This window comes from Bombus flavifrons, chromosome 9 (genome assembly GCF_040668555.2).
Source record: "Bombus flavifrons isolate JBK064 chromosome 9, iyBomFlav1_principal, whole genome shotgun sequence".
NCBI lineage: Eukaryota > Metazoa > Arthropoda > Insecta > Hymenoptera > Apidae > Bombus > Bombus flavifrons.
The window spans coordinates 4,617,904-4,905,284 of record NC_138450.1 but is presented as its reverse complement, the minus strand read 5'-3'; the positions used below and the strand labels follow the sequence as shown (position 1 = coordinate 4,905,284).

The following is a 287,381-nucleotide window of genomic DNA, read 5'->3' as shown; positions in this document are numbered from 1 at the left end:
TTTATTCAATGCTCCAACTTCATAGCTTAAAGTAACGTGTTAGGTTTAAAGATCAAATGAAGCAAATAGACTGATATCAATAAAAAATGCTTCTTATGTATTGCAATTTGAAAATTTTAAGTACAAACTTTTGTCATTCAGAATTATCTCTTATTGATCCATGAATTTTTTTATCTGTTTTTTTATTCTTTTTTCGTTAACAGCTCGATTAAACAATGTGGATTTTCTCTGGTATTCCCATTTAGTACACGATTTTTAAGCTTTCCATGTTTCTTCCTTAACGATCTGAAAATTGTTCTCAAACCATGAACTTAATAGCGAGCTATCTCGAAACCAGATGAATACAATAAATATGCACGGTACCTTATCCCACCTCGAGCAAAGTTCTTTCTTCTGAAATTTTCAATTAATCCAAAACTTTATTACTTGTATGTATTTTTAACGTTTTAATCTTAATTTTATAGATTTTTATTTAATTTTGCAGAAAATTCATTAAAAAAGTTAGAAATATAGTCTGAACATATTGAATTAAATCTATAGTACTACGAAGCAAAAGCTTGTGTTCAATAAAAAATATTTATCATAATGTTATTCCTACATTATAGGAATGGTAATTTAATGTTTGGTAAGAGGCTCTATTTTAAACTGCATTTTAAGCGTGAAAGCTTTATCTAGACTTATAGAATTTTATACAAATTATAGTCTGAACTCTATCAATGAAAAATACAAAAAAATTGAAAAAGAATAAACGGATATGTAATTTCACGTGAAGTGACTCATACATTGTATTTTTATGGTTTTCGTTTCAACTACGAACACTCTTTCTGTGTCACAATTTTACGCGTTTACTCATTGCTCCTTAGTTCGTGCACAACAATTTGAAACTGGTCGCGACCGTAAATTGCACAATAGCTGTAAGATTTGTAAGTGAATGCTTTTTAGGAGTATACAGGGCCAAGATCGAAGGGCTCTAAGTATAATTTAGCCTCTAAGGGCTTCTATAGCGTAACTATAAGAATTTATGAGTCATAAATTGTAAGGAAAGTTTGCCAGTAAAACGCGAAATGCCAACGTGTATAGCTTTTCATATTTTTGATACGTATTTTTGTTAATTCGAATACACAAGTAAACGAGACATTGATATAATAAACCGCGAACGCGATAACAAATTTCTTTCCTCCTTATTTCATGTTTCACCAGTTTAAAATATTTTCACCTGTTTTTAAATATTTTTCTTTTCTCAGAGTCCTTTGATCATCGTTTAGTATAAGTCTATATTAACACCGTGAAGAAAATAATAGATTCTGCGGATAAGTTAGATGTTATATATAGATTTTGGTATAGTATGCATTGAATTATTACAATTAGTATTTCTTTATTATACAGGTAACCAATACATCATGATATTATTTTCTAGCGTTTAAGTTTTGCGAACTGTAAGTTGCTACTCTACTCAAACATATGATTAATTTCGATATGACTGTTCATAATTTCATCGGTTTACCTAGTTGAAATTTTATATAATAGCATCGATTACGTTTGCTACTTTGATTAACCACCTCATTGATCTCAAAAGTGTATAGTTCATAGAATAATATCGATCAAACGGTTTGCTCCGCTAATATTTTTCTATAGAGATAAACCGATGAGCATCAAGTGGTTATATCGTTTGTAACGTTTGATTTATCAAGTAAGTCCGTTCTTGAAGCAAATTATTATAATTGCGTCCAACTTGTTACATAATTCTTTTCCTATCGTACAAGCAATACAGTGACATACATGTATTCTGTTATTCTTATTCACATTTTCTCCTACACCAACTTCTGCGGAAACAATGTATACACTGCTCGCAATATATTATACATATTAAACGTTTTCTTCTTGTATTTTTTAAAATGTGTTGCATTTTTAATTAAATCCGTATTCTCCACGTTAGATGATAAATTATGAAATAAATGGTTTTACATTAAAATTATTAAAATTTCGGTTTAAATTTTCATATGAATCTTGCTTGATTCCTGAGCTTTCACGCACAATCTATCACTAATTAAATTAGCAAAATTTTATGAACCACAAGTTACGTATAACAAGTATTAGTGAATACCCTTACAGCAACGAGTTTGATAATAAAATGAATGGAATTTTCCATGTAAATTTTATAAATTATCTATGTTATTGTATTAAATAAATTACCTTGTTACAAGTGAACTGTTCTATAATATGTGGTGAAAAATGATAAAATCTGTTAATTTTTGCGAATATTATCATGCTGAAGGATTCTAATCTCTATGTCGAAGTATATGTATATTAATTTCACTAATAATACACAGTTTCAGAAATATAGCGGTTTCGTGCCTGAATTTTATATAATTCTTTCTCAACTTGATATTTGTACAGCGCGAAAAAGGTTCCTTTGTTACGAACGACAAAGATTCGCGGAAAGAGTTTTTATTTGAAGATGTTTATGGATAAGTAGCAAAGATCCGAGCGCGCAGCGCATTCCTTGTTTCTTTTAAAAAATTCCAAATGCACCATCTGTACTCCGAGAAAACTTTGATTTACCACGAAATGAAAGGTTCTTTCATACTAAAGAGACAAGCCGCATCATACTTTATCTTTTGTCTTTTTCCTCTCCTTCCTCTCCCTCCCCTTTCAAAATAAGCAACCAACATTTTAAATAGACCGTCGTTTGTAGTCGGCGAAGTTTCCCCCCCTCGTGTATTTTTAACAAAGGAATATTTCTTACAAATTATAAAACTTCGAAAATCCATGTCACGGAGCATCTCTAGAAGCATAACTTCAATTTTATTTAAATATGGTTTAAACAAACATAATATCGAAGCAAGTGTGTAACAAAATGTTCTTTCTAAATATATTGGTCAATGATTATAATATCGATGAATGAAATGCCCTTTTTAAATATTTATTAAATACGTGATAATTATTTATCTTAATTCTACCTGAGTTGTATCGTTGTACATTGTAATAAATCCGTAAAAATGTTCATGTAAAGATATTTCGTATTTATAATAAATAAATATATGTAATAATAAATAAATAAATATATATATATTATAAGAAATAAGATATACATATTTGTAATAATTCTTTGATAATGCTTCCTTTACTGAATAACATGCAAAACTCCTTTATACGAATTCAACAAACTGATGTTTCATTATGTACGAAGTATTAAAACGAATAAATTAATGTTTTATTACATACAGATTGTTAAAATTAATAAAGTACAAAGTATAAAAACATACATCTTTTTGCATTTAAGATTAGAAATAATTCTTATAAAAGTTTGATTATAATATGTCCTACACATATCCCATCTCATGTTATTATGTATTTTTTTATATGTAGAAAATTCTTAAAAAGTTGCGAACAGATAAAAATGTAAATAATCCCCATCCCAATATCTTTATCGTGAAATCTAGATCATAAGATTGTCTTCCACAGATTCACGCGTGGAAATATTTTCCACCAAAGTACCTTCAATTTTTCGCTCACCACGTAAGTTCCTGAAAATCGCACCTCATCAAACCAGTCCATTACTCTTTAATTAACTCCACTCTAGAGAATGGCGACGCATACGCGTCCTCGATGCCATCATTCCCTTTCGGCACGTACGTGTACGTATTCGCCGAAAAGGATGATAAGTCTGCACACGGAGAAATCGCGTACTCGCTCTCGAGGATGTGTGTACTCGTACGTGCGCATGTATCAAGATCCCTTCACAGAGGTCCACGATATAACAGAGCGTGTATCTGACAGTACCTAACGTGCTTTCGAAAGCGCTCATTAGTCACTGAAATGCGGTCGCGAAGTGACAACTCGTACGTGGAATATTATACGGTCGAAGAACTTCCGCTGTGTCGTATCGCGCGAGCAATGCGCGTCCTCTTGCGCATGCACCGTTCACCATCTCTCTGTTTCTAACTTTCGCATTATACGCCCTTTGTCCGCGATTCGACAGTTTCGACAGTTTCGCAATGGAACGTGAGAATGCGGCGCCGTGGCCAGGGGAAGCCGCTTGCAAACGACGTTAAAGTTCGATCGGTCGGCCGCATCTGGGGCCACCGAAATTTTTCTCTCGCCCTCGCTTCCCTCCGTGTATACACACGAAAGGATACACGAGTACGCAAAAGTGCATACTAGCTTCCATTCCCGTGGTTTACCGGCTAAACACTATAATCAATTGTAAATCTTCGCCGAAACAGTTCGAATCGAAAGAATTCGAACAAAAGATTGCATCTCGTTTCCTTGTAACGCACCCTTTAAGTGTTTGGCCGTACGTAATACGGATAATTTATTAAATATCCGAAAAGAATACTTGTTGTTTTATACAAATTTTACCATCGCGCCAAATATCGCGCCAAATAGAAAAAATACATAAATGCAAAGATACTTTTGTCGCGATAAATATCTACTTAAGAAACAAGTTATAATAGGAAGAAAATATCATTATATAATTTGCGATATAGACTTAAAAATATTATCTTCTATACAAAATTGCAGAAGAGATTTAAAAATTAACAAAAGGAAATCTTAAAATATACATAAAACACATATATCGATGTTCAAGTCATAAGGAAGATAAAAATCTTTTCGGCTGTTTTAGCGAGCATTCGAACGACTAATAAAAATATTTCTGTCTGTAGTGATAAAAGATGTACAATATCCTTTATTTAATATACACTTAAGTTTCATAATTTTCTTCGAAGAATTTCTGCTAATTGCTTACATTAATCTACATTAATCTATAATAGCGAGATGAATCAATAAATACCCTTCTCGTTTCAATTCTCGATTCCATCACACTAAAGATTAAATCTTGCTTATTTTTTTTATAAGGGAACGATTAGATTCGCTTGTAGTTTCCTTATGGTGAATTATAATCGTATAAGATACACGAAAATTGATAAAATTTGGAGGAATAAAAGCTGATTATGATAAGATAATTTGAAAATTGATATTTGACTGGAATTATCGTTGATCTACACTACTGAACGTAGATACGGTGACTTGTACTCTTACAGGCATGTGTTAAGCTGGCTGTAGTCAAAGTATATACTATGTAGGCTGGCTTAAACTTACTATACAGTATGATGAGTTGGATTTGAGTTAAGTTAAGATTAGAACCGCGTTAATTCTGCATTAAGTGTAAGTTAGTTTTGCATTATGCTATTAAAGCGTCACTTCACCTTGTTTAGAGGGATTGAATATAGATCTAAGAAGGATGAGATATATATACAACTATCTTTGAGATCCCCTTTAATGTGTATATAGGTCTTTAAAGCATAAGACATAGAGAATTTGAAAGGAAAAAAGATTTTTTTGGTCCTATAATACAAATTAAGTTAAAACTCATTCAATATTGCCTATAAAATTATATTTATTATATCGCAGCTGTATAACCCAATAAAACAAAAGACTTTCCATTCAGAAAGGACACAAATTAGAAATTAAATGAAAACCTCAAGCTCCACGTTTTTCACTTTTGCCACCTGTTATACCAACATGTAACACTGTACGTTTCTACACTTCATTTTCTATTTCCCTTCACACACTTTATAAAGACTTAACGACATCAGCTTGATTTTCCACTTCCCTTGATACTATCTTCATGTGAATAAACGTGCTCCGTAATTTTATTATATTTAATATACAGAGTGGCACTGCTGAAGAAAGATGCCACAACATGATTATTGTTGCGCGAAGTCTATATGTCGCTTCCAGCTCGTGGTAGTTCGCCGCCAACGTAATGAGCAAGAGATTAGGAATTCAAACGCAAAGAGGTGCCGTATAAAGGAATCAGAAGAGCGACTCACACTTTGGCGTAGCTTCGTGAGATCCAAGTAGCCTCGTCTCGTCTCGAGGCAGAGGGGTTACGAACATTATCGGAAAATCCGACGGAACGTCGGTCGTCAGGGCCAGGTAAGAGACTCGTGAGCAAGTTTAAGCACGATGTTTGTCCACTGATATAGAATCAGCTTCTGTGAGATCCGAAATGCTTTCGCGTTCCATCACACGGAAGTACAAACTCCTTTGCTTCGATATTTTGACTGAACGTGTCTCTTTGGGTGTTCTTGCGAAAGATTCCTTCCTACTGGATTTAGCAGGAACCTCTCTGCATAAACTGTAAATACGTCGTCACTGAATATTTCAGTTTGTTCGAATATTTAGGTCTTTATTTGGAAATATTTGGTTTAGGAAATTGTTTATTAGATTGATAGAAACTAAATAGTGTTCTATATATTTGTTAAATTGAAGAAAAATAAATAGCTTATTATAGGTTTATTAAATTGGAAAATATATGGTCAATTAAAGTATTCGCTGGTAACGACGTATATTCATTGTTGTGTTCATTGAATTATTTAAAATTTAATTGTCAAATTATAAATAATATTACTGGATCGTTTTACGAAAAATTAGTTGAAATAATAGGCAACATAACGAAAAATGATAGTAAAGCGAATATTATCATATAAATTAAAAATATTTTTGATGGAAAAGGTACGTTCGATAGCTCCTGGAAAAGAATTATCCATTTCAGCATCAACAATTCACAACAATTCATTGTGATAGACTTTCGCTGCTCATAATTATTTTTGAAGAATTAAAAAGAGAGTGAAGCTTGCAAAATATCGTAAGATATCGTGTCCGTTTCTGTTAATTCCTTGACGTCAACACGAACGTGCTATGAGCATTGCCGACAAAGATCTCGCGTAGTTCTTCTGTGTGTTCCAAACGTAACATATTGTAATATTGAAATATAATATAATATATATTTAACTATCTTCGATCTGAGTAGAAGTGAAGTGAAGTTAGAATTTAAATTAAATTTTATTACAAATTCACGTACTCTATTATATAATCTGCTTTTATTAAGCCGGGTTTGTAATCCATGTTATGAGTATGGCTTTATAAAATACAAGAGTTTTACACATTTTTATGGAAATTTTTTAATTATCGTTGAAATATTACGAATTAAATGATCAGTATTTTGAGTACTAGCGACATAATATTATCAAATGTGTCCGTATGTAGAACAGTTCAGTTATTTATTTGAAGCATGTTTAATACGACGCGAAATATCGTTGGAAAGTGCACGATAAAAGTTGCATTTCATGCTTTCAGAGCTTGTGAATTTATTATTAGTTTTAAAAAATAAAAAGGTGAAGTATCCTATGACACACCCATTTATTGCACTTAGAACTCCATTATACGCTTCGATTTTTCAATCACAACTTTTTTTAACGCACTTGAACCTAATTTGTGTAAGATGAATATAGGCTTACTAAATAAAATTTGCATTTTAAACTACCTTTCCATACATTCCTGTTCAGACAAAATAATTGAAATAAATGGAGGATGAAATTACATCTAATCACTGTAATATATATATATGTGTGTGTGTGTGTGTGTGTGTGTGTGTGTGTGTGTGTGTAATGTACCTAATCTTATAAATTAACATAATTTATTTTATTTAAAAGATATAATTTGTACAAACAAATTCTTAACCACATTTTTAATTGAGTATTGCATAAAGCGTCACACACATTGTTAGGTTTACTATAGATTTGATTTTGAAGTGCTTTTTCTTCATATAAAATACTAGTTAATAATGAAATTCATATTTTTATGCACGTCTGCTAGACAAGTTAACGAAGCAGTATATTTTAGTGGGCGACAGATCGTGTTGTGCTCAACGAGCATATTTTGTTTCCATGGTGACATTAATTATTTGAGCTTCTTGAAATATAAGCCTGTTTGTTTGCAAAATTTGTCAACTGGAGACACTAGATTCTGAAATAATCTTTTGTCATCTTCAGTTATGAAAATTTATCACTAAACTATATCTAATAATTAATTAATTATTATTATCTAATAATAATATCTAATAATTTACGGAGAGATAATAAAAACTAAATCCAATTGGTTTTAAGTAATCATTGGATGGTAAAAATGTGTAATGCATTTGAAATACGCGAAGGTCTCGTTTATATAAGATTTACATAAATTAGTATAATTGAAATAACAAAATCCAAATAACTCCGTCTTTCAAAAATAACTCGAGCTTAAAATCAACAGTGTCGTGATATTGACATTTTTATCAAAAGAAAATTACCTTCTTTCCTTTCTTGATGAAGTCTTCCTTAAGAAATGTTTCAACATGCAATTAACATGACCAACATGGTCGTCCTAAAATTTAATTTATGTAATCAAGTATAACCGAACTTTATTTCAGGATCATCCATTTACTTTTAAAGTAAAACTCGCGTAAATACGAGTAATATTGTCGAATAGAAGAATTGAACGGAATAAATTTTAGTTGGAATTTATATTAAAAATATTTCATAAGTTAACCAATGATCGTTAGCATTCGCGTATTTAATACACGCAGGAGGATTTAAAATTTTTGTATTAATATATTATGTTCAATGTATTTTATTAGCACAGATGAACATTCTATAGTAATTTAACAATGAAACCAAAACTGTTATTATTTCAGAATATATAACCTGTTAATAGCCATAATTTTAAGAAGGAGACAAATTTATAATATTTAGCAGATCTGACCTATAGTACAATTCTAGTGAATCTAAAGTATGGATAAAAAATTAATCAAATTTATGTTAACACGAGAAATATTATATAGGAACAAACCAATTATACATATGTACAGATAAATCAATAACATGTGAAATAAGGGTTGCATAACCCTATGTAACTATGAAGCATATAGTTCACAGAGAAGTTATGAAATAATAACAATGTTTGTCAGAATTTAATTGGAAACTTGGTTTCAAACATTAGTTTGAATAATATTCAATGTCTGCGAGATTTCAAAATGATTTTAAAACGTTAGATTAAATAAGAAGTTGAAACAATGGAACGAAGTAACTTCTTAGCAGTGTAATTCTCACTTCCTAGAAAATTATTCACGCGCCAAATAGAAAGGACGAGATGATAGTCGTAATGAGAATTGAGATAATATCCCCCCACAAGAACTTCGAAAGACACAGTCTTAATAATAAAATAATATGTTTTATTACTTGTACTATTTCTAAAATATATGCTATTAATAATCGATAAGCTTTCCCCGAACAGAGCCCATGGGTCTACAATAAATTTATAGGTGGTGGGGACTTTTAGTCAAATAGTTAAAATATTATGAAGTTTTTCTTGATTTTTTTAAAACAATAGTTTTCATTTAATCTAGGAGAACAAAACTCTTCAGAAACCCTATCATAAAACTAGAATTATCATTTTAAACATGGTCAGATTTAAAAAACTAGAACTGAAGCTTCCTCAAAATTTACTCAATTCGCTACTTTGTCTTGTGGACCCTTTTAAAATTCTTCGCAATTATGTGATGTAAGTAAATATTATACTAATTGATAACTTCTTGTAACATAAACTTATGGAAATCAATGATACTACTTAAAATATAAAATGTAGAGATAGCTACATATCAAATGCTATTGCCGTGTAAACGTCAATCATACTTCGATTCGACTAATACCCTGTCTTGAATCCAGGTCACTTACTCGAACACGACTCATCCATCCGGTCTTAATTAACTTAACTGTTTGTGATATACAGTTGTTTCTTCTTAAATGGTCGTGATTGCCAGATTTCTTTTAGATCAGCTTAAGTCATTTATGCCAAACCAGTCGGATAAGTGGAGATCGATTATCACGATGATCACGATAGTTTTTCCCAAATCAGCTTTTGTACCAGAGATAAGTATCTTTCATTTTTTTAACCTTAGTGTAGAAAAAAGGAAATGCAAGTGGTGGATTGAATTCTTACGAGTTGATGATAGTTCCCTCACTGCGTCTATAGAATCTGATGAATATACTATTTACTCTCTACTACTAACTTACTAACAAATCATAATTATTCTTTTCTTTTTATTGAGGTTTATTTCTCCTATCTGTGGTTTTTTATTTCGTTTTATTTTATAATAATGTTTACATATTACAAATTAATTTTTAGAATATTTCTACACTGAACTATAATCAAATTGTAGAGTTAGACGAATAGTATCTTAATTGTTTTGATAAATCTATAAATGTTTAGCATTTTATTTAAAAATTGTACCAATCTAACAATATTGTACATTGGTGTGTTAATTTCAAGGAAATAAATAATTTTACGTGGTAATAAGTTATATAATGTCTCTAATTTAAAATTCAATTATATTTTACAATTTAGAAGAATTTCTACTGATCGTATACATTAATCTATAACAACTAGAGGAATCGTTAAATGTCGTTTTCATTTTCATATGCACTTTAGTTGAATACCTTGTTATCTATAATCAGTGATCTGTCTATGTTGATCGGCAAACACGGATTAATTAGATGTGATATGCTACAATATATGCATTGCAGTTGAAGGCCGTTCAGATGTCATCTTGCGTTATTCATCTGAGCTTAATGAACATAATAATTGTGTTCACTAATTATACGTTTCTTAAAGAGCACCAACCAACCTGTTTATTTGTAAACTACACAAAAATATCTATTCTTGAAATAAAATGGAAAGTTAACAATGAATTGATATTTATGACCAGTTTTTAATATTCGCATTTATTGGATTAAAATTTTTAGACAAACTGTTTGACCTATATCCACGATATTTTTGAAAATAAGGAAATATTAGTAAGACATGTCACAACTGAAAATAGATTTTATGATAATAGTTTCTCGTTTTTTCTGAATCTCAATTATTCATAATTAGGTTGCGTTGAAAAATGAAAAAGAATTTTTGCTGTTCCAGATCGAGATCTGGAATTGTATTCAACGTTAAACAAGCAAATTAAAGATGCTGTGGAAAAAACACGTGGAAATTCTTGGTTGAGAAAATAGAGAAGAAGTCACGTTGACATTATAAACGCAATTCACGTCGCTGTTCTTAACGCGCCATCGAGCACACGTTTTCACTTTTCTGGCATCATGTGAGCTAACAAAAATTCCCATATCTCTCTCCTTTTAAAAATCACTGACGCATAATATTAGTTTCAATAAAATATTATACAAATACACTACGAAAATGTTGACAAGTATCGAAAGTAAAATAATATCAGTCTATATTGTACAATATTTCGAACATATATTATGTATATAGAATATATAGAATATTCATTTCTAAAGTTCCCGATTTATAAAAATTATTTTTAGAATTAAATTTTCAACATATAGAGTCGATCAATGTGACTTCAAATGACTTGTAGGATCATTGAATTGTTAGGATTGTTGAATAAAGATGAGCAATATCGGTAGAAAAATTTCTCGTTAAATGAAGAGCAGTAATTCAGACGAAATTAAAAGAAGTAGCCACTGTGTATCAATATAAATCCAAAATACAAATGTTCAGTCGGTGGTAGGAGATTTAAAATTCACCGAACTGCGCTGCGAGATATTCTTTTGTGAAACTCGTGTGAGTGAAGGTAGATCAGCTTGTTAATAAGAACCTTCTACTGGCGATTCGTATCTACCTCCTTGAAAGACGTTTAGGGGCCGCAGGGTGATCTTGTGCAGCATCTACTTGTAATAATCACGCCATAAATTTTCTGAAGAAACCGATTGATGTTCTGCAAAAAAAAAAAAAGAAATCCTGCATCAGCGAAGCAGATAATATTAGTAAACTTTCTCTGTAAGCGTGTAATTTGTTTTGTCTTCTGTCATGGTTAAATCGGATTGCTCGGTTTATATCCAGCACAATAATGAAGTGAGATGGAAAAGTACGAGCGTGTTTCAGAGTTTCAAGTTTGATAGAAATTCTATCAACATCTTACTTTAAAAAGACAGCCAGGGACTCACAGTATACGTACAATACGTATCCAGAATCGATATCTCGAAAAATATATAACGAACATAACAATAATAAATTTTATGAAATTTCATAACATCTTGCCACATTTTAAATTTTTCGATATCGAAAAAGTATTTGTTGAAACTTTCGTGGTCATGGGTGGTACGTCATTTGTAGTAGACAAAATATTTCTATATATAGATAGAGTTAACTTTGATTTTTCAAGATACCTGTTTTAAGTTTGTTTGTTTTAAGTGCAATTCTATGATTTTTAATTTATGACCTTTGACTTGATGTAGTAACGTGAAGATCGAAGAAAAATATGATAATGTACTCGTAAATAATCTTGAAACGTCTTGATGAGCAACATTTGTGGCGTAATTTATGTACGGATGTTGACTTCATTCAGCACAACAATCCATTCAAACGAAAAAGCATAAATGTTCGGAAGTTGATGCACCTAATATAACATTTTGATACTGTTAATAGATTTGAAGATTTTATATATTTCACAAGATATTGTTATACCTTACATATTTTTCTCGCACGTTTTAAATAATTATCAAGTTAAAAAATATAACATTTTGATAAATTTGGTAATTCTAATAAACATCTGTCTCAAAGTATATTTCATTTGTTTGGTAGAAAATTAATTATCGAATTTTCCTACATACGTTATCACTTAAATAAAACATACAACGACGTGTGAGATTCACATAACGGTTCTGCAAGGAAGTCCGAACATTGCGTGTTCCCACACGAATTATGCTCCAGACGTGACAAACGATAATTAGATTTAAGATAAAGTTTAATTGTAGCTCCAAGTTTAGCTTTATCTTATAGGATTGAAGATCGTTTAATGCAAAATGTGTACAATATTTTCCTATTTTCTATCTATCCTAGTAATTTCGCTCTGAATAGCTAACTTCGATTTTACTAACAAGATCATCGAGAAATTACGTTAAAATCAATATGATTATGAAGGTTATCGGAGCTTGTCAAAAAAGTAAACTGAAGAAGAATTCATTTCACAAAGATAAGAGATATATAACGTGACAAATGTATTTTAAATTATATTTGCGTAAAATCAAATTTTATCTAACGCAATTGTGATAGCTGCTTCTTAAATATCAATTAAAACAAACCCCTGTTATATACCCAAAAAATAAGAACATTAAAACCTATATTCCAGTACTAATTGAAAAAAGAAGAGACATGAAACTTCACATCTCCATTGCACGTGACCCATTCATTTTCACGTTCCAAGGATTACTATACGCTTGACAAATAAACGGAAGCAATAGATCAAAGTGTCCATGTATGATGCGTCGCTGTCAGTCTATCCAAATCTCAAGAATTACAATACGAATAGGACTATGGTCATAGTCAATGCGTGTCCTGACTAATACGCCAAAGCAATGAAATGTGTACTAGATTACTACGAAAGGGATTAATCAAATTGAAGTTTTGATTCGAATAACGTAACGCACAAAGTACAATAAGAAAAAATATATGAAAACTACTATTTACAATACTTCGACAAAAATAATGAATTAATGACTACGTGGTGACAATCACAATTCTTTGATTAATTCTCTCCCCGTTAAAAATTTAGAATGAACTAGCGCTACATAATTAGGTAACAACATATAAAATATATTATAAAAAAAGAATACAATAGAGTAGCTAATATAAAATATCATAAAGGATATAATAATACGAATGTTTAAATTGCTATAATCGATGAATATGTACAACCAAAATCTTACTTTATTATGTATAATCAATAAATTTTTATGTCATGATATCTAATATAGGGAGTAGGCATATATCATTGTGAGTATTTGATTTTGTGAGTCTTAATTTTCAAATCGTTAAATTCTTAAGAACACGCATTCGTTGTAACCATTTATCGTTACCCTTGGTATTTCACCCCCATTCTCGAGAAACTTAACATCCCTACAGTACATAGTGCTCCCGGCGCAACCCGGTGCCCACTTCCGGTATGTGGCATGCATCCCACTCAGGGATATCGATATTGAAACGTAAAAAAGATTCAATCAGTCGCGAAGTTTCATCGCCAATCAATCACCCCTTCCCTGGGGTTTCTATCCAGCTTTAGGACGTGAAAGCTCTCTCGCGCGCGCAGCCTGCACTGGCGCGGCTGATCGCGACGACGACGCTAAAATGGCCGAGGGGGTGAAACGAATAGAGGCCGAGGAGGGGACGAAGGAGAGAGAGAAACGAGCTTTCGGGTTGCATGACCGAGTCGACGCACTGGAAGCTTTCCGTGCTTGCGGCGGGAGCCTCAGTAGCCGCTTGTACGTCGACCGGAAGAGCTCTTCGCGTTACGCCGTCCCGAGACGCGCAGCGCGCCATCGCCGACCAGAGATCGACGAATCGAACTCTCGTCTCACCGAGTCAACCCTCCGCTTTTGTTTCGTTCGTTTTCTTTTTTTTTTTAATTAGAAGACTTGCTCGCTTGGTGTTTAATTTAAAAATCAGAAAGTTTCTCTCTGTTACCAGTGGATGTTTCGAAACGAATGAACGAACGAACACAAAGGATTTTGTCATTTTGGTGAAGTGTCTGGTGAATGGATCTTTGGAATAAGTGTGACAACGAGTAGATAGAGGATGTGCTAATATGAACACGGAGCAGTGAACCGTGAGCGTATGAGTGTATAATATAACAAAAAGAAAAAAAAAATTGGAAACACGGAGACACGATGAGAAGTGCCACAAGATATCGAGAAGCGCGACCTTCCCTTTTCGCGTCCCTTTTTGTCGTCCTCGCCGTTTTTGTAATCGGTAAGAAATCACCGTGCGAATGAGATACGCAGTGATCCATTGCGATATTTTTCATCCCTTGTTTCATTTTAAGGAAGCGCGCTGGTACCGTATCAATGATAATTTAAAAGGAGGATTTGCTACTTGAGACGCAACAATTTTGGACTTCTTTTACACTATCTTTTTAAATAATCTTTAAAAAGTGAAAGAACAATTAAACGAAAGCAATTGCAATTTTTTAAATTAAATATCCTAGGGTGTAAAATATTGAATTTAATTTGATTATTAATTACGAATATTTAAATTTCAATGGATAATAAATACGTAAGTTCGTGTTAGCTATCTGATTATTAAAAGATCAGAGCGGAAAATGAATGGTTCTTTTACGTTTGTCGCTGACCTCATCCGCCAATGTTGCTGATTCAATCTCCAGAAAATTTATTTGCCAGTTGTGATCTAGAAATCGAATATCCTTCGTATAACCGACTAAAAAATCGGGCCGAAACAAAGTTACGTTTGAAACTTTAAATATAAAAGACTTGAAAGTGATCAATTACGTCAAGTTTGATTTTGCTGCGAATAATCAACGCATTTCGCATTCCATTGCAATTCATCGCGTATCACCGGATCTGTACATGTTCTTTCATATTTTTTCCATATTGATTATTTTTTTTAATATCATTACAGTTTTTACAAGTACGTAAAGAAAACAAACGATAGAATTAATATCTTCAAGCGTTCAAAAATAAAAACAGAAACAGTGCAATTTCTTAAAATATACAAATTCTTATTAATACATAACTTTTCTCTATCATTTCAAATCAATTAAAGATACTTAATCGTCATTAAAAAATAAACTGACTAGATAATAAGAAATGGAATATATTCTTTAGACATACAAATCCTTAGTAATACGTAACTTCTTTGCTCTACTTCAAATCGTGTTAAAAAAATAAGTAAATAATAAATAAAGAAGAGAACGTAACATCTCACGTAGTTTTTGGTGCAATTTACTTATATAATTTCTTGAAATATACAAATTACTACAACATCATACGACAAATTACACGACGTAACATATTATAATTTCTTGATTTTATTTCAAATCAAATTAAACAAATTTAAACATCGTTAAAAAAGTCTTGATCAAATAATAGACAAAATGAAGAGAACGATGATGTTTTATCCAGTTGTTAACGTAATAGATCCGCGGATATCATATCATATCAGACGAAATTAATAAATTTAATAATTAATAAAATTAATAATGATCGAATCATTTTGATTTAAAAAAATCGTTATCGCATAATAAATAAGGGGAGAACGAATATTCATATAGCTTTCGGTGTGATATACCCGTATGGAGCGACGTATCCCATAGGGGTCTGTAATTTTTAAAGGTTCAATCAGTTTTCGTTGGCGCGCTTTTTTACAGCTGAAAGCGACGGGGCTTTTTCGAAACGACACGCCAACCCATTCGTCTTCGTAAAAGTATTTGAAACTCGGTTTTCGAGAGTTGAGAAATTGCTGCCGGGAATTGTACACGGGAGCCGTGTTTTGACTTAAACCACGTAACTTCGTTGAGATAAAGTATCGAGGCAACGAAAGAAATGTTGGGTGCAAACATATCTCACCGGAATTATTCGATTCTGAAGAAAATCTAGTGCATTTACGGAATTCGAGGCCGTCTTTATTAGATGTCGATAGTAATCGTAATCTACTGAAGGGACATTTACTCACCGATTGCGGAGAAAGGGTTTCTGCGCCCGCTTCGATGGAACATTACAATTTCCTCCTTTTATGTCGGACAGAACCGCCATGGAATAGGATTAAGAAAGGTTTTTCACCGATATTACCCGCCACAAAATTTTCGTCAGAAGGAAAATCGAGTTACGTTCGCATCCTACGTGAACAGATTTTCGTATGAAAGCTCCCGTATCAAGCAATAATTGGCTGAAATTTCAAAAACCAAATCCCGACAGAAAATTTCATCACAAGGAAGATCGAAACAGGCTACGTGCGCTTCCTACGTGGACAGATTCCTGTACGAACTCTTCGGTCTTATAATTAAATAATAATTGACTGAAATTTTTAAAAATAGAGCCCAACAGAAAATTTCATCGCAAGAAAGATCGGAGCGAATTACGTTGGCATTCTACGTGAACAGATTCCCATATGAAAGCTTCCGTATTAGGATCAAGTAATAATTGACTGGAATTTCAAAAACCAGAACCCGGTAGAAAGTTTCATCACAAGGAAGATCGAAACGAGTTACGTTCGCATCCTACGTGAACAGATTCTCGTACAAAAGCTTCCGTATTAGGATCTGGTAATAATTGGCTGAAATTTTAGAAAATGAAGCTTGACAAAAAATGTCATCATAAGGAAAATTGAAGTGAATCACGCATACATTCAGCGTAGGCAGATTTTGGTATGAAAGCTTCTATCTTGGGATTAAATAAATGAATGAAATTTAGAAAATATGAAACTCGACAGAAATTTTCATTACAAGGGAAATCGAAATGAGTTACGTGAAGATCAGTACAAAGCAACTAGCTTTCTTTTTATTTTTTGTTTTTAATGATTCTTTATATTCACTATGGTATTAACCACTATAATAAATTGTAATTTGAAATTATAGGTAGAATTTTATAAGTTTTAGAAGAGATTTACTTAATAAATGAAAAGTAAATTTAAAAAATGATATTTCATTTTAATGTCGGACTATATTTTTCTACACTCTTTCAATAAAATTCAAGAATATCTCTGATTAACTTACTCTAAGATAGAATCACAATGTTGTTAAAATACAACACTCGAATAATATCGGAAATTATGGCCAAATCAATACACATCTACAGGATTAAAGTGCAAAGTTTAAATACAGGCAAACGTAACGAGAAATTAAAGTGAAAATGTAGCGAAAAACCGGACGATATCGGGGCATTTAGAAATAAGAAACTTAAATTGCGAACGTAAAGCTGTCTGAAAGAGCTGGCTCTTTCAGGTAGAAAACATTAGTCAAACTAAGAGAGCTGTTTCTCTGAAGTGAAACGTAACCGTGAACTACTAAATAACGTAAAAGAAATGATTCCCTGGAAACTTACATAATTTCCTTTTTGGCGATGTTTACGATCTCTCGCTGCTGTTCCACGAGAAATGAAAGCCTTATGATTATTTTGAATTTATTTCAACGAACTTTCTGTGTTCAATTAATACAATTCGGTAACGAACGTGAATGGGCCGTGTAGATAAAATTACCTTTTCCCCCGAGAAACCCCAGAGGCGTGCAAGCATATCTCTTTATTAGGCCGGAATCAATTTACGATCGTGTCTAGACTCAATTAAAAATTTTTATTGACGCGTAACCAATTTATCTTCGAGAGGAAGGGGAAATCACGCCATTGTAGAAGTTCGTACTTCGTCCACCAATGAAGTTATTAACTTGTTAGTAGTGTTTTGTCTTGTTTATTCATGTTGGAGATCGTTGAATGTAATAGCAATTAATATCGATAGAAAATACAAAATATAGTTATGAGCTACCGAAAACATGTAGGAAATCTCGTATAGGAGATCATCATGTGGAGGAGATCCTCGTTCTATCATGTGTAACACTTAAGCTAATCTTCAGAATACAGTAAATCAGTCGTATAGGAATTACGTTATGAATGTTAAGAAGATTTTTTTCAACATTAGACTTCTTTTACGTCGAATGCACATATTCATATTTGTGTATTAAATACGTCATCTGACGATAAATTCAGTGATTTAAATTCGTATAAAATCTTAAGAAAAATTTTCATTTCCTTAGATGAGAGAATTCCTCTAATAAGGAGATAGCAAGAACTGCGAAATTAAATGCCTTAGGTTGGTGGCAAAACAAAAGGATTTGACAGCACGACCCTTTGTTTTCTTTGCTTGCTTCTTTTTTTTTAATCTTATACTTTACAAATTCTTTTAATACTAATGTCATGTTCCTTCTTAATATTAAATTTTTACAATTTATTTTGATAAATTTTTCATTATTTTTATTTATTATAGTGCTCCTGCATATTTTTACAATTTTTAATTTATTTACAATTTTTTATAATAAAAACGTTTAAAACATAAGAAGTTGCTACACCGAGACATTAATTTCTCGATTAATTCCTCGAGAACAAAGCACCATGTACTCAATCCTTTTGGGGTTGTTTTACTATCAACCTGAAGCATCGAATATACATGCAGCTAAGTCATTCCAGATTTCGCAGTTCTTGCCATCTCCTTGTAAGATAAATTCTGTACGAAATATAAAATTCTTAGAATTTGAAATTTCTTAGAATGAAAGTTATGAACGATAAAAATTCTATTTCATGAAAAATTCAATAAATATACAGTCAATACAATTATATTAATATAATTCGATCATCTGATTTTTTATGTATAATCAATATATTGCAAACATGAAAACAAATAAAGATTGTGATATAAAGAAGAAGAAGAATGAGATTAGATTCGACAGAGAAAGTTACTGTTTCACTATATTATAACAAACTGTGTCAAATCACTGTTAACAGGAAATCTATTTCGTAACAAATTCAGTGTCACTGAAAATGACTTTAATAAAATAATGTGGAGCTTTACCGTGGCATAATCAAAACTTCATACCCGGTGTTGCGTCAATGACGACGTAACAATAAGTATATCGAACGAAGATAATACATCTTCCGAGGACTATTTCATTCAATGAATTATATAGAGTATCAAAGTGAATGCTATACATCAGAAGTCACATCAATTACTTCATGTACTTTAATACATGCAGATATATATCAGACTAACAGCTGCCTTCTACACTATATATTGGAACAATTATGTGTTTTCCCGTCGAGAAGTACAGACGCTTGTTAATCGTTATGCCGGTGAAAAACGTGCTAAGTTCCAGGCATTTGTTTAAAACCTTAAGGTGTTTGACGCACCATTATAATGTCAAAATCATAACTTAATTAATATATACATCATTCCATTAATTTGTGAATTTTATTGAGCTTTTTCTTTCTTTTCACTTATTATTCTCTAGCCCAATTTATACGTATTTATTTAATTTACAGAATAATTTAGAGATCTCGTAAACATATAATGACACAATTAATCAATTTTAGTGCAATTATTCAGTTTAATTGAGTGTATACAGAGTAGGCGTTATGCGTACATCAAGTTAATTTATTATTGTGAAACGAAAACATAGTATAAAATAATTTTATAATACAACGTGTTTGCATGTGCAGTGTGCTTATGTATACGCAGTTTTGTACTGTTCATTCAGAAGGAAACAAAATCCAATACAATGTTTGAAAAAAAGAGAAATCTACAAATATAAGAGAAATTTATATAAGTATAATAAATTTAAATTTATACTATAAGTTCGAAAGACTCATACTTTAGTAAAAATTATCAATACAAAAAAAAGTTTAATGTAAAATTGGAAGATTACTATTTATCTATCTAAAAATCCATTTTCACCGAAAATAAACCGAAGGATAGAAAGAAAGAGGAATGAAAAGGATTACGGATGCAAGACATTATTCCAAAATTAACATACTCTATATTGTCTGAATCATTTTCTGTGCAAACCCATTCTGCAACAATGTGTATCTAGAAGGCTATTTCACAACATATACCAATATTGTATAACTGGAAAATTGAAGCGTAATTGGAAAACTGAAGCGTTAACTTCTGTGCAGTGTAGACTTTAATATCCGTTAACCATCGATAGCGTCTATGTTTCGCGATAAGGACAATCAAGATGTGCTAGAAGAGAAAAATTAAACATATAAAACAAATTTTCATTAACAGAATCCTCACGTATGGGATACGTAATTATAAAAAGTCGAGCTAAAAAAATTCAATTAATTTTCTGCTTAAATAGAAATGTCATTTGCCTCAAACGATACAATTAACGCAACTTGATAACAAATTGACTTTAATGTATTAACAACGAGACATAAAAGAATGTCTTATCATCAAAATTGGAAGACTAGTCCTTTTACTTTAAAGGGAAATGCAATTAGCTTTTTGGTGAGAGAGTACACACAGAAGGATAAAAAAAAAGTTACACGTCAATCAATCAGTAACAACATAGAAAAAACAAACTGCACTTTATTTTTATTTCGTGTGCAATCGGCGGATCACGAAGAGTGAGAGAGAGAGAGAGGAGAGAGAGAAATTCACGCATATGTTCTGATAGAACTATCGCGAAAGGAAATAAACTAAAACAACGTGAGCGAGCGGGAACTTGAACTCTCCAAAAGGACATAAAAATGTGAAGGGTCTATAAATCCTAGATCGTAAATTGTTTATAAACTAATACCATAAATTGTCGAACTCTACTAATACCCCATCCTTGATCAGAAAGAGTGACGGATATCGTGAAGAATAAATTGAAGTTAATTTAAATATTATTCGATAATAAGATATAACGATGAATAATCCTAGCATAAAAGCATGGCGTTAAAAAATAAAAGAAGATAGGAAAAAGTGTCATGTTTTATTTAACAGTGAATGCATCGAATATTTAAGTATTTAAATATTATATTTATGTATTAACTGGTGTCAGTGTTTTATTTATGGAAAGAATATTTAAATACAGATTTTTTATAATATCAGAAACAAAATTTTGTGAAGGGATACAGCATTTACATTAGATTTATACAATGATAAAGTAATTGAAATAAATTTATTCGCAATATTATAATTAAAAGTAAAGTGACTTGTTTCATTTGATATTGCGAACAATTCATTTTGATTGACGTAATGAACATGGAATAGAGACGAAGTTTGGTAACATTCAATGCCGTAAATGGAATAACATTTGAGAGATAATATAATGTTGTTAATTGCCCCCTGCAGATACTTTGCATATATGATATATTTGCAGTAGCTTAAATGTCATTTTATCATTGCTATTACTATGAGTGAAACTATTCTCAAAATCATGATATATATGACAAAATCTTTCATAGCATGAGTACAATGGGAATTACAAAAACGAAATTTTGTATTAATTATTGCATCAAAATCAGCCAGAAAGTACAAAGCTAATTTTTCCAGTCCAAACTCCATTTTTTTTCATCGTATAATATAAACTCTTTGCGTTTGCTGCACTAATGTTAATCAGAAAATTCCTAGCTGTGTGTTTCTACTCGATGCATTCAAAATTTCCAATATATCTCCGATTGTCCTTTACTTTTAATTAAACATGAAAGTTTTATAATTGACATTTCTATAACATAGAACAAACCGAATTGAATCAGTATTCATTTATAGCACTAATGCTGCGACATAGGATCTATTTATAATACCACGTTCCTTATAAATTAAGATCGCACAGTATCGTGTAAACTGAAGGAAATGTCAACACGATCGCAAAAAGTGTTTGAATTGACAGAAAGTGATTAGGTGGAGCAATAGAATTTCACGATAAGACATTACGAATTCCAATCGAAGTAGAAGCAATTTAATCTCAGAAATAGCAGAAAGACTGAATTCCATCTGCATTATGGTAATACTATACGTAGATACTTAACAAAGATTGGAAAGTATCTAGACTTGGGAAATGGGTTCTTCGTATACTGTCTATGGCTAACTGTATCCAAAGCACTATCATTTGTATTTCATTATGTGACCAAACATATCCACTCATTTCCCTACTGAATTATTACTTCAATGAAATATGTATATGTTTCGTGCAATTTGGATAACATAAAGAATTGTATTCAATAACAATATGTAATCTAAGGCACCCTTTGTTTTATGTTTAGTAATACAAACTATGATTTCGCTCATTTGTCAAACTTAATTAAATTATGAACTAATGTGAAAATCGAATGTTTAATTTTATTATATAATTTGCTAGCAACACGAAAAGGAATGTTTTATTCATTGACATTGCATCGGTTATTATTACTTCTATATATTTTTATTGAGAATTGATAATAATATATTTTCTAAAAGTTTCTAACCATATATCGATTATTTTGCATATGTCGCACAAATTTTTGAAGACTACAAAATTGTATTGCATAGTTCATATACAGACGTGATATTTATGCTTTGTAAAGTCTAATATTATTTACTCGACCATCAAACAAATTTACGAAGTGCATACGGCTATGCACACATTACCAAGTAATTATTATTTACTAATGATAAGTAAATGGAAATATTAGAAAGAGAATTTTGTACAAATGAAACATTATTTCGAAGAAAATATTCAATTTTAAAACAATGTTACGTGAGGTGATCAATAATAACGGAAGTTGAATAATGAAGTAAATTTAAATATGCTCCTGTCACATGTCATGTGCCACTACGAACATATGTCGAACTATAAATTAATTTTATTTCATGAAGATCATCAATCAATCACTGCCAGTATAGAAAAATGTTTATAATTTATTGTAATTCATATTATAATCACAATAACCAAGTAATATCATATTTTCAATACATGTACTTATTCTCATTCGCTTATTAAATTTTCATATGTCGCATATTCTATTTTCATACTTCGATACATTTTAAAGACACAAACATCTACACCCTAACAATCGCGCTCAATAAAATACATTTTATAAAATTAAAAGTAATTTCATAAATATCTTAATTTCAATCGTTTAGTATCGGCTTTGTGATTGTCGAGAGACCGTTGTATAAAATGGATTTACCTTTTGAATGCTACTTTTATGTCACTGTTTTCTTTAAAATTAAGAGACCAGTTTTGAAAAGAATTTAATATCTTAGACAAACCAACTCAGAAACAAGCAATCCAATAGAATAAGCTACAAGTATAGGTCAATGTAAAGAAAATGCCCTAGCATGGTGCACGTTAATTACCAATCGAATCGAATTTTCAGCGTGGAAGTTAGTTTTAGTTGGATTTACACGACAGCATAATTAAAGTGTCACGCGACGAGCAACGTTGATAGCGCGTAAAAGTAAGAAGGCCAAAGTAACGGGTGCTCGCTTTTGTTCTTTGACGCTGAGCGAGGGCTTACTTGTGAGAAATTAAGCAATTAAGCCGCGTATTTTACTACCGGAGATCCGAGTTCCAAGCATGAGCCAGTCTTCCGATGTAAAGTCGTTGGCTGTTGCATAGCCGTGAGTACAGACACAGTTGTATTATTAAGATATGCATGAATGTGTAACACGAGATCTGCAGGAACGAATCACCAAAAAAAAAAGTATCAATTGAAAAAAACCTATAACGAAGGAAAACGAAAAAGGAAAGAACCGATAGAAGAACACGAACTTCGAATAAGTTATTCGTAATTAAATTCCACTAGCGTGCCCATCGAGCCATTATTAATAACTTTCGTAGCCAGCCTCTAATATCTTGGTCAACTATCAAACAGAGGTCGTTAAATAATAATTAGGGACTTATATTTATGAATCAGCGTACCACAATAACGATGTTATTCCTAAGCTATATACATATAGAATTTAATTTTTTAAATAATTTCGATGTTAATGAACAGAAGGTTAAGAAATCGTAGTTATGAATTTCATTTGATAAATATGTTTATGTATCAGGATCGTTGCGCTTTTATTGCAGAGATATGGAAACTATAATTATAATTACGAATTATGTTGATCGCGAGTAAATTAAACGAAAGTTATTCTAACTATAAAAAATGTTTATTTTAATATCTGTTATTTACACTTGTTAACGATCTTTCATCTTAAAACAATATTAATAAATGAAAATTAAAAAATCTAATCTTGTTATAGAGATATTCCACATTTCCCTTTGAAACGTCAGAATATATTGCGTGACAATTCTTAAAATCTATTCCTCTATTTAATTCAAAGTATTACATTGAAATGATACCAGTCATAGTCAGACGAGCTTACTACATTTATCAAACATTAATGAAATATTATTGTGACATTAACTACCAAGCACTCGTATTCTTTACCGTAAGTGTAAAGTACATAACTCTGTTAGAGGAATCGCTATAGTCGTTTCCTATTCCCTTAGATTGAAATGAATTTGGACTTCTGCCTGAGAAAACAAGTAGCTCACTGAAGCACAGAAGTAACATTCGGAGGCTTTCCGTCTATATAAAGACTAATCTTACTAGTAATTCTGGCAAATCCTATTAACCTAATTACATAACTTGCTTAATAGCGTGTATCTCAAGCTTTCTGCGAAGAATGTGCACCTGTGCCTGTAATTCGTAGCAATGCGCGAATCGATACTGCGGTTCGACATTTTGCCATCAACAGTCTGATTTATTGCTTTCAAACGATTTGCTATTTCTGATTCTGTCAATGGAAGCAGCATTCTCATTCTTTCAAAGAAAACGCAATATCTTGCTTAAATTTGAAGGAGAAGTTACTCGTTCTAAGAAGCTGGGAATGGTATTGTCTTATGGTCTCCAAAACTTATTCGAAGTAATCTGTGCTTTCTGTTCACAATATAATTTGTACAGAGAAAAAAAATTGATTTTTCATATATCAATAGTTATGTACAATAACTCGTATAATAATATAAAACTAAATGTTAAGCAATAAAAAGTATGTTAATCGATGATGTAATTAAACAAGCAGCCCACATGTTTACAAACAATGCAATAAAAAAGTCTCCATTCTAAGATACCAATCTACAATATAGTAATTATTATCAAATGTAAATTTACAATAATATAAATGTTCAGATTAGTTTCACATTTGACCAATATAATTATGATAATCGTATCTCACTATACAGTGTTAGTGAAATTTCAAAATCTTTTGTATAACACATGCAATATGGACGTGAAAATTTTCTATGGTATAGTGGGCATAATATGGGTGTGTGATTAATAGTATGGTATGTTCGAATACTTTCGTAAGCCAGTATGCATCAATGCATAACAGTATCAAATTACAATAACGAGTAATATATTGTTGCATATGTTGCACAGTGATCGTTTCCTATTTCACATTTCGATCATACGTTACAATAAAATAATCCCATCAGTCATAGAACGAGTTACGCGGCACTTGCCATAAATTGTGGCAATGTTTGTCTTCGTTTCAATTCATCACGAACGGAATGTAAGCGATAAGAGTGTGTTCGCCGTAAAATTATACTCCTCGGCCCTCATTATACGAGAATAATGTTGACGGAAGGAAGAGAATAACGAAGAAAGTTACCGTTTGTATTAAACTTTTGATAAAATGACTCACGGTGCTACTTCTGGAACTGAGACAAGCGATTCGTCGCATCAAAGTGGATCCTCGAGCGGCGCAAACGAATCGTTAAGAGCGGGCTACGATGTTGTTTTTACATCGTAAATTCAATTGTGTTGCTACGAGAGAGTTGTCAAAGCATCCCCCTAGAATAAAGGAATTAAGACAAAACTCTAATAATTTTCCACATCTAAAGTTAAAAGTAGAAGTGATTAAAGTAATTGCGAAAAGAGAGAGAGAGAGAGAGTTAAGAGTACCGTTCTTCGTACGTTGATTTTCGCATTTTCTTAGTGCTATAAGATAATTATTTGTAGTGAAGACAAACTTTGAGTAATGATCAAAGGGCTAAAGAATTATCGTACTGTTTAGCAACGTCATATTTATAAAGATTGTCTAGTTGAGATAAGGCTATTCAGCTGTGGCATAATACGACCTTCATAGCCTTCTTGAGGTACTTAAATTGCGTGTGATGGAAAAAGTGCGAGTGAGAAATCTATAGAACGATAATTAGTGATTCGGAGGCACGCAGCACTTCATCTTGGAAAATTAAAAAAGTAGTAGATAGAACGCTTTAATTAAGTAGATTCTATGGGACAGCATTCTAATTTTAATTACATATATCGTACCCGCATAACAAATTTTTAATATATTTATTTCATTAATATGCAAAATCGAATTTATATTAAATATACTCTTATGGTAGATTAAAACTGGTGTATAATTCTTAATTGTCTTCTGACAAAATATGAAGCAAGAAGGTAGAAAACGGCCAATTTTTGTGTAGACTCAGATATCACAAATATTTATAGGACGTCATTCTATAGGTTCATTTGTTAAAAAGTTATGATGACTCGAAGTTGACGATTACCAATTTTTCGCTCTGTTCACTTCATACTTTAACTACCTTTTTTACAACTTTCCAATCACATTGCCAATAGAAAATTGTGCTTACATAATTCTTTGGAACCCATAGAATGACTTCTATGGGTTTTACTTCATCCTTCTTTGTAAATAAATTTTATAAATAAATATATATAGTTAGAGTTAGCGAAGACATCTCTGGAAATCTATGGCACGATTACTGCATAGAAAAGCAGGTACATATATACAGGATAGGGAGTGATTTCACATTCACATGATAAAGAAAAGTTGCGAAGGGGAGAGATAGAGTTGGTAACAAGGTTCCGGTGTGTCATAACCCCGATAAGCCGTTGCTGATTCTTGCGGAACTTTAGCCACATTTGAAAGGGAATCTTCGGGATTACCATTACTTCCATCTGAAATCCTTTTTCCAAACAACGATATCGCTCTTTACTTTGTAAGCTGTCAGAAGAGGGAGAGAGAAAAAGAAAGGAATAGGGTTCGAGAAATATAGAGTACGAAATGAAAACCGGCTGTCTGAATAATCCATTTCAATTTGCAGTAAACTACTCGCGAAGGATAAAGAAATCACGGCGTATGAGGAAGAGATGAATGGGCGAGGAACGGGCCAGAAGGGAAGATTTAAAAGAACAGTTTGGTGTATAGATCAAACCGGAGGGAATGCGGAAAAGGGAAAACGCGAATGAATTTATAGGCCACATATTTGAATCATGCTTTGCGTTAAAGTTACAGCGTGCTTGCTCTGACATTCTGGCCTTTGGCCTAACTGATGCTACGAATGACTGTGTAGAGTGTTTTATTTTCTCGCAAAGATAATTGTTTTCCTGTTTTGGAGTGTGTAAGTGGTACATAAATGCGTGAGATGACTGCTGGAGTAGGAATGGAAGGAATATAATGGGAATCTTATGTCAGTATCATGAATAAACTGCGGATATTTATGCAAAATTATATTTTTATAAATGGAATTAAAGAAATGGATATTCAGTTGAAAAATATTTTACCTAGCAAATATTGTGAAAAGTACTTTGGATATTTTATGTGCTTCTACATATTACGTGCATTTTGTGCATTCCTACATTTTCAAGCTTTTCATAAGTGCACAAAAGTCCGCAATTTAATCATGAATGCTTTATTCGATAAATTATAGAAATTCACGGTTAGGTAATTCTGGCACAATTAACAATTAATCATAAAGTGACAAAAATATGATTTTTTAAATATGCAACGATAAAAATCATAAAAGTTTAATCAATAGTCAAGATTAAAGTTGAAAATTTTATCTTCATGATGATAAAAGGTAGACAGCATGGGAATCATAACAGTGAAAATATATAGATCACAGAATATTGTTATGTGTAGCGGAAACAAAAAAATATTTTTAACTAATATAAAGTGTTCATTACTGCAGAATTGTTTACAGTGTAAAATGAAAATAACATTCTTCACAAATGTCTATACAGTACTGTGTTTTATTTCACAGGAGAATGGGAATATAAATGAATCCATCGAGAATAATGTTTCTACGCTGAAGAATAAGCAAACAATAGAGCGAGTTTATTGGAATAACAGAAATCTATAATCAATTACTTCCATATATACTTCTATACGTCCATAAATACGTCGTAGCGTTAAAATTTCAAGAACTACAATAAATTGAAATGCCTCGTATGTGACGAATAAGCCATAACTTATTTAATTGTATGAAAGAACGTCTCGTGAGATAATCCTCATGCAGAAAAGACACAGGGAAGTGTTATGCGTGGAAGGATACGGAATACGAATACAGTAGCTGTCGTACACAAACTGAAGCTGTTTGTCTTCGAGGAAGAAGAAAAAGGCCAAAAGGAAACGACCATTCTTCAGAAGTTCTTCCTGCTGTCTGGTTTTCCTGAATCTCCAACCTATCACCGCTTTCTTTCTACTTACCAATGTGCATGAAAGTTACTTGTTTAAAATTAATTGAACAATGGAATTGTAAATATGTATACTATTTTATAAATACATCATAGCACATATAACTTTTAACAAATTTAGTTTGGTAAAGAGATTCGAAGATTTAATAGTAAAATATATATAATAATAAATGTTTAATAATAGAATAAGTTGTACTTGCATTAGTAACTTTTCAATTAGAAATTTTTTAACATGTTGGTAACGTCTATTCTGAATTATACATATAAGTATATATTAAGTATATCTATATCTTGTCAAATATTATTTGTAATATATATTTATAACATCATTTATTGTAATTTACAATACATGATTTGGGTATTAAAAGAGTGCGCATTGCTAATAATTAATATCTTATTGATATCTAAAAGTTCTAAATATATAAAATATTAAAACTTTGTGTTCTATTGTTAAGTATACAAATTCCTACGTAAAAGATCTTTCACTTTATTTTCCAAGTATTTCAACAATTCGCAATTTAAATCTCTGATAAAAGAGGACTCCAGCTATTTAGTATATTGTAAATGAGAACTGTAAATGTCCAGTTACCTGTGATACAAATGCTCAAATCACTCGTTATCGGAATATTGAAGAGTTGTCCACTCCAGCTTCCGGATTCAAGCTTGTTGCACTCGTAATTTACATATATTCGACAGTTTTTTTTTGTGTGTGTGTGTGTGTGTGTGTGTGTGTGTGTTTCAATATCTCAGTAGCAGTGACAATACACAATGAACGAGAAAATAATCCGATTGTTCCTCCTGTTATTACACAACAGTATACACATATATGCACTTGATACTATTAAAAATAAAGTTTGTACCTCGATATACAATATAAATAAGGTTTTTAAATGGCAGAGACAAAATAATACAATTTAAAAGATTGTAATATTATTGTGATGTTTCATCGGTTTTTTTAGAAAACATGCTTCGTATCTAAATGACAAAATGATAAAAGACGAGGTTACATTTCAACGAGAAAACTAGCAATTTTGCACAGTTCAAAGGGAAAATCGGCGACAGGAAAATTCAAGTTCTGCGATAAAATTTGAAATTCCTATTCGTCCTCACCAGGCAAAATCGTGATGCATTCTCGCTAACATCGGTATTGGTTCTATTGTATCGAGTCAATGGGCTATCCATCTGGTGCAGTTATCAATTTGCTAAATTGCAAATCGATACGTCGAATTCCGTGCCTGGTAATATACCTGACCACCGGCGCGATGGCCGTCGGATACGTAATGATCTTTAAGGTATACTCGATATTGAGCTGGCGTCGCGACGTCTCGGCAGTAACTGAGATTACGGCTTCTACCGCGTTACATCTTTAAAGTCTTCTAGAAAATATATTTTTCGCCGGATATATCGACCAAAGGAAGCGACTAGCGCATACGACGTGGTTCGTAAAATTGGATTTCACACTTTATAGAATGTAAATTACGCGGTACTGCATCGAATCGCGAGATTCACTGTCGCATAAAGTTAGGTCTCCTCGAGGAAGACTACAGAGTATGGAAAACACGAAGGAAACCGCAATGCTAACAAATATTTCAATATCCACAACAAACGTGCGGGATCGATGATTCACTGCATAGAGAAAGATAATTTTTCTTGTGGCATGTTATATCGTCGAAAAAGGCAAAAGTGATTTTAAACGAATCTGTTGGAAAAATATACGTATAATAAATAACATATAAATGAGAGATTGAGAGATTGAATGAAAGACAAGATATAAATTGTAAATAGCTAATAGAATGAATATATTTAGGAACATAAAGTAGATATATTTTTTATCATTAATAGAAGTTTTTTTTTTTATTTAATATTTCACATTCACAATTTGTCCAATTTGGACATTGGTAGAATTTTTTAGCTGATTGATTATCACGTGGGTGGCTACCCCCAATGGGGTACCATCTAAAGTAGATATATGAAAGACTCTTTTCGTAAATTGATTTCTTTTTTAAAAAAGTTTGATGCTTGTCAATAATTTAACCAAAAGTAGATGTTTCAAAATAATAACTCTGCTATATTCTTAAAATCATATATATTAGATAAGTTTAAAGATTAAATACAATGAAATTTTATTTTATTCTTTCCCTTTACTTCATGTATAAAATATCTTCTTCGAGTGTATTATTCAGTTAGAAGCTAATTTATATTTGTTCAAAGTTATATAAGTATATAAGTTTAACGAATTCCTTGCTTTTATAATTTACATCCTTTATGAATCTTCCTTCTTGGCGCAGCCTTACATTTACGTGCTTTTAAAGCTGAATATTCCCAGAAGATTGAGCGGATATTGCTAAAACTAAAACATTTCACACTAAAAGACTCTTTATATTTAATCCATTTCAGTGGAAACAGTGTACTTAAAGTTCTCAAAGTCAATATTTAAAATTATGCAACAGGAAATTTCATCTTTTGATTTTATTAAACAATTTTATCCGCACGTTGCTTTCATTCTGTCTACCATTTTAATTCTATTTTCAATCTTAAACGAGGTTTAAAACTAATCAAATTGAACTTTCGTTTTGCATTCCTTAATAAAATACATCGGAACAAAAATACTAATTAAAGATTAATTAATGAAATCTTCCAAAGGGAAAATGTCAATATTTTGGAAATATTTAAATGAAAATCTTGACAAATAAATAATGTATTTAAGAATTTCTTTCTTATTCTTATTTTAAAGTAAATACTTTTAAAAGAGAACAGCCATTGTCAATAATTTAGAAATGCAGCCGCGAACATAGCAAATCAATATATTACAGATTTACCATTAAATCGGAGACAATATAAATACGTGTAATTACGAAACAAGAGCTCTTATCGTCAATAATTTAGTTTCTAATTCGTTGTATTTATAGGAATCCTTTGTACTTAATTAATCGCGAGATTAATCGTGATAGGTTGAAGCATTTCTTGGCTCGTAAAAGTCAATTGAGCGAGATGATAAATTTGGGATCCACGATATTTATTACGAGTAAACGTCCTTTTCCTATCTTTTTCATACGTGCTCATCGAATGAAGTCAATGGAGCGAACGATTATCGATTTGCCAGGCCGAGAAAGAGTATAACAATAGTTTGGCGTAGACGAATACAAACGTCTATTCCCGGTAGTTTTAATAAAGGTCTGGTGAACATTCACGATTCGTAATTTCGACAAATTCAGCATGAACGAACGCAAACATGAAGAAGGGATAAACCGATATACATTCACGGTAAGAACAATTGGCCATAATCAGAGCTAATATCCAGCTCTGAGATATCGATGAAATATCCACGTGTCACTGAGACCAGTGTGCCAAATTACAAATCGATATTCGGAATTTCGTCCGCACGATTCTAACCTCCTACGTAACATCTTGAAGGATTGACACGGTTCCTGATTCGAGAGGAAAATTCATCATCACAGAACCATTCATCAATCAAAATTATTTAGAATTCCATTAGGCGGGAACGTAGTAATTAATTTTCTAGGGGTCGAGTATTTTCACGTAATTACGTACTTACTCACGTGGAATGCAAAGGAAAGAGAGTAAATAACAAATGCGATGATTTATATGGTTTATGAGAATGTCAAAAAATCTGATTGCTTTAATATAAAAATATACACGTTTAAGTACAGAAAATTTTATGAAAATTATTCGTTTCTATTATTAAAAAAGAAAATAATTTCGTGTGTATGTTAGTTTTGTAAATATGACATGTAAATAATAAATAATGTTTTCGTACTTATTTTGGATAATATGATGTTTCGGATTGTACTATCTGCAATCATTGTATGATGATTAACCAAAATTATTTCTCTGCGCTTTGATACAATTCTCTCGATAATTATTTAATCTTACTATACCAGATTTATATAAGTTATCAATTGAAAAAATAAAAATTGGTCATTCATAAAAATCAGAAGAATATGATGATATGACAAAAATTCGTATCCTAATATTTAAACATCTCATACATGGTCATTTCTTTTTAAACATAAGATCTTACGTTGTAGTGAAAATATTCGTTTCTCGTTATTTACTAACGGTTATTTTTTTTTATTAATTCCGTACACATTCCGTACATTTGCCTACAATACGTTTCTTCTGTAATTGTAGCCTCAGGTTAGTAAGCGGGAACGGATAGGTTCTGCACATGACCATTAAACAATCACCAGGTTGTTTTGCATGTTCACCTGTATTGAACCATTGTTAAAGCGCGTGAAACGGTTTTCAGTTACTATTATATGGTAGAACTCTGTTCATATCAAAAACGTTCTATCGAAAAACAAGCAGCTCGCCATAATAGAAATTCATTGGTTTTTCTCATTACGTATGGATTTTTCCTTTATAACAATAGAAGATTAACTTCAGATAAGTAGATTCAGACAACAAGAGTGCTGTAACTAGACACTACGATTAATAAACGCTAGTATTATTCAATACTGTATATTAATATTACGAAATATTATAATATTATTATTAGTCGTAGCATATTATTTATCATAGCAATATTATTAAATTATTATATAATAGCAGCAACAATATTGTTATAGTACGTTAATAAATACTGCTGCAAAATCTAACTTTTCATCAAAAACAAAGATACGTTTTGAGAATGGATTCTTTTTACATATTTCTTTGCGATAGCTATCTAGTATAGCCATCTGGCTATATTCACAATATACGGAATCCATTTATCCATTGCTTTTTACAATTCCTATTTGAATCAAGCTTACTTCTTCTTTTTAAAATAATTCTTCTCTGCAAGAATAATTCTAGAATGGCTTACTTTTGTTCAAAAAAAGTTTTTTGTCTGCTATTTCCCTTGTTGTATGTCGTGAATAATATACAGTAATATTTCTTAAAACATTCTCGACGGTATTTTCCTGTTGGTTAATCTTCTAATGAAAAATCACAAACTCGAAATTTCAGGGACCAACGTTTATGTTTTACATCATCATCAATCTTCATTATAACAAAAATTTATGATAGAAACTATAAATATAAATGTACTGAGATTATTTAATTTATAACTGATAATTTATCTATATATATATATATATATATATATATATATATATATATATATATATATATATATATATATATATATATAAAACGAAATAAATATTAATAGAGACTTCGTTTATGATATGTCACTATCGATTTCAATTAATGCTTCCATTGTAGTTATGTTTCATTTATTAGGCAGCCGGTAATTGCAAAATTAGTTTCGCCTCTAAAATTTATGAATTGGATACTCATTGAATACCTGTCCATCCTACAAATTCCAGATTGTTCAACGTTAAATATAGAGTATTATAAGGAAAGGAATCTACAGCTCAAATTGGGAATAATTAATTATTTTTGCATAACTAATTCTACAAAGTATATATATATAGAGTACATTTAAAAACAAGAGAGTTAATAATTAATATAACGATTAATATGTTGAAATTAAATTTTTCGTTATAAATTGGATGTGATTCCTTAGAGTCATTCCAATTATATAAAATCATGAATCGATCGTAATAGATTGTTGAATGCTGAATCACATTTCATCGTGTCTAGATTTCTTATTTCATGGAACAATTTCAGGATAACCATCCATGGCAGCGGCGTTCAAGATTGAAATTACAGCCATTCGTATCCATCAAATGTCAAGGAAACGTAACATTTCCTGTTACACTGGCGCAAGGTCGATTTATCTTTTCGATAGGACTAGAGAAACTGCGCTCCGTTTTCGAAAGCGGAATGCTTCGTTCAAACTTTGATAGGAAACTTGAAAAACATTGTAGATTTTCTGTCAGTCGTTCGTACCGTACCATTGCCACGAAACTGACGCTACTTCGGAAACGTATTTTTCGGTCTATCGCTTTGAGAAAATCTTAAACTAACGTTTTCTAAAACGTATATTTTCACGTAAAAATAAAAAAAACCAATACTTGATTCTATTTTATGAGCGTTATTGCCTTTATTGGTAAATTTAACACAGAAAATAATTTTTATGTATAAAGACAGTTCACACACGAAACTCCTGCGTAAACAATATTTTTGTAAGATATAACTTTGAATAATTTTATAAAGTTAATTTTGAAAATTTAAATACATCATCGTTAATATAAGAACTGTTAACAATACTATTATAAACGGTATTGTTAAAAAATATATATATATTTATTTCAATAAATCTTAAAGACACGTGCGACACCTATTAAAAGTACTAAAAGTTTATGCAATTATTGTTACAAAACCAATAAACATCTTCAAATCTAGTTAGAATTTTCGAAGAGAACAAACCTTCCCCTGCAAAATTCTTTCTGTTTCATTTCGGTACAACCTTCTGTTGCCGAGATAGCGTCGCTTGAAAAGAACTGAATTTTTTAATAACTCTTTATGGCTATCTCTCTCACACACTCAGAGCTTTAACAGCGCGTTGGTCAGTGACAGGCAGTGTCTACATTTTTCTTACCATTACTATTACTAAACATACGCATTTCTTAGAAAAAATGTAGGTCAAACAGCTGCAAATTGTCATTTATAGTTCTATAGTTTTAGAGTCGTATTGTACTTTATAGTGCTACGTGTTCAGAATCAGTAGAAATATCGATTTAAATCAAAATGTATTATTTAAAGGTACGATTTTGACTATCCTCTGGTTAGGTACCTAATATTTAAAAATTTCACGATTGTTTCATGTGCTTCGTTTATAAAATTTTTATGTACTATTTGGCGAAATTTATAGGTATGATTGTGCATATTTAAAGGAACTGTACAGTAAAAAGCAATAAAAAATATATAAATGAACAGGTTTCAGCGGAACATAGGATTTCGTTTATTGAACCCGGTATAAAAATCCATTCGAAAATATAATCTAGCAGCAATATAAAATCCGATATATAGGAATCGTAACCGAAACACAAATTCTCTCATGACAGTTATTCAGAATAAAATTTCTACAAAAGTATTTTAAGAATCGAGAGCAATATCGAAATTATCTTTAATCTTTGAAAATCGTGTTTCACATAAAAATCGAGCAAAAAAAAAACGAGGGAAATAGGATGGACATAATCGAAGAAAACATCTAACTTGCATTATTGATAAGACATTCATCACGTTGTTGAACGTATGATCTTTTACATTCTAAATTTCGAAACGAGGTTTAATCATTTTCGAATATTTAATATAATGTTTCTCTGTAAGTGTCCTAGTCCTAAGAATTATGAGCAAAAGTGTGCTATCAAATGAATATAATCATTCTCGATTTAATCATTCTCTAATGATTTATCAAGTACATCTCGTTTCTTTTTTTCTATTATTATAAATGTTTTAATACTTATGAACAGAAACATCTATATTCAATTGTATCGAATATACGCGGCTTAATAATTCTCTAATAGTTGTATCCCAATACTTATGAACGAAAGTGTATATTCGATACTATCGACTTTACAATGTTATCGTTTTACTGGGTGCATTCGAATCCCACCAAACGAGAACAAGAGCATCATTGAAAAGCTACTGCTATTAAGCGTCACCGATCCTCTAGAACCGAGTTGTTCTCCGGCTTGAAATACCATACCGGACATTCTTTCTCTCGAACAACAGACACGGATGGTGACTCAATTACAGGATCAAAGAACGCGCAATCCCCGGTCACGGTAAATCACAATCAATTCTTCCTAAGATAGTATAATGATCCTGGAGGAAAGGTTATGGGACTGATCTACTCTGAAGTTAAGCCATTTTTCGCTAAACCGGTTTACGGTGTCAAACTTCTCAAGGAGAAGCAGAGGAGAGGGATCGATACTCTGGCTGGTTCTCTAAAAGTCGCTTGGTCTGATCCTGGGGATGACTGGGGAGAAAGCAAGCATCGAGGTGTGGGCTGAGTTTCAGGGAAGCGATACCTGTTAAATAACGTTTCGGGGAAGCGCAGCCGAAGACGCTGGGCAAATTCGATCAAGTGTACTCACGTAAATCCTCGTTTCCGTTTCAAGCGATTTTGGGCTCAACTCCGAGCGTGGATCGACTATTCCTTCGGGATAATCTGCGTAAACTGGGTCTCGAAATTCGAAGAGATCCGATTCGTTATAATGTACCACGTATCGTTGCAGATTGTCGCGATTAATGATCTTATCGGATAACCGTTAAGATTGAAAATGTTTATCTTTGATAACCGACTGATTTGTGATTGTGTACGTATTACAGTGAATAATTTTATGAATATATATATATTAAAAATATTTTTTCTATTCTAATGAAGAAAAATGCACATAAGTACTTGATGTACATTGTATCGTGAAAGTATTTGAACACATACTATAGAGAATTTTTGCGTTCATATTGTATGTATTATATAAGACACTTTGCACTTTCATTAGCATTGCAATGAGAAACAACTGTCATGATTATATTGGTCAAATTTGGAACCAATCGATAATGTATATAGAAATTATAAAATATTTATTACGAACATATGTACATTTAGTAAAAAATTAGTATATAGCACTAATCGCCATCTACAAGCGCTCGAATATTTTCGTAAGCCTGTGTATGTATTTCACGTTTATTTTAACATTATGCAGCTTCTTGAAGTTTCTCTCGAAAAGAAAAATTCCTCGTTATAACTGTTCAACTATGCAGAATGGAAAAGAATGTTTCGCACAAATGTGAAAAGAAAAGAAAAGGAGAATAGAGTTCTTTATCATCTTAGCAAATATCCTAGAAAAATTTGTTATGCATTTAATGATTAGTACCATTAGTAAATTACAGTAGTAAAAGCCGACATTAAATAACTAATGCCGACATTATCATATGAATGTATATTATAATCATAAATAATACATTCATCGTGTAATGGAGAACAGCCTTGACGTTGATTATGAAATACGGACAATCGATATATTGAGTTTTCCCAGATATAAATAAACGCAACATGAAATCTGATATAAAGTATCATTTATCAATGTCAATTATACATTGAGAACTGGATAATATGTCCATCTACAGGATTAAGTATACCTACGACTTATTATACATTAAATATTAAATATATTTTTATCGGTATACATGTTCCCATTTTAATGACTGTAAAGTTATGAGGATAGTAATAAGGCTAATTTTATTTTTCTAGTTTACTAATTATTATTACACTATATGTTAAGATTTCAAGAATGTACATATATATATGTGTGTGTGTGTATATAAATCACATATCGTCTATTGGAGAAAATAATCTAAAGTTAGAATGTTCTGTGTTTGTCAAACACAATTTCAGGTTCGCAATTTTTTTTTTTTTTTTGTTTTGTTTTATTAATTAATTTAAAGCCTTGCAATCTCACGGACTCACTTAATTGCTTATAAACGTTTCCGTTTCGCACGTCAGCTAGCGCAAAAGCTTTGGAAGCTTGATAAAATCAATTAACTACTCCTTCAAGCCTCTACTATTTTACGTTATGTTTCAATGAAACTGACTTGAAACAAACTTTCTCAGTAACATTTCCTACTTCATAACATCGCCTCTAGAGCATTGGTGGACCCGTTATTTCCATCTGAGTGATTTGTTAGATTGATTTAAAATTACTTTATCAAATGTTCGATTATTAAATTTTTCAGAACAGAAAAGCCGAATAGTAACAAAATAAGAAATATTTCTCATAATATTGTTTCCACTAATCTTTTTTCGTATACATTGTTACAATTAATTACATTTTTCGTTCATGTATTCAAATATATATTTTAATGAAATATCCATAGGTTTTTATATTAAGATATTTTAATTAATTCAAAATATATTATATTTTAATATTTTAATAAAACATTCAAATATTTTTATATTGTTATTTTACTAGAACAACGACTTTCATGTTTCTGTTATAAGGACTTCCATCTTTTTGTTGTAATTACCTTTTGACATAAATACTAATCACGCAAAACTAAAATAATAAAAATATAATATTCGTAATCTTCTTTCTTTTATTTCGTACATCTTAATATGCTACAGTTAAAAATTTGTCACATAATGTACCATTAATTATAATCGTCAATTAACTGAAATGAAGGAAATATTAAAGATTATTCTATAATCCATTGGTTATTTATTTTCCTCATGGAAATGGAGCTTTATTATTCGCAGAAAGATCTAATTTAACAAACAGAATATTACGAAATGTTTAAAATATTTTTGCGTATTATCTCTGCTATCCCCGAGAACTTGTGAAAAGTAAGAATTTTATGGAAATGCATCTAAAATGAAGACTAAACGCGGAAAAATATTACGGATTAATATTTCGTTAGGTGAGTTATAATAACTTGCTTTCTGTTATTTGCAATTTACGAAGCAACTTCTACGAGAAATTATTCGCTATCGCGCAGCAGAAGCGAGATTCTACTTAAAACAAATGTCACGACATTGTCTACCGCATCTCTAAACATTTCTTTGTTATCCCAGTAATCGACCCACAAAGATACGCTCAGCGTCTTGGTATTCAGCGGAAACACGTCGTTTTCGCGGAGAAATGCGAATGTTCGCCGTGCTCCTTCCTTTCAATGTCTTTGAAAAATTGAATGGAGTTCCTCCGCTAATATAATGAACCATAGCCTATGCTATACATCGTTTAAACTTGCAACGCCTCCCTTCGAAAGTTTCCTCGACTATTCGAAAGGAAACGAATTTCTGTAACTTCAAGGAGCACCATCTGAATGAATTTCCAATCCAGTTCGAAATCACATCGCCCCAGACGTTCCCATTTTCCAGCGGTAGGGTTTCAAGAGAAAGTAAAAACATTTCCGAAGTCATCGCCATATATTATCTCGTGTCTACGATAATCTTTGTTCGTTTACTTTTGCAACGTTTTCCAGATAGTGCACGATAGGACGAAACTTTTTACTCGAAATAATTTAACTCGTTAAAGAACGAACAATAAGGTGAAATAATGTTTAAGAGTTCCATAAATGTAATAACATCACTACAAAAAGCGAATAAAACGAGTTATTGTTTTGACACGATTGAGAACATGTATTACGATCCAATGCAGTCCTTGCTCAGTGCATTAAGACCATCTAAAATTTTCTACATTATTTGTGTCGTAATAAAATCGAACGTACCGGTTATAATATATATTATAAGTATACAGTAAAGTGTACTAATTACTAAGGTATTATACATTCGAATAATTTTTGTTTCACATTTATGTTTCTCTTGCTCAGATGACAATTCTATTCTTTCGGATATGGTCTGTATCGTATGCTTTATATTCCCATTATTTTACTAAACAACCTTTTCAATTGAATAGTGACAATAGTAAGATACTTCGACTAATAACTCTAAAAATGTTTATTGAATTAATTTATTCATAGAAATTATTAAACCTTAGTTTTCAAATTGAACTAAGGAGCTATAACAGACGACAATCTTTCTCTAGTGGACAAAATTTCAATTGTGCAAGCTTAAAGATCTTTCGATATCGTTAATATGATAAACTTTGGCATAGGAACTGTAAGATAAGGATGGGTAATGTTGATATTCTAAAAGTTTTTGAATCTAGCGCCGTAGACATACATAATAAGTCGTATAACTAAATTCCGGATGGTACACTTGTAAAATACATTCAAACGGCGATAAAGAATGAACTCTGTGCCCGCAAATGTTCCCATTTTTCAGAAGAATCGAATTTTAAATATCTCGATGGAACTATTCAAAGTTGGAAGAATCCTCGGTAATAACGACGAAAGTTTAGCTAAATGTTCGCGGTGATACCCATTTTAACCCGGAATCGTAAATCGTGATTGAATGCGCATCTATATATTCTACTGCAAAACGATATCTGTTTTGTGATTGACACATTAAGGACTACATTCATCTCTAATTTCCTTTTAGTCAATTCGTATTATTGAATCCTATTGAATTCAAATTACAGATTAGTATTATTAAGATAGTTATATCTTGAAACTTGAAATTATTGGTTTAAAAGTTATTACAATTTAAAAGTTGCTAAACTATTCCAATATATCAGTAAATATTTGAGTGATCGATTCAATGCATTCTAAATACTTGTTCATTTTCTTCTCAACACCATAACCATATACGAATTTATTTAGCTGTCATTATCCTTCGTATTTAAAAATCATTCTGTTCTTGTTTTTTAATCACAGTATCCTAACGACTACATCAATACGCCATCGTTCAATCATCACACCCATGCAAATTTAACTACTTCTAACAAAAAACTAACCAAACATGCAAATAAATTAATCGCCCACTATTATATAACGGTTCATAAATTACGAGGAACTACGTTTATCTCCAGAATAACATCTTTTGCTCTAACTATGATTACATCGCTTTGTTCTAATTCCAAAAAGTTTCAATTATCAACTCTTATTAAAGAACGCTACATGTCTGTGTCTTTACATCTCATTAATACTTTACCCAGTCGCCGCGTTAAAACGACGACATCGTTCAGAAATGGAACGCGAGAATTCGGATTGATTGTATTTTAGCTTAAACGTTGAAACGCTAACGAACACGCCGAGAGATATGCTGGAGTGCACCACGGGCTGCATGTAATTTTCTACTATTTGCCGGATGCGCATAGATGCAATGAATGCACGACTACACCTGCCGGCTCTTCGCGCCTGGTAATAAAGTACTTCGCTGCAGTAAAAGAGCTCATTTTTCTTTCTAGCTGTTTACACTTCATTATACCACGCACGTCAACAACAGGTAATCAGGTACAACTGTGAAACAACGCGTGCCACGAAGAGAAGCGCGCGATAAACTATACAAGAATTATATACTCCCTACGAATATCTGGCCGATGTTGAACAATGCTTGACTTTATTATTCCCTTATTCATTGTTTAGCTCACTAATGCATCTTTCTACACCGAGTATTTTCTAATAGAAGCTTGCACTCTGTAGAGTATGTTAAGCCTTCATGGTTGACGTATAAGTTGCTAAACTATTGATAACAAATATGAAGTAATATATTATACATTTAATTCGACTGTTTCTTTCTTCAGAAAATTGGTAAATTACAAACCTACCTATCGCACGTGTATTTCAGAAGTGACGCAACTTGAACAAGTTTCTCAGGGGAAATGAAAAACTGTTTGGAGAAACTTACAAAGAAAATTATTAATTAAACGCGTAATGTTGGCAAAATGATAGAGAGTTCTGGGTTTTTAGATTGTTACTGACATAGATTCAGCAGAGTAATGTAAATCCTAACTGGATGGCTAGGCTCTATTTCTCGAAGTTTCTAGAAGTTTATTTCTCCCATTCCTCGTGGTTTAATTACGTGTCATAAAACTGAAGTTTCTGAGAAGTAAATTAGAAATTAGTTGTAACGGTGCGGGAACCAAAGTGTCAGAACCTGAAGAAAATTTCATACCGTTGCAGAACTTTCATCTACTTCGAATTTAATCCGAATATTGTCAAACTCTTATTCAAAAGAAACCATGCAATCGTCGAAATATTCGTTAAGTAGTTGCTACAATTTTTGTTATTATATTAAACTCTTAACTATTTTACAAGTACCATTAATAGTCTTTAACAAATAAAATACAAAATACAAATTAAATTAAAACAATCGAATTAACATAAAATTAAATAACTTAATCGATAGTATCACAAATCATTTATATGCGGCTCAATGATGGAAGGAGGTACAAAATTACCATTTACGTTGAAAGTATGGATGATAAAAACAATATTAGATTTGACTCTTGAATTTTTTAATCTTTTTGTTTTAACATCTCGTACATCATTAATACGGTTTCTTATAATTTATCTAATCTACACCTATTTTATAATCAAAAGTAACTTAAATTTAATCAACTAACTAAATATAAACTCGTGACAACTACATTACACTGTAATATTATCACCACATTCCTATCATTGTATTTTTCTTAGAAGTATTTCGTTCTGCTTTTTCTATGGCTTTCACTTGCCAGTTTTCTCTAAATATTTCCAGTTTCCTGTTCTTTTTGTCTCTCCACTCTTAAGACTCTTTTTTTCCACATCTTACATCCTTGGTAGCATACGTGTATCCTTTAGACTTGGAACTAGATCCTTTTCTATTAAATTTTTCCTTCTAAATACTTTCTTTTCTTACTCTCGTCTTCCTCTTCTAAGCTCTAAATAAACGCTGCGATTTTCCACTGTCCTCGGTTCTTTATCACGCTGGGTCTTTATCTAACCACGCCACGAACTTCGTTAACTCTCTTTCATGTAAGTACTTAGCTGTCACTAAATCGTTCTGCACTAAAACAAACGAATTACGATAAAGAATGCTCTTAAACTGTAACGTTGCAAAAATATAAATTTTTCTAACATCACCTGACGCGTTTGATGGCCAGCTGTCGTGTTATACCTAGTATTTGTACCGTCGTTATGGAATTGCATTGTTTTTTTCCTTTTCAAGATCGTAAATCTTCAGTTAACTAAAATGGTGTACGATTCTTCCGCAGTTGGTAGCCGCTATATTAATAGTGTTTATGGGCTGTGGACTTTTATACATATATGGAAAATTTCACGTTGCAAAGTGCACAGAACACACATAGTATGAACAATAAATATTTACAGTCTAGTTATATATATATATGAACATGAACAATATATATATGTATGAATATATATGTATGAACAATAAATATTTACAGTCTAATTATATATATATATATATATATATACTTTTGACATCTTCACAATTAACATTAAAAACAAATGAACAAAATTATAGCTTCATAAATTAACTACATTATATTTGTAATTTTTAATAATAATTAATATTATAATATATTATACATACAGTATATTAATATATAATATATTAATTTTTAATGATAAGAAACATTTAACTTTTCACCATATAATCTCATTATACTTTCCGTATTTATTCCATTTTATTTAAAAAATGTATCTATTTAAGGAAAAATCTTATTAGCAAATAATTAATGTATCTGATCAAGAATGTTATTAGGAAGTAATTAATGAATGTAGATTTAAATAACATAGAATATTGATCTGCATATAAAGAATGTGTACTTGAAATTATTATGGCTTTGTTAACTCATGTTATTAGAGACAAAGGAAATAAGTGACGCGGAATCAATCGAAGAATTGCTTCCTATGGTTGGTCACGGAATTTCCTATATCATCACATGAAATTACCTTTGGACTAACATCAGAAAAGCCACGTTTAATTAAAAAACTCGGCGGCTAGACGAGTGCGATAAAGTAAAGAGCAATGAGAAACGAAAGCAATCGCGTTACGAGACGTAGCTGACAACCAGCGTTGTCCCAATTTCGCGCGTGGCAATTAAACGTTATTCGTTGGCCACACGTAGAGAAAATTTCTCAGTCAGAGAGCACGATGTATTGTTGTTCTTTCCTTTTTTTTCTCCGGCTCTCACCACACAATCACTTGCGGATTTGGACATATGGCGTGCAATGAAATCGAATATCGCGTGTTTCAATTAATTTCCAAAAAATGGAAACACAGTTTTCCTTTCTATATTTTAACCTTTTATATTCTATGTCGAAAGTTTTAGACGAGTTTATTCGGTGTTTTAGCGAGTTTCGTTAGATGTTCTTTTTGTAGCGTTTACTTGGATGTAATTTTGAATTTTCATAAAAAGATGTAATTTGATATAATATAATGTACAATTAGAAATTATGCGAATCAATATGTTATCGTAATTAGATAATTATGTTAAGAAGCCATGATAGAAAAGCTCATTTAATCTTAAGCGACGAACTTAAAAATTTCTTTATATATGAAGAGTTAATCGGTGCTTAAAGAATTGTAAAGTAGCTAGAGAACAGAAACTTAGATATTAAAAACTCAAAAAATCAAAGACACGACGTTCAAGAATAAGAATCAAAAGTAAGTTGGACAATCAAAGTCAAAGTACAAAAAAGTTGAAATACAGACGACAGAAAATTGAAGGATAAGGATTAAAGTATACGAAGATAAAAAGGTTCAAAGTTCAAAAGGATGTGTAAGAAGCAAAGTTAGAATTGTTTTACAAATGAGAGGCAGAAACTGTGTTAAACCTTTGGTGAATAACTTTGGACAATCTACACGTCCTGATATTTATTTTATAAATACACTATATATATATCTGTAGATACATATTCTACAGATATTAATTTTCTGTCAAGCTATACAGTATTAAATAACAAAGTATTTTATGCAACAACGTGTGTAAAATATAACAAAGAATGAACTTTCGCGGAATTATACCGTGAACATGGTATTTTCATTTTTACCATTTTGCATTGATAACCGAACTGGAAAGTGGTGCAGAGTTTGAACACATCCGCGAGCACGATAACAGAAAATCAAAACCCACTGGCACGGAATTTAATTAAATCTGTTATTCGAATTCTGATCAGAGGAGCCTCGATTAATAATCTTTTAAGAATTGCAAATTTTTAAAAGATTCGAGCGAGTAGGTATCGTAATTTAATTTTTAACGAGTTCGTCACGATTAAATGATTTTGCAAGAATAGTCAGTGAAAATTGGCGACCAAACCATCGGAATTTTATCATGGATTTTATTGCATTTTGCTTCGTTTTTCTATATTATGACATAGTAGTCCCGCATGACAAAATCGAATATCGCGCGTTTTAATTGAACTTACGGTTCCGACGTCGATAACAGACTTTCAATTTATTTCTAAATTCAAAAGTTTTCTATCGTTTAGATTTATTTGTTTATAGTTTATTTATACACAATATTGCACACTAAATTATATGCATTATTCATTTATTAGGATATTTTAAAGATCATGTTCTTTGCTACATAGACTGTTAACACATTTTAGTAAACAATATACTATATTTTTAATTTATTTCCAAGATCTATTTGAGGTGTCAGTGTCATTTATCATTATTTAACAAGTAAATTGAGGATCTCACGGGTAACTAGGGTTTTATTTATTGCGAAATAAAACCAGACTCATTAGTTACACGTATGTTAAACCTAGCTTAACGACTCCTGACTTCCTAATAGACTTGCCGTCTTCATCACTTCACGTACCAATGTCCTTTCATTACTGCGTGTAATAAATCTAATCAACTAGCTGCTACTTTCTTTATATCCGTTCCCTTGCCGTTACCAAATGAAGCTTCAGAATTATGATGATAATATTTATCGTAATTTTCGTCTACCTTCAAGGGTATATTAATCACAGAGAAAAGTACAACTTTATACGACATAATAACTATAGATTGATAAATAGTTAATAACTGCAGATTGATAAATTTTTCACCAAGATATGAGAATATAGGCAACATAATAAAACCAAAATTATTTTCAACGATTTTAATAAATATTTATTTTATGCACACTTATTCACGCACATAATCCTAGTTGCGACTAGCGCAGACAATGCTTTATTATTAGATAGAATGGATTAAATGCATATCTGCAGGGAAAGTTTGCTACACGAGACACCTGTTTCGTGGCTGCCAACACTTTCCTTTGCAAATCACCAACTATGTAAGCGTTCAGAGTTTATAGACCTAGTTGTCACAACAAGGTTGAAGGACTGACGGGTTTCACCCTGAAGCACACTCTCTCACTTCCTCCTCTCGGCTTTTCATCATCTCATTCTCAAATAACATTATCATTCAAACAGACCAAACATTATAATTCGAAACATCACGTGACTAAAGAAAATTTAATAACTAAGCAATATATGAATCTCCATTTAAATAACACATGTATGTGTAAATAGTCTGTATAAATTCGAACATAGCGTGTATCATGGTCAATTTATCAGACCTAGGGACGAATAAAATATTATACATTGTAATTCTGCGTAACACATTTATGTACAAAAACCAATACGTGTTACGTTATGTTATATAACCTGTTCTAGAATATAAAATAAATATAATACATATTCTTTTTTCGTGGTAAAATTTCATCGAATATAAAGTTCGCATTTAATCAAAGTTTAACAAAATCAAATTTTGATCGAATTGAAATATAATAGAAATAGCGTGATGAAAAGAGGTAATGTTAGATCGTACTTTTAGTTAATAACACCAATCCATTTAACGGGATGGAAATTGTTTCTTCTGAATATTCTATTATTAGTTGAAACATTTGTTAAGTTATATGAAATACTACGAAATATTACTAATTATTATCACTAACTATCGGAAATTCGAAAACTAGTGTACGACAATATAAAAAATTGTCATTTTTTTATATTTTATACATTATTAGCGTATGTCTATTTTATTCTTAGAAAAAAGAACACATTCTGAAGTTTTATGACATCGTTTGCAACGATACGTTCGAATTATTCGCAACGATACGACGCGACATCGTCAAATTTCTCACTTTAATATTGTATGTACTAGAAATGAATTCTATCATGCAAACCGGATGTGAATTGCTAGAAGACAATTTGAAGCTACCTTGTAATTCAGACTATTCGAAAGCAATTTAAATTCTCTCTCGGCAAATTCAAATTGCTTTTGCAGATTCGCGTCGTATCGTGTTTGCATTGCATCTCGTAGTTTGTACCGCGTGTTGCTCTTCATCTTGCAATCTATTTCCTACGCACAAGATATTTTTCCCCGCGTTGATACTGATTACTATTTTAATTCTATAAATTAATTTCATTTACATCCTACTTAAATTTAATAATATATATCAAATTTACAGGATATATAAATTCAATTAAATATTACTAGCGTCTTTAGAAAAGAAACTTACTGAAATCTTTATATACTTTACTTGATGAATTTTATATCAATAATTAACTTTTATAATCAATTTCTGGGAGCAAGTAGTAGCATTTTTATAATGTACTGACAGGAAAGCGTAATTTTTATTATCATATATTTATAATAGAATATCAATGTATAACTGTAACATATATATCAGATCATACCATATCATATAACACATATCATATTACAATCATGTAACATATATCGTGTAACATATCTAATATATCAAATATAATATGAAATTATTATGTAGTATTAAAGCATTACATTGTTTATCCCAAATTTCCAATTACTTACACAAATGAAACATTAAATACAAAATATATTCTAGTTTTTATCGAAAGAGATAATATATATAACATATTTCTTTCTTTATATATATATAGTCAGAATAGTCATATCATTAATAGTTTTAATGCTATCAGAGTTAAAAGTTTCTTGATGAAAATAAAAATGTATGATCTGAATAAACAGAGAAAAAGAAAAGCATTTGGATAAAGCTAAAAATCACATGAGGTCGCGATTCACAATGAACTGCACTTTCGATGCAGACACGAGTTACACGAAGCAAGCGTGGGTACCGGAATGCGAAAGAATGCGGGGGCGATGATGTCTGGCCGACTCATTACACCAGTCCCGGAAAGTCTCGAGTAGAACCGTAAGCGGTTGAACTGCATGAAACGATAAATAAAAGGTGCAAAGAGACGTAACAACAGGAAGAGGCATTCTCGAATGCGGAACTGCGTTGCGTATCGGTTCGCGAGATATCAAGCACCGTAGAAAAACCTGGACGACTCCTGATGGAACGTGGAACAAAATCATTATGTCTCAGTGATGATCGAAAGAAGCATACATACATCGCGTCGCGCCGACACGTACGGTTCTCGTAAATTTTCTGCTGCTTCTCCGTTCCTAGATTCCAACTTACAACAAAAAGAAAGACTCCGTGTAATGCGTATTTTAACGCACTTATCTCCTATATCTTCATTTCATCGAATTTTCATCCGTCTCTTAACGGGTAAAAATTTGACGAAGCAGAAATAACGAATTCAATAATGCAAGCTTAGGAAGTAGATATCGATGGATGAGTTGGAGAAATTTTAATTAAACAGATTCTTGTAACTCATTGAGGAGAAGTAAATTGATTTCTCCGATTATTCGCAACAACTGACACGAGCAAAATGCTCATAAGTAACTAAACAATTTTATGAATCAGTATGTCTTAATTGTTGAAACCAAATTATTGCAAAATTGGGACAAATACTTGAATAATTCGCAATATTTAATTATATTAGTTGTTTCATCTTTCTGATTTCTAATGTAATACTTGTTTCTTACTAGCTTTTTTTACGGCACAAAATAATAAATACATATAGTCGTAACTTATTGTTGATTTCAACAGTTTAGCGTGACACTGATTACGATAATACTAACATGAATACAGAAAATCATTTCAATTATAACTATTCATTATGTCTATTTATTTATAATTCTACTGATGTTGTTCCCGAGTGTCTGAAGTAGAACGGTCCATTCTACTGCGACTGCGACTCGTGAGCATCAACACAGGTAATCTCAAACTTTACGTACTTTATACATAATTTGCAATCAGATAATGTGTTTTTAATTTATATTGCGATCCTATTGTGAATCATTAAATCATAAAATTTATTCTAAATTGCTTGCTACTCCCTTAAACTGTATGTGAAATAAAATGACATAATTTCTACTTAAGTTTCAAATGAATAATGTGTTACTAATTTTTGTAATTTTATTATCAATCACTAATATATGAAATTCGCTGTAAATTAATCTTATTGCTTTCCTAGTCAATATGCAGAACAAAATTACATCCCGAAATAGCGCGATTCGATTTCGAAGAACCGAAATCACCATCAAACTGCACGCGTACATCCCGTGCACTATAAACATTACACGCTTCCGCGAGAATGATAGGTTAAAATAATTTCACGTAACGGAAAAAAAACCGGGAAGAACGCGTAAGTAGCTGGTGTAGCGAACGAGCTGTAGTTGTCGATGATTACCCGCAACGCCTTTGTTTCGTCCTGTACCGCGTACATTTCTAGGAGGAAACATCAGATTCCGTCGGCTTATCTTGTGACAGACGCGTGTTATTCTGTCGCATCGAATGACGGCGCATCGAGGGCATTTACACGTGTCATCTTGACGGAAGGAAGCATTCGTTTGAACGTAACGTATGAACGACAGGTGGTACAGATAGAGCTTCCATTTCCGCATCCGCTATCGATAATCAGTTTTACGATGACCGAACGATCCAATATATCCTGCGCCCTGTTTCCAGATAATGCCTACTGTTTTAGTTTATTCCGTCATTACGTAATAACTCGCCGGATGAAAAGAATTGTGCTACTCTGTTCGCGTTATAAAATAAATCCTGATGATGAGTTACGTCAAATTATGGATGTTTTTATTGTACTGTTTTAAGTATGCGCTGACCAAACTTTTAGAATTGCTTTTTTAATTTTACTGGTAATGTATCTCTTGATAATTTTGTTTCTAATCCGAATATTACGGAAATTTGTAAGGTAGCAAAAGTTTAAAAGCTGACATTTTTTTTACAGTTCGTAGATTGCGTGGTACACGTACTGATTCCAAATTTATTTCCTTACAATTATTAGTTATGTATAATTATAAAAATAGGGCGTCCAATGTTTGAATAAGAAATACTAAAAAAATACATTTACATCTAACAGAATAAAAATAAAATTTGTAGATATCTGTAAGATAGTGTGTAGCGGATCACTTTGAAAAGAAATTTCGCAAGAAACTCTATTAATTAGATATGCTTCCAAATGGCAAAAACTAGCAATCTGTTGTTGGAATGGAACCAAGTTTCCAGCGAACAAACGTAATCCTTTCATCTAATAAAAAATAAATCGCTATCAACTTAGCCAACAATTACACTCTACAAAATGAATCTAATTGCACGTAATGAACAAAACTTTAAATGGTAATTCTGAATGTCCTTATTTGTCGGCATTACGTTTGCACATAAATGCATCTTCTTGCACTTTCCCTCCGTAACTTTACATTTTATCGTTGTTCCTTGTCAGAAAACGGTTAGTAAACATTTACAACATAATAACAATTCTAATTGACGCAATTCTTGTCTTTCGTGAAATTTTACACATCCTCTCACGCACGTAGTTTATCAAGCCGAGATAAAATATCATAATGTCGTTTGTGAAATAATCCTAAGATGCCGGAAAGGTGCGACGTAACATTTTTATTTGTTTCGAGAGAACGTAAAAAATGCAATAAAAAGAAATATGCGTATCTTCGTTGATATATACACGAAGTTACGAGGAAGCTAGCCCAGCAACAATAGCTGTATATTATACCAATAGGGTGGAGGGGATAAAGTGTAATCCCCTTACACGTCTACAAGCCTTCGTAGTCAACAATGAACTCATATTCTCATGTTTTCTACGACTCTTCTCACCTTCGTGGTTGTTGAACCAGACTTTCATGGCTTTAAACCATCCAGGTTTCTCTTAGAATCTCGTATACGTGCCAATCGTCACTACGAAAGACGTGTTTGCATTATGTTGATGATTCAATCGCAGACGGAAAGTTTGTCTGTCAAGCAATTTTTCCCAAAAAACCTTACAAATAATTAACAGAGAGAATTTATTTCATTTTCACATAATATGAAATCTACAAAGCAAAATTATATTAAATAAAAAATACAATAAAAAACAAAAGTTCATACACAATAACAATTACGGAGTCAAAATAATAGAGAATATCGTTATACAATAAGATAATTGAATGTGATTAAATAGCTATTATTACTAATTAAATAGAATGTAAATAAATTGATAATGAAAACTTCGCTGGAAGTATGAGCGTTATTTTACACGCACATGGAAAATTATTATAATTGTAAGTGGTAATTTACATTTGCCTCGATTAGAAATTTGTTTGAAATTTCATATCGAAAGACACTTTGTGTAAAAATGACATAAACAAATAAGATGAATATTTACAATGCATTGAGTAAATTACAATTGAAAATCCATATAAAATGAAACCTGATTCTGTGTGCTTTTGTAAAATATTTTGTAAAATATTGTACTAGTTTGATTGCATGTAAAACCAAAGCGAAGAGGAATACGTAATTGATAATATAATTATACGCAATTAATGTACACAATGAAAAAGTACTTGTTATAAATTAGTTAACTTATTTAATAATTACTTTTACAATAAGTAAGTAAACTTATTGTTAGTTAAGGTATACTTATTGATTACCATTAATATTCTTCGTATATATACCTATATAACATTTGTTATAATTTTTATTCACAATTTAATACCTCGTCCTATAGAATTAGAGAAAACATTGTGTTTTTAACTACTGAATACTATAAATTTAAACATGTGAGAATTTAATGTATTTCCAATAAAAATGAACGAGGATAAAGCGGAATATAAAATATGAATGCATTATAGATTAAATTTCACTTTAAAATTGTATGGATCTATACTTAATAAAAAAATTATGAAATTTAAATTTACATAAATGTAATCCACAAATTTTTCGTTCTTTAACAGTAATGAATTATCAAATAGTTCCAAACTTCGTAATGAGTAGACTTTAAATATGAATGGTATATAGAATTATTCAAATGAATACATAATTTAAAAATATATTCAATTTCTTTATACACATATTGTACATAGTATAAAGCAATATGATAATACATGTGAAAAAATACCAATAACGTGAGTTATGCATTAAATTTTTATACACATATTATATATAATAAAATATAATAAAGATATATAGAAAAGCACCAAGAATGATTTGTGCAACCTAACTTCCAGTAGATTAGATTAAATTATAAATTAAGGTCGGCAAAGAGTTAATGTGAAAATAAAGTAAATGTGGTTCAATTAAACCGCAAAGCGCTGAAAATCCTGATTTTCAGAATTTCACCAGTTTGAAACTGGAACCGTATCAGCACTATGTGACCAGCATGAACTTCTCCAAGGATTACGATGCTGCAAGGCAAACGCGTTACTGGAAGCTTCGAAAGCAATCCAACAGACCACCACTGATACATAGACGAATTTATACTGCCGCACACCATCAACAGAAAACGGACAAATTTCGCCCTCTGCTTTCTTCTTGGCATTGCCACTCTCCACGTTTTCACAGGAGCCAGTCATAGAAAGATACATAGCCCTGGAAGCGAGTAAATCACAACCGTATACAAACACGCAACACATACTTCCGAAGTTAAGCTCGCTCAGAATAGGGTTTCAACTGAGGGTAGCTGGATGGGTACGCGGGAGGTTGATACGAGAGAAGACAACGAGGAATTGGGAACTCTATTGTGGCATATTTCGTATCCATAGTACGCTTGTTCCAAACATGGATCGGTTGATAGAAAATTGTTTCTGAAACAAGGAGTGATTTAATAATCAAACCAGCATTCTATTTTATATCGTTACTTGCAATCTATAGTGTTAGAATTGTTTAATTTCTTTTATACAACTGTATGCGTATATATCTCAATGTGTTTTATCTTAGTTCGTTTTAGCTTTGTATTTAGTTTCGGTTTTATGCCTAGTCTATAGTAACCTGTAATTCTAAGATAGTATGTTTGTTTTAAATACGGATAGATTGAATAACAAAGTGTTTCTAAAGGAGAAATTGGTTTAATTCCTACGTTAAAGTGCTATTTATGAAGTTTAAGTTATTTAACTTCCTGTATCGAACTGTATATATGTTTCAGTGTGTTTCAGTATATTTAAACTTTATCCTTAATTTATATTCCAAGATCTCTGTAATATGTTTGTTTCAAACCATAATTCTACTTAAACTATTACTTACAACTCTGTATATAGCTCTTGTTGTAGCAATCTAAAAATTAAGTAGTTATCGACTATATTCCTTAAAAGAACTTCTATAATTCTAAACAATTCTAATTATCTATATAATGTAGAGGAAATTGAATATAGCAACAGAAATAAGAAAATTGTTAGTCATGACAAATGGAAAATTCTGTATATTTGTATTGAGATTTCTTACATTTGTTTTCAATAGGAACAGTTTCAGTAGGACGGGTTCATATCAGAAGAGAATGGAAGAAAGAGATAAAAGGAAAGAAAAGAAAGGTTATCAAAGGAGTTACTTACTTCACCGACTTTCTTGTAGCAAAACTTTGCCACGATGAACCAATTCGGACTATGCAGAAATACGTATTTCTTTTTCCAGTAGTTTGTTTATTCTCGACTGAATGATAAATTGGATTGGATTGACGGTTTGACCCATTTTGATTCTCGGAATTTTTATCGATAAAATACTCAAAATAATAAGATAAGATATCAAATTCCTGAATTTATTAAATTTACACATATATTATTTACTTTTTATGTATTTATATAAAATTTATTAAATGGCGTTAATTGCAGTTTGTATTTAACATTAGTCAGAAATTATTGTGTAACATAAAGCGACCTCGCGTGTTATTTGGAGAAAAATATTCCCGCAAACAGTTAACACAGCTTGTACTTTGAAACAGTAAACTTCCTCCTTGGAGATAGAAGAACAATAGCGCGATACAGATTAAATTACTGCCTGCAAGCACGTATCCATAATGTGAAAATAAATCTCTACAATTAGCGTACATAATGTCTGCGTAAGAAGACATCACTATGTTACGAATATTAAACTACTTCAACTTTAAAATACTTATTACGAAACGTTTTATTTCGTATTCATTGACAAAACGTTTATTTAATTTTTTAAGATTTTTATATACAGTAAAGAATATATGTAAAATAATTTACTAATTATTGTTATGAAGAATTGTAATAGATATACAAATGCAAACTAAAAGAATATTAATTAAGGAAGGTGTATTAACGTAAAGTATATTGTAACTTGAAAATTAAATTTTATAAATATTTGTCTGAGTTAAAACTACTAGTTTATTAAGTGAAATAAAATATTCATGAAAATAAAAGTGATATTTAACTTATAAATTATAAATTTCTTTATTCAATATCTTGATATTCAAATTAACTTTTCAGTATTTTAAAACATCGTTTCAAATATTTTTACGATAACATACTGAATTCATCCATGCATTTAGTTAAGAACTATTTAAATATTACAAAGCAGAATTATATATAGAGAGAGAATTGATGAAATTATTAGTAATTTTAGAGGTCAAGAATATTAATAACATGTAAAATCTCTCGAAAGTATTTCGAGCGTGCACCGCACTGCACCGTTGGGTATTCACATTTAATGGATGTACACTAAATTTGCTTGAAATCAGCATTAAATTGGTTTTTAAAACATTTTTGTACGCCTGCTATAAAAGCAGCAGAAAGAACCAAATATCCGGTTAAACCGGAAATATATTAAAGTACTTCATAATCAGGGATATAAGCACATAATCGCATGGAATGGACTTTGTTTTTATTTTCTCCATTTCATTATTTCTTCTAATAATAAAGTTTATAGATTGGCACCTTTCTATACATGCAGATACTAATCAAATAATTGTATATAATATTGTACATTGAAGATAAAATCAAGTTATTTCAATTGCCCATGTTTTGACATCTAAAAAGCATTTATCAAATTGAGATATTTCGTTTCTCTTTTACGTTAAACTTTTATTAAACATATTTAAATATGAAGCTTGTATCATAAATTAGAGATTGAGATAGCTTCGAAATTTATTCCAAATATAAAATATTCACAACTTCAGGGGTACAAGCTCACGCTATTATTATATATTTACAAAAGTATCCGAGTTTCCTCTAACATAAGAAATAAATAGAGATGAAAGATTAAAAGCAATTAAATACAATAAATTTGAAAGCTTTAGTATAAAAGTATTATTAAATAGTATTAAAAGCTTTAGTAATATAGCTTTAGTATAAAACGAACGTAAAAAAGTTATTCGGTGTACGTGATATACATCAAAGATACGTGCTACGTTAAACCACGAAATGATCCGGGAAATAGACGCGATTTGAAAATACTCATATGCGACTAGACGACGTCAGGTACTTATCCTCGATAGTCTGTTCCGGTGTACATTTTATTATAAAACTTTTTACGAGCATCGTATAAAAGTTCAAGACCATTTCGAGGGTTCGTATCGCTTTGGACTCGGCGAAATCCTTTTTCTGCTTCCGATTGCTGGCCGTCTCTCCCGCTACGGCTTCGAAACTTTAAAGATTCAACGAGCGCTTCTGAATCTTACAATATTAACTGAGCTAGCCCGCTTCGACTGGTAGATTCTCGATTTCCATTGGAAATTAAATACGGCCAAGGCACCGTTCCGGATACGTAGCAATACTAAGTCGATCGTAACACTTCCATCTGTTGGATTAAAAGATCGGCCTCGTGCCGCCTTCTAGCCACTTTCTTCACCGAATCGATACCAATCGTCAGAATTAATGTCTAGTTTTCCATGGATTCATATCAGAGGGGTTTCGACGTTATTAAGCGTTATTAAACTCGCTTCTTGTGTATTACGAAAGTATTTAAATGCGTCTCAACATTTTAAAACTTATCTTTTATTACATATTGACCTCTGTTACGTTTCTTGGATCATATTGAATCTTTTCTATAAAATATATTATTGTTAAAGCATTTCTTTTTACATCTAGGAGGATGAGAAAGAAATATGAAAGGATCATTATTAACGTATGCGATTTCTTATCTCAATTTTACTCGAAAAAATTTGTTGAAACATTACAAGTATCTTTCGCTCTTTTGATGCTGGAGCAGATTATGGTATAGACCGCTCCGGGTACAATACTTTCTTTATAACAAATATTTCCTGAGACTCTCTTCCATTCGTTTTTTCCTGGTTTTATACAAAACAATAAAAGGGTCCACAACCGACGGTGTATCAGGGATGGGGTTTCATTTAGTTGAGTTCTGAAGGAAGAAAGGGATCTCATTTCAAAGTACAAGCTCTTTACGCCTTTGGCTTTTCCGTCTTTGCGGCCGTAAGGGATCTTGCCAAGGATATGCATAATGCTTTGAAGACTTTTTAGAGGGGCTAACGCCATATGGCCGTTGAAATATATAAGTAATTAAGGCCTAATTAAAATTCAATGGGCATCGCCTTATACTTAAAAATGTTTGCAAAATCTTCATTCAGAGATAAGCGAGCATTTAAAAGTAATTTATCGTAATGTGTGACAACTGTGTCTTGTGGTTAATAAAGATACTACATAAATCCCTGTATGATTGTAGAAATTGCCGCAGCTAACTGTATACCAATTAAGAGCGCAAATTAAATTTTAACATAAGAAATCCGTAGGTATAATATGATTTCCTTTACGCATCTGATTTCCTTTCCGCATCTGATTTCCTTTACGCAATCTGATTTCGTTCGCTAATTATAGCACCGATCTAATTATAGCATTGACACACCCTCTTTTGTGAACTGAAACAATTCCCACAGCGAGGTGTGTGGAAATTACCTTTTTTGTTGCTTGGGAATGTAATTTCATCTACTGAAAAATTGCTCTTTTAAAAACTATTTTCTTAAATAAGTACAGTGTTTAAATGTATGTTCGACTAATAACATTTAGCCATTATCGAAAATAGTATAAATGAAGTATTTTGTTTACTTAAAATTTTGTATAATAATATACTACAAAAATGTGTATCGCGGGTGTCTTGTAAAATATCCATTTTAAAATGGAAATAAATTAACCTAACTACAGTTGAATAATTTGCATTGAACTTCCAAACAGATTTGCATAATATTTTCGATATTTTCTAGAATTTAAATTACCTTTATAAATTTATTATTCTATCACTTTCATTTTACAAACGAACTACAGAATAATGTAATATATCCCGATTAAATCGATTTGTAAAGTATCGTCTACATCTTGGTAAAATTCGCATACGATATTATGAAACAATAAAAATTTAGCGAATGATAATACTTATAAAAATGATAAATTGCAGATGACCAGTTCTAAAGATAAATTATAAATTAGCAATATACATCATAGGTCTATTTTTCGATGCGTTCACTTCCTAACGAAAAAAACGGTTGTAATTGCATACAAAATCTGTCGTCTTTGAAACCTACTTCAATTATACAAGCTGTAACCCTTTAGGAGGGTTTCAAAATCTAAATAACAGAATGTAGTGTACCTAATCCCGAATGGTCTGTGTTTAACGTTTGGCTGCGCAATTTGACGAAGAACGCGGCAAAATAGTCGTGAAGGAAAACGATTTTGGGATCTAGCTACGCTTGCCCTATTATTCCAGAGATAATTTAAGGGCAAGAGAGTTGATATATAGGTAGCGAGTTTATGCAACGCCATTGTCTCGGGGTACTGTTATTTATGGGAAGGTTTCATCTTCCAAAAATGGAAGGTGCGTGTTCCACGAGCCCGTGATGCGAATAACAATCGGGCTAGGGCAGTAATTAAGGATTAGCGAGGTGATTAGCGACCAGCAGGTATTTAAATCTCACTGAAACAATCTGCCGGGTGAATGTGTGCGTCTCCCGCTGTGTCTTCAGTCAAACAACTGATTCTACACGATCATCATCTATGTATGCACAATTCCGAGACCTGTGTAACCATTACACACTCTAATTAGCCTTTGCCAACGCACCAAGCTTTATGATAACTATGATAGAACATGTATTCGAATGAACGGTCGATTATTTGAACGTTGGTAAATTGTTATCCAAACGAGGTGAAGTCATAAATATTAGATTAAATATTTAGTGGAAATTAGATATTTTTCCCATTCCCTTTTTTATTATAAATAGTTCTGATACCGCTGAATTTTTAGACACTGTACGAAAATGATATTCTATAATTCCGTAAGTCTAAATGGTATCTATTCACAACAGGTGAGAATATTCGTTCTCATAAAATGAAACATTTGTACCTATTAAGAACGTAATTTATATAATATGCTACTGCAATATATTATTATAATAAATTTACTATAACAAACACAGTAAGATTGGGAAAGAAATGTAGAGGGATAAGAAACGTGTATCATGCTTCTTAATGTGGTACCTTTATAATTATTTATTAGATCAATTAGGAACTAATTACGTTACACGTGCAGTATCCTGGCTCTGTATACGTTGTATCATGAATAATTAACAAGTTTCGCGTTTCCATGAAAAACGGTTAATTAATGACGAAGCTGGAACGTTAGTCTGGCATCGCAAATGCCACTCACGTTCATCGCGTGCTGATCTCGCAAATCCACGAGCTAGACGTTTAACTTGCGACAGATTTTTTCCTCCCTTAAGCCGAAACACCGACGAAACGGACAAAGTTTTCAAACCGTTGGCGATAACTGTGAGCTCGGAATATAGCACATCCTCTTATCGTGAATAGACAAACATTACCGTAGGCGGTTGCATCACATATTCATTCTGTTATAGGTCTAATCATAAATATAAGATGTACCGTTTGGATCTCTACCGCAGCGATCTTATTATTCTGGAAATACGTACATACAAGTTTCAATTGAATTCGGAGAAGCAAGAAATGAGAAAATTATTTATCAGTAATTATTCTCGTTATAATGGAAAAATTGAATTCTAGATTGAAAATTATTTAAATTATCCAATTTTCAAACCACAATAAATATAAGGAAATTAAGAAAAAATATTTCGATTGGAATAAAATCGAACTTCATACGACAGTTGATATCAACCCTTTTGTTGCGATGGTGTAGTTATATGGTTACATATTTAGAATTATAAAAAAGAACGTTGCTTTTATTGAGAATCAATTATATATTGTAATTATGGACATGGTTTTATTTTATTTCCTTATATGTTCCTAATAATAAAATATTTATGGGAATCATTTATCTGTCGTATGATCGTATTAGCTGGAAAAATTACAGACAAATGTTTGTAATCATTTTGAGAATGAAAAGGTTAAAATTATGCTTAATTAATACTTACGCTTAAAATATCCAGGAATTCTAGTCTATTACTTTCAGAATGCATAAGAATATAATTGTAAATGTTAAAATAATTGATGTTCTAAAGCCTTAATTTAAAATGTAAAAACAATTTACTAGAAATCAAGAAGAATTAAAATACATAATCCTAAATATCAACAGCACATAAATACAATTTTAACTATTAAACATTATGTTTCCTTTAAAGGAAAAGGCAAACGCAGGGGCATAATTATTTCTCTCATTTATATTTACAGCATATTATTTCTCGTAAATATCATGATACTATAACAACGAATATGGTTTCATATTTCCCATGAAAATTATCATTTCAGGTAAATGTAAATTTTAATTCACACAGTTAAAGATAAAGTGTGGAACTTTCACGAGAGTAAGCCTTATCCGTGATTAGAATTTAACACAATAGAAAGTTTTAGATGCTTCTACGTATATGGAAATATTAGGCGACAAAAGTTGAAAACGCGTCTTATTACCATCTGAAAAAGGAGTAAACCCGCATAGCTCCCTAGAGTAATATTTAAAAATCGATGTCAATGTCGAAACTTTTTCCTACCTTTTTCACGCAATTCTTTTCTTGGGAATGTAATCCCATGGGCGACTAACGTCGACGCTGACGTTGCTAAGCTTACGTAGAAAGTTTCGTAAGTACTTGTCTGTTTAAGTTATTATAGGATAAATGCTTGTCGCTTAACTTTGTATACCTTAAAGGAAGGTTTACAATTTCTATAGGAGAGCTTTTCCTTTATCTGACAATCTTGTTTAAAAAAGTAAATATTCGATTTTTTATTAAATAATAAAATTTACGACTTGGTTAATTTAATGCTAAAATTTAGATCTTTTTAATTCACAAAAAATTTGAGAATGTATCCTAAAGAGTAAATGGGGCGAAGAGATAGAAAGATGTAGAAAAAAGATAGCAACTAGATAGAAAGAGAATTCAAATATATTAAAACGACTAATAATAGACAAACACAATTGTGTCACTCTGAATCAAATTAAACAAAACTCCTAAATCTGATTGAAACATTATTTTATAGACAATTTCATAAAACGTAATATTTTACATACAAATCATCTTCATAAGAAATTTCTGCATTATATAATTCTTGCATCAAAATATACAGAAACAAATTTCGTACTGTACCATATATTACTATATGTATATAAATGCTAGTGGAACAATCATATCGTTTTATTTTATTTTCAGGTGTACGCGGACTTAAGAATATATCTATCGATATTCCATTGGCTGTAGCAGCTGGCACGACTGTCAATATGAGTTGCGGATACGATTTAGAATCAGATACTTTATACGTAATGAAATGGTACTACAAAGGTTCTGAATTTTTTCGATACGTTCCTAAAGAGTTGCCACCGACAAGTACTTTTGGAGAATTGGGTAATAAGGTTATTGTAAGTATTCATGTCTTACGATCTATTCATATAATATTCAGTATCATCCACAAATATTTTATTTTTATAAATTGTACAATATCAAAGATGATCTTTTCCCTTCGATTATTTTATTTACATTACTTAAATAAATTATTCTGTTTCTGTTTTAATAAGTTTATAATATTTCACTGTTTTTATGTTAAGATTTGAAAAATATCTAAACGATGGCTTATAATCGATTGTTTCACTAATTAAAGTTGGTTAAATAAGGCGGTTTTTGAGATTTCGCAACAGTAATCTGCTGGACGCTACTCAGAGAATTGTCGTCGAGTTATTTCGAGCTAGGAACACTCCCAGAATTTCTTACTTATTAAAAGTTGGAAGGCGACCCTGTGCGAATCACGTTTTACATTCGCACCTGACGTGCAATCGTCGAGAACCGAGGAAACGGAAGTGAGTCTCTCGGATTATATTTCCCCAAGTTTCGCTAAGCGTGAAAGTTTGTTAGTACCATTCATGTCCTACTTTATTATATAGTTGTAGCTGACAAACTACATACCTATATACGAGCACATATACCATATCTTTTAAGTAATTAAATGTACACCCTGTATTCGCTGTATTTTTCATGGCATGAACATCTACGAGATTTTCATTTCCTAGCTTTGTTAATGAACTTCCCAATTATGTCAGGCAAATTAACATTTTGTTATCCATAGTTTTTAATTTAAAATGTTCTTCACAGCAGTATCTTCGTTATCAATGTTTAACTGTCTTTAAAATATCATACATAATTAAAGAATAATTTATAAATTTCATGTCAAAATTTTTCAGAACAAATATCTTCAATATTTTGGTGTCATTGAATGACTAAAAAATACATTTGCTATATATTACGTAAAACATAATTTGAGTATAATTTTGAATTCTGTGAAACTAATATAAATAATAATAATTCTCGTTTTAACGTTGACTTTTGACTTTCAAGAATTATTTTTTAACTGCTAAATCTTACTGACTAATTTTTTTATGTCTACGGTGCTGTACCGTGAATAGTGAGGGTGGCAACGATTTATGTGAGGGTAATACTCGAAACATTGATTAGAGAAGCTTTCGAAACAGATATATTGCTCTGTACTTTCTATACTGCTGCGAGCTTTCTAATGGATGAAATTGTCAGGAATTAAACATTTGAACAGGAAACAGAGAAAATACGAAATATGTATATCTTTCTTGTATTACCATCTATCTAAATTAATAGATAAGTATTTAAATTAGTTTATTATCTTCCAAGTACTTTAAGAAATAAAGATAGAACATAAAAAATATTATTATCAATCATTATTATATATTAAGCATTGAAAATTCAAAGAAAAAAAGGAAATCGATGAAGGATCGGTATTTTTAAGAAAATGCAAAAACATATATTCCATTCTAGTACACAGACAATCGATAGAACGTTAAAATTTCGTCAGTCACATTCTAATTTGCTAAAAGCGTGCACAAATACTGGTGACCAAGCAAAATGTACCGTTGCTACGACTGGCTGATCTGGAAGAAATCCTGATTAGTTGGAACTGCTCGAAGCTTCCGGGTGTAAACCATGTTCTTTTAGACAGTTTAATTAATTTAACGAAATCTTGAAACAATCCTCTGAATTCTCTTATTGATCCTTCTTAAATACATCGAAGCAACAAAGCAATTCTACAATTAAAATTATTGTACTACTTTAATTCGATTTATTTATTACGTAAAATTTAAATATCTATTCATATCTTTTAATTTTGAAGAGAATAAAGAAACCCAATTTTGGTAATATGAGATGAATGGACAACATAACGGATCGCAAAATTATTTTCTCTGTAAAAAATAGAAAACATAACTCATTACGTTCTCTCCGTGTAATCTTCATACATTACAATGAACTTTCGCCCCATGATAGTCTGAAAGAGTTAACATAGTTTCAAAACTAGCGATGAATGATAAAATAAACATTTTTCTTCAAAATTATACAATGAGCCATCTTCACAAATCACTGAAAAATTATCTCCAATCCTATTGTCCGACTAAGTCACGAAATCCGTATCGAAAGTATCTTTCTTCCATAAAAAGTACAACTTTCTTTGATCCCATAAAGCTATTTAAGAACTATTTAGGAGCTATATAGGAGTAATACAATACGAAACAAAGTACACGGTGTTCGCGTGCAATGCGGAACGCGTATCAGAGAAAAGAAACGAGTGGACGCCACAAAATCAACACTTCGATGCAAGTTAAAAATCTGTTAAGGGCTTTACGCGACGTCACGAATTCCATGTACACGAACCAACGTGGACGATCGACCGACTAACCACTGGAGCGTTTTCATGCACGCAATGCTTTTCCAATTAGATTTTACCGGCGGAAAGTACGGACAACCCCTTGAATCGATAAATCGTAACGCACACCTACCACTTCACGGGGAGTAATATATGGAGCAACAAAAATTTCGATACGACCTCTTTTTTATACGGATACATGTTCGCCGGGAAACTTTGTTTTCGACAAGATTAATTCTGGAGCTGATGTATGCCCACCCTGTTTTTAGGTGGAAACTGGTGTAATACTGGATTTAACCTCACTTGTATTCGTCGAATCAAATATTTGTGAAAGGAAAGATTATTATAAATAAAAGTGTTTTATATTCTTATATTCTTTCGATAGATTTAGATCTACAAATAATCTTACACGAGAATTATCAATTATCAATTACTTTCTAATGGATAAAACGAATAAGCTGTGATGTAATGTTACGTAATATTGTGTTTTAATATTTACCTGGATTTCCCTTAAGAAAAAACAATATATATAACTTGATCTATAAACTTCAGGAGGATCTCAATTCTCAAATTGATAATGTTTTATAAACTTTAATAATTATGATTTAATAATAATTAAGTAGTTCAATTTACGTAGGTATATTCTTTCTTTAGCGAAATGTGATTGATAGACAAATCATTAATATTGCAATAATGAATAATTTGCAAATCTCGTAAAATATATTCAAATGTTGTATAAAGTGTTAAAATTGTATTATGCAAAATACGTTGCAGATGAAATAATTTCATTCGACAACCGTAATAATCTTCTCAAACTAATGTTTATAACGTGTGTACTTATGTATCGTGAACTCTGTTCGCTATATTTATACAAGTTTCTTATCCATAGTATATAACATATGTGATAATATGTACTTAAAGTGAGGGGAAAAAAGTGTTTAAAAGCACTAATAAAAGTAATAAAAATTTATTAGTAGGCTAGATGTAGCGTTAGCCTCTCCCTTGCAATTTTCTTTTTCTCGGTCAATGGATATCGCGATCGCAATGAATATTTTTCTTTTTAGCCTCGTTCTAAGTCTACTACTGAATAGCGCTGTAATCTTACACGATGCGCCAAAAGATTCTAGCCACCTTTGATCTGTAAGAGAGAAAATAAGTTAGTAATACCGACTTTTATGACCTAGTCCGGTTAAAAATTGCTTCAGCATAGTAAATTTCTACAGTCGGCTTTAAGTAAAAATCGTATTTTTGAAAAATCTTGCTAAAATAAAATTAAAATCGAATTTCTTTAGCATTATACTTAGTATTTATAGCTTGAGAACTTCTTACTGATGCATATGTATAAAATTTAATTAACAAATTATATTATTATTTTCATATTAAAGTTACAAGGAAAAGAAAATTTCTAGAACTCATTTATGGCATGTTGGCGTACCTAACGTCTTCAGAACATCTTATAGAAAACTAAACGCTGGAACCTGTTTAGCAGGCAACATTTTCTTCCAGACACTTCCGTCTTTTTCCTAAAAAAATTTCTACTGTATCCAGCGTTCCCAAGTACATCGTCTATAACTTTTACCTTCGAGTAAACACCGGATCCTAATATAACACATCGATCAGTCAATAATAACCACGCAATAAAACATAGAGTAACAAGGTAATAGCATTCATTCGTAACAGCTCAACGTCACGTAATATCATTATAGTAATACCTTATATCGTTTCCTTCCGATTGACAGCCTGTAAAAAGCGTAAATCTAAATATATGAATCAAAGATAAAATTAATAAGAATAGAATAAAGATTATTATTTATAAGAACATACAAAAAATGTATACATCTTACACATAAACAAGATATCTATACACAATAACTAAATCAGCAACATTGTTCATCACAAGATAAATACTTCAATGCAAGGCAACTTGAAATTACATACCGTAGCTGCATACTTAAATGCGAGTAAAGACGAAAGACTGATGAAGACATAACTCCGTTCGATCATTTATTTCTCTCCTGTTTGTATCGCAACTAAAATCAATTTCTCAGCTAGAAAATTATTCTTTCATTCGAAATGCTTTCTCTACAAGCTACTCACACCGACTCAACACGTAATCATCATGTAAATTCATTGGCCATTACGTAGTTTGCATCATTTTTGTCGCAATGTATTCCCTAAGGGAATCATAGGTGCAACTGTAGGTACAATTGCATACACAGTAGCAAATAGAACGAAGGGAATAGGGTATACATGGGGTTAACAGACACTGGCACTTCGTATTTTACAAACAGTAACATTATTAAAATTGTCAGTCAGCCAGGATGAATTTATGCGTGGTGGCCGGCAGCGAATTGTCGAATCGATGGAGGTTAGAGAGAGACATGGTGTGAAATGGTATGTACAATGAACCAACCGAACCGATGCGTGACTGCACTCCGATCGAATATAGTCGATCGATCCCTACTTATTTCCCAGCGAAACGTTTCATCCGTAATGCTCTCCGTGCAATCCGTTTTTCTTCTTCTCCACATAATTCTTCGAATGCATGAACAATACACCGCGATGTTATATTTTCAGAGAATGAAAATTATACACCCGATTCGTGCGTATGCTGAGAAATCGGAACGCTATAAGGTTCTTACGAACGAGCTAGCCATACTTAACCTCCGAGCGAGATCTGGCGTGCTATTTCCACGAGATTACTTCTCTGCTTTTTTCACACGTCTGCAAGAATTGAAATAGTACATCAAAGTCACATTAGTGATATTAAGATGTTAGGAAACAGCAAAGTTCCTACATTTGTAGGAATATTAAAAATTGCTCTTTTGAGACTCAAGGTACTGTGATTAAGCCAGGGACAAGATTTTACTTTCAAGTGCCTTAATTGTAAATATTATCGTTTATATCGTTTATTGTTATTATTAACTCAAACAGAAGGAAGAAATTGTCCTCTTCTTAGCGTTGGTAATCGATCCACCTGACTATATCTCAGTCACGAAGAAATATAATTCTAAGTTAATGTATTATATATTGTGTTACGTTTCCTGTATATTTAAAATGTAATATATAATTACGAATATTTTTACCTGCTAGATATTATAACGCGTGTGCATATTTCTTATACATATTTTATGTATTTTTGCATATTACATGTATTCACACATAAAAATCTATCTAACGATATACCACGTTAAAATATTACATAACATGAAAATATAAAAAAAAACACAATAAAAATTATCACCAAAAAGCAATAAACTACTAATAAACTAAAGCAATACTACAATAAACTAAAATTACATTTTTTAAAAGTTTATCCGCGTGTTTAATTATCTATTAAAATGCCACGAAGTATCGAGACACTACAAGAAATTGAATATCGATACTCCTTGCATTTTTGCAAAATTAAAAAATTCCATAGCTCGACCTTATCGCGCATCCAGATTATCGTTCAAGTATGAAGAAATATGTTAAGTTATTGTGTTCGTTCGAAGTTATTATGTACGGTCGATTGGCAACTTAGATCATGAGAGTGTTCACACCACTCGACGAAAATTGATTGTGTGATTTATATGCTGCCACTGGCAACATGTAATTAATCGATGTTGTGAGGTATTGTTTGTCAGAAACGGGCGAATGTGCGAGGATGTCAAAGGGAACGAGTAAATGCGATCGATTTGCAATAAATGGTACGCGCTCCGTTCGCAGTTCAGACCTTCCTGTAATCATCGCCGCTGAATTTACTCGAACTGTATCGAGTCACAGTAGCATGAACCGGCCGGCTTCATATTGGAGCGATTTCTCAATTTTAATTTAATTACATCGTTCCAAACTCGATTACGATGACGTTCGCAGAAAAATATGCGCTTATCTTATCGTACAACTATCGATATCGAATTTTATTCGAATAAGTTATGCCGACATAAAACAATTATTCTGTATTACAGATAGATGCACACAACGTTTCAAGATTTATGTTTCATCGAAATGCATCGAATGCGTGGAAAATCTCTGAAATTTGTTGTTGCATCATGATGAAAACATATTTACAGGAGTATTTTATCGACATTTGTAACAAATATGAAACTAACCATCATGATTGATATTGATGCCGACTACCATCCCATCACTAAATTTTCAAGATATAGAAAATACGTTTTGTTTTGAAGATTTTCATTATATTTCTTTCTTTTTTCGTTTATTTAACTATATTTTTGTTTTCGTTCCTTAACTTCAATTGCAGCTAATTGATATCCTGTTTCATGTGTGATTAATAGATTTTTACTGGTAATTTGCAGCTAAATAAAAGTGATGATCATCGTGTAGTTTTAAGGGACCTGCAGCCAAACTACACTGGAAAATATCTCTGCGAGGTTTCTGGCGATTCTCCATCATTCACTACTTTGGTAGACCTTGCTTACATGCATGTGGCTAGTAAGTATCGCAATTTTATTTTCGATTCATACGAAGAACCGCCGACACATAAAAACTAATATTATAACAAATAGTTATTGCATCTACTTGCGTTAGATGCTAATTAAATTTGATATATTCGTCTACAGTTTAGAAGAATTAAATAGCTCAGATTTTTGCTGATTTAAAACGCAATTTGTCTAAGTACGAAACGCAAGTTGTCTAAATATGATGTTTTGCTCGTAACATATGCAAGTTAATTTAAAATTAGCATACGTCGCTTCTTTTGGCTGAAAGAGAAGAAGTGCATGCAGACTACAATATGCGATATTTCTATTCTTCGTTAGTATGCAAACTCGTAATCATCAAGTCATTTCGTAAGCAAAGATCTATTCACACTAGAACCACGAAAAGACATTAACAACCTCCGATATCTACATATTTAGTTGCATGATATAAGCAATACAGTCAAAGGGGATAATTTGTTCATTGAAATGTTAAGAAATTGCATAACACTATAACATTAGCGCTGACTTAATATTCCTAAAAAAACCTGCAGGATGAAATTCTCCATAGGATGCGAATTATATATATAAATCATTGTTTCCTACGGGTTAAGATAGTTAGAGCATTAAACGTTTTGTGCTCGTTTATTAGTTTTTACCTTCATGACTATTTTATCTTAGAATTAACTAAATAAATTAATCTATTGTTATTATTATTTCGATCGCACATACAATTAACAAAATTAATCTATGAAGTAGACCCCTTTCCTTGTTTATCAATTTTTGTTTTATAACACATTTTACAAATATAAAATGTTCCATCCACGCGGAATTAAACTAACCGTAGGATTATTGAAATAAACGACGACGTCAAACTCAACGAAACAAAACACACGAGCAAGAGAAGAGAGACCACAGTGGGTCTCATTAAATCACCGAACAGGCTTCTTTCATTTCATCATCTATCTTTCACGGTTCTCTTAACCGAGTTACTGTTAATTAACAGCTCACTCCTGATAAACATAACCTTACTTCCATTCAATATTGTCTCACCTAGTTCCTCCGGATTGACCTTTTAATATGCACTATTAATTTTCAATGAATACATTGAATGAATACTCGAATATGAATACTCGAAGTCGGCAACCGTTTCGTGACCTATTATTTTTTCATCGATTCACACTGTGCGTCTTCAATTCGCATCATGGCACTTTTCATCATGGCCGTTTATTACGCTCTACGCGATGAGCAGAGTGATCATAGCGATAGCGACAAATTAATACCTGATTCGAAAGGGTAAAGCAACGAAACATAGAAAAAGGAATGAAAAAACAAAATGAAGTGAAGACAAGCAGGTAAAGGATAGAATATCGGGGTCTCGTTCCCACCGTCTCGTATTCTCGTTGAACGTCGACTTAACGACGCCACAATCACGGTAGCGATTCTTCTTTGAAGAGACGAGGTGATTGCCTCTCCTTTCCGATCACGGATCGCTCGTAAAAGCTCGATACTGGATCGAGCCTTCGAATCTTGCCTTGTATCCCTCAGACAGTCTCTTGCTTTTCTTCCTTTTCTCCATTCTCACGAGACGGGATGATCGTCCCGCATTCACAACATTACCAAACAAGTTCAAAATGGTAATCTTCAGCGATCGTGTCCTTGAGAGTGATACAGAGAGGATCACGGGACACAGAGGATTAGCTACCAGGCGGAAGTCATTCAAGCTCAGAAGTGAGACAATTCTTTGACAGCTACCGCTACAAGGAAATTGACTGCCTTCTGTGGACAGCATAATGATCCCTCGAGATGTACATGACGTGTTATGTATACGGAATATCTTACCGCAGGATACCACGAGGTGAAAAAGTAGCGTCCACCTCATCCAACAATGGCGCGTCGCCAGTACCTATATATGCTCTTGAAATATATGAATAACGATAAATCAAATTGGACGACGTGGCATCAGGTGATGGTCGGATAATATATAATTAATAATGGATTAAGAGAAATTAGTAAGAGAATTAAAAGAGTTGTGATAATTCGAAATACGACATTTTAATGAAAATTTCGATCGATGATTCAAAACTTTAAAAGAATTACATGAAACAACAATTAATTCAGTTTCTTTTATTTTCAATTAAATTCGTTGCAACGAACAAAATATAATTCTTTGCAATTCACGAAGATTTGATCTTTTGTTGCGTATATCTTCTATGCTCGTACTGGAACTATAAGTATAATGTCATTAATAAAACTGAACTTCTCTTCTCCTTCGTAACCTACTCTTCATAATATATTAACCCTTCCATCTCAAAGTAAAGAATTATTATAAATTATTCTAATACAAAATCTTCCATCTTTATACAAAAAAACCTCTTTAAGTGAAATAATTATACATTATGTACTACATAAATTATACATTATTATACAGTTGTACACGTTAATATGTAAATGACTTTATATACTAAAATATAATAATTAATAAATACAATAATTATATTGATATAAAACGTATAAAGAAATCCAGTAATCGACTAATGTTAAAATAAAATTAAAAATCGACCAATGTGAAATTAATTATCACCTGGTAAGTCGAAATCTTGTTCCGTTATTAAGAAGTTCAATGGATTTCAGACCTCCCGAATGGCGAACCTCAAGTAAGAGTCGAGAAGGTGCGGTATGCAGTAGGAGATACTGTGCGTGCAAACTGCACTGTTCCTTCGGGAAACCCTCCGGCAAATGTCACGTGGACTGTCAATGGGGTACCGGTAGGTTGATAGATGTAAAAACTTCCAAGAGATGTTTGGCGCTTCCGATAAGTTGTCGTTGTAACTTGAATCAATATGTTACTGCTCTTGTCTGCTATATTTCATTCTCTTCAATGAATTTTATTGATCTGCTTTCAATCAAACCTAGTGTTCAATAAAAAAAAGCTTCGCTTTGAAACAACAAACAGATTTATAATTCAATTCCCTATTCAATATCCAATAATATTAAATAATATTAAATGTTACTTTTAAAAATTAATATTATTAAAAATTAATAAACCCAACTGTATTAATAAAATAATAGATTAATAAATCTAAGGAAATTAAAGTAAACGACTATTTGTTAAGAGGAAAAATATTGAAATGTAAAATTATTGCAAATGATATCTAAAGCAATTTTTACATTATCCTAATAATAGAAGCTCCAAAATTAAAGGAATTGCGTGCTGATTATTCCTGTATAGGGTATAATTTCCATAAATAATGTGCTACAATATACACTTATATTCCAATATTTTCTTTTAAAATGTTCTCGGAACGCTACAAATGCAAATGAACGTCGAAAAAGAATAATAAATCATTTTTAAGCAACTTCTTGAATTTTGTACACGCTTTACGTATTCCTCCTGCGTATAGGCACACGGGTATCGATGTAGGCATGTTGCACATGTCTTTAATTTAATATACCGGCCTGCAATCATATGATCCTGTACAGGTATTTGCTGTTCTCATAAATTCGCCATACGTCAACGATTATTGAGAAACAAAAAAGAAGCTTGACCTTTTAATTGAAATTTAATATTTCACTTTTGACTGTAATATCGCTGTTAATATTTTATGTTTTATTAGTATACATATATAAATAGATAATTGAACAATCTGTAAGTCACTAAAATAGAAGAAGCAAATTCTTAATTTTACAGATAATGAAAGTTTCATTTTATAAATATAGATTTCAATATCTCCAAAATATTTCAATAAATAAAAATTGTCAAGTTTGGTAAATTATTTCTTCTTTTTTTTCAATTTATGTATGTAACGAAGATCGATTAAATCTGATATAACCACTTGGAATATTAAAATAAAAGGCGAAACATTAAAACAACAGTAAGAAACGTGTTGAGAAAATGATCGATTCGCGAATGCAACGACACGATACCGTTATAAGCGTAGTACAAAGTTGTTCAGGAAATTATACTTGGTTCGGCTATCCTCTAACTACAAGCAACTTCATTTAACCCTGGGTCTCATTTCGGTGCAAACTAGCAATCTGAAACGGTTTATGGATTTCCTAACAATCTGATAAACATTATAATTGTAGTTGAATACACCACAAATTATTTATGGTTCCCTAGAGAGAAGTATTACAGTGTTATTGAGAAGCAGGAAGTACTTACTGTATGTAGTATTGTCCTTATCCTGTTCATTCTCCTTTCCTTTCGTCCTTTTTATGGTAATAACACGTATATTTTATTCATGAACGGAAGTTTAATGGACTATTAATTTATTATCATCATAAAATATCTAATAACATTTTAAACTAAAAATATTATCGTCCTTTGTTCATGTAAACGAAAAATAGTAATTGAAACATGATCTCTAATGGTCTCTAATTAAATATCTTATATCTAACCAAATAGCGTTGAAACTTAAAATCTAAAACAAAATTAAAAATATCTTATATAATGCTATCTTTTTATAACTTTCATTATCCAGTTAAAAAATTATACTTCTAGTAACACAAAAGACAACGTGTGAAAAGTATTCGTGCCTACCTAATTGTTTTCAGCTTTACTAGTTTCAGAATGATTAGCAAATAAAATAATTGCTAAATCTCATTAGTCATGTATTATCACTTAATTTCATGTTTTGTAAACGAAATTTTCTATTTCAGGTGAATTCCAGTTTCATAATGAACGTAACAGACAAGCTCAGTGACAATCAGCAAATAATGTGTATCGCAGGATTGGATTTCGAGATTATACCAGATAGCTTTAACAACGGAAGATTACATATTGTTTGCAACGCTAATGTCTTTCATTTGTATAAAAAACAAGCTGGTGTTTTTCTGATCGAGGAACGGCCACGTTTAGCATCTGTACTAGGAACTCGGGAATCTTCTTACATTGGTATATCCTACAGATCTATTTATAATTGTTCGCCGATGGTACTTATTTTTTCCATTTGTTTTGCAATTAATACTGTTTAAAATCCCTATGATATCAGGCTCGTCTTTATGAAAGGATTTTCCTAAGTATCAATTACGTAATCAAAAGTATCATAATGTATTCTGGGTTTATTACAAAGCTTTGTGACCTTACGTGGTTTTAGATTAACGGCAACGAATCTTTTTATGAATTAATTATTTTATCAATTACGAAATATAAAGGAGAGATTTTTCTCAAGTGTTTTGTATTTAATAATTCCTCTTATATTCGTTTAATGTATTTTTCAAAATACCCAAAATAAATATGCATTTTTGAGAAATATAAATATTCATCTTTTATCAATGTTTTACGTTAGAGAAAGAAAATAACGGCTACATAATTTCCCGTTTTAATTATATGAACTATGTTCTTCTCAAAATTAAAATGTTTATTATTTCTGGATGTGTATTCATAACGACTAATTCTAACGATAGAAACCTAGATAAAAGAATAAATATATATTTAAATGAATTCCTTTTTCACTATCCTATTCAAGTAATTCATTGTCAGATCCCTGATTAATGATGGAGTTAACATCTTCAAAGGTCGCCTTCAGCAAAGATTTTTTTCTTCTAAAAATTTATGGTAAATCTTCACATAAACAAATCCAAATTATATGGAAGTCTATTGTATATCAATTACTGTACTAATAAAAATCTACATAGTATCTTGTATATAAACCGAGAACAAATAATGAAGCATTAGTATATAACGTAAAAAAGTAACTTGATAACATGTTGATCAGGTCAAAGTAATAATCACCTGAATATGCTAATCTCAACTCAATCATGTAATATGCTAATCAAACTATAATCATGCTAATAATAACTGAAATTATACATTAATCACAGCGTAACGTCAAAGTTTCATTGAAATTAGCATGAAATGTAAAATTATGATAATATCAGAAGAGTTCTTCTTAACTGTTTAAATTAATCTTATTGATGCTACCATAAATGGTAGTAAAAGCATTACGATACCAAAATATATACTATAAGAAATTAACTAGAAAAATATGTCTTATATGTAGTACCTTTTACACATATTCCTAAGCTTTTTAAAAATAATCATCATTGTTGTTTCCTATTGAATCTATTACTATAAATCTTAAATCTCGAATATCAGGATCTTAAATAGCACTGAATCAATTAATCGTATTATTCGAGAGATATAACTTTTTCTTTTACTTTTCTTTAACTTTCTTGATAATAGCTTTATAATAGCGCAAGTATATTTTACCTATTTCATTTGCATTACTTTATTTCTTTTATCTATGTTTAAAATTTTTTTATCTATATGATACAATATAAATGAAAGTACAACGGCACAAACGTAAATGTAGTATTTTGATATATCGTCTAATTTAAAGACTATTAATTGCAAAACAACAATTTCTTCGTATCATTGAAGATTGACTATTCAACAACTAGAACTATCTATGAATATTAGTGTCTAGTTATATCTTTTAGTATGTCCTATATATATTTCTTCATAGATTCGTATGTATTGTTTTATTTGTTTCAGGAGGTGCAGCAACACAATTTAAAGAATGGTTCTTGAATGCCGCAGTTACGCTGTTGCTGTGCAGTTTTAGATAACAACGATGAACCCGTTAATCACCCTATACGTATATGACTGTATCGAAATGAGAGGGCAAATTGTTTGTAAAATTTTGAAATTAAGTGCGACGAGGGAAGAGCGACAAAAATTTTTCGTTAACATAAATATCGACCGTATGTTATTCGTGTAAATAGGATAAAAATTTAGCTAATTATCTACATGTAATTGCGACCTGCGCTGTCTCGTTGCAACGAGACGAATTTATAACCTGAATAACATGTCATAATATTATGTATTAGATCGACGATGTGTCGCGCCAAAGTGTTCGAGAACTTGTTTCAGTACTATTATATCGTGTTTTCTATCCTCTGACAATGATTTTGATACCTCTTCCGTAAAACATTCCGTAAAACATAACTGCCACACTGTATCATCACAAGTTTCTAGGTAAAAGCTGTTATTATTTGTGAATGAAGTTTTACTTAAGTGAAAAACAAATAAATAATTCACCTTCGTTACTTTCGTCTCTTTTTTACTCAAATTCCTCATCTACTCATATTGATCAAATGATCTTGCAATGCAATAGTTTATACTTTCAAATATAGAATTGTTACTTTTATTGTAATAGTGGTAAAATTTGTTTACTATTTATTTGAAAGAAGTATATAAGCATAAAATGAAAAGTAATGCCAACAAATTAATAAATGACACACATTTACAGAATGTGAATATCACAAAATGATAGCTAAAATATCTTATCACTATAAAATTTAATGTTCCTTTAAAATGTCAAGTAATTATTAGCATAGCTTAACAAAGGTACAGAACAATGTAATTTAATCACATTACCAATAAAAATACAGAACAGATTAGGTAAAAACACATAATTTAAAAAAGTTGATGTTATAAACGTTCTCAATCTTCCTTCGGCATTTGATTTTGAAGTTTCATTTCTATTACATCCACTGTTGCATCTCTAATTTTACTTTTCTCAAGACCCAGTTGCTGAATTTTTTCCATTTGCTCGGTAACATAAGCTACTCTTCTATCAAAGTAGTCCTTTGCATCTGGCACCTTCTTCTGAGCATAATAACCAGTTCCAATATCAATTAGAACATTATTAGTATCTACCAGTTTTCCAACCACGTACATGGATCCAGTTAGTGGTACAAGAATTTCATTACCTAAAATAAATTCAATGGTATTACTAAAATGAAGCAGGTTAAGCATTCACACATTTTCTAACCTTAAAGTACTAAATATCAAAAAGATTCTTTACACTAGAATTTACGGGATAGAATACTAATGTAACTATACCCTCCATGGATGGAGAAATCTTCTCGAGGCATGATCCTGATTCTTGAAATTTACTTTGAGCAATTTTTAACGTTTGCAACGAATCTTGGAAAACACCGAGTTCTTGGTCCAATTGTTGCTTCAATACTGTGAGTTGTTGAAGATTTAAAGTTGTTAAATCTATTTTCTGCAGATGCGGCGCTTCTGTCATCGAGATTTCTGACATTTTAAACTATTTATTATAAAAACTATGTGCAAACAAACGATTGACACACGCACTCCAGTCTTATAACCAAAAACGGTCAAACACCGGAGCCAAACAGCACAGCCCAACTCACATATTACATACATTAACATGTAGTTGCTGCAAGCGTTTACTAGATGGCGAAATCATCTGCACGTTCTAGCGACATCTGGGTATGGTAATATGGCTAAAATTATCATAATTACAGACTTGTTTGTGACACCTGTACCTCGCGTGTTCAGTTTTCATGCGATTCTCTACTTTACCAGTTGGGTGTTCAGTTTTCTTGCCATTCTCTACTTTACCGGTTGGGTGTTTGGTTTTCATACCATTCTATACTTTATGAATTGGACGTAAAATAACATTACTACATTAGCAGTAGTTAATACTGAAACAAAAATTTAAGTAAAATAGGAATTGTCTTGGACAGACAAAATAAATGTTTAAATTTTATTCTTTTATACATGTTTCTAAAGTGACATTCCCGTAAATTGATTAAAAAATGAAATGCAAGTCCAACTAATTTGTTATTCATATACAGAAACCATTTTCATATATATACAATAATATGCATAATAAAAGTATATAAAATGCAATCATACGTATAAAATAGTAACCACACAACACAGACTGTTGCAATATGATTAGTGCATTTTATGAGTTGGATATAATTCATTCTATCATTTTATCTTAATATTCATTTCATCCATTTCAAAATAATTTTTGTCTCAAAAAAATTTTATATATTTTTTCCCCCTTCATTATGTTTTAAAATTCATAATAAAGAGAGAGCATCTTTCTTCGATGGTGAAAATGCCATTTCTATTTCATGTTCTCCTTGTCACCTAGTTTCCGAAGTAGAGACCCGTAATACGAAAAGAAATGGCCAGACTTTTTATTACAATGAAAGCATCAGATTACTTTTCTTTAGCACTTTGGATCTTTAATTTCCGCGCTGAAACCTACTTTAAGTGGAATATCGATATCTTCGCCGAAAAAAAATCTAGAAGTCGTGGATGTATCATGAGTATGTGAGTGAAATAGCAAACGAACTGCAGAAGAAAGGGCTATGACTTAACGTATCTTCTCTGTGGTTTGATATTAATATTATTCCAATTCAATATAATGAATTTGCAAATCTATTCCAATTGAATGCTAATAATGAATTTACTATTCATTTATTTAATAGAGAAAATTGAAGACATATTTACTGGTATATGTGCTTTATATTCAAAAAGAAATTATGTAATGAAAATAAGGGATCTCATTAAAGGTTTAACATATTTTTATTATCGTAGCTATTTACATGCCGATTTAATGATAAATACGTGTTTTTTTAGTTTGTATTATTTAGTGAATTCTCCTTATCATACATAACATACGAAAAGTATATCTATTTAATAAAATTACCATTCTACTAAGATATTAAATAAACAAGGAGAAACGTGTTATTGAAATAACATTGTCTTCGTTGTTCATAAATGAAAAATTCATGGATATTGTATTTATTATTGCTTAAATAAATTACCTTTTATTACTCGAATGTAGTCATCATTTAAAACGAATCTTCATTTTTTCTTTAAACATTAGAGCTGCTAAAATATTATGAATGATTAACGGTGCTGAAGGTTATTAATGCTATACACAATAGATTTTTACAATCATATCACATTATTCACTTTATTGTAGCTGCTTCTGCATATGTTATATATATATATATATATATATAACATATATAAAATATATGTATAGATATATATATATATATATATATCTTTTATTTAGTTTTAATAACTAGGTACATTATCATCCATCATAATTGATATTGTACATCGGTACAGCTGCGTGCACAATGCATTATAAATAATTAAAAAGAAATAATTGCTATCTAATTATAACTATGTCACTGTACTCATGTAACTACGTTATTTATATGGTTATGATTGAGCTGCCAATGTCGAGTTTTTCTCCACTATACCAGTAATCAATTGTGTATCTTGAGAAGTATTAAACCACGTATGTACAGGGTGCATCTGAAGATAAATCGAAGCTGTGGAATAATTCTTTTCGTAATAAGATTGTAAAATGATATAAGACATTTTATGTCTTCTTTCATATTTCATTGTAAGATTTTTCATACATCCAGGAATTTTCTTTCAAAGATTGTCCTGAAAGAGAATTATTCTTTCTTTCAAAACTAAAGTTATCCTTTTATCTAAAGCACAAACTATTACACGTCCCTCTTTCACATTTATTCCATAACTTTCTTTATTTTTCATTTAATATATCATGTATCATAATTTTTATTGCACCGTGTACATAAATGCCATAAATGCCACTCTGGCAAAGTTTCTTCTTTAAAATAAGTAGAATGTAACTTTTGTTAAGAATCCAGCGTCATATACATTACAGCGTTTGAAAGCGCAGCTGTGCGATGTTAACAATTTTACTGCGCTAGTACAGATTTGATATAGATGTGTCCGTTTTCGTTTTGCGTCCTATTTCATTATACAACATATATTCAGACACTTTATTACACTGTTAACTGTCGCTAATAAGAACAGTTTCTCTACGGCGATTACACAACTCTTTTTTCCTCTATAGAACTACTTTCAGACACGTGACATTTAAGCACTTCTATTCATATTTAATGACGATTGTAATAACAATTATTTTGTTTATTGGACTTGCTTTCCGTGTATTAATAAAACAGCGAGGTTTTGGAAAAGTCTGTTTTTTAACGCTTTCAAGATACATTCACATTTGACAGATATTTTTTGCAATACTTTTCAAAATGAATTGTATAGTATATTAAATTGTACGTTATACGAGTTTGTCAACTTAATTTGTACAAGAAACGATAAGTATCATATTTTGTTAGAACATAATATAATTTTTTATAGAGCAACATTTAACGTTAAATATTAAAATTATTATAAACCGTATTACTTAGAAGCAATAGATTAAGATCGAAGATGTCAAATGCAAATATATCTTAACTTATACGGTTGACATTAGTGATTGACGAAGTACAAGGAGTTTTTAATATTTTCAATTTTAATCTTATTGTACGTATTGTACATATAGCTTGCGATATTGTATTTGTGATAAAATTAGATTATTTGCTCTATATTTTTCCTTAATTAACCCTTAAAAGCTAATTGTTCTAAGCTTTTAATGCAATTATATATTTTGTAGATATGCTTTTTCTTTACTTAAAAAATTGTTATCATATTCACAATCAAAGAGAGAACATTTTTAACGAAGATAATCAAAATTTAATATATTTTGGATGTTATTGTTAGCTCTTAAGGGTTGTTGAAGTTCAGATTGTCGAGCGAGAGCACGCATAGTATTGTCTAGAATTTAATTACAACGAAATGTTTTTTCATTGATCCCATGATAGACAAGGATGTCCATGAAAGCACATTATATTTCCTTCTGTCTTGTAGCAGATCAGTTTTCTGTCCTAAAATATGAGTATCATAAATTAAATAATTTTTTAACGAATTAATAGTAAGAAGCATTTACGTGTTTGTTATCAATCAATTTTGGACTAAAAGAATGTAATATTTCATCAATTTCTTTTTATCATATATATATATATTGATATAAAGTGCTTATCAAGCAATAGCTCGTTAATTTTTTTGTACGTTTTTGATAAATTTATGGTTTTCTACAAATAATTCTAGAACAAAAATGTATAAGATCTATGTACACTAAAAATCTCATTTATAAGAGTTGAGTATAACTGTTTGTACTAATTTTAACAGAATAAGTAATAAATTATCTTAGGTAATTTATTATAAATAGGTAATTTTCACAATATATGTCAGTCAATGGTTGCAAGTCAATAAACTATCAGTCACGGAAACAACAACTTAAATTACTTAAATTTACTTAAAAATACTATTGAAGAGCTAAGTGATTAATTGATTAATTCGTAACTTCAATAGTGAATGATAGAAGCAACAAGATTTTCTCAATTTATTAAAAAAAAGTAATTATATATATATATATATATATGTATGTATGTATATCGTGTCAAAAAATTCTATATAACGTACAAATTTTAACGTTACAGAAACTTCTTCGGCGCAAAATCAATCGTATATAAAACCTAATGACGCAAAGCAACATATATCTTATAAAATATCAGTACATATATTTCATAGCGAATCAAAAACCGATCCGCAGCATGACTCCCATATTTGTGTTTGTGTATATTGTTTTGAGGTAGGAAGAGTGAAATTCATCAGGAGACACCACGAACCATTTCTAATGGTTAGAAACACGACGAGCACTTATACCCAGAAACGAACTTTTTAATTGATTTTCGATCTCTGTTAATTGAGACGAAACGTGGAGACTTGTTTTCCTTTCCACAGCTCGTACCTAACGTCTTATAGCTCATTATCGTCTCCTCCTTTTTTTTCTCGTTCTTAATGACTCTGCTTCATTGGTAGGCGTTAATGAAGAATACTACGGCGATGAAAGCTTCGGCACACAGAAAGAAATTGCAGAGCGCAAGATATTTACTTTCTCCACGACGATCGTCTACTTATCATCTAGGCTTCTCATGCTTATTTTCTTCTTATTCGTTCAAACATTAACTTTAATCTTCTCTAATGCTATTACGCTTACTCTCTATGTATCTTTATGCCCTATTGATTATGCTACCTTTATGCATTCACGCTACGCTTATGTAGCTCGCAAGCAATCATTTGTTTACCTCTTTTATTTTGCGTGTAACTTGACACAGAAATTGTTAGAATATTGAGAAGAACATCATTGCTGGAACGCCAGCTGTGTGGAAGCGAGTATGTTAATTATTCTGCATGTACACAAACATCGAACTTTCTGGTCATTCTGTGCAAAAGTCTTAAATGATTTACATGTTCTCGTTCCTCTTTTACATACTGACAATTTGAACATAGAAATATGAAATTTGAGTGACACCTGTCTTCGTTCTAGCTTAGAATCATTAATTATTTGTGTCAAGTATCTCCTGTCATTGTGCTTCGTTAGTTGACAATGTCCTAGTGAAACGTTTTTAATATACTCAATGGAAATTCTATGTTATTCTGCCTGAATGGCTTGCTCATTCCAAACGATTACGACAAAAAGTAATAAAACAGAAAGCTGTGTGCTTTCATTGCACGTTCAATCAGTCAAGTTGTTCCAAGTTAAACGACTGCAGCTTGATAATTCTGATGTTCCAAGAAGTTAATAATGAAATGTTTGAGCCCTGTACATTATGAGAATAATTATTGAAAAGATGTAAAATTTCAATCTTACATCTCATATGTTCAAAAACATATTAACATAATATGAATGAGATTATGAACACATTAATCAATTTAGCAGGCCAACAAAGAAATGCAATCAACCATTTGTTCTGAAATTATTCTCGATCAGCTCTGTCGAGTGTCCTTAATTACAAAATAATGTATCTAGATTACAATAACACAAAATATATTTGTTCGTGTAAACGTATGAATACATTTTGTTTAATAAACTTATGAATATACATTTTATTTTCACCATGAACATCTAACACTTTTGCACGGTATTACACGTTCTCATTTTAGAAGATCGATTTTCGATCTATTGTGTTATTCGTGTTATACACTAACCATATATTTTGAGTTTCTGAAAAAATTGACATTTTAACAAGCATATCCTATTCATTCTCATCTTCTTTTGCCATCTAGAAACTTCTATTTAGATATTTTTAATATAATATATTGATGTACTTCAAGGAAAGGAAGATGATATAACACGTTTTCTGGCTTATTGTTAATATCATATATATTGTACGTACATGTGTACTGTGTATAGTATTCGACTGGACATTTTAGTAACTTGCTCCATGCCTTCTCTTCTTTTTTCCAAACATAATTTCTTCCAGACGTGTATTTTGTTATGTAACAGAATTCCAAAGGGATTAGGATGAAAAATAACAGATTCATCAGGTATCACAGCCCTAACTAGATGAAATAAATAATTGCAGATATGAAAAAGAAATAGAACGACCGTTGCTATTGGCAGTGAATTTCGAGAAATGTAAAAGATATTAATGTAGTTAAGAACAAATTAGTATTATAAAATGCAATAAATATGAGTTAAAAAGATACAGAACTAAATATGTAATAGGAAATTTTGATAATTGCATGTTCTTCCTATTTTTCTTATTATTTATCAGAATGTGATATATGTAGTTAGAAAATCGCGTGTTTTCATTTCGCATTTACACGAAATCGAGTTCGTACCATTTCTAACAAGGGTTACAATAATTACATTAGCCGCCGTACAATCATTTAAAATATAAAGTGACTCACGTTTGTATTCTTGTTTCGATCTCGTTTAACGTTCACGAAACACGAAAATTATACTTTTACAAGCAAATTGTAGTTTACGTAAATTACCGTGCAAGATAATTGCATGCTTACACTTCCGTAAAAAAGGTACAAACGCTTGGAAATGATTAAATCATGGGAAATATAAATATTGCCTGTTTTTCATTTGCTTAATACAATATTGCGTAAAAGCTATTATAAAAGTAAGTTTCACAACGTACATTTTACGAAGAACAGCGAAAAATATCAATCTGACGTTCTTTTTTACGTTGTTAACGTTTGAATTTTCTTTTCCTCTTTTATATAAGGAAATAATTCCATTCGGTGATAAACGTGATAACTTTATGTAAGATTTATGTCGTACTGTGTAGACGTTATTTAAAAATATATTCCTCTTAAAGCATGATATCTGGAAAGGAATTTGGATTTAATGTTTTTGTCTTTATTTAATTAGTGATTGTATCAGAAAGCTCGATTAACAGTATCAAAGTTGTACATCGTTAATGGATTAGTCTCATGAGACCAATTTCACCTGTTTCTCAAGTTTCATTAATATGCCTTTTTTTTAAATAGAAAGCATACTCAGTCAAAACAGTAACGAAACGTTTTATAAAATTCCGATTTTTTTCTGAAATTTACACAGGTAGAGCATCTCAATATCTTCTATGACGAAAAAAATAAATAATTAGCATTTGAGGATAGAAGATGATTAATAAAATGTAAAGTGTATGCACCTATTATGAATAAGTGAAATATTCCTCGTAACGTTTATATAAGTATATGCTGTGATGGTTACGTTGATTTATACAAACTGCGTCGCTTATTACGATTAGTGTTTTACGAATGAATAAATGACATTGACATAATCATTTTTAGATTTATTTGCGAAATATACATTACCGCTCAGAAGTCTCCGCTTTGTTCATTTTGATGAAATGTAATTTAATTAAAAAAATTAAGGTGTAATGATCTTATCTTTTCTTATAGAAATATTATTAAAGTAATTTTTTCAAAGTTTCAAGCGATTTTAACGATTAAATCTTCCGTGATCATTCTGTTACTTGAAAAGTGTAACATCCTTCTACCATTCGAAATCTTCAACTAAAATACCTACAAAGAAGTACAACAAAATATCTAATTTCTAAAGAAAAGCAAAACTCCTTTTTGCACAATAGGGAATCCCTCTTCGATCTATAAAATCTAAAATGAAGGTAATGTCAATGTCATCGATGAGTTTCTGAAAACTTCATCCGATGAAGTCAATGCGTTTTACGTAATATTTTAAAAGGAAACGTTATCGATTAGAAATCCGTGGACGCTCGTTCGCGAGGACAGCACCAAATGTAACTGAATTCGGAGAAAGAAGGCCCGCGTAACAGTAGGCCACCCCAAGGCAGTGTGTACATAGATAATAAAATCCTTGATTGTTTGGTACTTCTTCGAAACGAGCTATTTCCATCTGGTTCGTTGCTCGTAAAAAATATTTCTCTATCGTTGAAGATATGAAACCATAATATTCGCACGAGAGGCTCGTGTAACAATAACACCACATACAATTGGCCGCAAAAATGAATAATTAAAGCTTTTCGTCTTTGACTCGAGAACATTCATCGTGATGCAGTGATATTTTTCTTTTTTTGAATCGATGTCTTTCTATAATCTTACTTCTTGTCCTTTTATCGAACGATTCGATCGTTCGTTAAACTAGGAGATTTACATATCTTTATTTCCCTTTTAAAGAATACTTAATCGGTGATTTATAATCTATATATATATATTGAAGCACTTATCGTAGCGATTATTATTGTAATACGCACAGTTACCTAAAGCTATCTAAATACGTTATTTTTCTACATGTTGCTTGTTACGCATGTTTCTGCACAAGAATTTAACAAATATTCATACATATACATTATATACATCCTTGACTGCGATCTAAAACTACACCAACGCGTCCTCTATCACTATATACATGAAGCACACGATACACGACTCGTCTGTATTTAAACTGTCTACTACGTTATTCTCCAATTTAACCATAATCATGGCGTGTAAATATAATTCGGTATTTAATCATGGAAGGCCTTCTTCTTCGTAATATTCACCTCCAAGCTACATCTTCTATCTCCTCCTCGTCTCCTTCCATCTTTATCCTTTCTTTTACGTCATGTGCAGGTCACCCTTCAATATTCTCGTGAAAGTCTTCTTAAACTGCTGGTTAGCCAAGGCGTAACAAAATGGGTTAATAGGACTGTTAGTGTAACACAAGAAGTATGAGAACATGAATAGATGTTCGTTCGTGCACGGTTTGTTCGAACAGAAACCCTCCACTAGCGCCAAAATGTGGTACGGTGTCCAACAGGCGACAAACGCACCCAGAATAAAAGATATCGTCCTAAACGCTTTTCTGGCTCTATTCTCTGTTCGAGACTTCTGTCGTCCTAATAAAGGATCCCTTCTTTGCGTCTTGGTCTTCAAACGTTTGCCAATTGTCTTCACGAAATCTTTCCTGGACCCACCTTCCTCGTTGCTTCTACAATCTTTCTTCTTCGATTGTTTCTTTGGATCCTGTTCGTTTCCTGTTGTGCCAGAGATCGTTGGAACCATGCTACCGCTAGAGGATGAATTCTGAGGAGGATTGACCTTCGTATCCGGATCCGAAAACTGATTCATCGCGCTGTTAAAATTTTCCACTGTAGGTGTGCTGACAATGGTCGTCACAGGCTGCTGCTTCGTGTCCTTCGCCTTTACTGTAACCTCTGTATGCACTTTGCTAACGGTTGGTGAGGTCTGAGAAGCAGCGTTCGATTTCTGAGTGATGAATACACGAGGAGGATGCGTCTGACTGGATGCATTAGACATCACCGGTTGAAGCTGACTTTGTTTATTCTGACCCGATTGTTGGTTGTTGACTTGTTGCGCCGTAGCTCTGATTAGAGCAGCTTGTAACAAACTCGTATTCGGCGCTGCAGACACGTTTCCTAAAATTGGAGATGACGGTGCACTCGATAGAGGATTCGCTAAGCTGTACGACAAAGAAGACGATGGACTTTCGTAAGAAGGACTTGGTAAAATTACGGAACTCTCGTCCATGTATCTCAAGTCTCCGCCATCCAAGCCAGTCAAAATGTCGTAAGTACCAGTGCCATGAGAAGACACAACGAGTGACTTAGGTCTGTCAGATAACGAAGTAGAAGGACTGTCAGAGACTTGTGGACTACTTTGAAATTGCGTAGGCGGTGGTATAATATTTTGTTGGCTACTGCTAATAGACCGAGTAGGATGAGTGGGTGGTGATGTTTCAGCGGAGGTCAAGGGTTGCTGTTGATTTGGACCATCACCATTCCAGTGAGACTGTTCAGGTGTCAACGTCTGACTACTCGATTTGTCAGGATCTAGCACGTTGTCTGTATCTAAGAGACTCAATTCTTGGATCTTTGGCAATGTCTGAGCTTTTTGTGTCGTTGTACCTATGTCGCACGTCGAGTTCACCGAGAGAAACTTTTTCGACTGCATGTTCATGTCGATCTTCGCGGGTACGATTCCATTTAAGTGGCCATTAGTCGAGAAAACTGGAAGAGCGCCAGATTGAGCAACTAGTCCAGCTAGAGAGGATCGTTTTCTGATGCTACTGAGCTGTTGAGCCGGGCCCATAGTGCTCTCTTCGTCAGAATCAAACGCTGGACTACTAGATCTTTCTGATTTTTCTGTCTCTGTGGGAACGGTACTTCCATACACTTGCTTTTCAGTCGAATCGGTTGCACCAGTTCCAGAAGTCTTTGAGGAAGATTTCTGTCCTGAACCATCTCCACCTGTCCCTTCTTCAACCGATGCACTCAATTTTGGCTTATCCTGACTCAAAAGAGTGCTCTGTGTCTTCGATATTCCTATTCCTGCTGCACGACCTGCCATGCCAGACATTGCACCGGCACTTAGAGCAACCATGGATTGCATCTTTCGCTGTTTTGCTTCGCTCTTCTTCTGCATGTCGTAAGCTGTCTTGTATATACCACCGTAAAGAATAAATAGAACCACGAGTGTCGTCCAATAATAGCCAATGATAAGAGCAGTGTTAAAAACTGGATCTTTGAGAAATTGAACAGTACACTGGCCAGGATCTAAGTCTCTATAGCCGATAAAATGCTCCCAACCGAAAATACTGATAAAGAAGAGCAAGGCTGGGATAATCCAAGTAATGGTGACCATCCAGATTACGCGGTTTTTCGTGCGCCAGCTGCGATATCGTGCCGCTATTTTCACTGAACAAAATCGATCAATCGTAATCAGCAATACTGTGTACTGGGATACCAGGCATACCGTGTAATCTACGGACAGCCATAAATCGCAAAGCAAGGGCCCAAGATTCCAATATCCCATCAGAACGTAGACCGTGTAGAATGGCATGGAGACGGTGCCTGTTTAACAATTGTGTCACGATTAGATCAATTCAACATAGAAGGTATCACACTGCATGTAAATTATTCTAACAAAATTCTATGATTGCAAGCTTGGTATGTACTGAAATCCTAAGGCGAAATACAAATATTTTAAAGTGTTATTTCTAAAATAGCAAGGAGGAAATAGAGGAAATGGAAAGAAATAACCCACTACGTAATTTCACTGAAGTATAACGTGTAATGAAATGTAATAAAATACAAGTTGTAATTGTATTGTAATGCATAATATTTCTATATACTAATAATTTTAATTTAGTAATAATTTAACTATCTAATGATTCATAAATAATTTTCGTTTACTCTACATATATAAGTCCAGAATATTGGTATCAATATGACCAACGCTTCCAATAAATAAAGTGTAATTATATTTTGTTATCTTTTCAAGGCAATATCATTTACAAAAATAAGGATAATTTATCTATAGTTGTACGACAAAAAAATATAAAAGCAGGAGAACTTACCAATAAGCATATCAGTGGCTGCTAATGAGGCAATGAAGTAGTTGCTCGGTTGTCTGATGGTCCTATCTACGATAAATGCCAGAAGGACTAGAATGTTACCGCCGACAGTTAACAGTATGCATAATGCGAGGGAGAAAGCAATCAGTATCGTCTGCCAGAGTTCGAAGGGCGGTAGAACAGGCGCAAAAGGCTCCGCTGTTTAATATATAGAATGTCTTTTCAGTAAAAAAGCGCTTCTCATTTCTGTTCAATTATAAATGAAAAGAAGTATTAATATTGGGTCCCTGCATGCTGTTATGTTTTAATCTTGTCACTATTTTATTCATTAAGTTGAAATCATCATTAATTAATTTTTTACCAAAGTTGATTTTGAAATAACATGTATATATATATATATATAAAGTGTAAGCTCCAAACATAGTAGAGAATATTATTGTTTTCGAGTTAAAAAATTTCATCACTTATAACTAACTTATTTAAGTAATATGCTAATAGTAGTTAATGTGTAATATGTTATAACGAATAGTAGATATATAATACACTCTAATATACTATAATATATTAATTAAATAATTAGATATATATCATTAGAATTGTTTGTTAAAATTATTCATGACGACGTCTTAATGATAAAAAGCAATTTCGAGTAAATGTGGCTCACTAAGTATGAATAATGGCATCGAGAAAAATTTAATTGTGTGTTACCAGTTGATAAGGTTGTTGCATTTCCTGTTATCGTTCCGTTGGTAATATTTGACGGAAACCAGTCTGACAGAAGTTCTACATATTCCCCGCTGCTCCAGCGCGGATCATCCGGGTCAGGCCAGCTTCCATTTAGCTGCGAGCATTCCGTCAAAATCTGATTGTACATGCGACAAAGACGTTCCCGTTGCCTCTCCCGTTTCCTAAAAATGTTATTACGAATATTAAAGTATTCGTACTTAGACAAAATACTGAAGAAAAACACGTTAAGGATATTTTTATCAGAAATTTTTATTTTTAAAAACGCAAAGTTAAACTAATTGCTATTTTCTATTTCAGAAATACATTACATTTATTGTTATTTGATTTTAAACTTATTCACTGTTGCACAACAAAGTAATATTTTAGCTTGAAGAATTTAATTTTGGGGTAGATCAGAGTAAGTTGAGGCAGAAATTATTTAGACATTGGATGCGCATAGTTATTTTAGAACTTGCTGAAAATTTTAGTATGATAGACTGTATATGTTGGAACATGCGCATTAGCGGAAGTTATTTAATTGCTTCAATTTCCTCTTGTTGATTCTTGGAGTCTTCTGGAGACGTTATATGAAACTTTATACTCTGAATTAGTTTGACTTCATATCGCATCGTTTGAAGATAAGCTGACTTCGTTTCCTTAATTCTTTACATAGGTAGTATATACTTTACTTATCTAGGTTGGTTTTGTTAATCAGAATATAACGATGATGACATCATACAAAGACAATTATTATATAAAATGCGCTATATACTAAGATTTCATCATTTATACTGTACTGAACCTTTTCAAATTTTCGCTTCTGATACACAATTACTTCTATTAATATTCGGACACTCTTTAAAATGGAATAACCTTTTTAAAATTGAATCAAACGTCTTCAAATTTTTTTATTGTTTTTATCTTTTTTTTGAGAAGTTAGAAAAATTAGTTTGCTAGATGACGTGTAAAAAAAATTTAGGAAAAATTGCAATTGGTCGAAATCGCGAAGAAAAAAGTAAAAGTAAGTTTTCTACAAGCTTTTCTTATCTAGGCCTGAAATGACAATTTAAACAACGCATTTTGAGAATTTACGCCAGTTACATATATACGTACTGCTATGAGCGACAAACGGTGATAAATGGTGAAAATCGTGAAAACTGTGAATAGATGTAAAAACCTTTTTACGATCTTCATCCTTCGACGCCTGTCGCTTCTGCATCAATCGATTTTGATGAAATTTTCAGCATATACACAACTGACATAAACCTTTAAAATATGTTATTTGAATTTCCATTGCAAGCATAGATATAAAACAGACACCTTTCGCCTGATTTATCGATCACACAGTAAAAACATTAAAAAATATAATTAATATTAGAACTAATCGACAGCAGTATGGAACTTGTACCAAAGAAATCAAACTGAAAAGTATAGAAAAGAAATACACGGCGCAAGAGACAGGACAAACTTTCATCCCCATATTTGACAAAAAGATCATTCAAACTTAAAAATGTATAGCCGCGAGTTTATGAAATTTCTACGAGAAATAGTTAAGATTATTTGATCAATTTTGATCGATCTGGTAAATTCTAGCGTTGACAGCCGTCGTTAATAACATATACAATATCGATCATCTCAAAGTTTACTTCCTTATCTTGAAGAAAATTATTATTCCAAAACTATTATTCTGTGTTCATTTTCAAACAGAATATTAACAATATCTGTTCTAGATATAAGTTGGTAATTCAGTAATGTATTGGCAAAATCGTAGTATGTCATGATTTGCTACAAAAGGCATTAGGAGGTATCATCGAATCGTAAGGGCGTTACTTCTTTAGTAATGTTCGTTAGCATCGAAGAAAATGTGACAGCGATATTTCCTGATTTTAGCTAGTGACATGCACATGCCTCTTGCTCTCTATGAAACATTGCTGCAGTGGCAACACGAGAAGCAAGTCAAAGGCTGAATACACCGGGCACACAATGAGCTTGAAATAAGCATGAATGGAACCACATCCATTCCTCTCTCGCAGGTCCCTGTCGCCGCTAGGCAAGAAACGATGGGCTACGCCTTAAAGAGGGTGACTCGTTTTTAAATAATTTAGCCAGTCGATCGTAACTGTTCCGGGTTAAACATACCTCTGTCTCTTACATTTTCTATCTTCGCGTTTATGGAAGATCTGATTAATGTCGTTCATTCATGAGTTTAGCTTACAAAATACTCACTGCTTTTCCATACAGTTTTGTATAGGTTTTTTTAATAAAATTAAAACCATCCAAAATTAAAATTAAAATGTGGGTTAAGTGATATACTCGCAATTTAGAATCCACTGTAAATGGCTTATATACACACTGCCTGCAATAAATATCAATTATTTTGCATTTACTGGGAGACTAGAAAATTCCTACTTTGCTTAGTACTTTATATTATAAAATAAGACTTAATACTATAAGAAATTTGTAATAAGGCAATTAGAATATAAGTGCAGTTAAAAGCATTTATACTGAATATCACAGTTGATGTATTAATTCTTATAGCTGATAGTGTATTTGTAATACCATAATTATTTCTATTACTGTTACTAACATTGATGTAGTTAAAAAAAAAGATGTTTTATAAGTTTGTAAATATTCAACTAATTGCTATTTTTATATTTCATATTATCGTTTTGCATCCTGTAGTTCCTGGGATGTACTGCACACTTTTCGATAAAAAACCTTCTATCATATACAACTTTTTATTTTAATTACGTTCTTTAAGAAGAAGTGCAGCAATGTATAGGAGGAGGAACTTCCATGAAAAAAATACTAAAATACCAAAATATTTTAACTTCATGTGATTGTAAATATGAGTATAATGCGGTATTTAAATTTCATGAAAATGGTAATGAGGTATATGAGCCATAAACTCGCACTTCATAGAAGCGGGTAATTTTTTGTAAAACTGAAAAGGATGCGTTGCTTAAAAAACAGGTATGAAGAAATTTTACGTGCAATTTTCTTATTCCTACATCTATTAAATTTTAATAAATTCTACATCAATTTTATGAATACTAAACTTTTGCTCTATTATAATTAGAATTCTTTTTAAACAGATAAAATATAATTTTACATGGAAGTTTCTTTTAAGAATGCATATTCAGTGAAACGGTTTAGTGACTATAATATTTTTAAAATAAGAAAACCATAGATTAAGAGTAATATACTCAAACAAACACGTTTCAAAGAATTCTTTTTACTGCTCTAATTTTCGCCAAAAACAATCCTGATAACAGTCCTTGATTATCGTTCTTCCCCTGAATAGTTAAAATAGTTTTTTTGAATTTCAGACAATTAAATAGTTTATTTTATCTGAAAAATGGCTTATCGTATTTTGCGAGTCAACAATCCCAATTCGTACCAGATCTTATCAACGTTCTAGTTCGTTACATTTAGTATAATAACTAATTTAATGATTAATTAAATTTTTGGAATTGTAAAAATATTGATAAAAGCAAGGCTTCAAATTTTACGCTTCCTTCCAGCCAGAAGTTAATTGAAGGGTTTACACGAATACAATTAACTCGAACGTCTTCGGTTTCAAATCAGATTTGCAAATCAATAAGATCGTTCTAAGATTATTAGAACAAGTTTCTGCGAACGCAGACAATGAAGCCACGCGAATAAAAGATGAGAGAGATGAGATCCATTGTTTCAATGTTCTCGAGGGTAAATACTTGTCCTCGTTATAGCAGGCTTTCTCTTCAAGTTGCACCACCGTGAAATGATTCGTAAATACTTGTCCTCGTTATGGCGGCATTTCTTTTTTACAGCTCTGGCAAGTGAAATGATTCGTAAAGAGGAGCCAACTACCTGTAATTAACTATAACTTCGAGCGAACATCATACCGACAAAGAACAAATCTTCGTATCAGTACAGTACATGTATCAGGGCCTAAACATGTTAGATCAATACCCAATACCCGTGCCACATTAATTGTTATTTCACCACAAACATGTCTCAAAATTCATATTATAAACATAATTCGTAAGATTATATACTAATATTAATATTTTAATAGTAGATATTCAAAAATATCAAACTGCATGAGGGAAGAATATTTAGAGACAAGAGATCAAATGGGAAAGTGTATTAATAAAAAAGAGTAACAGAACAGTCTAATTCAGGATATTGAACGCTTTTTCTGTTAAAAAATTTTACTGTGATTAATACTCCCCCAAAATATAAGTTATCCAATTTATCCAATAATATTACACTACCTTTTTATATGTTATATTTCGATAGTTAAAATACAACGACAATTTGGCAAAGTTCCAGAATAAAATTGTAGGTATACACATAAGCAGGATCTGATAACAGAAATTTATTTATCAATCTAATACTTCCTATTTGTTGTTAACTTAAAATATAAGCTTTCTAGTGAATATATGTTTCTTTTTTTTAATGATACAACGAAAATTAATCAAGAAGATTAGTTCACGATTTAAAATGACGAAGATTAAAGATACTGTAACTGTAAAGACACAAGAGAGAGTATTTAAACGAGTTCGAAGAGGGAGCACGGGAGTATTGGTAAGAGCCGAATGTCGAGGAGGGTGGCTCGGGGTAAGAGGGCGCTTGCAGGATACTTTAGAAGAGGAAAGGGTGCTCGATGGGTTGCCGCAACTCGTGCATCGAAACAAGGGTAAAGTATCCGTTTTGTCTAATGAGTTGTAATGCCCGCTCATCAAGGTCATTCAACCGTGAGTCGAACAGCCAGAGACACCCTTGTCAGGGAGCACTCGCAACTTTTCAATCCACTTTATTTCGATATTCTTCGCAACGCTTGGTAACTATTCGAAAAATCATCCAACAATCACAATAGAAAAATTTCAACGAAACGAAAAATTATCTTCCTGACGAAGACTAGAAATTTTATTCAAGAGTGTCCCATATTTCGTAAAAATACCTTACGCGATACAATGCTCATTACCTAGTAGTTAACTAGTTCACTGGTAGTAAACAATCATCAAATTAATTGCTTAAAAGAAAACTATCCGTTAAACTCTTGTTGCATTAGATAATTGTTTTCTTATTCTTTATTAATTACGGGCGATTCGTAATTAAGATGTCGTGAAATTGCACAGGTGACCTAGATTGTAGGTCTGAGAAAAAATTTTCAAGTACACTTAGTTAAAGTCTGCAGTAGTCTTGGTTTCCGAAAGCGTCTGTAACGAAAACGCAAATGTGCTCCATAAAGGTAGGTAAAGATAAATAGGTTTCCCAAGAGCTCCGTTGTGGGTAAGAGATTTTAAAAAAACTTCATGTGGGATATTAGAATAGTGAAAAGTCACTATTATTCGTGATAATAATTATATTCTTCTTATAAATTCTATCGTCTATCATTTAAAAAAATATTTTTGAGTGATGTATTATGTCTTACTATTTCTGCTTCTATTGTAAATAATACCACAACTGTTTAGTAAATTTGATTTAGGATGACTGTATTATACAGTATCCCCATTTATATTAAGAATGTAGTAAGTGACTCGGGGTATAGTGTACTCGGTGTTATTTCCTTGGAGCAAAACAAAATTACATTTTAAAATTCCCATTTTTTTCGGGACTAACGGTAAAACGAATGTGAAAATATTTACAGATACGTATATGGTGGTCCATTATCTCGTACATAACATCCAACGCCCAGCAACATTCATACAATGGCTGAACACGTATAAAAGCACCATTATACTTTATCGTAGACTATACATTAAAAAGCTTGTACTCTTGCTTCTTCTACCCCTATACGGTGTCCATTTGAGCTAAAGATGATAAATTTACTCTCGTAAAAATGACACTATTCTACTGCTTCATGTACATTCTTTTCTATTTTGTTGCAAATTCTTCCCTTTCCTTCTCATTTCATTAATTTATGAAACTTCTTTTACGTGTTATTTTGTCATAATAGCTATTTTTTCGTAAGTGACTTCTAAAATAGTGGTTGAAATATTCAAATTTATATTGGCACTGAATTTTTCAATAATTTTGCACTTGATACTTGTCAATATTGAATTTCTTTTTGGCGAATAAGAATGACGAATGGTGAGTGTTTAAATGAATTTGGCGAATGTTTCCGTTTCTGAAATTATTTATTCCAGTATTTTGTGATTTAGATAAGTTAAGTATTTGTTGCATTTTATATTGTGATTCATTAACGATTCCATTTATCATTTTCTACCACTCTTTTAAATTGCATTACTCTTGCACAAGAAAACGCGTGTTTTCACGCGATGTCAACTTACTTCGTACAATGAGTATACGTACTGCAGTCTTAAGGACTTTCAGAGACAGAGTCAACTGTCTTTTGGCTACATCGCACATTTAAAGGTAAGACTTGTCAAAAAGCACTTCTTCGTGGTTATTTCTATCAATTATGGAATTCTCTTAAATGTTTCCGTAGTGTGCAAAATATTTGAGTTTTTTTATATATTTTCATTATCTTAAACATTCATAGCAATATGTACGAATTATAAGTTGTACGAAGTTTCTTCTGAAATTATTCGTTGTGTAAATACTTTTTAAACTGACTATAGGTATTTTCTTCGAGGACAGTTCAATAGTTCAACTGAATGACAGAGTATACATTTCTGTGTTGAGGGATTTACGCAAGAGTCTCTTTACCGAATGAACGATACTCAGGTGGCGGATATTCAGTTCCTCTTGAATACCTTTGGATGAAAGGAGAATTCAACGAGAGGAAGCTTGAGAGAAGCTAAATAGAGAGTAGGATGTGAGAAATGACTTTGAGCATATGAAAAATCTTTTTTTGATTAAAGAAGCGTGTGCACACCGAATGTTCTCTGTTATAAGTACGCTGATGCCTTTCGTTAAAATATTTTAATTAACTTGATTCGTTTTTATCAAAAGTGCTTTAGCCTGAATCATTCTATTCGTTCGTGAATTCCACGTATTCTGCCAGATATTATTTAATTTGCAAGGGTTTAGTTTAATGATATTCACGAAATTATGGAATGATCTATATAGTAGTTGCTTTTGGGCATGAGAATGAGTTTACGAAATTAACACAATTATAACTTTTTAGAAATAATAATTTTCCATTATTCCATTTAACTAAACTTTACAGTAATAATTAAAGTATTCAATTAAATGTTAAAATAAATACTTATATCGAGATTTTTTAACTTTTGTAAGAATGATACTTCTTATAGTAACTTAAATGTACAATATACCTATGTATATAGATACGCTATTATATTTTAACATCTCTATATACTTTATAACATCTTCTGTTTATTCTTGAACTTCGTTGCATACATTTGTTTCGAGGAACATCTCCCCACTGCTCATTGTATATTCATTTTTTGTCTATTTTATACTCTCTAAAACGAACACTTAGAAAGCTCTAATTATTCTTAAACAATAATACTATTATCAAACTCATTTCCTTTCACGACATAAACAAGCATCAAATTTTCACTTTCATATCATAAAACCTTATTCCGCAAACCAGATAACTTTCATCTCAGTTATCTGCCATTCGATTCACTTATAGAAAGCAGCTTTTCATCCCTTTAAAGCGAAGCATCTCGTGTGGAATGAATGCACAACCTATCGAAATTTCAAGAACTTATAACGCGATCCACCATATTTAAAAGAGAGTTCTAGTTAAATTTCATTCACTTCAAGTACCTCGCTTCTTCATACCTGTTCCTTGACCTTTTCCTCTTCGAGAACTCTGCAAAATATAATTCGCATACATTTCCATTTAATTGAATTAAAAAGAAAAAAAAAAGAAGAGAGAAATGCCTGAAGGTGAATGAAGTTCATCGAAAGTTTTATTTATGTAAACAGGCGGCCCAAATACATGGACAGTAATCGACGCTGCTTTGCCGGTATGTTAGATCCACCCTTGTATATATGTGTGCCAAGAGGACGGTGAAGGGTAGCTGCTACGTAAGCCCTGTTAAGCAGAGGATCATCGCCGTGGAATGGCATGATCATACGGATAGACAGAGAGGAAAGGATGAGCGAGCAAGGCGAACCAATACGAAGATGGGGTGAGCGGGAAAGAGTTGAAACGAACGAGGAGGAAAAAAAATTGCGGGAAAGGGAGGGCAGCCAGAGGAATTTCAAACGTCGAGAGGAACTGCAACAAGTACCGAAGCAGACAGGCATCGTTCCAACATTATGTGAATGCTGCTCGCAATTTCGATTCGTCCTGCAATGAACCAAAACAACGGTTGCCATCGGCATTGTATCGAGTCGCAATGGATGACACGCCTTACAGCGATCAAAATGAAGCGGCCTTGTCAGAATTTGCTGATTCCGCCCTGAGAGTTCGTGGAACACTTTCGCATGATTTGACCGCTGTTCTTTATGTCACGATCCTTTATCGTAATCTTCTATTCGCTAAAAATTTGGACATTTTCTCTTCAATTCTTTTGATAAAGAATAACTTGTTCTAAAATGAGTTATTTCAGGAATGGACCGACATTATTCGAATTTGCTGGTTCCACTCTGAGAATACGTGAAACACTTTCGCACGGATTGACAGGTTTTAATATCCCTCCAGTCACGATCACACGTCATTCAACTAAATAAACTTTAAAAATTGAACATACATTCCTAATTTGTTTCTTATTACCATAATATGGGAATTATATGGCTCATGATACATTATGTGTACATATGAGAAACATATGGATATTAGTCAATGTGGTCTATTCTTCTGTCTTGATCAACAAACCATGAACAAGAACAAAGCCGCGTAGGAGGATCTCTTGTGCATACCACTGAGTTAACATCTATACATAGTATATAAATCATCTCGAAAAGGAACTGATTAAAAATTGATAATACCGTGATTACTTGTGAGTTTAATTCTGAAATAGTTGGTGACTAATTAAACTCTTCGTTCATTGTTTTGGTTTAATTCGAGAATGATTCTCACATTACTCGATCTTAATCCTAAAATGAATCGTGGTGATCGACTCTTAATTAATTGAAAATCGAATGACAATGAATAGTTTCTCATTAAACGCATTTAATTTCAGAGGAGGAAGTAATAATCCGAAAAACTAATGGCAGAAAAAACAATGGGATATATGTGAAAAAGTCAGAAATTAATTGAGATTATATTTTTATGATTTAATACATTTTGTTTTTAATGTACTCGTGTCACGTTGAAGAAATTAACCCTCTAAAAATTATAATCACTATTACAACACTAAGATATTTTCCATCGTTTTAATTAGATTACTTCTTCATTTCTACATAACTCTTTAAAGATGATTTGAAAATGATTTTGCAATATCTATATTCTTCAATATCTTCAACGTTAATTGTTGCTACTCACCAGTGGTACTGAAAAACTAGAACAAACTAGGATTACTAGAAGAGATGACGGCCTACACGAGTATTATTTGCATGAAACCGAGCTTAAACTGTAGGGGTTGATGAATACGAACGAATCCCAGAATATTAGCAGATGGCTCGCCATTGTTATAAAAAATGTTTTAAAATTGTTATATCCTCTGTATATTAGGAGGCAATAAAGGATACGAACAGTACGATAATCGTAGCTCAAACGTTCCGAATTGTTAATCAGAAACATTACATACGTTCGACGTTTTTAAAATTTTTACTTTTATAGACACAGTTCAATATAAAATTAATTTTATATTGTTACAATATAACTAACAATTGTTAGGATTTTTTAACCTTTTACTTAGCCAACAAAAGACTAAAATATGAAGAATTCTCAAAAAACTTCTTTTTAATAAAAGATCGAGGTCACTTGCATTTTCACATCTACAGGAATGAAATGATGTAAGCTAAAAATTTATGAGATTTATAGGATTCGAGACGTTCTCAATGTCGAAGGTTCAATTTACGGTCTCCTCAAGTGGTTATGGAAAATCGATTGTTGTCGGAAAATCGAGGTGTGCATCGTGCTGTTAAGTCATAAAAAATCTAGTAATATCTCGCACAAGATATAAGATAACGCTCGATAAAAATTGATCCTCTCTTAACTATATTTCTTCTATTTAGGCAAAGATACAATTCATTAAATCTTAAATTCAAATCTGCAAAAAGTATCACATTTATGTTCCATTAAAGTGTGAATTATTTATTATTTTTTAACTTAAAAAGACAAAACTTTTTCGTATATGTATATTTATTAACAAGTAAGGATTTACTTATGTATTGAATAATCAGCTGCAGTATATTATGACACATAATATTATGATTCAATATATCTGGGTAGTGTGACAGAACAGTGTACCAGTTCAGCGAGATGGCAGTGATTTACCAAAGGACTTGGGAAAACCATGACGAATTGTTGCATCACACCATCCCCATTTCACAATACTTCCTCGCGACCCCCTCAAGGGAAACCTTATTTTTATTTTCTTCTTTCGCAACTGGATGCAGTCTTTGAAAAGGTGCTTCTTCCCTGTCTCGCCATGCACGAAATACATAACCCATAGCTGCAGGGGTGATATCAGCTCCGCTGTTTCTTCTTCGGTGGTACACAGCTTCCCGTGACATCGTTTCCTTAAATTCCGCGATACACCCCTTCAGAAAAATAGGCCGTTATCGCAAAAAAGTCTTTCCGGGAAGTTCGGATCGGTAGGCGTAGAAACTTATGTCGTGCATGAATCAAATCACGTTTTCTCATTTTAGTCAATGGATAGATATTTGCGTTAAGGAATTTTACTATCGACGATACTATATTATCGAATGCAATATTGGTATGTGCGTCTCCTTTTTGGTTTCATTCTTTTATCCTTTTCAGGAAATTCACACTCGATACCTTCCTTTCACTTTATAAATAATTTATCTTTCTATGAAGATATATTTTTTAATTGGTTTTTATCTTTACATCAATTATACTGATGTTATAGATGTATTATAATTATTGTACTGATAATATGAAGGGAGGAGTACGCTACAGGAAATTAGATTTTGTTATAGAATATCGAATTATTCTCTTATGAGAGGAAATATTTTTAACATTTCATTTAAAGTTTCTTTGATGTTAAATCTACGCGACTGTGTATGATTAATAAGATAAATATAATACATTTTTCATTTCATTCTGCTTTACCATTAAATATTTTAGAACATAGTGGTACTAGATTGCAACAGTGACAAGGATATTTTGTTTCTTTACATTGCTCATTCTTCTTATTTATTACCGAACGTTTTGTTAAGTGGTAGGCATTTGTACAGGAAAGCGGCACGATCTTAAACAGGTTGATTGTTTTTCGCCTGATTTCTCTCCTTAATAGTAAAAATTTCCTCCGGGGTAAAATATCTGTTTTATGAATCAGACGACGATTTTTCTATTTAAACAATACTTTCATTTTTACTTAAATATTACAATAAAATGAAATATCGTAATGTCAATAGGATGCATAAAATATTGCATGCATAATTTCCTAATTGTATGCATAAACCTATAGCTATGTAAATTTTGATCAATATAATGTACCTTTGTAACTATCTACATCTCTCTACATCAACGTCTACATGGATATCTATTATGATCTAAAATAGTATTAGGCCTCTGTATACGTATGTATATTGTCCCGTAATCGATTTTAGTACACTTCATTAAACAAGGACTACATATAGTACTGAGAATTGATATTAGGACACTCCAAAGCGTCAAATAAACAACTTCGAATTAGGATGGATAAAACCAGTACACGAAACATTTCGTTCATGGATAAGTTTAATCGAAGCTCAATTTTTTTTATATTTTATAATCATAAATATGTTGTTTCAATCCTACCGTCTTCTTCTAATTTCGGTAATTTATTGACGCTATTACAGTGATACTGATAATGTGGAAAATCATTCTTCGTATTGTTTTTATAAATAAAAAATAAAGTAAGGAAACTACGATATAAACCAATTTATCTTTATTTATCTTTATCTCTTCAAAACGAAATCCTACAGTTTAAAAAGTATCAATACACCATGGAATTGAGCTAGATTTACTGGTTGATTACATCATAGAAATCCTCAGGGCGAGAAGTATTAGATCTTTTACTTTTAAAAGATCTACCTATACTGTGACTTAAGAGGATTAAAATGTCATAAGCAAAGGATTCAGATCTCTTCTCCAGTCTTTGAGTTTGATTTAGAAATCTGATCATTTAACGGGTATGTACACATTTCCGGAGATTCTTAGCTCGGGGATTTATATCGAATTATTTACTGACAAAATATGCTCTTAGAGACTGTTGCTGTTTGTATTTGAAAACTCTACCATTTTCATCATCAGTTGAATTTTAGCGGCTTGGTCGTATCTTGCTAACGGCAAAAATAAAAGAAAATGAGAGCGAGTGAGGATGAGTAGAAACTACAATATGTAGGGGAATATGTTCTACATATATACATATATACCATGTATATTCGTGCCTTGAATTGGTAATTTCTTATTTCAACATCATGTAATTCGCAGAAATATTGCTAAAATTGAAGTAAAACGTAGAAAAATTTCACTTTCCATTAATGTTTAATGTTACACAGAAAAAAAATTATACAGAATATTACACAATGAAATAAAATACAAATAGACATAGCACGAAAATATCTTCAGAAATACACGTATTGTTATATGCATGTACATTTATTTCGGAATAATAGAAAAAAATTTAATAATATTTTACAATTACGAACAATTCCGATCTTTTCCATATTACTTTTCGCCAGTTTATCTCTAAAATAATTAAATAGCGAAAATAATCCTCTTCAAGTGTTTGTAGAATACTTTAAATTTAATATCCATTAGCAAGAAATGTATATATTAAGAATGAATAGTGAGTCAAGTTTTTAGCAATTTACGAAGCTACATCTTCCGTTTAATTTCCTTTCGACTTTGCCCTTGTTTTGTGTTGATTTTAGTTCCATTCTCTGTGCAAATGAAATTCGGCGTGCAGAAGTCTAGAGATGAAAGTCGAAGTTAGCAGAAATTTTGCCGAGATTGGACGTAGCTGCGGTTAGAAGGATTGGCGCTAAGGCTGCGTTTATCACTTGTCAAGAATTCAGCAACTTCTTTCCAGGTTCCTTTGGGTTTAGTAAGAAACTTTCTACTGTTACCACTAAGCAACAAACAGTTTCGTTATATTACAAATTTTAAGGTATCACCGCGATCCCGGCTACAAACCTTGATATGTAACAGTAATTTATAATATAAATTTTCATTTCTCATGTTTTTAATTATTGCATCTACTTCTCATGTTTTGTCCCGTTGTAATGAAAAACACAAGCTGGAAATAAATTTAATTAAAACCCTGACTTCAAATTCGAATAAATTATACGAAACATCGCAGTAACTTACTTTTGTATATTTTAATTATTTTAACCGTACATCTAGTAACAATCAATTCCTTCGTATCCACATCCAATAATTTTAATAAATACACTTCGTTCAAATTTGCTAACTTTAAATTCGTTCGTCAATTTTAAAGTATCCAAACTATTGCTTCGATAATGTACAAGAGAATTCCATTGTGTTAAATATAAAAAACCGCCAATTAGTTTTGTTCATTACACGATCGCTATCAGTGATTTGTTCACCAAAGTAGAGGCTGTAAATTTCATTCAAAGTAAGCTTCCATCGTTTGCTCTAGCCATTCTGAATTCACGAAAGAATCGATCAAAACGTCGATACACCGTGATTAATGCAAAACCATAGTACCATGGAGAATTTCTAGAAGACGTGTTGTCAAAAACAGAGGTGTTGACGATCCATATTGTAGGCCGATTTTCTTCTATACCGATTCAAGGGCTTGTTGGAAGCTTAATATAGGTAGAGATCAAATCGGATTTACACTTGGACGGAGGGCAGGCGTGTTCCATAAATATCAGTGTTACGATGGCATGCTGATGGAAGTGATGTAGCAAACTCTACGGAGGGGAAGCTTGATCGCTCGGGGGAATTGAACGAACGCGTTTAATAACTATGCTGGCATACGATCGCCCACGGCGTGACACTGAAATCATCCAACAACCGAGACGAGACCCTCGGCGGAAAGTCGGGAGGAAATACCCGCCAATGTTATCATCAGTAGCCAACCTATGTCGAGTTATCCGTGTCGCATGATCACTGTTCAATGATATCTTAAGATAGAGGTATCTCTTCTATCTTCTCTAGCATACGATTAATTTCTGACTTCATCATGTATAGAACTCTCCTTTCCTTTTGCAAGAAATACAAACTGTGGCGTAGTTCAATTCAATGAATTGAATGTAGAATATGTATATATACATATATGTATATATCTGTGTATATTATACATATATTATATGTATATATGTATATATATATATTATATGTATAAATGTGTATATTATATTATAAAATGGATTTCTACGGTCGAGAGAACTAAAATTTTTATCACTTCTTTGTTTTTGAAGATTATTGAATGTATATGAAGAAGAATGTGTATTTTGTTAGATTTTTTTTGATTGAGAGCTTGGAAGATTTTTCGTAAGTCGTTAACGATGAGTAAATAGATAATTGTTCGTTATATTATTTTATGAATTACTTTTTATTTCCTAATAAATTTCAATGTATCATAAATTTTATGGAATTCGAGTTTGTATTTGTTGTGAAATGAAACTATATATCTTACACAGATTAGAATTTGGCAGTTCGTTGTGGAGATAAATTATATTTCTTGTGCTGTTGTTACTCGATTGATTATTAAGGTTACATATCAAGGCAGTTACATCAAAGTAGTTCTATGATATTGCTAGGACTTAAATTATATTTATTAAATGAAAATAAAAAACAATTAACGATATATAAATTGTAAGACTAGGCTAATTGAGAAGGAAAAACAAAACGATTTTAGAATTTCCGGAGTAAGGATAGTTAAAAATTGTGTACGTATGTGTTGTAATACATTACAATACTTCTTATTTGCAAATAAATTTCCACTATAATATTAGGAGTAAAAAATTAGTTATTTTTGTGAGTTCTTCAACTTTTGTGAGCTCTTTTCTTTACTGACCCTTTCCTCCTGTCATAAGGATTGAGTTAAAATGTATAAATCTTGTTTGTGTGTGTAAATTGAAGTTAATTCCGTTTCAATTGATCAGCACACTGAGTAATGAGATAACTATGTGCGTGACTTTAAATTATCCTTACGAGTTAAAAATTGGCCCAAGGCTGAACGTAAATACCCTTGGTACATTTAAAAACATAACATTTCTTATTGTCTACGTACTTTGCATGTACTTCAATCTCCTGTTTTGCCTGTTATCCACCCTTTACAAGCTTTCACGACTCTTAATACTAGGGTATTAAAGTTCTTATCACTAGTCTATTACTCTGGTAATAGTGTCCTTTATTTATCTAGTCGATCCTAAAGCTTATAACACTCACCATGACTAAAATTCCTAAATTCTGAACGAATAAATGCAATGAAGACGCATTTTTGTCGTTTATTTCGTAATAAATTTATATAAACACAATTTTCCTGATATTCGTTCGCGATAGCATCTTGTAATATATAATTTCTTTAAAAATCTTATCTTATTATCTGCAGAAAGGAAATCTTATTTAATTACTGTTTATCTTAAATTATAAAACTGTAGATTATATAGATATCATTTTACATTGATGCTTTCATTAATTTCATTATGAAAATTTTTATAATGTAATACATAAATATTATAATATATAGTATGAAGAAGAAATAATAAAGCATTTCGAATTATATATTACTAATTCTTCTTCTTGTACATTAATTAATTTTTGATTGAAAGAAATTAGCGTCTATTCATCGTAAGTAGAAGATATCGTCATAATAGAAATGAATATTTATCGCCTTATGATTCTCGCTTTTCTTCGATGGCTTAATTCGGTAATGAATAAATGTGCCATAAATTTAGAAGTCCCTCAGGAACAAGCCAGCGAATAGTTTTTAACGTTTTTTATGGACCAATCTGTGGATTTGAAGTTTTATCATAGAACAAAAGCTGTATTTCTATATCCTCCCTTTAAAGCAGAAGTCATAATCCAAAACTCGACTCTCAAACTGATTGTGTTCTTCATAATTTTTCTTCAATCGCTATTGAATTAAACATCAATTGATTTATTTCATTCTCTGGGTCGTATCTAATTTAATTAATATAAAATTTTAAACACATACGATCATATTTTTTCCATTAAAAAATCCAAGTATCTCTTTTTCTTTCTTTTAATCCTAAAGCTTTGAGCGTCGGTGTTCATTTAGTTGTAAACTCAATTCTAAACAACTATTTTATACAAATATAATTAACGTCACATCAACTGATCCTTATGCCAACAAGGAAATCCAATTTCCTAGTGATTTAATAGTTGATAATACTTAATTTAGTAACGTATTTCTGATTCTAGACATACGGATCACAGTTTAGCGTGAAAATTGGTTACACGTTCGTTTAATTAGTGTGCATATTACGCACAGGAAGTTGCAAAAACGAGAAATACATAGATTTTTCATGACTCCGGTTTTATATAATTTTATGAGCTGAACATATTTTTGTCCCTGACTGTATATAAGTGGCTGAACAGTAGAAATATCTATTAACAAAGTGTCAATAAATATGGCTTATTTATACAAAGATGTACATATTAATTTCGATTATTTACTAAATAATCTATGTATTATAGTGATATATAATAAATAAAATTTATGTATATAGTGCGAATAGTAGTTTCATTGAACTTTGTTGATACCTATGTCCACTACTTATTCGCTTATTTTTGTTTCTGATCGTATACTAATCAGTAGTTTCTGGAATCTCTTGATATATAGCAATCAAGTTACGCTTAATGCCATTTCTCCACCCTAACATGCCATTTCTCTCTCTCTCTCTCTCTCTCTCTCTCTCTCTCTCTCTCTCACTCTCTCTCTCACTCTCACTCTCACTCTCACTCTCACTCTCACTCTCACTCTCTCTTTCACTCACTATTCATCTGCCTCCATCTCTGTTTCATGAAAAGACAAAGACTGGCTCATAATTAAGTGACGTGTATAGACATTGCTGATAGGGAACATTATGTTGTCATCGCTTAGATGAAATGAGCTATGTATATACATCATTGCTCCCCTATACGTCATACATATGAGTATGCGTATCAATTTCCAGTAATTACGCGACGACGGTGTGGTGTCTTTATTCATTTTGCATCAACGTGTCATCGCCATTTGACAGTTCCGTCGGATATACCTAGAAATGTTGAGATTCTGCCAGATCGAAATGAACATAAAGCTGAATTATTATAAAAGACTAATTTCAGTTTTATTGGCGAATAATCATTAATGATTGATTTTTAAAGCTTTATTGTGTGATATTATTATCAATGGCAATTTTTAATCATTTCCGAGCATTAGTCCACTTATGGCTTACAAAAGTGTATGTATTGGTAAACATCGTTCTGAATATTTCATCGTTAATCATCTTACATCAATTTCAATTTTTTATTCCAATTTCGTATCTACTGCTACTACTGCTACTTCTGCTACTTTTAATTTCAATTTACTCGACAATTATTCCTCGATCATCTAACGGTCAGTATTGTATTACATGTGATTACAAGGAGGAACAGAAAGGAAAATGTGAAAGGTATCTAGTTTTCTGTACTGATATTTTTTACAAAAGAAGATAGCTAATGTTACATACCGTTAAGCACTCGGATTTCCAACTCACAGAAAATAAACAGAAGCTAAGTGGGCAATACGAATGATAGAGAATGCAGAACAAAAAAAAAGAGAGAAGAAACAAAAAAGGGACAAAAAAAAATGAATCCCGAGCCTCAGAGAGTTTCACGTTTTTATTGTAAATCTAGCCATTGTTGCCTTCTATTTCGTTTTATGTCGTTATGTCGTTCTGAGAACCAGAAATTTTACATTAACAATATATACTCCCATATAAATATTGAAGAGCTTTCAAAATATAAATACGTACCTTGATTCAACTCATTATATGATAACACAAATTACGAACTTTCATTAGAATGTCCAATTCATAATTTTCTTTCGCATATTGTAAATTCATGCTTTAATGATTCAATATACATATTCAATCAAACATTCGATATATATTGTAGGAAATTGTTTCCCATTTACTCGATACTACAAGCAATATGATAATTAAAACCTAAACTTGTAATGAAGTTTTTGTAACAGAATGTGTCCTTGCAACAGAATGTTCACCAGTAAAATTAGACACTCATTATCTATGTGAGCAATTTGAAACAAATCTATTTAGAGTAATTTCACACTTATCTCCGAGATGCTTTAATTATTTCAAAAACTTCCTGGTTCGCGATAAAAGCAGGCAAACTTACAAAATATCAGGAACTAATGATACTCTTGATGTATTAGACAACAGATGTTTAACTTTGTACAACAAAAAGTTCAAAACAGACATTAACATGATGTAAATAAAGTGTTTTATAATGGTTTCTTGGAAAACAACGATAAATTAGAACCTTTTAACGTTGAAATGAAAAGCTAGACTCGCAATACGTTAATTTGAATTTTCTATGAAATCGATAAATATGCAATTTCGCTGAAACAAGTACGTACTAAAGTAGTTACAGACAATATTGTATGATTTAGGTCGTGAAGATATAGTCGATAAAAAGCATTCGAGGCAATATCGTCAGTTATCTAGCGCTTTACCTGAAAAGATTGATTCGCTTTCATGTCTTGATTATATCCCCCTGACAGCTATAGGACCGAAATTCAAGTTGATTTATCATCGTTGACACGACATAAAGAGGCACGCATTTCTGGAACTTGATCGGGATAAAATCAGAAGAAAACGATCTAGGAATAGTCTTCTCTAGGCATAGATTCCAACTAGTCGACATGATTGATCTTCCTAATATGTTAGTTCTCTTAATGGATTACGTATATCATGAATGTTGTGTATCTGTCTGTACTTATTGTTGTACACAACATAATTAAAGATTTTACGTAGAAGAGATCTAATATAAATAGGATAGGGGATGTTATTCGTTGCTTAAAATTATACCTATTATACCTATGCTATCTATTATACCTATTATGCTAATGTCACACTCAACCTGTAGTTGAGGAGACAAATGATGTTGCTGACAGTCTGAATGCAGTCCTTTGTGAGCCGAAATGATTTACTATAAAAGTCAATAGCGCGCGGTAAGAAATATTTTGGCAAACATCTAGGTTTGATCAGAGAATAAAATTTCAGTTACAATATCTATGATCAATTATTTATTACACTGTTATTATATTTAAAGAAGAATGATTTTATATATTAATTTTTGTTAGAATATATTTATTTCCTGGCCACTTCGGAAAATATGGGAATTGTGACAATAGAGAAAGAATTAAATATTATATATTTTTATACTCAATATTATGGAATAAAGATTTTATAATATTTTATAGAGAAGATAAATTCTTCCAAAATAGGTCTTTTCGTAATTACTTAATTGGTGTACGATATTTGTGTATTTTCTATATTTTCTACCACACGGAAAGAGATGACACAACATCAAGAGAGAATCAAAGGGAAAAGTAGAAAGCGATATTCCCAATCTCATATGACTGATCATTTCAAATAAAAGCAATAATTTTAAACGTTAAATGTGTTATTCGCCGATAAAAATCAAAATTGTCATATTTTCCCTTATCATCGGTGAATTACGTGTATTTTTACTTTACGGAAGTTATTTTGACGAAATTTTTAAATTACTTGATTGTGAGTATGTTGTAACATTTATAGAACATATTTCTATAATGTGCAAATATCCTACATTCGTAATCAGCCTTAAATCAGACAACCAGATCATTTAATCTAATCACGGCAGAATTTTATTTTCCTCGGTCTAAGGTTTAGCACCATGTCATTTCTCTCTTTTACTTTCCCCCTATCACTTCTATTATCTCGAGACATCATTCTGAGGATCATCTTTGTCCTTTCATAGTTTCCTATAAACCCTGGTAACCTGCTACGTATTTGAATCCACTGAAATGTATTTTCTTCAAAATTCTTAGTGACGAGTTCTAGAGAGTTTGCAAACTCTTCGAGCATTTGATTTTCTATTCGGACCTGAATATATTATACGTAGGTATATGCATATTGTGTGCACTGTGAAACTTGCTAAGCTCAGCAGCTTCTTGACCTCATCACTGTCATTGAATTTCGTCAATTTCTCAGAAAAGAAGATTCAGAGTACGCGTAGTCTATACTTTATGTTGGAATAACAATCTTTATCTTCAATTTTCATGTTCTTTTAGATTAATTAATTAACTTACTTTCTTATGGACGAGCATTTTCTTTCATTGGCTCTCGTTGCTTTTGATAGATTAAAGCAAACGCAAAAACATACATTCTATAATTAATTATGTAACGTACAAGATAATCTTTCGGTATGTGTACATGGTCATTCACACTTTGCTTCATGTCGTAATGTAAATAAAAAATCTTTTTAATTTTAATTAATCTTATCCATCTTCACTAAGTTAATAGCGTACAGGAACTACATGTATTTGTATATAAATACAATTTCAATATATATCGAAAATTATTTTGTTTCTTGTTACAGAGAACTTAGGTCAATTTGAGTGAAGGTAAAGGTTTTTACGTTACGTATGTATGTTTTATTTTGTTTTAAATAAAATAATAATAAACAGTTTTCAGTGAGTACAGAAAAATTAGCTGTTTCAGGTTGAATACAAAATATTAAACAGAATGAAGTTGAATAAAATTACTAAATGATTGATACAGAATGTGCATATGTCTGACTCTAAGGGAGTATTCTACTTAAAGTAGTTCATTTCACTAAATATCTTCCAACTTGATGGTAACGCGAATCTCCATTATTCTGTTAGTACATTCTGCTAAGACGAAAAGATGATTTACTTACTTATTAACTTATTACCATTTATAATATATATGTATAACTTAATTAACGAGGAAGGAGGACTTGAATTAATTTGGCTCTCAAGAGCAGATTCGTGTAAATAATCTCCTTTGTTGATATTAAAAAATTCATCTTAGCCAAATGTACTAAATATTTAAAATATTTAGAGTACATAATTAAAGATAGAGATTTACTTCAATCTTAATTGCTGTATTATGTCGAGCAAAGAGGTATATATGTATAAGTTTTTGCTTTTTCATAAATCATATTTCGTGTTCAACGTAAGAAAATTGATGTATAAAGCTTTTCCCGTATCGTGGTTAAATTAAATATTTACAATGTATGCGCATACGTACATGTATACGAACACATATGCTGAGAACCTCAACTGGAGTACGCAATTTGAAAGCAATACGCTTCGGTTCAACATAGAAAATGCATTTTTGCCTTTATTCTCTGTACGGCGCAATGAAAATTCGAAAATCAATATCCTCCATGTCATCACAATGTGCCTACCACAGTTTCCAGTGCTGTGCTTATTTTTCTTCGCTTTATCTTTGTCATATGCATGTGCGACGTACATATACATCCATATAATGCAGTGGAATTATTCTGACTTTTTCTTCTACGTAATACTATTCATATAAAAATAATATTTTATATTAAACGGGTGTGTACAAGTTTCATATTTTATGTAACATAAATATGTTTTAATTGCGTAGAATATAAATAAAATGTAGATATTACTTTATATTGAAATCTTATAACTACGCATTTTTAAAATGATATCGAATATTTATTGAAATAGAATTTTTTTAAAAATAGTTTTTAAAAATTTAGCAATACAAACAACCTTTATTTTGAAATTTTATTTTTTTTTCATTTCCGATATTGATGAAAAACGTTTTGTAATGAATATACAACTGAAATTGTATTTCAATATTGTTTTATTCTTTCAGAAGACATGTTTATCTCTTCATGCTCAATTTAATAAAAAAGTATACAGTTTAACGATGAATATAATTCAAACCTAAATAGGAAAATTTTCATTGCTGACGTATATGTGTATTTGCTTATCACTTTTTAATTCCTTTGTGCGGGAAAATATACGTTTATTGCTCTTATTCGTATAATTGATCGAATTCTCTTTTTTGATGAAGTACTCAACTAAAATTCTACTGAAATCATCAGATAGATAAATGCATATTCTCTAATGTGCATATTTTCCACATGCTTGAGGATATTCTGTTTAAGAGTAGAGAATATTTAATTAAGAAATCCTTAATTTTCATTAGTTTCATACTAACGTAAACTACTGTACATACTTTATTATATACAAGACAGAGTTATTACCCACAATTTTTTATTAATTATCCTATTACCTTTTATTAATTATCCATAGCGTCACAAATTATGTTCGATCCGAAATAAAATTCTTTGCTCACTGACCATTTCAAAAATATAAAAAATATATCTACTACATACAAAAAATATTGCCAATTTTAGCGTCAATAAAACTAATATATAAATTACGTATATTATATTAACTCTTCAATTATTTCGTATTTTTGTAATAATTCGGCGCCTGAAATGAACAACGCGAAGCACACGTGCGTATATACCGTATAGAACATTGTTCACATGTAAAAGAACAAAAGCATAACGCTATCACTATTTGAAGAACGTCCACGTCCCCGTTTTACTTTTCCGACGCATTATTTCAGTCGCTTAAACCATATTGAATCGAACATCGCAAATCGGTCAACGCGTTTTAACGTCAGATTAAAAAGAATGAAAACAGTATACGATCCAACCGTGTAGAAGTAATTAAAATATAATAAACAACCCCCGTTGTATCCACTTCCGCCCTTTCGCATCCATAGTATAACCGTGGTTGCAACTGATTAACACGCTGTAATAACGCACAGTGGCTTTGATATCGTGTAAACTAAATGATTCTGCTGTATGTTTGATCCTGAGTATATCCATTGTTGCCGAACGTAAAACAGAATTCACATGAGCAAATGCAACCTGAACAATAGCAGATTCCTCTCGTTGGACAGCCGAGCACAATTCATTCAAACACTACAGGCCGCGTTTCAATTTTTGAACAGGCTCGCGAGTCAAATAGCTGATGGTTCTGTTTACGCCGCTTCATCAGCTCCATTTTTTAACCTCCATCCCTTCTTCTCGACACTCAATTGAGAAATGAGCCAGGCTTGTCAGTTGACGGTCTCACGGAACATTTATTGTTTAAACGTGTCGTTGCTGCAATATTGCAGAATTCTTTTAAATGCCAACCGCTGGTACTCTAAAAAGAATTGCTGCAGGGACTTTGACTTGATTTCAAACATCAACAATGAAAACTTCAAGACCGTTTTAGGCGTAAAACTATGTCATGTATGGGTGGTTAGGAAATAAGAAAGCTGAAGTGTTAGTGGATTTAAAATCAAAATATAACAGATCGAAGAAATGGAGTTATTGATTGATGGAAATAATTGAAAGCTGAAGATTTGGAATATATTTTTGAAAATTATAATTCCAATGTTAATTTCACAACCTATAGTATTGCAATACCTATAATAAGGAAAATGAATTAAATTTTATCGATTTTATCTATTCAATTAAAAAATATATTGCCAGAATGTATAAGAACGATGATATTGATGACAGAAATTCGTATAATGTTACATAGATCAAATTTCATTATAATTTCATAAAATTGGGCAAAGATTACGCCATATTTGGATAATCGATCCTCAAATAACAGAATAATCACACTTTAATGAATTTAACCCCTGATGAAGAACTATCGTCCAAATGCCACATACATTTAAATTTTAAAACTCTGAACTCAGATTTATAAAACATTATTTATTGTTGATTAATATATTTATTTTATTATCGAAATGTAAATATCCAATATAATTTGAACCTTATAATCCTTTTTATAGGTCAGCGTACTTCAATGCACGAGATCAACGAAAAATACGAAACAAAAGAGTAGATCAGGTTTAAAATTTTAATTTTTGGAGTTGAGAAATTGATTGCTTCCCCTCTGCTTCCTACTATATTTAGTTTGTTAGATTTTATAAACCATTATTCAAATTTTTATAACTTTGCAGTGGCTTGTACCTACACTGGAAGTTCTCTTGTATTGTGTCATACGAAGTTTAATTACGCAAAGGAAGGTGAAACGAGTTTCATGAGAAACACACATTCAGTAATAGGAAAATCATATTATACCTTACATGTCGCTAGTCGCATGCAGATGATATGCAGATCATTGGAATTGCAAAGATTTTTCCAAGTTCGTGACGACTAGAACGACGATTCTATGAACGATAAATAAACGCATTGAGGTTTAGCATATTATATATTTCAACCTTGTATGTCTTTAATAAAACATGTATGTTTGAAAATCTTAATTCTGATAGTTTTCATCCTTTTATTCGAGTTTTGTGGAGGAAAGTGAAATTCATCGATTTTATCCAATTATTGATATGCAACAAAATTTTTTGCGTGTTTAGTGTTGTCAGTATAGTCCTCACACCGTATAACGTATCAATTAGAAATTTATTTTTATAATCCAAATTCAAATGTAGGTTAAGTTATTTCGTCAGATCATTAAAAACTGAAATATTTGTGAATAATGAAATAGTCGATAAAGATAGAAAAAACTGCTGATAGCCGACTTATAAAAAAAATGTTTGAAGAGAGAATTAGTATGTAAGAGGTGGGAAATGGGCACGAAAATCTGACGATCTAGCATAATGGAGCTCTCGTAGAGCGATAAAAAAGATGTTTCGCTAAATACGTTCTAGAAAACGAGCGTGCCGAATACACGGCCTTCAAACATAAGAATATGTACTGTACAGTGTAGTAAATATAGTATATAGATGTATAAACTGTGTTTATATTATTTTTATATATGATAGATAAAAGTTCTTCTATCTGTGAGAAAGAAACAAATATTGTACGACTATTAATAAATATATGTACATTCAACAAATATTTTCTACGATTGACATAGTAAACCTTTTTATGTAACAACAAATCTTTTTACAGTTTTATTTCAAAAGAAACTAGTTATTCTTAATATAAAAAATTATATTTACTTATGTTTATATAAATATTTTATATATCCAATAATAAATTTATTGAATAAAATATTTTCAAGATAGTAACTTTATATAGTTCTAATATTTTATCGATAATAATACGTTAAATTTAGATAAATCTCATACTCTTTTCAATTAAATATTATCCGTGATTTAGTTCTATATATAAATTATCTAAGATTTGTAAAACTTTCGTTACAAAAAATTCCTGTCAATGTAGCACGCGCGCATATGCATATTCATATTGTAAATACTAAAGATAAAACTCAGAAGGAAGTTCAGAAACCCATTTTCACGATAACAGAAAATGATACACATCAAAGGACACGTATTTGGTTTTATCGTATTTCAATAAGTCGTGAAAGAAATGACGCAGCGCTACCAAATAATGTTATCTGTAAAAGATGGTAATGTTCGAATACCCGTATTCAAGAGCGCCTTTTGTATATGATAAGAATGAAAGGACTTGGTCTACCCTATTAGTTTAGAGTTTTATTGAAAAAGGATTTCAATACCAAAAGGCGAGGACATTATCATTACCCTGTATTTGACCTGGACTTGAACAAGGGTTCCTCAAATCTTTGTAGTATCAAATTACTTGAGGCATAGTTACTTAAAAATCGTACTTTTATTTTTATTACCCTTTTCTACTTTCTAGAAACTAGGGTATTAATTTTCTTAATACGTAATTGTATCTTTAAATTCTTTGAGAAAAGTATTCATTGCGTTTACATATAAAAATATTTAAAACTTAACATTATGATTCTACGAGTTATCAAATATGCAAAATTACTATTTAATAACTACTGTCACTGACATCATTATTAAAATTAATATTTTAATCTTTTTATAATAAAACTTAATTTAAATTTTTTTTTATGAAACCGTATCTACATTAACAAACGAACATTGTTTTAATCAACAAATCCGAAGAGGAATAATCGATTCCATGTGTATTCTATTTACACTGTTTTTCCAATTAATATTCCAATCGTATATGGAAATCAATTTTTAATTAATTATACATTTCAGTTTCTTACGTTGTGACTACGTATATTAATGTATAGGATTTACATTTAATTACAATTCAACAATCAATTGAATTACAATTCAGTACGTTACCGGACGTTAATATTAGAATACCTATTATCCCACTATAATAATGAGGATATTCCAATATTGGAAGCATTTTATACATTCGATACATTTTATTTGTGTATAATTGTATAATAAAATAAAAAATAGCATAAAATTAAATGATTATTCTTGCGAATAGTCACCAATAATCTAAAGAAAATGTTTCGAAAAATTAATTTCTGTAACTCTTGATATGACATAGATCAATATCGTAAATTCTTATCAAATACGCTAGATACACATTTATTTGACCATTTTATCGATAGACTCACGCAAATATTTGAAATTTTTCGACAGTATCGCGTGTCCGATCAGTCGATCAGGAGTTGAGCGTAGCTCGCGTGTTTCGTTTCTGTTGCACGACATGGATTCTTCTTTTTACGAAATTACTACGCCAGCACAAGCATGTACCCACGCACTCAAACAACTGGCCCCATCAACCGAAACTCACCAGTTCGTTCATATAACCTTAGCTCTACGGGATACGCGAATTAACGTGGCTAGGTCAAGGGTGCAATTTGCCCCAGATTAGTTTTGTTCGATGCCAGCTCACTGTCACGCCTACTTTCCCCATTGCTCTACTCGTTCTTGAAACATTTCTTTCTCATCAAAGCTAGCTCTGAATTCTTGCTCGTTTGTAATATTGAATTATACTTTTATCGAAGTTGGAAAACAAAACTCGAAGGAAGTCAAGTTTGTAACAGATACTGTTTCGTTTCCAAATTATGGCAAAAGAGCAATACATAATTTTAGTGATGTATAGAGCACGTTTGAGAAAGATTGTTTGTCTGAATCAATAGTGAGTGTAAAGTGACATAAAGAATATTCTACGAATGTTAATATTACAAACTGGTGCAGTCTGATAAATTTTGTTTAACAAGCATATAATTAGTTTATATAAATATTGTGAATTAAAAGAAGTTGTGTAATTTCTACATGCGTATAGTTGTGATACTTCATGATATTGTGATACTGATATGTGATGCTTTTAATTAGACGAGGTTCATGCGTATGAGATGTCATTTCCTGGAACAAAACTTTCATAACACACACATATACGGATAATTTCTTCAAAGCAATATATATGTAACTAAGGTAGTTTCCATATGATATTCCATATTCCTTTCGCCAGTGATTAACTAGTTTTATTATTTCAGATTGATAAAAATGTTCTGTTCTAGAACTAAAAGATTCTTCGAATGTTGCTTTTATAATTCTTCAAATAATTATCTAGATATTACACAAAGACAATGTAATAAAATTTTGTACTTTATTCCCAGGAATCATTCGCTATCGTTCATAAGGATTAATGTTTTCACTTGTTCTACAATAACAAATTATTTTATTGTTACTATCTCCACACATATTTTATATAATCGTTTATGATATGATTGCGCTCTAATAATAGTCCTAAGTCGTAAGAAGAGGTAATCAGTAAGTTCTGTAAACAAGGAGTAGGCATTATCATTTTTTGTTGATGAACCGGCGAATTTGGCATGTGGTTTGCATGTTCTTTATCGAATCATTGAACCAAGATCGACTTTTCGTCGCAAGTAAGGATAAGTTTCAAAAATAGATCCTGTCTGTTTCTCTGAAGAAACAAGGTGGCTAAGGTTTCTCTGTATCTCTTAAATCACGAGCTACCTATTTGTTCATTCTCTTTACTATTTCTATTTAAGTCAAGTGACAAACAATTCTGCTTACAATGCTACAACATTACTTTCATTTGAAACGCTAATTTTCCTGTTCTTTGTCTTGACTAACTGGTAATATTTCTTAAAATACTATCTAAATTGACGCGTGATTTTTAGTCATCTTATCTTTCTTTCTCAAATAATTTTAATGATATTACAAATTAATTTTCAATAAGGGTAGCCGATAAGTCTCGTTCCGTTAACCACAGCATGCCTCAAACGCTCGTAAAACATTCTTATATTGAGATTAAATCATATACCTTTAAGGATCATGCAAACAGTTGATTTGTTGCTAATAATACAGTATTCAGAAGCAGTTGATGCTTGAAATACAAGCAGATCGAAATTATAGACTAGAAGAATCGAGAAATAGCCGTATACAAGCGTGAATTCGCATATTTGATATGGTCAATCAGATAAGTTAATAATGACGTTCTTCGAACTAAGAACTTTGTTATTTTCTGATCTCCTTATTCTATAAAATGTTTTTCAGTGAATATAACAAAATTGTAAAGACATTTTTATCGTACCCGAATTAAGAATGCAATAAGAAAACTTAAGAATGCAGTAGATGTATGAAAAGGACGAGTTATCATTTTATATTTTAGTACATGTGATTATAGGAAATTCTATTTTTTTCTATACACTTTAATAAGAATGAAATTACAGGTTGGATTACAAGATTAATTGGAATGGAATACGTGTTTCATTGATCTTACCGCATATAATAGATAATTTCAAGAAATAATCCAGATAAAATCAGTTGCGAATGAGAAAGAATATATTGAAACCGCTGATTGCTTAAATCTCATTTGCTACTGAAAATTAAATAGTACTTCAAACGCAAATCGTGAGTTACTATAACGACTATAACATATAATTCTATAGATCTTTCTTTTTAACTCATACAACGTGAGAACAGTTTCTGTACTGCGATATTTTATATTTTAACTAAAACTTGTTTATAATCTATCGTGTGTAATACTCGATTCGTAATTGATAATTCATATTTTAATTGTTAAAATGAAACGATGTACGTATATGTTTTTTAAATCGATAGCCTCAGATAAATATTTCGCTGGTACGTGCGGGCATGTTCGAACAACGGATGTTGATTTAAAAATTACATAACAGTTCCACGAAAATTCCCATACGGGTCTTTAATATTGTAACAATTAAATTAGTTACTTTTGCAGTTAATTAGTTACAAATAAAGATAGGTTTATTAAGAAATTTGAGCCTCGCTCGAGTTTACGTTAAACGTATTGAATAGAAATAGAAATCTTGAAGAGAAATTAAAAGGAGTGTCACCAGAAGAAAGAAAAATTACGTATTATAAATCTAATTTTATTAAAGCTGTCGATATGGTGCAATATTGTAATATTACAATAGTTGGATCTTCGCTTTGTATTGGAAATATTAAGCGTGCGGTATTATGGTATTATGTAATAATAATCCGCATTTAGGGAATTCCCACGGAGATTACGCATTAATTGTTACTGTTGTGCTTGAATGATATCACATGAAAATCTCATTTAATTTATTGTTCTGTTGCAGTCGATGAAAAATTTTGTACAGAACTACATAATTCCAAATCACTTGGAACGTTCCAGCAAAATATACATATTAACAACTTTTACGGTGTTTAAAGAAAAATATTAAATATTAAAGCATCCCTGAAAAATCAAAAGTTAAATCTGCATTCCGTTAGAAAGTTTCCCCAATCTGAAACATTGTAATTCAACAGACATAGAATAAGAAAGGAAGAAGGAGAATTTCATTCGGTACGAAACACTTTTACTGCCCAACGTATTTTTCCCCTTGATTACGTGCAAAAAGTAAACGAAAACATTATAACCATATTGTACACGTACAATAAGTTGCAGCAGCAATACAAGCGCTGCGATACAATTTTCCTGAAGTTCGTCGGATACAATTTCGCTTAGTCGCTCATATTAACTGAAATACAATCTTTCATTTGAAATATTCGCTCCAGAAAAGTTCCGATATGTTTAAGCTATCTCGGTCAAGGAAATAAAAGGCTGATTAAAAATAGTATTTATTCGTTCAAACGTGGCAACATATAGTAAATATATTATATGTAACCATATAAATTTGAAATTCCTTCGCTATAATTATATACGTTATATAGATTAATAAAAGAGGAAAATAGTTTTACACGGATAACTTTGAAAGCTATACTATTTCTATTCCTTGCTTAGTATCGATTATTTATTAGAAAAGAGGAAAAAACGAGGAGAAAATATTCTGGCCAGGCATCCCCTTTAAAAGAAATTGTTCTCGATAGTAATTGCCTTTCACAGGTACACCGCTTGCATTATCGGAAAACGCAGAGGCCGTCCTTTGAAACGAACGTTCGTTGTAGGTATCTGTTTGCAATTCACCCGTATATGTGTCGTATCAGACCACAGCCAACTGACAAAGCGAATCTCTGGTGCAAAATTTTAAACTTGCTCACCCTGTATGTGTTAATATTTATACGAGAATTTTGATATTCAAGCTTGTTCTATAGTATCATTATAAATTTTTTAAAAATACAGAAGAAAGAAGAGTTATTATTTTATATTTTACTTCGCACAACCTGATATCTATCGATAATAATAAGCTTAGCTTAATAATATTCGTAACATGAATGTAATTATTCAATTTGATGTATATTTAGTTTTTGAAACGACGCTTTCACAATAATTATATTTACATGTTTTATGATATTTATTCTTTTGGTCAATTTAATCGAGGAATATTGTTTCATGTCGTAAAAAAATGGTAGAGAGCAGATTCAGTTTTAAATGAATTGCCTGTAACCTAATTATTCTATAGTAAGGTGATAGAGTTAGAGGTACACAATCATTACATAATGTTTTTAGTAGTAATAAATGAGATTGAAGCTAAATTTTACATTTATTAAGACAGGTAATTGGAAGTTGAAACAAAATCAATTACGGCGAAGAGATTTTTTAAAGTATCAATCGTATCTTTTATTTGCGAAAAATAATATAATGCCGTTATAACGCTATTACTGAAATTTAATGTCAAGTATCGTAGTTTTAATTGCACATGGGCTATCTTTCAAAAACGTAGTCGAAATTACTCAACAATGTATGTTATAGTTAAAAATTGATACATTTGAATAACTCATACGCACATTCAATCTAAATTTTGTTTCTAAAATATCACTTTACCTTGGACAATTATCTGCCAACAAATTTTTCTGTTCTCGCATAACTATGATTTTTACTAAAAAAATACTAGCAATTTTACTACTAATTGTTTTATTGGAACAATTATTTTATGATAGATTCAGATAACAGTTATTTCATAATTATTAAAATTTCCGCAAATTAAATTGTCAAATAGTCATTAACATTTCCAAGAGCAAAGGCTATAAAATTAAATTAATTGACAATAAAAATGTATATTTCATTCGTTCTTATTTCGAAATGCATAATGCTATTAGAGGAGGTACGCATTTTCTGAGATATATTACTTTCATATCAAAAACGATGCATCTCCAGTTCTAGAAGTCTTTTAACAGCTACAAGACACAAACGAATACCCATTTACCGCATACACAGCAGTACTCATTAAACACAACCAGAAGAACAATGGTCTCGAAAAGGAACAAGTCCCTCAAGAAATTTTTGTCTTCCTTTTGGTCCGCCGCGAAAGTTCATTTCCTCCAACCTTGGTGTTTCCTAAGCATGCCCGCAGACAACCAATATCGGCTGCACGAGAGAAACCACATGATGCCATTACTCTTCAATAATGAGCATTTGTGGAAACAACGACCGATAGATTACGACCAACGCGGCCACTTGAAATTCGAAAAACCATCCGTTCGAACCAGGCGAACGTAGAATGCAAAATCGTGTGAATATAAAACTGTTACATGCAATTGTATTCCGTCATCATTCTGTCAATCATTCTGTCTGTAACACAACGGTGGAAAAACGTATTTCACGGTAAAAGTAAAAGTCTGGTTAATAATTAAAGTTGTGTATTAGCTTAGAGAGGTCACGATATTCTGCATTTCAATATTTTCTTGGAGAATTAAGAGTTTAAAGTTTGTAATTAATTTTAAATGAGATCTTTGAATTTTTATGTCTCAATCTCGTGTCCTTTGTTTCGATAATCAGAAAGAGTGTGAGTGTTGTGAGAAGAACTTTCGTGTAATATCGAAACAATAAATTTGTTTTATTTGTCTTCAAAAAATGATTAAAGAAGTTGAAGATTTTAAACGATTGATATATCAAAAATACAAACAACATTGAATTATTAGATCAACTTGCAAACCATACGAACTTATCTTGAATTAACTTATATATTGAATTTTTTTATTTTTATCATATTTCTAGAAAAGTTACAAGTTATTATTTGAAGAAGGAAGTAATTCGTGATATATTTATTATTATCAAACTGAATTTAACAAAATTGATACATATATGCATTGATAAATAGAACATCCGGATATTTTTTAATCGACAAAGTGTTTGGTGAAGTATTATAATCGTATGGCTTAATGTTAAGGAAAATGTAGGTCAACATTTCTTTCCTACCCATTACAGAGCGGATTTATAAATGCCCCGTACCTCTTGCTAAATTGCTTCGTAACTTCATATCCTTAAGCGAAACAGTTCGAATATTTCGCGTGTACCAAGCACAGCCTGAATACTTACTAGTGAGCGAAGTAATTCACCAAAGGTGATTATTCCATAAATACACATCGGTAATACTTGATGCAAGAAGTTTCACTTTGCAGCTGATTATAATATTAGTAAATGTTCTCTTCATGCCTAGAATATTATTGTTGTTATCGTGAGAAACGAAAATATAGATAGCTATTTTATGTTGAGGAAATTTCTTTGATTTATAATACTGTCAAAGGATTTAAGACTTAGGATACTGTCAAAATCTTGAAAACCATACATACTTGTCTTGAAATTTTTATCATATTTCTAGAAAACTTACGAATCATTGTGTATATTAGCTTACAGATTGAAGCGAAATTTTAAATGAGCAGAGAGGGTTTTCTCAGTTTTTTCTAGGTTTCAAGATGAAAATTTGTTACAATTTATTTGTGATGATCGACATTGTTTGAGTATTATGAATTATGAATGTGATTGCCACCCGAGCGTGTTGATTTTCACGATAGTCCATGTTTTAATACTTACCAATGGAAATAAAAAAGACCGTAATATTTGCACGAATCGAAAACAAAATACACTTGAGATTGTTCATAATTTATTTTATACCTTTTTCTGAAATTTTTGCAGATAAACGGTATTTAAATTTTCACTAGAAAGTTAAAAATGTTCTTCAACTTTTCATAGTTAATCCCTTCCATAACATATTATAAATAACATCTTTTCACTTTGTGTATGTACAGAATTCTGTAAGTAGTTACAATTTAACGTTTAAAAAGAAATCTGAGGTTTAAAAGAGCAGCTTTTTAGAATTCCATCTGATTTTTGTTAGTTTCATCTTCGAAATAACAAAAACTATTAAATGTTTTCAATATTAATATTAAGTAAATGTATTTAAATGTTAGTCATTCCACGTATAATTGTTTTTTCAAACAAACATTGATGCATGGAATATCTTTTCCACGTTCTATGTTTTTAATCTTATACGTATTGTCATTTCTTTATTAACTGAAAAACTTTCGTGCACATTGACAAGTTAAGTATCTAAGTTCAGTGTTTGATGTATCGGTTTCCTAAAGTTTGCTCCTATCTCTTTTCTATTTTGTCTGACATCTTAGGAGGAAAGATTTTGAAGCCACGATGAGGTCGACTTTCAAAGTGATCGCGATTAATTCGAAATTCTATTCAACTATTAATGGATTAATTCTCTCTCATTGATTTCGCTCTCAAGTAATACATGACCATAAATGTTTTAATAGACTTCGATTACGTTAAAAATTATAAGGTTAGACTTATATATTTTCATGGAAATATTACAGAATCTTACTAACAACTTTACGTATTTCTAATACATCATCAGTTAAAAATTATATGTATATGCTGTAAAGGTATAAATATACTCACCATTGTGTCATATAACGCGTGCTGATAATGAAGACTGGAGAAGTAGTGCGATTAGCTTCAGTGCCGTTTAGGCTGCTGTCTGTTCCATTTATCTCCATTTCACTAGGCAAAAATTACGGTGGCAGTAACTTCCAGAACCACTGACACCTTCACCTTAATACCCAATCATCTCCTGAGCATTCTGAAAAGAACATAATTCGTTCTTGTAGTAATCTATTACATTTTCAAATTTAAATAATTTCACCCAAGTATGGGACTTAGATTTTCAGTTTAATAATAATGATTTGCGAGAGAGTAAAGATTTTCGATCATTTGATATTAAAATACAGATAAAGAATATTTGTAACTGCAAATATGAATAGAAGGTACATACAATTTGCGAAGGATAGCAAATAAAGATACAGCATTATTTCAAAGTTTAAATGGTTTGATTTATTCTTTATCTATACTACTGAAAACAGGTGTTTCTTACATATTTACATATTTACATATACAAATCGTATCTTAATATCACATAGTAAAAAATAATGTGCTTGATGACAAAATGATGGAACGATTATGAATAGTACTGTAATAGGTCATGCTAATTGGAATCTTGTCAAATACTAGGGAGAAATACCTCTTTCACCGACGGCTCGTCTCCAAGAGCTAGTATATAAACCAGATAAGGACACCCAATTGAAGTGAATTCATTTACGAATGTTGTTGAGATCCCTTTGTTATTGATCTTCGTTTAAATTGATATTCATTTATGTCGAAAGAGATGTTTGAGAATTGAAGGTTGTTCGACTTAACAATTTACCAAAGGCATAAAATTTGGATCCCATATTGCAAGAAGAATGAGTAAATTAAGGTAACAATTTTTAGAAAGATTCCAACGTTTGTACGTAAACTATGAATTACTTTAATTCCTCCATACGAAAAAATGTTACAGTGATAGAAAATATCAGAATATACTTCGGAAAATATTGTACAAAAAACAGATACGTAAGATACGTTAATAAACAAAGAATTAGTATACTAGAATGTATTAAGAAAAAAGAGTTTTTACAAACAGCCCTACATCATGCAATTGTTTTCTTTTCGCAATAGAATAAACCGAATTTCATGCAACACGCAACGATTGTGTATTTGATTCACTTGACCTTCGTAATTTGCTGCCATTCATTAAAAAAAAAAAAAACGTATTGCACAGCATAACATTCTGAATTATACTTGAACACGAAATTATAATACATAGAAAAATAACATAAATTACTTCGGCCACTTTTATTCAATGCGATCTCGTAAGTACTCCTTCGAATACATAGCATTTTAACGAAATTTTTGCTTTCCTGTTTTCGCTCTAACTTGACTATATACACATAAATTAGCTCTGGTATGTACATTGGATTATTATAGTAATACTGCCTATTTTCAGATTACAATATTGATTGCTTGTGATGAAAACAAATAAAAGTAAATGTACAAGAAGATATATACGATGACTCTATTAAATGTATTAAAACTTGCTTTTCTCATAAAACATTTGATTTTTACAGATTTTTCATATAAAAATTCTCAATTAACAATCCAATTTAATTTTATTACGCTTTACTTTCGCTCTTAATATTCACGTCTCTTTTTTTTTTTTTTTTTTTTTTGATGTATAAAGATCGCAGATATATCGCAGCGCGTTTGTCTGTGTCAGATCGGATAATTCTATTGTGACTAGAATTCTATCATATCGCGTTATTTCCTTAAAGGTTTTTTTTCGGTAACATTCGACTTTTAAAGGAGCATATATTTTCTTATCCCTCGTTCCCTCATCTTTCAACCCTCAATATTCCATGCTTCATTTTGCACTAGTCAAACAGCAGAAATATCGTAGACCAGAATCTAACCGCACGTCTTATCTGTGCACACGTCACGTTCGTCCGGATGCGAGTGAACGATACAAATATTTTTTCTTCTCATCCTTGCAGATCGTAGCTGCGGTGTTTGGGCGCAGGGTCAAACGAGTTTTCGTGGTACATGTCGTGCCTCTGTGTGCAGCCGATGTGAAACGGACGAGAGATAATGAAAATGGAACGGGGAGAAGACCTCGACTACGGAAAGTGAGAAGAGCCTGACAAGTCGGAAATTTCGGGGAATATGTAGCTTAATGATATAAAGTCATAAACCGCGAACCAGTGGTCGAGCAAGTCAAATTAAAATCAGTCAGGAACAACTCTTCTTCCTCCCTGAGGATATTAAGCTAAAGAAATCTATAGGAAATTGTTGCATATTTTATTTAAAATATTTACATTTATAATATATACAATTATTAAAATGGCTCACAGTATTATTTCGAATATTTTTGGTTTGTTGCGATTCTATACCATATTCCTTTGTGTTCACTGCTTTTCTAATTTTCAGAAAAAATATTGTGTAAAACCTGTTAAGGATTACAAAATATTAATAATAATTTTTTTGGAATGAAGATTTAATTTTGCCATATTTTGGCATATTCAATTACAATTTTAATTTGTATATGACACTGTTTTTATAATCACACTTTTAAGGCAACTACTATGGAGTTCATTTTACAGATCTTTATCATTAACATGACATTTTCCGAAGCAACGTCGAATTGTTCATTCACGAAGTATACTCATTTTCTCCAAAAGCAGTGGTAATACTGCGAGAAGCTTCTACTGCACTGCGGCCTAGTTTAGACTCACACAAGAAGTGCATTCAAAATCGAATTCTATTTTCCGTTCTCTGTAATAGTACTATCTGCTATTTTGAAATAATTAACCATTCATCCATCTTATTAAATTCAGTTGATTTCAAGCTTCATATTCGTATAAAATGAATGTTATTTAATTGCCTTTAATTATTATCCGAAAAATATTGACTTATACTATGTATGTAATAACTTAATAACGAAGAGAAATCTTTTTTTTTTTATATTCACATCGATATTAAGTAGAATAAAAGTGAAAGTAACAAAAATTAAAAATGATTATCTCGTATGTACAAGTATTTTGTGCAGCTTATATCATCAATTTTATAGAAAATTAATAGTACATGTATAACCAATATTGTTGACGCGTTAAATTTTCTCACAGAATATTGATCAACGGATTAAAATGTTATTCAGAATATCTGGGAAGTTACGCACGAAGTCTATCCCATGGACAAGCGGAGCATACAGCATGCGAACGTCGAATCCTATACGTACGTGACGAATCATTCTGAACAATTGAACCAACGAATCAGGCAACGATCGCGTTCCGATAGCATTGTGGGTAATTCGTTTCGAATTTATTGCTTTTTCAAATGATACGAACAGCTAAGCAGAGCTTTGGACCAGCTTGAAAATCCACGAACAATTCCTCCGGTTTTTTCCTCCTGATTGTTCCTGCCCGTTTTTGTCTTTCCGTCTACGAATTTCAAACAATTTGCAACCGGCAGTTCTTGTCTCCACACAGTTACGATTCACTCTTCTTTATTTCTTCTTTTTTTGTTTTTCACTTTTTGTTTTTTGAATACTGACGCTACTACATGCGCGTTGCTTGATGACGACACATCGATTACCAATTAACAGTACTCCAATGTAACTCCGAAGATATAGATTCACAGTGAAAAATGGATTTTCGATTAAAAGTAGTTTAGTCGTTTGCTCCGATCTTCGACGACATGAATTATGCATACGCATAAATTAAACGAAATATACCTTCCAGTTAAATGGCAATAAGATATATTGCATAAATTAATATCTTTCTGAGCTATTTTACTCTCGGATCAATTTGCTCGTTCTTTTCTCCTCAAATTGTTTGGTCGACGTGATAAAGTGAAAATCAATTAGATAATAGCATGGTTTTCCTGAAAATTTAACTTTTGTTTGATGGTTTTCCAATGAATTGACTCCGATTATTAAAACGATTAAAATATAATAAAGCATTAATGATTGCACAGCATTGAAAGTGAAATGGGACATTGACGAATCAAATTTTTATCAATATTGGTCAAAACATAAACAAAAATTATTTCCGACACAAAATATTGTAAGTACGGTATAGTTACCAGATTAAGTATTTAAAATGAATTTCTTTTTGCAAAGCTTCGTATGGAGGAGCTTTATTTTATATTTTCCATTTATTTTCTTATGTAGAGTCATCCCCTTTTGAGTTGCATCACCAGTTACAGTTACAGAGTATCTTGTATACGTATATCCTTTTAGTAATAACACTTCACAAAATTTTATATTCCCTGCATTTACAAATATCTAATCAGCCACTCGATCAATTATGAGGCAGTAAATTAATAGCTTAAAATTCATATTTATTTCATTTACGAATAACGAATTGTCTCTTCAACTTGAAGGACAATAAAAGAATAAAATAATTCAATTAATTTGATAATATCAACTAATTTTGGATCTTTAGGTTTTGATATCTCGCTTAATCAATCCTACAACGAATTTAAAATTTTCGCTATAATACCAGAGGGAACTTAATTACTGGAGATCTTCTATTAACCGACAATATATAAGACGCGTTAGAAAATATTTTCTTATCGTCTCTCTCGAGTAAAATTTTCAGACACTGTTTAAATAGAAGATAATTTGGCTTTGCACGAGTAGTGAAAAGTGTTCACTATTTAGTTGGAGCAAAGGAAGTTGCCGCTTCCAGTCAGCTGATTGAATATCCCTCGACAGCGGAGATGAAAGTCGCTGCAGCTTGGAATTAGATCGATATATAACTATACAAATATATTTTCCCAAGAGCAGAAAAAACTGCCGATAAACCTAGTTTGACGCTTCTTCCCTTCCTGTCGACTTTAATGAGATTCCCAGCGATTAGTCTGAATCGATCGTTTCGTTTTTCTTCCTTCTTTCTTTCGTCGGTGCATCTGATAAAAGATCGGACAAATATTGCTTGACATGCACGATTAACGTCTTAGGTCTCGATCAATCACATACGCGTGTACTGGTAATTATTTTGCTTCACTATCATTCACGCGTAAAATGATCGAAAATAATCGAAAATTATGCTCAGTCTGGACAAATTTTACAGTAATTGATTACTTTTGAAAGTATTACATTAAAGATTGTTGTCGTATTCATGGGTGACTATCATCAATTTTGCTTTGTAATAGTCTTCAGTTTCAAGTAATTTCAGGAATTGAAAGTTAACAGTCGAGATAAATATTCGGCTGTAACATGATATGAAATGTTCGTTTGAATACTCTTTAAGTTCCTTTTCTGCAGTATAGGTTACATGAAATTGAACGTTGATCTATATTCTTTTGGTTCGTGTAACTTTCTTCTTTGAAAACTTTCTTTGAAAAGTTACAATAAATGTGCCTGAAACTCATGCCATTTCTTCTTGTAAATTTAACGTTAAAACTATCAGAACGTCAAAATGACGAATTTCAGATCTATTATTTTTGCGATATCAAAAAACAAGCGCTTTTGACGGAAGGTAATTTTGGCGGAATTAACTTCTATTGAGAAGAAAGAAGAGTTGACTTCCAAGCAGAATTATATGTCTATCTATTTTCATCCTTCCACTTTAATTATAATCATCTATGTGTAGCACACTTACTCTAGTATATTACAGATCGTTAGTTCTAACGTTAAACTTAGCCATCCTGCGGCCAACGCCGCACGTAATATTAATATAGTTTTTGAAGAGGTTACTGCTAATGAACGTGCTATTCATCGTTAGGTATCTAAATTTGTAAATAAATAGCGGGTAAAATCTTTAAAACTGTATAAAATTCAGAAAAAGATATTTTCCGGAAATAATATTAGAGACATTGCATCTCAATGACAAAAATATTCCAGCGAAATAGTAGTTCCATTAATAAACATAGAAATATTTATAAAACAAAGTACATTTTATAATTGAAAATCATGCAAACATCTCTTATACATATAAAGGTATTTTAATATTATAATTATTTATTGGAATATATTAAATTCAATTTATATTGGGATAATTTAGCAGGAATAGGGTTATTCATATGACTATAGATACACAGGGTATGAAAAGTTATTGTAAAGGACATGAAAGTAACGAAATATCTTTTTATAGAAGTGGCAAGTACCTATACGAACGAAATGCTCCTTTGAATGACACAACGCTCAACATATTGCTATCGATCTCCACTGCGTATCAAATAAGCGAGATTGTCATAAACGCTTCTCATTCTTCTCTTAAGCGGCTTTAAACATCACTTAGGGATTTAGGTGATCCATTATTGTACATTTGTGCCATAGCGTCTATTACTTCTTCTCTTATGGTCATACATGTTTCTGTATCTTTCTATGCTCTATCTTGAAAATGAAATTCATTTTTTTTCTGGTTGTTAAACACGATAATAGGACATTGTAATACGTATAATTTGCAGCAGAAGAATTAATCTTAAAATAAATATTCAGTGTCATATATTCGATATATGTCTAGCACACGCGTGTTATAAATTTTGTCTCTTAAAAAGAGATAAAAGTAAAAGATGTCCAAGAAATATAATATTCCAAATACGATGATATTTCATTTGGTAGGATTTGTCCAATAGTTCTGATATTAATAAACCTATTGCTTTTATCGAACATGAATAACGATATAATATTGTTATAGTCTATAATATCATATTCTGCAAAAAATCGTGATATAACCATTTTTCTTAACATTTTCATGTCTTCTATTAATAATAAGTTATTCGTTACATGCTTATATTCATATTAGACGTAACTATTTTTAATCAAACACGTGATTACTAACTAAACCAAAGTAGAACTATGCATATTATTAAAAGTGTCTTAGCTATACAAATAATATTACATTGATATTTGTTACATCGCGATTTAGAAATGCATATTCTCGTCACTATAGCAGTCAGACGACTTTTACAACGTCGATATATGTTTTAACATATATTGTATGTAACAATGAAAACGGATAATCGCGATAACGGTGTACAACCCAATAATATCTCGAGAACGAACCACGTTTATACCTAACGTTCCTATTCTTCGCGTCTCGAATAGCGTGAATAAATACAAATTTCTACGCAACGATTGCAATAGCTGCGCTGTGCGACTGCGTACATTCGATTTATTTCTCCTGGAGGAATCGATTTGAATCCTTTATTTAAATATAATGAAATTCGTTCGATTATTATAGGTAAATAAGTATAATGAGAATAGATCGCACGCATCCAGTAGACCCGCTAATACTATTTTTGAGAGTCATTTGCATTATTATCACGATAAATAAACTAGTTGCGAATTAAACACAAACATCGATGCAGAGATGATTTCCTAATCTTTGAGTCTGTTGATATTATCTAATGATAAAGCACGACCTTGTATGAATAAATTGGTCGTAATAAATTACAGTCAGGGATAGAATTAATAATATCAGGATCTGTAAAAAAATTTATCGTACTTTATATTATAAAATCTCTTATATAAATTCGAACATGTCTTAGACAAATTCATCATTTATTACTACGCAGGAACAACGCTATAAATTTAAGATGAACTGCATTATTCGGTACTTAATCTTCTTTTAGTATTAAAACGTTGCATTCGCGGCATAAAATATATTTCCGAATAAATGAATGATAAATGTATACATATAAAGAATTTATTAATTTTAGTAATTTTCATATGATTTATGTATTACTTCATCTGAAAGATTACATTTGGATTATTACTTGCGCATAAAAGAATCTCAACATTTTATAGATTTATTTTATAATGTTCCTTTTAATACCATAAACAACATTTAACCCAAGAATACCTAAATCATTGACTCAGCATTACAATTAGAAAACATTTTTGCAGAATGCTTCTCATTTCAGTATTCTAAACAAACGACCATCACAGTCCAGTGGAATTTCTGATCTTTTCATGACTTTACTTACATTCGTGACATCCGTGGCACGTGGCACGTGACACGAACTACTCTCACTCTTCGTTTAGCTAAAAGACGAAACGAAATCTTCGCGCTATTATCTTCCATTTTAATCGTAGCCGATTATTACGTCCTCCGTCTAGAAATCGGTCCAATAGGGAGTTCGTATAAATGCAATTAAACTCGTCACGGTTAAGAAACAGCAATTTTGTAGAATTACGCTTTAATAATGACACAGAGTGTAATTGCTATCCCCGAGTAGTTTCAACGTGCACGTTTCTGTGACCGATGATATAGCATTCAGTTTATTCCTTTATGGAACGCTGAATATCTATCTCGTTTGTGTAATAGGACTACAGCTATATCACTATTGAAAGTAATACTGGTAGTTGTTGCTACTAGGTGTTCGTAATATTACATCGTCACGTGGTATTCGCATACAAGATGGTAAATTAATCCATGTTGAGGTGAAAATTGGACTGCGTATATTTATGCATTTATGAAAACATAATAAATTATATTTTTCATATTTTATTTGCATGGTATATTGTCAAATCAACTGCATTCATAGTACCAATTTGTTTCTTTTTATATGATTTTAATATCAAGTATATGTATGTTTTTAATATTACCTTGAATGCTTCAAAAATATTGATTATCATAACATTATGTCATAACACTTGTTACAAAACTTCGTAGATTTAGTAGCAGTCTCTAAAAAGTTTGTATCGTTAGATTTAGATAGGGTATAGGATAGACTGCTTTCTAGCCGTCAAGCATCAAAATTAGAAAATCATTATCATTTCTTCATACAGAATGCACACGATATGCAAAAATTTATATAATATTTCAGTCATATTTTCTCCATTTCTGGCTCACAAAAATATGAACTGCTATAGATATTCGCAGTTAATTATAATTGTATGTATGTTATGTTTAGCATTTTTGTTAGCTATGACGTACCTAGTACGACGCCTTTCAGTTTATAAAAGTTGTCATTGACGTCACATTGTTTCCTTCTGTACGCTAAAATTACGAACCCCCGTTTGAAATTAATAGTTTCCAATAAACTATCCCATTGTGATTGAGATTTATTAAAATTTATTGGTCACTTAAGCGAGAAAAAATCAAATTTACGCAAGGATAATGTCAGCGGATGAATGTTGAGAATTGTTAAATATAAGAATACTTTCGTGAAAAACCAGTCCTTGTAGGTTAAATAAATTCAACATTTGATTTATCGATTCAATGCTTGACCGTGCACTTCAATATTCAATCGGAATAAAATTCAGAGAAAGAAAACGTGACTTATCGTGTTTACTATATTCCGTTTATTTGATGTTCGTAATCTATTTCGAGTTGCAAAACTCTGCTTGTTAGGTCAGAATAATTTACATAAACTAATATTAATTAAATAAATAAATTTAAATACGAGTTGAATATATAAATAATTCAGAGACAATAATATTTGTCATATAGCTATTTTTATCTCAAAAATGTTAATAAAAATAGCAAACAAAGAAAAGTGGGTACTTAGAAAAACATAGGTGACCATCTTTAGTTATGGACAACTGTGAAACACGTGTATGTAGTGAAAGTACGAAAATTATTACAAAGGAATGTTTTGGTGGAGAAAGTGTTGGTTTGCTGTCGTTGATTAAGGTAAATTGTGAGCTGTGAGTTGCCATTTAGAAGTTGATTAGTTGTACCGATTTAGTTGCTTTAGTTGTAATACATTAACATATTTAGAAATAGTTCCAGTTAGATAATCATAGTTTCCTGTTCCGTCATTGTAAGTACATATATAAAATAAAAATCACTATATTATTTTTAGACGATATTATATAATACTGTCTTAAAGTTGATATTAAATTTTTTAATTAATTAATATATATTTCATAACTAATATCCTAATTAATTTCTGGAATTATAAAACTTTTACGTGTTCCCTTAATCGTTGCGTGCGAGGGTAAGTAATTATTTCAAACTGACCATACTCATAAAGTCTCAGCAAAACATGTAGAAACATTACGTCGAAAATATTCTAAGAGTGAAATTCGCTCTTATTTCTTATTACTCAAGATGTTCGTGACGGGTTTTCCGTATTAAGTTAAACACAAATTCAAGAAGGGTGGCGTGTGCTCGTAGCGTGCACTTTATCAGCTCTTTCGTAAAATGTGATTCGTCGTTCTTCGTGATATATTACAGCGGCTGTAACTATTTATCCAGAATTTTTTTAACGATTTCCGTGTGCGTTAAGTAGATTTCACTGAATCTGTCGATAAAATTTAGATTATTACACTCCAGTTTATCGAAAGATATTTTATTACAGAATTTGATATAAACGTTTCGAATAAAAGTATATACGAGAACAGGCTTTCTAATTCATTCATTAATTCACGTTTCTCCATACAATAATCTAATATCAATTTTTTCCTTTCAATAGTTGTACTAATTAACTAGTTTTGAACATGGAAATCGTTTAAGAGGAATTTTTGTTTGCTGAATTAACATGCTCTGTTTAAACAACTTTTGTTTACATATCGGAAGATGATCTATATTTAACATATAAATATGAATTTGCATTTTAATTACCAAAAATAAAATTTAATATAATTTTTCCAATTTCATTTGTTACTTAAGTTTTTTTATCACTGTTAAGTTAATTTATTACTGAGTAAGAAAGCGAAGTTGAAATATGTAGAGTCGACAATTTAAACAACATAGTAATACATTAATATCTTTTTCCACATCAGCACTGTTTAGTTGTTGATAATTTTATGAAAATATCGTATCACTAGCATGTAATTAAATCGCTATCGCAATTGCTATCGATTGTTTACTCAGTAATTCATCAACGTATTAGTTACTACAAAGCATCACTGTGACTAATCTACTCTCGACATACTCTTCTCTCTCATTTATTTTTTAAACTAGTGTAATCACTCTACGTTACATGAGAACCATAAATTTTTAAAGAAGTTGTTATTATATATATATTATATGTACTATATTTTATTATATTATATATATATATATTACAATCAATTAATCTGGATTACAATTTAATTATGCAAAGATATTAGAACACAATGTATATGAAAATTTTCTGCAGAAACAACGAATGAATATTTTTAATAATACAGATGAATATTTTGAACATAGTAGGAAATTTGCATTAACGTCCTTGAAACCTAATTTTATCGTATATTGTAATAATACGCGTAAAGGGAAGAAGTTTCATAGGTTTCTATATTCAACGTTGCTTCATTACACTTTACAAAACTTTATTTTCTACAGTTATTCGTGCAATATTAATTTTTAACAGCGTTAGTTAGAATAATGAGTATTTCGGCCTATATCACTCTTTGAACTGAGTGACCATGACAGGATAATACAAATACACCTTTCTCTATTCACAAAGAATTAACTAATCGATATTTATCGATTATCCTTTAGAAGTTCAACATAGAACGCACGAACTAGAATCCTTTTGCGTTCACTATCAACTAATCCTCCGATCATGTTAAAATACTGAACTTAATAGAAAATGAAATTTCGTTTTTGTAATTTTATTTTAATATCTCTTAAAAGTGCTAATTGGAAAGTGAAAACCTATAATATTACTAGCTTCCAATATATCAATTACATACTTTTTACGTAATCAAGTTTGCTTTGAAAACTAAAGTTAAATATTCACTTTGATTAATACCGTTATACATAGATTATCATTTCCGCATTCTAGTATGTCTTGCGTATTTATAAAGAACCCTTCTAAAAATGTTACTATAAGGTCTCTGTAAGAGTATAAAATACTGTTTATTAATAAAGATAAATATTTTTATATTATCTAGATATATAAAATTTGTTTTATACATCCGGTAGAAATCCTTATAACAATATAGAAGTATTTGAGAAATACATATAATTTTGTATTATACATATTGTATTATATCATTATATACAACATATTATATCATATTATTATATTCTGGTATAGAAATTTGAATCGATATACAAATCCTTCTAATCATACATACATTTTTTCTTTAATTAAATAAATAATTTCTTGTCACGTTCTAGAAATTTTAAGCCGATAATTTTTCTTCGAAGATGGCCCTTTATTTAATATTAGATTTGTAATTCATATTCTTTCGAATCCAAACCAGCTGGCTGCTGAAGCGAGCAAAACCCTCGTAAAAAGAAGACTAAAGAGAAAACACCTCACTGGCCTCACTAAAGAAATAAAATAGACAAACTCGAAGATGGTATCCCGCTGGGGGTAACCATCCACATGTTATTTAGTAATAAAGCTAGGAAAATTTACCGAATGTCCAGCTGGACAAATTGTAAAGTACAAATTAAATAATTAAAAAAAAATATTCTTTCGAATAATCAATCTACATAATAAATATGAAATTATCTTTTTTGAAATAATAATTCCAAACGTATGATATATGAAAATATTTAATAAAAATAAATAAAATGTATAAACGAATTATATCTTGGTATTAAATTGTGTTCAATTATAGATTTCTATATAATACTCATCTTCTAAAATAAACCATGATATCGATATAAACATCAAAGCCAAACCAAAATGACACCCTTTTTTGTCACGGCATTCTTTTTATCTATTCTAACTGTGTCAATCATAGTTTGAATATCGCTTGGTTGAGTGGAATAAATGGTTCTGAGTCCATCCACATTACAGTTGGCACCATTGAAAATTGGAGTTTTTATCTAGCATGAAAGTCGCAGGGTACCAATGGGTCATTTTCGAATTTGAATAAACTCCAATATTTTCATTTTGTTCCGCGTGGAAGATTTTCCATGTAACCATTTCCCCTTTCTCAGTGAGACGGGCAATGAATTTACATTTTTATTAAACAAAGCATGATCGTTGGAATGTATAATTTTTTCAATAATCGATCGACAACTTCACGCACGCACAAATAGTAAAGCAAAACGACGTACGTTCTACCATATATTCGTTGTTTCAAGGGGGAAAGGAGATTACCGTGAAAATCACGAAAGCTTAAAACAATATGTTAAATTGAATCGAATATCAAATTTGCAGGCATGTAAAGGAGCTTTTAATGCCTCGTAAATAAATTAAACAAATGGAATTTCATAAATATCACAAGATATTGTCGCTGAAGAATAGTTATCCGACAATATTTTCAACTGCAAATAAATTTCGATAATACAGAATTTTTATTTCTCCAATTACGAATGAAATATAATAAAATTGAAATGATATTTTTATCATTGATAAAGTTGTATAATTCTAGTTCGATTTTTATAACTGATAAAAGATTGATAATGTTTTAGTGAAAAGTGGCCTTTCAATAATATTCAAATTAAATTGTTCGAATATTAATTAATTATTCGAGTATTGTTAATTCACTGTTCCAATAAAAATTTCTATTAATTTCTCCATAACATAGTTCATTAAGCCATGTCTTATTAGATATATATTACATTGTTTCGCTATAATTTAAGACGGATTTGAAATGTTTGAAGCTCAGGCAATATAATACAACGTTCGAATGCAAAATAATGAAAATTCAAGATATGAGATACAAAATTATAATACAGGAATAAATAAAGTACGTAAAGGCAACAAGTAATAGGTAACATACCTTGTGTATCCTTGGAGAGAAGGACTACGCCGAAGTAGGCCACATAAATCCCCAAAACTTCAATTCTCGGTGTTCCACTTTGTCATGCCTGTCTGAGTTCTTAGTTTCATCTTCCGGTATTTCGAAGTTCTGGATCGGTACAGAATTGTCACGTTACAGTTTAACGATTCACGAATGATATCACCGCAAGAAACCCGAGGAAGGAAACCCAACAGAATGTTTTTCATTCATAAAAAGTGACTCGACTTGTCAGCGATAACGAAAGGGCGCAAATATCACCAGAATCGACTACTGATTCCCCAGTTAATAAATAATCTGGTAACGAAAGGTTCCATCACTTTTTCGAATTTTCAGAATTCACTAACCGTGTTGGAATAATTCGAGAGTTGTAGTATTAGAAAGGTTCAAAATCTGAAGAATTTGCCAGGAATAATGAAATCCTAAAATTATTTCACCTCTAATAGAGTATTCTCTTTATTGTCAAAGTACTCTGACCATATCTCCGATTTTTCTTCCTACCTCATCACTCGTGTATCGACGTTTCAAGATCCCTTCTAGCAGTAAAATAGCATTACCGAAGACTCAGATCGTACGGATTGATAAAATACATACATCGTTCTTGGAGACTCTATACAACATATTCTTCTAAGGCTTTTACTAATTACGGACGATTTCCACTGTCTTTTCTCGTCACCCGCGCACCACATAACTCGACCAAGTGTATCGAAGCTATTAAAGCTCGATTATAGAAATAACTAATTAACCTCGTGAAGCTCGATGACAGAGAAGAACGACGGAATCGAGTATAACGATCTGAAGGGATATATCTCTGTTATCTAAAAAGACATGTCGATCTCGTACGACGGAAGGATTGGTGGCGGAAGCGCGCTACTTCCGGCTCCGTCGCGTTTCAAACTCTGCTCCGAATGGGACTTGACGGCGAGTCGGCCAACGGACACGCGGCGAGAATTCAAGTGAGCGCCGTCAGCGTCGCGATTCCGTGCAGCGTCGTCAACCTCGTTCCAGGAGACGCTTGCGCACCAGTGTCCGGCGCCCTTCGACGTTCGCGTACAGGGATGAATCGTTCCTCCGTACCGTTGTTATCAATTCACCTAGTTTTCTTCATAATCGCCGAGGAACCTAGGTGACGTTTAGGTGTGTGAATTAACAATGAGCCACTCGATTCTGATGACGACACGTGGACGCGCCACTAGACTGATATATTAACTACTCGGTGATCTTCTACATTCGAGAGATGTTATGCATTTCTACTGCTTTCTACTATAATATTACGCTAATATCTCGCATTCCTTCTTTTATTTTTCCATTCTGACCCCCTTTCCACTCCTTGTCTTGTGCTTGTTTCCGTCTTCTTTCTGTCATCGCGTCTTCTTTAAGTTCCCTTTCTATGGTTATCTGAATTTTGCATTTTCGAAAAGTATGGTAAATTTGATTAACGAAAATTATTATCGATTTATTCGTCATAGTCATAATAATTTCTTCGAGAATAGTAAAGTTAATAGAAGAAGCATCTGTGTAGCGATTAATTCACCTGTGTCAAGGAATTTTGAGGGAATTTGAATTTCTTGTAAAGAAAATTGCGAAATTTGAGGAATTGATGCAAATGTCTTTTATCTTGAATTTAAATCTTGATTTTGATCTTCAATAGTTATCTTGTTTTTATGCACACGCGATATTTCCTCATTCTTTGTTGATTCGATTATTTTCAAGATATTTTATTTGCAATTGGTATACGCATTTAGGTTACGTACACTTTATTCTTTGAAAATTTATTTAATATCGCTGCAGTAAAGAGGTGAGCGAAACATTAACGATTATTAAAAGCTGATATTAAACTCAAGTATACTAAATATCCAAATTATGGTACAAATATATTGATACAAATAGTACTTGATATTATTCCTTTAAAAATACATTTACATAAAATCATCAAAACTTTCAAATTAAAATATCAGCTACTGTAAAGTCGCTAATAATTTCTGAAGTATTACAATGTTTATAAATGACGTATTGTGGATATGTTAAGAATTATCGTTTATATTGTTACGTAGAATTAGTTGCAATTAATTGAATCTACTAATAGACCTTGGTTTACACATTATTACTTGAATATTTTTAATTTTTTGTTTGGATATGGAAACAAAGATTCGGTCAATTATATTAAAAATTCAGGACGAGATAAAACATGATATTTCGTTTTGCGCATCCGTTACTTACTGTTACCACGAGGTAACACAATGGGCATTGTCAGACATAAGATGAAAATTTGTAGGAAGGAAAGTCAAAAAGAGGAGAAATTCTAAAACAAACACACTTGCAGAACGAGTTCCGTAGCATTCTTTCATTCTTACATCGTCATAAATTTTATACCCAAGTGACCATTTTGTTTCAGCTTATACTATTTTCGCGTTTAGCTATTGCTTCCTACGTATTTTTATCTTCTTTCGAGTTAACAAAGTAACCATTATCAGGGTAAACAGGAAAAGCTTTTCTATCTATTATTATTGGCTACATTAAAGCTAGTATAAAAACTCATCGGAAGTACATATTTATTAAACGTGTTCAGTTTTTCTATGATCGTTGTTTCCTATGATTATAAATATCTATTTTTAAATAAGTAGAAATATATATTTTTGCAATTGATGAATTGAGTCGTATAAACTCGTAGGCATTATACTCCTATTAAACATGATATATTATTAATAAATATTGTGAGCAATATATTACAAAGTGAGTATATGTACATATACTAATATACTGATTGCAACACTAAGCTTTAACCACAATCAAGCACAGTAGGCTGCTTAAAATGTAACATATACCTACAAATAAATCAATAATTTCAGTAGTATAATATCTATGAATTATTTGAACAGTCAATGATTTAATAATACTCGGTGTATTATTGAAACTATTCTTAGCATTAATAATATTAATTACATAAGTTCGTCCTAACTTTACAAATAACTATGATAATTATGTCTTTCTTCAATATTAGTAAAATTTCTAGATACTTTATACATATAACACACACATACACATCCACAAAAAATTCTTATAGTAAGTGTTCAAATTTCTTCATGAAGCACTATTCACACGTGCGCGTGAAATTAAAATGGGAAATTCACGACGAGACAGAATAACGAGACTTGCGATGAAAATGTCCTTTACGCGTTCGAAGCAAGTTGGCAGAGACGTAAGATCTGAGGAATTGTTCGAGATTCGATTCGAAAAATAAAAAGAAGGGGTTTGCATGAATTCGCGCTGTGGCTTATCTCGAAGTTCAACTAATTGTACGAGTTTACATCGCGGCACGGCGGCGCGGCGTGATCACGTCGATTAACGAACAGCTTTTGGAGATACACGACACGCTGCAAACTGTGCAACGGCAGTAGGTCGGCGCATGCAAAGCTCTATCGCTGATCCCAATCTTCTCCTTTGACGAGGATGTGTGATCGAGCACAGTCCAAAATTAACACCGTGCCACAGGAGCACGAGTGAAGCAACATAGCGTCACGAACAACACAGGGATCAGTTGATTCGCCCCTTTGGTACACGCGTTCCTGAGGACTTGTCTTTTAAACTGGGTCAAAAATATGTTTAATTGGACTGCCATTCATATACATGCTTTGACATATAGGAGGCTGTTATGTAATTGATAGACATAATAGTATATTAATTGCTAGGTTGTTGGATCATTGAGTGGTAGATTCTGTTAGGTTTCTGCAGATTGAGTAATTGAAATCTTAACTCTCATTGGTTTCTTGTTTTTCGAACTTGATTTACCTCTTGACAGAAAATGTATAAAATTAGCGGAGGATTAATATAATGAAAAATTCGCAGTTTACATTCATAAATTTTTTCATGGAAATTAAAAAAAAAATTTTCGTATATCAGATATAAGATTTTTCATACTGCTTATGAATTACAGAGTAACATTTAGGGCATAATACAATAAGTTGTATTATATATCCTTCTTATATTTATTGCAATAAATTAAAATAACATATTAAAATTTACCTTCGTTGTGTATGGATGATTTCCTGGATTCAAAAGTAAAGATACTGAACTAGTTTTGTTTAATATTTATATTAAATATATTATATGTAAATTATTTAGTAGCATATATTGCTTCGCATATATATGGATACTGTCCATTTCCACCGAATGGGAATAATATGAATTTCTTTGATAAACAATTGTAAAATTTCATATTATACGTCCAGGAAATTCTTCTCTTGTATCTTATATTTCCTTTTATATGACTGCAGTAGCAGTTCATTTCTCATGACATGTTTCGTATCATTGAAGTCAGAAGCGTCTAACGTACAAACGAAAGTTGAAACATTACAAAATATACAGCAAGAATACCGACACTTTATTGCAATGTTTGCATTCATCATACAAATGTTGTCATTATTTATATGTACCAATGACGTTAAACTAAAATATATATCGAACAAGATGTGACAGTACGGCCAATAAAATTAGTTTAACTAACTTGAAGTCGTTCTTCAACATTCCCTAGAACATTTATTAATAATGGTATCATTTTTCATCGATCTCTTCAAAATATGTAACAAATAATTCTTAGTTTCTAAAATATATTTCAATCTACCATCGCTTAAACCCATTTTCTTAAATCTTAGAAAAGATGTCTGATGTACGAGGATCGTCTAGTGTGACAATTGATGAATAACGATTGATTTTAATGCTTTTTAAGTGTTTAAAATGTCTTTGACAATGCATCAAATTAAAATAACAATTCACTGATTATTATTTTTAATTATTTTTAATTGAATGTGTATAATAAATATACATATTTGTGTGAAATAGTTTTGCTTATAATCTCAATATATATGACGCCCGATGGGATTCGGTTATGAAACGAAAAAGAGCATTGAAAAATTTTACCCCTGAGGTAAGGAGGGACTTGTCTTGGATATCTGTTTGAATGAAGGTAACATCAGAGAAAGGTTTTTGATGGGGGTTCTGAGACCAGAGCACAGGTAAAGACAAGGTTTCAGAATGACGTCGCGACGGAAGCTGAAATGAATGAACGGATTGCTATGTCGAGGGTGGTCAACGTGAGAATGGCCACGTGAAAAGAGACAGGAAAAAGAAGGGAGGAAATGGTCGGAGACCCTCATCATCCTCCGCTAATATTTACTTACGCATATGCAAAGACCAGACTGGTTACCAAAAAAAACTATCTCGTTGGTATTCTTTGATAAAGATACCCGGAACTATGGACATCACATTCAGTGACCGCACCTAACCCCGTTTAATACACCTCTAGATATCCATCCACTTGATATCACTATGCACTTTTGTGTATAGAAAAGAATCAATAATAATAACGTTATAGATATATGTTAATATTGTGTAGTGAATGAGAGAATAATATCATTGTCGTGTGCTGATTTTGAAAAGAGATTCATACGATTAGATATTAGTCAGTGATATTGTTATTATTTTATATATTATAGACGTAAAGTATATCATGTATACAAAAAGTTTTCATTATAAACATCCCATTTATATAGAAATTTTAGTGATATACAAATTATTTTATTTATTTAGATCTATTTAATATTAGGGAATAATATTATATATGGATACACGATAATTTGAAATAAAAGATAATAGGCGTATTTGTAAGAAATGCGTAGACAACTTTTCGAAAATGGAAACACTGTATTTTATTATACTATATAGAAAGAAGAAATTAATTTAACGTAATTAATCACCAACAACACGAGAGTAAGTATATTATTGTTCAGGTAGATGCAGCCTTTTGTGTCTGATTAGATGCGGCAAGTACTATTTACAATGCATATACACGTCGCGTCGTCTCACTTTAATCTCTGAAACTCTATTCGCTATTGGAAAAATAATTTCAAATACAATTTACTGTGTTTTGAGTGTGAAGTAATTGCGGCCTAAGAGCCTAACAATGGACATCCCGTATTTGTAAACACAGCTGTCTATAATCAACAACATTTGCGTAAGTTCGTGCCACGGCCACATGACATTCACAACTATGAAGAACATCTTTTGTCTGTTCAAAGGAGGTAAATTTTGTTTAACCCTAAATGACCTCAGAACTAGGACTTGACTAGGGTCAATGAAACTATTTCAAAGTGCATTGTACATCCAGTTAGAAACAAATATGTGATTTCATTTGAAAAGAGATAAAAGTTCTGAAATCTTGGACATAACTCCACTTGGGAAAAAATGCACCCATTATGGGATTTTTGCCTTTTTCTTCAACTACTTGTGATAGAAATAATTGCATGCACGGATTAATATGGGACATTGGAAAATATTTTGAACTAAGAAAAATTAAAGACGTTTATAGATGATAATTAAACACACAAATAAAAATTTATCAAATAATTTTCGAGTAATTGGAAAGCTTCTCTTGTTGTCGTTTTAAAATTATTTTACTTTTAATGTTTCATGATATATTAATTTATTTTTCGATAGATAGTATTTCTAGACATTTTTAGCACAAAATTACAGGTCAAGTTATAAAATATACTCTATTTAATAAAAACTAGGATTAAGTTGAACAAAAACAATATATGATATAACATCCGAATTTGAATGCAGAGATTATGTAGTGGTAGAGTTGTATAAAACCCGAACTATTTTTGTCGTTAAATGTTGAATACAGTTTAATACAAATATTAGAATAATAATAGATACTCGATTACAACACTTGTTATCTAAACATTTTACTACTCGAACATTTTGCTATTCGTGCACTTTATTATCTGATCGTTCTACTTTAATATGAAATTCGCATTATAATGCGTCAATATTGTGTGTCATAACATTAAAAATGAAACGTGATAAATAGTTGAAATGAAATAGGAGACAATTTGAAATCTAGGTAAGAATATGTGTTACAGATATAAAAACATATAATGTTTTTAAGTTAACTTATAAAGTTTTTAATTCTGTAAAACATTTAATCGACATTTGTAGAAGAAAGAAAGTCAATCAAAGTCTAATTTTAACTTAATTTTTATCAGAGCCTTTCTTCTTCCTTAAAAAAGTTGACCTTGTTTAGCTAGTTCATCCATTTTCTCTCTTACAAATGAAAATTTAATTTAATCTGTTACTTTTTCTTTCTCCTCTTGTGTTGCTACAATTCTGTTAATTCTTTCTCCTCCCATAACGGGATCAATAAATCTTGCCTTTCGTTTTCTTGATTTTCTGTTCGAAGCGTCGACTACACGTATTAAAAGATATTACATTTATGATAATATTTTTAATTAAGTTAGTTATTATTTTAAAATAAAGTCAACAGGTTTCAATTTTTAGTTCGTAAGCAAGTAAGAAATTTGTTACCATCAATAGATAATGCTTCAAATTCCTACATACTTACATATGGTTATTCGTGATCTTTTTTATCATTAACTAAATTACAGATAAAGCCACAGACCAGTAACCTCTGTGATAAACCACAGACATTTATGGATGAACCCCTTAACGCTCGGTAGTACAGATCGCGATGTTCCGTAGATATCAAGTTCATTTTTATCGCTTTCGATGCTTAAATTGAATATAATTCCTATATTCGTAGCAAATCACAAAAAGCGTAAAGGAACGTTCAGATGATGAACATTAATGTCAATATTATTATCAATATTCAAAATTCTCAACATTACCTTACATAAGAGACTCTCTAGACCTCCGACGACAAATATAGATACATTGTCAATACAATGTTGAAAACCCTAAATATTGACAATAATATTGATCATTTGAATGCTCCATAAGAAACGCTCTGATTCTTTTCGAGGTTGTGTTTCAGAATGCAAGACACAAAATTTTAAACACAGGTCTATTTTGTATTTAGTCAATGATGCGGCTAACAAAGTATCTAAGTCTAAGTAATCAAAATATCATTGAATCTGCCGGAAACTAACAATTAAATCTCATATTTTATTATACCATATTATATTACTAATATCATACAGTATAATATATGATATATTATAACTTGGAAATTTACATGAATGCTACCTTTTTATTTCCGATTTTATGACTACTTTTAATACTGACAAATATAATATACCAACTTCAACACGATTGTATTCTTTAAATATTTTTATCTTCGCTACCTTCTTCGAGCATTGAAGAATCCCTACGGCATAATGTTTTCCGTATTCCGGGAATTTTTTGCATCGTCATTTACGTATCATCTAAAAGTTAGTCATGACCATGACTATTATAAAATTCCCATTATGCTGAGTCGTATGGCTTTAAACCACGCTCGTAAAGAAACCGCATTTCCTAAAGAATTATTATTTACTGTAAACTTTTTCAATAAGTTACTATATGTATTGTATGATAATGTTTGCATAGAAACCAAAAATAAATCTTGATATACATCGCAGTTAAAAGTAATAAGATCAATTGCAGAATGTTTATATTGAACATAAATTAGAACCGCGCTCCACTTATCATTTGCTTCGTGTTAAGAAACTAATAAAAGAAACGAACAGTGAGAAATCATTTTATGACAATAATAATAATAATCTTGTAATAGTGATAAATAAAAAAATTAATTGTTGATAATATACTCAGCGACTATCCTCTAAAACAATTATTAAATCACACGAGGAGCCGCGATAATTTCAACTAAATATAGATATCGTTTATTTTATTGCACTTCGCTGCATATGCTACACTTGATCGGATTCTTATTGTATTATTTTCAGTATACATATACATACATGTAATATTACATGTATATATAAAACATATACAATGGACTATTATAAAGTTTGAAAAATTCTTTAAAAATTCTCATTTCATTTGGATATCTTTAATAATTTTAAAACATGATTTTAATCATTCTTATATGATGTTACAATAACATGCATTGTCCAGGAAAAATGAAACAATTTTCTAATTCTAATAACAATCATGCTTATGTATCTAATAACTATGTTCAACTTGATGATTTTACTAATTGTATATATTAAAAAGAAGATTATTTGTACAAAATGGACTTGTGCTATTACACTATTCCTATAATATGGATATTGAGTTCCATTTTATTGAACTGAGAATATTTAAATTTAAATCTTCTAAACCATATGAAATAAATTAGCGATATAGAAGAGAATGATGTACACGTGTAATCGTGCGTGTACATAATAACCATTTACCATGTGATGCAATTATTGCATTAGTGGGCTCAATAATTCATTTCTCTCCTTATTACTTGTTATCTATGTCATTAAATTGGGATTGATGAACTAAGAACACACTTAATTGCAGTGTGATTGTATCTAATTTTCTACATACTAGGCTTATAAATTGAGAAACTTTGTATTCAAACTTATTTAACATACATTAATATTATAACAGTTATACAAATAAACTTTTTCTTTGGGGTGTTTTAGCTAGTCTTGTTTCGGTTTACACGAAATGGATTTTGTTGAAATCCTTTTTTTAAACGATAAATACCATATCTCTTTGGTAAATAATAAATAAACCAACTCTTAATAAATAAACCAATCAACCTTTAAACCTTTGACTTTCTAAAAATAGATAGTTTGTTTTCCAGCGACAAATTTCAAAAATCACTATTTCTTTCAAAACAATAAGATAAAGTTCGCCTAGTTTTTCCCTTCTTTAATATAGATAGGTGTTTTATTTCTTAATCCTCGAAAAATCCATCCCATTCTTAAAATGACTATCCAATTCAAATAACTCAAATAGCTTTTCCTGAACTTGATCATTGACTAAATAGTTTCCAATAGATATCCTGTAGTACAAAGGTTATCAGAAATATGATTTTTCTACACCTTAATATCACGAATTGATCTTTGTTTCTGTTACAAAGACATAACAGTCTGTCAAACTTAGTCTGTCGAACTTAGAAAGAATTAAATTCTACTAAATAGCATAATTGTATAATAACACATTGTACAATGAAAGATAAATTCTAAATCGTCTCATTACTTTACATTGATATTACTTAACTTTTTACTGAAATTCAGAAATACAAATTTGAATTCTCGTTATCTAAACTGAATTTTAATGTAATATTAAATATAGGAAAAATATGATACGTGATGTCTTCCTTCAAAATACGTGTCAAATAAAAAATAAGATGTATTTTTGTTCACACATATTCAACTGATTACTATACCATCCCATACACGCAAATAGTCGTTTGATGCGATGGACTTTGTATAGCAATTAAGAACGTCTGCCGGCGATAATTTAAAGTTTTCCACGTAGTCTCCTTTTCCACTATAAATTTTCTATAGCTATTACTATAAGTAGATGCACTGCCCTTCGACTACTACCATGTCGCAACTACTTTCTTCTTTATCGTATCGCTTATGTCTGGCGTTACGTATTTTTAAATGTATAATTTTCTGCATGCGTAACACGTTATATATGTTTTACATTGAAATAATTGAAATAATTCAAATGTTACAAATATTTGGGAATTACATTAATTCCCAAATAATTTAATTTCTAAATACGTACTACCACCGTTGTACATTTATAACTTCAGATTAAAATATTTATTTACCATTACTTGTAACAAATGGCAAATGGTTACGATGATGATGATTTTTAAAAATGCTCCTCCAATTATCTAGGACGATATTCATCTTACTGTGTTCTATAATAGTAACTTTCGTTTTAGAATTATGTATCTTTTCTTTTCTTTCTAATTACTGAGACAATTTGTATCTCCATGAAATTGACTGTTCAACATTAATGAATTGAACCATTGCGTCATCTAACATTTTCTGAATTAAAAAATTGTTAGATATCTTTTCATAAACAGTTGCTGAATATTTTTGTGCAGTATGAAACTTTAACTTTTTCAATGAATTCTGAAAATATTCAGTTTGAAATTTCCATCTATATTATTATTTTCCATTAGAAATTTCTATCATCAATTTATTAAATTTTTAAATTACGAAACATTGTATTTCATTGAAATATTTACCTGTGAAAATTAATAATCGTGACAGATATAGAAATCAGATTCCCTTAAAATCGCCTGATACTAAAATTCGCTGCAAACTATAAATATTAATTAACTCAATTTTTACTCCAATTACACATATAATTATGTATATAAAAAAATACGCTTTATAGTAAACCTAACCTTGAATAGTCTAACATGCATTACCCCTCGTGTTTGAACAAAAAATTGAACGTGAATGAGCGGACGAATCAGGATTAACCTTCATTTCTCTATGATCTTTATACAGAACTTTTACTGGGTATTATTAGATTATAAGTGTAAAGCAAGAGCTGAGAAAAAAATGGATTCATGAGGCATGATGGTCGCCGTGGCTGTATAATCGGCGTGTCATAGGTCAAACCGATGAGATACCATTTCGCAGACTCCGACGTGCAGTCAGTGGCGTGTTCTTTCGCGAAACACTGACTCTGTCATTCCATCTGTTTTTACACCCTGCTAAGTTCCGTTATATAATTTCATCGTGATCAAGTCTTCGCCTTACTATCGGTCCATTTGCCTTTTCGCAGCCTGAGGTAAGGATCAATTATCTGTGCAACTACTATCGATCGATTAGTCATTGGTTAAGTCCAATTTTCACGGATTTTCAAACTTTAATATAGATTTAAATGCAATTCGATCATCCTCGTGTGATTCGGTCACTATATCTGGCGTTTACCGTAAAATTCATTAATCTCTGTCTCTCTGGTAAAGTTCTATTTTAAAGATTAATAGAATCTATGTTTAATGAAGCAAAATTTTGTATGCGTATTAAATTTGTTACGTTATATAAGAAATTGGATAACTAATTCCTATCCTTATTGTGAAATAGATTCAGATTATGAAATTCGATATCTGTATTCTCTATATATTCTCTATACAACTATATTAGATACGGCAATATTTTAGGTATATATTGAGGTTTATTGAATTTGTTATTATACAAATATTTTCTAACAACGTTATAATATATTTTGTAATAGTTTCGAAAATATTTATTCCAATTACTTTCGAACGATTATTCCTCAAATTCGTTTCTTCCGCGCTTATATACATATTGAATCTGATGGCGCTTTCTTCTACTACTACTTCTCTCTCTCTCTCTCTCTCTCTCTCTCTCTCTCTCTCTCTCTCTTTCTCTCATGTATATATATCATATATATAAATACGAGATATTGTTCGAATTAGGATTAGTTCGAATTAATCGACAAAGTTTGCGTTATGGTTTCGACAAGCGCGATAAGAATAAGGGTATCGACCGGTGTTTAACGTGAACCTATAGTATAATTTTATGGTTTTATAGTAAGTTTGAAACAAACTTGTGTACACCGTTCTGTCGACATAAAATTGGCGTTCTTAGTTTCGGAAGTGAGACAACTTATATTATTTATATTTGTATTTATTATTTAAGTATATGACTTAAAGATGTAGGTAACAGATCTCTATAAATAAATCTAAGTTATTGACATACTTGAAGAGAAAGTACAGCCTCGACATTAACCACGAGGTACATTATAATGTGACCTTTCTTATCAATTGCTACAACTGGTTTCTCTCGATTAGTATACAGCACTGCCTATATCGTGTATTTAAAAATTTTGCAAAGCTGTAGGAATATTATTCGACGACGTAATGTGACTGATCAGACCTTTCTAATCATTAACTTCCTTTACTATAATTCATACATTAGGCACGTTATATGCATACAATTGTTTTATACTCTTGTTTGCACTTGTATGTGTATCTATCAAAAGTTATCACATTTTTATTATAAACAGTACCAACAACATTCGTTTTCTTTTATTGCAAGACGACTGACGTCAAGAATATTGTTAAAAGTAAGTACTAAAAATGAAATGTTACCATGTCGTTGTTAGTTCTACATTGTATGTATAGATTATTTACGTTACTAGAGATTTACGAAAAATATAAAAAAGGAATAAATTTTTAAGATGAAAACTATCATTCCGAATAGAAAAGTATAATATGATATAAAATATAATTAAAACATAATATACAAAAACATACATAAATAACAGAAAACTTGAAATTGGTACTTGTGTATACATATGAGTATTAGTATTTTTTGTACTAGAAATGAAAATAATAATTTTGACTTAATTACAGCAACTATCTTAAATGGCGCGAACAAACCCGAAAACTCGATATTCCGAAAACAAACGGCACTCCGATTTGCCACGTTTCGAATCAGTTGTTAGAATCTCCAACCTGCCTATTGTAGAAAACAGTATACATATCGCTGGTAACGTCTACGATAGACTAAAGGTAAGCAAAACTGTTTTAATAATCTGACAATTTCACGAATCGCTCCACTTTCTCTCATCCTTCACTTGTTAGTTTCGTTTGTCGTGAAAGTGCCGTATGTTTGCAACGATCAACAAAACTTTTATATATGTACATTGTATCCAGAAATAAAATAGCGTGAGCAAACTGCTATCTTTAAAATATTGAAGTATGAAAGTATATAAACTGAAAATGAAAATATTGCTTTAATGCAAGAATTTAAATATTTCTCAATGACTTTTTAGTTAGAAATTTTAAACGACTGATTAAGATAAATGCACGTGTATGCAGCAATAAAACAATTTTTTAATAAGTTTATGTTCTTTATATTCGTATTAACTTAAATGTCAACCACATCTTTAAACATTAATCTTATTCTACTTAATCTTCCATTTATTTAGCTTAGTAATCGTCATATCCTCGCGAAAAAGAATCAAAATCAAGGGACAAACATGATATTGTTAATTTCAGCGTTCAAATTCATTGATGAGCTGGAGTTTATGTACTGCTGAACAATCACTTGCAATTGCAACAGCGTCAGCGAAACCTGCGATTTCCGTATTAAATGGGCCTATTATGACGATCGATCAATTGCTCTGTAAAGGTATCGATATCGTTGAACAAAGAGTACCAGCCGTGCATCTTCCTCCGCATCTCGTAAGTACAGTTAAAGTTAAATGTTAGTTATTTAACATTTTATTATTCTAAAGAATGAAATCAATGTGTATTTTATATTACAAAGATATACTGCAATGCGCGAGAATATGTGAGCAACAAAATCGTGAGGCCTGTTCTAATGCGTGCCGGAAGCGTGAAACTGATAGGAAGCCAAGCCGCGAACGCAGCGGTAGATAGATTAGATGGGGCTCTAACTGTCGCAGATAAATATGTTGATCGTTACTTGCCTGCTGATTCTACCGATACAGTAGACCATGGTAAATTATTCGTTTTAAATTGCCGATAGTAATTTAGACCATATTTTAAATATTCTAATAGCAACTTAAGAAAGTAATCTTTTACACTTTCTATATACAGTGGATACAAAAAGTATTCATACATCATTGTATTTATTATAGTATTTACGTATTAACTAATTAAACCTAAGTATATTAAATTTTATATCACTTAAGAGTAATTTCATATGATTACAAAAATTTTGTACTATGAAAATGAAGTGTATAGAATCTGGTAAAGACACACTTCATTTGGAAAATAAAGGTATGTGCAAATACCTTTTGTTTATCACTGTATGTATAACAAATGAAATCATGTTCAATTAATATCAAATTAAACTTCTAAATATATATTAAATATTGATTATTCGAACTAATCGTGACACGCAGTGTTCAAATAATTAAATTAGTGATTTTCCCTCGCATTATATACCTTTTCGTGTATTTTTCCTCTTTATTTCTTTGGTCTCGATTGTATACTTTAATCATCGGTTCTAGCGTTTCACTGTTAACTAATACGTCAAGTACCATATCGAGCAAACAAATAATCGATTAAGTTAAATCGTTGTCAACGAAAATTATTTTTTAGATTCCTCTCCATCTGAACCTGTGAGTAAGACCACACGAACTATCAAACACGGTGCCAGGTTATCTAGGAAATTACAAAAACGGCTAACGCGTCGCACATTAGCAGAAGCACGAGCGCTTAAGGAACAAGGAACGGAATGCATTCATATACTTTTATATATTGTAGAATTGGTAAGTAACACTTCTTTCGGCTGATATACGTAATAAACAATACAAATAATAAATAAAAATTAGCAAAAGTAAAAAGAAAGGAGAAGGAAGCCTTGAGTAAGTATTATTTATTTGTATTATCTATTAATATCATTTACTGAATAAAGAAACTATACTTTACATCATTGATCACTTTCCAATTATATATTTGCTCTGTTATGCAAACGATAAAGTTGATATGTTACAGTTAGCAACGGACCCAAAACTAGCGTTTAAAAAGGCGAAAGAACTTTGGGGAACATTAAGTTTGCCTGAACCAGAAAACCAAGCTCGACCAGCTACTCTAGAACAGTTATTGGTTCTTTTAACGCGTGAATCTGCGCGTCGTATTGTTCATCTAGTGAATGGGACAACAGCGTTAGCAGCTAGAACCCCGCGCAATCTTGGTAGACTTCTCATTGGAGTGTCGCATCAATTGCTCGTAGTTGCGGATGCTACTTTCAGAGTAATTGTCAATAAATTTGTACATCATTCAATTCTTGAAATATTCATTACTACGGTTCCTTCGTTTATCTATGTTTATTCGGCCTCTTTCTGTTCTGAAGATGATGCCAATTATCGGTAAAAGGGGTGCAGCAAAAGAACAAATTTCAGCCATTAATTTGGCTATACAAAGGCTCAATTCATCTACAAATCATTTATTGGTATGTAGAATTCAAATAATGTTCACTCTAATAATGTTTAACCACGAACCACATTTATTATAGATTTTTATTAATTATGATGTACCTATGTCATCAACTAGCATCAATGCAAAAAATAGTATCAAGCAACTAATGCTACTTTTACAGGAGCAGTTCGCAACTTTTCTAGCTGGTCGTCCATGTGTTTCCAAAGTAACACATGCAAAGAGTCATCAACAAAACCACAACAACCACATGTCGATGTCTTCAAAACCTCCCGTAAATGGTATCGATACTATCGAGTAACAAAACTGTGGTTATAAGTTATTTTGCGTAAGTTCCGTCTATGATAGCATTTATTTCAAGGTTGATAACTATGTATCAGGAAAATTTCTCATTGAAATTTCACAGATAGATAATATCCACCGAAATATTATAATATAGTTTTCGAACACATTATACTCCACACTCACATTAAGCAATTAATGAATATTTCTCTTATATCAAAGACACAGTGTATCCGTATCATTCCTAGTTTTCAATTCTTGAATCTACATTTAGTACATAAACTATAATGTGTCTAGAAACAAGAAAGTGCAAAAATAAATATTATGATAATTTACAGTCATTACGATGCCATTAAAAAATGGTCTATTTGTTTTGTTGACTCGAAGTAGAATATACATTCTTGCCCATATATATCTTTAAGAAGCTTGTTATTGATATCTCATTATAATTGTACTAAACATATTGAATATAATATATATAAGTTGTGTTTGTGTTTAATCCAATGCAGATATCTTTGATTAGTTTATGCATATATAATTATCTTAATATGCCTCTTACATTTTATTTCATTGAATGATATAATTTAATAAATTTCAATTTTTAAATTATTCAAACAAATTTCGCAATAGTTAGAAAAGTAATAAAGAATAGTACATTACAAATAAGTAAGCGAATTTAGATAAGTAATTTTTTTAAAGCATTAATATTACTTTTGACCTAATTATCGCTTCTATTATCAAAGCTAATGAAACTAGATTTTCTAAACTAGTACATTAATGTGTTTTAACGAACTGATAAGGTACACACATGCACACATACACACAGAAACAATTGAATTAAAAATTTCACTTTTTAGCGACAGAATGATATTAAGATTTAAATTGTGAAGTAACAGAATCTCTCCCCCCCTCTCTTATTTTGTTTTCAATTGTTCAAGATAAACTGTAATCTGTATCTCTTTAATCATTATTATTGCTCTATAATATTATAATATTTAATCTTTCTACTTATATAAATTTGTTTTTGCAAGAATATTATTCATTCTACAAGTATAGCTTATATTCTTATCCATGTTCAATTTAAAATATTGAAAATAATATCAGTATTTCAGTTGTATAGGAATAAATTTTTATGTCTTCAAATCATTGATTTTAAAATAGATATAATACAATAAATGCTTTATCAATACAAAATACAGAAAAATGGTGAATATAAATTGGGTATAATATATTGTTATTGAGGGATAATATATAAAAATATACACATGTATATGTAAGTAGAACTAGCACATGTTAAATTAGAATTAATGCTAATTACTCATTATATATTATTCTATGTAGCTCCGACATTAAAATAAACATCAAAATAAATAAAATTAATTAATCTTTCATTGAATTCTTAACGAATCCTTTTTAAGAATGCTATTTCCTTCTATTGTCGAAAAAATATTAAATAAATTATTCATATACAATAATATTTTAAAACAATACACATCTATGTATTATTGAGAAGTTTTTAATTACTTATAATATGCCAATGCAAGTGACATTAGTTTTCCAATAGTTCGTTGAACTTTTTTCTTAAACGAAATGAAAGTAAATGCGGTAAGATCTTTTCCGATTGCATATTTTCGAAACACTTTCTTTTGCATTTTCAACTATTTTCGAGCTATATATTTTGTTTCAATAAAATATTACATGTATAAAATAAATAATCTCTATTTTTTTAATACCAAAAATATTAATTATGTTGCGAATGATAAAGATAAAAATGTACCTTGTATCAGTAAAATTGTAGTAATAAATAGATGAAGTATTATCGTTGTAAACAGTGCAGATAATTTTGTTCAAAGAACAACTACATATACAATCACACTTCCCCCACTCTTTCCATTTTCTTCAACTTTTACTGCTAACAAACTATATAATCGTTAAATTTGGAAAACTACCATTTTACATCACAGTATAGATCACAAAGAAAAACGGGGAACAGCTTTTCAACCATATGCTACTTTTTGTTTGAAAGTTCCGAACGTCAGAAAGCAGATAAAATTTGCCAGTAAACTTCCTTTCCTAAAATAAGGCGTATTTAGTGTCTATAAATACGACAAAAATAGAACACAATATTTTGAGATGTTCGATAAATGTTTTAGAAATTAACGAAATTTATTTTTCTACTACTTATATTAAAAATATAAGAAAATGGTATCAATAAGAAATATTTCTTTAAAAATTCCTATCAAATTGTTTTGATAATTTGAAAATAAATTTTGCAACAAAAATATAATATTAGCTTGTGTTTAGGTCTTCCTTTTTTTTGGCAGTAAGTTCAAAAATCATGTCACGCATCCGACTTAAATCCATCAATTCTGCTTTCATCTTCTTAATTACTTCCTCTTTTTCAGCAATGCTCTTTTCATATGTATGTACTAATTCTGATAATTGTTGAGTTTCTTGTTTGAGTGCAGATATATCTTTTTGATTAGACTGAATTTCCGCAATTTTTAATTCTATTACCTATTTAATATTATATATACATACATTAACAATTCTATTATAACAATAGAGTCTATGTAAACGTACCTGATCCTTTTTATTTAACTGATCCTGCCTTTTAAGAAGCAGTTTACTAAGTTCGTGATTCTTATTAGTCATTTCCATGGTTTTTGCATCTGCAGTCACACATTCAATTTCTAACTCTTTTATTTTTTTAGTTAATGTTTCAATTCTATTTAAAGTACTTTCTAATTCATGCTTATGTTGCACGAGTACTATATTTAGATGATCAATGTTAGCAGTCTTTTCTGTTACTATCTTTTCTAAACCTTCGATTTCCTATAAATATGACTTCTATATTTTAGTTTTGATTTAAATTCTTATTTGATAGATTCACTATAAAAAGTACTAACCTGTGTTTTAATAGCTACTACTTTTTTATTCTGTTCTTCTGCTTCAGCAAGCTTTACAGTCAATGTAGACTTCACTTCTTCTAAGCATTGCTGTGTGTCAAACAACATTTGATGTAAACGGCTTGATTCTGCTACTACTTGTGCCAGCCTATGTTGCAAACTGGTTCCATGATTGTTTGCTGCTTCTAAACTAGATTGCATAGCCCGTTCTGCATGTCTCATAGCTGCTAACTTTTATAATACGTATATAATATATAGTAAATATAATAAGCAAAATATAATAAGCATTTTGTGCTTATGTTAAGATGTATTTAAAAAGAATCATATACCTTGTATTCATACAATTCCATTACTGCTGATGTGGTAATATCATTGATTTGATTTGACTCATAAGTTCTTTCCAATTTTGCTAAAAATGCATCAAGCCGTTCTTCTTGCACGAAAGAAAACAGTGGAACCATTTCACTACTTGCATTTACGGACATTTTACTTCCAATATTTGTTACCATACCATGAGTACTTTGTACCAATATCAAAGGCTCCAGTTGCTTCATACAAAGCGCCACCGCGGAAACACTTGTCACACAAAAACATGGGATACAATTTGCATCTGATAGTGAATTTGTCTAGAGTTGTCATCAATAAAAATTAAAATAACTTGTTGCTAAAGTATTCAATTTTAGTAGTGAAAATACAGTAATGTTTTATTTGAATAACAATATCTGTTAAAATCTTTGTACTTTGTTAAACAACTAAAGAACATTAAGATGAAACCTACCATTCTTGAGGAAATCCCATGGTGGATGTCAATTGTAGAACCTTTTGTTTAATGTCTGTATCACCAGTGAACAATGCATTTGCCATTGTCATTTGAATTTGTTTCTTTCTAAGTAACTCAGAATATAAAGTTAACCATTGCGAATTATCAGCAGCTAAATCAGCAGTCAAAGCTAATGCATGAATACATAAATTTGTAGTAGGATTCTAAAATAGAAAGTATCATTATCAAATTGTCTATAAAAAAACAAGAGTTATATTTTTTAAGGAACAAGAATACAATACTTGAATAAAATTCCCTGGCCAATTATCAGCTGCACATGTTTCAGAATCTAACATTGGACTTAATAATTTTCGTATCATTTGTTCATTCAAGGATTGCATCACTTTTGTTCTGAGTGTAGATGTTTTAACCATTTCTTGAAATAATTGCATTAATTCTGCTAATTTCGTTTCTGTTTCTAATGTTAATTCACATTTTCCTTGAATTTCGTCATTTTCTGAATTTATTATGAGCATTAAAACTGAGGCATCTAATTCTGCTAACACTTCAGATGACGATTTAGTACGTCGTGCATCAATTACTGTAACTCTTATTAAAGTTAATGCTCTGGAGCACACCTAATTTAGAAAAGATTATTATAATCTGTTACCCATTATTCGTATTTAAATATAATGAAGACATACCTGTTCTACAGGAACCCAAGTCATTGCAGTTTTTACACATAAAGGATATAAAGATACCAAAGCAGATAATTTTAATTTTACTAGAAATGACAAAAATTCCATCATGAGAGCAACACATTCTGGATCTGCATTATCTTCTAATGTGGCCAATATATTTTCCACGCCTCTGCCATAACTAATTAAGACAATAAAAATGAGGTAATTTTTATACCAAATATCAAAATTACACTGAAAATTATAAAGTAACTAACTGTGGATATGTTAATAACACAGCATGGGAATATTCATTTTGTCCAACATAGTCAAAGAAATCTATGATGTGTCTCAGTAACAGAACATCCTTTTGTTTCATTGCTGTAATAAAACTGCTGAATGTGACATCAGCAAAATCCCAAATAGATTTTTCCGAAATATTTGTATTTGTATGTTCTAATATAATCAAAAGCTTACAGCATTGTACTTTGGTATTAACACTATAATGTTGTATTTTTAATAAGGTTCGTATGAATGCTTTTGTATCAATCGTTCTTATTAATATATATACAGCTGGAAGATTTTTGTAACAGAGATTTACTAGTACACCTAAGGAAAGTGCAATAATGTTTTCTTCCCTAGATTGTGTCACCCATTGTGTTAATACTGATACCAGATATGGTAAATGAGCTTCTTGCCAATAAATTTTTATTCCATATGTCAATTCTTGTAGTAGTTTTAATACTCGTATTCTCTTTTCGCTTGTTAAATTTGCCTATGAAGTTATTATACAGAAGCATTAAATTATTACTTATTTTTATATTTCCATTTATTAAACTCAAAAATTTTATTATAGGAAGCAAAATATGAACCTTAAATGTAATAAAAATAAATGTATCTCTACATTTTTTAAATCATATTCTAATGCTATATTTTTGTTAACTTTAAAATATACAAATATACATACTTCCAATAATCTTGCCAGTATAGGTGCAAATTTAAATGTATGGATGAGAGCTTGTCTTGCAGCAGCATTGCGACAAGCATTTTGTAAAACATCCACAGCACTCCAAATCAAAGTAGTTCTGGAAGCTAAAGAATTCATCAGCTCATGCAAACTAACATAGAACTCTGCTGCTATGTTAGTTCCAGGGTCAAAAATGCTTAAATCCAATGATGTACTTATTACCTTTTAAACATAAATTTTTATTATAAAGGATATTTTATATATTGAACAGAATACTAAAATATTTATTAAAGTTTGTTTTAGTTTTTGCAAAATCATATCAAGTATTCATATAAGTCATTCATAAGTATTATGTAAGATTATAATCGCTATTCATTTTCAATGTATTTAAAACAATAAAATAATATATAATTACCCCAAGATTTCGTTGTAAAATTGAAGCGGTTGTTTCACTTGGATGTTTAGTATATTCTAAAACGGCTGATATGAATGTTCTTATGTGTTGGTATTTGTCCATTATGTTTGAGATATAAGTAATTATAAAATTTCGAATAGTAGTAAACCTTCTAGTTTTTAATTTTAATAATATTAAAGTTAATAAATCTAATAAATTTTTATATGTAAATTACAAATACTACGATTGAATAGTATAGTTTTTTAAATAAAATCTCTTACGAAATATAATTATGTATACATGTGGGCATGTACAATAAATGATTCTTATTTGTACATTCCAAAAATATAAAGCACACGCGTTCTTTTAACATACATAGACACACTTATAAAGTTGGAAATAATAAATATCGTTTTGCAGAAAACCGGTATTTGGCGGCCATTTCTAAATATTACGTTTGAAATTAACCAATTGAATTAAAGTCAATCAGTGCAGCTAGTTTTATCACAGCCGACTCTAGTAGGTACTAGAACTGCTGAAAAACGTGGCAACACCGCATAAGGAAACCTATTTTTAGTTAGAGAAACAGAGCTGACTCTAGAGTCGGCTGTGGTTAGATATATGGAAGCCGGGCTCTTGCATTGTTGCCATTTTTACTTTCAGGACGGCTACTATGGTTTTATGTAAAATTTTCATTTTTTTTATATTTCATGTGTAAAAATTATTTGGTACTGGATATCAAATATAATTAAAACAAGTTTATCACATATTTAATAATTATTGTAATTCATTTTTCATTTTATAATTTAAAAATGGTGAAATAAGTTTATATTTTTTACTAATGCCCAAAATAATTAACAATATTTGCTATAGTGATTTCGAGATAAATATTTATGTTAATAGCAATTTATATAAACTTATATTGAAGAAATAATTATAAGAAAAATAATGGCAATTATTAAAAATTACTAAAATCAAGTACAGAGATTTATGAAGTAAATTTAATGATAAAATATTATGTTACAATGTATATTAGTACATTTTTCATACAATATTTAACTCTATTCTCTGACGACTGAATTATATAACCTTTTTAATCCGAAAGAGAATAATAAACATACGTACATATATAATTTTGTTTTTTGTATTGGATCTTTAATAACAGGTTTCTTCTTTCAATTTTATGGATTTAGTAATTGCATAATTGAATATTTTACACATTATAGTGGATCAAGTATAAAATAAAAATTCTAAAATAATTTAAAATAAGGATAGGAGAAGAAAATTGCTAAGTATCCGCCTTGATACGCCTACTATACGAATTGGTTGCGAATCTCTTTAATATTCCAAGCGCGAATTTGAAATGTTATGAAATTCTGATATTTTACTTTATATTGTTATAATTTATATTTAATACCTGACGTTATATCTTATATGTATATAAAGAAATATAAAATTTACTAATAACAAAGATCCCTACTTATATTTGAAAACATTTGCAACGTTATAAATTGTAGTGAAATATATTAGAAATAAGAGTATATAAACATATATTTTAAAAAATGTATAGCAATAGAACTAAAAGTTCTAAGAAGAACATAAATTACGATATTATTAAAATTGAAAATTAATATTTTTCTGTAATTCTGTATATATAAAGAACACTATAAAATGAAACTGTAATCTTATTGGTCAGCAGTGGCGCCGTTCTCCGGCCGTGTTCATTGAAATGCGCCATTACCGATTCGAGGAAAAAGAAAACGACATTGAAGAAAGGTACTTACTCTTGAAGGATCCTCTCAGATTAAAATCTGTTCGACGTTTCTTCATAATTTCACGTAGAATATCTGGGTAAATTGACTGACTCATTGATTGATCGGTGGTAAACTATTGCGTGTGATCGTGACTTTCGGATTTGACGTTGTAAATGAAAGTGTTGCAGCACTGTGTGTACCGTGTGCGTGATTTGGACCTTGATTCTTTACAGTGCGATCAACTTTGATTTTAATCTTCATTCCGTTAGGTTACAGAGACATCGGTACCATCCATCTTGTCGAGAAAAGTGCCATTTGGAACAGTTATTGTTTTTCCGAAAAGTGGCGAAAGATCTTAATTCTCCGAACGTATAAGGAGGAATGTGAAAAAAATCAACAAGCTTCATAGAGCCGTGTAATCTGCCCTCTGTGTGTGTGTGTGTGTATGTGTGTGTGTGTGTACCAACCGGAGCTGTCATAAATGTACACATTCTATATAGATTGCACGATCTATGCTCGGTTAGTGGGCCGATTTACTCAAGACAAGTGATCGTATCTGACGCGCGGCAGTGAATTGACATTAATCATCGTCGCGCGGTGTTGTGCGCTCATCGACCGTCTAAAGAGCTAGTGCCGCATTCTTATTCGACGGCGAGCTTCCTCACGCTAGCAGGTTAACCATAGAAAATTTCAGTTTTCATTCAGTTGCCAGGTGTCCCTTTCCTTGCTACCTCAAACATTTTTTTCTAATTTTTTTCTAATGTTCACTTTTTCTTTTTTATATAACCCATAACGAAACAGTTTAGTTTATGGGATATTGTGATATCTATCACAGACGCAAAGAATATGCTTAATACCGTGTCTACGTTATTCGTCTTTTTAATGTGTATTCTATTGCACGAACATCGACAAGATTTTACGTGTGTACCCTAGGACATGTGGTTTCTTTTAGATTGTGAATTCTGTTTTCTCTGTTGTTTTCTCTTAATTCATAGGATATGCTTTAGCTCCTCTCGATTATTTCAGATCTTGCTGACGTTTCACGGGCGGTGACAAGTAGTCAGAACTGTAACTATCGTGGCGCATCGCTTACACCCTTTATTTGCTTCTCTTGTCCTCCTTCCCTTGCTATCTCGAGGGAAAGAGAAAGAATTAACATGAATGAACGAGTTCAAGAGAGAAAGATAGAGTGAGAGTGAGTGAAAGAAAGACATTGTAAATGAATACAGTGAGGGACAAAAGTATTCGTACGATAGGAATGTGAAAATAAAAAAGTACTGTATTTCTGCATTGTTGATTGACATACATATAATACATTATACAACAATGTTAGTAGTAACAAATATAAAAAACAAAGGTCAACTAAAATACTCAATAGTAACTTATAAAAATTATAAATTTGCATAATGCTAATGTTTGGGACAAAATATCTATACGCTATCAGTGATTATTATTATATATTATAATTAATACTTTGTAGAGTTATTAATATTTCATCTTTTTAAAATATTGTTTTAATTTAATATGATATTTTCTTATCTGTTTTTCTAGTTCCCATCATACATTTAAGTCTGGTTGTTGCTATGGGTCTTAATCCTGCTAAACTTTGTTGGCATTTGTCTGCAGGCTTTCTTTTAAAATATTTAAGTGTAGATGTTTGAAAAGCATCGTATTTTGATTTCCCAGAAATTTCAATCAGACGAATGAGAGAAGGTATGATGATTAACGGATACTGAAATAGATTTAAGATACGTACAATCAACTATGAAGTATGAGGGAAAAAGTATAGTGATAAGGGCGGGGGTATTGTTCCATTAGGAATTAGAGAACTAATATTTATTACCCAAATGGGTCAAATAATGTTGGAATTGAAAATACATCTTAATTTCAATAGAACCAGAACTGGAAATCACCATAGCAATCACCAGGCTTAAATCTCATTGATTCTTATATGTCGGTATAATAAAATATTTCACAAAGATTCTAATAAAGTAAAATATCAGTAGGGTTTCTTAAAAATTTAATGTATTACATACCAAGTAAATTATAGTCTGTTATTAATAAAATATATCAATTGTAATATTGATAATAATCAATTATAAAGTGCAAGTACTTTTGTTCCAAATATTAACATTCTATAAGTTACAAAGTTTGTATTTTCTGTTTATTACTACAAACATCTGTATAATCTACAATCATATGTATATTAATATAATTAATACTGTAACAAATACAATACTTTTTATTTTCGCATTCTTACTAAACGAATACTTTTGTCTTCCACTGTAAATGAATGAGAAAGAGATAGCGGGAAAGGGGGTGGGGATAGCGTATCAGTAAGCGAACGAACGAAACGCAGATTAAGCAAATAAGCAAATGAGAGGAAAGAAGATAGAGCATTAATAAGTGGAAGAAAGAAAGAACGTATGTAAGAACACCTACGTATGCATGTATGTGTATATAAGGAAGAGAGAAAGAGAATTTGCGCGCGCGTACACAGAATTCTGTCTGTCCTTATCGGTTTCTTTCTTTCTTTCGCAGTCCCTATGCATCGCTTTAACGGTTTCTTGTGATTTTTCGATAATACTATTTCGCTGAAGGTTATGAGCTGTTGGTTACGTAGATAAGTTTGGGGTGAGTTCGTACGTATGCAAGGTTTGACGTAGCTTCATTTTGTTTCTAAGTACGCGTAAGCTCTGTATATATGTGCGTGTATATTTTTTTCATTTAGTATGTTCTCTCTCTTAGGAATGTTTTTTTTCTTGTCAGCCCGTACCCGGACGGGCTCGCGCGATGCGGACCTGTTTCCTTTTCGTCGCCGCGAGTAACGCGAATTCCGTGATTGCCGTGAAGTTGCTGCGTTTAGTCATCGTGTTACCAATTCTCACTCGTATATTCCTTGTTAGAACAGGCTACGCGTTTATCATTTAGAGTCTGTCTGGTTTTATCAATTGTTACATTATCGCAAACCAATAACGGACTCGTTCAATTCAACAAGACTCTCCTCGCAAACTAATTGGATAATGTAATTAACAGAATCCCCTGCTTTAATGGGTTAAACCGCATACGTTATTATTTTTCGTTAGTTTATACCTACTGTGTTTTTTTCACTTGTAAGTGTCAGAAAATAATCGCAATAGAGTAGACAATCAAATTTTATCATACGCATTTATGCAAGTCAATATCTAATTCTTTTCTCCTGTCTTCTAATTTGCTCAAGTTCCATAGTTTTGCAGACATTCACGATGTAATTCGTATCTTGGTTCTTGATTATTTGTTTATTTGCACTTTATACGCTTAAATACCCAAGGATACATCTTTTTTGTTATTCCAATTTTTGCGTCCGTTCTTTGATCAGTTTTTATGTAATGCGTTTTAACGGAGCCTCATCCTTATAATCCATATTAATTCTTTTCTCTCATTTAGTTGTAAATATAATATTTTGTTGTATTTAATTTTATTGCAAACTGAATGTAATACAATTTTTGAGAGGTTATTTACATGTGGTCAAATTTTGTATTTTATAATATTAATTATTTATACAGTATTACAAAAAAATTTCTTTCGAATTATTTTATATTGTTTTATGTAGAAATAATAGAAACTATATTAAGCTGCAAGGTTGGAAAGGTATAATGTTTATACTATTGTGAAGAAATCTATTATTTGATATTTGTGACGCTTGAATCAAAAATTTATTTTAGTATATTACTTTTAATCAATATGCTAATATGCAATAATATTCTTTAAAATATGTTTTTCTGAAGATCTAAATTTAAAATACTAATTTTTCTTATTTAATAATTCTCATGTTAAAAAGTCATCTTGTATAGCTTTCAATATTGTATTAAACATTATATTAAAATCTTTTAGAGTTTATAGAAAAACATCATAATTTATTATGTATATTTATCAGTTTATATTGTTCAAGCTAAAACATTTAGTTAAATGTTGATTACTTAGTATGTAACTGAAAGCCTTATCTATTACATATGAACTTTCAGTATAAATAGACTTTTATCTGCTGATTTACAGGTTTAGGTACAAGTAAAAAATCAACAATTATTTCAGAATTCCAATAATTGTTATTTATATAATTCTATGTTATATTTTATAATTAAAATAATATTATAGTTTAAATGCCAATTTAGGAGTTATTTTAACAATTTATTGTTCATTTATAAAGAAAATTTTATCATTTATAATAACTGAATAAATATAAAATAATTGAAGTCTTATGCTGAAATAAATAGTTAATTTTTTGTAAATATAGAATTATGCTTTTAATATTTTTAGAGATAGTAGCGAGGCTTTGAATAAATTTAAGTATTTTACAGAAAGTTTATGTTACTCTTTGTTTATAAAAGCTATAAGAAGGAATATTAAAAATAATGAAACATAAGTTTAGTGTTATAGATGTTTCTAAATTAACATCCAATTTTTTGTTATTTTCAAATGTATTAAATATGTCTTATTATAAATGTTAATTCACTATAAACTTTACAGCAGCAAAAAATTTATAATTTTTACACTAAAAGAGTAATATGTTCTAAATATTTACAAATTTTTTAAACATAGGTGATCATGGCTAATCGGGGTACAGCCCAGAGGCCAAATGGTTCAACACAAGGGAAGATATGTCAGTTTAAGCTGGTGTTACTTGGAGAATCTGCTGTGGGAAAATCAAGTCTTGTCTTGAGGTTTGTGAAAGGACAGTTCCATGAGTACCAAGAAAGTACTATTGGAGGTATGGATTTCAATATCTCTATAAGTGTTAATTACAGCATCGGTCACATGAAAATAACATGAATTATAATTAATACAATACGTATCTAACTAAATAGTATTTTATTGATTTTAGCTGCATTTTTAACACAAACTGTATGCCTGGATGATACAACTGTAAAGTTCGAGATTTGGGATACAGCAGGGCAGGAACGTTATCATAGTCTTGCACCAATGTATTATCGTGGTGCACAGGCAGCCATTGTTGTATATGATATAACAAACCAAGTGAGTAAAGATCTATCAAATTCAATATACATTTTAAGTATACTGAAAATTATGTGCGATATTTAATGTAAATATTTATTCAGGGAAATGGCAAAAAAATAGTTATGTTCTGGGTTTTGTGTTAATAAAAATAGTAATAAGACTTTAATCATTATCTTTTTGATGATTGTTATGAATATTATTTTTTAATTTTTACATCTATCTTTAAAAAACTACAGGACACATTTGTACGTGCTCAAACGTGGGTGAAGGAACTGCAACGACAAGCCAGTCCAAGTATAGTTATAGCACTAGCTGGAAATAAAGCCGATCTTTCAAATAAAAGAGTTGTAGAATTTGATGAAGCTCAAACTTATGCAGATGAAAATGGCCTTCTTTTCATGGAAACTTCAGCCAAAACAGCAATGAATGTTAATGATATATTTTTGGCAATTGGTAAGATTGTATTGTTATGCACATGAACAATTTTATTATAGTTATCTAACCTATATAGAGAACATCTGGATTTGAAATAATACCGCTTATTAAATTACATACAGTATAATGACACAGAGTGTACTTACTTTATAATCATATAAAATATTTATTGTTGTATGTTTATAAAAAGTTGTTTTTTTATATTTCTGAATATTTTACTAATCTCCTTTGTATAATATATATCTCTAATAATATTCTATTTTTATTTGTATTTTTCTTTTTGTTAAATAAAGTTTTGTGTTATTACAGCTAAGAAACTTCCAAAGAATGAACAATCAGGAAATGCAAGTACAAGTGGTCAAGGTCGCCGATTAGTTGAGACAGAAGGACAAAAGGCAGCAACTGGCAATTGTTGCAAGTGATTATCCAAATCTGTACGTGTCAAATATATATTGGTATACACTTTTATATTAGTTACAATTTGACACCTTCGTGATAAACAATGGTGAAAGATATAATATCCTTGAAAGAATCACAAAACAATTAATATGTGCATCAGATATGAGTCAAGCATTTGATATAATATTGTAGTATACTATGTCCACATATTTTTATAATACTAAGATATATAATGAATAGACACTAATGATTATCTTGCAATGATATAAATGATTTGATATTAATTAGGTTAAAATTTAAACATTTTATGGGGCACTGTATGCAAAATTTTGTATTAGTATTGTGAGACATGAGTAGATATTGCTGTAGCATATTTCTTGTTATGTTTAATATTTTTATTGCATGTACTTTTGACTTCTTTCATTTTTAATATTTATTAAACAAGTAAAAAAGACGCAAACATCAAAATTTGGATTATATTAATAATAATAATATTCTTTCATATTAAATCATTGAATATCTAAAATAATCATCATTATAGAGGACAAAATTGACATTTTACACTAAAAAGTTTGTTTTTGTATATAAGTCTGCTGAATTTTTAAGACATAACAGACAATATGAGTAGATTTCATAAATTCTATATTTTCATCAGAAAATATGTTATTAATAGTTAAAAAATCATTTATGATATTAGAAACTATAAAAACTGATGATTTTTTTAAACCTCACAATTGCAGTAAGATTCTTGTCTGTTATAAATTTGTTTTAGCACAATTTTAAGATAAATATTTATAAATAAATATTTTGGCATTTAATATGCACTATACTTTTAGAACAAAAATTATATTTATATAAGTATATTTCTGCATAATATATCGTTGTATATTACGTAGCTTCGTAGATCAACTATTGCAGTGAATAATGCGCAGTCCAATTCGCATTTTTTCCCGTTTTTATTTGTATACTTTTAATGAGCCTGTTGTTGTATTTTATCATCTGTCGTGTTGCAAAACATGGATATATATATTTGCACTTGATTGGAAATAATGCATAATTAAAATTCTACATCAGAATTAGAAAATTTCTCTTTTTTTATACGTTATATGTTAAATTCTACAAGATTCTATTACAAAGTAACGTTATATATTGTATGCTTAAAAATGTTACATACTATTCTTATTTCATTTAGTTTTTATACTTATTATTTGATTAAAACACGAATAACATACATTTATAATATTAATTATACCGTTAAATGTTAGATACAAGAGAGTAAAAATATCCTTGTAATATATTTACAATTTTATTAAGATTTGCTACTGTAAATCATAAAATGATATTAAAGAAAGTGTTAATTTCTTATTTAAAACTTGAGTTTATTAATTTAATCAATACAACTGTAAGTACTTTAAAAATAACCTACTTTATTTAAGTAGTATATAATATAATACAAAAATCCTGTAAAAACCGTTTCTTTTCATTTTTATCAAAACTTTATCATTATTACTTCTAATGTAACAATATAAATCATTGCTTAGCCAATTTCTTCAATTTTTTCATTCCTTCATCATAATTATATCTTTATAATATAGCTGTGATTAAGTAAGTTAAAAAGAAAGTAGTGATTAAAGGACAAAATCTATTTTATTTTTTGTTTATTTTATATAAATGTTTATATGAACGTAGATGCGTGTTTAGTTCAGAGGAAATTTAAGAAAGTAGTATTGTGTTATGTATAATTAAAGTATTATTTGTATAAATATTTTTTCATGTTTTACATGTTGTTTTATTTTTGTTCCAAGTATTCTGTAGTTTATAATGTTTATTAGTATATTTTGGCAATGACAATTGTAGTAGTATATAACCAATTATTTAACGATTTAACTAGGATACAATAACTAACACATTTTATATCTATAATATTCTTTTATAATCATATTTGAAACTGAATTAAAATTGACATTGTCATTAAACTTTAATAGAATTTATTCATAATGTTTCTCAAATAGAGTATAATGTACTTTTTCTGTAAAAAGTAACATAATAATTAAAAAAATATAGTGCGCATTTTTGTTAATATATCTAATCAATTACTGTAGGAGACACGCTCTACTTTTTGCTTACAGATTTGTACCATAATCAACAAATATAAATACACCATGAGTGTGTCTGCAATGAATATATATTTGAGTGGAATATAAAACAATCAGAAAAACCACTATATTGGAATGGGAGGTGAACTGTGCAGGACGAACATTTTTCCTGAGTGATCAATGAAAAAAATGCGTGTATCACATTGCATTCAACGATATATCATCTATTTTGAGTATCAGAACTGTCAAAAAAAGAAAGAAGAAAAGAGAAACAGAGACAGATTAAGCTCCCATTTGTAATTCTAGTAGTAATGGGCGGTGTTCGTTATAAATATAAAAAAATAAATAAATAAATATATATATATATATATATACTTACATATATATATACATATATATATAAATACGATTACGATATAAATCATATATAATAAATATGATTTATGTAATAAGTAATGTTAATGGTAATAAGTAATAATGATAATATTAATGGTAACATTGATAAGTAATAATAATAATAATAACACTAATATTAGTAACAATAATATACCTTTAAAACATACAATGTATGATGAAATTTTGGCACGCAAAACGTCTTGTAAGATAGTACGCCATTCCTGCTGCTATGATTACCTATGTATTTACTTTCTTAGTTTGTAAACATGTATAACAAAATCTTGCTCCGAAATGTATTGTATATTAATTTTATTCAATAATTCATGATAAATTATAAATGATTACGCAAGAAAAAATAAACTTGTGAATATTACTAAGGATTTCGTCAAATTCACCATTTCATTTCATCCAAAATTAATATCATATAAATAAGTCTGCAATTACGATAGAATAGAGCGAATTTTGTATAAAATCATAGTAAATTGAAAGGCAATTGCTTCATTAGGTTAGCGTTTTCATCATGTTAAAAGCTATCTGTTTTTCTAAAATTTCATATTATATAATATTTTTTCATATTTCATGTTTAACTTTACATGTTAAGCAAGAATTAGTTCAATAAATAATCCACATTGTAAATTATAAAACTTTAACTACCAATAGCAATACAAATCACATTTTATTGAATTTAAATCATTTTCAAAATTTCGTCTAAATAAACATTATCAAGTACCATCATGTAAAAAAAAAAAAAAAACGGATTTCAATTCTAAAACTGGGATGTTAGATAATCAAAACAAAATCTGGTATTTATGTAAAAATCGTTCTCAAATTTTTTAGTTTTAAACAAAATGAAGAAATATTTATATTTACACGAATATACACTTTGTTCATTATTATGCAGTGTTTGACAGATATGTTAATTTTTTGTACATTTCGAAAGTGTATATTGATATTTGAAGAAATTTAAGTTTTTATTTATTTTGTCTTTTGAAATGTAAAGTAAATATGCTGTAAATTTTGTATTAATTACATATAAAAATTATTAAAATTTTTATCAAAATATTGTATCTTTAAGCAAAATAATTTATGCATTTTATAATCGCCTTTATACAATTAAAAGAGCGAAAAATGTAATATTTTATTTTATGTTTGTAGCTTTAAATAGTGCAATATATATATATTGTGTATATAAACCCTCGCACGATATATATATATATCCCCGATACGATACATATATATATATCGTATATACATACACTTAATAAGCACATATATTGACATTTTATAATCATACTAACGCATCGTAGTAAATATAATTACGATTTTAAAAATTATTCTCTATTAAATTTCTATGTTGTTGATATCCTGTGGTTGAAAATGTATATGATTCTTAATGGCGTTTGCATTGATTTACATAAATTATTTTAACGATATTAAAAGATAATACATGAAATTGTAAGCTTATTAACATTTATATGTATTATTCTATATAATGTATATAATATTTTATGCTTAGGATATGTTAATATTAGTATATATATAGTGAAAGAAAACACGATCAACACAAATCGTTAGTTAGTTTGTATTCGATTTATCAAGTCTGATTTTCTCTATCAATTTAAATGTTCATAATTTAACTATTATATGTATCTGATTTTTAAATATACATACCTTGTTCTGCGGTAGAAATAATATTTGATAATGTCATATCAATTCATAACAGAAGATCGTACAGAAACCAACGGTCAAAAAGACCAGTCGAAATCAATTATAAATGTTAAGTGGTCAACTTTGTCAGAACGTACAATACCGAAAATTCAAGTAACTTTACAGAAAATCCAGTCGGACATTCAAATCGAATCAAATGTAGATTATGACGATTTGTGCGGACCGTGGGTTTATTCAAAAAATCCTCTTCATAGTAAATATGTTGATTCACCGCAGCCAAGTTTATGCATTTGGAAATATTTTACAGAAGAGGATATAATTTATCTTAAAAAGCATCAAGAAAACAAGAATCTGATACGTTCTTTTTTTGGTAAATAAATATAAATGTTACTTTGATAAATAGCAATTATATGTGTAAAACAAAGTAATATCAGTTTTCTTTTACAGAAAATAAATTGTTAAATGAGACTACAGGGAAAAGTAATACTGTTTTTATAAATGTATTATGGGAATTCTTCAAGCTTACTAGGTATTTGAGTATGTTGAATTTATAAAAAATGTTTTCTCTTTAAAATTTATAATTGATATATAATACAAATTTAAAAAGTTAATCTTAATCCATATCTAAATGAATATTTATGGACTTGTATTTTAGGCTAAAATTATTCACTGAAAAAGGTATTTCTGCATGTTTGGGGATCGTGTATTTAACACATTTATTTTTTCTTTCTTATCCATGGTGGACAGCTCAAAAAGTCCACCAGTTTTTTTATAAAAGCATTTTACTACATGTTGTTTTGGTTTGTATATTTCTCTATCAGATTATATATATAGCATATAATGATGGATCTTTAGAGATAAGTAAAAGTTTGTAAAAGTCTGTAATATGTAATTTTTAGTATCCTCCAAACAGTTTGGAAGTATTTACTATAAACGAGTGCAAGTTTTTACTTAAATTATTTCACAAAGCATACATAAAAAATCTTGTTTTGCTGCATATTCTGTGTCATACAAAGTATCATTTTACTCTAAAATTACGTACTCCAGAAAATTCAATTATGAAACATTAATAAAGAAAGTACACATTGACAAATGAATTATTTACTCGCTGTAAGTTTATATTTTTAAATTGACTCACACATATAAATATGAAGAACTTCTATTACATAGTAAATAATATAAAAAAGTCTGATGAATTAACAATTTGTTTATATGTCCGTTAAGAAGTATGATTAGTTCATTTTTAGTAGTCATAACTTTCTATATATGTTCATTTACTGGTAGATGATTGGTAACCGCAATCGTGGTTTTCCTCTGCCCCTACATCTGTATTCATCCTGTTAAAACAGTTTTCACTACATTCTACATTACTTTTTCGTAACTCGTTTACTAAATATTTCATTTGAGGGAACCACGAACCGTTACTACACACTGACATGCGCTGTGTTGTCCTTGTAAGATTTAGTTTCTATATGAAAGAAAGTATTTAAATTTAAGTCAATTAAGATTCATAAAAAGATCTTATAATTCATGGTAAATAAAGCAATAAATATATCAGATTTTACATTATGTTTCAAGGAAGTATTTTAGTAAGAATCTTAAATTTAATACATATACTGTAATATAAACTGCCTAACAATTGTTTAGACTACAATCAATTAAACATAAATAACAAATTACCCTGATTTCACCTGTTGGGTGAACATAATGGAACATAAATGGAACAGAATTTGAATGAAGAATTTACCAATATGATTAATTAAAAATAATTCAAAATAATTGACCATAGATCTATAGATTCATTCCAGAAAGATACACAATTATAAAGAACAATATGATGTAAAGAACAAATCTGAATATAAATAATTTTAACTTTCACAAATTAAAGTTTCTATAAAATATATTCTTATCATATTGTTTTATTTGTATGTCATTGTTTCATTAAGTATTGTCTCCCAATTATACCATGAATTATAAGACAACTATTTGATTTTAAAAATATCAAATTATTTTTAGTAGTTTTAACTTTCTAATACTCTAAACAGTATATAGTTAGAACAGTTTGTATTAATTAAAAAAATAAAACAAGAAAGTTTTATGAGTGAAATTACCTTCTGTGATGATACATATTTGGAGCTTGTAGGAAGATGTATATCAATATTTTTTGGTAATATTTGACATCCTACACAAACATTTCTAACATTCCTCCCACCATGTCTATGTATCCGCTTTAGTCTTTGTATTAGTGCATGATTAATGTGTTTTAATCTCCTTGTTTCATCTACTAATACTCTGTAAATTGTTTTGTTGATTATTTTTTAGAGACTTTAAGCTTATAAGTCTTATAATACTAATCTTGGAAATTCTAAAAACACTGACCTCTTTTCAAATTCAAGTTGTACTAATTCCTGTTGTTGGGATTTCAATTTCGTACTAAGTTTGTTTACATATTCTCGTTGTTCTTCCATCCAAACACGTATACAAGAAACGACATATTGCGACTGATTACAAAGTTCCGATCTACTCATTGCCGTTTCTGTTAATTCTGCTGATATGCATGCCAATGATTTATTTTTTAGCTGACACTCTTTTTTTAAATCTAACAAGGATTTGTGTGTCTCTTGCAACTAAAAAAAAATTCATTTTAAATTATTTTTATTGAACTTGTATGTTACAAGCAATTAAATATTTGTTTACCTCTGAAATGATTTCACAATTATTTTGTTCTATTATCGATTTTTCCTTAATAAGATTACAATTTTGTTCCTTGTATTCCTGTAACTGCTGCACTATACAATGATTTGATTCTTCCATTTGCTTAATTTTCTCTTTTTCTCCTTCAATCTAAAAATATAATAAATACTTAAAATTAATATTATGTGATGTAAGATATATATAATCCTTTAGAGATAAAAATATTGGATTAATTTATCACCTGTTGTTGTAAAATATGTAATTGTTCCGCATAAGACTTACAAATATCTTGCAGTTTGCAATGTTCACTATTTTTTGATGAATAGTTTCTTTGAATTTCTTCTAATTCATCTTTAAGTTTATCTAAGCAGTCTCCAAGTATAGTTTTCTCTTTCTCTATAGCTGATAGTTTTAGGCAATAATCCATTTCCTAAAATTAAACAGAAAGTTAAGAGAATTTTCAGTTAGATAAAATATTTAAAGATAATAAGCACCATATTTGTTAAACATTCTTGTAAATCAGCTTCTCGTTTTGTTATCTTGATTAATTGTTCTTGTGTTCTATTAAAATCTTTAGTGACTCTACAATAATTATCTTCAGCGAAGCATAATTGCATTTGAAGATCTTTCAACTGAAAAGAAATAATATTGACATTACTTACAATCTTAAAATTAATATATAATAAAATATACTGTATACTATAGCTTTTAATTGGCAAATATCTTCTTTTGTTTTATCCTCAAAATTGCTATTCTCCATCTTCAATATAGAATTCTCATTCTGAAATAAGACATTTTTGAGTAGTCAATCAATTTTTGAGTATTCTAAAGTAGTAAAGTCAAATATCAAATATTAGTACATACTTTCATCACTTCATAATCTGCCTGCAATTTAGCCATATCATCTGATTTTTCCTTTAACATTGTTTTCAAAGATTGTATCCTTTCATGTAAAGTTGACATCTCTTCTTCTGCTTCATTTAATTCAGATAAATATGCTTTAATTTGTTTATTTTTTGTATCTAACTTTTTTTCGAGTTCTTCAATGATTTCTGTTTGTTTTTTTATAACAATTTCATTATTCACAATCTGACTGCATAAATCATTAATCTGCACATAATGAAATAAAATATCAGTATGATTTTTTACTTAACTAGAATTTCACATTATAATTATTAGAACTGTTTTTCTTATTGTGAAATATACCTGTATCTGCCTATCCTCTAATTTTTTTAACAATTTCTCAAATTTTGTGTTATTTTCCTGAGATAACTGTAACTTTTCTAACAAGTCCTCTATTTCGATAGTTTGCTTTTTTAAATCACATTTAAGTTGTTCATTTTCATATTGTAGACAACACTCTGTATCTCTTAATTTTTGTAATTCAAATGAAATTTGTTGAACATAAGTACCACTTTCTTTTTCTGTTTTCAGTTCTTTGTCAATGATGTCAAAATCCAATTTATATTTTTGTAATTGTCTTTTCATATCTTCGTTTTCTCCAATTAAAATTCCAATTTCTGATTGCAAGTCATGTTCATTTGATAAATTTTTACATTGTTCCGTATTATTATATGTTAAGTCACTCCAATCAAATATATCTTGAGTAGTGCAGTTTTTGTCTTTAACTTCTATTTTATATTGACATCCTTTATCTTCAGTAATCTTTGTTTTATGTTCAATCTTCAACGTTTCTTTCCTAAATCAATTAACAGTACAGTATTTCTTAAAATATATATCATACTTCTACATTAACAAAATTCTATATTAAGATATTACCTTAATTCCAGCAATTTTCCTTCTGCTTCTTGCCACAACATTTTTGTGTTCAAATATTTACTTTCCAAGTAACATTTTGATTGTATTAAAGTATCTCTCTGAAATGATATTAACATATTTTGGACATAGTTTACAAGAATATATGTTTATGAAATAAAGCTTGTTATACCTCATTTTTTAGAGCTTGAATTTCATTTACTCGAGTTTCCAGTTGTTCCTAAAAAATTTATATTTATTAATAGATACAATTATTAAAATTAACTCTCTTTTAATATCTTAATATTAAACTAAATACTGTAAAAACTAACAGTAACTTATATCTAGTTTAATAACTATACACAAATACAAAATGCAATAAAACTCTGATAGTAAGAAATATATCATCTTTTTATTATCAGAAAAAATATGTACAACAATTTTGAGTTATTATCTACAGCAATATTTCAAATTCCTCTACCTGTATTGTTTTTAAAATTGAATAATATGTGATATGGATGAAAGTAATAGCTGTGCTGTTATCGTATTCCATACTACTAATTTTTTGTTGAAGATTATGAATTGCGTCTCGTTGTAGCTCTAACAATTTATCTTGTTTAGCTGCCTATATGAAAGGAATATATTATTATAAATGGTATTTAATTTCGCAAACAATAAATTATATTCTTAATAGATTAATAAAATTAATTATAGATAAAAGAGTCTATTATACCTCTGCAAAACATTCATTATATTGACTTTGAGTTTCTTCTGCATACACTGTGAGTAAACGAATAGCTTCAATTTTTTCTTCAAACTGTAAATTACAAAACTGTTCGATTGTTTTCCTACAAATAATACTTCAAAATGTGTAATAAGTTCATATTAACAACACCACTAAACACAAATGTTGCTTTTAAGTATCACAACCCATTATCAAGTCACACAATCGACTTCTACAACACTATATTTGAAACTAAACAAGAAAATTATATAGTGTTAGTTATCTAAAATTGTTGGTATGGTCAAAATATGAAACAAAATACATGCAAGTTATTTATTCAGTTATTTATTGTAACAATAAACAGTGATAAACTTTAATAATAAGTAATATATTGTTATTATTAATGAGCATAATTTTTGTATACAGAAATACATATATTTTTATTTTAAAACAATAAGATATAGACTTCTATTAAATATTTTTAACAATCATCAACAATATTTACAAAAATGAAGTGTTGGGCATTAATAAATATATTGCACAAGTAATATGTAATATATATGTAATATATGCAATTTTGAGGTATTGCTTAATTTAATTTTTTGAATTTAAATACTATTTAAATATTACAAAATTATAGAAATTTAAATATTTTCAATAATGTACAATTGTTTTAAAATTAAAGATATGTTCTATATCTAAAATATGAAACTGATTTCAATAATTCTATAATTATTATAATCTGTCAAAATTTTTTAAATTATGCTATAAATTGCTATCTTATTTTCTAACAAAAGTATGTTGAATGTCTGTTTTTACAAATAAGCTATATGTTACTTGCACATGTTTCACTACACGTTTCATTACAAGTTAACGTTTAAACATCATGCACGTTTCTTTGACTGTATACTGCAGATGAAATTGTAGGCCACTGTTCATTCATATCACTCACTGTTCTATGTCCCATTTGATCTATACATTTTTTAGCTTCCACTACAGCATTTTGTAAGTGACCAATAGTTTGAACTTGAAGCTCGTTCTAAAAACGAATATATTTTTATATCAACTGACAGAGGAAGTTTTTATATAAACTAGAGTAAAACCAATAAATAAAAATAGAAATTTCTCCTATAATAATTATTAATAATATAAAATTAATACAGACCTGTTCTAATAATTCTTTCTTTTCCTTTTCGTATTGAGAAATTATTTGATCTTGATTATCAATCTAGAAATGTGTATATTACATACTGTATTAAAATTTTGATACTTATAGTTAACATACCTTTAATAATAAATCTTGATAGTTTCTTTCTAATTATCACATTTTCAATAAAATAATTGTATGTGTATATCAATTTTGCATCATAAATTTAGTATAAGTGATGTATAAAGTTACTTAAATTTATCCAAACAGAAAACTTAAGTGATATAACTTAAGAATTAAATAGATAAATAGATAATTACTTTTGGTATTAAATTCTAATCTAAATATTAATTTTTGATAATTATAAACATTATAACTTCCTATAATTTATGTATGTTATACATACAGTTAGTCTACAGTCATTCTTATTAAATATTACAAATGATTCTTTTTTAAGATGTTTTTGAATATTAACATACCTTTTCTTGAAATTTTTTGTGAAGTTCTTTTAATTCAGCTTGTGTCATTACAATGGAATCCTTTTGGATTTTAATAATTTCATCCATATTTTCTATCTGTAAATATAATAGTATTTAGATGCTGTTAATAATTTTGTCCAAATGAAAAAGTGAAATAATAGTTACAAGCTTATCTTTAGAATACAATGTATTCTTGAGTTCTTCAATTTCTTGGGTACAATTATCTAGTTCATTTTCATACTTTTGTAATTTTTCTAGTAAATTCATTAATGTCTTTGCAGAAGAACAGCTATTAGATGAATCTTCACAAATCTAAAAAATATATTATTCCAAAATAAACAATAATAAAAATTTGTATGTATATTATAATGTGTAACTTTTACACAGTAGATAATGAAAATAATGAAATTTAATCAAACCAATTTTTTGAATTCTGCTTTAAGTTCTTGAAGGCCAGTTTTTGTTGATTTTATGGTGTTTTGCAGTTTTTTAAATAACTGAGGTGCAGTCTACAAATATAAATCTACCTATTACTCTTACTTTAATGACTTATTTTGTATGAATAATTAATAACACTTACCATTGTGTCATATCTGAACTGATAACAGCCATACCGTAACAAAGTTTCTTCCATGCTATGTTCATTGTGCTTTTATAAAATGTAAAAAAGAATTAAAAAAATTTTTTTAATGATGTAAATAAGAAAGATATAAATATAATAATCAGACTTTTGCAAGAAATCAACTTACAGAAGAATTTAATAATTCTTTAGATCTTTTTAATTCAATTTCGCTATCATTCAATTGCCGCTGAAGAGTACATTCAATTTCTTTTTGAAATTTAAGCTAAAATTCAAATACATACAAAATAATTTTATCTAATAATATTGTAATACTCTATATTAAATAATTGTCTATATATATTTACGGTATTTTCTAATTCTATAATCTTTTTCTTTAATTTCATATTATCTATGGAATGAGATCGTCTATAATTATCTGCTTTTGCTTGTGTTATATGCAGTTCCTCTTCTATTGATTGAATGTTATTTCGTAAAAAATTGTTTGCTTCTTCATTGCACTTTGCCTGCAGAAGTCAAATTTGTTAATAGGTATAAAAATATACCACAATTTATTAAAACAACAATCAGTACGTCACTGTTATCATACTGTATTACAGAAGATAATTAAATATTACATACCTCATGTTGTAGTATTTTAACTTGATCTTGTAAGTCAGTTACTCTACATTTCCATGAACATGTTTTCTTATCACATTCAGGGTGGAGTGATGACTGTAAAATATTTATTACAAATAAGTAAATATGATATAATATGATATAATTAATATAATTTATAAGTTCCTCACTTGTGACAACTTATATTTTAATTCGTCATATTCTTTCCTTAATTTATATACAGCTTGTTTAGTTTGCAGTATCTCATTTAAAATCTAAAATAATATAATATTTTTATGTTAAAGTGATCACAGAGAGATTTGGGAATAAATAACATGAAATGATTAAATGACATAAAATATTACTTGTGTATATAATTGAGCCTCCATAATATTATAATCAGATACCTATTACATAATTGGAACAAAATTAAGTGAAATTTTACTTTAATTACAATATAAATATTAATGTAATATAAAAATGATAAATACATACATGTTCTTTTGGAGAAAAAAATGATTCCAACACGTTTTTTACTTTTAAATGAATCACATCAACTTCTTCTTCTAACTTCTGTAATTTTTGTTCTTTTTGTGAAAGTGTCAATTCTACTATGTCATGTTCTGTCAACTGCAAAGAATAAAGCTCAATTAAGTAAAATTGAAATTAAGAAATAGTTAAGAAATATTTATAGTAGTGAATACACAACTGCTTCATCTATTTTTTCTTGTAATTTTCTTGTAGATGAATCTACTTCACAAAATTGGTTCTTCATTTTTTCAAACTCTTTTACTATGCAACATCCCTTAAATAATTTAAATATTATTCATTTATTATTAATATTTTAACACTATTTTATACAATAAAGAATTTCAAAACTTTACTTGAACTTGAAATATTTGCAGACTAGATGATGTTTGTTCTATTTCTTCGATTACTGAACATAACAGGTCGTAGTTGGATACATTTTCTGCAAAACTAGATATATTTTCCTAAAATTTGAATAGAATAATTAACTTAGTTAGCCAGATACTAAACTTAAGTAGAGAAATTAAATTCGTTCTATACATTGGTCTGCATTTCATTTATATGAATTGACAATTGGGATTGGGACAGATTTATTTCATTTTTTATGTCTTTTAATTTATTCTTTCTTGAAGTAATTCTATCATTATGTCTTATTCTTTCTTCTCCCTATAATGAAGAGAAAAAGTTTATTAATTGCAAGGTGATAACATTAAATATAATTAAATTTAATGATTCTTACTTGTAATTGTAATTCATTAATTACTTCTGCTATTATCCCCCGACTTTTTATTAACTGATTTTGTACATTCATAACTTCTTTATTCAAATCAACATACTGTAAAGATCTTGTCATTAATACAAAATCATGCTAGTAATATGTAATTAACACACAATAACTTTAATATATAATTCACCTTTTGATGTCTACATTTAAATGAAGAAACAATTATATTTATTTCATCTTTCATATCTTCCATAGTAAGTTGTGCTTCAACAATACATGCTCTGAATATGTCCATTAATTTCCGTCGGTTAATGTCCGTACTTGGCTAAAATACATTAATTTTTGTTCCTCATGTTAATAACTTACGTTACAATTTATCATAAAACATTTATTGATAAAATTTAAATATTATTTAACATAATACTTACTAAGCAATTAAAATCTTCTACATGAAAAAGATGATTATTTTCCACTTGAAGCTAGAGCATAATATAGAATATAATAAATAGTATAATATAATATTTAAATATACAAAATTATTTCTTCACTATATGAATGATTTAAAAAATTGTACATACTAAAGAATTAATTATTTCAATTGATTCCTCCTTTTTTAAATATATTTTGTCCACATATTCAATATTTTTAGCTAATGTATACCTTATATTATCCACATTATTTTCATTATCAATCGTTTTGTATTCCTGTTCAATTAGAAATATCAAACAGTTCTTTTGTAAATAATTATTTTCATAAGAAATTTACAAGTATTGTTTATTAGTATAACTATTTTAAAACAATGTTAATAATAATAAACATTTTTCAATTAAAAATATATGTGCTAAATAATATAAAATTTTTATTTCTCTACATTTTATTACAATTGAAAATATATATTATGTGCAAATACTATCGGAATCAATTAAACTTTCTGTTTTTAAAAATACTGGAATTCCTTATTAAATTGAATTATTCTTCTTACGATTTCTTCGCGATATTACAGACAACTGAAAAATGTTTATTCATAAGATCTTTATCCAGAGATAGCTTATTAAAAATGAAGTTAAACATATCGTCTAAAAAAAATATTCAAAAAGATAACAATAAATTCTTCTTTTTATATTACTTAATCAGAAAATGACATATTCTATTCAATATCTTGTTGACATAAAAATGTGCATTTGTATGTTACCAACTTTATCTTTTCTGCCGCACAAGTTCTCTACAGTTTTTTCCAATTCTATCTTTAAATTAAAGAGGTCTTCCTTTTCCTGTTCCATGAATGATTTTACTTTACTCAAATATAATAAAATTTGATTCTAAAAATTAAAATCCATTTAAAACAGTATTTGACAATATTAAAATGTATATCTTTAAACACTAAACTTTCAATATTTATATATATATTACCTGTTGATTTGTAGGATTCCTTGACCTCTTAACATCCTACAAAAAAGAGTGTGGAGAAAAGTATAAGCAAGAAATATGTTAAATGCAAATGAAATATTAATTATTTTGATGTAAATGTTAGAAATAAAATGCAATCATATTGAAATATAATATAAAAGGGACTAACTTTACATATAATATATAATATATTATTAATAACTTATAAACTGAATGTTAACATAATGATTTAACATTTCAATTACTATATCTATTGAAAAACGTACATTAATTTTCAGATTTTTCGAAAATAGAAGTATCTTTGTTGTTTAATAATTGTTTGTGTGTATTAACAGATGGTAGTTTTTTGCTATATTTCAAGATCTTTTTATCAATATCATGAAAACTCTTATACATATCAGTTTTATTATATTTAGTATTCTTATGACAATTTATTATTTTTGTTTTTAAATTATTGTGTTTTGTTTTCATTGTAGATACATCTTTTGTTGATTTATTATGATTTAAAATATTGTTAACGTAAGTTTGCAAAAACGAATCATTATTGTGCTCAGCAGATGTATACATCATTTTTGGTATCATAATTTTCTCGCATAATTTATAAAAAGATTCCATTTCTTGATTGTCAATAGTAACTTTATCATAACGATTACAAGTATAAGGAAAGAAGTTAGAATATAGAAACTGAAAATAAAAAACATCATTGTTATCCATTTACAAATCCACGAATTACTGTTTATACCTTAGCTCGTCTTAATTTTCTTCGCATTTCTTTAATAATGCCTTCTTTAAAATGAATTTGCATGTTTGTAGAACGACATTGCTCTTGTAACATAGTTACTTGTTTTTGCAGAGACGTTACTACTTCGTTTCTTTCTGTCACTTCTGCTGTTAAGACAATTTGCTTCTCTATAAATTCCTAACAGTTGATACAAATAGAATTATAAATAAATTATCATTGAATAATAAAATATACATTCGAGCAAATAGCACAAACTTTTTGTAGATTAACCATTTGCTGCTCTATTTCTTGAATTGTCTTGTACTTTTCATTCAACTGAATTTTTAAATTATTTAAACTTATATCGCTATCACGAGTTACTATTATCAAATTAGATTCCGCGTCACGTAAGCGTTTCTGCAAGTTTTTTGTTTCTAGATTTTTTTCAATGAATAGCTTTTCCACAATACCAGCCACTAACATAATCTGAATAGCAACAAAAGTTTTAAAGATAATTTATCACTATATTAATCTAGCGAATCTCATACATTTGAAAATATTTCATATTTCAACATGATTGCCTTGTTATTCATTATTTAATCTATGTAATTTTCAATTACTTCACTTTATCAGAAATATAATTATATAGACATATACATTCATATATACTTAAAGTTGTGATTCAAAAGTATTAACTTACTTAAGATAATATTAACTTACATCAACAGGTTCTTGATCATTTACTATAAATGAGCTACATGCAATTTGCTCAGTAAATTTGACATGTTTTCTAAGATTGTCACTAAGATTTTGAAATTGAGAAACACATGCTTTAACGGTATCTTCTTTTGTTTGCAATTTTGCATTAAGATCTATTAATTTATCCTCTAACTCTTTTTGATATCTAAAAAACATGGAATTTAGTGTTAATAACAAATATATTAAAAAATATTCATTATTTAAATTCATTTTTCATTTTCACTTACACAATCATTCTTTTTTCATTTTCTTGAAGATGTTTGATTTGCAATTTTAAGGACTGCATCTTTTTATGACTTATATCTCCCTAATTTTAAAATCATAAAGTTAATTTCAAACTTTCATTACTCATACATATTACAGTAAATTTAAATATAAGAAGAACAACAATTTGTACATAATTATATTACATACCCACCATTTATTTTACATAAAAATTATATAGCACATTTGACAAAGAATTTATCAAAAAGAGTGTAGGAGATTAAAATATAAAACAAACAACATATACCAATTATATATCTATATATATATATATATATATATAGCAAAAAGTAAAAACTTAATTAAAGTGTTGTCGAATGGGTAGGATGTATCATGCAAATACTTCCATCTAATGGATAATCTGATTTATTCATGAAATCATGACTAATTTGTATTCTAAGTTTGAATCTCTTATCAGCATCTACATTTATATTTACCTGATCACAGGTACAGCTGCAAAAGTATAAAAGAAATTATATTACTTTATTTATTTAGAATATTTAATTAGCCTGGCAGCACACACTTGGAAATCCAACAGATCCCTACCATGTGGATTCTTATTTTATGTGGATTTCCATTCAAGTTCATGTATATACTGCCAGGTTCATGAAACTTAATAGGAACTTACTTAGTGGGGACAGGTATATCACTAGGTTGAATTTCAAAGAATTTTATATCATCTAAATTCCAATGATTTTCTTGCACTGCACGTCGTATTAGTTCTAATAATCCTCTGATATCACTTTGAAGAAATTCTATTTTTTGTTGCATATATTTTTCATCTTTTTCTAAGATACTTACACGATTTGAAAGTGTATGTATAGTCTACAATAATTATTATTTGTTATATAAATTTGCATTATATATATATATCATACCATAGTAATCTCAAACATCATACCATTTCTGTATTCATTGACTTTGACATGTTCCCAGAAACTAACACTGATGAATTTTTTAATTTTTGCTCCAATAATTTGACTCTATTACAAGCAGCTTGCTCTAAATCCTCTACTACTTGTACTAGCATAACATTTTGCTCTTTTAAATTTTTTATCCATTCTTTTGATATTTCTAATTTCATCTGTGAAATATTAAATAACAATAAAAGTAGAAGTTTCACATTAATAATTGAAAATATAGAGAAATATACAATCATTTCCATTGTTTTCTTAATTTATTATTGTCAATTTTCTTGCAAAAAGGAATAAATATTTTTAATGTTTTACATTTGCACTTATGCAAATAAATTAAATTAACATTATATATTATAAAAAGACTTACACAAACTTGATCAAATTCATTTTCGAACTCTCGATCAACATTTTCAATACGAGTTTCGTATAATTTTTGAAACTCATCGATAATTGTTAAAGTTTCAGTTTCGCCGCAAAATTCCCCGATAGTTTTATCAATAGCAGTACAATTGCAGTCTTCATCAAAAATCTTAGAAATCTCTGGGATAGATTCGATCGTTGAATCAAATGGGTTCATGGCACATTAATGAGAAGGTCGAATAACATGAATAAATTATTAGTTTATTAAATTAAAAGTCTTCCTACACTCAGTTTAAAAATAATCTTAAAATAACCATCAACATACTAGCTCGCCATCTTATCATTAGAGTTGTCAACGTTTTTTTACATCCATGAGCAATAGTTAAGTAAGAAGCATAACTCTATCCTTTTTTAAAATTCCACTTACAAATAGTTCAAAAAGCAGCTTTAATATTACTAAGAATAATTTTTCAAATATAATTCTAATTTATTATATACACATTTTTTTTAATTATTAATTTCGCTTTTGATAACGAATTTGATTTAGTTATTAATATTTTTATTTGATTTTTATATCATAAACATTTTTACATTATGAGTCGTATTTTTCTACAAAAGAGAGGAAAATCCTTAATACTATTAATAAAAACTGAAAAATTATATAAATATGTATAAAATGACATGAATATATAAATGATAATTATAACAATCTAACTATAGCCTTATTAATTGATCGAAATTCTATCTTGCTAACTGGCCCTTACTATTCTCACCTATTTTTTGTTTAAGTTTTTCGTAACAGAATTCCTGGTGATAATTCTTCGATAATTGAGCAGTGGCCAGATTTGTTCCCTAAACGTGGTCAGTTAGCAATTCACTATTGTATTTCAAAAAACATATTTGAGAAAAGAGTTCAATGATATCTTACGGAATTAATTACTTTTTCACCAAATCCAGGAATTGAATCAACATTTTTAAAAATTTGATTAATCAACTCTTACAAACATGAATAGGTTATAGCAGTTATATGTATTAAATCACAGTTTATAGGTTTAGTTTGACTTATTTTAACCACGTGAATAATTATTTTTACACATAAATAATTAGTTATTTTGAAAGAAATTTTTGATATTCTTGTTGTCTTGAAACGTATTTCTTACTAGTATATAATGTGACTAAAATATTTTTGATTTATGTAATGAAAATTAAATGTGACAATTTATGTAAGTTATTTAATTTATCATTTGCAATAAATATCTTTAAAAAAGACATAAGCATGTGTTTTATAAAAATTTTTAGATTGCTTGCCCTGAAAGATATCTCATAATTTATTCAACATGAGTAAAAGAAAACTTGAAGAAGAAGATAAGACCAAGCAACACAATGAAAATTTTTCAGCAGAAATAAAAAATGTTAAACGGATTCTATCACGTTTGAAATCAGATAAAGGTGACATATTACCAGGAGGTTTACTAGATTTACCCATAAATATTACTGTTGATAAATTACAAGAAATTTGTAATGCACTTCTACAAACTGAAGAATCAATACCTTTTGCTTTTTATGTAAATAACATTGAGATCACAGATAGTTTAGAAAACAGTATCAAAGAAAATTTTAGCATTAGTGAGGATGTAATTGATATTATATATCAGCCACAAGCAATTTTTAAAGTTAGAGCAGTTACACGGTGTACTGGGTCATTGGAAGGTATATATTTTATTATATAAAATGATAGAACTTTATATTATATAAAGTAAAGGCATTTATTATATTCAGGTCATAAAGAGGCTGTAATATCAGTCGCTTTCTCACCAGCTGGAACATGTTTAGCTAGTGGTTCTGGAGATACAACAGTAAGATTTTGGGATATATATACGCAAACTCCACAGTATACATGTGAAGGTCATAAACATTGGGTATTATGTATATCATGGTCTCCATGTGGAACTAAGCTTGCATCTGCATGTAAAAATGGTACAATTTTATTATGGAATCCAAAAACAGGGACACAGATAGGCGAGTAGTATTAGAAGTTTACTTTTAATGAACATAAATTAGTAGTATGATTTATATTTTACTCTTATAAATTTGTAGGAAAAGCAATGTTAGGACACAAAATGTGGATCACCTCTTTATGTTGGGAACCATATCATAAAAATCCTGAATGCCAGTATTTAGTTAGTGGTTCAAAAGATTGTGACCTGAGAATATGGGACACAGTACGCTCACAAACTATTCGTACTCTATCTGGTCACACAAAAAGTGTGACATGTGTTAAGTGGGGTGGTAGTGGCCTTATTTATTCTGGTTCACAAGATAGGACTATCAAAGTATGGCGAGCTAAAGATGTAAGTTTTGTAAAAATACTTTGAACATTGTAAAATTATTAAATGTTTCATTAAAATTGATTGAATATATTTAGGGAATCTTGTGTAGGACTTTAGAAGGTCATGCACATTGGGTGAACACTTTAGCATTGAATGTGGATTATGTACTTAGAACTGGTTCTTTTCATCTTGGAAAAGATCAAGAAACAAATGAAGATCGCGTAGAATATGCAAAGAAGCGTTACGAATCTGTAGGGGAAGAACTACTTGTTTCTGGTTCTGATGATTTTACATTATTTCTATGGAGACCAGAAAAGGAAAAGAAATTTATTGGTATTATTCATTATTACATAAATACAATGAGTATCATAAAGTAAAAATATTTATTTTTTTATTATTCATTTTAGCAAGAATGACAGGACACCAACAGTTAATTAATGATGTGAAATTCTCGCCAGATGGTCGCATAATTGCATCTGCTTCATTTGATAAGTCTATAAAATTATGGGAATCAAATACAGGGAAGTATATAACTTCATTAAGAGGTCATGTGCAAGCTGTATACTCAATCTCATGGAGTGCAGATTCCCGTTTACTTGTCAGCAGTAGCGCAGATTCTACCTTAAAATGTAAGCAAATTACATCTAATATGTTAATTTGGACCTAAATTTGTTATTAAAATTGTTTTACATTTTTATCCTAGTATGGAGTTTAAAAACAAAAAAACTTTGCCAAGATTTACCTGGTCATGCAGATGAAATTTATGCAGTGGATTGGTCTCCAGACGGGTTGCGTGTTGCATCTGGTGGAAAAGATAAAGTTTTGCGACTTTGGCAGAATTGAATAATGTATATGACAATAAAATTTTTAATATACAGTTTCGAAATTTTGTTTATTTTAATTACATTCACTCATTGTAAGGGGTCTGATAGGATGAACTTCATGGGAGTCAAACGGTATGAACACTTTACGAATTACGTGTATGAACCATTTTTTCTTTTTTTTCTAGTTTTTCAATATCTTTATTTACATTTACATAACGTAATGCAAAATTAAATGTTTTACCACAACATACGTAACTCTTCCATTCATAGAACACAATGAAATATTACAATCTACCCACAACTCAGTTTCTATATATATATATATATATATATATATATATATATATATATATATATAATATAGTATATGTAAGATATATATATATATAATATAGTATATATAATATAGTATATATATATATATATAGATAGTATAGTATATATATATATATAATATAGTATATGTAAGATATAATATAATATAGTAAGATATAATATAGTATATATATATATATAGATAGTATAGTATATATATATATATAGATAGTATAGTATAGTATAGTATAGTATATATATATATATATATATATATATATATATATATATATATAGTATGGTATATATATATATAATATAGTATATGTAAGATATATATATATATATAATATAGTATATATAATATAGTATATATAATATAGTATATATATATAGATAGTATAGTATATATATATATATATATAGATAGATAGTATGGTATATATATATATATATGATATAGTATATGTAAGATATATATATATATAATATAGTATATATATATATATATAGATAGTATAGTATATATATATATATAGATAGATAGTATGGTATATATATATATATATATATATATATATATATATATATATGTATATATATATATATATATATATATATACATACACACAGAGTTATCCACTTACCTCGGAACCCGTGCTCGTGAGAACAGATAAGAATGACATCATACATATACGATTACTATTGCAATCAAATGTCGTTCGCCATCTATGAGCTTTTGTTAGAAGTATAATTAGGCGAGGACACAGACCAGTTTGATAATCGCCGATGGACTATAAATTTGAGGTCATAATAAGGAGAAAACGATCGGTGAGAAAGCGAGTCTCGCGTTCTCGCCCGACTATTTCATGTCCCTGCGTGCTCCCGAAGCTTCGAAGCAAACAAACGCACCCGATTCTGTTGCCACATATAACTTAATTTTTCACTTTTAGTAACTCATATCTTGGATTATGCTTACCTAAAATGTAATTACAATGTTTTGTTTAAAATTGTGTTTGAAGGCGCTGTGTTCTCGCCTAATCATACTTCTAACAACAGCTCATACATTACCATTCTCATATGTTCTCGCGAACGCGGGATCCGAATTAAGTGGATAATCCTGTAAGTATTAAAGATAGCAATTTATGTTTCAATATAAAAAAATAATCAAGTTCGAGAGGTACATTGGTATTAATACTTAACACTAAATTTTACTGTACATGTATAATCTTCAATTGTCATCATCATCTGATATATATCTTTTAATGACTTTTCTTCTCCGACTTCCTCTACCTTCAATCTTCTTTTCTTTCAATTTAATTTTTCTTCTAACACTAGAATCTGCATCTGATCCTTCTTCACCTTGATCTTATAAAAATTGCATGCACATAGAATCATTTTAGTCTTATTGTTTCATTTTCTTTTATTAAAGTGCGATAATAAGAAGTACCTTTATCATTTATGTCAGAAATATTGCCTTCCTCTTCAATTCGTTGACGTGCATCCATGAAAACAGATTGTAGAACAATGGAATCTTCGTATATGAGAGAAGCTTCCTCATTATAAATTTGTGCGTTTTTGCAAAGCTGCATAAAATCTTTTTCAAGCTCGTCAAAGTCAGTGTACTGTAATAATAAGTATAGAATAAACTTTATAATTGAAAGAATAGATATAATTACAATAATTACAAAATAGAGAATATATAACAAATAATATATATTTACCTTTCCATCTTCAATCTTTTGAAGTAATTTATTGATAGTTAATGGCTTTTTAATAATTTCATAATAATCCGGTAATTCTCTTTTAGATGGTAATTTCATAAACGGTTCGCTGAGAATTCTACCTGTGCTATCAGCGTAATTAATGACTGCCATAAGCAACTTCTTCAAAGTTCGTTTTATTTTTGGATCAATTGAAGTCTTTTTTCGTTTCTTTAGCATAGACTCGTTGTCTTCCTCGCCCTTTTTCTTCCGCCTCCGTGTATTCTTCTTTTTTTTATCGTCTTCCTCCTCTTCCTCATATTCAGCAACATCTTCGTCGATTGCTTTGAGCCATTCTCTTTCAGTTAAACTGTCAGTATAATCAACTTCTTTTCGTTGTCTCGAGCCACGCCCAAGGAATTTATCTTCTTCTTCTTCAGACGCCCACTTTTCAACTTCATCATCATCTTTTACTAACCAATCGGGCAACTCAGCTTCTTCTAATAATCGAGATTTTCTATTTAGACCTAGCTTTGCTTCTTCCCTTCTTCGTTCCAAATCTAATTTTTGGAATATTTCAAATTCACCTTCTGTTCGTGCGATCATCTGATTAACCGTTTCATCGTCTGGTACTTCATTTTCTTCTTCATCTTCAGCATCATCTTGATGCAAAATGCTTTGTAAAAATTGTTGTCGTTCAGAACCAGTGGACTTCTGATCGAACATTCCTGCTTGTATAATCTTTTCATCCATATTTAACTTGTATTTGGCTGCAGCTAATATTCTTTCTTCAACCGAATTAACCGTCATCAATCTGATTACACGCACTTCATTTTTTTGACCAATTCTGTGTGCTCTATCCTGTGCTTGTAAATCCTGGTGTGGATTCCAATCAGAATCAAAAATAATAACGGTATCCGCAGCTTGCAAATTTAATCCAAGACCACCGGCACGAGTTGATAATAAAAATAAGAAGTATTCAGAACCAGGATCATTGAATTTTTTTAGTAAACCTCCTCTATCCTCAGCTTTTGTAGCACCATCTAATCGTAAATATTTAAATCCTCTCCAATTTAAATAATCTTCCATAATTGTCATTAACTGTGTCATTTGGCAGAATAATAGTACCCTGTGATTTGTTACTTTCAATTTCGGAAGAATACGATCTAACAATTCAAATTTTCCAGATGCACGGTACAAATCGGGACCAGTAACGATACCAGATCCTTGTGTACCTACATGCTCACAGTATTTTTCTTCAATAGCTTGAAACATGAATGGGTGATTGCATAATTTTCTTAACTGCACAATAGTATTCATCAGAGCTTTAGCACCTCCTTTACCCTGTTTTCCTTTTTCTGAGCCATCAGTTAACAATACACCTTTGCTCTGCATGTGTTTATAGAGAACCTTTTGCAGTCCAGACATTTCACACTTTATAATATATTCTACTTTGTCGGGTAACTGTGACTCAACTTCTTTTTTTAAACGTCTCAATAAGAAAGGACGTAATACTTTATGTAATCGACGTATAATAAGAATAGTTTCTTCTTCATTTAGTTCGACTTTTTCGCCAGTGGTTGCAAATGGAGCATTGAACCATTGTTCAAAAGTACTGCAAGATTTGAAGATTGAAGGAAGTAAGAAATTTAATAATGCCCATAATTCAGGCAATTTATTTTGCAATGGCGTTCCTGTCAGTAAGAGTCGATGAGGAGCCAGATAATGAGTATTTAGCACTTGAGTTAGCTTACAATGGTGGTTTTTCATTCGATGTCCTTCATCTATAATCATGTACTTCCACTGCAATTTTGCTAAGACCGCTTTGTCTTTAATAACGTATTCGTATGTAGTAAGTAAAACGTTGAATTTAGTAGCTCTCATTTGAGACTGAATAGCTCTTCTGTTAGCTGGTGAACCTTTATATGATACAACTACGACGCTGGGGGCCCATTTCTCAAATTCAAGCACCCAATTTGATAACGTTCTAAAAGAAAGTATTAAACGTTAGAATAACATATTAAAAATATAATTTTCTTTTATTTTTTATATTTCTTATATTTTAGGATATTTAACAAAAGTAATACGTACGATAAAGGAACAATTATAAGGAATGGACCATTCACTTTTTTTTTCTCCATAAGATAAGTCACTAAAGCTATTGTTTGAATAGTTTTACCGAGACCCATTTCATCCGCAAGTATACCGTTCAGATTATTGTTAAATAATGAAACTAACCATTCCAAGCCCTAAAATTGATGGAAATTTTAGGATATATGTTGTAAAAACAGTTTTGAATGCTTGAAAACATATTAATATCAAACCTTTATTTGATATTCTTTCAATTTTCCATTGACCATGATAGATGCTTGCTCTGTTACTATCTCATGAACGGTGTGTGCAATACTATAATATGTTTGTTCTTCAGTTTTGTATTCATCATCTTCTACTTTGGCTTTCTGTATCGTTTTTTTAACTTTTTCTTCGTCTAAATCGCCAGTAGACTTTTCACCTTTTTCTTCACCTTCGTTTCCTTCTTCTTCATCATCTCCATCTTCTTCACTTTCTGATTCAATTGGTTCCCAACCTGGATGAGATTCTAAAAATGCTGAAAGTTGACTCATTAGTGGAGCTTCTTCGCCAGTTAATGTGCAGCCAGTAGCTGTTTCAATCACTCCAACACGAGTATCTTCATCTCCATCATCACCTTCTTCACCATCTTGTTGCTTCTTCTTTTTCTATATAAGTGATAACACAGTATTTATTAAACTGATTAATAAAGATTACTGAAAGCAGTAAAGAATATGTGTACCTTCTTAAGCTTCCGTGCTTCCACCTGCTTTTTCTTTTGTTCTATCTTATGTTGCTTTACCATCTCAGTAAGATTACCGATATATTCATCTGTCTGTGACAACAGAAATGCTAATCGTTTGTCTTTCTTTTGATCAATCAGTTTTCTGTAACCTTCTTCGTCTTCTGCCATTAGACGTCTCATACGTTCTTTCTCGATACGTTCTTGTTCTTTCTTCTGCTCTCTTTCAGCATTTGCATGATAATTGAGAACAGCTTTGTTAAGTCTGGCCAATTTGGCCACATTATTTCGATAAAATTCCTTGAAATCTTTACCATGTTGAAGTACAGAATTAATAAATTCCTGGTAAAATAACAATAAAGATTATATATCATTTTCTACTTAATAGCATTTTGAAAAGTTAGAAATTTGATTACCTGATGTTTCTGTCTGCGTTTACGTTCAGCTTCCAATTTTTGTTGTTTTTCGAGTTTCTCGGTAGCTCTAGCTTCTCGAAGACCTTGTCTTTTCGTACGTTTATAAGCCTTTACATTCACTGCACTTTCTAAAGTAGTATCCTTTCGAGTGCACGCTAAAATCTCTGATCGTAATTGTCTTTGAAAATTTAATACTCTAAGCATCCGTAGTTCTATTTGAACTTGGATACGAAGATCTTCTGGCATGTTAGTTGGTAAACTGTTCAATTGTTCCATTCGTAACGCTATGCGCGTTGCAACACTGTTTTCACGTTCTTGTAAAATCAGTAACGGGTCTAAACCAACTGGTTTTGCTACAGTTGTCACTTTGTTAGCTTTAACATATGGTTGAGGAGGAAGTTGTGGTGTCTGACAACCTGCTCTTGGAAAAATTGCTGGACCAATTAAGTTTGAACCAGAGATTTGTGGAGCTGTAGAAATAGGTCCTTGAGATGGATCCACAGGGGTACGTTGTCCTACACCTAAAGGGGGAGATGCTCCACCTATTTACATTAATTCTACATCAAACTCTCATTATAGATTATCCTACTCTATCTTTCTATTTTCACAATATGAATATCTACTCTTGTTGGAAAGAATATAATGAAGTTATAAATTAAACCATTAAGTGGATGCATCGACTGATCTAACTGAAGTTAAGACTGCACGCGTCCCGGACACGCAGAAAAATGTATTACTTTCATATGTAAAATAATACAAAACAAAACAAAACAAAACAATGCAAATACTAGAATAGTTAGCTAGAACGTAAAACTAATAATATTATTTCTATTTAATTTACCTTGAACGGCAAGTGCAAGTTGCTGCGATAATGGTTGATTTCTTGCTAATGATCGGTATGCCATTATTTGTATCCTGAAAATAATTATGTATAAAGAATTAATCTTAATAAATAATTGATACAATTAATTATACGTATATAATCGATTAACTAATATATTTCATATAACATACCGCAATTGTTGTAATTGTTGTGTAGTGAAAACTTGTTTCTCTCCCATGTTGCTTTGACGAGCCCTTAAAGCAAGTAACTGAGAATAACGTGGATCTTCTTGAAGTCCTTTCTCTTCCATAGTCTCAATAGCCTTTTGCAAAGAATTCATATTTTCTTGTATGACACCAGGTGAACCTCCAGGTCCAGTGGGGCCAATTTGATCAATACCAGTCTGATTTTAAAGAAAGTAATTATTTTCTGTATTACTTGAACTTGTAATTCAAGAATGCTAGAACATCGAGATTAAAGCTGAGATCTGATATCTTTTTTGTTTAACGTGGAGGAAATCCGCACGGACACCAGGTCGCTTCTGGGGAAAAGCGGCGTGGTAGTGCCGGACTCCAACCGACTAAAACCTCCACGATGACCGTCCCGGCTGCGATCGAGAGGGGCCCGGGAACCGGTGATACAATTTGACGAAAAATTATTTTATAGATTAAATTATTATATTTATTCACGTACGATTTTAATATGTCAATCCAGCGTTACAGTTATAAAATATAAAAAATATTTCACGCGAGATGTCAGATTGCAACACTAAACAGTTAACAGCCTGTTATTGATGTTAATCGCAATAGTCGATGACTTTTAAAATTAGCAGTAGACTGTTTATAAGCGATATGTTATCACTTGTAACTATATTGTTATTATATCTCAAAGCAAAATTAATCATATAGAAACAAAAACGAATATCCTAAAAAAAAAAAAGTTATGCCATATGAATGTGAGGAAACATTTTTAACTCTCGATTACAGACATTTATACTGTAATTAAACGAACTCAGCTTCGAAAACAGATTTAACTGATCGCATTGCAAACTTCAAATCAATACTTTTCAAGTTGAATTAAAACTACAATGTGGTATCTCAGATAGCGAATTCTCTTCGAATGTTTAGATTCAAGTACTTATGCCGTTTACACGATTCTGTATCTCTGATGTTAAAGATAAGAGGATCCCGACACGCGGTTCGCGCGTTCAATCGATCAGTCGTTCTGTCGAAGGCATCAGGATCGGCGATCATGTCGAGCGAGCTGGACATTAGGAATTACTTTGAGTTTGCCAAAGAGTTAATCTTGAAAGCAGGCGAAGTGAGTGATAATTATTCTCCTTTTCTGGTGAAATTCTATCGATATTAGCGCAGCGGTAGATATTATTACTAACATTAGATGTATTATTTCTCATTGAAAAGAGAAATTTTCAAAAACTTACTAATGAGATAATACGTTTTAAGATAATTTTAAGAGACAACTGAGTTATACCTTTTCTAACAATACCGATTTTTATCGCATTTTTAGAAATTACTCGTTTATATTCGTCATTTTGCCACCCTGAGGAAATTTTGAAAAATTCTCTCTGCATTTACACAATTTCATAATTAGTTAAACAATGGAAATACTTTGTTCGAATTCACGTTACATAATTCATAAATGAAACTTCAATTTTGTTCAAAAAGAGGTCGAATTAATTTATGCACTTAGTAAGTGTAACTACATATCCAATGTTAATTTATCTTGAAAGAGTTAAAAAGGAATATGTACAAGATTTGCGTTCGTTCAAAAATTCGGAATTCCTCTCAAGTTTTATATCTTTTTGACGAAACATTCGAATAAAAATGATTAAAATCGATCCTTTAGGAATTTGCAAAATTTAACCAATCAATATTTTAAAGAGCAATAAAATAAATTTCTCGAAGAATTATTAAATCAATTATCCAACATAACATCGATCAACTTGAGTATAAAGAAATTAAGTAGCTATTATAGTTAAAGGAATGATTTGTCTTTACTTATCATTGAGCTAACACCTATCAGATAATTTTTATCTGTGTTCCGCTTTTTCCTTAGGTATTTAAATGCGGTTTTGAAGGAGAGAAAATTGTAGAAGCTAAAGGTCATGAATGGGACCTTGTTACAGATTATGATAAAAAAATTGAAGATATATTGATCAAAAGTCTGAAAGAAAAATTTCCAGACCATGAGTGAGTAATCAACGCTAATCAATTAAACAGATATTAATTTAATTAGAATCACGCGAATTAAATATGGTCGCATGTAACCGGATTGCTAAAACAAAATATTAATATTTATTTAAAAATGCTTTTTTTACGATAGAAATATTTTTTGAAACAGATTCATTGGAGAAGAGACTACGGCTAGCGTTAAAAATGCGCCAGTGTTAACAGACAAACCTACGTGGCTCATAGATCCCATAGATGGAACTATAAATTATATAAATGCAAATCCGAACACCTGTATTTCCGTCGCCCTAGCAGTTTGCAAGAAAATCGTAGTAGGAATTATTTATAATCCAATCACTTCAGAACTGTATACCGCGATTAAAGGACACGGCGCATTTCTAAACGACAAACCTATTAAAACTTCACGCAATACTGGTAATGGTACTTTAAACGCTTGAAAAAGAAGTCGTTTCCATATCTATAAAAGATCTATAAAAACAATTCAAGATAGTTTTCAATTTTTTAATAATAGAAAAATTTCCAGTTTGTATGAGAAATAACTTCATTATCAACTTAAGTGGCGATAGTCATTATTCGTGGAGTATAAAGATGGAAAGAATAATTTCGTTCGAGAATTATAACGATTAATCTAACTTTTATGTCGGTTATCTTTTACAGAACTAAGAAAGTCTTTGATAGAGCTCGAGTTATTCTCGCTTCGCATTTCTTCAAAAAACCGAGATATCAGATGGGGAAGATTCGAAGCTCTTCTTAATGCTTCACAAGGGTGAGTGTTCATTTGAATTAAGAAGTATAATTAGAAAATAGAAAGAGAATTGAAGAGTGACCGATAAAGAATGAAATAAAGAGGAATAGAAGTAATGATAAAATTATTTTACGTAACTGGATGTCTAGAGTTAGATTTTTGGGATCAGCTGCGATGGCTCTAGCATACGTAGCAAAAGGCGCGATAGACTGCTTTCAAATGGATCATCTTCAACCTTGGGACGTAGCAGCGGGAGTGCTGATTATTTGTGAAGCAGGCGGCACGGTAATTGACACTAAAGGTGCGTTAATAAAATGGGTAAGAGAAAGGAAGAACCTTTTTTTTAAATTTAAAAGAACGACTGCTTCATGTTATACTACGATACTTTAATATTTTTCTTTGTATTCATTTCTTGGATTACTGTAACTGCGTTTCGGATCCAAATGTTACAATATTCCGAGGAACACTCTACGCTTTGATATTTTAATATTTTAATACTTAATTTTATATTTTATATTTCTAAATTAATATTAAATATTTAATATTTCTAAAAGTAATATACACTGATTATATTTATTATATTTAGTTTAATATACGTAATTTGATATGAATCGGCAAATGTGAAAATATTTAAATATCTTTTTATTTTTATCATTGAATAATTTGAAATTCGATTGCATAAATAACAGAACTAAACTTCTTGCAGACGAGGAATATAATGTGATGAAACCAAAAACAATTGCTGCAGCAAATGAAACACTAGCAGTGGAAATAAAGCAACTGATCACTGATACTGATCTGAAAATAATGAGGAAGAGATTGACCAGGACGTGATCAAATTTTAAATGGAGAATCAGCTCGATTATTATATATTCTAGTTATTATATACCGAATAAAAGTATTATTATATTCTTAATAATTTTGTTTAACCATTGATACCTCTTCTTCTAATTGAAAGAACAGGATAATTTTCAAAAGTAAAATAACGTGAAAGCAATGCAATGCTTAGAAGAAGAATGTCAAGATTTATTTGTAAGATTCTACGAATAAGACATTTATGATATTATTTATCTATATTATCTTAATTAAATAATATTAATTTAGTTAATAGGGAGTATTGAGACAAAGGTAAATAACATGATTCATGGAGCTTACAAGAGTCGCAAACAAGAGCTGTGAAAATTCTAAACAACCGAGTATACTTTAATTGATCCTAAAAAATAAAATAAGGGAATGTCATCTAAAAAATTCGAATGATTCATAAGAGAACCTAGATAATGATTGTTAAGAATTTGATCGACCTATGAGTAAGTACCATACAAATGATTTATTCAAACTACAAAAGGAATGTTGGTGAGTAAAATGTTCAAATATTATCTAATAAAAATATTATGGAAACTTGATGTATGTTTATGAAATTACTAACCAAAAGATACATATTAAACATTTACTCCTTTTATTTTCCAAATGTTCACTCAAAGTTCCATTCTCGTCAAATAAAAATTCCATGAGATATAGATATCAGAAAATTAAATAATTATTAAACTATAATTGGAAATATGTTAATATGTTAATGTGTTAATAAGATCCGTGAAAAGATACGGAACAATTGTAGACCAAGTGAAGTCTCTGCATACGTATCCTGTTTGGAATGGAACATTACTTGCCAGATAGCTACAGATACGGAAAAGAGTAGCCGAAGGTTGGTCAAGGAAGTATAGTGATTCATAAACATTTCAAATTATGGCTGGAAAAATTCACGGTCGAATAAATATTACAAGCAAAAACTGAATAAAAATGTGTGAATCTTGTGCAACGAACAACAATGAAGGATCGTGTTTTCATTGGAAATCGTCTAAACATATGCTTATGCTTTATATATAATTTAGAAAGGAAATAGATTGTATCTGGTAAAAAATACTAGTTGAAAAGAAAAAATAGGATATTAAACAATAAAACGATTTGAAAATCTCAAGGATGTAACAGGTGACATTTCCAGTTATTGAGCGTACATTCGCACATAACAGATGTTACATTCGTTTTAAAAATCGAATACTATCAATGGCTGAAACTTCACATTCAAATCAAGATAGTGTGTAATAAGCTATGAAACAATTAAATGATAATATATTTAATTTTATTATATTCCCTGTATCATTTCTCTATTAAAAAATTTGTTAAGTTTGAAAATGTGAAAGGATTACTAAATTAGTAAAATTATATTGAAGATTTTTTAAAGTATTAAAAGTTCTTTTTCTATTTCTTGACACAAAAGCAAGTTCGGAACGTGAAAATTCGAGGAGCGTACTTTACATACACGTTTATTAAATTTGATCAGCATAGTGTGAAAGGGTGATCGAGTCTCGGTAATTTACCTTGGCACAGTCTTTTACAATATACTTTTATGCGTTCGTTGTGTTGTTGCAGTAAAACCATCTGGCAAATCGCTAACTACATTTGATAATAATCTTTGCTCTCCCATAATAATCTCAATGTACGAAACGGTATCTGGGAATACGATATTTCCATGAGTAATGAGACCCGGTGCAAATCATTGCAATAATGCACAGAAATTACAGAATAAAGTGAATCACTTCTTACATGGAAAATTTTAAAATCCGCTCGAATTATTACGTAATAATATTCAGGAAATATTGTAAAATTAAATTATTTTCTTTAAAAAATTCTATATTTATTTCTCATACGTACGTTTCCAACGAATTTGCAAATACTACGCGAATACTATATACATCGCCAAATAATTAATCGGTACATGTTTGAAGAAAGCCAGTCATTGAAATTACAAACACGATATTTAAATAATGTAGGCAATTATGATGTATTAAGAAAGATAAAGAAGGAAAAGGGAAAGATTATTAACAATAAAAGTCAGTCGCTGAATATTGTCATTAAAATCCTATTTTGAGATTTTATCTCGAATGAATCGTAAAAGCCACTCTAAGTTGGAGCCGTAACGAATTTTTATGCAGACAGCTATTTACTAAATTAATCACATGATTAAAGCACAAAATCGCAGTGTAAACGTTACTATCTCGTAACACAATTTGAAGGAATGTCTATTTACGTCCAAAATGTGGAAAAACATAACTCCGAAATCATACAGTTGCAACACGGGGAAGAACTAAACGACAGATCGAGTCATCCTTGAATCGGTTTTTTTATGACACGTTCTAAGTCGGTACGAATAAAAAGTACGCGGTGCTGTTGCACCTAACGCAGTACCTGTTGATACGTTTTCACGTCAAGGATCTCGTGTTCGCTGTTCACTGGGAAAATCTGAAGAGATGGCACGCTACGCGGAAGATGTGTACTACGAGTTCGCAATCAAGTTGACTCATGATGCCGCACAAGTAAGCACGCATATATATATGTATAATGTCCGTAAGAAATAAAGGGTGTATAAGCAATTCACCTTTCTACTACTGGGTGGCATGCGATGATAAGACACGGATCATTGGTTGAATTTTAATTTTCGTTTGGCGTCGCTGAGTTGTAGATGGTCACTACAATAAGTTGAATTAGTTTTAGATTATGTTACTAATTTTTATTTGCATTCTATATTATAAAATTCTAATAAGTGACATTGACGGTATTTCTCACTTAAAATGAAATACTTTGATTCAAATTCTTGTGGATTATCTATGACGCAATTAGAATTAGTAAATATAAAAGTAATATTAATTTAGGAATAAATTTCAGTAGTTTATTTGTTTCTTCATTTATCAGAAATTTAAAGAATTAGAAAATTTAAGAGTTTTTTGCATAGCCCCAATATTGTTTCTCTAATTATGGAAAAAGTCAATAAGTCATTCTTGTTTAATTACTAATCGTTAAAATACTTTACATAAAAAGTTATCGAGGTCGGAAGAAATTGATTAAGAATTGAACAAGAATAGATTAGTTTTATTATTTGAATAAAATAAAACAAAGTATAAAGAAGTATGAAACATTCAAATAATACGCTAATGTTTAATTCAAACATGATGAATAGGCATCATTTAAGAAATTAAAAGATGTTGTGATTATCGATCCCTATCAAACTTTTACGTAATATGAATGGTTTAATGGTAACGAGATTCGTGGGCGTATATTACATTAACTGCATCAATTAGACTATTAGACGATTACTTCATCAAACATTTTATTTCCAAGCTAATCGATATAAAAATTTTAACGAATTATATCTTTGCACTTATGTTACATCAAAAATTATGGTTTTCTAACTATTTGAAATGCTAAAATTAATCGTTATTAAAAACAATAGTAATAATATACGGTATGCCGGAAATACGATCTTAACTACTTGATACATGGAAAAATAAGCAATAGGAAAAGTAGAATTCATTATTTATAGAGTTGGGGAAATACGATGAATCGAAGTGACGCACATTCATTTCTTGTTGTATAGATCTTTTCAAATTTCCTAATCAGAAGTGTTTTTTCAATAATTAGCGAAACTTTTGCAAGAGAAAGAAAAAATTTTAAGTTAGTGAAATAAATATTTTGAACTTAAATATCTGTTGAAATTATCGGTTATTAGAAATACGTAAAATGTTTATATCAGTTAATGTTAAGCTTATAATAAAAGATGACACGTAAAAACAAAATATTATTGATCTAGGAAATATTTTAATAAGAAAATATTGTGAAGTATTATCAATAAAGTTATCGGGAACTATGTTTTCTCGTGCAACTTCAAACAAACTAATTCTACGAAATTATTATTACTGTTATTATCTATTTATTTATTATGGCATCGACTAATAGTTCATTAGCGATCATAATTAAATTACATAAGTTAGTACAAGTATTATATATACTCATTAATATTATGTCTACGTATTGTACGAAATTATGCTTTCCTTAAAACCATTTAATTTTTGTTTACGATATTTTTCGCTGTAATAAAATTCTAAAAAAAAAAGGTTCGACAATATTTCAAATTATTAATTTTTACAATTTTCTATTAAAGATACTCAAAGCAGCTATCAATGGTGCAAAAAATGTCGATGAGAAGCAGGGTAATTGGGACTTGGTAACAGAATACGATCGAAAGATAGAGGAGGTGGTCATTGGTCAATTAAAATCGAAGTTTCCAGGCCACAGGTAAATATATTTATTTAAAATTCACTTTATAAACTTTATAAAAATTTTTGGGGGAGAAAAATGTATGAAAAATTTGGTGCCAGATTTATTGGTGAAGAATCAACTGGAAAAGAGCTTCCAGAGTTGACGGATGATCCGACGTGGATCATTGATCCAATCGATGGTACTACCAACTTTATTCATGGTCTCCCTCTTACTTGTGTCGTAATCGGTTTGGCGATTAATAAAGAAATGGTGATTGGCATCGTTTACAACCCTGTTCTTGAACAACTATTCACAGCGAGGAAGGGTCGCGGCGCGTTTTTAAACAACAAACCTATAAAGGTCTCTAATGTTCAAGGTAAATTACAATTTTGATTCACGAAGTCTAAGTTAATAGACATATTGTTAATAAATTGTCGCAAAATATTTGCTGCTTTAATGTGTCTTTACATATCAAAAGGTATCATTTTTCGACCGAATAAAACGGTGAATTCCGTATAGAAAAAATAAATATTATTCTGTATGTGTTTTTAAATCCTTATTCTTCGATATTAGAAATGTCCGATGTGTTGACAGATTTGTCGAAAGCTTTGGTCTGCATGGAAAGTGGTTTCATAAAAGTGCATCACATGAGGGAAAAAACTATCGAAAGAATAAGAACAATCGCTTTAGAAGCTCAAGGGTAAGGTACTCAAATATCCTATCATCTTTTTTTTTTAATTCAAAATTACTTAATAAATTGTATCTGTGTATTTCATATCTTTATATTTGTTATTTTCATGCCGAATGAACCCTGGATACCAGGAGTGTACTTTTCAAAACTCTATCATAGAGTTAATAATAACTCTATCTCTCTATCTATATAGTCGACTTACATAAAGTCTTTGTTAGAAAAATTTCACATATAAATGAATATACATATATTTCATTAATCCGAATTCAGGTAGAAAATCAGACTACTTCAATTTTACTTTTATTTTACGTACATTACATGCTTATGCATGTCTAGTAAAGTTACGATGTCTTATACCGAAGTTTGTCAAATAACAGTAAATTGCTAGTTCCTATTGCTGTATTTGCATTTCTAGGTATTTCTTTTTATAGCATTCGCACACTTGGTGTAGCGGCATTGACATTGTGTTATGTCGCAATGGGAACTATCGAGGCTTATTATATCGAGGGGCCAGGTATCTCCACGTGGGATATCGCTGCGGCATCGTTAATTATTTCCGAAGCAGGTGGTGTCGTTGTCGATCGTGAAACAGGTAAATAACTATTTATACACATGCCTTTTCTCAGTACTTTTTCATGATTGTAATATGTAATATGATATGTAATATGATATATGTAAACAAATATACTATAAGTATATTTAAAAAATTAGAATGACCGACAATTGACAATTAAAAACTTGTTATATAAAGTTTTCTAAAATTTCATTCTACACATAAAATTTAGTATTGACTTGAATTCAAGACATATATAGTATAAAAATAACAATACATGTTGCAGGTGAAAAGATTAACATCATGCTACCACGTGCAATTGGAGCATGCAATGAGAAGATTGCCGATAAATTGGTCAAACTTATTCACGAAGCTGATCAAAGAGCAAAATAAAGAAACTAATAAGTAATTTTCATCATAATTATAACAAGAGTAGTTCCTATTAGTTATATCTGACCTTTAATATATAGACTATAATGTAAGAATTGGGTGTATAGAATAAAATATAAGGAACAAAAATATTCAGAGAAAAAGTGATTTATATCTCAGAATTGAAATACGTAATAAATAAGCTGCAGATGTTTATGCAACTGCATATTTGTATAAAGCAATTCATAATAAAATATGACCTAAATAAAAATTTATATTATTTTTCAATTGTAGAACGTTTTCTTTGTGTATTATTAACAATGTACATTTTGCTTACTTCATGTGTTCTGCAAATTTTTAAGTACAATATGTATTATACAAATTTTACGTATACAAGAGAGTTTGAAAATTTTAATAAAAATTAGAATAATTTTCTTTGTAAATGCAAAATATGGAAACCTTTATTGAAACATGAGTGTTTACAATACTACACATTTTTTCATGTGTATTTAAACTTAATTTTTAGTCTATGATATTTTTAATGAAGTTTCAAGGACTAGTTTAATAAATGTAAAAATTTTCCATAATTTCTTTATATATCTAATATATGTGTATATATATCCTTATCACCTAACCTAATATAGAATATAGTCAATTAAAATTTCTTCTCTTTGTTATATTTATATTAATGTAAACCTACAACTAAGTATTAGTAATACGTATTTTGTTTGTGCTGATATTATAGTAAATCCAAATATAAAAATATAATTATCATAAAAATATACAACTCATCTTCATTTTTAATTAAACTTGGAAATTCTATCTTACTATAAAACCTTTATGTACATTGAGAATATTCGTATTTGTACATACCATTACGAAATATGCTTTGTTATAAAAACAAATTTCACTTCAACTATATGTTCAACCCTTTACAATGACTAAATTAATTACACTTTGCATTAACTTTAACCACAATCGATACAACCAATGAACACATACTATCGACCATTTTCTTGTGGTTATTATACCTCACCTGTCCGCATAGTGTCGATCACTACCTATAATCCACATCCATTAGTACATTGGAAATCGTGGCGGTCTGTTCAAAAGTACTTTCTACCTCTATGTATTTTAAATTTTTAAAATTACGTTATAGGGTCTCCCATATTAAATAGATGTGGTATTGATACGCGGCTAGTTAGTAAGGCAGTACTGTATTTAAAAACGTTGAATAAAATGAAACGATAGACTGCAGGACATCAATATGTTATCTTTTCATAATTACCTTAAAAAGTCTCTCAATAACCACATTGCTTTTATATTCTGTGAAACATCATCAATTAGATTTTTATGTTTAAGGAAATTCAAACTAGTGTACTTTAAAACGCCCTTGATTTCATATTGTATTAGAATAAATGTAGATTTAAAAAAAATATTTTTTAAACAAAAATATAGACATATTATCTATAATAATAAATATTAAATAAAAATGTACGCTTCCATACATGTATTCAATACATATCAGCTGATATTAGTATATAATATTGGTTTTCCATGCATCATCCTATGCGCACGCATGCAAGTCATTGAAAATGGCTGTGCTACAGGGTAGAAATTTGTCAAAAATACTGAGAAATACACCACTTATTAGCTTTATTAGAAAGTATGAACAGCTTGCTAAAGAGATTGACTACAGGGCTATGTTAAAAAATTTACGTAAGCAAAACATTTGTATTTGTGTAGAGTAATTCAAGGTTCTTTTCGTATTTTTGATAGGTTAAAATCTTATATAAGAACTTATATAAGACGATTGTTTGGGATGTAAAAATTTCATTAATTATATTTTTTTTATGTATTACAGATCCTTTTGAAAAGAAATATTTACCAGGCCCTTATCCACAAACGGAAGAGGAATGGATTGCTGCTGCAGAAAAGTATAATATGCATATTGATGAATATAAAGCTTATGCTCCAGATAAAGATAGTCTTATAGACTATCCAAATGTACCAATGATAAGCGCAGAAGCTAAAGATCCTTATTATCCTTGGGATCATCCTGGACCAAGAATATGTTATGGAGAAACTGTAGGTATTTGATAGTATTAAACTATAATTGTAACTTGATGCTAAATAATAAATAATAATAATAAATAATAATAATAAATTAATCTTGCTATTTCATTTGTAGTTACCTAAGCGTTTCGATTTGCTGCAAGGAGATCGGTGTAGCTATGGTGTTCGCCAACCCATCAGTGACCTGAAAGGTGCTGCTATTTATGTTGCCTTCGTAATAACTTACTGTGTGATCGATCACTTTTCAATTAATTGCAGTCAACCTAGAGTAAGATTATATCTTCATTCAAAAATAAGATATTGTAATTTTATGCTTAATGATTAATATATGAATATGCCCTTTCAGACAGCAAAACAATATCCAGGAAAAGGAGTGCATTATACTTTTGAACTAAAATAATTTTATGAATGTAGTCCATATATATATAGAATGCTACATGTATAGATATATATATGTAACAAAACGTATATATCAATTCTTCTTAATAAATTATATTATTATAGCCCATATATAGACAGTCGACATTTATTTCTATCTTAGAAAAAATATAGAATATATACAATAAATTTATATTTTTTATAATACTGTATCAAGAGTGTAATGGATATAAATTTTTATAATTGTAATTTTATTTATTATTATGCATATTTTAATATTTCATATTAGTCAGATTTTAACGTAATTAATATCTGTATTTGTTTCTAAATGAACTGTTGAAAGATTTTACATTACTTATAGAATTGGAGTTGTAACTTTTTAACTTTTATGAATAGAAAGTACTACGCCACCTGTCGTTGATTTTATTAGTCATGTAATTTGTACGTAACAAAGTGTCATTTACTGTTTATAGGTAGTTTAAGTTTATATTTTTCGTTGTTCTTTTAGTGCACAGAAAAAACTCTTATTTAAGAAATTTAATTTATAGTCATGAATGTAGGAAATGTTCAAGTACCGAATCTCGATAAAATTTTACGAGACAGTGATGAATCTGATTTTATGCCAGCAGCAGGGTATATTTACTTTCTTCATAAACTACTAATTGTATTAACATATAACATTAAAAAAATGTAATTGGGTATGACTCGTACGAAATATAATTTATATTTATATGAAGGTTATAGAATTTATAACCACTACAGAATTTAACATTATTCTTTTCTTGTGGTTTCTTTAATTTTAATTCAATTAATTAGCAATTGCAAGGACATGCTTAGAATAAATGTGTATTTTTTACTTTAGATCAAATTTGGCTGCTATTTTTGGATTACAAGCTAAGACATTAGATAGTTGCTCTTCGACAAAACAAATTTCTAAAAAATTAAATACACCCCGTACTTTGACTCAAACAATTTCGAACAAAACAGAAGTCATAATAGCTAAAGCAGTACATGCTTTCAAATTGTGAGTTTGAGTATATTTCCTTATTTTAATTGTTTGTTGTGGATATGTAATAATTAATGTTACTTATAGGCAAAATGGGGCTTACATTTCAATTGGCAAGCTTGGTATGGCTCTTACAGGAAATCTTGCAACAAGAATATATCAAATTGTATTATATAAAAGCAAACAAGAACATGTATCAGTTGTTACATTAACTCCAGATTTTTTATATGTAATACAACCAAACAATTATTCAAGTTATTATGATAGCAATAAGGAGAACTGGTCAATTTTATTTGAAAATAATGATATTTGCATAGAATTTGCAAGAGAAGTAGGTTTAGCAAGATATTTTTCAAAAAATGGGAGGATAGAAAATGTACTTTATCAAGATTTATCACCAGTTAATAAAGATGTAACAGTAAAAGAAGGAGACAATATATCCATCAAATATTTCATTGTAATGGAAATAACACAGCCTCTTAAAGACATTCCCACAACATTTCAAACAATGACAGTAGAAATATCTGTCGATGATAATTGGGAAAGAACACTTTTAGGGAGCGTTAAAGGATTAAAAAGAATATTATTTGTGCCTTCTAATAAACAGGTTTTACATGAGGTTTTAATAAACAACAGTACATTGCAAATGCACATGTATTTTAAACATGATTGTTTTATAGATTAGTCTAGGACCAGGATTTCCCAAGGAGAAAGATATCTTAATAGAAGTACAAGTAGTAGATATACAAACATCTGGGGAAACTGCCCATTTGCATAAAATTCCAAGTGGTAAAGCTTCTATTATATCACGAATGGCAAAAATGGGACAATCTATATTACCAAAACTCCCATCTACTACTACTGACTCTGAAGATACTGAAGTATACTCAAGTGCTTTTAGTCTAGTTATATATACATGTAATTGAATCAAGTCAATAATGAATAACATATTTGTAGGATGACATACCATATAAACCAATTCGTCAAAAGAAGGTAAGTAAATGTTTAATATAATTTTAAATAATATATTTGTAGCAAAATTTAATTTATATTTTGATTTAATTTTATAATCTCGTAATCTTAGGTCGAATCATTTCAAGAAGAATTACAGAAAAAACAATCTCCAGCAGAATCTGAAGATGAAGTATTAAAAAATTCACATAAGGCATTAAAACTAAAAAGTGATGTATCAACAACAAATACTCCTTGCAAATCTTTTGTTAATCCATCTGTGATTACTCCTCAATGGTCTCCCACGCAAATACAAGTATATAAATTTAAATGTGTTGAAAAATATATTTATTCTTGATGATCATCTTGTATTATTAACATGTGGATTTATTGTAGCCAAACTTTATTACCATGGATGGTCAGGTATATTCATTACAGTCACAGACAGTAACTTCAACAGTACCAACAATAATAGATCCAGGGTTAAATATGTTATTGTCTGAAACTCGAATGACAAATGCAGAACTTAGAATGGGAATGTCTAAGATAGCCGATAATGTGCAAAAAGTGCTTGACAAGGTACATATATGCTGAAAAACTTACATTTATTTATCAAAATACTATTATGTGTCATATATAGTTTCATGTTCTTGAACTTCAAAATGCTACATCTCCTATAAAAGATAAGACGGCTTTGGATAATATTCTGAAAATGTTGTTAGCCATGAGTACGTCTGAAGAAAAGGTTAATCAACCATACAAGAATATAGATAATATAGCTACTGATAATTTCACTCAATTAAATGAAATGAGAGAGAGAATAAGCATATTGGAAAAAGAATTAAATGAATCAAAAGGTAAAATGAATACTTTTATTAGTCATATAATGGGGTATATTGGTTATATAATAGTTCAATTTTTTATGCAGAACAAGTAAAAGATCTTGAAACTCAGAAACAATCTTTAGTACAAATTAATGAGAACTTGCACAAAACTATTAAAGAATTAGAAATATCTTTAGAAGATGCAAATATTGCATTCAGTAACATGAAGAAAGATTTAGAAGAAGCGAAGGAACGTAATAAAAGATATAAGGAAGAAACAGTGGTATTAGAAAACAAAATGCTTAAGCTTTCTGAAGAATGCAGCACCACTGAGCAAGTTGCAAGTTCTAAAGAAGTAAATGAAGTAAGGCTTTTCATCTACTGTTCTTATGCTATACTTTTTTTATATATTTTAATATTTATGATTGTGTTTCTTAGAATAATAATAAAAACAAGGAAATCAAATATATAATGAATAGAATTTACCACATTTTATCAGATAAATTTGTAGATGAATACTACTCTATAAGTTATATAAGAACAATAATAGCAACTACAATAAAAGTAAGTATATGAACAAGTTAATTCATATATACTTATATACTATTATAATCTTTAATGAAAATATAATTCTAGAATGTTACATTACAAGTTTTATATAATACTGATGAAACTAATGATGTTGAATTAGAATTACCTACTGATAATACAGAAACTGATGCTTCAAAAATTAGCAATACAGAACCAAAAATTTCTGACTTCAGACAGGTTTTAAGAAAATAATTATATAATTATTTTTATTCATATCCATTTTAATTCCAGATGTATTTCAAATCATGTTTTTCTACAGGTATCTTCTATATTACAAAATGAACCACCACCCATTCCCCCCATAGATACAGAAGATGATAATGACTGGCTACATTAATAATTATATTCTTTGGTTTATAATTCTATTTTGAAAATACACAAAAATTTATGTATAAAAATAGCAAAAGATAAAGTTTCATGTAAACTAGAAATTTGTAAACCACCCGAAGATATCTTTGAATTCTTTTGAAAAATCTGTATATTAATATTATTATTAAGTAAATATTATTTTGAATATATCGTTGACTTATCACTTTGTTGTAATACTAAATGATAGGTTATTATGTCTTATAACAGTTTATATAACTTCTGTTTATTTGATATCGAGGATAATCAATGAATTCATGCTTGTGAGAAATATTGGCAGATTATTTTGTGACCGGGATCAAATTACCCTAAATCTAAAAAAATATCTGAATGTGCAATAAATTACAACAGTTGCGCTGTAGTTCAGTCACTTGTTCTGTATTAGAAATGGCGCAAAATCAAGGTACAGATTTTTGTGACAATTGGATATTATAGAACATTATATAGATATTATAGAAAAAAATGCTACAAAAAATATGACAGGACGTAAGTCGCACTGTAAAGATTGAAAATTAGTAGAAGACAAAAAATCCCGCCCGTCTTTGTCCGGCTCTTGAGTAATTCTATTTGGCTGTATTCACGGTTTCGTCGTCCTGGCTTCTACCACGCCAATCAAATTGAAATCTAACCTCAAAGTTTCGAATAAGAGAAACAATGTGTTTGCTTCAAATGTATTGCTATCGAGAGATTTTTTTCGTTAGTAGAAGTCGAATTAAACAATAATGCAAACAATAATTTCAATGATGTTATTTCATTTGTCCCAACATATTCTAACCTTCATTTTATTTTTAACATATAATACATGGTCTTTAACGACTATACAAGATTCGATTTAGATTTTTAGAACGCTCGCTTTTTTGCAACATTTATTTCCTGTAAAATGACATGAAAATGAATACTAATGAATACAAATAACCTTCCAATGTACTTTATACCTATTCTTTGATTAATAAGTAATACATACTTATTTATAAAATAGACTGTTAACTGTCACTTTTATGATGGATATAAATACTGTGGAAGATGAGGATGTATCTTTTCATTTGGGAGAAATGTTTGATAGTTACGAAGAATTAGAACATAAACTGGAGAAGTTCTCAAAGCGTAGTCTGGTCCACTACTGGAGAAGAGATAGCAGAACAGTTAGTGGAGCTCATATGAAAACTGCTCGCCCAATAAGCGAGCGTTTAAAATATTATTCTGTCAAATATGCATGTATTTATGGCGGTCAGAAGTTTTTACCACGTGGAGCTGGTAGAAGACAGTCTCAGTTAGTTTATAAAATTGTATACTATTCAAATTAGATTCCTATAATAATTATTTTGTCCTACTAAATGGATATAAGAAAACACATTCATATCTTCAAATATATTTTATAAATATTGTTTTATTTAGATCGATAAGAACAAATTGTCCTGCTCATATTATGTTAAGAGCATCAAAAGATGGTACAAAGCTAGAGGTAACTAGTGTCAATAATGAACATAATCATGAAATCTCAGAGGTAAATAGTAGTAATAAAATGATACTAAGTTAAGTTTTGTAATAGTGTATTTGATTCTATCTTCCTTTAATTAGGAACTGTTTAAGAATCTTCCACAAGAAAGGAAATTATGCGGTGAAATTAAGCAGGAAGTACAAGATCTCATGCAGTTACACATTGATCGCAAAAGATTAAAAGAATATGTACGATTACGAACAAACAAGATACTTCGCTCCAAAGATTTATTTAATATAGCAGCTGCTAATAAACAAAAGAGGAATATAACACCTGAGAGAGCATATCAACTGTTTAAAAAAATTCACGATATAGAGAAGATGCAAGGGAGAAACAATGATGGGAAAGTGTATTCTGAATCTGAAGATGAAATTGCACAAACGATAAAAAGGATAAAAAAGGAACAAGAATCTCCTTGGGGACAGGATGTGAGACAGCTAAATTTCATGATACAAAATTCATTAGTATATTTATTAAATAAATTATTTTTCAGGGATTACCAACAGAATTGGAAGTAAGCGAAGGAAATGATGGTGATGATTCCTACAGTGGTCAATTAACTCAAGAAGAAGTAGTGGATGAAATTGATACAACAGAAGGTGAACTATTAAGAACAAATAATGACGGGGATATTATAGCAGCAAACGGTGAAATTGTAGGAGAGTTAGTGATGCAAGATGGAGATCCATCTGTAATTGTTGAGTCCATCGTGAACGCTGATGGTTCTGTTTTCGTAGATGAGAGAGAATTTAATACCTATTGTAACAATCATTTGTCACATAATGTAGATGGTAGCCAGTCTCCCAGTACCAGAGGTAATTATAATCAATTGTAATTATAATTAATTGTAATCATAATGTTTTTATTTTTGGAGAAAAGAACGTGTGATATTATGTTATCATGATGTGTCAGTTTTAGATATTGAAACCATCCAGCCAACTACTGATATAGAAAAAATAAAGGGAACATCTACCTCACCTAAACAACAAACTAGATCTCTTACACCTCAGTCACACCAAACTGCAAAATCGTCACCAAATACTTTTAATGAATCTACAGACTCTAGGATTTGGATCATGAAAGAGGCTACAAATGCCGAGGCAGAGCCTGATAGTGGGCCTGAGAGCGAAATAAATGGTTCAAAATCGACAACGACTTTAAAAGCAGATGTCGATACATCGGAAGTAATATTATCGGACGAAGCCAGTCATCAGTTACTTCAGGAGCAACTGGCAGTACTTCGTGCAGAGAAAGGGAAACTGTATCACGAAACTGAAATGTTAAAACTTAAAAAGGACAAGTTAAAGTTACAGATCAATTGTTATTCAAACGAGATACGAAAACAAGAAATGGAAAAAGAAAAGTTGAGACTTGAAATTAAATTGCTACAGTCAAAAGTTATGGAAGATTCTAATGATGTTTCTCATTATATTTTTGTGCCTTGAACAATGCTTTGTGGTCAAAGGAATATGATTACAGAAATAACATGCAGATAAATTGGTAGGATTTTTTTTTTGTTAAGAAAAATTGTGCGAAAATCGTTTTAGGAACAAATCGAATGTTTTCACAAGTGTAATGATAACATTATTGAAAGAAACGCTGCTAATTTATTTAATTTTATTTGACAACTAATTTGTTAATTACACTAATAATTTAATTTCTTGATAAATGTACTTGAAATTAAAGTAATACAATAATGTTTAACATGTCGTCATTTAAAGTTGATATCATTTGTATTGCATCTAATATATGTATGTTCTCCTATATTAATACTTAAAAGAGAAATTCAAAGCGAGAAGTTATTGGAAGTATTCTTTATGCCAATAATGTGGTTGATATAGGACAAATGTATAGGTAGTGTAATAAATTATTTTGCAAATAAAATCATTTTTTATTATACGAAAATCCTATATTTTGAGGTAAAGTAATTTACAATTGTTTGCAAATAACGATAGTAATACACTTTATCATTCATTTCAAATACTCACTTCTTCCTCCAACTTTTTAACTTCTGTAACTAACTCTTTTATATCTTTTGCCCTGTGAAATAAAAGAAACGGATTTTTTACTGTGTATCTAATTAATATATTTTTATTACACGATAACAGTACACACATTTGTCCCAGGTTGTTTTTGATGGCGTTTTCTTGATCACCTCTAAAAACAATTTCTCTTTTTTTTCCAATGCTTTCATTATTCTCTATAGGCCCAGTTTGCTCCGATTTCGTTTTCAGTTCTAACAATTTGATTTTCATTTCTTCTATTTTTATTTCCATTTTCCTTAATTCCTCTGCTTCTGCTCTTTCAATAGGAGTCATAGACGGTTCCTTGTAATTCACTAGTCGTAATACTTCTTTTGCTCTGTAAACCCATAAGCTTTCATAGTAAATTACTGTAACATATTATCGGTATAGTAACCATAACAGTGTAATGTTTTGTTAACACGTTTTGTTAAAGATCGGAAATACTAACAAGATTTATGATTCAGACTAATTGCGTGACTTACCTTTGCGCTAATTTTTCTTGCTCATCCTTAATATCTTCATACTTTTCAGCCAACTGTTCAGCAGTCTGATGCAATTTTTTCTTTGTTTCTAGCAAAGTATCTAATTCTTTTAATAACTGGGTTTTTATTACTTTCAACGCACGCATTTTCTTTCCGATTTCTTTCCTCACTGTATCATGTTTGACAAAATATTCTTTACGAAAGACATCCGTGGCGTGATATAAAAGCTAGTTACGGAAATCATTTTTTTTTATTTTCATTGAAATCAATCATTTATTTATTTATATTATTTAATACCTGTAAACATTCCCGTGGTGTGACAGATTTCGAACCAATTTTGATAAGGGGTTGTGATGTTTCACGTTTCAGCAACCTTTTTATGTACATGTCGAACGTCTCCTTGTTTACCTATAATTTATATCAGATTATGTATTAAATTCTACATGAAAATAGCAGAATGTTATGTTTAGTTTGTGTGATATAAATATATAGGATGGTCACTAAGTAACTGAAGAAAAAAATAGATTGCTCACTTTTTTTTTTTTGTCAATTATAAGCTCTGGAAGCTCGATTTCTGGGAAGTAGTAAAGATCGATAACAGAACGGGTGACGACATCACCGGTATGTAACAAAGCTACTAAAACGCATGGCTCCTGCAGTAGTCCAAATCCAAGAATTGGTGTAGCTTCGTTCTGTTCTGTGTGCTTGGTTCTTCTACAGATTAAGTACTGCAAACTGGGTTGATTCGATAGCGATGGTAAACATGTATCTTCGTTTTCTGAAAGAATTTACTTTTAGAAACAGTATTCGGACCACACAGAGTAAATTTCGATAAATATACACCGGTTTTTTCTTGCAGCTCGATAAAATAAACAGAATCAAAAATGTAAATTAATCGAAAAATTAATCTTTCTTACCTTTCGAAGCGTTTATGTATTCATCTAACTGAGAAACCATCGGCAGAGTGATCATGTGGATTCCAGCATTGTGAGAACAGAAATACCTATAAATAAATTTCATATTTATTGCGCTTATGGATACGGAATAACTATAAAAGGAATAGATAACTATAAAAACTTACCTCGACTTGTTATGCTTGTCAGCGTGAAGATGTATCGGACAATTATATTTTTCATCGTTATCTGCGAAAAACAGACCTAGATCTATTTCCACGCATTCATAAACGTATAATGCATCCTCTGGTGTGTGAAAATTGTAAGTCGAACCATACTGTGACCAAGTCTGAAAGCCACAAATATTGATTAAATACAGAGAATTAATTAATTTCAAATTTTTATAAGAAATATCTTCTCCTAAAAGATTATGTATGATTCGATGAATCTGCAAATTTCGAAACACAGAAGATTCATTGGATTACGAATTACAAAACACTACGTAGGTGTAAAAAACAAATTGCAAGGAACAAGTTAAAAAGAACACTCACCGTTCTATCGTTATCATCGTCGTTGATCGTTTCTTCTTTCAACAAAATCGCATGATAAATCTTCCCAGTACACATAGCGACGACCACTATCGGCGGTGTAGTTTGTAGACACATGATGGAACACGAGTCTATTCCATAATTATCGTCGGCTGGAGGATACATAGAGAGTGATCCCGATACCACTGGATTTTCATGACTTAATCAAATTAATAAGCACACGTGAAAGAATTATTACATTGAGGAGAAAATTGAAGTTCTTATCATTTTTATACAATGTTATGATATGATAAAACTAAAAAGGACTAAACCCATATAAAAAATAAGATGATAACGCGATGTAAAAAGTTCGATCGATTAATACGAATACCGATAGAAATTTTAGGGACGAAAGGACACACATAATCACGTACACATCGTGCAAAATATCTCCACGAACAATAAGCACTTCTCCATTTCCACGTAGAACCAGAATCGGCCATTCAATTTGATTCCAATCAACCGCATTATCCTGAAATATAATACTCGATAAAATTTCTTCGTATAGTACTATTTTAGTGCTATTTTATAACATTTCTTAGTCTTAGAATTATACTTTGTTGATGTCTTTGCCAATAAACAGTTCTGGCCTGCGTAGAGTAGGCGTTGCGAAATCAAAGTCCACCGCTATGTCGCCCAAAGATGTGAAGTCTGGTATCCTCGATGGCGAACCAAATGGTACACGACCAACTTTCCAGGATTTTAGGTACTTTGGTCTATTACCCACTTCGCATTCGTATAAACTGGCAGAAGATGAAATTATACTTATTATCAGTTTTAAGATATTTTTTGGTATATTTTAAGCCAACCGTACAAAACTTCTTGTTCGATTAACGATTAAACGAACGAGAAATTTCAGAAATTTTGAACGAAAGACTAAAATTAGACGGAAAGAATAAATTATACTCGCGACGTATAAGAAACGTTAGTCTAATCCAAGTATATAATAATGTTTAGCAGACTTAGAAGATTAATGGAATTCTATCAGATTAAAAGAATTCTATCTATATTGTATAAGAATAATTCTTAATTACCGAAATGTATTTTCAGATGTTAGAACTAGCAAATGAGAGTCATTCGTAGATCCTGGATGCCATCTTGCCTTCCGAATGCTTATCGTTTCATTGTATACTCTAAAAGGTAGGAAAACATTATATATTTATTATTAAAAGATTGTTGTTATATAAAATATGTCTTACATAATGATAAATTGAACATGACTTGCTAAGCTCGCATTCATAATTCAATATTACTAAGCTCAAAGTTCTAAAAAAATTCCGTGAGTTCCGTGAGAAAAGTTTTTAAAAGTCGCATACGAAAAATTCTTTTTCCTCTAACTGGTCTCGTCTTTATACACTTTGTCCATCCGTCTTTAGGCGTGTCCTCGTTAAAATTTAAATACATGGGAAAATGTTCTGTCCAATGCAGAAAAGTTTATGAATTTTCGGGAGCATCTCCCAGTAACGTCGTTGACGCTGTGCACGGTCGTCTGCCAGATATAAGTTAAGTACGATACACGTATATCCATGTGTTCATCAACAGTAATTAAAAGGTTCGTTATTGTCTACGTGTAATTTTTTGCACGAACCATAAGGTTACGATATGGTTAATTGTTTTTATGCAAGAGACGCAAAATATTTCAAAGTTATGAATTTCCAGTGTTTTTCCCAAGTGGACAATTTCTTTCACTAGAATACCTTCGATCGTTGAAAGACCTTTAAAGAAATAGCAGATGTTTGGCCTGCATAGAAGAGGCGCACTTTGCTATTTTCAACGTATTGTTTACGCAAATATAATATTTATTTTATACGTAAAAAAGATGTTTTCTTTTTCGATGAAAATGCTATAATTTCTGTATTTATTGATGCCTTTTTTTAATATAAATAAATAAATAAAAGGTATCGAATGTTCGATGAACGGTGCATTTTAGATCTGCTGCCTGTCTGGCCATTGTCTTACCTGTTCTACTTGTTCAGTCTCACGATCAAAAATAAACCATCTACAGTAGCAATTTCATGATGTTTTAGGTACAGTAATATAACAGTAATTTAACATTTAACAACATCGCTGATTAATACAGCTTAGAAGCAACTAAAATGTGTTAAATATGATTTCGATTCTTATAGTAACACTAATAATATGGACAAACGTGTCTCTTATTATTTCATTGCGAGTATAATTGAATAACATTGAATTCTTTTCATTTCTGGAAAAAAGCGTTCTCCGCAATTTATGTGGTTGTTGTCAGGACCAGCGACACCTTGACGATTAAACGCAATCCTCGGGAGGAAAATCTCTAATTCGAACACCGAGAAAAGTGTCGAAAGCGAGGTTCGTCCTACCCCGTCGGCCTTTTGCTTAGTTATCCCGACGTGTCGTTATTTAACGCAAATTACCCTAATCTTTCACGATCGTCGTACCCCAGGCGGCATAACGAAAGGAATACAGCAAAGCGTGTCGCGGTGTTTGTTTTTCACGGGGACGAGCCGGGGACGAGCCGGGGACGAGCGGCGACGATGGTCGCCTACATTTCGTATATTTTATTATTACTCTCGCACTTTCCGTGGCTGGACACGGTAACGCTGGCAAAAGGGGTTGACGGTGGTTAGCCGTGGCCGTTATTAATGTCCACGGCACAGCGTTGGCCAGAGGCAGGCAAGGAGCGTGCAGAGGGGTGGGCAAGAAAAAGAGAGAATCACGCAGAAAAAGCGAGAGAAAGGGGTTTGACGCAAATGGAGAACGAGAGAAAAGCGGAGGGAAGAGAGAAAAAGGGCAGGAGGAAAGAAAGGGACAGTGAGACGAGGAAAAGCAGGAGGAGGAGGAAGAGCGTTGGAAAAAGAAACAAAAAATCGATGGGCATAGGGTATCGTCGACTGGTTACAGTGGATACACCAGCGACAAGGACGAAAGCAACTTTACCATCACCAACGCTCCCGGTTGCAAAAGCACGCCACAGTTCTTAATAATTGATAAAAATGTACGCACGCACGCATAGAGAGACAGAGAGAGAAAGAGAGAGACAGACAGAGAGTCGGTCGAAAACCAGACGACGTGGTCAACCCCAGCGCCTCGGTCTGTTCTCCCTACCCTTTCCGTTCGCGTCACGTCGTTCTCGCTCGGTTTCTCCCTTTGGGTCGGCCACCTCTCTCTCTTACCCCTTTGCACGCCCAACCTTTCATGTTTCGTTGACAAAGGCACACGCAACGATTTATTCGCACTTTGCACCGCAGCCTCGCGGGGATTTTTCTTCGTTCTGTCACAATTTTGGTATTATCAAAATTTATGGCTACCCCTACCACGGTCGCGCTGGACCATACGTGTTCTCTATCCCCACCAACTGCTGCTAACCGGTTTACGTGTTTCTAAATGCCAAAATTTCATCGTGCTTCTCCGTTCCCCAGTTGATCTTTCTCGATTCAGAAGAGAGCGGTAATGATTCTTAAATGAATGGGTCGAGACAAGAATAGATTTAACATTCTCGGTACTAATGCTAAGCGACAGATTTAGACTTTAAATTATTCGATTTATCTCCGATTGTTTCGACCAACTGTTAATTCGGTGCTTTCATCCGAAGCTTTCGTAGTTTCCATAATGTTATCTGATTTTTATCGGGATCAGGATCAATTATCATGTCCTATGTAAGGAGAACGAGTCCTGCAACCAGGTATTTATAATTTATTTTACAATATACCGATTTGAAATTCGATCGCACGAGGTAATCGGTTCGTCACAAGCCCTTACAGCGCTGTTAATTCAAGCGCAGCGGCGTGGTAGCCGGTTCGAGCGTGAAATCTGCGAGATCATATTCTTAGGTATGTGGTTTCATTAGAGTCTCAATTACAAATCTGACAGAGTCTATTATCTCAAAGGAGAAAAATGTGTAATAATGCTCGAATATTTGGACGCGAAGCACGCGTCGACTAGTATGCTGCTGTGTCAACTATCGCGGAGCTACGGGGGAATTTCTTGGCCGGAAGAAAAGAAAGAGAAGCGCGGAGGGCAGCTGCTCGAATCTAATTAAGAAATTCTTACACGGCGGTGCCGCGCATTCTGCCACACCCTTGCGCCCGTGTGCTTGTACACTTCTCTCTCGTCAGAGGCGGTTCTAGAAAAAATTAAAAATAATTTTTCCTACATAAACGTATTAACCTCCGGGCGGAGCGAAGCTTTTTACGCCGCGCTTTCCTTCCAATTTGTACAAAGAATGGCGCGGACCTGACTTCAAAGCGGATCTTACGCAGTGTCGTATCATTTTGTTCTAGAAACTTTTCCGTCGTATTTCCCTTCAGTTGTGCGCTTAAGTTACCTGCAAGCTTTCGTCGTGGCTTTTCACCGACCCCGCTTAACCCTCCTACTCGTATTCCCCCGATAATTTACCAAGCTTGTTTGTTCATTTCCTCGCTTTTCTCCCGCCTGGCTGCGTTCAATTGTCTTCAAATTTGTCTGATAAAAATACTACTGTCGACGAGCTTCTAACTTTCTATTACGAATCCAAATAAAATAGACTTTTCGAATATGCATTCTGAGAAGAGAGCGAATAGATGTGCCGAGCGGTTGAGAGTTTTTTTTTTCGTTAAATAAAAAAGAATATTTTAGCGAAGAATTATCATATAAGGTGGTTGCTGTAGAGCTACAGTGGTGCAACCAGGAAAGGAAGTATTTTTACATGAAACATTAAATCGAAAGTAGAGAACGAAATTTGGTTGCAGACAAAATTTTACGTGTCCACGTTTTAATTTCTCCGACTATAATTAAAGACTTTGTCATTTATCTCCATAACATCTTCCTCGTTAAAAGTTTCATAAAGAACTAACCTACTATGACTAACCTACGTATGGTAATAATTCAACTCTATAATAATAAATCACTAACAAACAATTGCAGATTTTTAGAAAGTCGATAAAAATTTTTGCACCCGTTTGAACAGTTTGTAAGACACAGACTGCTTGATTTCCTGTTAAATAGAAGCATCCTTAATTATCGATACCTCGTCTTTTATCGTAGACGTCGCATACAGCCGGGTTAACGAGTTATGTCTAATCTATGCATCCGCTTATCATAATGGCTCTCGTTATATCGTGAGCATAGCTTCCTAAGCCCAGCAAACCGCCCCCTCGACTACCGTTGTCGTCTGTGCCCTGGCCACCCTCCTCCCTTATGTACCATGCCGCCGCGGGAACGTAATAAAAATACTCCAAGTAACTGAACGATATTACGTCGTTACGGGACCACCGAGCGGAATTAAGTGCTCTGCTTTCTTCTCGAACATTGATGTCGATTAAGTACCTACTACATATGTATCGCCTACTACATCGCCTTCTCCTTTTCTAAGAAAATTTTCCAAGAAAATTCTGTCAAAAACTGAAGACCTGAGAGTTTGGAATCGACTTGTACAAATTTATTAAAATTACACGCTCATTTATCGATGTAAATGCCAGCTTTTTTTTTAAATCAAACATGTAATGTTTACATAATATGGAAGTAAATTTTCACTTATTAATTTTGCTCTATTAATTTGAAGATGGCGGGGAAAAATACTTAATCGCCATGCTATGTAAGTACCATTGTAAGACATAATATTCCACTTAATTTATCGTTGCTATCTTACCACTTCTGTAATGAACACTTCGCTCTATCATTCGAGTATTACGCAAAAACTTTCGAGCACGATTAACACGCACCTTTCCGCAGCTTTTTCTACCGAAGATATCTCAACCACTTCAAGAGCTTGAAGCTTCTGACTTTTTTCGCGTCCTCTAAGGTCGAGCAATTACAAGAGAAAAAATATTTTAGCAGATTAAACAAGATAATCGGAGCATCTAGGATGGTGTTAGATTTTGCCGATGCGATCGAATTTTTAATTTGATTTCGATATCATGAACGAAAATGTTGATTATTCAATGAAAAAGTACATATTAAAAAATCCATACTTTGGCAATTTAGAAAGATGTGAAAAAGGTGAAAAAAAATAATTTCTCGGTAGTATAACATTCCTTTCTCCTTCTGATTTAAAGCCGGAATTAAATATTTCCTCTGATATCAATAATATTTTCAAAATATCAGTTATTTATCAGATATCCTTTAGATTCTCGTTTTTTTTCAGGAATAAAATCAAAATCTATTTCAGTGGGATGCATCGGTCTGAAGGTAACGGCGAACGAGAGATAAGTGAACTCTCTCGCTTTCATCTTTTCCTTCTCGGCAATAAATCCCGGGGAAAAAACCTATCCGGATCTCCCGCTGGCCTTTTCGCCGCTTAACCTAAAAATTCATTAGATTATAAAGCCATTAATGCTCATACGCGCGACCGGATTTCTCTTTTGGTTAGCCGGGTCCTATGGTCGAATTGATATCCTGCTCGGCTAAAACTTTGATCGCGTTTCAATCATAAGAATGATTTATGGCGTAAGAGTAAACGTTCACTGTCACTACGATCATTGGGAATTTTTTTTTTACACCGATTATAATGAGAATTCGTCAAAGGAGCGTAGTAATTCTCACGAAATGTCTTACAAAAGTCAGATATTACAGCGTACTATCTGTTGAATCGTTCCGATCTATCACCGGCACCAAATTCCTATGGCGATCAATGTGTTAAATTAAATTAACCCTCTACAATCAGAACTTTTGTCTGTTGGTAAAAAGGAAAAGAAACCGCGACTGTTTGTGTATTTACGAAAAATGTAAATGCGCGAAAGAATGAACGCAATGTGCAAGAATATCTCGAATAAAGTATTTGCTGCGATACTCAGGCGATCGAATCTAATTTAGAATCTCGAACGATCATTTTTATCAATACAAGTAATGAAATGAAATTTAAATAATTTGAATATGCATACAGAGAAGTAAGAACGACGCGTTGCTTGTTAACAGAGATGCGATGTAAATCTATCGACGTTTTACTGCGCTCGGCCGAAGAGTAGCCAGATCCGCGAGAAGGATATTTGGCGTCTCTGTTGCGAGTCGCGTGGATGGGCCACGGTGAAGGAAGACGCGCGAACGATGGTGTGAGGGTGGCCCATAAAATCGGGATGTTACGCAAAATATAACGAGCAACGTTCTGCTGGGTTGGCTGACGCTCCTGTCGTAATTCATCCGGCTCTCGCTTGCGTTCTCCTTCCCGACGACACCTGCGTCGGCAACTAAGCCCGTTAATCCTCGAGGTTGCGTCGCGCTTTCATCGCGGCCATCGGTTTCCAACGGCGTTCCTTGCCGCTACTTTGTAGCCTCGTCCTGCGTGCCTTGTTTCTCGATCCTCCGGCCGCGACGTGCCGCCGCTCCATCCCAACCAGTCATACTTGAATCGTAAATCCAGCGACTCTTAAACCTAAAAACTCCTTGGATTGTCTACCCTGAGGCTCTGGATAGAAGTACGTGAGAGAGGAGAAATGGGTTGTAGGTTGAGAAAAGTGGGGGAGACTGTAGCTAGAGAACGAAGAGATAAGAAGAATGTCGGCTTTTTATCTTTTAAATGTTTTCAGAAATTCGCTGATTGTTTCTGTGGCCTGTATTTGTTTCTGTATTTGGATTTGGACAGATTTATCGACCACGTATGAATGTATCCTTAGACTTCGGATTAAAGAATACACACGTAACGGATTTTAATTTCTTCTTCTTACAAGCGAACGAGATTATGATTGTTGGCGGATAATTGAATATAATTTAATCTTTATGATCGACTCGTAGAAGTAGTATTTGCAATATTTACAATATTTTCTAAAATGTTATTGCGACAGTAATCGTAGCATATTTTATTCCAGCAAAATTACAGATTCCGTTCCATTGAACCCCTAAATCACCTACAATCTGTTTCATTAGATCTTCTAACGTAACCACGTACTGATTAATCTGATCGAATCTGCTCGAATTGCCACTGGAAAATAAATATCGTATCTATCAATGCTAAACTTCTTAAATCAACAGAATTCCAACATCGAGTTGTTCGCCGTGCTCCTAACGATGCTAATGTCGTCTATCAGGAGGAAAGACTTTCTAGGCGAATTTTCAATTCTCGGACCACGCGGCGGAATCATGCAAACGAGCCAGATCTGATAGAGTATGAACGAAGGACGCGAGGGTGATGGAAAGGGAGCAACAAAAGCTCGTCGACGAAGAAGGGAGAGAGCGAGAGCGAGAGAAAGAGAGAGAGAGGAAGTTAGAGAGGGGCGGGTGCGGGATAAGGGATGAAGAGAAAAGGAAGGAAAATGTAAGGTCCATGGTGCGGTAGCCTCTAGCTGGGGCCACACGTACCACGGTAATTAAAAGAACCGACAGATGTCTCTCTTTTACCGTGGGGTTTTATTTCGTTACGACGACAACGACGACAACGACGACGTCCAGGACAATGACGACGCAGACGACCACAGAATGCGTCTCGCGTATTTAAATTTTCCACCGGCGTTCCGGCTGGGAATTCTTTGATTAGAAGAACCGTCGCAGCTGCCCCCGCAGGCGTACCGCGATTACCTAAGTGCGTGTTTTTTCTACGTAGACGCAGAGAGTCTATGGTACCTTTTTGCTGTTTTCACCGCGCTAAACTGCTGCGCGTTTGTATACGCGTAGAATGGTGTCTCCCATGCGCGCCGACGAACCTCGGCGAGAAATGGTACCGGGAAAGGAGCTGGAAAGCTATTCGAGACCCGCATTGTTTGTGCTTGTGATCTTGGAGACAGGCGGGCCTCGTATGGTTGGCCACGTTTTGTCATGTTCATAGCGAAAGAACATTGGAATTAGATTGCCTCTCTTGGGGCAGTTTTCGAATATGCGTGGTTTATGGTTCTACATGGAGAAGAGACTGCGGAGATGAGATTTTTACCTTAAAGACGATTGCTAATAGGAAAGTTGTTTTAATCGACTCTCTGACAGTGTAATAAAATGTCGAAGAATTTGGATTTAGAAAATACTAATCGTCCCTTTAGTCTCAAGATTTCTGCTGCGTTTCTGGTATCGGATACGAGAGATACATACTTCTCCTCTTATAGGACATAAATAAATAATAATAATCATTATTATTTATCAGGTAGTAATAATAATAATCATTATTAGTGTCACGTGTGATTTAAGATGTGACATTTATAATATTATATTTGTCTATACTGTTAAAGGCTTCTTTTAAAAAAATCGAAAGAAAAAGAAGAGATTCAGGAAACTTCCATTCAATCTTTTCTAACACCTCACGTTATCGAAAGAATTGGCACGATTAGCGAAACATAGCCGAACAACGAGATCCAAAACTTCCTGTTCGCGCCGGATTACCACGATCGCAATTACAACGAAGCGATCCTCTAATTTCACTCATCGCCACTTGTATTTCACCTCTTTTGTTAACCGCTGATTCGACGAGAAATATCGTTCGGCCGGCAATAAAGTTTCGCGCCGCGGGGGCTGATAAAGCGCGGCACACATACCGTGGCCGGTGTAGGGGGTGGGGTACGGTCACGCGCGGCTTCTATATTTTTCTCCTCGGCACAGCGGCGTGGTGACATTTTTCAAAAGGCGCGGATATCATCGGGGACCATCTAAATCATCCCCGACGCGCGGTCGAGTACGACGCACCCTATGCTCGGCCTTTGCAAACATCGCCCCTCTTACCACCCCTCGAAAATACATCGGTCTGTGCGTTGGAAAACCTGGTGATTTTCGTTAGTGCTTGCTCATCGAAAAAAAGTTGGGCGAAAAAAAAAGAAACGAGTAAACGGGGTGGAGAGGGCGGTTTGAACACAGGTCAGGTCAGGAGGGTGGCGATGCGGAAGTGGTGTGTGGAGACACGCGGCTGGATGGGCGAGAGCACGTTGGATTACCCGTCGACTGAATGTACGAATGGACCGCGTGTGGTTCTCCGAGATTAGCCTCGGCTTTATATCGGGATTACATATGTAAAACCATTAGGTTAAATCATTTTTTAAATAAACGCATCCTATCCCCTTTCGCCGGTGGCCGCGACCGGCGCCGGGACAGATACGAGGCCGGCCTGCAACAGCCCTTCCCGAACCAAAGGGGTGAGTTCACCGGACTCGTGCGTACCACTGAAATATTCCGTAGCACGTACGGCACGCGCGTGCCGGATCCACCGGTTCTCGTTTTGGAAGACACTTGAAGATTAATTTGAAATGCTTGGCGTTGCTCTTGTGGAGTTTGCAGTGTGTAAAGTGTTTTGAGAGCCGCAAAGTGTGTTTAGAAGAAAAATTATGAACATTTACGATGCTTTCCACGCGAAAGGCTCGATAGAAAAGCGAAACATGGTAGCGAATTTCTACTCTTCTACGAGTCTCCGCAGATCTTTGTAAAACGTATAAGTTAAACTAAATTTCTCAGTGAGATATGCGTAAATATTTGAATACTTTCTCCGATTGTATTTTCCTTACTTTTTATATTCTATATTCGATATATTAAATATAACGTTTGCCTTAACATTGCGCTAATCTTAGAATCTCGAGGAAACTTTAAAATGTACACTTTTATAAAGTACACGAAGATAATTAAGAGAAAACGTATCTTTAAAAATTCCCGTGACTCGTTAAGTATATTTTCTTATTGAAAAAGTGTAGTTTACAATTACGTATTCTCTCTACCCAAATTCCAGCAAGATTCGTACCGGTATTTTTTTCTTTTGTCAGGAGAACGTCCCAAGGAGTAGCGAGGATCAGAGAAACTGGAATCAACTCTCGAACGGGGACACAGCATTAGGAGTTTACGAGGTGAATACTCGAGGGACGATTCGGAGGAACGTTTGTCGGAGGTGGAGTGGTTGAGCGGTTGGGGTGGGGCGGGTAGCGCGAGAGGTGAAAATTATTCATAAACGTAGGCCGGTTCGCGACGTACGGAGCGAGGGAAAGAGACAGGAAACGGGGTGCAGAGATCTCTCTGGTGGTGCGCCGCGTACAGAGGCCGAAGCTGAAATCTACCGAATATTAAGGTAGGCGAGGTCCTACCAGACCGCATAATAAACACATAACGGTAATCCTTAAAACAATAATTAGCCGCGAGAGCCAACCAACAGGCGACGATCTTCCGGTAGTGCACGAAATAACGCGCTGGTTTCGTAGTCCGTTTGTCGAATTAATACCGCGATTCGCGATTCTGCGCAGCGACTTACTCTTACTCCGATCCAACTTATATACACGCGAAAATTGCAACCTTCTTCTTCTAACGATTATCGCCCTTAACGAAGGCAAACTGTTACGGTGAAAATTAGATAGGTGACCTGTCGTGCTTTCAAATTTTTCATTTAAGCAAAGGTTGATGTTCCGGTATAATTTCAAGAGTGGTGATCAACGCCACTATATAATTGTCCATTGTTCGAAATTTATTTGATGTTATTGCTTCTTTAAGATGTACATCGTATCTATAGAACTTTTTATCTATGAATCTTGAAAAGGATATGTTGCGTTTAGCAAAAGTGTTTGCGATAAATCGAGTCTCGATGTGGCATAAACAAAGATTTCTAAACTTCAGATTATACCTTCGATAAATTTAGAGGGAATTGTTGCCGTTGCAAGCTTTTTATTCATCTAAGTACGTATCAAGAGGAGATTTAACTTGTTAATAATTAGTGAAATACAAACATTGTCCGTTTCGTTAATTATGAATTGTAAGAAATTCATTAGCAATTAGTAGGTGAAATAGCGGAGGCCAATAAAAATCTGAGACTCTCGTTGGCATTTGAAATAGCCAAGTTACCAAAGATAGGTGGAGAAAGTCTCTAGCAAAGAAGAGAGAAAGAGAAAAGAGAATAGGTTTTGGATGGTGGAGGTCGAAGAAGAGTGGAGGCAACGCGAGGTGGTAATAGTTTTAATCCGGTGTCTTGAAGTCGGGATTTGGTGGCGTAGCAGTTAGTGGCTGCTGGTAAGTCCAAGCGAACCCACTTCGCGCTCTGATATCATAATCCGAATAATCACTATTATTGCCGTCATTTGCTTAATCCAAAGCACGGACGCTCGGTTTTCCACGCTTCGAAGCTTGGGATCTGCCGGCCGATGAAGACACCGAGCACACTGTATCGAAACTATTATATTTTCGTAGCATTTCTACAGAAACTGCTTGAATTACATTAAACACGCATTATACGATTTGAAAATTAACAAGTAAATATGATATGGTAGTTTGGATAAAAAACTATAGTTGAACACATTTCAATCTTCATGAATCGATATGCAAATCTTTTTTCAGCGAAACTTATAATTGTCATGATTTTGGTATATTTAGAATACAGGCGAATTAACGTAAAAACTACGAAATCAACTTGATATTTAGTAAATTACAAAGTATAAGAGAATATTCTTACAAGAGAAACTAAGATTGTACTGTGTTTTCAAAATTAAAAATTACGAAGTACAACGACTGTTTGAAATTTTTGCAAATTGTCTAGTGACTTACGAATGAAAGCTACATTTACTCGAATATCGCTTAGTATTTCGAGCATACGCGAAAATATGTAAAATATATAATTACACCGTAGTTAATTTGTCGATAATTGAACGATAAAGAATACATCTTCGATGAAGCTGAAGATTAGAAGTTAGAAGCCTACTTTAGATACGATTTCATCGTCATCACGATTCGTCCAACGGGATGAAACGCAGTAACGACGCGACGTCTAAACTTTTAGTTCTTTGGGAGAGAGCAAATATCTGTCCGCGGTGGTGGAAGTTTCACGGGCAATAATGCATAAACTCCATTTAGCTGTGTTTAAGCCGACTGGAAGGAAGGAGACATTAAATCCCTGAGATTCGTTCTAATGGCCGCGACTCTCTTACAAACTGTTCCGCGGCTCTTTTCCGCCATACATTTAACCGGAGGGGGTTACGCGTGCGTTCTTATAAATTCCCTCGATCCTCGGCGCTACGGCGGCTCTGTGTCGCGGTACCAAGGTAGAATCGCTTAAGTGAAATAACGAAAAAACTTTAGCATAAACTGCCGCTCTTAATTTGACCAGTTTGTTCAGGTTGGCCCACGCGGTTCATGGGGCTAAACGTTTTCGTTCGTTTCCGGAAAAACTTGGGAATTATGAATTAGCGGGAAGTCGGCAGGAAGGTAATGCATTTATTCCAGGCTGGACTTATTATGAAATTATAATGCAAAAGACAACTTGGAGCGAACGGCTACCCTTTTACCACGTTGAATTAAGTAGCATCGTCGTTCATCGTAATTCAAATTAATTTGAATTTTCCTTCCGTTCGTCCCCTTGCGATATCTTACGCTTGTCTCGTTGCTGGCCGCTCTTCTAGATGCTGCCAAGTGATATTTCAGCTCCTTGGAAGCCAAGCGATATATGATCGCTACCTATCGCAGTAAAATCGCTATGAACGATAGTAAATTCTAAGGTAAATCTTAAACAACAAAATATTTGCGATGTTTCCATTTTTTAATTGTTGGAGTTAGCCGATGTGCTTTTTTCTGCGCTCGTTTCACAATATATGAGAAAGGTAATCGGTCATGATATTAAAGAATAATATACAAGGTAATGTAATAAGTCCAACCGTTTTTGATATCTCTCTTATTCTCAGTGATATGGAGAAGATCTTCTATTTTGCTATCTCTTTCTTTAATTCCAGATAAATTACGCAGACATCCCGAACACACGTAGACATTCACAACTATTCTAAATTTTAATTAGACGACCATGTTTTCTTCCTTCATACCCAAATTCGAAACTCTCTTCTCGAATCTCACTTGCAATGAACAATCGTTAAAAATTCCTGTTCTTACATATATATATACACACACACACATACACACACACACACATATATGTATACACATGTAAACTCTTTTCTTTGAACGTCATAACGAGCAAGGTAGTTTTATATGTAGCAGAGCACTTATGACAACATTGGTAAAAATAAAAATTCGATTGAGCGAGTGGTATTAGAAAAAGAAAGGTAGGAGATGGTTGAGGTATAATCTTGAAGCTTGTGGCTAATTGCGCGAGGTTCTAATCACCCGAAAGATTAGACAGGAGTACGCGAAGATGCGGAGAAGTGACAGAGGCGGGCGCGGAGGGTAATGTTACACGAGGCAGTAGTCTTGGTGGCATGTGTCGTTGATGAGGCGGTTAGTATTCAGCGGTGCTTTCCGAGGCTGGAACTTTTGAAAACTAACCGAGTAAAGCCACCTTAATTCCATAAGAGGGAGGCCAAAGGGGTTCGGGCGTCATCGTAACACCCTCTTAATTACAGGATATTAGGACGCCCACAGGAGCCACGGAGGTGCAGGAAGCCAGATAGTGCGATTTATTATTCGCGGTCTACCTTATCTCGGTTTTTAGGAGCCGGATTTCTTCGTCTGTAAACTTCTCTCTCCATTCTCGGAGATTGATTTCGCGTATAATATTTGCTGCACTGATTTTCCTATAACTCTGAATGAACGGGTACGTTTTTTGTTTACCACTATTTCTATTTCGACGAAACCTCTATGTGTACTATACATATACATAAGTACATGATATACGCGAATTTAATAGACGAATTATTGCGTCAAAATGAGTTTTATGTGGTTTTAAGAACATTTGTTGTCGATTTAGGTTTGATTGCTACTTACATGCAGAGTATTTCTTCTTTCCCACCTTGAAACATGGCATCCTTGCCCCAACGTTTGGGAAGCTCCATGAGAACTAAGCCTAGATTGCCCCACAATGCCAGTTGCGTGCCAGTCTCGTTAATTAATAGATTCTTTATTTCGAAGATCGGAATATCGGTAGGTCTAAGTTTCTGGAATCATACGAAAAAATAACAATTAATAAAAAAAAAATAAAAATGAAAGATCAAACTAAATAGAAATGAAAGAATTCGAAATGCTAATAAACGATGAATAGAAACGATGAATAAAAGTTTAATCATTTGTATCTTCGATTCAGTAAAAAGTTGTATTCTTATGAGGAATAATTATTCTCATCCCTTTCAGACAAACCACTGCTACTCGCTACCATCGAGAAAAAGAGAACAAATAAAAACAAAATGCACAAGACCAATAAACGTTAAGTAGAATTAGATAAAAGTTTGATCGTCGTCGGTATTACAATTTTAATTTTCATCCGTAACGAGATATTTCCGGCGACCCCTGAAATTCCAGTTCCACCCTCTCCGCGCATCGTCTATCGATTAATAAACTTTATAATACGATCCTGCTCCTCGTTTGTTTTCCAGTTTGATTTTTATCACGATGGTCCGGGAAAAGGGCAGGTGTACGACAAGCCTCCTTCACCCCTGCCACCACCCTCACTGTCGGGATTTCTCTTTAACATCCCCTTGCCGCGCCACCCTTCGCCACCCTCTTTCGCCTCGATATTTAATTTCGAAGTAAGTTCGCGAACGCGAACATCATTACAGGCTGGCAGCCCCGCAGATGGGGTATCGGCGTGTATCAAGGGGCAATTATTTTTTTACCCGAGGGTAGTTTTTGCCAAGACGATGAACGAGGACCAATGGTATCGAATGTACTTCTTCCATCGTTGTTTCAATGCCTACGACAGCAACCATGGGAACGAACAGAGGCTGGTTAGGGTGACGTTTAAAAAAAAATTGTGTCGTTAAAAGGTAAACGACTAAATAGCGAAACGAATGTTTTTACGATTTTCCTTTTTCTTATACCGATCTTTGATACGTGATTTGTATTTTATATGCTTGTTAAGCTTTTAAAGACACGATATTGACAGACAAACGAAAACTACTTTACAAATATTTTCTTTACGATGTAAAATTAAGTACCTAATTATTTAATTCATTTCGAGATTTCCAAGGAGATATTTTCATAAGAATATAGAATTTGTATAATCGTATCTACTATTGGCAGATTTCAGTTCCATAGAATTATTCTTACAAACCGATCCATCGCAATACTCTACATAATCGACTAACAAATTTCTTCTACATTTACGACAACCAGTATACTGTTTGTTCATTTTGCTACGAAACATGCCGAGTAATAAAATCGTTCCTCAATGAGAATGGCCTCGGTGAAGTTCTCCCTGCCATCGTGTTTGATTTGCGGGGGAGTAAAAGTGCGAAGCTAAGCGCACCGTAGCATCAACGAAGAAAAGGCAGAGTCTAGTGCGTTTAAAAGTTTCCTTCTCATTAAGACTTATTCTCTGGGGACCTTGGTGGCACGCAACGCGAGAAAGCAGGAAAGAAAACTAGAGAAGAGGGAACGAGAAAGAGAGAAAGAGAGAGGTAGCCCCCCTCTCGCTTTCTTGCAGTTAGAAACACATTTATTAACGGCAGCTCATCTCATCGCGCTGTTAAGTACCAGTAAGAGAGTGCTCTCTCCCTCCGTTATCCTCTCAGCGAGAGTTCTCATTCACTTTGGTAGCTGTCTGCTGTCCCATCCAGGGGTGAAAAGAAAAAAGACGTCACATCGTCGACGCCTTATTAATTCGGGAGCTGAGGCTGCCAAGCAAGGAGGAAGGTGTCGCGGGAGAGGAGTCCTTTGAAGAAATTAAAAGAACAGAGGGTATAATGTGAACACATCCATTCCCTGACCCTCTTTCTCCCTTCTCTCTTTGCAACATCCTCTTCAGCGTCTCTCTTTCTCCCTCTCGCACTTGTTACCAACTCTGGCAGCATTAACTCCGGTGTTTCACGTTTCTGTTAAATGTCAGTCAGCCGGACGTCTTAAGTCTTGTCACGGTTTCTTAAAATCCGACGTACACACTTATTCACGATCCTTTGTTTTCGTTCCTCTTCCTTTCGGTCTTCTTCTTGCTGTTGAATGGATTCCGTGCTTGTTAAGTTTCAAGATTAATGCGAATTGCTGGCGCGAAAAGAGATTGCAAATGGGAAACCTCGTCGAAACGAGTCGTTGAAAAATTTTGCGACGCGATTGATGAAAGATAAAAATTGTAAACGACGGAGGTAGTTTTTGGCAATACCAGAGTGTTCAGGTTTTTGTGAAATACTAAAATATTGATCCTCTTGTACTGTGATTAATTAATTATCGATATTAGCGAATGGACAGGCTACAAGCTATAGACTTCTTTTATAAGAATACGAAAGCTTTACAATTTTAGTAACTGAAATAGGATTTATATAGTTTGTCGTAATAATTTATGCGGTAGAAAAGCACAGAAATTATTCGAGGAAATGTTATGGATTTAAATGAAAAAAAGTTTTTTGTAGTGGAAGGTTTATTCTTTTTCGAATATGGAGAAAACTTTTCATTCCTCGTAGACTTTGCGTTCTTCAATTTACTCTTGGACAATATTAATGCACGAAAAAAAGTTCATCGAAGGATAAACTTGTTAACTCTTCTAGTGTTTGATCCATACATAATATGTACAAGAAACGTGAAAGGTATAACGTACGAGCAAGCTAAGATGTTTAAAATAAACAGTCTATTTTATGAAGAATGATTCAAATACAATGATATATTGTAAAGCAAAGAAAAAACATATCAAATGTCTGCAAGCAAATGCACTCTTACTTTGTCGCATTTCGCGTTTAAAGGAAAGACATTTCATAGAAATATTACTAGCGAGTCAGAGAAAAAGGAATTTACAAATACAATGTGTCGTTTGTTATGCTAAACGTACAGATGGAGAAGGTTTAAAAAAGGAACAAAATATTATTGTTCGTGATACGATGTTGGCTTATACCTTCGCTGCATTTAAATATATTATATAAGGAATAATTATTAAGAGAAATTAAAATTATTCGACATTTGCTTTTAATTACATTCGGCTATTTTACCCAGCAGTCAAAGGATTAATAAGATACTTAAATCACAATCCAAAGGGTTAATAAGTCTTTTAAAATGATCTTTTGTTATTTGCTTCTATTATATCTGTTTCTTTCCAACGTTAAGAATTTTTAACACGATTCTGATCAGTAAAATATACACCATACTGCTACCGTGGTCGAATGGAAGCTAAATTGCACGAGTTAATTAACGATGCAAAAAGCCAAAGCATGCTTTTCCCTTCGAGCTTCTCAATTAAAAAGCGACAAGATCACCGTTATAATATCGATGACCCAAGACAAAAGCGAGAGTGTTCAAAGCGTTTAATTAGAAAATAGTAAAATCAGCTGGATCAAATTGTACAGGGAATCCGCCCGATGATTCTCTGAAATGACGGGTACACGTAACGCAACGCGACAGGTGGGTAAACTGAGACGAAGAAACAAAACCGGGTAGCCAGATAGAGAGAACCGGATAGAATAGAACGACGGTATAATGGGGTATCGCGTTTGTGTATCGTTGATTCGTGGCTCACGTACGCGGAATGACGGGAATACGCAATAAGTTAATCGTGTTAGCGGCTTGGTTGATTAAACGAACGATCAGGCTGATGGTGAGTGTCGTACGCGGCGCGTAGGGACCATGGGTGCGGCATAGTCGGACATTAATACAAAACTCGATTGTCATTCGTCGCTCGACCTACCCCCGAACGCCCATCCCCCTGATTACGTCGATTCATTAACCGTAGCCGGCGGTATCGTCCACCCCGAAACGAACTGCTGTTTCACCGTTGCACCGGAAATCCTATTAGCCTTCGTCACTGTCCCATCGGTGGCGAGAAATTAATCGCGTGTCATTTTGTTTGGATTCCCGCGTTTCTTACTTAACCCGCTGTATCGCTCTCGTTTGCGATCGACCGATACGAGATACACGAGGTTTGTACGAAGTGGTAATCCTTAAAATACAGATGATCAACAGACTGCGAACAAATGTACATGGAGTGTACGTAAATTGTGTTTAAAGGAATATGTTTGAAATATACCAGTGTTGGAAACTGAATCCTGATATTTGTTCACGTTTGACAGCATGTAATTCAATTACAAAATCACGTATCTTTATGATTGTTACGACTGTGCGTAATAAAATATAACGACGATAAAATTGATTTTTCTATGCTAACGACAAAATCAGCGCAATTGTGAGAGATGGTGGAACTCTCTTGTCATTTGAAAGCCTCTTTATCTTCAAGTTGGAAATCCATTAATTATGAACTGTAATATGAGTTTAATGTATGGAGCATCATCTACGTTACAATATTTAATAACAGATATCGGACAATTTCTCTAAATTTGCAGCTATCAACCGCAGGCTGAACTCAATTCATTCGCTCAGAAACGAGTGAAATTCGTTGCATAGAGACGAAACGTGTCAAGCTTCGGAGCAAAAAGAGAGGAAAGATCGGTAGAAAGTAGGGTGGATAAAGAGTGTCGGAGGAGGACATCACGATGGAGGAGAGGAGGGTGGCTAGGAAAACGGAGTATGAGGAGTAAAAGGGGTGAGGGTACCCGGGTACCGATGCCGACACCGGCGCCAGTGTCGCACGAGGCTGTAATGCGTTATTAATGAACACCAAGAATTTCATTAAAGATTGTTTGTATATCAAACTGTCCACTAAATTATGCCCTATAACCCCCGTGGCGCCTTTCCGTGCCTGGAAACTATTGGCTGTGGCCGCGGTAGGCACCGCCTTTCGCACCTACTAACTGCACGCGATTCTTGAACATCTTGTAATGTCAAACGTTCTATTTATACGCCTCTATAAAAATCCTCTGATTGAAGTTCGATCAAAGAAATTCTACGATCAAATGAGAGAGAGAGAGAGAGAGAAAAAAAAGCGACGTCACGATTTTAATATGGAGAAACAAGGGATCATCGATTAGATAGGCTGACTCGGCTCGCAGTCAGTTATTTCGCAACCTTTGGAACATATATTATTAGAAGGGACGATATAGGTAAGTACGATGTGACGAGGGCGATGCGAGGGGAAGAAGGATGAACGCGGAGAAAGAGAAGGGAGAGGATGAAAAGGGTGGGAGGGAAGGTTCGAAGAAAAGGGACAGAATGAACAGGCACGACGCGTCGAATGAACGGCCATGGGGAAAGAGAGGAACAGGCCGGGTAGACACGCTGGGTGGAGGGATACAGTTAATCGTTGGGAAGCTATTAACTTCGGACTGGAATGCCCCATAGCGCCTCATTTCGTTCAATGCAAATTTACGCCCGACGTCGACCACCTAACGGGCCTCCCTCCACCTCTTTCTCTGTGAAAACGACGCGTATACCGGGTGTTGCTTGCTGTCCTCCTGCGACGTCTACTGTCGCCTCGAGTGGATTGTCTTATTCTACTTTGTCGAGGATTAGCCAACTAGCGATCCGGTAAATCAGTTTCAAAATCGGTGAAATACTGGGTCATAAATAATTTCCAGCGTGGCTAAAGGAAATTTATTGTTTTAAAAGAATACGTTTTTTCGCGATAATAATATGTTTGTTAGGGCTTTCCAATTTAAATTTTGCATTGTATCGAATAATCAGCCGAGCTGTAACATTGAAAACTCGTTTCTACGATCCTCTTTGTTTTGTTACCAAGTCACCGCTACGTACGAGAATTTATTTGCAAAATACTTACGATCTCTGAGATTTAACCTTTTGTATACGTAATGTGAAAAATCGTGTCTCGTATTGTTCTCATCGTTTCGAAACGAAACTTTTGCCTGCGAATAGTTCGGTACAGAAGTGCGCAAAGGGTTAACGTATCTTGCAGTCTCGTAACAAGGTCTTGTAGCTCGTTCAAAATGCCTGGAGGATTTGTAAATTCGAAAATCATGCCTAATTGAAATTCTTGGAGAGTAATGGTCTAAGTAGTCAGAGGGAAGAAGCTGCTTGAACTTATCCAATTTGGTTCTCTCTCATAAACGATCAACGTCGTAATCGGTGACCTGCTTCGTAGCCTCGCAGCTAAACTTGAACCCTTCTCGCGTTGCTCTACCCCTTCCGGTTCTCCCTGATCGTCCTACCGTGGTTGTTGTCTTATTAGTTTAGAACTTAGGCTTAATATAAAGTTGCGTGTGTCGCTTACGATGAAAGTCTGGCTGCGAGACAATGACGAGTCGGAATTTCCTTACTCGGTCGAATACATAACGATATTCTCCGTTTAATCGCAACTGTTCCACGGACGATAGATTATCTTTCTCAGTTTCTGGACGGTGAATTACGTTTTCAGTAATACAGATTTATACAACCGAAAAATTAAGATTTCATTTGCAAGAAAATAAATTTTTTAACTTTGCAAACATTGTACTACTATATCTTTTCTTTACGCGTGCGAATAAGTCAAATTTTATTTGAAAAAGTTTGCGCGCGTAAATGAAAAATATCGTAGCAATGTCTTCCGCAAATATAGAAAATATTCGCAAAGGGAAATTTTTTCGATTTCTGGAAAGCGACAAAGCGACGAATTCAGAGACGATATGTCAGAGCGGGGTGAAATATCGCCTGTGAAGCTGTGCATCTTAACGTGGAAAATAACGCGTATGAAGGAACTCACTGATAAATGGGTACGTAACGGGTGCTCAAGATACACATAGTTAACAACGGAATGCGGCATGAGCTGACTAACGACGACTGATGCTCTCGCTATATAATTTCAAAGCGTACGCTCACGCATACATACGGTTGAAACGAAAACGCCGCGGCACCCTTGTAGCATACCTTAATATGGACAAATGCCAGACTATATCTCAAATGAGGTTTGTTTTGCATTATTCGGCTAAGGTCCTCGTTTGCCATCTTTGCTCGGCCGACTGGCTCGCGTTATGGCTACGCGGGATTGCCATATCCCTCTTTTTCATTCCACCAAAATCCGACGGTTTCTTGTTACGCTACAACAATATGTCTTTATGCTTGTCGCGGTTTAAATGTTAGCAGAACTGCTCGCTCGCATCAAAAGTTTCACTTTGAATACCAAATATTCCTGTATTTGTACGTTTCTAACGTAACTTCTGTCAGAGGAGATGCGTGGCTACTTTTGTCCAACGATCAAGAATCCTGGCGTCGATGTTTCTAGCGAGAGATAGATACATAAAGGAGAATGTCCACGTCCGACGAATGGTCACGATATAAAAGGAATATAAAAGTCAGTAGACAAGAAGGTGATAAAACATCTCCGAGTCAAGCCTTCCATTCGCGAAGAATGAACGTATCAAGTGCGTAAAAAAAGTGTACTAAAAAAAGAAAAAGGAAAAAAAGAAAAAAAAGGGGAAGATCGAAACAGAAATTCAGAACCTTTCGTAATTATTAACTCGTTTCAATAATTGTTCAACGTAAGCGGTACAAGCGTTTCGACGAGTGAAACTACCAAATGATACGAATTTACCATAGTTGGATCCAATTAACAACTAGTATATAAATGCAACAATAAATGCAGTGCTGTGCAAATACTTTTTGTGGCCACTGTACTGTACATATCTACGTATGTATCTTCATACGTTGATACATGGTTTATGCCTGGGTGAAAGTATCCAGAGCAGCCACGAGGCGCCAATGTACGCACGCATGAGCGCAGTATAAGCATAAACGTGAACGAATGCTCGCAAACTCCGTACAATGTAAAGATCGGTAGGTGGGAAGGTTATGCCGGACGGACATCAGCTCGGATACCGGAGAGGAACGAAAGGACGCAGAGCAGCAGCACAGAGGAATGATATCATCGGTGGTGGTCCAGCTATGGGGGGATGATATAGAATTTTAATATAGTGGTTTACGAGCGCGATTGTCCGCTATTTTACGGCCGCTATAGGGCGGCCATTTGAATTCTTAGATCTGCATACTTTGCGGAATTGCGCGGTCCGGCTGGCACGACGATGGACCGCCACCACCAGCTCTGGCTCCATCAACGAGCTTGCACTTTCTCATGCTCTTTCTCGTGATAAAATACATATCTCTATCGGACTTTCGTATTACAGTTTGACCTGTTCGAAACCGATACACCTTGTGCATTTTGTATTTACTTATTAATTATTCATCATGATTCATCAGGAGCTTCGAATCATCGTTTGGATTGTAGAAATGTGATACAAAGCTCGTGCGTGTTTTGACAAAGTAAATCATGTTGCACATTGTGGTCTATTGTTTGTTCCATAGCACGCCTTGTTGCATAGATTCGTCTATTACTTTCGGGTTTCATTTTTCGAGTACATTTGTATGAGTCGAGAGTTTTAGAAGTTGCAAAAATGCCATTTTGTCGAATATCATTCGTTCACGTTATTTATCATAGTACAAAGGTTGAAAGAAACTCTAGATCATTCTTTTGGAATAACTAGGATGAGCTCGAAAAGAGTCGCAATTTTCGACTAATGATCTTCACAATATCGATAAAAAGAATTATGTCGTTCGCGTTAATAAAATTAATATCGTAAGAATCATAAAAATATAAATATAAAAATATGAAAGTATCAAAAATGTTTATGATACAACTAATCATCGTAAAATTCTATCGATTATCTCACAAAAATTCCCAAAGATGAAACGATTTATTTATCAACCTGCGATGAATAATGACTGAAATGACTTGTTTGAAATAAAATAGCACCCCATGGTCGCATATTTTTCTCTCATTCACGATAGATAAAATAAGCGACGGTATTGCGTCCAGCAGAGAAGAGCCATGAGATCACGTTCATATTACGTTCCATAGATGGTGGGCAGAATTTCATTTGATTACCATAGAATTCGAGTTTCTTCGAACCGATGGTGGCGATTATTAATTTTCTTTTCGTACCGCGTCTCTCGAGTTCTCCTGGCTGGCGAAAGTAATCGACGTGAAACGAGAAACGCTTTCTGTCCGCGTGAAGATGACTTACGATTGTTATTAGCATTCGGAATAGCTATTCGGATGATTTCGTCGGTGGATAAACGGCCTGCCGTGTGCAACCGCGGCTAGAAATGACAAATATGCTCCCTTTATTGATACCAGATATATGGAATTTTATTACGTCATTACCGTTAGAATTATGGCCGCGTTTAAATTCGGAATTCCCTTCGTTAGCTTATTAGAATCATTACGGCAAACTTATTGCGCACTGGCCATATTTTATCGCCAAGACTCAAGCAAGTTTTCTCACCAAAGTATTCAGCCTTTTTTACAACGCAGGAAACAGATAATAGGAAATAATACGTCTACAGTTCTCATAACTATAATTAAATATCTGTGTGTTTAGATATCTCTATACTGTGTACTTTTTAAGATAACCATTTAATGCGAAAGGGTTATTCATATTTTTTGGCGAAATCAGAGTTACGTGTTTACGTTTGAAGGATCATTTTCAGTGAGTTCAATACCGATAAATTAAGAAAAATTAAGAAAAAAAGATAAATTGAAACGCAAAGCACATTTAAACCATTCTTCTGAATATAATAATTATTGAGACATTGGATATGATACAGAAGAGTGTTTTCAACATGCAAATTTTACAGCTGTTTTCGCGTGTTTGGAATAAAACTCATTCAACCATCGATCGTATTCGTTTTTAATAAAACACAACGCACGTATCTAGAGAACGTGAACGAGGCTGAACAAATACGTTGACGTGTCAAGTAGGTGGCTTAAAGTTTACAGACGTAATCGCAGGATTAGCGGAATTTGAAGCGTGGTAATTCAATCAATTAAAATCATCACAGGTGTCATAATCTGGACGCGGCAGGACGTCACTCGGAAACGAAGAAGGTATGGTAGTAACTTAGAAGGACGAGAGAAAGGAGGCGAAGGAGAAGAAGAGTCTCTCGCCTATCTCTTTCCCTTTCCCTCTCCCTTCTCGCGATATAAGCCGTATCAGTTATAATTTACAATGTTATGGCGATTTTATGTATATCTTGGCAGAGCTGTGCTCCCCCGCGCTGAGAAGTATTATTTAAATTAAACGGGGCTAAACTAAGCGAACCGGCGGCATCGAAGTGGTGTAGAGAGAGGTGCCGCGGCGGTATGCAAATTATTATCGCGGGGCGATAATTTAAATGCATATTTCGCCTCCTATATCATTTTATTATTGCCAGGCAAGTTAAGTCAGTTCGTGGGCGAACGTTTACGAGAACGAGGCCTCGCCCTGTGTGTAACTACCACCACCTTGGCTACAGCTTGTATTAGAAACGCTATCGAAGCGTTTTCCCTCATATAATCCTCATTGTTACTGCCTGCGGGACCATAATATCCTGTCGGGTAACGGCTACCGAGCAGGATTAATACTCGACGACTAATTGTATACCGTCAGGAAGTGCCAGCTCATCCACCTTCGCCTGTGTCTTCGAGACGTCCTCGTTGGTCTGCCTATGCCATGTCGCTTTAATGACTCAGTCGATTAATGATATTTGCTGTCGTACTCTCCTAGATGCTCAGCTAGATGCGTTACATATCGAGAGGATTATTTTTCCTGTTGGTCGAAGGTCATTCTTGAGTGTTACTGCGATCCACATCTATCAATCTACTAGAGCTGGTCATTGATAAATTTTCTTTCCTTCCAAGTAAAATTGAACGCTGTTGGATTATTGCCAGTAAATATCTTTGTTATTCTTTATGAATTCTAATAGCAAAGAATCTACATACTCGTCAATGCATAATTTTTGCCTTCCAGTTCACGATGGCTTCCGGATTGTTTCCAGTTACAAATAGTATAAGTTCATTGATTACTAAGCTGTTTCGCTACAGCATAACACTTCGTATGTTCATTATTTCGCTCAACTAATCTATTTGTCTTTGAATAATAATTTGACTCGTTCGACTATCCGAAGAATTTCATCGTTGTATTATAAGAAAGCAACTTAATCTTGATTTTAAACCATTTATCATTTCAAGGACCTCTCAGCTTTATCCTAAGAACGCTGACTTCTTCCGACGCAACGTTACTACGTGTAACAAAAACGATCCGTAAAGTCTAACTGTGAGACTAAACCACGGTTTGCGGTGAACTACGAGATCCTGTAGCCTTCGCCAGCGCCGAAAAGTTGAAACTCACGGTTCTCGGAACCAATTTGCAACGGCCACGATTGTTCTCCCTGGTGGCGCATTTAGTCTGGATTTACATTTCGAGGAACAAGAATGGAAAGCGTCGAGGATCATAGCGAGACGGGTAGCCGGGCAAGTTTCAAGAAACGAAATCAGACAGTCGCGGGGACCTGCACCATGGTGTATCCGCACGCGTATCTCGAACAACGAAGAAGGGTTAAAACCTGGCCTGAGTAGTATTTTAATTCCTGACCGTTATCGCCTCGGTAGCCAGGGTCAGTAGCGAAAGATACATGTAAGTTGACCCCGCCCTGGAGACCTTTTTGGACGCTTATGAATATTAATTTCGCCTCGTCGACCATCCCCTCCCACTCCCGTAACCACCTCCCAAACCGAAAACAGACCCGACAGGAACAAATTAGATCTTTCCTTCCATACATTTCCCTTTTATTCCCGCAGATTCTCTTGAATCTCTCCTCGCCTCCTCTGCGTTCTTTTCCATTCGATATCGCATCAACTTGGTGGATGTGAAATGTCTCTTTAAAGAAAACTTGAACCACATGCAATTTCTTCGAGATATACATTTGGCCAAAGTAAGTAGATATTTTTACCTATTTTAGAACTAGTAGATTTTTCAATATGAATATGTGTTTTTGTTTTTATTCAGTAACCTTTGCTTAGTCTTAACGTTTGCATACAGTAAGCAGAATTATCCTGTCTGTGTCTGACAATGTCTCTCTCGAGCCCCTGTAACTCTCTATCTCTAAATCTCCCTTGCAATATTTTGTTCCAAATTTTCTGTTCAACGTAGTATGAAGATATTCGTAATGATACATTAAAAACGTCATGTATTTTCATACTAAATAGACATTTATCTATTCAATCCCATATGATCCAGCTGAGAAAGGAATCTACTACCTTCGATCGAATTAGCTAGCGGAGACGTAACTTCTACGAAACTTTAGACTTAAAATGATCACGAGTAACCAACGTTTCCTATTTTTCGCGCTACAATAAAAAACGTATAATCAAGTGCAACTTATTTCCCTATACCTGCTGAAAACTCCGAATAAAGAGTTAAATCACCACGGATCGTGCTACTAACGCGTTTCGCGTAGCTAGATAACACCAACTCCTAAGTGTCGAACACAAAGACGCGTTGGTTGGCCGAAAAATTGTTGGTTTTTGGGGGAAGCATCGAAACATTGGTCGAAGCGAAAGTTTTCCTCGTTGGATGCTCGGGTGTTTAAGCCGAGTGTACGCTATCTAGCTAACGTACCATTCATCCGCGAACACACGGAGGAAACGCGGAGACGTGGTTACAGACACACACGTTCCCGTACCTCGTAGGCCGCACAACGAGTTTATCTCTGTATCTTTCGGATGTCAGACGACCCTTGGTATTTCCTGCAGTTAGTTTCCAGGGCGCGACTCCGTGTGATTTCGAAGGGTGCGTGTTTCAGGCCCATGTTTCCTTGTAATACATGCTCAGGTAGGCACAAGTACGCGTGCATTCTCACGACCATCCAACGAGCACACGTACGAACAGATAGAGTTCCCTTGAATCTGGCAATCTCATAACAGGGAGTTAAAACCACAGCACGAATGTCGTATCTTAGCCTGTCTCCAACCCTCCTTTCGAGACTTTCTCCCGGCGTTGCGCCAGTGCTAGATATTATTATCAGGCTAAGTTTCATTTTGGATACTATCGTAGGAAAATCTCTTGAATCGCGATCGTTAACACGCTGATTTTACGCGGAGCGTGTTACCGATGGCCTCGGGAAGATCATGATTACGATTTTGGCTGAAAGCTGTACGAACTATGTGCTTTTGCCGAGTGAAATGGATTTTTATTGCTACGTCATGTTCGTAATTGAATGTGCTAATAATACCGCACATGTAGCTTGATTTTTCGCTCCACCGAAATAGTTAAAATAAAGAAGCAGATACGAATAACTGGGAACATTAGAATTTCTTTTTCCCGATTCTACTCTTTGGTATACCTTGTTGCACGTTCAGAACAATCGTCAACAAGCGAGTAGTCTGCGATTACTTTAAAACAGAACAGAGAAGAACGTTTATCTTTCTTCGATAGCCAACAGAATAGTCGCGTTATAATATTAATATCAGTTTTGAAGAGAATGTTACTGACCGATGTATTATCATTGTTCCCCTGAATTTTCTCTTAGCAATACCAGTCTTGACGATGAAGAAGTGAGCGAGTATGTATAATTGCATAACTTGTCTGAAATCCAGAGTAATAATAGAAGTAACGATATTTACCTTAGCTAATGCTACTGCCAGAAGTAATTAAATCATCGCGTCGATATTAGCAAACATTGATTGTTCTCGATAATCAAAAAGGTAGTTCAATGACGGCAGAATGATATAGTAATAATAATAATAATAATAATGCAGATAAAATAATGCGAATAAAATAATAATAATAATGCAGAAAGATATAAGGTGGTTGCAGTTTCGTTTGCAGAAACGCAGCAGTGAATCGCAAAATGAGGTTTATAGGTGCGTCCATGGCGTCTCGAAATAAATAAATAAATAAGAGAGGTTACCCGGGGCGTGTTTCGGCGACCACCTCCGAGGCGGGATTTGCTTTACTACAAGGACGAAGAGGAGACCGTATAACTTGGCAAGAAGTTCCCGGTGCATCCTGAATTTCTGGCACTGCGCGTTCACACGTAGACCGTGTAGCTTGGAGAGCCTTTCGTACGCGACGTTGTTTCGGTTTACCTTAATGGATTTCGCAGTAATTGTAAAATATTTGGCGAGTTTCGCGCGCACGTGCATTTACTAGCGCACACACGCACGCGTTTTCTTAGCGCACCGTCGCGCCTTTATTTCGCTACCCCTTGTGACAGGGTCAAATTTTTTGGCTGTAAGAAGCATGGCGAGAAGGAAATAGACTACTTATAGAAACTACTATGGTAGAGTTTATAGTTTGTGCAACTAATTATCCTATACGCGTTTATTATAACGAATAATTAATGTAATTGGAGTTCATATGGTAGATGTACGCTGATTCTCATCGTTACCTGTGACTTTTCGTTCAAATATATGACAGAAATTCATATTAAAATAAGTGGATTCGATTGGCAGTTCGTTCAATCAGGAATTAATTGAAATTCCCTTCAAACAGACCAAGTTCCACTGTAGCCTCATTGAATAGTTATAAAAGTCTTTAGCGTGGACGAAGTTTTCGTCTCAAGAAACAAATCGAAGTCGTAGGAAGAGAAATTAGGTCAGTACGATAGGTGGAAGTGATTTGTGTTTTGATAATGAAAAATCATAAGAGTGAGAAGAGTGAAATAACAAATAATACTATGACCCCTAAAAGGGATAATGATCAATAATAATAAATAGTGTAAAGGAAAATATTACACATATACATAATAATTAATACATTACATAAATAGATAAGATAAAGGATAATTCGACTCTGACGAACCTACATCAACTACTTCATAATCAATTGTTGCTGTTACATTGTTAACAACTATCTCCTAAAATCATATTAGAATAAACGAACTGTAGTAGCATCGAGCTCTATTCGATACACGGAGCTCGAGTTTTAGCAGTAAGTATCGCTCGGTGATTCTTCCATTTTACGTCAGAGGATCGTTCCAACTGATGATATCCTTCTCGTCGGACGAGTGTCCAGACTGAATGCACGTGATGCGTGTTGCACCGCTGAAAAATCGTGGTCCACGTAAACGCACGGCCCGTTAAGTACAGCCTACGGTGAAAAATAACCTGGCAAATTGAATGGAGGCGACGCAGTCTGTGGCCGAAAGGGGTGAAGGGGGTGGCTCAGGCAGACGATGCAAAAAAAAAGAAAAAAAAAAGGGTGAGTTCTGATGGCCGGAGTAAAAATTCGGCGAGGTTGCCCGACGACGAGACATTGTACTTGTCACCCCACTACAGTTCGAGCTTTTATAAGCGGACCGTGCAAGCTTTTGTGACCGAAAAATACTCGTGCTCGTTGTTGCTTGCCGATCGGAGAGCTTTCCACGCATTTGCGTCTGCGGCGCTCCTTCAAATTGCTTCTCCCCTTTTGTCCTTCGACGATTTTCGTTTGTCCAGACGAGCTCGTTCCTCGAAAATGATCGACCACTTAAAAGAACCCGCAATCGACGAAGGACGTCAGTTTCTCCTTTTATCGCCAATTTTTAAAAATGCTTGACGTCCTTTTTTTTTAATTCTCAACATTAGAAGCGTACAAATCGCTATCGTGGAAATTACATTTCAAGATCCGTGAAACAATTCTTACTTAAATATAATTCTTAAATATAAATTATTTCGAGGTAATCGATATGCTTCGATAAATTACCAATATTACTATAATCGAGAAAATTGTACGTAACATTGTTGTATTTTTAAAGGTTTCAAAGGTTGGACGAAGACCGCAAGTTTGATGAACGAAGAATACTTCTCAATGAATGTTTCACGAGCGTTTATCGAGATTGTTTCGCAGCCGATTCATCGATGTATAACCTTTAATTCCTCAAGTTTCTCTCACTATAATGCGAGATAACTGTGCTTTTGTCCATTTCTTTGTCCTTCTTATGAAACATTTACGACAGCTTTCTCCAAAGTGGCTAAACTTTCATCCTTAAACGTGCTTCGTATATCTCTCTTTGCCTCGATATATTCCACGTTCCGCAACTTTGCTTTCGCTCTCTCTTCCACTTTTTATTTTCCTATTCTTCTCTTTCGTTTTTCCCTTTTGCCTCGGTTATAAGAGTTTTACCGCGGCTGCCAGCACAGTGGAATTCGTTACCGGAACTGATTAAAAGTTGTCACCGGTATAAGCTGCTTGAGAACAAGTTTTGCAAACATTTACATAGGAAAACTCCGGGCTAGTCAATTAGTTGGGCCAAGTTAACGCAGTTATCCCGCGTTGTCTGCCTCTGTTCAACGCAGTGCTTAAACTGTAACTGTAGTTCGGATGAATCACTAAATTAACTGATCGGAGGTGCTATTCGCTTTTGCTTGAGTATTAGAACTTGGTAATAATATTCGCAGTATTGAAGATGCTGGTAAAACCATGCATCTAATTTCCAGAGTAATATAATCCTCTTACAGGGTAAACTGATCAAATCAACTTCTGAGTAAATTCTGAGGTAAATACAGAAAGCAGTGCTCGGAATATCGTCGCTTTTCTATACTTTTTAATTTACGAAGCTGATTAATGTAGCTTCTCGATGGTTTACATAATTATCATTTTTTTCTGTAGTCTTCGATTTGGATGTAGTCGTATCGTAACTGAAGATACATGGAAGAAGCTCAAGCATTTTACTTTTCCTATTGAAGAATCCAAGTTCGTACGGAGTTGAGTGATTCCAAAACTTCTAAAGCGACTTCGATCATTTTTAGAAAATCGTGCTTGGCACCATCGAAGGCAAACAAAGCCGTTAATAGCAAAAATAGTCGTTCCTCGATCGAGTCTACGTCAGTAAAAAGATAGTCTCACTTACGGCTAGAAGAAAGGAGGAATTTCCAAACGCTACAGCGTTGACATTGAAAACTAGCAGAATCTTCCTGCCAGAACAAGGTACCATCAATCACAGTGGCCTTTATTCTTGAAACAAGGCGAAATTCGCATGAAAATCACGGTTCCATTCAGAGGAAGGCGATTAAACGAATCGTCCAACGTATCCATCCTCCGCGTCCTTGGAATCCGAAATCCAAATACAAAAGGATTACGCGGAAAAGAGAAGAGAAGGAGGAGGAAATGGTTGGAGAGAAGGCGCGCGTGTGTTACGGAGATGTGTGACACGGGCGTTAAAGGGAGGCGACGTCAAACATTAAGCATAATGCGCCCTCGACAAGAATGTCCCAACGGTGGCTACCGCGTAAAGTGGCTATTTATTACGTTATTACATACATTTGATGGGACGCGAGGAAAGCAAGCTCGCGCGCATTCTCTTCCGGCTGGCAGAGAGAACGTCTGAACGTTGCCTCCTAATGTGACTCGATTTAAAATATAAATTCTCCGCGATATGTAATCTCGTGCCCGGCTCGTTTTCTTTGGGATTCCAGAACAAGGTTGAAGGCACGTCACCCGTTGGACCGGAGAGAGGATGTCTTTCCCCGAGGCTCGTTGTGCCGGCGGAATGCTGATATATCATTGGTTTACCGGGAAATGTAATATTCCGTTGACGGATGGAACCTTATCGGATGGCAAAATACCGTCAGCCAACGTGTATGTATTTAAATGGCAGGTATACATATATGCTACTGGATTTGGATACTGTACATAAATATTGTTTTGATCGATAATGTCTAAAGAAAGAGAGGGAGAGAGAGGGAGAGAGACAATATATTATGGTGGCTGAATCTTTTTCTTAGTTCTTTTCTACTACTATTCTACTACTTTTTTCTATTCTTACGAACAGTTTCTTTTCTTACGAGACGTAAATCGTGAAGAAATAAGAAATTATTGAATTCGGTAATAGTTTGATATCGTTCGAAGAGAGAATTATCACATTAGAAGAAAGTATTCTTTCTTTAAGATCTATTATTTATTAAAATATAGATTCTGCGAGCAGACAAAGACATCTGGTTTTCGATTCCATTTATTCGGTTTCTATATCCCAGATCGAAAAACAAGTTACATCGTTAATAGTGTGTAGTAGAGGTTCGATACAGTTTGAAGGGAATGTTATTGCTACGAAAAGAAGAATTCTGTTCAGATCGAGCTAATTTTCAAAGTATGATCAGTTTATCGACTCGTGGAGGGAATCAGTCGCGGATAGAGCTGGATGAGGAGCAGACGATCGTCATACACTTAATAAATAGGAGCCATTCGTAATACTGTGGCCGGTGAAACCGTTTGGTTGAAGACAGTGGCGCCCTTCGTCCCGGCGGATGCGCCGCTCACGTTTTTTGCTATTGATAATAAATTACCCAACGTGATATTTCTTATTGTTAGCGGGGTGCTAGCGAGTGCGTCTGAGGGCTTTGATCGGTACGTACTTTCTCTCTCTCTATATATATCTAGTGTCGCGGTCGTTAATCAAAGACACATCCCAACTTCAGAATCTCTGGTTCGGTTGCACCATCGGGACTGTGCAAACTATTCCCCTGTGGTTTATCCCACCATTCCTTTCTTATCGATATTCCTAGCTTCTTCTTCGACGACGTGTAAACGTGCATCGATTTACGATCATCCAGATCGTTTTCGTTTACGGGACTATCGATGCTTTCGATTTGACGATTTTATCAATTTTGAAATTAGACGATTGTTTGGTAAGTTCGTGAATGACGTTTGTTCATTATCGATAAGATGTAATTTCATTCTAAAATTACGAATGAAATGGTGAAAAACGATTTTATTCTTTACAATTGTTACAGCTACGTGCAATAGAATAATCTTTATTTTTTTTCTTTTAATTTAAATTCCGTACATAAATAGTCGAGCTCCGAGAAGCTCAATTTCGATGGCGATCTGCGATTCGGAGAAGACAGGGGCGCTAAACCAAGAAAACCATTATGTCGTGGCGGAAATCATGTCGTTATAGGCTGCGGAAAGACGGCCGCATTTTCCGAGCCATAAAGATCGGATATTGCGAGAATTATTCAGGATAATTTAAATTGGGACGCTGTAGCCAGCGAGGCGCGGATTTTCCGCGGGACGCGCCAAGAAAACAAGGATATAAATTATGTACAGATAGGCTGTGTAATTTAAATCGTAGACCCTCCCTTCAATATCTCAATTTCGAAGCCGTTCGTAGCCTCGTGAAATTCAAATCGGTCTGTCTCACTATTTTCACCGGAATAAGCGTTGCGGTATAATGCATAAAAACGATTTTCCCTTCCTTCTAAAATTAATCGTAACCGGCTGAAGTATTGGAAATATAAAATTGGAAAATTCGAACGTCGTCTTTTCGTTACAGTAAAATAGTTATGGTCAGATCGTTTCGGATAAATGAACTCTAATTTTTAATCGCGTGTATCTTGATGTTAAATGTCATATATCAAATATAAATCATTGAACTATTATTAGAACTACAACTAAAAATTATTCGATTATTAAAATTTTTCAATTTCGTGTTTCTATATACGAAGAAACTGAGCAGTATCTTATTTTGTCGATTTATTAAAAAACAAAAAAAAATAATAATAATAATAATGATGGAATAAGGACAAGATTCATCTAACTGACGAAAATTAATATCACCTATATATCACGAATTAACCAAACACTTGTAATTTATCCTAATATTTATTAATTCTCACATGGCAAATCTGATTTCATTCATAAAATGTACCTCCTTCTTTTGTAAGTTTTAACGACAAGAAGAATTTCCTTTCATCGAACGACATAATCCCAAGTAAAAAAGATAAGAAAATCCGCAGGAAATCGGTAAGCTACTTCACATCACCCGCTCGAGTGACAGCAAAAAAGCATCTTCGATTTGCGTCCTGCCAATTTATTACATCAGCCGAAAGAACGTGTATTGAATGCATGAATGCGTTTCATGTTCGTCAAAGACGACAGAAATCTATCTATCCACGTATGGAGGAACAATATGAGAATCGGATCCGACATCAAGAATGATGAATGGTGGCTGGCAAAAGGATACACCCCTGTACGATGTCTTTCTCTTTCTTCTCTCGTCGACATTCTTTGTCTTTCTGTGTATCACTTTCGATCGTCCGTGCCGCTTTGGCTGCTCTCGCTTTCTCCCTGCAATTTCGTGCCACGTATATCGATGCTTGCCGAAACCTTTCTCCCCTAACCGTACGAAAACGTATAAACACGTGGGGCTGTAGAAAAATGTTTCCCAGCCGGTGTGTCAGCCAGCTTAGACCTTTACGTTCCTCCATTTTGCGGCATTCCACGATATCACGGGTGTTCTTTGATGAATCGAAGGAATAGAGCTGTTATGGGTTGATCCTGGACGGAAATGACGATCAATGACGCGTAATAACGAGAAGAGATTGATCCATACATCGGATTGAATTTTCGGTTTTTCGCTTTCCGAGAGAATTACGTACCTTAACGATGATGTAGGATGATCTGCACGATCATTAGACCAAGGTACAAAGATATATCGTTTAGAAACATGATTCTACGATGTATTGTAATGCATGTCTTTTGTTGATAGGAACCTCTGTTTGAACGTTTCATACGTTTTTATATTATAACTTTCATAGGTCTAAAAGCATTAGAAAAATTCTACTTTTAAATAGGCGAATGATACTGTTTAAAAGAATTAGAAGATCGCGTTCTATGTCACTGAGATTTTTATATCTATTGCTTAATCTATGCACTTCTTTTATGATTCATGTGAAATTTATTTGCTTCTATTTGCTTGATTTATGCGAATAAAATTGTCCAGATGAGCGATCTGTTGATTGTGCCACGCAGTGTACTTATAACGAGCCATGAAAAAATGTCCACCGTTAAATCGTATTGTATTATCCCAGTAATGAAAAATATACTTGTGAATTACGCGGAAGATCAAAGACGTTATTTGATGAAAAGAAAAGGAATTTTGATGCTACCATTTAACTGGTTTCTTTAGCAGCTCGATCTTCCATCGCATTAAATTCCTCTGCCCTCATCCACTTTGCTCTCTTCTTGTCGGAGAAACGCGGATGCTAATGGTTTAATTGAATTCCGATTATCCAAAGACGGTTTCTTGGCCCCCCTATGCCGGTTCCAGGATCCTGTTGTGCTATGAATCAAAAGCAGGGCGCGTCTGCGACTGACGTAATTATTGAGATCTCGATTTTGCAAGGATATCTCGGTCCTCTTTTCCTGCTCCGTGGCCGAATGGCAGCCGTATTAAAATATTAATGACTCTTCGTATCGGAAACAGACTTCGGAAAACGACCCTCGACTTGCCGAGCATAAATCACTTCCAACGCGGCTTTCCTTTCTTCTTTCGTCTTCTAATCGCTTCTGTCGAAGATTTATAATTTATCGATCGGAACAAAACTTTCGATACTTTATCTTAAATCACAGTGAATTCCCGTATAAAGGAAAATTTGAGCGAAATTAACCGTGGTATCTGATCAATTGAAAAATTAAATTTTAATACAATTTCCGTCCTTATAATTTCATTATTCCAGGTTTATTCGAGAATTATCGATTCTAGAATTCAAAGAATTAAAAAAATTTAAGTCTGTTTCGAATTGTTCTTCTTTCTCTCGTTGCTTTATCGTTTCCATCTTTAATTCAAACGCCTCCTCGATCTTGTCTCTTGAGCCTAGGGGTGTCTACAAAGGGTTGGTGCTTTTGACGTAGACCGATGGCTGTGGCGATCGAAACCGGTCTGGTTTTATCGCCAAGATCGAGAAAGGACTGAAGCAACGATACGAAGATCGTCATTTTCTGGCGATATTCTTGGCCTATCGCGTAATTAAAACTTTACAAAACAAAAAAAGGAAAAAAGAAAAAAGGGACGAAGGAAACATTGGAGCTTGAGAATCACAACAAATTTTTATCAAAATACTACATATAAATACACGACATTCGTGGTCGTAAAACTGGTAAAAGATTGAAAAGAACATAAATAGAGATGATACGTTGCCTAACCCAATAATAGGACTAATATCTGCCATTGAACTCCTGATAAAATTAATCGCGACGTCAAATATCGAGAAGGTAAAAAAAAAGCTTGTAAAATTAATCTAACCCTACTTGCAGACTGATAAATTGCGACAGAGGTTCAATTAATACAGTTACCGAGGATTTGAACATGGTGTATTCTTTTTTAACGCACCGACGAGAAACTAAATTGAAAGCACAAACCGACCCTTTCTCTGTGAACGGGGAGAAAAGGAGGGGAAAAAAGAAGAAAACGAGAATCAACGGGAATACAGGGAGTGCGAATTGGTCGTTGGTGAGAGCTATCGAGGAGGCGATGCAACACGGCATATGGGGCCGATATCGAGAAAGGATCACCTGTTGCATCCGGAATGATGGGGTTGGGGCCACGAGGGTTATGGTTCGAAGGCTATTCAGGAGTTCGGGGGGTAGAAACGACCCTCGATCGGTCGTGTAGTGGCCAGCGAGTGGCTATATCTCTTCGAATGTCCCGTAATCGGGCTACCTTTGCTTCATCTTCTGTTAAGACACCGCCAATTGCTTTAAAGGGGAACTTCTTTTTGAAAGCAGAACCTTGCTTCCCCCATCCTGTCTTACGTTTGAGTTTACGTTAAACGGAAGATTAACTTTTTTGGTTTAATTATATTTTTATCTTCTATTCAATATAGGAGACGTATTAGGTTGATTCGAAGTAAGTTTTAAAATTTTGTAAAGTTAGCTATATTAACTGTTGAATACATGAAATTAATATTTTATTAAACAATATATGTATGACTTGTATCTTACTATTAATTTCTTAGTTGCATCTTATATACTTGTTTTTCTTGCCATTTATCGGACGATTTAATTTCTCAATTCATCGGTTTATTTCTCGACAAATTCGTATTTTTTTAGGAATTACTTTTTTAAATTCTCGTTAATAAATAAAGTTTCTATGCACTTTTGGAATATTTAGTTCAGCTCTTGCGAAGATTGCTTATCATTGTGAATAAATGACAAACAGGCGATAAGATAAATTCTTGCTGAATGTCGATCATTTCAGCTGAGATACAATATTGCTCGGCTATTCTGTTATTCGAATATAAAGATCCTTACTTATGAAGAAACGACGCTGTTTCTATTGCTAAATTTTCGTCTTTTTATTTAGAAACAATACTTTGCAAAAATGCACAACAAATAATAGGAAACATACAGAATCTAATACAATAGAGATTTGCATAACGACATACAATAACAACCCAAACGTTCCAAACAACCTAACATATTAAATTCGTTTCCGAGCAATTTCGTTCTCGTCATCTTCGTTTCTTCTACAGTTTCAGTCGGTTTAATCACTGATGCTACGTTTCTCGCTCTAGCTTTCGGGGCAAACCTACCACAAAATTCCACATGGTATACGCACTTTTAACCTCGTGTGCTCGGCTATCTACGCGAAATGCAATTTTATGCGCGAGCGGTTTAATCGTATTATTTTCGAGTGGTCAAGATAGAGGAAATTGCTACGGAGAAAAAGGATACTGGTGAAATGGAGCATTCGAGTCCGTCGATCCCGAGCCGGGTCTTTTGTCGACAGAGGGACCAAGCAGGACGGAAGGCAACGGGGGTGGATTCCTGTGGGATTGTCGGAACGATGCTGGAATGCTTTATGAGGGACTGACCAGCGCCTTACGGCTGGGGCAATGATCCATTATTCCACAAACTGAATTACCACGCTGCGTCAAACAATTTTCTTCCCCCGTAGTCGGCGGTTTCCTTTTTATCGCGGTCTTTCGATTCCCATTATGCATCAGATCATTTTTCAATACAATTCGAATCTTTCGGACATCGTATTCCGATGATACTGACTTAAATGCGAAGCCTTATCATTTTGTTGTGCCTGTTTCAACATGAAAAGATATAAGAGATGGAAGGTGTAAACTGTAGTCGATTTTTTGGTACGTTACAAAGAAGAAGTTAAGTGGACAGGAAAGATGCTTGCAAACATCACCGGATTCGAGAAACACGGAAAATCCAGCAGGTGTATATGTACGACGTACTGATCAAGGAGAAGATCTAAAATGATTTACTCACGTTTTAACATGATATGAATAAAAAGAAACATTTTTATTTTAATAAATGGTTATTTCGTGTTCGATTGTTTCATTATTGTGTAGAGTAAAGATATTTTTATAAAAAGGATAAAGGATGAAAAATATCTTTCGCTTTAGTCCGTACACCAAATTTATAAAATTTAACAAGCTTGCTATTTAATAAATGAAGTTTATCAATATCTGTGATACAATATTCATGTTCGATTTTCTATGATCTCTCCATTAAGACACCTTCTATCAAACTTCTGTCAACATTCAGTTATCGATACTTCGAAATTCCTTGCAGAATCAATCGTGAAATATCACATTAATATCTACTAACGCGATACATTTTTCTCATTTCATTTCCCGAGATCTCCGTATCAAAACGTTTCTTATATTGCCAAAGTTAATCGTTCCATCAAAGAGTCATGTTCATTCATACAGTCTACCTCGGCGAAAAAACCTGAATTCATTGCATCTATTATTGGCCGCAATCGCCGAGAAGGTTTCTCCTTTCTCTCCATTATTAATAGGACGATTGATCAACCTAATTCTTCAGAGATTCGCAAGAACAAGGACGGAGGAGCGAACGGGAATAACTGAAGACAGGAAAGAAATTCCAATAAGAGGGTGGAGACAGGGCCGAGAAAGAAATGAGCCCATTTTGATAATGGGTTCCTACATGGAGAAGGCAAGCGTTCGCTGCGAAAGTCTATAGGGATTTGGACGAGCCATCGCCGCTGGATCACCGTGCAAAGTGTGGATATCCATGTGTGTGTACGTGTATACACGAATTGATACGTCTCTCGGGCTTCTTGCTTTGAATTATCGACTGCCGGATTCGCCTAAGAAAAATGACTCGCCAGCCCGACATTCTTTCTTCGCCGTTTCTATATCTCATTGAACTTTCTTCGTAGAACTCTTCTTCTTAAGGGATTTAGTTTTTGTCTCTCTAATATCGAGTCGTTCTTTGAGAATTTTCGGAATATCTTAGCATTTAATTCGAGTCAAATATATGTTAAATTTAACGACGCAGAATTACGTAGATTTCACGCGAACGTTATTTATTATGATATACTACATTTAATATATAATATATGAATTTAATAAATAAATAAATAATATATAAAGTATATTTATATACTTTGTCTCGCGGTAGAAGAAGAGAACACCTCAAAATCATCTTGAAATTGAATGAAGAATCTTATTCTACCCTGTAAACGTAACCCTGTTATAATGTGAGCCCATCAACCAGTGCAGAATTAGGACGATCGTAGCAAACTGACGGTAAGTTCTCCGATCAAAGATGTAGTTGTCCATCTTGGTAGCAATTTAAGGCGACGAGAAGAAAGAAAGAAAAAAGAAAAGCGATGTCAACTGACGGAACTTTCGGAGGATAACCCTTTTCACTTAGCGGGTCTCGTCGTTAGCACTCTTTCCCGGCGACGAGAGACGAAATAAGAGCTGGGTTGGAACGTCGTTGCGGTTTACGTCGAACCTGGTGTCTGCCAGAAAGGTTAATTTTAACGAATTCAACGAGGCAAGAGAGGTCGGAGTTTAACAGGATAAGCTAATTGTGGGGTATTGGCTAAGAAGTCGAGAGAAATGAGAACGAGGGTTCCGCAGAAAGAGACCGCCAATGGCACAGCACGGGGGAAAGAGAGAGAGTAAAGGGTCTCTTCACTCGGTGCTAGTCGAGGATCGTTAGCAGCCGGCAAGCGACTGGAATCACAATGCAGTTTCTTATCAAAGACCCCGAGCCTCTGTGTAGACGTGTGTATTCTGTTTTCTGCAAGCTACGCTTCGATCCTCTAAGGAAACTGCTCCTTCTCTTGGACTGCTTCTGCTCTTAGTGGTTCACCTTGTACATTTCTCGAATTTCCGGCAAAACCATGCGAACTTCCACGTGCTAGGCAATCAAGCCCAATAATCCATCGATTAGGCATAGAAACTTCAAAGTTACTATAAAAACATGAAACAACAAACATTCGATTATCATCTCCTTTGATAAAAAAAAAAAAGAGAAAGGTGATAAAATCTGGTCCAAAGAAAGCAATTTAAGCTCAACATTTTATCACTATCACAGAATATTCGATTAATATAAATCAATAACAATGAAATTATTATATTCTATCTGTCTATCGTTCTACATATCATACGATCCTTTAGGATTCGGCGTGGAATTAAAATAAGACTCTGCAGAGATCGTTAGGAGAGTGGTGCCAGACAATCTCACGAAACACGTCAACGTAGGTATCCTAAATAAAAAATTCGAGCAAGCGAGCCTCCCCAATCGTCGCTTTATACTCCAGGCTTAGATTAAGTCCGCTAAGAAAAATCTATCCGACCCCCTGTCCTGTGGAAGTGGAAAAAAGAAAGCCAGCAATATGGCCGTTGTCCTGGCTCGAATCTCTCGCAAGCGATATCCTGCTTTTTCGAGAGGAATAGCCGGCCAAGGGTCTAGGAAGGAAGCGAGGGGTTGGTAGCGCGACGAGGGGGATGCTCTTCCATACGTAGCTAACTCAATTTAGATCGAGTGCCAAACATTTGTTACCGAGGCTCCGACTCTACGGTTCATCTTGCCCGAGGCACCGGTCGTTTTTATTTCCTATTATTTATCTGGATAAATAAGTCAGCCATTTGGCTCCCAAACCGGCTTCCAAAAGATGTTCCATTATCGACGTCCAATTCTAATGCTGACTTATCGATGAATTATTGGGGTTGATTACCTATCGCGTGAGAATTCGAACATTTATGTTGCAAATCTTAGAAACATGTTGGATAATTGGGGAGTTGATTGTAGGCGATGCGAATTCCGAAAAAATAAAATACGATTTTTTTTTCTTTGGTAGAATAGAACGTAATTGCTATCGAAAATATAATGGAAAATAACGACGAGTGATACAGTAATCTTTTTTGTTTTTGGGACTATCGAACGATTCTAATCTCAGATTTGTCCATTTTACATCTCCACTTTTGCTTTTTACTTCCATTGTGAAGCTTCGCTTCTAATTTTCACTTCTACCAAGAACTTTCACTTCGCTTATCCTGTTTGCTGAAAGCTTTACCATGCATCCAAGGAATAACAAAATACTGAGTCGAGTAACAAGTCTGCTCGTCTTTTAATAATGTATCATTTCGAAGGATGTTATCAAAATATTCGAAGAACGTAATTTTTCTATAGAAAAATGGGATAAATAAATTACTCCTTAATTAGGCTGCTTTTACATAAAAATGGTAAAATGGTCACGTTTCTAAAACTCGTAACTTTGCGTCAGTTCGATTATGAAAGCACGTTTGGTCAGAGAAATTTTGTTCTCGCTCGGAACTAACGTTTATATAGGGCGCACTCCCAGGCAATATCCGAGAATGCGAATGAGGATGAAGGCGTCGGACATGAGTTACACGGGTATAATAATCATTACGAGCCGCAAATGTCCGGAGCACCGGATCCAGCGTATGTTCTGGCTATACAGAGGTTACGACAATATCTAGAGCGAACGAGAGAGAAAGAGAAAGAGAGAGGGAGAGACAGAAAGCGAAGGAGGGTGAGATAGGGTGAGACACGAAGGCTGCATATTTGCCAAGAATTAATGCAACCACGAATGTTGATGTTGTTTACGATCAACTCGATACGTTAGCCACTCGTGACTTGCCGCGTTAACGTTATAATGCATGTATAATGTTACGCGTGTGTACGTGTGTTGTTTTTAGCATACGTAATGTTGTAGCCTGTTACGCTGATTTTTAAATTCACGAGCTGTGTAGGAACATCGTGAGACAAAATTTTGGGTGACGACACTCTTTGCTTGTCTCTTGTAACGCAATCCGGTTATAATTATATATCGCCAACATAAATGCCAAGGTAATTATACTTTTGTCAACGTGTAATTGAAATTTTTCTTTATCGTAAACAGTAAAGTCGAAACTGATTATATTTCTCTTAATGATTTTCTTATTTTTTCCCATTTTTCTTTTTATTACGATAGTTATTTCAATTTTTGGTAGGTATATGAAGAAAATAAGTGTAATCAAATGAAAAATATTGTAATTATCGATTTAATTTTTATACGAATACGAAGGTTCATCTAGCCAATGGCTAAGTTTGATAAATATCGTTTCGTAAAAGACGATGAATCTCAAAACTTTGGAAAGTTTCTAAATTTCTAAATTAGTATTCTAAATTTTTATCAATTTCCACTGGAATGCAATCTAACAAACGCTCACAAGATCCTCATCCCGTCTAACTGTTTAACCAGACATTTGCCACGTCCTCTTCCTTCTCGTACCTTAGCTCCTGACCTTAACGAAACACCGAAGCTAGCTACGTCTTGACAGCAGCGATACACCGTAGGTTCCATGCACAATGAAGGGAGCGAGTATGGTGCACGAAGCCCGTGGGTCGATTCTCAAAAAGTTGGCTGCCGAAGACCGGAAGGCCCTCGATGGGAAAGGGCCGAGAACAGAAAAGGGGCAGCCTCATTGTTTCCGTGGCGTAAAAGGTGGGCTAACAGCTAACAGTCGTGGGTGCTGGTAGGAAACAAGTGTAGGAGTGCGGGCAGCAGAGGGATGGCGGTCCCGATGAAAAAAGGGGGAGGGTAGAAATGCGGAAGGGGCCTCGAGCGATTCAGGGTGTTCCGCAAGTGTAAATGCCAAGTGAACAGTTCGAGTGAACAGCCCTTCAGTACTCGCGGTGGCTCTCGACCTTTATAATCCGAGCATAATTACTGGGCGGGCAGTATAGCGCCTCCTCCGCGTTCCTACCACCACCACCATCCAACCACCATCACCCAGGCATCGTCTACTACCATCAGCAGAGGCAGCAGCCGCTGCCATACACGAGAGATTAATTGTTATTAATTATTTTCCCGCGGCGGGTAATTGCGTCATCGCCGGCAGCGGTGCTACCCGACGGTAACTAGCAACGACGTCGGCTTCGCCGTTTAACAATGAAGCCAACCGCGTCCTTTTCAACCCTGGCCGGAAGCGGACGCTTGAAAACTGCAACCCGTACCCCAAGCCTGCATGCTCCCTACGCCACGTACTTCCGGTTAGATTCTTTCACCGCTGCACTCTCGGCCACCGACGCGGTTCAACCCTCGTTCAACCGACTCTCCTTTTTCATCTTATTCTCTTTCCTGTTAATCGCACGCTGCACCCTAGAAATCTTGTTCGACTTCAGCGATGCTTGCAACTGCCTTCAGTCCGGCTCGACTCAGGGGACATCGAATCTTCGCGGTAATCTCAGTCGTTTTACCTTCTTCACCAGCGGTTGTTATGTGGTGCGAGGTGAAGGTAGGATTGGATACGATATTCTGATTTTAGATGGGCTAGGATTTTTCGAACAGCCGCTTGCTGCTGATACATTGAGATATATTTAGAATATACTAACCGATCGAATTTTCACTGACGATAAAATCAAGTTAGAAGTGGCTTCTACGTAGCGAGACTCGTCTAGGCATCGTGACACTTCCTTACAATTTGTAATGCATCGCTTCGAAGCGTGGAAGTTACGTTCTAACGTCTATCAGGTGTTTTGTAAGGATGTACTTTTTTGTAGTTTAGAGTAAGAAGGAGAACTATAGCAGTTTTCCTTCCTGAATCTTGAATTTAAATATAAAAAGAGACGATCATATAATAAGGAGACTATAACTTATCAGTTAATAAATTAATTACTATAGCCTCTGCATAGAAGCTATTTCATTTTGAAATATCTGCACACTTTCTTTTCAATCCTTTATCTGTAACGATTCCTATTGCTTCAACAAGTGGAATTTACGAACACGATACTACCCAATCGATCTCAAACAGTTGCTATACAGTTAAAACACCATGGAGGCCGCTTATCCTGTCTGACATTAATCGCCTGCGGTATCGTGCAACTAGTAGGGTCAACACGGTGGTACTTTCGTTAGTTTCTGAAGGACATTGCTTTCAAGGGAGCGAGAAAGTGGTATAGAAGAAGGGTGCCAAGAGGGACAGGAAAGCTGTGTTATTTGCGATTGAAGCGGGTACCATATCCTGACTGTGTCCTTCGGTGAATTATAAGACCTAGTCCAATGTCGCCGTAAAGGGAGAACAAGTGGAACGAATTTAAGAGTACTCGGGGTATCGTACGGTGTAAATTACCCGGTTTCCACCCCTAACGTACTAGAGAATTTTCGGCTCGCTTTGTGGAAGCTTTGAAACCATTTCAATTATCGTACTTGTATTAAGTTTAGCCGCGTTTGGTTAGGTTCCATCAAAGCAAACAAAAATTGAATTAGGTTTAATTTAAATTTAAATCAACATCTTAAATAAGATAGGAAGCTTGAATTAGGTCTAGTATTTTCAAAAAAAGAGAAGAGACTCGAATCAAATTTTTTACCTTTGAATTAGATTTCAAACGAGTAAGACTGTATTAACAATTGCAGTGGGAATATTTCCCTAACGAAGTACGACAAAGTATATGAAATTCAAGGTAGCTTTAGATTTTTAAATTTAGATAATCTACAAATCGTGTTCCACGTGGAAGCGTGAATCTTGCGGGTGGAAAGTTGAACCAATCGTCAAACAGAGGTAAGAGGAGTGGAAATGATCGTCGCCAGCACACGATCGTCGATTCGTTTGCAGAGGTTTGATTCGTGAACAAAGGAAGGGACCCGGTGTTTTCACGCGGCACGCTCGTGCAGGCAGATCCTGCCACCTAGGCAAGCGTGCGTAAGCTTAAGCCCGTACGTAAATGCGAGTGGTCGGAGAACTTTCGAGGAAGCAGGGGGTGGAATTTGCTCTGTGGAACGAACAAGAGAGAGAGAGAGAGAGAAACAGAGGGAGATCGTGGAGAGTCACATACATGGGCCGAAGAAAGAGCGGCGACCAGACGAGGGTTGGGGGTTGGTCGACCGAGGCTGTCCGCAATTAAAATAATTCCCTTTCTGCTTGCAGCCGAGCGGAAAGAACTTACCAGCACCCTCTCGGGTGTGCACGGGTACCACGGGTACCCCCGGGGTGCTACCCTCTTCCTCTTTCTTCCTGCGCTGCTATCCGCTTCCTCTTATTCCCTCCGTCTCACCATCTCCCTCTATGGCCCCAACCATACCACGATTCCACTCTTCCTCTTCTCTTCTCGTGGCCCTGGTAAGCATAGCTATTTTAATTGTGTCGTCCTCCGCCAGGATGACCAGTCCGCACGGGACGGTGCGGAATGAACGTAGCCGCGAGAGGGTGCTGCTCGAAAGCCTCGAGTATGTGGCCACGTTACTATGCTTTACTTGTGAGAATTACTGGCAACGGCGGAGCTGATTGCATCGGAGGGAGAAGTGGACAATGAAAGACCGGTACAATCTGCTCCTGGCTCACGGGGAAAAAGGAGCGCCGCTATCTGTTACCTCGCGATACTGATTTTCTGATTTTTGTAGATTCTGAAGGTCTATTGGGCTGTTTATTGAAAATGCTCGCGTAATTTCCTAAACAGGACGTTGGAAATTTGTTGATTGTATCAGCTAGGTTCTTTTTGCGTCACGTTTCAATTATGTCGTAATATCCAGCAGAGGTACGAATTTAATTTCTCGAAGAATTATTCGGATACAAGATGAAGTAAAACAGGAAAAATGCGTCATTAAATAGGGAAAAAGATTCCAGGGAAGGTTGAGAGAAGCCTGTTAAGATAAGAGGCATAGAATCTGCAAGCGTCCATGATAACCGAAGATGGTGATTACCTTCAACTAGTACATCGGTAATATATATTTCTACGTATTATTTATTATGAAGAGAAAGAAAAATCCCTGATGGCCGTTCCATTATATCAGGAAAATGATTTAGGTTAGTCATACAATTTATCAGTCGCTAAAGTTTACGAGAACTTCTACAAGATGTATAGGATAACTACATTGCCTATTGTCATTTAATGTCTTATTATATTTTATTTATATGTCTTGTACTTATTATGTTTATCTTAATTACAGCGAACCTAATCCAAATGAACGATAGTTAACCAAGATCTAAAGCTTCACCGAAAAATATCAATAAACACCTCTCTCTTCTTCCCACCAAGCATTCAATGATGGGTGATTGCAGTTACCCTTACTAGGGCGAAAGGGGTTAAATCTGTAAGGCAAATTAGCGCAAGCTAAACGTAGACGAGATGCTGAAAGCGGCACCGTGTAAACGAGCGCCGTTTCCAAGGAACGGTTCCCTGTGACAAGAGACAACGGCATCTGAAAAGAGCTGGCCGGACGAGAGAAAAAGAAGCGCGAGCACGAGACGCTGGTCTCGGTTACCGCACGCTATAGACGAGGTTGAGCGATGCGCGAAAGGTTTATTGCTCTGGCGGCTGTTACGAACGTTCGCCATGGTTGAAATTAATCCGAGCGAGGCTGTGTCGGTTAACCTCGTCAAAAGCAGCCGCAAACGTTGGCCTCCGTGTGTTTCACAACGGGGCATTTCATTCACCGTCCGCGGGTTGAGATCATCGCGACGTAGCGTCGCATACTATCCGCGCGGCTTCTCGCGTTTCTTCGTCTTCCGCGGCGTCGGTGAGATCAACGAGCCGGTACCCTCTTCCTTGTGTGCCTCGTGCGTTGAGAAGGAGAGGGTGAAGCCAACCGGAATTACGCCGGTGTGCAGCAGCCGCATTCAGTGGCTTCTTCGGCTCGAAAGAAGAGAGAGCGTGATTTTCGACGCGAGAGAATCTTTCTGCGGAGCCAGCTACGAAAGCGAGTATCAGTCTGGTCGTGGCTCACGTTATCGCGTGATGTACGTACAGAAGTACACAGTGAGAATAAAATAACAGTGGTAACGGTTACTCTATAATCATACCACAATTCAATGACGTAAGTAACTTCCACCTAAGCTGTTAGGACGAGGCACGAATTCTTCAATTACAATTATTATATTACCTTGTCTATCGATATTTGCATAAAGATATCGGAAAAAATAGAGATAAAAGATTAATACAATCTTCGAAAATTATACTGCACAAATTTATAGGGAACGAAGTTCGTACTATTCGCAGGTCTGTTAAAAATTACTAAAATGACATACTTAACGATGATTATAATTAAATTACGATCGCTAGAAATCCCAAAATTCTCAAAAACCCTCGACTCGCCGTTCGATCCAGCCTTTCGTTTTCCTCGGATAATACCGATGTCGCGTCTTGACGCGAAATCACTGCCGCTCCTTACGCATCAAAATTCTCAAAGTAGAATCCTATACGGCATTGTGGTTTCGCGTAGTCGAATACGCCACGTGGAGAGCGAAAAGAGAGAAAGAGAGAAAGAAAGAGAGAGAGAGAGAAAGAGAGAGAGAGAGAGGTCGGAGCTGCCGGCTCGTTACGCACCAATTAAATGTGTGCAGCCTGGCTGCCAAAGATATTAGAGTCATCCGAGCGAGTGGCCGGTCGAGCAAAAATAAGTAATTAGAAATACCGCATGGATAATATACGCTGCAATTAAGGCCGAAAGAGGGCCACCTAGCTGCCGCGAAAGCAGCTCTACCTCCACCCCCTGGTTCTCTGCACGCTCCCACCCCTACGAGTCTCTTGCAGAGCCGGTGGTGCCGTGCAAAGGGGGGTGGAGCCTCAACCGGATGCGGATTCATAATTAAACACGCCCTTAAAACAAAATCATTACGGCTGTGTCGACTCGGGGCGGCTTCCACCCTACCCTCCCCTTCCCGCTCATCCCCTTATTGCCTATCTCTATCTTTTCTTCCCTTTGTCCGGCTGTCTCTGTCTATACACCCCTCTTGACGCTCTTTGCGTTGTAGGTGAGCGAGTAGAATGGCTCACGAGAAGAAAGAGACGTAACTAGGGGATGGAAGTAAGGGGATCGTTCGTCGATGTCCTCCGCCGTTCTTCAGCCTTTCATCCCGCGCAAAAATGCACTTACACGATCATGCATGACAACGAAGATCATATTCACGTGACTAGGATCTTACAGACTCGTGCATTTATTCGCTTACTTCGCAGCGAGTAGTTTTGGAAACCGACCAATGCGAACGTGTATCACTGTCCTCTCGCCAACCCCTACCCAAGGTATAATCCCTGTAACAGTTATCTCTGAAGCATTCGAGGGAGGTTCCGTTGTTATATTTGCGCGGGTCGTACACGCCTTTGGATTGCATACTGGTCCAACTTGGGTCACGAGCTTGCTTGAATTTTCTTTGCAGCCAATAAACAACGTCTCTCTGCTCTTTCACGCTAGTCGTAATGTACTTGTCTTATAATATTGGGATTGTCGAATTTCTGGTCCAGCTCTAAGGTCTTAATTCTTCGAGAGTCTCCAAGAGTTTTTATTCTCCAGATTGGATTTCCCAAGTTTAACCTACATTTCTATATTCCTTCGTTAATCGTTAGTTTGATTCAGAATGCCTGAATCTTTTGATAAAATTCTTCGTAATAAAGTAAATATGTCAATTATCGTTAACAAGATCGGATATCGTTTAAATAGAATTGCTAACGTTTACAAATTTGGATAATAGTATTAGTATTATTAATAAATTTGTATAGTTTCTTCCAAAAGCAAAATAATAATTAAACAAAATAATGTGCTTGACAATTACTCTTTTGTAAGGGACGATAATCGTAACTAGGTTAATCCGACTTTATTCCTAAAACATCGTATTTAAGACCATTCCAACGCATCCTAATCGCTAACGAATTCGAAGCAGAAAAAGGGGACCACGAGTTCTCATTTAGTCAAGGGACAAAGGTATGAAGAAATCGGTCAAACAGCAAGGGAGCCATACGAATGTATACCCTGCAGCTGTGTAGCAGAGAGAAGAGAAGAAAGAAAAGAGAGAGGGAAGGAATACGTGTGGTAGGTACACGGTGGTCTGGTTGTCGAGCAAGTGGATTCAGCGAGTTGTACAAAACGGTGGACTAGCGGCTCGAAACGAGTTCCGTCTCTGCTCAGTGTAGCGGCGAGGATCGAAGGGAAACGGAGAGGACACCGTTGGTGGTGGAGGCATTCTCGGTCCCGTACTACGCCGCGGAGGGTGGAAGCTAGTTCTGCACACCTCCCCACGAGGAAGGACGAGGGGTTGGGCATGCGAACCTACCGAGGCATCCCTGGATTCGAACTGGTTCCACCCACAAAGTCCATCGCGCCGGTCCGGCCGCCCCGCGAGGAGCTTTTCCTATTTTCTCATAGCAGCTATAACCGACGAAATCCTCCCTCCACCCACCAACGTCATCCTCCTACGCAGCCAGCATCGGCCAGTCATCGAGTGGCTGCCGTGGATTCGTTAAGGAATTAAGGATACATGCGCAGCAAACTTTGGAACCGAGCCTCTCTCCGGCTCAGAGATGGTCAGCATTGCGGATAGTCGCCTTTTCTTTCTCTACTATTTGGACGTGGCGCGATATATCGGTGTTATGCGGCGTTCTTGGTATTCATTGCATAGGAGATTAGAATGAGAACTGGAGGTGGAGACTTGGATCTGTTTTACCGTTATCAAAACGATGCGCCCACCGGATCTCGGATAACTCGGTTAACGGCGGGGAATTTCGGCTTTCGCCGGGCTAATTGGCTTTTGATGGGGTCGTAAGAGATTTATTTTATGCAGTTCTCACATTGAAGTATGTTATCGCTTGGATAATTGCTGTCTTACATGAAACAATCGCATTGCGAAATAAATGTTAGGTACAAGTTCATACTTCGGATGATATGTACACTGATTAAGAATAATGTTAGACGATGGAAGATGATGACGATGTTAGATAGACATGGAACGAGTAGATAAAATAAATGAAAGATATAATGGTTGATGGTAACTATATTAAGTTAAATAGATACTTAACTCTGTAAATTGAAAATTAAAGGAAAATGATGGTATCGTAAAGATTATTCTCTAAATCTACAGTTCAGAGGTTTGGAATGGAACAACAGTACCTGTACACTTCATTTTCATCGTCTTCGACTACAGTCTAATTAACACTTTCAATCATACATCTATCTTACAATAATTCTAAAAACATAAAATGAATTATTAAATTAAACTAAAATACCTCTGTTGACCATATTGCATATGAAATTTACATCCCTTCCTACTAAAAAAAAAAAAATCCCTTCCAACTGTTTGAACATTTACATAACTGACCGTTGTAACTTTCCAACTTTTTATCTCGTTACTTTGCGATAAATAAATTTGTGACGGTTAGTATGTAATGTTTTCAGGAACTCAACCCCAATCACATAGCTAGGTAGAGGCAAAGATGGATGATTTTGGCTCGATGAAAGCTCATATAAGCATCGTAAGTTAACTTAAGCGTAACGATCACAACTGTCACCAAAATTTCAGACGCGTTTTCGGAATACTAGCCAGGCATTTAATTACTTTCCTAGTAAGAGGCGAGGGTGGGTTGGCGATGCCGCGAAACGAAGCAAACTGTCCGTAATTTCGCAAGTTGCTGGTGTCACGTCGTCCATTTATTACTCAACTTATTGTCAGAAGCAGCGGAAACAAAAGCGTGCAATAAGAACCGAGCAAGTCGGTCTACAAGGAGGGCGGCCGGAAGTCAGAAATGCGTCGCGTAAAAAGGCGAAAACCCAACGAAATGAAACGTTCGCAAACGAGTCACGATCTCCTAATTAGGGGGCTAAATACCGCTGACGTTTTTTGCCGTTGCAATATTATCATATTTAGTATGCGCACTTAGGAAGCCGGCTTAAATAAGCCCTGCAACCTCTGGAGTATGGAAGCTCCGGCTGAGAGCACGAAGTCTAATAAGTTCCACTGGTCGAGCTGCCTGCCGGACTGCGCCTCGTATATCTGCCAGAGTATTAGGCTGCTCCTTCAACGTGCCTTACTTTCTTTCCATATTTGCAGTGTTCCAATCGAAAGATCGAGAGGAAGCTACATACTTCGTGAAATGTGCCAAAGTATTTCTTTGCTGCTCTGGGAAAATATAAAAACGATCTTTGCCGATTTTTATAGCTTTTGAGGCAAGCAGAAATATATTTTGTCAACTTGAGCAGCAGAATTAGCAAAGTCTATCAAAATGACAAATTTTAAAATTTTGTTTTTGAAATTATTCAAAAAGTATACAGGTAGGTGTTTCTTGAAAAATTAATGTTAATTTTTATTGAGATATAAGTACAAATAATTATATATATATATATATATATCTATTTATTTTTGTTATATCATTTTGATTATAATTTTCTCATTTTAATTTCCGAATTTCGTTTAACGACTTATTGTCAATAATAGTGGAAGTTATAAGTTAAAAAAATGTATGCACATTGCGTGTAGTTTTCTGAATGTTTTTTTATAAATTGATGTAAACGTAATTCTCTCTTACACTATGATTAAAATTGTTACCAGACGAGGAATATATCGAAAGCTCAAAGCAACGCGGGCCACCATTTGCATCGGCTTTCGATACGTAGCATAGCGGCATTGAAATCTCCTATCTGACTCAGTTATTTGCTACTCTTTATCGAAGAATTCGATCAGCAATTTAGATTCCGTGCATTCACGACTATCGTATGATTTTATGTATACACGAATCGCATACAGAAGCGAGATTGGCCAACTATAACGTGGTGAGTTGTTGGATTTCTGAAAAATTAAATATTAATCGCATAATGTACACACCGACAGTAACAGTTGAGAAATTTCTAGGAAATAGAATTTGACCTTTGAATGGCTCGTATCTTTCTGCCAATTTGGATATTCACAATTTTCGTGTGTTACGTACAGCATGTAGAAAATTATTTCTCTGAACGTTATAATTTCATTGCAACTTTGTAATTTAAGGGAATTTGTCATTTCGAAATGATCAATAATCAAGAAACTTCTTTCTCATCAACCTTTAGTTTTCAGGAAACTGTCGTACCTGTAGAATAGTTGAGAAGTGATTTTGTGAGGCGAAGACGGGCCAAAGTTTCGACTTTGATAAGGGAGAAAGAGAAATAGGGAAAAAGATGGGTAAAGGAAGAAGCAGCCTAAGAGAGGCTCTAATTTACCAGGACGCGGGGACTTTGCGCCTGAGACTGAAGCTAACTGCTAATTTAAGGGTTAATTCCTTAGGAGACAAGTTGGCAGAGTTACGACGAAAATATTCATGGCATTATGCATACGCTTAGGCGGTCGGCGAGTGTTGCTAATAAAAATTAAAAAGTCTAATTGCGAAAGGTCGTCGTTGCGAAGACTTCTATCAATTTTTCTTTTTCTTCTTCGTAGCATTATGCATCTTCGTTTTGTACAAACACGTAACGAGTGCTTGTTGCTCATAATAGATAACAGTCTTATAATTTTCGATCATTCGGACACTCGTTATTGCAATAAAATTTTACCAAATTTGAGTATTTGTCTGAATACAAAAATTTAAAAAAAATTGTACGATTACGATAGAATATTTTGACTATGAATAACGCATATGTAAATAGGATATAATTAAGAAAATTTAAGGATTTTTAACGAAGAGACCGTTGAAGTGTTTCCATGTTTCTGTAAATTAATATTTCTCTACATTTCTACACGAAGAACATTTTAAAGGAAACGCTGTTAACTTCTGAATGAAACTCGTATCGTGAAAATTCTTTTTCAAAGAAAGGAATTTGATACAGTTATTAAAATAATTAATGTCAATCTTTTTAAATCAAGTTCGAATCGTCCAATCACGAGCATGCAATTTTTGTTTTCTCGCTTAAATTGAAACCGAGATTGGTACAATTTCCCCTTAAATCAGAAGCACGCCTCATCCCCGATACTTAAATCGTCCTCCATTCGTACCGCCACTTCCTTAATTTGATTTCCACTGTCAAGGACAACAGCGACTGCAATCTTCTCGTCGTGACTTTTCGTTTCTTTTCGATATCCGATTCGTTCGGATATTGAATTTCCAACGACCTCTCGCGCACCTACAAATGGCACGCTGGGGTGGTGTTACGATGAAATATGTTCACCCCTTCTGCGCCAACGATCTGCACTTTCTACTTTTCGCCTCAGGGATCAAATCTCCTGAAAAATTCAACGGTGTTTAAATCGTCCTGGTCAATCTATGATCGTTTGGACTTCAATCTTTTTTTTTCTACAACTTTTAACGATTTTGAATTTTTTCAATTCATTAGACGAGAAAAGTATGTTATTAATTTCAGCGGGAAGAGTTTTCGTGTTTTTCTATTCCGACAACGAACCCTTTATGTTCCAAGGATACTTTGATCATCTAATCAATGATTTTAGCACTATTTTTCTGTGACGTTGTTCGAAATGAAAAGTTATGTTTCGAAAATTGCGAATTCTTTATATATTATTTCTATCTCTTACTCGTGAAAATGTACAATTTTCGTTCAATTTAGCAACGGCAAGGGATAGATTTGTTCAATTTTATGCGACTACTGCAATATCGAATGTTTAAAAAAAGTATGTAAAATACGGTAGCAACTGCAGTCACTGATAAAAATTCACGCAAAACTGCAGTCATCAATCTTATCGAGAAGATATTATACGAACAGGTGCGTGTACCAATTCAACAGTCAGGATTCGTTCTAGGCGAAATTTTTCAAGAAATATCTAAACTAATTTAACGACACGTACAAATGACTTTTTAAGTACACATGGTGAGTTTAAAGACCGGCTGACGACATTTGCACTTGGTAACTTTCAGGGAGGCTGTAGATGTCAGGGCTTGAGCGTCTGTGACGAGCAGGAAAGCCGTGCGAGGGTGGAACATCCCTGACAGCAGGCTGACAGTCAGATTTGTACATTTTAAGTACCGAGTATTCTCTCCCTTCGGTCCTTCATTTCGCGCGATAAATAAGGCTGTAACTTCGTTTAGAGAGTGATAATTAAATTGAGACGCTTCAGGCGTCCGGTAACTTTTTTCCCAACCAAACCGAACCGCCGTCGAGCTTTCCTCAAGAAACACTTCAACGTAATGTTCTCATGTTCCACGTACAGTAAGTCACATTGAGGGTTACTAAAAAGTCTTTGATATTTGGTAAGTGGATTTCAAAGTAGCTTTGCTTATAATTCCCATCCTCGATCATGATGAGAAGTTCTTACGTCTCATTTCTGTACCTACGTTACAAACTTCGTAATTTTCAAAGCAGCATACAAATTTTGTTATCGATACGCGCGATCTCTTAACTGTTCGTTAATTACGAAAGATTTCAAACAAAGATCACTGGCATGGGAGCATCTGGAGAATTAATTTATTTAATTAATTAATTACTTAATTAATTACTTAATTCGTACGTTAGCTATTTTTTAAATCGATACAACGTTATCCATTTTACGCGAATAGATACAGATCTATGTGCTATTTCGATTATTTTATAACGTCCCCAGATTTCGATCAACCATGTATCCTGTATTTAAACACCCCAAAGCAGGACGATCGTTACTGTATCCTTACGCTGGCAATAAGCCGACGCAAGAATCGTAGTCGTTAAACAAGGTACGACCGACAGTATTCTTTATTCGAGCGATGCTGTCGTCGGATCACGTACGTCCGGGTCAGAGAGCCGGGGGCCAGTAAAAATAAAGGAAATTTATTCGCGTAATTTAAGCGGGTGCCGGGGCGAGAGCGTGCGTTCGACCTAACCTCGAACAGACGGAAGAGCACCGATCTACCCCGTCGGGGTTGCGCCGTTCCCGCGCCGAGTGGCAATATAGTTTCCCTAATGGCGCTTAAAAAATTTTAAAAAGACGATATTAAGAATGTGACTCTGGCGGAGAAGAAGCCGAACAAGGAGGAAAAGAGTGGAGCCGAGGTGAAGAGACTGGGTGGACAAGGAGGAGAAGTACATGACGAGGGTGAAACCAGGTTTCATTGAGGGCGGGGGGGGGTAGGATAGGTCGAGAGACGTACTCTTCTCACAGGGGGAGGGGTAGTAGGAGCCCGGTTAATCGCCGTAAGACAACCGGAGAAATGAGCGAACAGTAACGCGGGGTTGAGCTGGTTCCTTCTTCACGCTTGGTGAGGGTCGAGGGGGTGGGTTAGGGCGGAATTTAAAGGAGTGTCGAGTGTCGGGCACGGAGCAGGTAGGAGAAAAAACGCGAAGAAATTAAAGATGAACCTTCAGTGAAATGGGGCGTGAGTTTATAAGGACCCTCCGTTTTCGAGACATTCGCGTTTCTTTCTTTTGTGTTTTATCGAGGCAACGCGACACGACTAACGCTATTTCGTCGGCTTGATCGAGCCTACTACCAGATAAATGCACTTTATATCGTTACATGCACAGTACAGAGATGATAGTATACGAGTACTGCGCAGGACCTGTGGTGAACGAGGAGAGTAGGAGAAGAGCTTCAATCCTTTTATTTCTATAGACACTTGCAGATGCTACATTTTATTAGATATTCTATAGCATAGGCAAATTCATAGTTGATCAGCTGTAATGTGTTTTTGCAACCAGTTCTTCTATTCGTTTAAATATATTAATCCGTAATACAGAAGATAGGATTTTTGTCATAGAATGACAAGGAAGAGTACTGCATCCTACAATTATTTTTGCTTCAGTTATTTTTACGGAATGGTCTCTATAATTTGCTTGAAACTGATGTTATATGGGTAAATATCATATTTTTCGACATTTATATTCTATTATAGGTTGTTTCATGATAGGGTTAAATAGTTCTACAGCGTAATATCGCAGGGTTAATTTAATGACTCAAATCAATAATCGGGAACTGAACCATTAAATTTCGAAAGTAAATAGAATTATTTAAACGCGAGGCGGATGACTTGAATTCCCATTTCCTTCTCAGTGGCCGATAAAACATCGTTTGCCAGTAACAATCGTGTAAGAAGGTAGAGAAGGCGAAGGTTCCTTCTTGAATACAAAATATCAATCAGCTTGAGGGGAGAACAGGGCGAGAAAAATATTCGGTAATTACGACAAGCTCCCTTGATCGTCCGACAACCCCAATCACCGTCATCTCGATTACCTTTCGAGGACGGAGATTTCGATTCTTTTTAAAAGTTCCTTCCCATTAAACGGAAGCACGTCTTATTTTTCACAACGACGTTTTAATTCTACCAAGGTCCAATACGATTGATGGAACGAAAGGAATACGAATAAGATATATAAAAAAAAATATATATAAAAATATATAAGAAATCAATAAACTTTAGAGATATTTATAATTATACGATGAAACCAATAATTGTAATAAACCACTTAGTACCGGTGCGATAGTACAGTAATAAATTAAACAAGATTTAAAAAAATATGGCATTAGAAAGGGTTAATTAGTTCCTAAAATCGTAGAATAAAATGAACTGGCAACGGGACGAAAGGAAAACGAATACCAAAAGGAGAAACTCATTTCCAAGGTATCGTCGTTCATTGCGGGAAACATACAATATTCCGGTTATAAGCTTCCGAGGCCATTTTCCTTTCCACGCATCCTGGTCGTCCCCTTCGAGGTCAGAAAATCCACGTTCCAGCGTGCAAGGGGGCGCGGTATTATAACGAATCCTCGCGGAAATTAAAGGAAGGACCTTTATGTATTCTCTCGAGAATTCATACGTAGCCGGTTAATTACGAAATTCAAATTAACACAAAAAATGGGAGATCTGGAGGTGGGTGGGGACGAGAAGGGGTGGTCGAGGAGGTGGAAGAGATGGGGGCGAGGGGGTGGCCGACGTTTTTTAAGGATCTCCCTTTTTAAGGTTACGGACTCGCCTACTTATTACGTTTCTCGGTAGCTCCGCTGGCGGTCTGGCAGTCGGTTATTTACCTACTCGAGGTTTTAATTACCTACCCCCTAGCTCTACGCTGGACAGAAAAGTAATCTTGGAAGTATGTGAAAGCGAGCACAGAATTTACGTAACGGACGTTAGAAACAAAGTAGGTATATTGGCCTTAGTCAAGCACTTTTCTTTGTTAGCATGAAATAACGTCTGTAGAAATAATAAGAATAGCAATCCCTCCTTTCTCTGTATTACTGCTGTACCAAAGCGGTTGTTTCAGTTTCTAGACGAATGCCGCTCGTGGAAAATTTCTACGATTATATCAGTTGCTCGAGTTTTTCTTAAATATCAAATAGCCCCAAGATCTATTTGGGCTAGGTACATTCGTTTCTTACGTTCTCCCGCGTGTTTGGTCCTTTCTTCTTAAAAATCATACAATTTTCATAAAACAGATGTAATGTATTTCTTATTCTAATTTTATCTTTAGCAATCAGCGTGATGTTAAATGCACGTACGAAGTACGGACATACCACGAGTTACTGAAGAATTTCATTTTCAAGATTTTTACGTATTATGAATTTTACGTAAATCTTCACTACCTTTATTCGATTACCTATATTCTACAGATTACATATGTCTATATTTATCTACAATATCTTCTTTCCCTCTGTGCTAAAAAGTCGATTTAACCCTCTATAATATTTTAATACCACGTAACTTAAATGGGCTTCGTTTCAACCTTCAAAATACACGAAATGCGATCGAACGTCTTTGAGAATCCGATGCCTGCGGCTGCCAGCCACGATGCTGGGTTATCGTATCGGCGTTACGAGCATCGTAAAATGTTATAGTTGCGTTATAACAAGCCATGAGAAACGGTGGCATGTGCTGAGAAAAACGAAGGAGGTTAAACAGCGAAAACGACCGAGTTTGCATTTATGTATCACTGCGAGTGTAAATTGTCGGACCAGCGTGTAAAAAGGGGGCGCGAAATCAACGATTTATTGCGATGTAAAGAGCGAAAGCCCTGATTATTGGCACGTTCAGAAGCTCGTAAGGGTGAAACGACGCTGAACATTTTTCAGAATTGTACTTCCTATAGTCGAACTTACACTAATTAGCAATCTTTTCGGTTTTTTATTAACAGAATCATGAAAACTATGAGAAGTTAGAGCATCTATTTCAACATCAATGTTGATTGTGTTTGTTTAAAACAATTGTAAACGTTAATGCAACACAAACAAATATACGGGTGTACGAAGAAAAGAAGAAATTTCTAACTTTGAGGTCCGAAGAGTCTCAAATTCATTCATTTAAACAAAACGTTTCTATCTGCCAGATAGTCCTAAGTGCTTGGCGCGTTACTGTACAAACGCAACCCTTTCTTCAGCCCGTTAACAGAGACGTCTGTTTACATTATAATACCGTTGTCTATAGAGAACTAAATTAAACGTCAAACAAGATGAAATACTATGGTAACATTTTCCGAACGCTATCTTCAAATAGTTAAGTCTCGATCGTAATATCGACGTCTACGGTAAGTTACGAATGAAAATCGCGCTTAACGACGGCGATAAGGGAAAACTCGGCCTTGCGTTCCTCCTCGACGTGGCAGGTAAAGCTTATAGCTTGTAATATAAAGCCCAGTTCGGCGAGACGAAGTCGGAATAAACGGAAATTACCGGGGCCATCTTGTAATTATACGGCTAATAGGAAGGTAATTTAGTGTCTCGAACTCGAGTTACCAGTGCTGCGGACGACGTCTGTAGAAGCGGTTGGTAGCCTGCGTTGCCGCGGTCTTCGCGGAAAATTAAAATAATAAACGGCATCGTTAGGATTCATCATCTGATTTTAATTTCCATTCCAAAATGATTGCGCATTATCTCCGGGCCGCCCCGTAACACCGTTTCTGGATTTACTGCTCCAGGGCCAAGCCAGACGTTGTTCACCCGCTCGTTCGTTCGCCACCTCCCTCCTCTTCGCCTCTTTTCCCTTCGTCTTCTCTAATTTTATAACCTTATTCTTTAACCGATTCTCAGAGAGACTGTTCGTTTTCCATGTATCCATCCTTTTCCATGATTTTGAAGAATCTCCAAATGATTTGATATTTACAGGTTATCGTGGATGAAGTTTCTTCGTTCAAGAATTTCTTTGAATATTATTTCTTTTGTTTTTATTGCATTGTTATTCCTTTTGATATTATCGTCTCGTATGTATGACGTTTCATCTAATATGAGACAATAAGAAAATATTTAATTGTATTTGTTTGACTGTATCGATTTCGAAAATAAAAATTTACCAACGACAACGTTAACATAAGTTTCTTTGATGATAGATTTAGAGAGTTAAGAATGCGTGGGGAAAGAACAATTGCAGGGTGGATTGCACGCGATATTACAGACGTAAAAAGATTGAAGACAATTTTTTAAATCCATCTAAATTGATACGTAACTTTGCGTAAGAACGATGAAAACAGGTATTGAAAAAGTTTCGTGTAATGTAGCAGATTTCTAATAAAAGCAACGTCGTAACACTGCCTTCGATATAGTAGCCAACTCGCTTGACTCTGTCGCAGTTACGGCAGTTGCAGGGCTGTTCAAATTTCACCTAGCTTTTACGACTATAAGACTATGCAATCTTACGTAGAAAAGCGAGCCGTTACGTTGCTTGATATAAAATGTAGCGATGAAATTGTATTTCAGTTACTTAGGTACTAAATAAGTTTTTAAGTTCGAACCTCAAAGCTCTAAAGTATATCTATTTTCTCTACAAATATTTCATTTCAATTTGAAAAATTAACTTCACCTCGAATTCAAAATTTCGTAATTTGTATCATTTTTCCTCTGTCCCCCTTAAACTAATTTCTAACAGATGAAACAAGTCCACGATGCTGTCCACAAATTCCTACAAGCATTACATGAAAAACAAACTACGAACTACTAATTGTTCAAACAATGTCATAAATATTATCCTGTACCTTTCCAATTTCATGTCCAGTGGGACAGGAATAACATCTTTTGGCATAGAAGCAATACGAGAAAATCCCTATCACCAGTCTGGCTGTCTTATCAATATACACGAGGGAAACGTTATAGCAAGCATTCCATTTATTAATAAACTTGGCCAGAATAGCTATTTAAATTGCCGCGTTGCTGAATATTCTTGTCGAATGTGTGAATTATGTGCCGATCATTATGTCCTAGTAGCGGGAGAGCGAACATTTCGACACGGTTTTATAGGAAAAACGGAGGTGAAAGCGTCGCGGTGGCGCATCCCCCATCTCGCGCGACCGACCAAAAAATATGCGCCCGACAATTTTTTGTTTTTTTCCCCAGAATCCTCGGGCATCTCTCGTCGTACGTTTCTACGGACGCGTGTTATCGCGATCGTAACGACGCGAGGGCGCGACCGCGAGTACGCATCGGACGTGCGTCCCGACGATTTTGGAAAATAAAGTTTATCGCCTTCGTGGCCTCGCAGCCACTCCATATAATGGCTTGTCCGCTCGAAAATGTGAAAAGTATTACGTCGTTGCTCGTAGATTTCGACGTAATTTTTATGATGCCGCGCCAGCTCAACGTGTCGGCGAATACGATGATGGGAACGCGTTTTAGGACGAAATCTACCACCTTTTGTAACGATACATTGTGCGAACGGTCGTGAAGGAAGACTATGAAATTACTATTTTAATAAATTTTGCTTTTTCAACACTGCGTCATAATGTACTAATTCTTATCGTTTTAACGTTTCAGAGTTAAACGTTTATTTTCTAGATCGAGAATTCAGACAAATATATTTGATACTTACGCGAGGTTAAATATAAAAAAAAAAAAGAAATAAAAGGAACGAATTTCAATATTATCACTGTTTCGTTACTTGCAACGAATTGGAAAACTAGCAAATTTACAAAAATTAGCGAAGAAGTTGAAAGATACGATACCTGGCGCTTACTATGGAATTATCCAATATTTATCATCACGTCACAAAATTATTACCACTTATGCCTATAAATCTCACGATCTACAAAAATAGCTAATATATAAATCACCACGACTCGCTCCACCAAGATTAGTTACCAAAATCTCCTTGGACTATCAAAATCTTTCATCCTCTGAATTCCTTCTAATGACAATTTTAAAGATACGAAACTTGGAAATACCTGGAGTAAGGGGATCTGATTGTGTACAGGGTGTACGGTTAGGTAAATGGCTAATTAACATTACAACTACCCGGCAGGAATCTCTGGTCGTCTCGGCAGCATTGCTGATGTTCCGGTCGCGTTCTCGCCGGTGGCGGCGTTGTTCGTACTCGCGTAATTTAAGTGTGCCACCGAAGACACGGTTTCGCCATGCGACGCCCGGCATTATCATGGTAATTTGTTAGAAACAAACATTATAATTCCAGCAAGAGAAGAGAAGAGAAGGAGGCGAGGAAGCTCGGGTACCGCGACGTTGGGACTCGCGGCTCTTTGCCACTGCTGGAGGAAGAGGGTTGTGTCTCCGTAGAGGTGGCAAGAGACTGAAGAAAAGTGGTAGGGGACCAGGACCGGGCGCTTTGCTCGGAACGGCCAAGGGTTAAGACTTGGTACCCAAGTTAAAGGCGTAAGATCTACCGTGTTTTGGACAGTGTCCATTGTCTTGGGGTTATTTATTAGAGACGGCGCCGCTGGCTTCTCGTCGTCGACGCGGCGAAGACCAAACTAAGATGGTACTCTGTGCCACATAACGGTGCTGGGATTTATATCTTGGTCCACAACCAAAACGCCATTATGCCATGGCTATGCCGGAACCCCTTCTCACCCGCCAACACTGCTGCCCAAGGATCTTCAACGGAACGGGAGATTCTGCTTGTACACGATTCCGTGGGTGATTAAGTCGCATGGATGGCCGCAAAGTTTTCCATTTAAATGGCTGGCAATTAGCCGTGATCAGTCTTATTGTTCGAGCTGGTAGTACAATGGCATTAAGACCAGTCTTCTGTGTGCGCTGTCGCTGAAATTATTGCTCCCTGTGTATGAAACAAACATCGATGTCCCCTTTATGTGGTATATAGAGTGCTTATACGTATTTGAACGCTGCTTATAAAGTTGGATGAGCCTATTCCCTAACACATATAGTTTAATATTCGAGCAAAGATATCGGTCTGAGAATTAATACGAATTGGTAAAATAACATTTTTTTTATAAAAGGAGATCCATTCGAAGAAGCATTTTAAGGTGGTTTGATAACTATATTACAGTCGTATGTCAGAAATAAATGCCAAGTTTCGGATAACTACCGTGAAACGTTATAAAACGAATAATAGATGAATCGGTTCGATGCAGGGTGAAAACTCTCCAAGTGTCCGCCCGGAGGAAGTCGAAGAGGAACGGGACTTGAGGGACTAGAAAAGAGAGCGTGAGAAGGGGAAAAAGAGAAAGAGGTCGAACGTGCGCGTCTTCGAGCTCAGCTTCGGTAAAGAAGAGTAGTAGGGGGATGAACTCGCGCAGCCACCACTAAAATCCGTGCTGTGTGCCACTTCCTGCGCGAGGTGGAGCCGTGGAATTATTAGATATGCAACCACGACGGCTGGCCTCCTACCGGCATTATTAAACTTAGTTATGAATGCCCATTAAAACTGTAAAGGAAATGCATTAGCCTGCCAAGGTATTCTAAGGCTGACAAAGCCACCCCCTGCGGATCGCCTGAGCCACTTCAGTTCGCTTCAACTCTCGCCCACCACCGGAATATCCCATCCTTCGATACTCAGGGCAATCGAACATTCTTAAAAGGGAGCTTTTTTTTCGTTTTTAATATTCATAAATGCTAGTAGGAATAGAACGAGATTGTAAACGATATCGAAATTGGAGTATTACAAGATAAATAATTTGACGAATTTATAGGAAGTTAATGATATTGGATTGTATATGTACCGGAGCTTAATTTTAATCTTTTGAAATCCTAGGATAGTGAAAAAAGTTAGGTTTGAGCACAAATTAGCCAGTTTATGCTCGGACTACGAAAAACTATACCTTCTTAGAGATAAATGTAGAATTAATTTAAAATAATTAATTCCTTGTGTTATATTTCCTTCTGTTCTCTCCACAGCATTATTTTTTTTCAAAGAAGAATCGTGAACTAAATTTTTAATACACTTATCTCGCATTTTCTGCCATTTTCAGTATTTTAAAAAGCTGATTTCCCTTTTTGTCTTTGTTTCCACCCTTGGTTCGTTCCAAGCGACCCCGCACGCGTCCCGTAAGATTTAGGTCAGGCCTCTATTTATCACAGCACAGTTTTTAACAAATTTGTGAATCCAGTGAAAACCAAAAATGAGAAACGAAGGTCTAAAGGTCCTATTTCGCGCAACAGAATATGCGAACCAAGATTTCTTAAAAACATATTTACTTGCTATTACGAGACTAGTAAGAAAATGAAACAAAATTCATCTAACCCAAATGGGATAATGATTTTCAGTTAAAAGGAAACAATATATCGTAGATGCCTATTAGCATGGAATCATTGTCATCGTATAACATCGATAATGGAGAATATTCAAAGTATGTTTCACGCTATGTGCTACTTTCCAAGATACAAAGAGTATTTTAACGGTACTCCGTTTTGCATGTATACTGTCTTCTTGGAAAGATAAAACCAGTGTCTTGGCTGAAAGTTACATATAGACATGCTTAAAGCGTGCAAAAGTTACAAGATTATATTCAAAGTTTTTTATACGTTCCAAAATTCAAAAAAAAAAAAAAAAAAATAAACTATACCTTCAGTAAAAAAAAAAGTATTATTTTGATTAACCACTTACATACGAAACGTCTACGTAAAAGTTTCAGCGTTAATTGTAATAATATTAAATATTAACGCTTGAGAGCTATGTTTTCATAATCTCAGCCATAAGAAAATCAAAAAGTAAAAGATTCAACTTTCTATTCGAGAGTAAAAAGGACGCACGATCCTCTGTTCGAAAGATCACACGAGAGTTACAACGCTTGATGAGAAGACGTCTCGATGGAACGCAAAGCCTGGGCTTCGACACATATTTGTTTTACACCCTGTACGGTGGTGAATTTCGTGTACGGTCGTACAAGCAAACGACGGGGGTGCAGGATGATCCACCAGTCAGTTGACAGGCACAGGTTAGGTGGTCTTGTACGTGCTACTGAACGAGGAGGTACGTGGAGCAATAAAATTCACGGGAAGTGTTTTACATTGGTAGAGTGGAGCCCTGTGTGCACTGTGGACAGGGGCGCCAGGGTGAGAGAGAGCCTCGACGAATTCAGTAAGTGGCGGACAATGGCTTTTGTGGTAGACATGGACCAACTCATACCTCTTTTCTCTCCTTCCCTTCTCTGTCATGCGTATTTCGTTCTACCACCATGCCACGCTGATACATTTTCGCTGCTGCGTCGTTTTCTTTCTTTCTTCAACGAGCGTTGGGGATTGTGATGCGATGTCGAAAAAGAAACGCAACTTTAGGCAGCAGCTATGTAGTACGAATTTCCCTCGTTTGTTAATGGTCATATGCATATACATACATACGTATATGAGTATAGAGTGATGCTGATACAAATTCGTGGTGGAAATTGGGTTAAACCATTTGGGGTGCCTTTATGGTCGGAGAAAATCAAGTGCTTCGTTTAATGTGTCTGACAGTCGTTTCTAACGCGTTTCTTACTAGATCCATCTTATTATAATTTTCAGTTAATCAATTAAGAACCAAGGTTGTATAAAAAAAACATTTCAGTTGTAATTTTTTATTTTTTCAGTCAATTCTGTTTTATACTTGATTTTCTTTTCGTCGCTGTTTCTTCTTCCACCAAGATCCTACAATTCTATGAACTATTCTTGTTTAAATTCTGAAATTCTTTTAGGGTCTCACTTACATAATAATAAATCTCCGTACAGTATGTATTTACATATTATTCTAATACACATTTCGTATCTTGATATATGTCTCTCAATAATGCAATTTAATATTCTTTAATTTATTTCTGTAGTATATTCCAGTGCTTGATCCTTAATGCATTACTAATTCCCTATTATATCCATTTAAGAAAATTTTATAGTAATTTTCTTTCATACATAAAGAAGCACCAAGCGTAAGATAAACGTTACAACACACAGTTTGAAAATATTTCCAGCGACTGAGAAACGGAGAATAATCTGATTAAAGCTAGACACCTAGCTTTTTTTCGTACTCTGTACGTTTGGAAGCACGCGTGTAGCTACGCGACCACCCCTACACGTGTATTCTTATAGCCACGCGGTATACCAGCGTATCCGAGTATTTACCTCTGGCAAGAAACCTCGTTGTAGGTACAAATGTCACCGTAAAATTGCTTTTTAATTATCGTCCAGAGGATTTTGCTTATTACGTGATATTCCATTCTTTCAGCCTGAGACAGGATTTTCCGTTGTGCGTTTCGACCTTGGAACGCCATTCAGAGAATAACCACTTTTAATTTAGATAAGATGACCTCTTCCTACTAGATGGTATGTAGAAAAGCTCACGTAAGCTAGGTGAATTGCTACCGTACCATACATCGAAAGGATCTCACACCTTCTTTGTTCCTTTAACATACTAGAACTATCTATGATCGAAATACAAAGCTTGTTCTAAAGAGATCAAAATGAAAGGTATTTGCAAAAATCCAGTCTTGCGAATTTATCAAATTTTCATGAAAAATTACAAATTGATGGTCTTTATCTATAGTTCCAGTAACGAAAAAAAAGATATTACTACATCAGAATTTTCGCGTTATTCTTCAACTTTCGAGAAGTCAGAAGAACGTGAGAAGCTACGGGCAGTGACGATTGAATTCGATTATTTTCCATAGATCACCACGTGACTTGACGATCCTAGAGTACAGGAAAGAATTAAAACTTGTAGGTGGGAACGGGGCTAGGAGGAAGGCTTGTTATCTCGACGAGAAGGACGGGCAATTCGTTAGAGCGGCGGTAAATTCGCGAATTAAAGAACTTATTCCATTTGGGCAGCCAAAGGGGTGTGAACGCTTCCTCGTTCGTATTATCTCGCGTCGAGCGAGAAGAACAAAAAGGGTGGTGGTGCAGGTAGAGGGAAACAGAAAGGCGAGGACCAACGACGGTAGGGAATAACCTGTACGAACGACCAGGGGGTGGGTGTCGGTGGGGTCGGTTGGAAGGAAGACGAAGGGAGAAAGAGCAGAGAAAGGGACAGAGAGGACGCGTTTAGACGTTCGTTCCGCTGGTAACAAAGATAACTCTATGCAATAAAAATGATTCAAAGTTTCCCGCGGCGGATGGTGGTTCCGATGGCGGAGCGGTTGACAATAGCGCGTCTTTGTCTCCGCCCCACACCCTGATGCTACCCCGCGTTGCCTCTTTCGCCCTCCTCATCTCGTCGCCACCCCCTTCTACACTGCCTCGTCCGTATCCTGCGACACCTATCTTCCGGTTTAAAGTCCCGCCGTGCGCGCCAGGGAGGAACCTCGCTAACTTTTATTATTTACGACCGATATTTCAGTCGGCCAACGCGCATGCACGTACCGGCCATAAAGTGGCCCTTGGAACTCGGCGATGATTCAATTGAATCTTAGAAAAATTATCAAACGAGCCTTGGTCGTTCAGAATCATTGCCCTCGATGTTAACTATATGTAAGGTGAGAAAAATAAGAGGGCAGGTTATTAGGTATGATACAGGTTACTAGTTCGTTGCTTCGCAATTGGATCACGTTTGGTTTGGGTTTGTCAATGTTTCCTCGGGACTCTTCGTAAATATTCTAGAAATGAGCGTTTTAAGGGTATTGTGTAGAAAGTGGATGTTGATAAGTAGATATCTAGTGAAACATTTTAAAAGCATGTAATGTGAAATTTAATGATTTAGAGAAATATACGTCAGTTCTCGCTTTAATTGCTTGTTGCGTGTTACTAAGGCGTTATACCTATTGACAGACGTGAAACAAATATAGATTAATGTATTATGTATGTTTCAAAGGGATGTATAGTAGATTAGTAATAACTGATTAATCTTATCCCAGAAGATACGTATTGATAACAGATATATAGAGAGAATTTAAAACGAATGTAATTAAATAAGTGAAGCGACGAATAATAAAATTGTAATTGGTCGATTCGTAGGCAGAAATATGTCTCTCTCGTTTAGAAATAAAACAAATGTTATATTACAAGAATATATTCTAACTCAGTTCTTAAAATCATCGCGCACGCCAAAAACGCATTGCTTCATGAACAATTGCTACTCCCCATACTCCCATCTACCCAATAAAATTCTACCAACCCAACAAGTCCTTTAAATTTTTTCTGGAGATTCTGGAGATCGAGCAGGGAGGAGCAGCTACAGAAATATCCATAGAAAAAGGGGTGGACCGGCAGAAGGGGATAGAGGCACCTCAGGATTTTCCCTTATCAAATCAACGGGTGAGCGAGCGATGATCGGTCCCCGAAGAGAATGAGAGAGATAGAAAGAGGACGAAAGAGGTTGACCCTTGGCGAGACTTCTCTATTCCCCCTCGGCGCGTACTCTTTATCTACCTACCTACGAATACCCATACGTAACCCAGTTGAAGGGTCTGAATTTGCATTTTATTCGCAGTTGTGGACCGCGGGTTCGTGGGTAACGTTCCTCCGCGGTACGGACATTTATTTTAATTAAATTACTCCGGAGCGTCGAACAACCCATTTCCTATAAATTATCCCCTCACCGGTCTTTTGGTCTCTCGCGCGTCCGCTTGGTCGGTCGCGGTGGCGCGCGAGCGCATACACCAGGACACCCAGGCATTAATGTACCCGCTGATCCCACGGTGCCATTGAAATGAAATAAAAGCACAGCCGAGAACGAAACGTTCTGCCCATTCTCACCGTAGCGAGTTCGCCATGCCGCTTCCCTTTCATTTACCACGTAATCATTTTCCACTAGCGCGCGTATGTACGTACACCGATTAACCAGCGGGACATGGTGGTAGTGAGAGGCGCACGCGCCCTCCCCTACAAGTGTGTATATTGGTATCGTGGACCATAATTTAGCCAGAGCTTAATCGGTCCGAATCAAAAGTTCGCCGGAGAAAACGCTTTCGCGGTAATCGTCGTAAAGCGAACGCATCGTGCCGCGGTAATGGTCCAGGTTATCGAGCAACTTCTGCTTAACCAACGACCAAATGTCACTCCCGTTTTCACGGAACCATTAGTCCGACCAAAGTGATCGGAGCCCTTTTCGCACGACTCTCGTAATTTCTTTCATTGCTTGGGAATTTAAGCTTATCCGCTGAATGTACTTTTAACGATCGAGATTTTTAATTGGAATAAGAGCATAGCGTAAATGGGTTGGTGAAAAGCGAGTTAGGAAGGTTTATCACGTTTATCGATGACTGGGTTTTCATTCGATACTTAGGCTGTATTCTATTTGTACATGGTAAAATTTTACGGATATCAATTACGAGGGTTGATTACCACATTTCTTTTGACCACAAAATTTTGCATATATATAATCCTTAATAATAATCGGTATCCAAAGAAAGTTTAATGACTGAACAAATGGGTGACTAATTAATAAAAGTGTAAGAATGAGATTCGTAAAATCGAAATTTGTATGAGTCATTATACAAGAAAAAGTATTAAAATGAATCTGCACAAAATTTTTAAACATAATAATATTACTGCATTAAAACATAATAAATACAAATTGCCGCTTCAGTATAATTTTTACTGTATTGATTGTACACTTTTAACACTAATATACTACAAATTTTTTAATTTTTTGGAATTCTTTTAGTACAGATTATATAAAAACAGGTTGCAGTATAGAAAGTAGTTTCTAGATATCAATAAGTAAAATTTATATAGCATTCATAACAAAAAGTGTACTATTTTCATGTATCAAAGAAAAAAACCTTTTTAACTTTCACCATAAAGTTTGAATAATTTAAAAGAAAGAAGTATACTATCGTTTTATTTCCATTATATGAAGCTACTACATGTTATAGAAGTTTAAACGTACAAAGACAATACACGTACGACAAAAACGTACAAAGCAAAGCGCTTGCGCACATTTTAAGAAGCGTTATGGAGGTTAGTTAGGTCTGTATACAACAAACTATTAGACGTAAATGTATACTTCATCACTGATTTCAATTCATTTTTGTAGAAATCATGCAATCTGTGTTTGAATTAAATGTTGTTGACTTACTTGATAAGGAACATCCTTTTTTCCACGCGCTGTCGCAACGTTTAATGCCATCACACAAAATTCCTTCGGATTCCACACGTACAGCATATTGTCACGAATTTCTAAGATGTTCCTCGTATCCTTAATATTCTTTGGCAAACTCTCCATCAAATCTACAAACAAACGTTCTTCGTTCAAACGAAGCGGATCCGTATACGAATTCATTTTCATGCGAAATGAGGTTATAACACGGCGCACTACACCAAACGACAACAACGAAGTTCCTTCACTGGCATATTTGGCGCGCAAGGCAGCCACCTTTGCAAAGTCACATATGCGTGGCGACACTGTCGCGTAAACCTGGTTATTCGTTTTTAGATTTTATTGTGTTATAAATTCAAATAAAAGAAAATACATAACAAACTAAGGCTATCTATTCTTTAATATCAGGTTATGATACGAATAGTATAAAAGTATAGCCTATTTTTTTATTTATATATGTATGTTCTACTTCAGAATACTTTTCATACAGATAACATTATGCTGATTTTATATTCATAAAAATTTATTAAATTTCTGATGAGCTTATATTTTACTTGTAATATATTGTATTTTCTTATATGCAAATTTTTAAAGTATGTATATATGTACACATTTACGTCAATGATGTAGATATACATACATATACATATATATATATATATATATATATGTATGTCAATATGTATATCATATCGTATGTATAAAAATTATTGTTTTACAAAAATATAAAAATTCGAATTCACTTATTTCAATACAAGAATTTCGATTTTATTTTTATATGTCGGGGAAAAATAAAAATATTTGCTTCTGCGAGCGAAGGCCCCGGAGGGATTCGAACCCTCGATCTCCTGTTTACTAGACAGGCGCTTTAACCAACTAAGCCACGGCGCCGTTGAAATCAGATTTTTATAACTTCTAATTTAAAGATAGAAATTTGTAACAATTTTGTGTACAGACGATTTATGTTTTTTATTTGACATCCCCCCTCCCCCGCCACCTCCCTATTATCCCACTTCCCCCCAAAGGCATAAAGCGCCCAAAATGTAGACTACCGAAGCGTCCTGCTTTGCGACCAAGTTTTCAGGACAAAAAAATCAACCAAAAATAAAATTACATAAAAGCTCCGCTCCCCAGCGGCTTAAATCCAAAGAATAGATTTAAAACACAAAAAATGTAAAACGCCGACACATAATATAGTATGGCTACGTCGTACCGTCGCGTATCGGTACTTTTGCCTAACACATCTTATCGAAATTCATAGTTTATTGTGAATACCCAATATGTATTAAAAATTGTATCTTGGTAAATCTCTAAAAAAAAAGATTTATGTTTTTTTTCTTTATTTAAATCGACCAAGACAAAATTTGGCCAATCAAGATAAAATTTTCTGGATATCATAGACTAAAATAGGAGAACTGAAATATAAAATCCTAGCTTCGAAAAATCATGCATTCGAATGATACAAATACCTATATATGTATGTATAATAGATCCTTTAATGCTAGCATGAATATGACTGATGTACAAATATACGTTACGTATATATTACACTCAAAACTACTTAATGAACGAATAGAAACGATCCTTTTAACCTCTTAGGTACGGTTGAATTTTGTGCAGGGCTGTTTCTCTGTATGATAGAGTTTGACGCGAATTACGCGTAAACGATACAGCACTGCAATGTGTGACGGATAATGTTGTTCTCTACGCAAGCACATTGGAATGAAGTTTTTGATAATTAAATTATAATTTTTCTTAAAGATATAATGCATATACTTTAACTTGAATAATTTACTTTAATGATTGATAATACAATTGAGTGTGATATATTTTAAAGCACGGAACGACACATAGACCCACGTTACTCATAGCGCGATAGTGTTTTTCAAACTGCTCTTTCTTTTTTCTGTTTTGAAGCGACATTCTGAGGTTGAAGATTCTAAAAAATTATAAGGATACGGATCGGCCTGTTAAAAAGAGTATCTAATAATGGTATAATTATTTTAACGGAAAGCAACAGTTGATGTCTGATACTGACAATCAAAAATTGAGGATGAAATTGAAAATTGCGAGGATGAAAAAAGTGTGAAGCAAGACAAATGAAATACATCATTTAATTCAAACGGTGAGCGAATGAGTCAGTAGAGTGAGCCACTATAGTGGCGCGTTGTAATATAAGATAACATCCGCGAAAGCCACTATAGTGGCGCATCGCACCTAAGGGGTTAAAGACAGGCATCAATATTGGTTGTGTTAAATAAATCACGAAAACACTGTCGCCAACAAGATCTAATAGCAGCGAAGATTTATTACATATATAGGGGGTGTGTAGGGACCTGTATCTTCAGAACGCATGACCGCGAAACTAAGATACATTTTAGATCGACAATTTTATCCTATGATTCCTACCAAATTTCATCTCGATCGGCCACTGATGCCATTTGAAATAACATACTATTAATATAAATTGGAAGCAAATATTATATACCATTTATTTCAGTACTTCTGTGTTAATAATCACTAAATAATTAATCATGAAAGACTACTTTTAAAAACAATCAGTTTAGTTTCAGATTTAAACATCTGCATTTCAAACACAATTTCTTCATAATAATCTCATTTCATTTCATCATAGTCTTATCCCATAATCAAATTCGCATAACCGAATTTTACCTTTAATCTATTAACATCGACTTCGTGCACCCAATATGTAATATTTGATGATAATCTTCCTAGTAAAACAATAATGGAAATATTTGCACATCTAGTAACAAAACATAATTATTAGATAGTAGAGGAATCGGAGTCTCTCAATTATAAAATAACGTTAGTAGTATTACTCTACTTGAAAATGTTATTGTTAATGTTAAAATCAGGTGCAAACGAATGAAAGATATTGATTTTACGCTTATTATTGTATACGTAAAAGATTCCAAAAACAAAAGAAACCGCCCCCGGGTGGGCTCGAACCACCAACCTTTCGGTTAACAGCCGAACGCGCTAACCGATTGCGCCACGGAGGCCGATGGTAGCGACGTTTTTTAAGAAGATGACAGTTATTTTACTTTTATTTTATTATATTTCGTTATCAAACTCATATAATTGATATGTGTAACTGCCTAATAAATGTTGAATCTATTTTCGCATATTTTGTTTAATATTATTTCTGAATATTTTTCGTTTGTAATGATATAAAAATGGAAGACGATTTTTCACTTCGATGCGATTTGTAATACGCATATAGTACATCGGTATTGAAAGAGATAATTTTACGTTTATTCAATAAAAAAATATGAAATTAATAAATATACCTAATTCTTTGGTATACTTAGTGCGAAGTATATACAATAGCATAGTAGTTTTCGTACAACAGTTCGGGAGAATATAACCTCTCAACTTATAACGTTTTACATTTTCATAACACTATGTGTGTTTTCAAATGAATCATATTAGATATCGAAAGAGTTATTATGAAAAGAAAAAAAGAAAGAAAGAAAAGAAAAGGAATGGAACTGTACGGTAACACATTAAATACGAAGACAGCAGTCTATACATATTAAACTCGTTCAAACCTAAACATTAAAATAATAGTATCCAATTTTCTTAATCTTCACTCCTGCAAGTTAGTATAATATGATATACATTTTTTAAACTTCTGTCTCGTTTGTATCAAACGTCTCGTTTTATCTTCGATAAAATATGTAAAATCATATCTCAAATGCATATCGAACAGATGTAGCTCACTTAGGACCTACTGCTAACGAAATATGTATCAGTCCCTGAACCGGCAGTGAAAGAAGGGCTGCGTCGAAAGAGGACTACAATGCGTGGTGTGCTAACCAGGAAATAGTCCGGCAGTTGCGTCGAAGCTATATACGGTTAATTAAATGGGGTTGGCTCATTAGTAACTGTCTATATGCAAGGCGATGGCCGAGATGCGATTGGAGGGTGGTCCCAAGGTGATTTATCCGTCACGATGGATCGCAGATGTTCGACTGGTACGTGGCATGGGTCGTCACAATCTCGTAATTAGGAACGCGTTTCGTTTATACGCATGCATAATGAAATCATGTTCCTTTTTTTCATATGATGGATCGATGATAACGCTTGTAATTGTCACGTGACATGCATGGATTATTTCAATGTATGCGAGTCTTTATCGAGTAGAATGCTATTCTTGTCGATTTAAAAAATTGTTATGATATACTTGAATATTCTTATATAAGAGAAGTATTTGCAAGTAACGTCATTATGAATCATTTCTAACATTAAGGGATTCAAAATCTATTTCTGATTAGTATGATTAAAAATGAATCGTTTTAGGAACTGTAGAAGGAGAATAATTGTGACTGCACTTTTCTCAATGTATTCGGATACTTGTTGTCAGGTATCTCTAAGCAACTGTGCAATTCTAAAGTCATTATCTCCTAGCTACGAGCAAAATAGAAGGTTCAGAAGAAGATAAAATTTGGAGTCGTACATTTTTACAACTGTTAGTTTCGCTGGTTCACTATTTATTACGTAACACGATCCAATTGATCCTAGCCTTAAACCAGCTTTCTAAGCATACCTACCAAGAGAAGACACTTTGGTTTGGGCATGCTGACATTAACGGCCCGTTTAAATTGTGCGTTTAATTACAAGTAAGAGACAGTCGCCATGAAATTTATCGGTCACTGTTACCATTCCCTCTGTTCCTAATCTACGAAGCAGATATCCACGGCTAAACACAACAGAACAAGTCCTTCGCGCGCAATAAGACGTTCCCCGTTGCTTTTTAGTGTCTGTCCTCAACCATGTGATTAGGTTTATCAGAAACTTATGTCAGGTTTATGATAAGCGACCAATTGCAAATTCTATGAATCGCTCCTTGAGAATATAAAAAAGAAAGATAAAAATCATTCTGATTCCACTGTAAACTTCGAATTTCTTGTAAGTCACTTTTAGTTTACTCTTAACTGAGAAAAGAATTTTGCAAACAGTTGAAATGAGAAATCACTCAAATTTAAGGAACTTGCTAATCATAAAAAATATGATTTAAAATACTATGAAAATACTATGAAAATACTATCTTTGAACAACTCACTAAAAAACCAACAAGAGAGAAACCACTGCATATATGTATATGTATATAGTATTATCAATGATACGTGAATATTAACTTGACTTTAAAATGTTTGTTCTCAGTATCGAGACATTTCGTTTAAGAACACTATGAGGAAATGTCACGTTCATAAAGTGCGCCTCTTATTGGATAGAAATTCATGCCCATAAATCTAAGCGGTTCCGCCGAGAGGTCGAATCTTTCTCTTGAGTTCACAACCCCGTGTTTTCACCTTCTCTGTTTCGCTATCAAGCTTTTCTTTCTCTCTCTTTCTGTCGTTTTACACCTCGAAAACC

The 287,381-nt window shown here is 32.8% G+C and overlaps 16 protein-coding genes and 2 non-coding genes across 41 annotated transcripts; 10 read left to right on the top strand and 8 right to left on the bottom strand.

Annotated features, from left to right (window-relative positions):
* Positions 1 to 14,154: 14,154 nt before the first annotated feature.
* Positions 14,155 to 74,618, top strand: LOC138183286 (uncharacterized). Of its 2 annotated transcripts, XM_069119983.1 has the most exons (6): positions 14,155 to 14,640; positions 60,642 to 60,847; positions 67,446 to 67,581; positions 70,200 to 70,333; positions 72,228 to 72,462; positions 74,065 to 74,618. In XM_069119983.1, the coding sequence occupies exons 1-6, from the start codon at positions 14,559 to 14,561 to the stop codon at positions 74,136 to 74,138; spliced, it is 867 nt and encodes a 288-aa protein (XP_068976084.1). In that variant the 5' UTR covers positions 14,155 to 14,558; the 3' UTR covers positions 74,139 to 74,618. The 2 variants fall into 2 exon arrangements, with proteins under 2 accessions (XP_068976084.1, XP_068976083.1); XM_069119982.1 differs by lacking the exon at positions 74,065 to 74,618 and having other exon boundaries at positions 72,228 to 72,665.
* A 113-nt stretch (positions 74,619 to 74,731) lies between these two features.
* Pfdn5 (prefoldin 5) lies at positions 74,732 to 75,737 on the bottom strand. Its single transcript, XM_069119989.1, has 2 exons — positions 75,418 to 75,737; positions 74,732 to 75,284 (listed from the first exon to the last, which is right to left on the bottom strand). The coding sequence occupies exons 1-2, from the start codon at positions 75,620 to 75,622 to the stop codon at positions 75,016 to 75,018; spliced, it is 474 nt and encodes a 157-aa protein (XP_068976090.1). The 5' UTR covers positions 75,623 to 75,737; the 3' UTR covers positions 74,732 to 75,015.
* Positions 75,738 to 79,107: 3,370 nt separating this feature from the next.
* mAChR-B (muscarinic acetylcholine receptor) lies at positions 79,108 to 136,074 on the bottom strand. The gene is made up of 5 exons (XM_069119483.1): positions 135,124 to 136,074; positions 121,587 to 121,767; positions 87,626 to 87,825; positions 86,921 to 87,115; positions 79,108 to 86,414 (listed from the first exon to the last, which is right to left on the bottom strand). Exons 2-5 carry the CDS (start codon positions 121,682 to 121,684, stop codon positions 84,160 to 84,162), a joined length of 2,748 nt encoding a protein of 915 aa, XP_068975584.1. The 5' UTR covers positions 121,685 to 121,767; positions 135,124 to 136,074; the 3' UTR covers positions 79,108 to 84,159.
* A 10,473-nt stretch (positions 136,075 to 146,547) lies between these two features.
* LOC138182991 (lipid storage droplets surface-binding protein 1) lies at positions 146,548 to 151,780 on the top strand. 7 transcript variants are annotated; one of them, XM_069119488.1, is made up of 9 exons: positions 147,344 to 147,665; positions 147,969 to 147,996; positions 148,286 to 148,444; positions 148,934 to 149,119; positions 149,205 to 149,397; positions 150,005 to 150,174; positions 150,401 to 150,658; positions 150,759 to 150,857; positions 151,005 to 151,780. In XM_069119488.1, the coding sequence occupies exons 3-9, from the start codon at positions 148,298 to 148,300 to the stop codon at positions 151,140 to 151,142; spliced, it is 1,191 nt and encodes a 396-aa protein (XP_068975589.1). In that variant the 5' UTR covers positions 147,344 to 147,665; positions 147,969 to 147,996; positions 148,286 to 148,297; the 3' UTR covers positions 151,143 to 151,780. The 7 variants fall into 7 exon arrangements, with proteins under 7 accessions (XP_068975592.1, XP_068975594.1, XP_068975589.1 ...); XM_069119492.1 differs by having other exon boundaries at positions 147,357 to 147,460; XM_069119491.1 differs by lacking the exons at positions 147,344 to 147,665; positions 147,969 to 147,996 and adding an exon at positions 146,548 to 146,694.
* Positions 151,781 to 152,299: 519 nt separating this feature from the next.
* On the bottom strand, positions 152,300 to 157,494 carry LOC138182989 (protein CIP2A). Of its 4 annotated transcripts, none has more exons than XR_011173950.1 (11): positions 156,852 to 157,485; positions 156,437 to 156,658; positions 155,748 to 156,244; positions 155,497 to 155,671; positions 155,095 to 155,430; positions 154,811 to 155,016; positions 154,362 to 154,608; positions 154,033 to 154,263; positions 153,707 to 153,958; positions 153,041 to 153,640; positions 152,300 to 153,007 (listed from the first exon to the last, which is right to left on the bottom strand). XR_011173950.1 is itself a non-coding variant. In XM_069119485.1 (11 exons), exons 2-11 carry the CDS (start codon positions 156,951 to 156,953, stop codon positions 153,413 to 153,415), a joined length of 2,496 nt encoding a protein of 831 aa, XP_068975586.1. In that variant the 5' UTR covers positions 156,954 to 156,958; positions 157,112 to 157,485; the 3' UTR covers positions 152,989 to 153,412. The 4 variants fall into 4 exon arrangements, 3 of the variants coding, with proteins under 3 accessions (XP_068975586.1, XP_068975585.1, XP_068975587.1); XM_069119485.1 differs by having other exon boundaries at positions 152,989 to 153,640; positions 156,852 to 156,958; positions 157,112 to 157,485; XM_069119484.1 differs by having other exon boundaries at positions 152,989 to 153,640.
* Positions 157,495 to 158,507: 1,013 nt separating this feature from the next.
* On the top strand, positions 158,508 to 167,278 carry Rab5 (RAS oncogene family member Rab5). 8 transcript variants are annotated; one of them, XM_069120854.1, is made up of 6 exons: positions 158,508 to 158,606; positions 163,163 to 163,331; positions 163,446 to 163,597; positions 163,816 to 164,032; positions 164,324 to 164,448; positions 166,543 to 167,278. In XM_069120854.1, exons 2-5 carry the CDS (start codon positions 163,169 to 163,171, stop codon positions 164,434 to 164,436), a joined length of 645 nt encoding a protein of 214 aa, XP_068976955.1. In that variant the 5' UTR covers positions 158,508 to 158,606; positions 163,163 to 163,168; the 3' UTR covers positions 164,437 to 164,448; positions 166,543 to 167,278. The 8 variants fall into 8 exon arrangements, with proteins under 8 accessions (XP_068976955.1, XP_068976954.1, XP_068976953.1 ...); XM_069120853.1 differs by having other exon boundaries at positions 158,554 to 158,681; XM_069120852.1 differs by lacking the exon at positions 158,508 to 158,606 and adding an exon at positions 158,613 to 159,257.
* A 206-nt stretch (positions 167,279 to 167,484) lies between these two features.
* Positions 167,485 to 169,666, top strand: LOC138183630 (uncharacterized). Its single transcript, XM_069120850.1, has 4 exons — positions 167,485 to 168,943; positions 169,021 to 169,102; positions 169,229 to 169,373; positions 169,473 to 169,666. Exons 1-4 carry the CDS (start codon positions 168,607 to 168,609, stop codon positions 169,641 to 169,643), a joined length of 735 nt encoding a protein of 244 aa, XP_068976951.1. The 5' UTR covers positions 167,485 to 168,606; the 3' UTR covers positions 169,644 to 169,666.
* Positions 169,366 to 182,596, bottom strand: LOC138183629 (putative leucine-rich repeat-containing protein DDB_G0290503). Its single transcript, XM_069120849.1, has 40 exons — positions 182,237 to 182,596; positions 181,854 to 182,036; positions 181,581 to 181,777; positions 181,390 to 181,405; positions 180,916 to 180,995; positions 180,650 to 180,833; positions 179,212 to 179,247; positions 178,998 to 179,120; positions 178,380 to 178,505; positions 178,230 to 178,280; positions 177,992 to 178,126; positions 177,817 to 177,912; positions 177,618 to 177,743; positions 177,434 to 177,541; positions 177,259 to 177,354; positions 177,045 to 177,179; positions 176,915 to 176,956; positions 176,741 to 176,824; positions 176,574 to 176,666; positions 176,300 to 176,458; positions 176,122 to 176,217; positions 175,953 to 176,021; positions 175,792 to 175,881; positions 175,538 to 175,684; positions 175,373 to 175,468; positions 174,912 to 174,974; positions 174,699 to 174,785; positions 173,756 to 173,839; positions 173,504 to 173,647; positions 173,216 to 173,263; positions 173,047 to 173,144; positions 172,474 to 172,966; positions 172,132 to 172,377; positions 171,968 to 172,048; positions 171,762 to 171,899; positions 171,509 to 171,697; positions 171,271 to 171,417; positions 170,953 to 171,200; positions 170,685 to 170,865; positions 169,366 to 170,041 (listed from the first exon to the last, which is right to left on the bottom strand). Exons 1-40 carry the CDS (start codon positions 182,444 to 182,446, stop codon positions 169,844 to 169,846), a joined length of 5,223 nt encoding a protein of 1,740 aa, XP_068976950.1. The 5' UTR covers positions 182,447 to 182,596; the 3' UTR covers positions 169,366 to 169,843.
* A 442-nt stretch (positions 182,597 to 183,038) lies between these two features.
* On the top strand, positions 183,039 to 185,460 carry Nle (notchless protein homolog 1). Of its 3 annotated transcripts, none has more exons than XM_069121068.1 (7): positions 183,039 to 183,452; positions 183,529 to 183,939; positions 184,009 to 184,248; positions 184,327 to 184,580; positions 184,655 to 184,892; positions 185,018 to 185,188; positions 185,263 to 185,460. In XM_069121068.1, the coding sequence occupies exons 2-7, from the start codon at positions 183,567 to 183,569 to the stop codon at positions 185,400 to 185,402; spliced, it is 1,416 nt and encodes a 471-aa protein (XP_068977169.1). In that variant the 5' UTR covers positions 183,039 to 183,452; positions 183,529 to 183,566; the 3' UTR covers positions 185,403 to 185,460. The 3 variants fall into 3 exon arrangements, with proteins under 3 accessions (XP_068977169.1, XP_068977168.1, XP_068977167.1); XM_069121067.1 differs by having other exon boundaries at positions 183,040 to 183,400; positions 184,967 to 185,188; XM_069121066.1 differs by having other exon boundaries at positions 183,040 to 183,452; positions 184,967 to 185,188.
* A 923-nt stretch (positions 185,461 to 186,383) lies between these two features.
* Positions 186,384 to 202,152, bottom strand: LOC138183717 (ATP-dependent helicase brm). 3 transcript variants are annotated; one of them, XM_069121065.1, is made up of 11 exons: positions 201,985 to 202,152; positions 191,644 to 191,855; positions 191,471 to 191,544; positions 190,630 to 191,171; positions 190,214 to 190,555; positions 189,726 to 190,139; positions 189,493 to 189,650; positions 187,423 to 189,388; positions 187,149 to 187,323; positions 186,919 to 187,066; positions 186,384 to 186,818 (listed from the first exon to the last, which is right to left on the bottom strand). In XM_069121065.1, exons 1-10 carry the CDS (start codon positions 201,985 to 201,987, stop codon positions 186,930 to 186,932), a joined length of 4,023 nt encoding a protein of 1,340 aa, XP_068977166.1. In that variant the 5' UTR covers positions 201,988 to 202,152; the 3' UTR covers positions 186,384 to 186,818; positions 186,919 to 186,929. The 3 variants fall into 3 exon arrangements, with proteins under 3 accessions (XP_068977166.1, XP_068977165.1, XP_068977164.1); XM_069121064.1 differs by having other exon boundaries at positions 186,902 to 187,066; positions 201,985 to 202,151; XM_069121063.1 differs by having other exon boundaries at positions 186,384 to 187,066.
* On the top strand, positions 192,620 to 195,326 carry LOC138183720 (uncharacterized). The gene is made up of 6 exons (XM_069121071.1): positions 192,620 to 192,772; positions 193,529 to 193,662; positions 193,814 to 194,076; positions 194,320 to 194,428; positions 194,557 to 194,708; positions 195,114 to 195,326. The coding sequence occupies exons 1-6, from the start codon at positions 192,620 to 192,622 to the stop codon at positions 195,239 to 195,241; spliced, it is 939 nt and encodes a 312-aa protein (XP_068977172.1). The 3' UTR covers positions 195,242 to 195,326.
* On the top strand, positions 197,510 to 201,382 carry LOC138183721 (uncharacterized). The gene is made up of 6 exons (XM_069121072.1): positions 197,510 to 197,778; positions 199,401 to 199,534; positions 199,618 to 199,874; positions 200,093 to 200,198; positions 200,621 to 200,781; positions 201,029 to 201,382. Exons 1-6 carry the CDS (start codon positions 197,713 to 197,715, stop codon positions 201,133 to 201,135), a joined length of 831 nt encoding a protein of 276 aa, XP_068977173.1. The 5' UTR covers positions 197,510 to 197,712; the 3' UTR covers positions 201,136 to 201,382.
* A 416-nt stretch (positions 202,153 to 202,568) lies between the features above and the next one.
* ND-ASHI (NADH:ubiquinone oxidoreductase subunit ASHI) lies at positions 202,569 to 203,697 on the top strand. Its single transcript, XM_069121073.1, has 4 exons — positions 202,569 to 202,830; positions 202,976 to 203,199; positions 203,303 to 203,455; positions 203,534 to 203,697. The coding sequence occupies exons 1-4, from the start codon at positions 202,707 to 202,709 to the stop codon at positions 203,585 to 203,587; spliced, it is 555 nt and encodes a 184-aa protein (XP_068977174.1). The 5' UTR covers positions 202,569 to 202,706; the 3' UTR covers positions 203,588 to 203,697.
* A 295-nt stretch (positions 203,698 to 203,992) lies between these two features.
* On the top strand, positions 203,993 to 207,424 carry LOC138183045 (FK506-binding protein 15). Its single transcript, XM_069119574.1, has 12 exons — positions 203,993 to 204,198; positions 204,428 to 204,589; positions 204,659 to 205,178; positions 205,252 to 205,452; positions 205,529 to 205,564; positions 205,656 to 205,838; positions 205,919 to 206,101; positions 206,163 to 206,379; positions 206,451 to 206,710; positions 206,785 to 206,910; positions 206,983 to 207,114; positions 207,197 to 207,424. The coding sequence occupies exons 1-12, from the start codon at positions 204,116 to 204,118 to the stop codon at positions 207,272 to 207,274; spliced, it is 2,181 nt and encodes a 726-aa protein (XP_068975675.1). The 5' UTR covers positions 203,993 to 204,115; the 3' UTR covers positions 207,275 to 207,424.
* Positions 207,425 to 207,689: 265 nt separating this feature from the next.
* Positions 207,690 to 210,601, top strand: LOC138183047 (centrosomal protein of 290 kDa). 3 transcript variants are annotated; one of them, XM_069119577.1, is made up of 6 exons: positions 207,690 to 207,706; positions 208,283 to 208,573; positions 208,699 to 208,807; positions 208,882 to 209,229; positions 209,295 to 209,616; positions 209,714 to 210,597. In XM_069119577.1, the coding sequence occupies exons 2-6, from the start codon at positions 208,302 to 208,304 to the stop codon at positions 210,244 to 210,246; spliced, it is 1,584 nt and encodes a 527-aa protein (XP_068975678.1). In that variant the 5' UTR covers positions 207,690 to 207,706; positions 208,283 to 208,301; the 3' UTR covers positions 210,247 to 210,597. The 3 variants fall into 3 exon arrangements, with proteins under 3 accessions (XP_068975678.1, XP_068975679.1, XP_068975677.1); XM_069119576.1 differs by lacking the exon at positions 207,690 to 207,706 and adding an exon at positions 207,841 to 207,999; XM_069119578.1 differs by lacking the exon at positions 207,690 to 207,706 and having other exon boundaries at positions 207,831 to 208,573; positions 209,720 to 210,601.
* A 60-nt stretch (positions 210,602 to 210,661) lies between these two features.
* Positions 210,662 to 282,238, bottom strand: mbo (nuclear pore complex protein Nup88). Its single transcript, XM_069119575.1, has 13 exons — positions 281,961 to 282,238; positions 227,326 to 227,495; positions 213,822 to 213,920; positions 213,344 to 213,530; positions 213,162 to 213,259; positions 212,752 to 212,947; positions 212,389 to 212,549; positions 212,225 to 212,310; positions 211,841 to 212,085; positions 211,605 to 211,715; positions 211,308 to 211,534; positions 210,917 to 211,162; positions 210,662 to 210,841 (listed from the first exon to the last, which is right to left on the bottom strand). Exons 1-13 carry the CDS (start codon positions 282,168 to 282,170, stop codon positions 210,778 to 210,780), a joined length of 2,100 nt encoding a protein of 699 aa, XP_068975676.1. The 5' UTR covers positions 282,171 to 282,238; the 3' UTR covers positions 210,662 to 210,777.
* A 560-nt stretch (positions 282,239 to 282,798) lies between these two features.
* TRNAT-AGU (transfer RNA threonine (anticodon AGU)) lies at positions 282,799 to 282,872 on the bottom strand. Its single transcript has one exon. It is a non-coding gene; the product is annotated as a tRNA-Thr (tRNA).
* Positions 282,873 to 284,930: 2,058 nt separating this feature from the next.
* On the bottom strand, positions 284,931 to 285,004 carry TRNAN-GUU (transfer RNA asparagine (anticodon GUU)). The gene has a single exon. It is a non-coding gene; the product is annotated as a tRNA-Asn (tRNA).
* Positions 285,005 to 287,381: the final 2,377 nt, after the last annotated feature.

Coding starts and splice junctions, on each gene's coding strand:
- ND-ASHI (XM_069121073.1), top strand. CDS start 202,707: ATGGCTGTGCTACAGGGTAGAAATTTGTCAAAAATACTGAGAAATACA. Junction 203,200..203,302: donor GAATATGTTATGGAGAAACT/GTAGGTATTTGA, acceptor TTTCATTTGTAG/TTACCTAAGCGTTTCGATTT. Junction 203,456..203,533: donor TTAATTGCAGTCAACCTAGA/GTAAGATTATAT, acceptor ATGCCCTTTCAG/ACAGCAAAACAATATCCAGG.
- Pfdn5 (XM_069119989.1), bottom strand. CDS start 75,622: ATGTCAGAAATCTCGATGACAGAAGCGCCGCATCTGCAGAAAATAGAT. Junction 75,285..75,417: donor GATTTCTCCATCCATGGAGG/GTATAGTTACAT, acceptor AATTTATTTTAG/GTAATGAAATTCTTGTACCA.
- LOC138183721 (XM_069121072.1), top strand. CDS start 197,713: ATGGCACGCTACGCGGAAGATGTGTACTACGAGTTCGCAATCAAGTTG. Junction 197,779..199,400: donor TGACTCATGATGCCGCACAA/GTAAGCACGCAT, acceptor TTTCTATTAAAG/ATACTCAAAGCAGCTATCAA. Junction 200,199..200,620: donor ATCGCTTTAGAAGCTCAAGG/GTAAGGTACTCA, acceptor TTCTTTTTATAG/CATTCGCACACTTGGTGTAG.
- mbo (XM_069119575.1), bottom strand. CDS start 282,170: ATGAAAATGAATTCGTATACGGATCCGCTTCGTTTGAACGAAGAACGT. Junction 211,535..211,604: donor CACCACGGGAATGTTTACAG/GTATTAAATAAT, acceptor TTCCGTAACTAG/CTTTTATATCACGCCACGGA. Junction 211,163..211,307: donor CAAGAAAAATTAGCGCAAAG/GTAAGTCACGCA, acceptor ATGGGTTTACAG/AGCAAAAGAAGTATTACGAC.
- Nle (XM_069121067.1), top strand. CDS start 183,567: ATGAGTAAAAGAAAACTTGAAGAAGAAGATAAGACCAAGCAACACAAT. Junction 184,581..184,654: donor AAGTATGGCGAGCTAAAGAT/GTAAGTTTTGTA, acceptor GAATATATTTAG/GGAATCTTGTGTAGGACTTT. Junction 184,893..184,966: donor AAAGGAAAAGAAATTTATTG/GTATTATTCATT, acceptor TATTCATTTTAG/CAAGAATGACAGGACACCAA.
- mAChR-B (XM_069119483.1), bottom strand. CDS start 121,684: ATGGAGATAAATGGAACAGACAGCAGCCTAAACGGCACTGAAGCTAAT. Junction 87,116..87,625: donor TGCAACAACCTTATCAACTG/GTAACACACAAT, acceptor TATATTAAACAG/CGGAGCCTTTTGCGCCTGTT. Junction 86,415..86,920: donor AGCCACTGATATGCTTATTG/GTAAGTTCTCCT, acceptor ATTGTTAAACAG/GCACCGTCTCCATGCCATTC.
- LOC138183286 (XM_069119982.1), top strand. CDS start 14,559: ATGAGAAGTGCCACAAGATATCGAGAAGCGCGACCTTCCCTTTTCGCG. Junction 14,641..60,641: donor CCTCGCCGTTTTTGTAATCG/GTAAGAAATCAC, acceptor TTTTATTTTCAG/GTGTACGCGGACTTAAGAAT. Junction 67,582..70,199: donor TGCTTACATGCATGTGGCTA/GTAAGTATCGCA, acceptor AATGGATTTCAG/ACCTCCCGAATGGCGAACCT.
- LOC138182991 (XM_069119491.1), top strand. CDS start 148,298: ATGGCGCGAACAAACCCGAAAACTCGATATTCCGAAAACAAACGGCAC. Junction 149,120..149,204: donor TGCATCTTCCTCCGCATCTC/GTAAGTACAGTT, acceptor TATATTACAAAG/ATATACTGCAATGCGCGAGA. Junction 149,398..150,004: donor TACCGATACAGTAGACCATG/GTAAATTATTCG, acceptor ATTATTTTTTAG/ATTCCTCTCCATCTGAACCT.
- LOC138183630 (XM_069120850.1), top strand. CDS start 168,607: ATGTCATATCAATTCATAACAGAAGATCGTACAGAAACCAACGGTCAA. Junction 168,944..169,020: donor TCTGATACGTTCTTTTTTTG/GTAAATAAATAT, acceptor TTTCTTTTACAG/AAAATAAATTGTTAAATGAG. Junction 169,374..169,472: donor TTTTACTACATGTTGTTTTG/GTTTGTATATTT, acceptor TGTAATTTTTAG/TATCCTCCAAACAGTTTGGA.
- LOC138182989 (XM_069119484.1), bottom strand. CDS start 156,953: ATGGACAAATACCAACACATAAGAACATTCATATCAGCCGTTTTAGAA. Junction 154,264..154,361: donor TGGAATTGTATGAATACAAG/GTATATGATTCT, acceptor GTATTATAAAAG/TTAGCAGCTATGAGACATGC. Junction 153,641..153,706: donor AGTTAAATAAAAAGGATCAG/GTACGTTTACAT, acceptor AATATTAAATAG/GTAATAGAATTAAAAATTGC.
- LOC138183045 (XM_069119574.1), top strand. CDS start 204,116: ATGAATGTAGGAAATGTTCAAGTACCGAATCTCGATAAAATTTTACGA. Junction 206,102..206,162: donor TGCAAAAAGTGCTTGACAAG/GTACATATATGC, acceptor TGTCATATATAG/TTTCATGTTCTTGAACTTCA. Junction 206,380..206,450: donor AGAATTAAATGAATCAAAAG/GTAAAATGAATA, acceptor TTTTTTATGCAG/AACAAGTAAAAGATCTTGAA.
- LOC138183629 (XM_069120849.1), bottom strand. CDS start 182,446: ATGAACCCATTTGATTCAACGATCGAATCTATCCCAGAGATTTCTAAG. Junction 179,248..180,649: donor ATGATCAAGAACCTGTTGAT/GTAAGTTAATAT, acceptor TCTTTTTTGTAG/GATGTTAAGAGGTCAAGGAA. Junction 176,022..176,121: donor AAGAATTATTAAATTCTTCT/GTAAGTTGATTT, acceptor ATTTTATAAAAG/CACAATGAACATAGCATGGA.
- LOC138183720 (XM_069121071.1), top strand. CDS start 192,620: ATGTTAAAGATAAGAGGATCCCGACACGCGGTTCGCGCGTTCAATCGA. Junction 192,773..193,528: donor TAATCTTGAAAGCAGGCGAA/GTGAGTGATAAT, acceptor CTTTTTCCTTAG/GTATTTAAATGCGGTTTTGA. Junction 194,429..194,556: donor CTTCTTAATGCTTCACAAGG/GTGAGTGTTCAT, acceptor CTGGATGTCTAG/AGTTAGATTTTTGGGATCAG.
- LOC138183047 (XM_069119577.1), top strand. CDS start 208,302: ATGATGGATATAAATACTGTGGAAGATGAGGATGTATCTTTTCATTTG. Junction 208,574..208,698: donor GCTGGTAGAAGACAGTCTCA/GTTAGTTTATAA, acceptor TGTTTTATTTAG/ATCGATAAGAACAAATTGTC. Junction 208,808..208,881: donor ATAATCATGAAATCTCAGAG/GTAAATAGTAGT, acceptor TCCTTTAATTAG/GAACTGTTTAAGAATCTTCC.
- Rab5 (XM_069120854.1), top strand. CDS start 163,169: ATGGCTAATCGGGGTACAGCCCAGAGGCCAAATGGTTCAACACAAGGG. Junction 163,332..163,445: donor CCAAGAAAGTACTATTGGAG/GTATGGATTTCA, acceptor TATTGATTTTAG/CTGCATTTTTAACACAAACT. Junction 163,598..163,815: donor TATATGATATAACAAACCAA/GTGAGTAAAGAT, acceptor AAAAAACTACAG/GACACATTTGTACGTGCTCA.
- LOC138183717 (XM_069121063.1), bottom strand. Junction 190,556..190,629: donor AACGCAGACAGAAACATCAG/GTAATCAAATTT, acceptor TTATTTTACCAG/GAATTTATTAATTCTGTACT. Junction 187,324..187,422: donor AAAAGATTGAAGATGGAAAG/GTAAATATATAT, acceptor TTATTATTACAG/TACACTGACTTTGACGAGCT.